Source organism: Aphis gossypii, chromosome 1, assembly GCF_020184175.1.
Source record: "Aphis gossypii isolate Hap1 chromosome 1, ASM2018417v2, whole genome shotgun sequence".
Lineage (NCBI taxonomy): Eukaryota > Metazoa > Arthropoda > Insecta > Hemiptera > Aphididae > Aphis > Aphis gossypii.
The window spans coordinates 49105402-49354056 of NC_065530.1; the positions used below are offsets into that span (position 1 = coordinate 49105402).

At 26.3% G+C, this 248655-nt stretch overlaps 15 protein-coding genes across 30 annotated transcripts; 9 read left to right on the top strand and 6 right to left on the bottom strand.

The window, feature by feature from the left end:
- Positions 1–1348: 1348 nt before the first annotated feature.
- On the bottom strand, positions 1349–115910 carry LOC114126805 (follistatin-related protein 5-like). Of its 2 annotated transcripts, none has more exons than XM_050200252.1 (17): positions 115742–115910; positions 105533–105616; positions 44367–44598; positions 17056–17274; positions 15870–15985; positions 10678–10818; positions 9269–9401; positions 8712–8996; positions 8526–8623; positions 7704–7908; positions 7473–7594; positions 7154–7291; positions 6497–6712; positions 6256–6406; positions 5897–6097; positions 5634–5780; positions 1349–3558 (listed from the first exon to the last, which is right to left on the bottom strand). In XM_050200252.1, exons 2-17 carry the CDS (start codon positions 105599–105601, stop codon positions 3329–3331), a joined length of 2703 nt encoding a protein of 900 aa, XP_050056209.1. In that variant the 5' UTR covers positions 105602–105616; positions 115742–115910; the 3' UTR covers positions 1349–3328. The 2 variants fall into 2 exon arrangements, with proteins under 2 accessions (XP_050056209.1, XP_027846625.1); XM_027990824.2 differs by having other exon boundaries at positions 7713–7908; positions 115742–115908.
- Positions 115911–118780: 2870 nt separating this feature from the next.
- Positions 118781–145438, top strand: LOC114126822 (protein Malvolio). 6 transcript variants are annotated; one of them, XM_027990845.2, is made up of 14 exons: positions 118781–119024; positions 137386–137481; positions 137570–137692; positions 137811–138037; positions 139386–139524; positions 139614–139769; positions 140118–140276; positions 140342–140389; positions 140466–140624; positions 140690–140913; positions 140980–141196; positions 141302–141378; positions 142251–142352; positions 143868–145438. In XM_027990845.2, the coding sequence occupies exons 1-13, from the start codon at positions 119007–119009 to the stop codon at positions 142282–142284; spliced, it is 1677 nt and encodes a 558-aa protein (XP_027846646.2). In that variant the 5' UTR covers positions 118781–119006; the 3' UTR covers positions 142285–142352; positions 143868–145438. The 6 variants fall into 6 exon arrangements, with proteins under 6 accessions (XP_027846646.2, XP_027846649.2, XP_027846648.2 ...); XM_027990848.2 differs by lacking the exon at positions 118781–119024 and adding an exon at positions 128381–128534; XM_027990847.2 differs by lacking the exon at positions 118781–119024 and adding an exon at positions 136710–136957.
- Positions 145439–147367: 1929 nt separating this feature from the next.
- On the bottom strand, positions 147368–150458 carry LOC114126825 (ubiquitin carboxyl-terminal hydrolase MINDY-3 homolog). The gene is made up of 8 exons (XM_027990852.2): positions 150055–150458; positions 149867–150003; positions 149657–149805; positions 149477–149588; positions 149260–149413; positions 148362–148499; positions 148116–148275; positions 147368–148055 (listed from the first exon to the last, which is right to left on the bottom strand). The coding sequence occupies exons 1-8, from the start codon at positions 150176–150178 to the stop codon at positions 147749–147751; spliced, it is 1281 nt and encodes a 426-aa protein (XP_027846653.1). The 5' UTR covers positions 150179–150458; the 3' UTR covers positions 147368–147748.
- Positions 150459–150623: 165 nt separating this feature from the next.
- Positions 150624–155957, top strand: LOC114126817 (cullin-2). 2 transcript variants are annotated; one of them, XM_027990839.2, is made up of 11 exons: positions 150624–151054; positions 152590–152936; positions 153000–153288; positions 153375–153541; positions 153608–153839; positions 153900–154286; positions 154355–154579; positions 154653–154719; positions 154795–154994; positions 155063–155260; positions 155328–155957. In XM_027990839.2, exons 2-11 carry the CDS (start codon positions 152617–152619, stop codon positions 155454–155456), a joined length of 2214 nt encoding a protein of 737 aa, XP_027846640.1. In that variant the 5' UTR covers positions 150624–151054; positions 152590–152616; the 3' UTR covers positions 155457–155957. The 2 variants fall into 2 exon arrangements, with proteins under 2 accessions (XP_027846640.1, XP_050061919.1); XM_050205962.1 differs by lacking the exon at positions 150624–151054 and adding an exon at positions 151888–151941.
- A 117-nt stretch (positions 155958–156074) lies between these two features.
- On the top strand, positions 156075–161646 carry LOC114126816 (paired mesoderm homeobox protein 2-like). Of its 3 annotated transcripts, none has more exons than XM_050206017.1 (6): positions 156075–156534; positions 156801–156924; positions 156995–157121; positions 159475–159598; positions 160097–160199; positions 161388–161646. In XM_050206017.1, exons 2-6 carry the CDS (start codon positions 156816–156818, stop codon positions 161579–161581), a joined length of 657 nt encoding a protein of 218 aa, XP_050061974.1. In that variant the 5' UTR covers positions 156075–156534; positions 156801–156815; the 3' UTR covers positions 161582–161646. The 3 variants fall into 3 exon arrangements, with proteins under 3 accessions (XP_050061974.1, XP_027846639.1, XP_050061977.1); XM_027990838.2 differs by having other exon boundaries at positions 156812–156924; XM_050206020.1 differs by lacking the exon at positions 156075–156534 and adding an exon at positions 156541–156757 and having other exon boundaries at positions 156812–156924.
- A 595-nt stretch (positions 161647–162241) lies between these two features.
- Positions 162242–178358, top strand: LOC114126818 (centrosomal protein of 290 kDa). Its single transcript, XM_027990840.2, has 30 exons — positions 162242–162693; positions 162784–162907; positions 164180–164295; positions 165453–165656; positions 166018–166153; positions 167374–167510; positions 167569–167673; positions 168479–168597; positions 168662–168794; positions 170114–170446; positions 170512–170725; positions 171022–171187; positions 171254–171374; positions 171423–171706; positions 171778–171940; positions 172015–172155; positions 172469–172661; positions 172766–172947; positions 173018–173183; positions 173249–173429; positions 173561–173789; positions 173845–174126; positions 174198–174553; positions 175625–176029; positions 176089–176230; positions 176519–176711; positions 176791–176975; positions 177051–177190; positions 177250–177418; positions 177603–178358. Exons 1-30 carry the CDS (start codon positions 162505–162507, stop codon positions 177879–177881), a joined length of 5787 nt encoding a protein of 1928 aa, XP_027846641.2. The 5' UTR covers positions 162242–162504; the 3' UTR covers positions 177882–178358.
- A 1978-nt stretch (positions 178359–180336) lies between these two features.
- Positions 180337–186252, top strand: LOC114126808 (cysteine desulfurase, mitochondrial). Its single transcript, XM_027990828.2, has 11 exons — positions 180337–180561; positions 180799–180875; positions 181892–182008; positions 182067–182204; positions 182279–182471; positions 182535–182669; positions 182743–182900; positions 183000–183271; positions 183857–183946; positions 184016–184118; positions 185778–186252. The coding sequence occupies exons 1-10, from the start codon at positions 180486–180488 to the stop codon at positions 184077–184079; spliced, it is 1320 nt and encodes a 439-aa protein (XP_027846629.1). The 5' UTR covers positions 180337–180485; the 3' UTR covers positions 184080–184118; positions 185778–186252.
- LOC114126812 (transmembrane inner ear expressed protein) lies at positions 185381–198313 on the bottom strand. 3 transcript variants are annotated; one of them, XM_050206034.1, is made up of 5 exons: positions 198224–198313; positions 185999–186140; positions 185768–185920; positions 185582–185710; positions 185381–185523 (listed from the first exon to the last, which is right to left on the bottom strand). In XM_050206034.1, exons 1-5 carry the CDS (start codon positions 198257–198259, stop codon positions 185381–185383), a joined length of 603 nt encoding a protein of 200 aa, XP_050061991.1. In that variant the 5' UTR covers positions 198260–198313. The 3 variants fall into 3 exon arrangements, with proteins under 3 accessions (XP_050061991.1, XP_027846632.2, XP_050061995.1); XM_027990831.2 differs by lacking the exon at positions 198224–198313 and adding an exon at positions 188353–188529; XM_050206038.1 differs by lacking the exon at positions 198224–198313 and adding an exon at positions 188185–188328.
- On the bottom strand, positions 191582–201910 carry LOC114126810 (dynactin subunit 5). Its single transcript, XM_027990830.2, has 5 exons — positions 201087–201910; positions 200836–201023; positions 198504–198615; positions 198224–198428; positions 191582–191718 (listed from the first exon to the last, which is right to left on the bottom strand). The coding sequence occupies exons 1-4, from the start codon at positions 201132–201134 to the stop codon at positions 198225–198227; spliced, it is 552 nt and encodes a 183-aa protein (XP_027846631.1). The 5' UTR covers positions 201135–201910; the 3' UTR covers positions 191582–191718; position 198224.
- Positions 192449–198210, top strand: LOC114126807 (inositol-3-phosphate synthase). The gene is made up of 6 exons (XM_027990827.2): positions 192449–192601; positions 192755–192921; positions 196473–196817; positions 196886–197242; positions 197311–197905; positions 197961–198210. The coding sequence occupies exons 2-6, from the start codon at positions 192766–192768 to the stop codon at positions 198137–198139; spliced, it is 1632 nt and encodes a 543-aa protein (XP_027846628.2). The 5' UTR covers positions 192449–192601; positions 192755–192765; the 3' UTR covers positions 198140–198210.
- LOC114126806 (rho GTPase-activating protein 12-like) lies at positions 201910–218321 on the top strand. 2 transcript variants are annotated; one of them, XM_027990825.2, is made up of 13 exons: positions 201910–202266; positions 204348–205404; positions 206900–207022; positions 207098–207325; positions 215084–215286; positions 215376–215439; positions 215516–215659; positions 215727–215921; positions 216032–216134; positions 216463–216600; positions 216672–216986; positions 217340–217445; positions 217508–218321. In XM_027990825.2, the coding sequence occupies exons 2-13, from the start codon at positions 204376–204378 to the stop codon at positions 217677–217679; spliced, it is 2820 nt and encodes a 939-aa protein (XP_027846626.1). In that variant the 5' UTR covers positions 201910–202266; positions 204348–204375; the 3' UTR covers positions 217680–218321. The 2 variants fall into 2 exon arrangements, with proteins under 2 accessions (XP_027846626.1, XP_027846627.1); XM_027990826.2 differs by having other exon boundaries at positions 216672–216983.
- A 360-nt stretch (positions 218322–218681) lies between these two features.
- LOC114126829 (phenylalanine--tRNA ligase beta subunit) lies at positions 218682–221702 on the bottom strand. The gene is made up of 11 exons (XM_027990857.2): positions 221442–221702; positions 221329–221384; positions 221116–221270; positions 220981–221047; positions 220609–220875; positions 220368–220547; positions 219767–219942; positions 219420–219708; positions 219148–219358; positions 218935–219093; positions 218682–218863 (listed from the first exon to the last, which is right to left on the bottom strand). Exons 1-11 carry the CDS (start codon positions 221497–221499, stop codon positions 218712–218714), a joined length of 1770 nt encoding a protein of 589 aa, XP_027846658.2. The 5' UTR covers positions 221500–221702; the 3' UTR covers positions 218682–218711.
- A 1650-nt stretch (positions 221703–223352) lies between these two features.
- Positions 223353–226167, bottom strand: LOC114126813 (pre-mRNA-splicing regulator female-lethal(2)D). Of its 2 annotated transcripts, none has more exons than XM_027990832.2 (5): positions 225663–226167; positions 225159–225295; positions 224774–224955; positions 224548–224702; positions 223353–223981 (listed from the first exon to the last, which is right to left on the bottom strand). In XM_027990832.2, the coding sequence occupies exons 1-5, from the start codon at positions 225805–225807 to the stop codon at positions 223422–223424; spliced, it is 1179 nt and encodes a 392-aa protein (XP_027846633.2). In that variant the 5' UTR covers positions 225808–226167; the 3' UTR covers positions 223353–223421. The 2 variants fall into 2 exon arrangements, with proteins under 2 accessions (XP_027846633.2, XP_027846634.2); XM_027990833.2 differs by having other exon boundaries at positions 225448–226165.
- Positions 226168–226743: 576 nt separating this feature from the next.
- Positions 226744–231148, top strand: LOC114126800 (caseinolytic peptidase B protein homolog). Its single transcript, XM_027990819.2, has 10 exons — positions 226744–227238; positions 227562–227607; positions 227693–227886; positions 227946–228172; positions 228639–228753; positions 228820–228998; positions 229072–229233; positions 229990–230137; positions 230210–230421; positions 230793–231148. The coding sequence occupies exons 1-10, from the start codon at positions 226992–226994 to the stop codon at positions 231024–231026; spliced, it is 1764 nt and encodes a 587-aa protein (XP_027846620.2). The 5' UTR covers positions 226744–226991; the 3' UTR covers positions 231027–231148.
- A 1272-nt stretch (positions 231149–232420) lies between these two features.
- LOC114126823 (nuclear pore complex protein Nup155-like) lies at positions 232421–244841 on the top strand. Of its 3 annotated transcripts, XM_027990850.2 has the most exons (26): positions 232421–232572; positions 232915–233098; positions 233202–233327; positions 233484–233583; positions 233643–233812; positions 235271–235419; positions 235537–235820; positions 236697–236947; positions 237301–237557; positions 237617–237790; positions 237875–237986; positions 238286–238503; positions 238571–238846; positions 239750–239844; positions 240471–240567; positions 241089–241166; positions 241233–241432; positions 241567–241717; positions 241798–242057; positions 242130–242277; positions 242367–242453; positions 242516–242636; positions 243694–243804; positions 243885–244005; positions 244091–244213; positions 244281–244841. In XM_027990850.2, exons 2-26 carry the CDS (start codon positions 232915–232917, stop codon positions 244414–244416), a joined length of 4029 nt encoding a protein of 1342 aa, XP_027846651.2. In that variant the 5' UTR covers positions 232421–232572; the 3' UTR covers positions 244417–244841. The 3 variants fall into 3 exon arrangements, with proteins under 3 accessions (XP_027846651.2, XP_050059629.1, XP_027846650.2); XM_027990849.2 differs by lacking the exon at positions 232421–232572 and having other exon boundaries at positions 232620–233098; XM_050203672.1 differs by lacking the exons at positions 232421–232572; positions 243694–243804; positions 243885–244005; positions 244091–244213; positions 244281–244841 and adding an exon at positions 242821–243257 and having other exon boundaries at positions 232610–233098.
- The last annotated feature ends 3814 nt before the right edge of the window (positions 244842–248655 follow it).

Genomic DNA, 248655 nt, shown 5'->3' on the forward strand with positions numbered 1-248655 from the left:
AGTTCAAACGATCAAAATATTATATGTTATGTAATTTGTAATTAAGTTTTGGCAATTATTGTTGTGTTTTTCATATAGATATTATAATATTATATTCGAACACTGAAACACAATATTATATATTATTATAATAATGTATTGACTCACTCGGTGGTTTTGTGCTGATTTTCGCTGCCAACAATACTATATTTTAGCTGGATGGTAAATAATAATAATAATATTATATGTAATACGCTATTCAGCATATTCGTCGTAAAGATTAAAATAATATTGTAGAAGCTCTGCAGTTCATAACGAGAATTTAATTATCCGTATTTGTAACATGCGTATAATAGAATGTACGTATATCATGATAAATTTTGAACCGAATATATTACATTAATAATATTATAAGCGGTATACGCGGAAAACAGTTATCCGTATATTGCAATAATCGTAAAAACGATTGATTTAAGTTATGAATAAATAATAAAAAAAAAAACGAACAATTATAATATGTAACTTTATTAGGACGAGTATCGCTGCACAGACGGTATAAAAAATAATAATATTATTATGAACAATTGGATGAGGTATGGAATTGAATAACACTTGAGTAATTTTTGTTTTTTTTTTTTTTATTCAGTTATAAATATTATTGCACTATATTATATTATCATATACATATTTATAATATATATATATATATATTTGATAAAAAATAAGCCCACACTATAATATTATGTTAAATATATAAAAAAAAATCCACAGACAAATACAACTAACCAATTATTAATGTGAACTCTTTGATTTTCACTATTTATTAGTGTGTACAATAATTTAGTAATAATATTAATAACTATAATTTGTCTATAACGTTAAATATATTTTTTTTTTGTTCGTTAGCGGATATAATTATTGTATTATTTACAAAATATTTTACTGATGTGCGAACGGTTGTTTCGGCTAACTCCGCAAGTCACATATTATATTATTATTATACATGTAAAAAACCCGATGTCGAGCTTTTAAATGTTTATGTTTACAAGGTGGTTCTTTTTACAACAAGTTTATCATATTATCGTTTATAGAAATATTTTTTTAAAAATAATTTTAAGATATAACAAAACTACATTTAAAAAAAAATATAATATATTTTTTAATTTTTTATATGTACCAATATCGATTTTTATGTTTTTTTTTTTTTTTTGAAATGAAAGCTTACATTTTTAACTGTGAAACAGAAAATTTTTTTGAGAATTTCAATCAATTTCAAAATCTAATTTTTGAAATACAAATTCAGTGAGGCTATAATTTTTATTTTACAAATGTACTGAATATGGATTATAAATGAAACAATTTTAAATAATAAAAGAACGGATAGCGTATAGTGGAACAATTTTGTGGCATATCCCTGTGTTACTCCAATTAGAATTAAAAACATAGAAGATGTTACTAATATTAAGTATTGGTTTGAGAATCAATTTTAATGTGTTTGAATTCTAAGGAAAATATTTTGCTTTAATATATTTAAATTTATAATTTATATCAGTTGAAATTATAAATGTATTGTTCATTCAAAAAATTAAAAACCTAAAACACTTACTTTTTTACAAAATATAGTTTTTTAAATTACTTAAAATTATGCTAAAACAATATTTCCACAAACATTGATAGGTACTTTCCAATAAAATCAGTGTTTACCTTCTAAAGAATCACCTTGTATACTATTATTTATATATTATTTATTACATAATATTATATTACATCTAAGTAAGTTTTATAATATAAGTATATATATATTAATTATAGTATGTTTTTCTCCTATAAACGATGACGTTATTAGGTACCATTACATATTATAACCATAATATTATACAACACACGTAAAAGTCTAAAATTATTACAATATTTTTGTATTTTTTTTTTTTTTTTTTTATTTCAGACGTCGCCGTCGTAGGTTTTGTACGTAGCAATTTCTCGAGGCGGCTCACAGCGATAAACGGACCGATCGATCGATTGAAAAGTAACTACAAAAATCGGACGGATAATCTTGTACAGACAGATGTACTGCACGACGACGCATAACGTCCACTCTAAACGCATTTCTATTATATTTCTGCACTCACTCAAGATAATACACGTAGCTAATAACAGAAATAACTAATAAGTATTATGCCGATGTAAAAAAGTCTGTATAATATTGTATAAATATTTTAGATTCAATTTATTACTTTTACTGGATAAAATAGCCTATGTAAAAAATGTCCTCGTTTTTTAGTGTTAAATATATAATAATATTATTATAAATCCACACCCGACATACTGATATTATATGCATAATATCGTACTAAACAAAAATATATTATTATTATCTATCTGACTATCTATAAATTAAAAAGTTGGCTGTTGGTCTGAAACGTCGCATATTTTTCGATGATTTCTGTGTATATAAATATTTTTTCAAATGTTGTCTATTGACATAGGTATAGTGAGTAATTCCGTTTAGCGGAATATACGAACAGCTACCTATAAATAATACGAGTATATTATAGTAATGGACAATGGTATTATCATCGATAACGTATAAACATATGGTCGAGAGCGAACAAACTATATATCCGTTATTATTGGACGTAATGAAATTTTACTGCTGCATACTCTCTACTCACTATAGATTTTATAGACACATTATCAAGTGAGTATTATAGTCTGGGGCCCAGACTCTGGGCTTGGACCAATCACGACGATAACGTACTTAATGATAATATAAAATATATTATTTGGATCGGAGTCAGAAAAATGACTGAAACGACGAAACTCATCGATTTAATTTTAGTTTGTTAAAAATATGACTGAGTTATGCACTTTGATTCTCTGGCTACAGTAATAAATTATGAAAAACACACACACAAAAAAAAAACAAGCATTTTATATTATGCATAATATTATTTTTATGATGTTCGAATAAAACGTGAAAAGTGTTCGAATGACATTCGATCACCGTGCCACCGCGCTCGGTTCATTACTATATTATTATATTATCATCGCTTTATAATAGGTTTAGGTATAGGTATTTATAAAGATTATGGTTTACATATTTAAACTTAACGTATACGCCTAATCCGCTATATTGTGTGATGAGTAAACACGACAAACGAAACTGAACGAAACGAAAAATGTTTAAAAGCAACACGACGAAATTATGATAATATAGGTATTATCGTAGCGAGAAAATAAGAAGGAATGAGTAGGTATAATGATGGCATCAACAATAGTAATAATAATAATCAATAACAACGCGATTTTTTTTTTCTTCAAAATTTTGAATTCTGTCTTCTATTTTTGTTTATTGGAGCTGCATGGTGACCCACGTGACCAGTCTAGGATGGACCAGACCACCAATCTCGCAGTTCACCGTCCGGGTCTCGCCGTTGATTACAAAAAGTGCTTCGTCGGCCGGTGTAACCATGTAGTGACCGAAAATACCGGACGCGGCTATTGGACGGTTGGGGTTGCCCCACTGCGTCAACGACTGAAGCATTGCCTTGCCTACGCCGGTGATCATTTCTACTTTACCTGTGAACCGAAAAAATCAAAAAAAAATCGAACGTTACACCGATAAATCACATTTATAGTTGTTATACATGTTAGGTATATAACACATATAGTGTTGGATTCGCACGATGATTGAGATAAGCGTGGCAAGAATTCGTATAGATCCACTAGGGTAAATGATTTTTCACGGGTCTTTAGTTTCCTATTTTGATTTTTTAACGGTAAAATATTATTTAATAATAGCTAGCTCGCTTATTATGTATCTTATTATAATATGAGTTATTTTGAATATTGATTGTTTTTTTTTCTATTTTAATTAGAAGTTTTCTACTCATAAAGCACGATTAAGCTTGCAAATAAATTATTCGAATAAAATCTGATTAGAAAGACTAATTCACCGTGTCGGGGAAATATCACGCCTTGTGCATACTACTCCTAAGTCCGCCTATCAGTATAGCATATAATATAATATAAGTACAAGCGTGATAGTAGACATTTTATAAAAAATGAATGCTTGCAAGACGTGTTATACTGAAATACTATTTGAGCATAACATAATACAATACAAAACATCATTAGATATTAAATTATACGTCCTAATATTTTAACATTTTTATTTCTCGTTTGGACAACGGTCGACATAATGTCTTTATAAAGATCGTATTTCGTAAATAGAAAAAAGTGAGGTCCAGTAGTTGCACAAGACGCGGAAAAGAGTGCCCCCACTAGAGGGATCGTTGTCATTAAACAAGAGAGCAGCGATAAATCATGAACTAAAACCGATTCTGGTGAAACTCGACCTACCGACCAAACAGTGGAGATTTTATTAAAAGTTGGTGTTCGATCAATATACAGTCGAGACTATACTATGATTGCAGTATTATAAAATATAAAATAGTTGAAGTATATATATAATATATATATATTATATAATTATGCGTAATAATAATACACATAGCAATTTTTTTTCTACTGTTGTAATAAAATTTACAATTATTATTGTTTTTAAGCCTTGTAATACCTTTATAACGATCACAGTTTAATAGTTAATATAACTTATATGGTAGATATATTGGTTTATGAATAATACATTTTTAATAAATTACGAATTTATAATAATTGATTTGATTTTAAATTAGTTATTATAAATAATTGCATTAGATCCTCGATCCTCAATTCACTTAAATATAAGGTACAGGTTAAAACAATAAATTACATGTTATATAATAACGGATGTATTTCTCGTAAAATATAAGCCCCGAGCTAGACTTTTGTGGCCCAATAATAATCGTATAATAATATATGAAAATCTACCGCTTCGTTTATCAGTATAATGACATTTATTCACAGTTCAATGTACGTACGTAGGTATTATATAGAATTACAACTGGTCAAACAATGGACGTACCCTTAATCAGCCACGGAAATCTGTATTAATCGTGGTCAATTCCCAATAATTATTTTATGATTTCATTGCCATAAATGTCACTATATGGCTACTGTGTGCTGTGTGCCAAGCAACATGTCAACATCACACCAATTAATAATGGTAGATTACAATTTCAATATTCTTTAGGTATTTTTTGCACAGTATTGAATTTGTATTGAAATGTCGTTGTAATCCGATCGGTTATTAATTATTATTTTAAAAGTTGTTCACGAAATTAAACATGAAATATAATTAATGGAATGCTGTTTTCGATCGAAGACGTAGTCACGTAGGCAAAACTAAAATCGTATCAAAAATATTATAATGAATTAATACGTACACAAACAATACAACTAAAAGTTATAATTTTAATCATTGTGGTTTTAATCGGCGAAAGTACTTTTAAGTTGTATGGAAAGTTTACTCGTCCTAAATTTTAAGATGAGAATAAGTAAAACTACATTAATGTAGTTTAAAAACTGAGTATTATAAACTACCTACCAAATATTATTTGGATATAGTGTTCTATTTGTTAACGTTCTGTATTTTTATGAAAGCAAAAATTAGATTTCACATACCTACACTTTAAACTGACTAGTGAATATTTAAATCATTTTAGTGATAAGGATTTGACATGACTGATATTGTAATGAATCGAAATGCTTACCGTTGGATAGATTCAAAAACAGTATGTCTTCTTTGTCTGCAGCACTGGCGTATAAATCATATCCGTGAGTGGTTCGAGACGGATAGAACGCTATGTCACTGATCATTAGAGTGGTTTTGACATCGAATGAAAATTTCAGTCCAGATTCTATAAATATGATGTGCACGATTTGTTAAACGAAAAAATAAAATAAAAATAAATAATTAATAGTATCCTAATATCACGTATACCAGGTATACGGTTGGTCACAAAATAAAACCTACCTAAAACTTGTTGGACAACCAAGGTCACACCATCGGTGGCCTTGTCAATGGATACGACAACTCTGCTATCTGGCGAAACCAAAGGACTTCCTCTAACAGTAGTCTTTTTGTTTACCACCGTGTCGGTCAAATAATCTAAGATTACCTGACCCGTGGCGTGTCCGGTTCCCGGTTCTTCGCACTCGATGATGACAAAACCGTCTGCGTACAACAACCGTATGGGTACATAGTAAGTCACGGATAAATTAATAATAACGCGTAGGTAATATAATATTTTTGTGTTCGATAAAATAAAACGCGCTTGCGATCAGACAACATAAAATATTGATAAATAAATAGACCTATAATAGTATACTTACACAAGGACGAGAATTGCAGCGTACGGGGTACACAGTTATACGGTGATAGGTCTATACTTCTTATGTATCGCATGTTGGCCAAATCTAGTTTGTAAAGTCCTCTTTGGTTGGCGTGGCTCACGTAACCGTATTTAAACCAGTGGCTCAAGTCCTAAGCAATTTTGGGATATCAATAACACAGTTGTCGAAGTTGTCGATGTTGTATATGATATTCTATTAATAAAACATTGCTTGCGCGTACCTGTGCTGTGGGCATGAATAAATCTCTGACTAAATCGAATTGACCGTCTATCGGTTCTGGGTGGACGGTGTGGTGTTTTCGCTTTTGCGACGCGTCCCTGATCACCTGTATCGTCTTTACGCCGTCGTCGTACACGCTCCTCCAATTCAACACCCACACTTGATCTAAATGAGCCACGTAATGCAAAGCCACTGGATATTTGTCCGTGATCACGACCTAAGTATTATAATAACGAACAAAACGCGTACGAAATATTATTTTATTGTTTATTCTATATAATAATAAGCATTCGTTACTTGAAACGGTTATTTTATACTCAAAAGAATTCTTATAATAATTATTATAAGTTTTTCACAGATTAGAATTCAATTGTCCTAATCATATTCTATATTTTATTCAGTAGGTATGTTATTTAAATATAATATGTATAGTTCTATTATGACATAATTTAATAATTATAATTATTCCCATGCAAATTAGATAAACTAAAAAACTGATAATACAATTTATATTTTAATAAAAATATAAAAATATTTTATTTTATTTATTTCACTTTCTATATAAGTACTTGTAAATGTTGTTCTTAAATACTTTTAATACTTTTCCGATACACGTATTATATGAAATTCAATATATTATATAAGTGGATGCACTTACGTCAACGACGACCATTTGAATTTTGCTGATGACCAACACTCTATCTTTAAGCGGCTGCGACACGTAAACGTAACGGTTTGCCACGTTGATAGCCTGACCCCAGCTGCAGTTGACGCCTTTGTCACCACACACGTATTCCTATACATTATTACACATACAGGCACACAAGGATTACAAGGAGAACGACAATTATTATATTGAGATAATATATCTTATGGAAGATTTACATATTATGATGCCAATCGTTGTTTAAAAAACACGATCCGATTGTATGACATCAATAACTGTACTTATCTAACTGTTCATATATTATATGTACCTGAGTTCCTGGTATGATGTCGGTGGATTGAATTTGGTGGTAGAGTCGACAAGCGGTGGGCTCGTAAACAGATACACCCCAGTCATGAAAAGCGAAAAATCGGCGTTCTTCTTTCGGTGCGGCTGTAAAAACGCAATGAGAATAATATTAATATGGCGTATTATTACTGTGACAGTTTTTATTATTAACACAAAATATTTGATATTTCGTTCGATTTAGATCCGACCGCACCATACTCACTGGGCGTCAAAATTTCTTGGACGATTAACGACGATATGTCTCTGGTGACTCCACCAGTGTTCGATGCTTGACACATATACGCTCCGGTGTCCGCGTAATCGATATTATCAATACTCAATTCAGTTCCATTACCGACTACTCTGTATTTGTGCACCATGTCCAACTTTAAACGCTCTTCATTTTTCAGCCAAACCACCTTTGGGCACAAAATTAGTCATTTAAATCCAATACCCGTGCAAACCTACACTACCTACTACACTAGTCACATTAATATATTATTCAGAAATGCAAAATATCCTAGTTTAAGTTCTACGCTCATCTCAAACATCAGTCATTCAAGAAATCAATTTAATATTAACCTTCGAAGTTTTCATCTTTATAAAAAAATGTAATGGCATAAATTTATAAAAAAAAAAATTAAAATCTATTCTCAGCCAGTCTTGATTAAAGTTCTAATTTTGTTTATAATAATTCATAAAAATAAATCTTCATGGAGCTTTTAATGGAATTGAAAACTAGTTGAATTTTTGTAAGATTCTTTTCGAAATTACGATTCTAACTCCTAATTTTTGATTATTGTAACTATTTTTCTCACGAAAATCAAAGATTAATACCAATTCAAATTTAATGAAATGTAACATATTTTTTGTCGAACGTATTTTTAAACTATAGTTTGAAAAAATAGTTATTTATAAAATATCAAATGTTAATCATTGGATTAATGACAAGATACCTATTAATCTTGAACATGTTGTATTTATAAATACATACATATATATACATATATGTTGCGTGTAATATATATATGCCTACCTCGGGAAAAGGTTCTCCAATTACGTGACAAAACATGGAAGTCTTTTCTCCTGGTCTCCGTGATTGGATTCTGGGTGTTACTTTAACTTCCGGCAAAGCTTAAACACAACAAAGGTCGAATTAAATACAAGAAATATTTGACAATTATAATTATATTATTAGGTGTTGTATTATTATTGAACATACTGTGGACAGTCAACACGTGTGTCTGAGTAACTTCCGAGTTTCTCAATGCTCTGCACGTGTAATTCCCAGCGTGGACCAATTGTATTTTGGTCAAATATAGCGATCCATCGCTAAAAACTCTCACGTCCTCGTCGCCAAGGGTCGTTAGATCGGCGGAGTATCGTTTCCAAACGATCGGAGGAGGCGGATTACCACTGACGTCGCAACGGATTTCGACATTGTCGCCGACCTTTGCGGATATTCTATTGATCTCTAACGCTTTTTCCAGAGTGACCACCGACAAGCCTATTATTATAATGCACGCCGTAAAGTATACAGATAATAAATAATGGAAATAGAACGAGTCTATTATGATAGATATATGCAAGGTGCCATTAGAGTGCAGGACACTGCAGAGCATAGATCAAAGCAATATATATAGGTATATATATATTTATTATGTAGGACGTAGGATTTTGTGTAGTGTGAGTAAATTAAATCCCTATATATCGTTACTTTAACGTCTTATTTTAGAATTTACTTTGAACTATTTACGTTGTATACATCTATACACTTACTGTATAGTTTACTGAAAGCTGCGTAGAACTCGTTCAAACCTAGACGTCCATCTTTATCCATGTCTTCAAAGCGAATCATATCTGACATGACACAAACATCAGACATATCATCGAGTTTATCCTGTTTAGTTATCTGAAAAACATTAAATTAGTAAATGTATATTTTTATATTTAATAATGTATATAATATATTATACTCGTATATATTTGATTTATTTACATAATAATTTTATCACACGTGCGGCATTTGCATAAATTTGGAAAAATAATTTATATTTCCGTTTCTTGGATTAAAAAAGTTTTTGTTCACAATAAAAGGTAGTAAATAGAACTGTGCGCATGGTGTATTTTACGATTATTGCTGCTAAACATTTTTAATTAAAATTATTGTTTGATCTTTAGAGTTCATTATGTAAACATTTTAGTTTACTTAATTATTATGAAACAACACATACTACTTTTATAATATAGTTAACATTGTAAAAAAGAAATATATGTTAACATTTTTCATAAAATAATATGAGTACAATATTATATTTAGAGTTAATTTTATAACGGCTAAAACAATTTTCCACATATTATATTTTTTTACATAATATAATAATATATTATACTATACTGAGTTCTCATACAAGAGCAAATAAATGTATTATTGCTTCAAAGAAGACAGATATTGTCCTTGGAAAATTATATTCCAAATTTGTCGATACATTTATTTGGTACACCCACACGCTTTAATCGAAATAATCGGCTTTTTTAATCGAAGCTTGCACATATAATAATATTTTATAGAAAGCGCATATATACGTATATGAATAAATAAAAAAACGCTCTTATATTGATATTTCTTTGATCATTAATGCAAGAAATTTATTTTTTAGCATGAGTTTATGAAAATAAAAATACATTTTTAAAGAAAGATTTTAATTTCTATGCAAAATTAAAAATAATGTTGGTATTTTACCAAAAATGATTCGTTCAAACCAACCAAAGAAATTTCGTTATTTGTTGTATGTATGTGTAATTTTAATGTATTTTAGGTCCATAAAATATTATAATATAAAAAAGAACAAATTAATTCTAAAACATAATAAATGAAAGGACTTTTTGTGTTATTATAAATATTTTATTATACCTATATATATTATAGTTATGATTTACAATAAAAATTTAAAAATCTATTTTTGGAACACTATAATATACAATATACAGCTAGGGGTATAATTACGTATTAATGTAAGAGAATTTTAATTTATTATAGGTACATAATTCGAAAGCCAATTAATTAATTATGAAAAACTATTTCCAACGACATCGAGTTACCTAAATATTGTTTTACCAAGACGTTTGACAGTGTTTATTTAATTAAAAAAAAATTAACTAATTAAAACTGACCAAATAAAATATACTTTTTGTAATTCTTCCAGTTGCAAAAATCCGTTTCCGTCTAAATCCAAGTAACGAAACAACGCACTGACCATATACTCCTTACCACTGTTCCAACTCTTTTGATACATGAGTTTGGCATGATTTATCAGCAACAAATTATCCTGCGAAAAATAATATAATGAAATAAAAGCGGTATTATTTTCATTATCCTCGCGGATGAATGAATTATAATCAATGTATAGTCTGTGAGCTATTATGGCGAAGGAAAGTGAAAAAAAAACAATAACAAAAAAAAAATAAAAAACACCTTTATTACGGTGGCTGTTTTTATTTTGGTGGTATTCTCTCGTTATTATCATAAGACGCGTCTTATTATCCACCATCCGACCCAAGTAGCTGTCTGTGTACGTAAAGGCCGCCCAGAGGCTGAGCCGGTTGTATATAGAAGGAAAGAGCTTTTTGTAAACATAATTTATACGCGACCAAAGAGGGATATACGTTCCCAGAAGTACGATAAATCCTGACTGCGAGCATTAATTCCTGTGGTTGCACCCTCTTTTAATTGAACAAGAAACATTTATTACCATTTTATGCGTTTTGCGTCGAAAAACCACGCCATCGGGCGCGAGTGGTAGAAAAAACATACATTACCGGGTATATCATCGAGAGCGGTCTCTCGGTGGGCCACTGAACAAACCGTTTTGGGTTCGTAATTCGTATATAGGCTGTAGCGTCTAATTGTTAAGGGTGATGCGACTTTTGCACGATAATATCGTGTATTATTTATTATCATCGAAAGGATGGTATGGGGTACGCCAACGCGCACGGGGTGGAGTGGTGCGGTGTAGTGTGCGATTTAAATCGTATTTACGGTCCGCAAAGTAACCTACACAACCTCAAAGTTTGTCATTCGTAAAACATATAACAAAATATATAGCTACGTGGGCACGTGCTCGACTTATTGAACTTCCATTATGCAATATAATACAGTATACATATTATTTTATATATGATAAACAGAAGCGGTTCGCCATGGATGAGAGCCATCAAACCATACCACTCACTTTTATAATAATAATTATTTTTATCGTTATTGTTTTATAGTGGTTGTGGGTTGGTAAATATTTATGATGATGGTAAAGTAAACACAAAGAAACCCGATAATCTCAAAGCTACAGTATGAGCACGATCGAGTAGAATAACAATCAGAACGCGGATATGATATTTTATATTATTATATTGTAATATATTTGTCGTTATTTGCCGATTAAGTTATGTAAATTTCAAAGGCGTACTTTATTTTGCAAGTGAGTCGGAGATATTATTTACACGTGACTTTTACGTATTATATCGTCATGTTTCAAATAATAATATGTATAAAAAACAAATACCACCCACGTAAATGTGCTGTAATTACTGTAGTCTGTAGATTAATGTTTGAATATTTATTAACAAAAAAGGATGTGGAATCTACGAAAAGAGAATTCAAAATTAATAAATAAACAAAATTATTCCATTAATAAGGTGTTCATACGAAAATAATTATCATGTCGTATTAACATTATATTTAATGTGTATTTTACATTTTAGCTGAGTGTTTAAATTTACATAGTAAATAAAAAAATGTTTTACTCGTATAGTCGTATTCATTAATTTTAAAAAACATTAATAAAAATACCATAGTATTATGAACTGAAGTAATAATAATATGAAGCAAATAGATTTCTATTATATACTAACGAGATGGCATTTCATATGCGTACTATAATAATATTATCAATATTATCTAATATATTGAATCAATATTTATATATATATATATTATATATATATTATTGATGTACAAGTCTCATTGCGAATTCAACACTAACTGTAGGTACATAGTTTTGTTTAGCAGACCTCTTGCCTCTATTTATAGTTTTGTCATCATGGTGAATCGATTGTTAAATTAAAAATATAAAAAAAATTGTATCTATTATATACATGTAACAATAAATATATACAAGTATATTGTAATATGTTTTTTTATTGATAGAATCCTTTTTTTTCTTAAAATTTTACAGTAGATATTTTTTGAAAATGTTGACGTATCAAAATAAAATTTTAACGAATAGTTTCTGAGTAATAATTAAAATGTATGTATATTTCTATCTAGGAAAATAGTTCTTAAAAATGGTTTTAAAAAAATATAAAAAAGATAATATTACGATACTTAAAATATTTAAACTATTTATTCAACTTAACTCAATGCATCTATATTATAGTATAAAAGAAAAGAACAAATATATTTGATGATTACCCTTATCTAAATAAGCTTGTGGTAAGAGTGGGTCTTCAAAATTATTTATCTTAATTTAAAAATAAAAAATGTCATTTACAACTAGAAACAAATAGCAACAAAAAAATATGTAGTACTATTTTATAATATATTAGCTGTTTCCGTGCACTTTGTTGCCCGTTAAAAAATGCCACTTCTTATATAGAACTTTTTAAAACTTATTTAATCATAAACTGACATTTTGGACATTGTCTGCTCCCAACCCACTGTGTCGCAACGCCCGCTTGCACTATTAATTTGTTTTCGCTCAGTGTTCTTTCTGATTTTTTTTTCCATTTTGCTCCGTTCCCAAAGGTCATAGCATAAAGGGTCGTAAGGATCTTTGCTAATCCAGAAAACGTTTTTTTTTATCTAAATTTCACCAAACACACGCATACGATTACAAGTTCATACAAAATTCCCATCGAAATAAGCAATTTCAGTTTTTTTCCGAATTTTCAATCCATAAAAACTTTATTCGGGATATTACAAAAATGTTTAATAAAATGAGACCAATTGAGAAATCCGTTTTCAAGTTTTGCGCTTACCAATAAATGGTATTCAGTTTATATATATTATATATTATATAGATAAATAATAGTAGTTATAATAATACCTACACATAAACAACAAATAATTTTTTTTAAATAATAATTATAACAATATCATAATAATATTAAATCTAATATTCATTATATTCGGTCAATTTTTATGTTTATAAGTTATAAATATTGATGAAAATTTATACGAATTCCTATAAGTTTTAAATCACCATATAGTCTCCTTATATATTATATCGAAGTCCGAATGAAAAAGAAATCGTAATATCCTTATTCCTAACACAGGACAAGCCACGAGCAACGTCGGCCACAAGAACAGAACAAAAGCGCGGATTCGAGTATGAATAAACATAATACGTTTTCCTTAGCCAAAAACCACACAGCGCACAGTACATGTACACGACTGAAAAGTGTTTGCCTTGTATAGGAACCTACCCTAGCGAGGAACGACGACCATTATCAATTTCGTCGACAAATTCGTATTGTACGTGTATATTATCATATCCGATTTATTTGTATGTGTACTCGGTGATGATAATAATAATATTATATTATTGTTCACGGAACGAACGGGATGTTTGCCAAAATAGCTCCAGTCCTTCACAGCCACCGCCGACCTATACCACCGCACAATCACTCCGCCACCGTCGCCGCTGGCCAACGCAATATTTTGCGCTCGACACGAATACGACCGCCGACTGAACCTTGTTCCCTTCAATTTTGCATACAAATCAGTCTCCGTGTAAAATAATACAATCATACCTTTTGGGATACGTTACCGGCGCGGTGATTACGTTATGGTAGTAGGTATATTTGGTTGTTGGGTATACACGTTACCCCCTTAACCGTTTGAGCGCACAAAAAAAAATAAAATTTTCATTCTAAATAACACCGCAGAAGTATTTGATTGATTTTTATTCCGATTCATTGAACTTTGGTTATACGTAAAATTTTTAGTACCATATGAGTTCATGACATAGTATTACAATTAGGTCCCGGACTTAAATATTCACAAAACTATCGAAAAATGCTGTAAAAATAGTTTTTTTTAACAAAATAGTGCCGATAAAAATTACCAAATTGTATTTTATAGGCAAGGGAATACACAAGATTCAAGAAAACGACGGTTTGGCTTTCATCATTTTTAATATTTCTACATTTTTTTTATATCTAAATAAACAATAATATAAAAACAAAATACCTAACTGAAGAACGGCAAATAATAAATAAACAGTATAATATTGGAAATAAATACAAACTCGACGTACGAGTATCTTTAAATGATCAAATTGTTGATATTTGTTTAAGTTTAGGTACCTAAGAAACTACATCCGATAACCAATGAAGATTAGGTAAACACATTATAGCATACATTTACATAACATAATAAATTGAAATTTGATACGGATAAAAAATACCTTAAATATACTAAAACAAATATTATGAAAATAATATTTTTTTATGGAATTTGTTCAAATTAAAATAATATAACATTAAAAATTATTAAACTGACCTGAAAATGCTAAAATGTTTAAAAAGTACAAAATAAAAGTTTTTGAAGTATCTGTTACATGAAACGAATAGCATTTACTGTTCTTGGAATATATTATCATAGAGTATTCAAAAAATAAAGTACTTTGCATTGAAATCTGGACCCTAATTACAGTATAATTACTTGCATATATTACACTATATCACTATATATAATTGTAATTTGACAATAGACTCGTTATGGACTAAATTATTAATTACAACAGTAAATGATTACTATGCCATTCAAAGTGCATTATTTAAGATCCGCGAATTTGCTGTCGTTCACTATTAAACATTTTATTATAGCTGTGAGTGATATGTTGACACGTTTGGTTCCGTCCTTTATCGAATTTGGTTACGAGTATCAGCTGCACACCGACGTACCGAAATTGCCTATACACCGTGCCGAACAACGAACCGTTATGAAAAAAATAGTAATATTATTAATTTAACATAACGACAGTTAAAGTTTTACGCTTTAGTCGTGTGTTTTACACTAGAAACCAGAAGAGGATTGTTTAGATCACTTAGTTTATATTTTTATTCGAAGTTATAAATCATACAGGTACAATTCTAACACATTATATTTCTAAAAACGGCAATATATTTGTTGGCGAAAAAAAATCCAGAATAGAATGAAAAAGGTATTAAAACTGGTGCCTTCGATGAGCATTTTTTAAAGTGTGTTAATTAAAACTCATTTATTCTGAATTTTAGTTTAAGAACCACTTCATCTGAAAGCTCTAAAATAAGCTACACCCCTCACATTTTGTAATTATTAAAATTATTACGACAGTAGTACCTTCATAATTTCGTATTGCGGGGAACCGCACGTTTTCGCTTCTTTCGATTTGGTTTCCAATTCAATGACGTTGTCTGCGGTTTTCGGTAAGATTCGAACATTCTTCGCTTTCGACGCTATATAAACATTAAACATCCCGAAACATCATTATTTTCAATCTCGGTATGTACAATATATCATATTATAAACTTATATAAAACACACATTTTCTTATACAATTGACCAATGGCATTGTAAAATAAACTTCTTCAGAGATAGCATTAAATATAAAATATATACTATATAGAGAACAATTTTTTTCCGTTTTATATATTATATGTATAAGATTTGTTAATCGATGTACGATTTGAATTATAGCCAATTTGAAAACGTGTATAATGTATAGTCTTACGAGTTCTGCGTATGTGATCGGATTTAAAACGATTTATTTGCTCGTCATTTCCACTAGTTTTATAATTGATTTATTGTGGACGACATAACGCAATTGCACCGCATACATACGTAATATGTACAACATATATAATATAAATACATACGAAGTGATTTATGTTAAACATTTTTTTACTGGCTACGCACTAATTGTCTAATTCGATTTTTATGACTGAAAAATAATTGGTTTTTTTTATATTAAAACTCCAAATTATATATAAAAAAAATATTTTTCTTATCCACAAGAATTTACTTTTATAGTTTATTAGGAAAATATTCTACAGTTATTTAATAATTGATAAATTTGTTGATTCATAAAAATAAAGCTATACCACACAGTTATTTAGGAATAATGATTGAATTTTTAATCGTGGAATAGCAATTGATTAATTGCGCATATTATAAATATATTGCACAATAGATTTTTCATAAGTAAATCATATTTGTAGTAACATTATACAGTACACACATTATCGTATATAATGTACATTTGGTACTGATAAATTCAATAAAAAAGCGTATTTATAGGTATTTTACGAATTCCGAGTATTAGTGAGTTTATATAATCTTTATAAACATTAATCATGGGTCACTTGTATAAGACATTGAGTTTTGTTTGCAAACACTGACTACTACTACAATGCTGCAATGTAATATATTATATACATAATGTAATATAAGACATATTTTGTACAGCTATTATACTGCAAGTATCAGGATAAATAATAAACGGCCTCCTACGGACACTGACATTCACCTGAAGGTATGAAACATTTTAACGAATGGTCTATCTCTATGTTGACTCCGGACAAACAGCCGGACTTGTGCAGCTCACAACGGTTGTCGTATAGCCGGCCGTCTGTTCCGCACACCCTGCGCTTGGCCGGACCGCATTTCCGCACGCATATGCACCGTGCAACGCCGCCCAAGGCAGCGCACTCCTCGCCCCTTCCGCAGTAGTGCACGAGACACGGGTCTGAAATACGAAATCAAAAAGCCGTTGTAATAAAATATAATACACATATTGTACGCGAGTATATCTATAAGCCATTAAACGTACGACGTGTATGTGAAAATATGTCGAGATGCGGTTACAAAATAAAAATTTATTTACACATAGACGATATAATATAATTCTAACCTAACCTATATAGATATACGGTTGTTTGTTTTTCACATACTCCGCAATTTGCAGTTGACAGGAGAAAACAAAACCGAACGATTAATGTTACATAATTTATTATTATAAGAGATTAATATTTATCGTATATTATACGCAAGTCCGGTTCAAAGACACTTTGTGAGAACATCACTCTTCTCGCTTCGAGTAGAAAAAAAAATACCGTAATTAGTATAATTTTTTGCCAGTTAACTATATACTCACGTTGTTGGTAATATTAATATTATGATATGATTATATTTCATATTCGTTTTAATATTATAATGGAATATCGTATATAATATGATTCGCATTGTCATTAAATATTAATTTATCATTTCAACATTTATTTTTGTGAAAATAACATTTTTATATTATTACCTATTATTTTTTGAAATTAATCTGAAAATCTGTACAGTAAAAACAGGTTTTATGAAAAAGAATAATAAACCTTTTAAATCTTGACCTATATAAGTATTAATGTATTATATTTGTATACATATATTTATTTAAATAAATTGTAGTCTGAAGATTGGACAGTAAAAACGAGTTTATTAACTGAATTACATTATATTTTATGTTTACTGGTCGACGAAATTCAAAATTACTCTGTTCGTGTATCCTTGTGCAAATTAAGTTGTACGCTATAACAATAATTGTTGTGTTTTAATTAAAGTTATGACAATGAGTTTGAGATTTGAGATCTTTGCAGAAAAAAAAATATAAACTAAAATAAAACATTGACAATTGATAACGTTATCTTTTTTACTATTAACAATAATTCAAATTGATTTGAATAAATCTGAATTAATTGAAATCGGAAAATAAAAACTATGAAAACTTAACAAAGTTTAAATAATTTTAGAATATTAGTTACCTAGTATTTATCTTTGAACTAGTTGTTCATCATTATACTCATTGTTATTACTTTAAGTTTTGTTTATACCATTAAACTGATAGACTATTTTTTATAGTATCAATGTATTTAATTAAAACTTCAAAAACATTTTAAACATATTATTAAGTTTTATGTTCTCCATAATATGGAGTTAATATTAATACACAATATTATGTACAGAAATAAAACAATATTTAAAAATCATTTAGCATTTGAATTGCTACATAATTAAATTATTTCTTAATAGGTTATGAAAACAGATAACTTATTCTTCGTAACTTGTTTTTTTGATTTTTGTTTGTTGGAATTTAAAATTAACTTTTAAATTGTCTAATGACGTTATACGAACTTAAACAGATATCTGTTTTAGACAAATTTAATTTCGAAAGTTTAAAGTACACACAGCTGGTTAGGTTAAAAAATGAAATAATTTCTTCTGCATACCATTTTCCAAGAATATTATTATAACGTAATAACTATACGTCATAATTCATAATATTATGCCGTATGAATAAGGTACTACATTTAATATTATCTACATTATAATATATATAATATATATTATTAAGTATTATTTAATGTTATGTACGCCTTTATTTCATTTTGTTGTAGACTTGTATGTACATGGGACATAAACGATTGCACTCTGTTAAGAACTCGCTAAAAATCGAGAACTGTAAAACGAAGAGCGTAAAATATATACACAACGCAATAATGTATATGGTGGCAGAAATTACAAATACATTTATCAGATTAGTTTTTTGATCATGCACACCGAAAAACGTGACCTTTTCACGTTTCTCGGAGGATAATATATTTCGTTTATCATCTAATAATACAATATAATATAGTGAACACACGAAACGCTCTATATAGAGAGAGGAAGAAATTTCGTTTTCAGATAATGACCCTTGTTCGAAATTTGGTTACAGTGCGTTCTACAATCCAATGGGGGCTGGTTCCAAGAATAACGTCGTTTAAGTATAAATGTATATTTTATTATAGCGAAACTAAATTCCACACGTTCTTTCATAATGTGCAATTTCATTATCTCGATTCTACGTTACGGTCTTAGTAGATGACACGACGAAAAGTAGATATATATATGAACTACCGACTATACATCATCGTGTAAGCCCCACGAGGCAGCAATAACACGTATAATTTGACACAATCTCGCATGCTCGTGAGGTTGCGTCAGCCCCATAAAATTATCAAATCGATTCAAAAAATTATGTTAATATTTCATAAATTCTAATACAAAAAAAAAAATTTAATAATTACTAGATAGTTTTTAAAATTGGAAATATGTCAAAATATTGTGAGTTGAATTAAGATTTTTATGACTTTTACAATTTTTTTTTTTTTTTTAGTCATATATCCATTTGGTATAATATAGAAGCTGTTTTATTACATTCTATTATACGTATTTTTTGAATTTTTAGCAATAAATGCATTTTTAACAACTGTTTTATACTATGTCATTTTTTGTAAAAAATCTATAAATCATATATAAAATACATATAAGTAAAAAATTTTAAGTACCTATACAAAATATAATACGAGTAATATTATTATAAAATAAAAACTAATTATATTGTTCAAAATGAAAAGTTGTTAAATTATTATTTAGATAGTATTAGTTATCAATCAACGCGTATAATATATTTTGAATAAATAATAAATATTAGGTAGGCATAACTTTTTAGCACTTTTTATAATTACATTAACATAATTAAATATTTATTTTAAGACCATATTCTAATTATACTTGCATGCATTTTTTAGGGTATTAAAGTTATGAACATTACAGCCTTAAAATATGCTCGAAAACTATTTTATAAAGTCATTTTGAAACAGTTACTCTTCATTTTGTCAAATGTGTTAAAAAATATGCCATTTCTTTTTGAATCTAACATATTAAGTTAAAAGACTCACTTCACGTGAATCACTTTTTAACAGTTTTAATATACACATACACTGCACGACACACATACGATAATTATCGCTAAGCACATAGTCGTATTTTAAAAATCAATACTATAATTATGTCACGCTACGATTAATATCGTTTTGATTGGATTGGGTTGAAAAATATGTAGGGTCAATATATGTACTATATAGTTTTTGATTTTTGATATAAGTACAACTATTGAACTGTACAGTGAAATACAATGCTGAATTAAAACGAATACGTTTTTGTTTAGTTTTCATACCCTTAGGTATATTTTTAGGTCACTTCGATTTATTATCAACTAACGCCTTGACCGACTTATAAACAAGCCAAATCGAGTAAGTATATATGTATTTAATAATATACGTACCTATTAAAAACAGCCAAATGCGTTGAATTTAAATATATATACCACCAGATTTATCGAATCACATTTGGGTTGTTAAATTGGTAATAAATATACATTAATAAAGACCTTTGGGCTATATCCTCCTCTTAACTATCTCTAACATCATTAATGGCAAAAAAGGATTTTAAAATGGGGATTTTTTTTCCAAAAAAAAAAAAAAAGGTCCCATCAAATGAATTAATATTATTGATCGTAATATCTTTTTTACGAGTACGTTGTATAGATATTTTTCATCTTTTGAATACACGAGCGTATATAAATAACAATAATATGCATTCAATAACTCGTAATTATAATGATAAAAAAATAAATGGAAACTAACGAAGGGTTATATTATTGTACAGTTATTACTTGTGCGTATTACATACATCATACAATGCGATACGAATAATACAATACTCAATGCTTAGAATTGACATTATGGTGACAATATTATGTCAGATATTTCCACGAACCGAGTAAAGACATTTTATCAATTCGAGTTTAAAAGAAAGTTTTTGAGTCTTTATTATCAACGTCGTTGACAATACTACAGTGAATTCGGAAAAAAAACAGCATAATTTATAGTTAAATGTAACTATTATTAACGGGCCCTCAAATAAATAGTGTATAATGATATGTTCACTTTAAACACATAATACACAACCATACAAAGAGTAAAATATTAAATAACTGACTATTTACGTGATAACTTTAATTGATTTTCATATTAATATTGAACATTTTTTTCTTCAAATTTACAATCAAGAATAATCATAAAATATTAAAATTAAATAATTTATTAGAATAAAAGTTATTATACATAGTTTATTATACGTCACTTTTTTTTTTTACCAACTGTTTATAATCGTTATGGATATTGTCAGAAAAGGTTTGATATAATGAGTCTTTTTGTCTCTCGATTTTATCCATTAAATTCAATTAATCAAGTACAATAAATGATTATAAATCATATTTAACGTGTATAATAATTAATATTCTATATTGAAAAATTATATGATTGTTTTCAAAGTCGTTATCAATCTTTTTTTTTTATACAATATATCCCCCTTCCCCATCCTTCTTTCACGTGTTACGGACTTAAAAAACGATATTACCTGATATTGCAGATGCTCGAACGGATATTTATAAGTAGTACGCTATATAGGTACCGATATTACAAATCGAAATCGGTGGAAAAATACAAATAATAACAACATGAAAAACGATTTATACCTCAGTACAAATATAAACGATTCGAGCCCCTAACTCTCAGCACACGTTTTTGTTCGATAACTCACAGCCATACATAAACGCATGTCGTATATAATATATATATCTACGTGCACGTGGAGCCGATATGAGGAAAACGTTGCCGATAACTGTATTTATCCCATCTGATCAGCTAGTCTCCTTATTTCACCCCATCTCCGCGAGGGATGACGTGGTTCCAAAACATAATTTCTCTGTCCGACGCGCAGTTTTAATGAAATAGCGTACCAAGTGCGTGTTCTTGTCGTATTGTGTGTATCGATTACGGTACACATCGATACAACCTCTCAACCCCATCCCCCCTGGCTTCATATGAACCGTACCTACGTCTAACCGTCACCGTGACCACCACCGCAGGTTCGTCACTGTCGTCTGCTGCAGCAGAGACCTCTATTTTAAATCAAATTACCGCACAATAATAATTAACACACAGTACCTCGAATATGTATATATTATATAAGTACAACGAGTAATCTATCTAATGTAAAATACTTACATTCTGAAAATATTTTATTTAACACAATAAATGGTAAGTTGTTAAAAAAACAATACGATTTTTTACTATTTTTGCCATCTTCGTCATTTTTATTTTTTAACTTGTTTATTTTTTTTCTATGACTACCTGCAATTTTAATTCCTTATTTCAGTTCAAAATAGTTTTTGAAATATTTATATACATATAAAAAAAAAATTAAATTTTGCATAATTTTTAAATTATATAAGTAGTTTAAAGTAGAGTAGTACATAGTAGGTTTATTTCCCAAAATGTTGGTCTACTACTAACTCTGCTCATCTACACACTTAAAATCTTAAATTTATAATAAATTACTTGTCTAAAATTTAATTTTATAGATCAAAATATTCTGTTTCGAAATATGAGATTGAAAATGCATGTTGTCATTTAAAATTATAATTATAATTTTTTTTTTTCCAAAAATATTTTCTTGTAATGACTTAAAATTGAGCAAGAGAAATATTTTTAAAAACGTTAGTGTTTTCAGAAGTAAAAAGTATTTTAAGTTAAATTGATTATTTCATGTGTGTGTATATATAATATAATATATAATAAATAATATATTTGCATTTACTATTCTTTACACAGGTATACATTTTTTCCGCAATAGTATTGCGGCAATACGATAATAATACAAGTACCACGTCGTATTATAATAACTTAGAAGTATATAACATTATTGGAGGCTTCTTTGCGATACAATTGATCACTATACAGTATACAAAATAATATTATACACTCAGCTGTAGTGGATCTATACATATAACTGAACACTATAATAGATACTTCGATAGTATTATTCGCTTCAGCCTATAAAGTAGAACACGTACATAATATTTTATCTTTCTTTTCTTGTTATGGCCTTTTATACCAAATATTCTAACATATTGGTGTTCTACCACACCACTCCAATCTGTATCTGGACGAATTTCTTAAATATCTTTCTTTATGCAGTACTGGCAGAGCAATTGAGGTCTTTTCAACTGTCTTTTTCCTTTCAGATCTTCCTGTAATATTATCTTTACCAATGCTTTTTGTTCTTCCATACATTGCCTTTCTTTTTAATCTCGTTTACTATTTCTTATACTGTGACTATAGAGTATTGTATATGTTACTTAAATCTTCGTAATGTCTCTCATCCAATATCTCTTTTAGTGGTTCAAAGTAAGCGCTCTAGGTATATTCACAATTATTATATTGTTTTTTAAAAATAAAAATGTTATTATTTTAGAAACTATAAAACTATAATATATAATGTAATATAATATAATATAATATTATATAATTATTATATACATTTGTATTATCAAATATACACAATTTTACTCAAGAATAACAGGAATTTTCATTAAATATACTTTGTTGTGTTTTAAAATATATATTTCATTCGTTTTATTTGATCAGTACCTATAATTATAGTGAATTAATTACAATATAATTTAATACGTTAATATAAACATATCTATTTCTCTATTAAAATAGACATACCATACCTACAGATTATTAGTTTAAACCCAAATCGTTTTTTTATTTTATCAACAGTGAGTTTTTGAATATAATTATTCAAATAGTTAATTTCACATTTGCTGCTTTGTGTGATGCATGACGGATATATTTTAACCCTTAGGTACAAATGTTTTTTACTGAATGACATGAGATATAACAATTGCCACAATCGAAGGCAATACACATTTTCAAATCACAACATAGTTACCTATTTATACGAAATGGTAAATCGATAAAAAAACAGCATTCCCGTTATATTCAGTATTAAAAAAAAGTTTAATCATACTATTGTCTTGGTAAATAGATCCTTTAATCTGATATTGTAAACATAATTTTATTTTTTGCATTTAGAACCCACAATATCAAAATTCCAATGCGTAAATTAGCCAATTTTGGACTTAAATCATTATATACTGTTATAATAAGACGTATATTTTATCAATAATATGATCTTTTCCAAAGAATATACTCTGTATATTTACTTAATTCCGTTGAGCACGGCAACGTTCTCATTTTCGCGATGGTAATCCGATTGCGTGTGGGGAGGTACCGGTTGTAAGAGAAAATATTCGACCGAGAAAAGGTGTATATAATAGTGAAGATAGGTTTTGAATTAAACGTTTTGTCCTAGGTAGTGAAATTTAGTGCGAGGAGGTGGTGGGAAGGCTGCGTGTCGCCATCGTCGGTGGCGGCGACGGCGACGCGAAGGGCGTCGGGCTTTCATCGTTTATCAACCAGCTGCGCCAAAGGGCCTTTTGTAGCACTTATCTGGTCGTTTTTCTTGCTTGAATTAATTCCCGTGCCTCGGCCGTGCGATAAACCGGGAGGTAGAAGAAAAAGATAAAAATGTAATAAAAGCGACAAAGTTTTTTTTTTTTTTTTTATATTATTATTATTATTTTTTAACGCGGACGTATCATCCCACCGTTTTATTTTTAAGGCTTATATATTTAGAGCATGGCAAGCGACAATCGTGTAAAATTGCCCGTCTAGAGCATTATATTTCGCACAGTTTTTTTTTAAGACATGTATTCTCGTTTAAACAGAAGACTATACCACCGTGTACATTGTTGTTGTTGTTGTGTTGTTGTTATAGCCGTTACTTTTCTACTAGCGACAATTTATCATTCGCGTGTCTTAAATAAAAGCGATTTTTTTCCTCCTTTTTAATTGGACTGCTTTAACCGGAATTTAATATAAGTGCTGAAGGCGCTGTATTTATATGTGACATTAGCGATGATAATTACTATTGCCGTCGCTGTATACTGTACAAAATCGTATTTTTTAGTTATTAAGTTCCGATTCGTCAGTCTTTTTCAGCCAAACGTGCACAGCGATTTCTGAAGTGAAATTTAAGCATAATAAATAACATCATATTTATAGGTTAAGTTTAAAGGGAATACTGCGACCAACAATGACTTAGTAGTCATGGCTACTAAAGTATTGACTGACGTGACGTGACTAGACGGTGATAGACCACGGTAGTGTTGCGCTAGCCAACCGTGGTATTTTATACTTTAATGCACACATGGTGTACTACAAAACAATAAGTTATTGGTGCGTATAAACGAGTTTTGTAGAAAAAAAGAAATGTAAAATATTACTTCAATTTAAATACATTTTACATAGGATACACGTGCGATGTACTCGTAGACCATTAGATTTGCAGCTATCCATATTATATAATCATTATATATTTTTTGATTTTACTTTAAGACGGTAGCACGGATAAATTATACTTATAATTGTTCGGCACTTTTCTCCGGTTACTTAGATTTCGGGCTTAAAATATTTAAAGGAAATATAATAATACACTTCATGACATTAATAATTAATATATTGTGCGTAATGATTGCAACGATGATAGTAATAATAATATTAAAATAAAATAATGATTATTGGATGTTAAAATCCTTGTAAAAGGGTTGCAGTAAAACGTATTTAATTATTACGAATTGGCTTTTTTAACGACGAGGTATGTTATAATATTACATAACCATCTAACAGAATAACAGTGAGGCCATAATAATATAATAATACGTATTATTTAAACTAAAACTTAATCCAACTGTATGTTATCATTATTTTTTTTTACTAAACTTTTAAAGATAATTTATAGTTGAGAAAATATCATTGTACAAAAGAAAAGTTTAAATATTTAAGTATTTAGTATTCACAAACAATAATACACGGACCAAATTATGTCGCAAAGCGACTTTAAAACAATGTAAGCTTTTCGACATGAAGTTAATTACAACTTATGCCAGGAGTTATTTGTTTGTTGATATGAAAAGGAAAAAGCTCGTACTTACATTTAACTATGCACATAAGAAATGCTTACACTGCTTTCTATTTCAGTAGTAAAACGTTATATATATTTTTTTTTGAATTGCTAAACTAAAATTTAATTTAAACCATAATCATGATCTAATAACATAAAACTAAATATTATTAAATTTTGTTGTTAGTATTAGGTATACTGTTATTTTTATATATTATTGTTATTTGCAGGTTATCTAAAAATAACATCGTTGGTTTTTGGGCGTTTCGGCCGTCGGAAGATTACAAGCCAAGAATGCTCGGTAAAATGTTACCCAGAATCTCAAGTACACAAACGTTCAGGTCAACAATATATTTTCTATAAGTATGAGAAATATGACACGTGTATAAGCGATTCCAATTTTCTTTCCTATTTTGAGACTATTACAGTTTATAGTATAAAAGAAATTGCATTGAAATCGGTAAAGAGGGTGGTATCGTAGTGGTACTGGCATATAAGCGATTTTCAAACGTATTATACGACCAATCGTGGTTTTAATCTACATCATTATAATATTTACTCCATTGTGTTGAACGACACTGGAACTGCCATTAGTCACCGGCACTCGTTGACTTTCAAGTTTGAACTATTTTTACATATTCAATAGTCGATATTATTTTTTTAATGATTGTAATCAATTATTTAAATAATTATGTATAATATTTACTTGTCTAATTCTTTTATGATAAGTGCCACTTGTGCACGTGGTAAACAAGAAAGAACAATATTATAATAAGCTTCTACGCATAGACTCATGCATTGTAGGGAAAAGGTATAAGTATAGCTTTAGCGATTGTTTATACTACTGATGAGTCCACGTCACGCCATTACTTAGGTACTATGTATTATATTCAATATTTATTGTTTACATATCTCGAAAAATTCACATTTACGTTGTTATATTATGTCTAAAACTCTTTACGCCTCAACTCAACTTATTTTTATGCATGGAACACTACAATAATTATTCACTGCGAATAAACTATATTCACTCAATGCTTAAATAAAATTCTTTTTTTATGCATGTATAAACATATAAGCACGAACGCGGACAAATTATCAAATATATATATAAATCCATATTATAATGCATCATTATAATATATCGAAATATAGAAAATAGCATAACTATTAAAATATGATAACAAATACCTAACATACTTTGCAGTATACCATTATTCGAGGTAGGTACATCGTACATAATATTATAGACCAATCAAAATTATACACTTCGTGTGTCGTAAATGTTGTACTATATTGCAAAAATTTTTTTGTAGTACGTATACATTAGAATCTAAATTTCGTAAGATGTATTTAAACTTAAACACAAATATTGACTAAACGGTGTATGAAAAAATAAAAAATAAAATATCAACATAACACAACCCATGCGTTATTAATTTTTTTGAATAAAATCTAAATATACGCAATAAGACTTAATTCACAACACTTTATAAATCATTATTATTTATTATAATATACTTTACTTATACCTTCCTATCCATATTATATAAGATTATCTGTTTCAAATACCTATACTTAAATTACATCTAGATCAATTTTGATTTTTTACTATTCTACACATATAGTATAGTGTACAAACACTATATAGGTATAAAAGAGGATATTATTATGGGTAGTGAACTATCATTATGGTGGGTGTCAGCTATATGCATTGTATTATGATTATTTGCCTATATCAAATAAGGTAATTTGTTTGTGTAGTGATGCACAACCCAGTCTTTCACATTCATAATTCTGAAATTCGGTACATATAGTTATCCCATGTGTACCTCGTTGCATTTTAAAGAGGTTTCGCGAAAAATATATATGTACCTATTTTATTGTATGTATTGGGTTTCCATTAGTAACAAAAAATAGTTAATGATTTAATGTAATTTTAAATTTTTTCTTTTATATTTTGTCAAAACTATACAAATGACTGTGTTAAAAACGTATGTAGTTTAAGTGATTTCATAGTGTTAGGATAGGGTTAAATACGACTGGCTTTATTAAATTGGTCATGAGCAACACCGTATAAAATCAGCTCATGATATTTTAATATATATTATATATCCATCAAATATGGTTTTTTCTTTATAGCAATTTAAATTAATTTATACAACAAATTCAAGAAAGATCGAACGACAGGAATTTTAAATACATATTTAGGTATAGTTAACATAATATCGTAGTTTCAATTGCAACCGAAATTACTATTCATTTACAACCAATGCCACACAGTTAGAAAAAACATAAAAGCTCGACGAAGTGGCACAAAAATGGAATTTAAAAAAAATCCATTATCTGTAACATGGGTTTTTTTAATTTTTAATCTTAAAATAACTATTTAAATGCATAAACAAATAATGGATGGTTTTTCTATAACAATTATTATTGTTTTTCATTAATAGGTACACGTTTATAAAACAAACAAAAAAAACATCGAAGGCAGATATCGATAAGAAGAATCATGTACTGGTATAAAGTGATATAATACAATCAGCTATTATGTGTAGCATTAGATATTGAAACGTATAATTAGAATATATTGCCAGACATCAATAATAATTATCAACAAAAAACTAAATAGAGGATATGATTATACACATTTGACTTTTCACTTTTGACACTTCGTTTAATTTGTTCATTTAAATGATGAAATTTATTTTAGAATCATTCGATATAATGCATATAATATGACCGATCGAACTTATTGAATCTATCGTAAATACATCTTTTTAGAGGGCGTGATAAGCATACAATTTTTTCAACTGGTAATTACTATAAAAATTATTTTTTTAAAATGGTAATTAAAATGAGAAAACTATTTAGATCTTTAATAAATCTTATAATAACAAAACTACAGATTACTTTATGATATCCATTGTGTGTGTATTCATCAAATCTGTATGAATTGGATTATTTTTAATAGTTTTTTTTAAAGATTATAATTATTTTTATTTTATTTACATAATATAAAGATTCTTATATTTTACCATTATGAGCACCGTTGCTACTACACGTTTATATACAAACGTGTAAGTTTAGCAGTAAAGATTATTTAATTTCGTGGAATAATTTATTCATAACTTATATTTTAAAATATTGGTAATATATATATTATATATATATATATATACATATTTATTTTTAATAAACTCAAACTTACAATTATTTACTTTAAAAACGAAGAAAACCCAATTAAATAACTTAAGTTTTAATATCAGATAAACGGTATTATTCAAGTATCTGCAATGCTTTTAAACTGTTTTAAAATAGTTCTGTAAATAATAAAGTACGTCAATCGGTCGATATTTTTAAAAATATTTGTAGTCTTCCTAGAATGTCTTAATTTATTGTTTTTAAGTTTAAATATATCGAATAATAGAATAGTATCACTGAAAATATAAAAAATTAATAGTAAATTTAAAATGTTCTATTCCTTCAGTCTCAACTTCAATAATATTATCAAGAATGATAGCAATGGCTGAATCTTAAATTAAGATATTTATAATTAATTTGACAGTGAATAACTGTTGCCGAGCAACCTGCGAATCACATAAATATTTTCTGCAAGCAAACTATTTTTATACAAATATTTTGCTATCTAACTAAACAACAATTTGATCTAATTTTTAAATTTTAACACAACATTCTTTACGGTATTCATCACATGCTAGGTTCTATCAAATAAAAAAAAAATATTTACAAAAGTATAAAATAAGGAACCGTTATATGGATGAAAGTACTTTTTGAAATATAATAATAATATAATAAAAAAAAAACTTTGACAGGATACAAATATAAAAAGCTTCATCTCAATCACCAAGATAATAAAAAAATACTACAAAAAATTGAATTTTTACTTTTCATATAGAAGTCTGAACATTGGTAATTTTTTTTAGTTGAATAATTCAATAAGCACATGAGAACATTTACTAATTCATTTGTATTTAGATATCCTAATTTACATAATATATTTCAAATACTCATATAATCAAAATAATTAAACTAAATAAAATTCTAGATAATTATTTATTATATTATACAAAACAACGCATCATTTATTTTAAAAATAAAATAAATCTTAAAATCTTAAACAATATAAATAAACATAATTTATGAATTGAATGTACTACGACAATATTAATTTCGTAAATTATATCATTTTATTTAGTTTTTAATTTGTAAAAAAAATTTTAATTTAAATTTAAAATATAAGAATAAACAGTTATTTTTTGTATACAATATTATTCTGAGTTACACTGAAAATTCAGAACTGCATGTTTTTTTATCACAGACGAATTACACATTGTCTACATATAAACGAAATGAACACATCTTGGATAAACCCAACTTCTGTTTACTTAGCCTAAAAACTTTAAACGCCTTATATTCCTGAATTAAAGTACACCTAAGCTGAGATGTACTAGAATTATACCAATTGTACCGTGAAAAAGAACATTTATGGTTGAACGATATTATTTTGACACTACGCCACTGAAAACACACCAACCTGTTTGGATATGTATGGGGCACTGTTTACTAGTAATTTGTTAATAATTATAATAAGTGTTATTAAATATGTAGTATCATTTTTTTTTCTTATAAATATTATAACTCAATGAGAGTGGAGGGTGGGTAGTAGTTATTGAATTGAATTTAAATAAAATAATAGGTAATATCAGAAAAGAAAAATACTATAATTATTTTTAAAATGTATTGTTAATTAATATACTTCAATAAATAATATTACCTAATAATACTAAAATGTTATAGTAATATCAAATAATATCGACTATACACTTCATATCACGGTAAGTATCCTTGAATGCAAATATATAGCTAATAATATATATAGTATTGAATTATACCATCAACTTAGAAAATTTGAATTTGTAAAATTGAGATTTAGAAAAATGTATATGTGAACCATTTTTGTAAATAATACTAATCATTTTTTGATTTTGAAAATTTAAATCATGAATAAATTATTATAGGTAATTATTAATTTCTGACTGATTTTTAAATAAACAATTAATTACTGTTAAATTAAAACTTAAGAAAAATAGGTATTAAATTAATTCCATTTAAAAATAAAAACATTAAATATTTTATACCTCAAAGTAGGTACTTCAAAGAAGAATGACTTAATAAGTTATTTAAAATTAATATAGACATTTATTAAAATGAGTTTTTTTTTTAGTCCACCCAGTGCCATGAAAAAAGCTAATTTTGTTTATTAGATATTTAAAAATCTATAAACACCTTCTGGCTCGTTAGTCGTTACATAGTTATTGTAATAACGATTCGAATAATATATCAAATATACTTACGAGAATTCTAGGTAAATTGATTTGTAAAACATCAATTATAATAATGTACTGGTTATTCAGGAGAAAACATTTTCACAAATAAATAAAACTATTAATGGAAGTCCTAATAATTATGTTCTAATGAACATTTTCGAGCAACGAAATATAAAAATTGATCAAAACAACGTTTGGAAGAAGATACATTTTTATTATATTATATATGAAACGTAATTCGTATGTACAATAAAAGCCCAAAGAAATTATAATATGTATTCACTACGTTGTCTTTATAAAGATTTTTAGATATCAGTGAAAGAGATATACGACGCATTTAATATCAAATTACTCAAAATATTATTATAAGTACGTGCACGAATGTTATTTATGACATATGAACAATTACGTATGTTACCTACTGCTGCACGCAAGTATTGCGTTCGATTATAATATTTATATTATAAATTATTCGTAATAACTATTTATACGTGATATAGATAATCATACTTTTACGATCCCTGAAAGGAAATTCGAATAAATAATGGATGAGAAAATGACAATAGGTATACAAAAAAGGGGAAGAAGTAAAAACAAAATCGTCGAAAAAAAGAAATGTCTGAATAAATGCCGTTTTAAATCTCGACTGAACAACTTTAGAATTCCTATCGGCAAAACTCCATAACTTCCATGACATTTTTCTTGCAAACAAATAATAATAGACGCGGGAATTAGAAAAATAAAATCAGTTCTTTATCGATTATATGTAATCACCATGTGTCTATGTTTATAGTTAAAAATTAAATATACTTATTTAAGTATTATATTATTATGCTTATGTCTATGAGAAATACATAATCATAATATATTTTTTTTATAAATTACCTATAATATTATAAAACAATTAATCTAATTCGTTTAAATTTTAATAATCTTACTATAGTGTATTTTATTTATACTGCTTATTTTGGTTTTTAGAATTTAGAATTTATAAAATTGATAATTTTTGGTATTATAAATTATAAAACTTGGAATTTTAATTTATTTATTTAAGGTTACTCATATCATATTCATTACAACAATGTTCATTATTCAATACACTTTGAAAATCTTTACTCATAAATTATTTTTACGAGCACTTATTGGACAAGAGCCCATAATAATATAGGTACGTATAATATAAAAAGCGCTGACCGCATAGCTTTGAAAAAAAAAAATATGATTTAAAATTATGACTTAAGTATTAACATTGGATCATTATTCATTTTTATTTTGTATAATATTGGTGTTTTATTTTATGAATTTTACTTAAAACAAATCTTAAACAGTATTGTCATTATTATAGTGATGGATGATGAATAACATAACAAGTTGGCATATCAATATACTTTATACTAAATATGTTTAAGTCGATTGATTAAGACATATTGTGTTATTAAATCTGACGTATTACATATGTAGGTAAATGTAATATAAGATACACACTATTAAGTTTTAATTTATTAATTTTTATTATGACATTTTAGAATAGACTAAGATAGTATTTATAAAAACTATACAATGACTTAAACTTAACTGCATTACCAAATTATAAATACAATTGTATTTTACTAACCTACGAATATTATAATTTACTTTTTAATAAAAAAGTGCTATTATTTTTAAATATGACTTTGAATTTTAAATCCTATAAAAAGTACCATGGTTAATAACAATTATTTAATTTGAAAAATATTTGAATAAACTTCGTTGATTAAATAATTTTTTACAGGAATCTGACATGCAAACGATGTGGCCTTTATTGTGCTATCGCTGTTATCTTTAAAAGTTTTGTTTCCAATATACAAGATAATTTGTGAAAATCGTTTTGAATAATTTTTATCCGATTATAATAACAAACTGAGACAAATCATTAAATTAATTAACAGTTTGAAATAGAAAAATAGCGATTTATAAAAGTCACAATATTAAACCGTATCAAAAGCAGTCCTCACAGCGCCATGGCAGAAATGTAAATAGAAAATATTTAAAAATTCACATACATTGTAGTATATGTATATGTTACCGTCAATGTGCTCCTTTTCGAGCAATGTGAACCGCGAATAAAAACAAATAATTTATAATATTGATTATTCATTTTATTTACTTTTAACATGTCACACATATTTCAAAACAATTATAACAATCGTCATAATTATACACTATTAATTATGGAATAACAAAAAAAAGTTAATCTATATAAGATGATTATTCATAATAATTAATTACTCAACTGTTTAATATAGATCATTGAAATTAAAGTTAAAACTTACTCTACAATGTACTCTATCATATAAAAAACACTGCATTATAGTTGGATAAGTTGTTCTAGATATCGTTCGTTACAAATATTCCCATTTTCATATCTATATCGTACATAATTAAAAATATGGTATTTTTTATTATTAACACGCTGATATTTTTTATTAATTTATGTTCTTGATTTACTTGGAGGGTTATAATCAAATTATTAACTTAAATTAAAATAAATATTTATGATAAAATCATAGACCTTAAACTCAGTATAAAGTCTATGGATAAAATATACTGTTATCGTTAATAATGATGTATATACTGTCTTGATAAATCGACAGTTACTATAAATTTAGAAATAGGCAATTAAAATCGTATATATATAATGTTGACTTAACATTTTTTCACAATTTTTGTATTGCTTAAGTACAAAATTAATTAATTCCAATCATTCCTCAATAAGTTCTCGACTAAGTGCACTTGATATGGCCACAATAATAATCATTATTTCTACGAGCTTTTATTATATTAAAGTAATATATTTTGATTACTACTATTACTATTTAATTACTAAAATTAGCTTAAACTTGAGTTTAAATTAAAATAATTAACGAAAAACAGAACATTGAATGTAGCCAGTATCTAAATTTCAACCAAAAAACATTCAGAAAATTAAGAAATAATATCACTCAATCTGAAGTTTGATCGTTAACTTATATCAACTAAAATATACATAGTAATATAGTATTCATATTAATTGTAACTTTATTTTTGCTGTTCCGTACAAAATTATGAAACGATACCTATTACTAAGGTTGATTCTTTTATATGTGAACCTCCTTTCCAATTCCCTCTTTGTCAGCATTATATTTTAAATGATTCCATTGTGCAAGACTTCCAGTGAATTAAATTTCATCTCACCAAGAAATTTATATAGTGTATGGACTAATGTTTCTCGTTAGTAGTTGACTATTTTATTTATTTAATGAGTTCAGTATTTTGAACTTGCATAATTATTCATACCAATTATACCAAAAAGGTCCTCCGCTGGTTTAAAATTGTATAACTCAATTAAGTCACATATAAGTGTAAAGATTTGAAAATTTTGTGTCAGTCCTTAAAATATGTAATTAAATCACTATTTATGCATTATTTTTATCTTTATGTTTTATTTAAAAATATAAATTACTTTACTTATTCAACGAGTGTCACTCATAATATAAATATAAATATTACATATGTATATACTTAAGTGTATTAAAAATACTGGATAATATGAGACTGAAAAATGAAATGCTAATATTTAGATTATAATAAAATACATTCTTTAGTAAATAATTATACAAGTAAAAGATAGACATTTTTAAATATGTATATATATATATTATAATTAGCATTCTTTAATGCCATATTTTAAATAATTGTGGTGTATACTACAGTGGAGATGCAAAATATAAAACATAAAAACAATTTTTTTAACACAATGATTAGCTGTTTAATAAATAAAAGCATATTTTTGATATTTCATTTACATATTTTTGTATATTTAAGTTACTAAACAATTAAACCTTTAGATGTTTAGTTTTATAAATATATATACATTTTTTATGTAATATAGTTACGTATAAAAATATAAAACAAAAACATTTGTGATAATATTATATTGTAAAAAATCTTATGAGTAAGCATTATAATCTCTAAAATTGTATACATTGATAATTTATGTTTTAAAGTATATAATGAACAAATCGTTGTTTTGAACATAAATAAAGCTTATCTTTGCAAATAAAGAAAGTGTTTTTACATTTTATTTCTCAATTATGAAAAAGTATATTTTATATATTACTTTTGAGTAGGAAATAATGACTATTTATTAAGAATACATAAATTTGTGATATAACTTAAAGATGTTCGCTTGACAAAGAAAAATCACTTTTTGTCATAGAACAAATAATTTACTCTCAAGTAATTTTTTGGTGCGTATTAAATTCAATATATCTACACGTCATATTATGAGTTAATTATATAGCAAGATGCTTCTATTTTGTTCTAAGTTTTGCACGTGAAAGATGCAATATATTTTAATGAATCTACACAATAATGACATTTATGATAAAAATATTATCTTTTGCAAGAAAAATGTAAGTTTTTTAATTTTTTTACTATGAAATCGAAAACAAAACATAGTATATGGATAAAAATTAAATCCTGTAAGCTTATACAGCTATATTATTAGTACACAATAACAACATAGAATTCAATTAAATCGAGGCTTAATAAAACGTTTTAATTGGTTAATTATTGATAAAAATAGGACAATATTTTTAATTTTAATAAAATAGCTTGTAATATTATTATAATTTACAGTACCTAAAAATATAACTGAACAATGTGCGTACTTTTAGCTATATTATTCTAATAGGTACGTCTCTATCAAACGGTGCCCAGTTTCGATAAAATAAAACATTATCGAAACGAACCAGTTTTACAGAAGAGTTTTCACGTCGTAATAAAATTAATTTCAACATAATATTATATTATAATGCGTTTGCTACGACAACGAGTGAAGGCACAAACGACACCGCCGCCGGGTCGCCTGCAACGACGGCGCTTTTATTAGGCAATTTAACGGCGCGCACGCGCGCGAGACCGAAACAGTAATAGTAATAATCCGACGATCGCAAATAGGCAACGAAAACGGCGCAGTTATACATTACGGCATTACGCCATATTATATTAGTGTGCGTTTTTCGTATATTATCGTTTTTTTATTCATTATACGCGCGTATGGCCGTTTATTCGTACGATACGCATTTATACACGTATAAAGTATACGAATGAAACGCCAGCGACAGCTGCCGTTCTCACGGAATGTTTTTCCGCAGTGAAATGTAATAATAACAAAAATGCGTTTTTGCCGTGACGGCATCGCTCGAGCTATATTATTGTTGTTAACAACAATATATATATATATATATATACCCTAATTCTGAGAAGGCGTATTGTTTAAAGAAGGTGGTCGTACCTATAATAATGAGCAACGAGATAAATAAAAACAATATAATATAATATAATTGAATAGATACACATGCACAGTGTATATTATCATTATTGTACAGAAACGTAAATAGCTCCATTGACACAAACCACGCATCGCGTAGGTGAACTACCGTGTATACAGAGCTCGAGGAAAAATATAATTCTATTTTATAAAATTAATATTCTACAATTTCTATTACGCCGTTACTATTTTGAAGTATTCAGAACCGCACTAAGCAATCGAAGTATTTCGTTTCATGAAAATTTATTGCTATTTAAATGCTTACTTTGAAGACAATAGGGGTCAATAAAATCATCGTTTTCTTTGAAATATTATCGAGTGGTATTTATTTATGTGTATTTAGTCCTTATTGGAAAATTGTGGGTTGTTTAATACATCATCGATATACAATGTACAATGTACATGTATATTATACATGATTTCAAAAATATCGTTGGGCTTGAAAGGGTTTTAAGACTTCAATACTCTATTCTACGCCTACACTAAATATGTTTGTAAGCTGACGTATCATGTATTAACACAATCTAGATATTATACTGAATAGGTACCTTTTATACCTTTTAAACAAATAGGTAGAAATATCATTCTAATAGAAAGTCTTTATTTAGTTAAAATATTTTATCTATTGGTGATATAATACAATTTAAAATTACATAGATAAGTATCAAATGACATAAATTCCGGTAAGATACTAAGATATGATAAAATAAAACTATGTGTGGTTACAGCATAGCTTCAATTGATTCAACAACTAGATAAATTCAGATTTATCTGATTGTTGCACTGAACTAAAAAAAAAAAGTTTTTATAACCATGTAATAAATAAATATTTTAAATATATTTTTATATTTTTATAATGGTTATAATACTTAGCTATGAAAGAAACATCCAAATATTGTTAGAAAGTAATAATTGCTGAGAATATTACATTCCCATTAAAAAGTGGAGTCATGAAGAAAAAAATGGATTTTATTTAGTTGTTGCAATTTGAAACCAAAACCATCAAATGTTTAAAAACAGTATGTATTAAATTCCATATCATCATAATTTAATAAATTATAAATTATAATCTTTGTGTTAAAAAATGTATTATAATTTTAACTATAGTTGCATTTACTTTACAAACATTATAATCAATTAATTTTCCAACAGTTGAACAAGACACATGAGTTATTTGATAATAATTAAGGAAACGATAGTACATATAACATATATATCTGCCTATAAATACTTAAAATGGTAACTTTACGTGTTGTGTATGATGGATGTTTTGGTAAAGGATAATTTTTAATACCTATTCAAAATATTTTATTTTTCACGTTCATCCAATGCACCGTGTTTTTTCGTTTACTATTTAGAAAACGAGAAATCATGACGGTTTACTTTGTATACGTGTATATAATACGTATGCTTATCCAACGATATTATTATACTTCGATGGTCACGATGGAGGGTGGGGCTCGTAAATTATTATTCTGGTCGGGCTATAGTGATCGCGTATAAGTCGTAAAGGTATGGGAACCGAGTGCGTGCGTATTATAATATATTATATATTTATATCCAAACGATGTGTAATATGTTTATAATATAATGTGGTTTGGGTGTGTTTTATGCTCCAAAAAGGATGACGCTCATACGTTTACAATACGAAAAATTATTGCCGATAGGGTTGAAAGGCTATAGTATTATTATTACTATTGTACGTAGCGCTGTTACGGCGACACAGACTCGTGTAGAAAAACCTTAACACGATATAAAGTGTGTGCGTGTGTGTATAAAAAAAAAGAGAGAGAGAGAGAAATACCAGTGGTATATACTATAATATGTATAAATATAATAGGACAACAGAATATAAAAAACAACTAATATAGTCTCGCACGCGAATAACCGACCAATTAGGCGTTTTACTATACACAGAGAAAAAAATCGAACTTACTGGCGCCGGCTGCCGACTGTTCAATGTATTATAATATTATAATATTATGTAAGTACATACACGAACGACAGTGACAGTAAATGTCTCAGCTATGCGACCAACGAATGCGCGATGACGGCGTGTCACATTAATTTACACGCATATGCGGCGAGAGTAAATACGGAGTGAACCATTTATTAACTGATTTTACTGATGGTTTTTTTTTTTTTTTTTTACCGTTTTTATCATATATGGTGAAGTTTTTGATATACACCTTATAGTTGAATTTATCGAATAAACAGTTAGTTAGTTTTTTTTTTAAACATTAAATTAACTGTTTAGATTAGTGGAGTATATCTAATGTAATCTAAAGCACAACAGACTTTTGCCCCGAGGTAAATACACCACTGTCTTGTCATTTTCTCTGCTATCCAAACATATCAATAGTTGATTCGGATGTATCAGTTTGAAATGGATCACCCTGTATACACGTAATGTTTGCAAGCGTGTGTTTAGTATATTGCCACTGGGTCGGCCCTAAAGATAGTCACTCGTACCATATTATAAATTACATATATACACACACTCACACACCGTCGCTTGCTTCTACCCGATTGCTACTGCTGTCGCTACCCACCGAGAACTAACCCCCACCGACCCAATAACACATACACGCCAGTTTTACAACTCCCCCGGGAAAATGCGAAGAAGACTTTATCAAATCTAATGCAAAAAAAAAAAATGCTAGATTCAAATACACATACACATACACACACATATACCATGCAGGCATGGATCCAGAATGAATATTTGGGAGGAACAGTTCATTTGAAGTACCTATACATTGCAATTTTTCTCTTAAATATATAATTCAATCTCATTTTTTCATAATAATATATATTTAATTATTTTATTAGTAACATTTTGAGAAAAAAAAACTTTATAAAATATATATTATGTCAATATTGAATAATTTAATCACATAATTTACTCTGAAAAATGGAAAAACGCAGTGTTTGCTTGGTTGTAAAACTTTGGCTCGGTTTCTCCACAGACTCGATGACGGCGCCGCCCAACTATATTACAATATATTTATGTGTTTGTGTGTATAATACGCCATACAATAAGACGTAATAATATATTCGAAAATCGTCTGATGTGAATGCGCAACATACTAGGTATCATATTGACGGTTTTTATTTTCAAGCGAGGAAAAATAGAAAATTTCGAGTTCTCTGGATTTTGACGTGCACGGTTACTGCACCGCAATAATATGCCTCATATCGATGAACGCGGTTATAACCGCCACCGTACACGTACAACTCACATTACGGTGGCGTTTAGCGTAGTGTGCCCTAACAACCACGCCATTACGCGTAAACGTATTACATATATTATACTAAAGTATATGTTGTGTATCAACCCGATAGACCAACGACATCAGCTATACAGCCGGCGGAGGGTTTGAATTCGAAACGTATATACTATATACGTAAAAGTCACGCGCACATTCGCTGTATGTATTACTGCGTTATATTATTATATAGTTTTTTTTTTTTTTATTATAATCCGTAAAAACTCTAAAAAAAAACCTTCTAAATGCACAGTGGCTTTAAGTCTTCACCAATTACCGAATACATGGGTATAATTTTAACAAAAAAGCTGACTTGATGGGCACATATTTTATGAACGTTATAACAGATTTGTCATATAATTTTCTATTTTAAACAGTAAATCTTTATAAACGAGTGACAGCTGCTTACGCACAAACGCACTCACATACAATCCGAATATTACAAAACTAAAAAATTAAATTAAAATGAAAGATTTCGTTAAAACCATGCTCGAAAACTTTCGTGTATCTGTTATATAAATGCATTTGGTTTGTAAAACTACGATCTACTTTAGTGGACAACATTATTATATGCTACGATTATACATGTGTGTATACATTATATATGGATTAACAGAAGGGCCCTCTTTTTAAACCGATATTACGTTTAGGCCAATGCAAATATAAACATGTTTTACACGATTATACATTAGGAGGTATATATATATATATATATATAATAGGTACATTATATAATATTAATTAATGGTAAAAAAAGAAAGAGGTATAGATCAAAATAATAATTAATAATTTTGCTAATAAGGAGGCTGGAAAAAAATGTTCTGATTTTAATTTGTTAATTATAAATTTTCTTACATACTTTTTTATAACATTGTGTTTGTACAATAAAAATTTGTTTCATAACTTAGTTTTAATAAAAAAAAAAAGTTGATAAAGTGACTAAAAGTCACTTATAAAAATGCTTATATTTACTCTTCTTTTATTATTACAGTGCATTTTTTCTATTTAAACATGTACTTGAATGTTTCTTTTATTTTTTTATCGATCTACAATTTTACCAACTTAATGTATGAGAATAATATCGAGTAGAAAGTCAGAGCAAGCTTGAACTTCAATTTTATTTTCAACTAATACAATAATACACAATTTAATTTGAAACAATCGCGCTAGTACGATTCAAATATTTTGAGCGACGTTTTCAACTAGGTAGGTACTTAAGTACGTTTTATTCGCGCCCATATAGCTACGGCAAAAGGATATTCAAAACGTAATTTGGCGGTACTGTGTAGATAAGAACCATAAGGCACAAGCACGTGTTCTAACGTAAAAAAGTAAACTAGGTATCACGAAAATGTATATTTGATGTGTGTCGTTTACTCTCGGTATAAACTAGAATATAGCGGTCTCGGCAACAAACAATATACAAAATAAATTATATGCAATATTGTACCTGTAATTTGATCGTATTAACGATAAATAACAACATAACAATACGCGAGCGACACTGTATAATATATTATTAATGTATACGCGTAGGTGCACGAGTGTATCGTGTGTAAATCGTAAACTATTTTAATAACAAGGGTTAAATCAAATATAATTATTAACGAATAGGACGTATTAAAAAATAATCGTTTCGGGCTAGTCGCGTGATTTACGTTTACCTAAAAAATATATAGCGATTCGAGCAAAACGATATTATAACCGTTTACGGTCTGCCGTCAATTATTACTGTATTATTATAGTGACGCAGAAAAAAAAAAACGTAAATCTGGACTCTAATGCAGTCAGCACATGACTATTTACGACACAGAGGCGGTAGCGGTGCGGCGTGCATATACCTGCGTAACTACGTAAGTACACACATCATCACGTTCGTTATATTTCCACCCTCGGGAAATAATTATCACAGGTCCGAGTTTTCGTAAATTACACCCTCCACTGGGATATAGTGTTATTTTCTGAGTATTTATTTAGTCTGGTTACTTGTCGTTATAATAATAATGCAAAAACAAAAACACCAACAGACCCGAACGAATAATATAACGTGCGTTCTCGCGTAACGCAAACAATTCGAATGTTTGCCGAAATTATGTGGACTCGAAAACATCGTGCGAATAAAATTATTAATTCCACCGAGGAATTATTTTCAGCAGCACGTTGCGTGTCAAAGTCAAAACCATCTTACCCCCAAGTGCGAACCGTTTGTAAAAAGGTTGATTCAATGTACCCGCGAAGTGCGGATATTATGACGTACGATGTGTTATACTTTAATAATACAATATTATATTTTCTTTGATTCCGTGTCAACTGGCAAAAATATTATCTCAAACGTTGCGAAAATAATACTCGCGACACTTTTGCTTACGTACACATATATTAAAATATCTATGTTTTATTTAGAGACCATATAATACGCGGTCTAAGTTAAAATTATATATGTTTAGTGGCATGTATATTTAATGAATTATCTCGTATTGTATTATACATCAACCTTACCCACGGGACGTTAAATTCATCAATAAATAAATAAATGAATATATTCATTCGACTACCTATTTTATGTAGTGTAATAATATTATAATATAATACATTATGACTCTCAGTAGGTACTGCAGTGTCTGCAGTCACCTTTCCAATAGAATAATTTCAATTATTAAATATACCAATGTAAATATGTAATAAATTACTTCGATTTGCTACACAAATGCTGATCGATTTTAGACGAATAAATGTTAATTTTTTTTCTACACGCACATACAGCTAGAGTACGGCTTGCCACGTTTTCCAGTTTTCTCATTAAAATTCTGAAAAATAGTAGAGCAAATTCTTGATAATGGCATGCAAATTATTTGCATGTTTTTTTTTTCACAAGTTCAATCGTAAAGGGGGTAATTGCATGTAGATTACACTAATGTATCAAGAAACAGAAAATCGCAGTACCGCGTCAGTTTAAATAATAACAATAATTATTATAATGCGTGTGTACCATATGTTACACGTCGTTAAAATCATTATTATTTATTTAATTCGAAATTTGTGTTGCGCACAGGTTCCTCTGGTCTGTACGCTGCAATATTACAAGTTCGGACTATTCGATGTTAATCAAATATAATATGTACAGTAAAACTTTTAGCGAGTTTATAACTATTAAGGTACTTGTGTATACTGCTCTATATATTGCATACAAGCGTGCAACTTAAATGCTTTCTTGCTAGCAATGACAATACTGCGTATTGTAATTAAAATTGTTTCCCAAGTCCGGAGTTAGGTTAGGTATATAGTATGTATTTAGAACAGGGTGACTGACTGGTCGTGACTCGTGAACGTCGTGTATAGGTATAATTATTTATTTTCAAACGTCGGGCACTCGAGCTCGTTTTCACATAATATTATACATTATATACACATAGAATAAACGAAGATAATATTATTATTTTATCACAGAAGACCACTCGATATTTGGAAAGCAATAGATCGTTAATGGTTGGTGATTGGACAATGTCTAAGGTCAGGTCAGACTATAGATAAATTTACAAATGATTTGAGGTTAGGTTCAGGTCAGGTTGGCACAGCATTATCTATACATAACATTTTCCAAATATCGAGTTATAAAATATGTACCTACAACAATAATATTACCGAGGCGGTGGTGGCTACACCAATATTCGAAGAACGACAACGACAACAACGGTCGCGGCCCGCAACCATACATAATTTATATATTATACTGCAGCAGCAACACCCTTCAAAACTTTACAGAGACAGCGTGCATTTCGTGTAACACATTGTTCTAAAGTCTGGCGATAAAAAATGCTCTTTTCGAGGGGAAAAAAAAATTAGCGCTTTACACGTCTACAGAGTTCACGTTATCTATCATCATCTTGGTATCCTGAGGCTATTATACCGTCCGTTGGACAACAACGTTTAGTGAACGAGAAAGCTTACTGTAATATAATGGTGAGCAAGTTTCTATAGTGTGAGGTAAGATTTTTTTAGCGATTACACTGGTTTTTAATTTTTGTTTTTCTAGTCTGTGCGCTCAAGACGAATTCTATTTAAAATATGTGTGCATAAACATATAATACGATACTCATTACTATGAAATTCGTCAAAAACTTACTCTGTTTTTCCAACACTTCGGCTGACTCTTCACCTTCTTCGTCACTTTCATCGCCGTCGTCGTCATCGTTTTCATCGTCGTCGTCACCACCGTTGTCCTCCACGTCTTCGTCCGATTCTTGCACATACTCATCGCCGGGTTTGGCTGTCGGCAGCGGTAGAATACCATCGTCGGTCACCGATACCTGTGTGTTACTGCCGTGAATTTCTTGAAGCCTATGATGCCTTGATTTCTGAAACAAGAAAAAAAATCCGGTATAATCTACATGCAAATTTGTAATTGTTGAGCAATTATAGTTATGTAGTAGTGGCTTTTTAATAATACCTATAGACAAGAATAGATTTTAAAGAGGACTCGAGGGTCACAAAATTATTCTCTTTCCTTACGTTAAGATATATTTAATTTTTTTTTCTTTGATACCTATTATTGTTTGCCCATTTTTTTGCGCCAGATTAAACATCTATTGAAAAATACTTAATATTCAAAAAATTGACTATAATGACTTGAATCATATTGTATTTATTTATTTTTTATTTGAAATATAACGTTTATACAAAGTGATTCTATGATTATAATAATTTAATAATACATTTATAGTATTCGTCGGTTTATATACTAAGAAAAGTATATAGGAACATTTCAATTGTGGCTTAAATAAATAATAACTATTTGAATATCATAGATAGCAAGAAAAAATTATTAACATAGAAAAAGCTATATGAAAACGCACAATAAAAAGCGTGATGTGGTTAATATACCTAGTTACTTAAAAACAGATTAAAAAAAAAAATAATAAATTAAAACTATTTTCTATTGATAGTTATTACTGAAGCAAGTCATGCTTGCGGATATAATACGTTTTTGTGACATTTTATTAAATGTTAGAGACTTCTTAGGGACTTGGGCCATACTTGGCTATTACTATACAATAAAAATTAATAATTGTCTACGAACACGCGTTTATAATAAAATAATAATCAACATTTAGCATTAAAAACAAAATATTATTATCAGTTTATGATGTTATACGTTATTTTGCATGCCAAAATTGAAATCTAATTAATTCATATATCCTGTGGTTTTGGATTTAATTCTTCTATTTTTCAATAATGGTAAATTCCTAAATTGAATTAATTACTTACTTAAAAAATCTTCTTATAAATGACAATAATTCAATGTATAATTAACCTACAGAGTATTCTTTTATGGGGTTAGAGTTACATTTAATTTCAACTGATACAATATAAGTATTAACTTTCCAAATCCGTTTAAACTTAACGAATTCGTATATATTTATGGTCGTTTAGAATTAATTAAAATTAAGCGTCTCATTCGGGAACCTTAATAAACATTCAGGTTGTTCAACCAAAAGCAGTTGAAAACAAAGAAATCGAAACTAGAGACTATTATCCAAAGTCAAATATAGAGTGTATTACAATTTATAATTTCGTCACGAACTTAAATGGCTAATAAAACTGTAACTTAGAATTCTTTTCCGTTTCCCTCTCCATTTTCCGTTTAATATATTCAAATTTAGTTATTTTAACCATTTAAATTAAATACCTTTACATTTGTTGTTATGCTCTAACTAATACACTCAATACTCTATCCACTCTACATATAGTTAGGTTAGTACAGGGGATTGAGTTTGAATTCCATCCTCCAATTACGTCTATACATTCATCTTCATCATATATTATGCATATATAAACTTATAAATTTTGTTTATTTATTACAAAAATGTATAATCATTTAGATAAAAAATATTTAGATACACAGAGTGGCAAATTATCAATGTATTATATTATACTCACATATAGCGGTATGTTTAAATTTTTGAATACAATATATTATGCACTTATAAAATCAAATTAATTATTGTTCATTTGCTTCGAATGCGTTAAAAAAAAATAACAATAATATATACAGGTAGTATAATTTAATCAGTTTCTAAAAATGTAGCTTTTAAAATCATTTTTATTATTGAGAAATAGAATTGGTGCATAATTTAAACCCATTACGAGAACTCGATTTAAAATAAAATACTTAAAATCAATGTTGAACGAGTTTATACGATATATATAGCATATATTATGTACCCATATAATAATACATTTTAACATAAACTATATTATGCGAGACATGGTAAGTGCTAATTATATATACAAATACCTAGCTATAGAGTACAACGTCGGTGAATATATGTATGTCGGTACCTAATACGCAAACAAAATGTGTAATCGGGATATTGGACGTTTGGTTAGTGGTTAATATAATATTATTCTACGAACTATATATATATATATAATATTAACAGGTATACATCGGAAGGTGATGGTAATCGCATGTGAAGAGTCTATAAGTGCATAATATATTACACATCGAGGATCGACAGTTTCGGAATATATTACGTGGCTATAATATAACATGTATTATGGGGAATATAATATATATAATAAATCATTAAAACAGGAACAATATAATAATGATTACGGATTTGGTTGTCAAAAACGGCGGTGTATTATTATTTCAAATGCCGAGCGGATTAAAATGGAGTGCATCTCGATGATGCGTTTCGCGATAGTTTTAGTAAACATAACGGTTGTAAAACCATGAAATTATTATTTTACTGGATGTTGTATAATCATATTGTTATTATGAGGTATGTATTTGGTTAGGCATAATGCGTATAAAAGGCGGTACTTGTAATAATCAAAAACATTAAATATTACCCATAGTATACATACACATTTATCATTTCGAATCGCGTATTTAGATCACGATTATACCAATATTGATCAGACGAATACAAATTTGTTTTCCCCGAAATATTTAAAATGAGGTTTTGAGCACGCAGCTACGTGCATCTGAGTAGAGTGTAACGACAAAGATGATGAACTGATGAGATGATAGGACTGAGGGAATAACAAATGAGCATGAGTACTTACAGTGCATAATATTATATTATTAGGTATGGACGATTTTGAGAAAGAACGTTTCGGTGTGACAAAACTTGAAAATAAAATGTAAATAATACTGAACAAAATTGGCAGATCACGTGATCAGACGCAAAGACTGCTAATACAAGCGATCGTGAATGCGTGTGAATGCGGAGAAGTCTGCGACTATAGAATACTACAATTTATAATAATATGTACTATGTACTTGACACGATACAGTTCGTCACGTGTGCGAATTTCGTACCAAGAAATGAAAACGAAAACCGATCGATGTGAACCGTTGTGACTTTTTGCAATGGCCGATGACCGCGGTTTGGCAAAAAATAACTTTTTTTTACTACCAGCCATACGCTCATGAATATTAATAATCTTATAGGTAGAGACGTAGTCAAATTTTAGTGGGGAGCCTTACATTTTTATAGCTATAATATTTAATTAAGCAAATAAATTTACATAATCACACAATACTTTTAATATATTTTTTTTTACAATAACTATTTATATTATCATAAAACATCTAAATGATAGTTTACATTACTCAAACGCTCAAATACATTTATTCTTTTACAGTAACAATAAATTAAAAATATTTTTAAGTTTTTATTGAACAATGAACATATATATTTTAATAAAACCAATTGTTTGTTGGGTAAAACCAGAAATCAAATCTTACTTTAGTATAGTCTTCTAAACGTATTGTCATTATGGTATTATCTTTGTAAAACATAAAGATTTTAAAAAATACACATATTTAACAATTAAACTAACGAGTTCTGTTTTTATATAAAGAAAAAAAGTTAGTATTGCCAAAAGATAATTCTTAAATTACGCCGTAAATATCGTGGTGTGCTACGAGCTTAGAACTGTTGATTATTTTTTTAAATTCTAAAATGACCGAAAACGTTAAATCATGCTTGTAACTTTTAACTAGTTTATCCTAGTGTATGATTCCAAGGAAACGTCGATGGAATAATAAAGAGATGCGCAATTGTATCATATATTAAATATTATATATATTATATATTTTATAGTTGTACTACGCGTGTGTGGTATTTTCTCGTATTGTAAATGTCAGTGACAAATTTAAGACTTTCAATACCTTTAATTTAACTGAACACAATACATTAGACTATTAGAAAATAATAAATAGTCTTTAAGTATACTTACAATTTAAAAGTTCCAAAAATTAGAATTTGAATAAATACATAACTAAAAGGTAAAAATGAGGTTAAGCAAATTTGGTGAATCACTCTGTATATATATATATATATATATATATATCATGTACCACAACGAAATCCCATTCGTTCGAAACCTTAATCTCCGCGTAATTGATTATTCGCAAACATAATCAAATCCCGTCGAGTAGGTAGACACTGGAGACAACGCCGAGCACAGAAACAACTCAAGCGTAATATAAACACCGAGAGACCGCTTCTTGTTGTCATCGTCAGACAATAATACAATGATAATATTATTATTATTATATATAATATGCATCGTATTAGTGGCATTCACAAGCTCAAATAGCATTTCAAATTTGGAGAGGAATGGCGGGGTATGGCTTGTGTTCGATTTGATACATCATAATACATGAAGTGTATATAATACACAATGTACATAAATAATAAAATATAATTAAAAATCGATCACTATATTTTATGAGTACCCTATTTTTTATTATTAAAAGATCAAATTAAAATATTAGCATAGCTTATAAATTATTTTAAAACTGGGTATAATGTTTAAAAAAACAAAAATTATATAACGAAATATTAAAACTACAGAAACTGCATAAAGCTACTTATAGATATTTACATAAATATGTAATAATTCAAGATAATATATATTGTAATGATACCTCTGATAGAGGCGAATCGTCAAGATGTTGACCACTATATTCTATTTGTTATATAAATTATATTCAATGCCTATTAGGTATATATAATAATAAGATTAATATATTGAAAGATTTTTTTTCCTCTGGGTAGGTTATAAGCACTTATAAATATTATATCTGCTGGAATTTATATTTTATATATAATATTTTCATTTCTTTCAGAAATATTTTAAACGGTCTTTTTTAAATTTTAGGGCTCCTGTTTATGTAATTCCATCTATGGTCTCGATATTGGTACACTAATAATAATTTATATAATATACATAATATAGGTTTATTTTATTTGAATATTATGCACTTATCGTGTGTATAATGTTTTGTCGTTATACCTACAACAAATTGGTCTCAAAACTATCGTACATCGATTTAACTTTTTTCAAACACTACAAGTTAGTCTCACAAGAGGTAAGTACCTATTCCATTAGTATTGTTATATTTACGAGTAAACATTTTTTTCAAGCATAATAGCGATATTATACAAAATATCTAATAAAGTTTTTACACCTGCGAAGCACAAATAAATCGATAGACGTATAATACACAAATGGACTCCGATCGACATGCGAACAAGCATCGACTATTTTGTATACGTTAAGTAATATATGTATAAATAATAAATATATATGTATATATTGAAAGACGGACATTATTCGAATTCCACCCTCATCGGACCATTGCCGAAACTTTTTCCACCGCCGTTCTCTGGGGACTAACGAGAAAATCGTCGTCGGCGACAGCGGCGATAGCATACAACCGGAAATGTGATCAAAGCTTTATATTCTATATATTTATATACTGCCGCTTTTCTTCGTCTGCGCGGGCATATAGTATAGTATATCTTTTTCCTTTCCATTTTAAGACTACGTGAATTTTGCTTTCTATTCATTTTTGTCGTCGTCGCTATTATGGAGTTCATTGAGATGGGAGGGGGGATAGTAAAAGAAAATAAATTCGACAAAGTTCTTGACATATGAGGGACCAAAAACCTGCCAATACCTTTCCGCTGCCGTATAGTCATCATCGTTGCCCGTCATCAAGGGGGTATAATGATTAACCACCAACGCCGTCGCAGCCATTTCTGGTAAAACTGCAGTTGTCACTGCCGGTAGTCATTATCAATAGACCGGAAATAGACGTAATGTTTGTGGATGAGAAATTTATTTCGTAGTCGGTATACATAAAATATAAACGCTGTGTCGCACGCTCGACGAATTTTTGCATTACATTTAAATATGAAAATAAAAACCAAATTATTCAAATAATATACTCGATCGTGTTTCCACATCAAAACTCGATTGTGACCTATTCAAAAAATGTGGACTGCATGGTTCCAGAAAGTTGATTACTTTTTTATACTATATACTAATGTACCGTAAATAAATGTAAACGAAATAGTAACACGATTTCTTTAACCATTTAAAATAACAAGTAGGTACATAAATATTTTCAAACAAATTATCCACTTAATAAAATGAAAATGAAAGGAACAGAAGTTTATAATATCACTACAGGATGTTTCTTAAATATTACAAGAAAATTCCAGAATTTTATAATATTATGATCTTTGAATATCTATATTCCAAAATGTTAAAATTTAAATAAATTTATTATCACACAGGAAAAATGCTTGGTGAATCAATTTGTATGTATTTATAAAATCAATTTTTTTTCAGTAATGTTCTTACGTGTGCGAATAACCTTGACACGTAAAAATACTATATCGATTCATCATATATATTATACGCTACTCTTGGAAATGTACACTTAAATTATTGATTACTGTTAAATATTAAAATTAAACAAAACGGGCGATACAGTTATTCCTTTCAATATTGACTCCCTTGTTCTGATTTACATGTGTTATATATCTACGTGGTGACTTACCTATATAGAAAATACGCTTATGCTAGGTACATGGTAAGTAAATAATGTGCAGTTAGTTATTACATTAATTAGTGTTTTGTAGTTATGTTTAATTCGTATGATGGCTATTTTGATGTATTTTAATGCTTCTCTAATATAGTAATTCAGTCGATCTATAGTTGCACTATGCTATAATATTTTAATATTACTTAGGTATATCGTAAATAAAATAATAGAAATTTTATAGTGCTGATTTATTTTCAAATATACTCAAGCGTAATAAAGAAGGAAATACAAATTATTTTAAAATCAATAAATGTTTAAGTTACAACAAATACTATTTACAACTATTTTTATGAAAATATGTATTCGATTGAATATATTATAAATATATATTTGATCGATTATTAGTAAAATAAATTTCATTATATTGAAGTGCATTATATTATATTCTTATGAATGTAAAGCACACCATTTTTTAATAGGTACTTCCATCATTCAATCGTTAAAATTATTTATTTTAACAATAACTTCAATATTAGATATAAGTACGAAATATTAGCAATATAAGAATTAGTATAATATAACATTGTCGCAGTCATTAAGTACATTTAATCGTATGCAAAATCAGTTATCTATACTGAAAAGAGAAATCAATATTTTACATAATGTAGTAAAATTAATTTTTTCCCTGTATTCAACTCATTCTTTACATAATCTGTTTACTATATACAGATTGAAAAATAAAGCATAGACCCACTTATCATCTATATTTTAATTTTATTGAGATGAAATTACATTTTCTTTTTCATAAAAAATAAAATATAAAATATAGTTGCAACCTTTTATTTATTATGATATCTTTATTTTATTCTCGATTTAAAATGTTTAACAATCCTTATATAATTGACCGAAGATTTATATATATGGTATATAAGTTGTATAGTAAAATTGGATATGTTTATATTTTAAATAAGCTAACAAACTATTAATAGTATTAACTTAAGGAACTAACCAAGTTATTTATTTATTGTCATTTATCTATTCTAGACAAAACAATGAAGTTATTTAATAGTAATAATTGATGGAACATACATGTATAATGTATATATTTTATATGTGTATTTTACTATATATTTTTTTACATTAGTGGCCCTACAGAAGTTTCATAAAGCCACTTTATAAATTAGAATGTGAAGCAAAACGATATTTTAAAGAAATATTTTTTTTAATTCTCAGTATAAGCATAATCAAAATGAACGATGCATGACGAGTATTTCAAACTTTTATTACCTTCTCTGGTTTTATTTATAAAATTGTTAATACCTACCTAATACCTATGCATATACTTTTTATGTACCTATGATTCTAAAAGAACATTTTTTTTATAATAGATATATATAAATTATTTTTTTTAACAAAAAATGCATGGTTTTATTTAGTTAATGAAGTAAAAACCTACTATTTACTAAATATAACTTCTAAAATATTCAAAATTCAATAAATATTATAAAGACCGAGCTATGATAAGTTCAAATAAAATATTTTAATTATTATAATACAATTTAAGTGAATGATTTATTTTCATAATGAGTTCCTAAAATGTTTGCATTGGTACTTCGATTTTTTTTTTTTTAATTCTATAAAATATTAAATAAAAGTGAAAAATCTTACATTTATGTAACTCATAAAATAAATCAAACATTATTTATCCCAGCAAAAATATTTTTCAAGTTGATATATTGAAATAGTAAGTTTTGGAAAATTATTATTGCATATTAGGCTGTATCAACTTTAAATACAACCTATAAGTTATGTAATACAATAATTCAACATATTGTAAAATAGACTGCAGTGGTTTTCAACCCTTTTAACAATGCGGCACATTTCATCTCCTGCAACATTTTCGTGGCACACCAATCCATATAATATCACCGAATATCGATAATTATATTGGTAAATACTAAATACATACTAATAAAACTATTAATAGATTTTTTGCTGCACACTGGTTGAAAACCACATTATAGATCATATAGAGCATATATTATAGCCATTTTATAGAACTGATATGCTTTCGTTAATATTTTAGAAGTTGAATAAATTATTAATTTTCATTAAATATTTAAAAAGTTGTTATGAGTTTTCAAGCTTGGTTAAGAGTATACAAGAGAAAGACACAACAAGACACCCTGTGACTAAACGTAAACTTGGCTACATAATTCCAGAGTTATTATTTAAATAATTTTAGATTTTTACATAGTGGAATGTTTTAATTACGTTGCGCCTTATATATTTGTATACAACATTTTAATATCAGCAGCGTCCCTCTTTTATTTAACAAAATGATATAAATACTTCACATTTTTAAATGATAACCTACATAATTTGTTTTAAATTTCAAATAATAATTAAAAAAAAAAAAATTATGTAATATCATCATAATTATATCGCTATATAACATGGTGAGATACTTTTGAATAAACTTGGCCAAAATTTAATATTTAAATACAAAAGTAATACATTTAAAATTACTAGGTATATAATAATGTTAATATAGTATTATTATATTATATATAAGTACCTATATATATAAACAATAATAATTATCAGCCAATGGGCCCAGGTTTTGTCGATTTTGAAGCGTATTCTTGTATAAAAATAAAACAAAATCTATAAGTAATTAAGTACCTAGTGTATATTTGACAATAATAATGTTATTATTTTTTTCGCCACAATGTGTTAATAAATATGATATAACTGGATGCGTCATTAAAACGGCAAACATAAACATTTTGATTGTGTTTAGTAAATATTTTATAATTTGTATAATTTTTGTTTTTAATTTACAAAAAAAAAAAGATTAAATACTTGGAGGTATATATTATATAAATTATTTAATGTAAAATTTAACTTTTTTTTTAATAAGCTACTTCCCAACCTTATTAAAATGTAAGTTTAACTTACACAACGCTAGATGTATATAAATATATGAATCAAAATTAATTGAAATGAGATGGTAAATCGGCGCTACATATTTTTAGTAATACTTTTTGATAGTACCCGTGTACCATAAAATACAAAATAAAGCTCAAAAAGGGACTAAAGCTAGAAAGTTAAAAAAATAAAAACGAAACAATAATTTAGGTTTTCTATTTATTATTAAAGTTTCATTTTACAATGGATTAACATACAGTTATAATAATTAAATAATGCGCTACACCTTGTGTACTTTGAAACCTTACAGTATCATAAAAATACAATTTTTTTACTCATAGTCTTCAACAGACAATCATCTGGAAACAATAACAATAAATTACTAAGTCAATGACATTATCTATCGAAACCAAATAAACAATAATTTTTATTAGCGTGTGCCTTTTAGATGTACCATACACACGAATATATTGCACACCATCAACAAATGTCACTTGAGATGAGTTTTTCGAATTTTAATTTTGGTCATGTTTTCATTAAAAATAAAACTAAAATAATAGGTTGACGGCTCGGCTAAATTGTATTGCTGCGCGCGTGACAGTGCTTTTAATCGGTAGTAATAGACGCCCGCAATAACGGTGTCAAAATTGTTTTTATTTGTAATTTAATATTCGTGTCAGTAGAAGATTCTCGATAGGTACCTAACATTAATGTGACTCGCTCGGTCGGCTATGATGATAAATTTACATTATAAACACTTCCGATCTAATATTGATGATGAATTTTTTTTTCGCGGACAAATCGACGTACCCACAAAACGACAATACTCAGAATATAACCTATTATTCTTTACTTCTGATAATAATTTTGTGGACGTAGCTTTTAAGTAATATAATTATCGCGTTGACAATACCGTTCTCGGGGGAACGACAAAAAAAAAAAAAACCAATGGAAATATAAACAAGAGACGACTGCGTCGCGGCAACGCACGGTGACGAACGTCTGCCGTAGCCGCAGGAGAATCGTTGTAGGTGAGGACATTATATTATTATAACGCGCAACTTGCAGCCGCAACAGCTGCTTTAAACGTGTACTAAAATTTATTATGATTGCACCATTATTTATTAAACCAGCGATCGTCGGCGTCCGGTGGCATTAAGAATATTGCGCCCGCGTCAAGACACTATTATAATGCCTACTACCCGATCGTGAAAAACCAATTGCGTAATGACTCAGCGGCGCACGCGGTCTACCCGAGGTGTGTCGTTTAAAACCTTCGACAATTTAAATATTAAACAATTCGCCGGGCACATCATAATAATATATAAACGTCTACGTACCTACTATGATGTCATACTCGTAATTATTATAATAACAAAAATGTAATACGTGTACCGCACCTATTTATTATTATTATTATTCATGGTGCGCTGTGGCGGGCACTGGAGCGAGGATAAGAGTATATTTTAATATCGTGCCGCTGCCATTCCCCGGGCATCCGGGCGATTTTAAACAAAAAAAGAAGAGAAAAAAACGAAAACCGCGATCGAATATCGCGCACCGGGAAAAATTTTGCATATACATATATAATTTGTGAATGTGTGTGCAGATTTTTCGTCCCCAACGGGGCTTTTCTCGCACGGCACTATCGTCAGACCGTACATATTATATAATATATATATATGTATATATGACTCTTTTCCCGCTGCTCTTCGTTTTCCGCGCCACCCGCTAGGGGTTTCCCTCCGGCGACAAAACGAAAACCGTCGGACCGGAAAAACGGGTTATAACTCACTGCTGCATAATATATGCGTACATATTCGTATACAGGGTGAATCATCGCGATTTCACGTTTATTCGTTTAACCGACGTGAGGAGACCGGAAAGCCTCGTCAGGCCACCCTGTACGCAATGATTATATATATATATTATGTATACGTCACACCACTCCGCGGCGCCGCCGTTATATGATTTCTTATCTCTCGCACGCCTCAGCCGGGAATATTAAACGCTTGCCGTTCGCTACTAAAACGCCTTCTCCGCGTACAGTGAACGATACGATAACGGCTCGGCGAACGGGCAGGGGTGGGTATACGCTCTGTGACGGTAAGTGTAACCGTGGCGTGCCGAGATAGGGGTGGGAGCGAGATATGGGTTTTAGGGAGGGTCGAACTTTGACTATCGATAATTACGGTCGTAATCAATCTCGCCCCACGAGTCCGGTGGCGGTGATTCGATGACGGTGCGGCGCGCGGTGACGGACGACCGGGTGGGCACGTCGCCAGTTCTAAATCAGCCGTTTATCGGATCTTTATATTATACGTCGTATATATTGTGTGCCCGTAAACCGCTCTAAAATTTCAACTTTGAATTATATTAGACGCGTATAAAACAGGTACATTGTGTCGTGTTTTTTTTTCACTTTGAAAAATCGTAAAGGAGATCGACGACATTTATCGCCAGATTTAAAATTTGATTATAAAAAATACATTAGGTACATACATAATATTAAATAGATGAATAGGTATTAATTTTATATGCGATGCAATACTCCCTTCTCTTCAATTTCGTTCGAAATATTTTCGTTTTCAGAGTACCTACGTTCAATAAATATTATGAAATTAAACTTCAAAACAATATAAATTAAGATACCCGACGGTGTTTATAATACATCATTCTGGTATAATATTTAATTAACATGATTAGGATTTGTTTAATTTATTATAGCATACCTACAAAAATTAGTTTCAACTTTCAATAACGCGAACGGAAAAAAAATACTCCTGTTGTCCATATTATGTAGGTATTTATATGGGAGGAACCTTAATAGAAAACAGATAATATTTTTCTGTTTAATAAAAACGAAATGTTAGACATAAGTTATGTATTACAGTTTGAACGAATGAATGGGAATTTCCAAGTACTGGATTAATTTATTAGAGTGCGGTTCCTCCTTTGAACACAAAACGATGTAATATAATTAGGTCTACCGATAGTATAATACAGAATTATTATTATTATACAGTTATAAAGGTATAGTACCGAATTAAAAAAAAATGTAAAGTAATAATATAAACACACCGTTTTTGCACTAGCGTATATCGTAGGTACACGGTGTCACGGACCGCAGTAGTATTACACTGTTAGTGGAGAAAAAAGTATTTTATAACTCATGATACGATAAAAGCTACTATACTATACTCTTGAATAGTACAAGAGGGGGAAAATAAACCAGAGGGTGCAAACGACGCATCGCTTGGACGGTAGTGGCGATTTGGACGGCTTGGTGGTAGTTAAGGGTGGTCGTGGCGCCATGAGTAACGATAGTACGATACGTGTCTGGTATATAGTACTACAGTAGCGTATTAAGAACATATTTTCATTGTAAGGGCCTTTATAGTTCATATATAATTCAAGATGTGTATTATTACTTCCAAATTCAAACAAATTTCAAAATACATTTATTATAATGATAATAAATAAAATTGTATTGTCTTTGAAATTTGTATCATTTTAATTTACAATGAAGAATTTATTACCTTCCCATAAGTAAATACTTATAAGTTATAACTTATAAATACTATCTACCTAAATTTTGATTTAATTTAAAAAAAACAAGATTAATTTTGACGTAGATGATGTATGATGTTTTCAAATAATTACATACATAAATTATATGACTTTAAGAAAATAAAGATATTCACCAATGTTAATCGTTAATTATATTATATATGGTGTATTGGTGTTTAATAAGTTTGAAAACGGTCATTAGAACAATTGGTACTGATAAACGATAATCTGATACAATTATTAATGACGTTGTTAAATATTTTACATTATAAATGTGTAGGTACTAAATATTATCAGTAAGTTATTGCTCCATGTATAAGTATTAAAATATACAAACAGTAATTAAAAATGTCCAAGGTTATTGAACAACTTATTTTTTTATTAATATTTGACGGGCTGAGCCCGTTTTACAACAGTATTAAACATAATATATATACAATTACAATTATTATTTCAAAAGAACTAAATTATACTTATTATAATTAATTATTGTTATATACTTAGTGTAACACTGAAATCATCATCATTATTATTATATAATTCGTTGTCTTTTATTTTTGATATTATGTTAAAAAATGTATTTATCTTTTGTATACTAGCACTAAGTTTAGACGCTATAGATAAGTTATGAAAACTTTATAATTAAAACTAAAAAACGTTGTTCTTTTATACTACTCCGTGCTGTTGCTATTGTTGTTGTAATACCGTGGATCGCAATGAAATTTATACGTAGTAATAACAGAGACATTCGCACTCAAGGTGCGTAAGTCGTTTCGTTACTATCGTCACCGGACTCGGCCGGAGGGTCGTCGATCTCGTGTTTTACCGGACGGACTTTTTTTTTTTAGTTTCCAGTCAGTATACACATGATGAATGTATGCACAACCCCCACAACCACCACCACCACCACCACCCGGTGGCATCGACGTCATCTTGCCGAAGTCGCTCGGTGGTATACTGGCGAGCGATTTTACGATTTCCAGAGACTGTGCGCGCAAAAAGCAATAAAACCCTCGGGAGTCTGTCGAACGGCCGTCAGCTCTAAATCGTTACGACGACAACGACGACGACGACGATGCCGTTTATTGCGCACGGCGGTACTACGCAGATTAATGGAGCACACATCCAGTTTATATGCAAATCGTATCTATCCATAATACATATACACGCATAGACATGTATATATATATATATATATATATGCTCACGAGTGTATATTAACGTATATTCTTCGGCAATGCATACAATAATAATAATAATAATATATACGACCTTTTCTCTCGCACGCCATAAATATAATGCACTTATGCGAGCAGGCCAAGTTCATTAATACACCCAAACGGCTAAAGGACGATAGATCCCGTCGGTATTTTATATGACCGCAAATTATTATATTATTATAATACTAGACCGCCGGCGACGTAACGACAATGACGGTGTTCATGATGTGCATTCGACGAATTTCCGAATAACTACCTCATAATTTATATAGCGCGTATAGTACAACGCGAGCGCAATATCAATTAATACACTATACAATATGACTATTTTCGAGACGACCAATACTCTGATTCGGAAACGCTTTTCGGTTCGGTCATTTTCGCGTACAACACCGCATAATATGGTATACATAATACACAGACATAGTAATATACCGTACGAATGGATAATACGCGAGTTTATTAAATTAGGTATTTAATATATTTATCCGTCATTCAATTAGCAGCCGTATAGAGCGCGACGGAGTGTATATTTTCTCTACGCCGTCGTCAGTTTTAATTACGACCACGGTCCTACCTCAGTACCTCCCTATGCTACCATCACCGTGGACCCATCCTCGGAGTTTCGACACCGCCGCTATCTCTGTTGTGGTGGTATTTTATTGAATTTTCAATTCCCCAAAGTTGTTATAAACTTTTACTCTGCGGTGTAAATGCAAACACCGCCGCCGGCGGTAAGTCGATTTTAAAGGTCTGCCAACACGTTTAAACGTCATCGATTATTATTATTTTTGGATGCATACGGTAAACACGTATAATGGCTTTAGTTTTCTCCTGTAACGATAATACGAATATTAATCCAATATGGCATGATAGTAAAATATAAATGTCGATCGTTAGGGGAAACAAAATAGTTTTATTGTTCTTTATGTTATATTTTACAGTCCTTTCGTTTCGGTATTTGCAGTTATAGGTATCGAGTTTTTCTCAGACTCACTGAACAAGCATATACATTGTGTGTATACGTATTTCTCATGGATATTTTTATCATATGTATATATTTTTTTTTAGGTCAAAAAGTTTGAAATTTGATAGTTAGGGAGGAGAAGAATTTAAATATTTAATAACTACATATAAGAATGTGTTTTAATTCTTAGATAAACCGAAAAAAGTACACCACGAGTACAGATAATGATAAAAGTTAGGAATAAATACATTTTAAAATGGAATCGAACGTTAAACGGTTGTTTAACGGAATCGCTGTCAGGACAAAGGCTTATTGGGATAAACTTCAGTAGCAGATAGGTAAATGGGGAAATAAATTAATGGATACAAATGTACATAAATCTGTCTAATAAAATATGTAAGACATTATATGGGACTGTAGTTTATTAACCAACGAGGTGCCCACTTAGTTTTATATTAGTTTTCCTTTATTTCCTGTAACAAAGCAATAAAAAACAATAAGACTATACATTTGACATTTGTCCTATTAAATTCGGCTTACATTTTCAGTGAGCAGTGAAACACGATGATTTTTAGTATTTTAAATAATTACATATCCGCACCATGGTGTAATTAAAAATATTTAAATTCAACTTTTAACACAATTAACTTTTGTATTTATTTATTTATTTTTGTATTTTATTGTATTTATAAGTACACAATTTAAATTTATACTGTGTAAAATTGCAAATACATTACAAAAAAAACAAACTGTGATTTATTTTAGTGTTTGTATTTAACTAATCGATTAATCGATATAAATGTACTGTACTTATATATTATGTATTAAAACTAATCGCAGAATTCGAAAATGTTCTATTTACCCAGAACTGTTTACAAACAAATATTACTTTTCACTTTTCTGGAGTAAAAAAAAATATGGAGTACTTGTATTTATAATTAATTAAATATTGTGTCAATAGGTGGATAAAGTTTACAACAAAACAAACGTATATTAATCAATCATCTGAAAAAATAAATTATAACATGAATGAAGTTAATTAAAAACTTACGACAATAAGAAAACACTATTATTTTAAACAAAGCTGAACTTAAGACTGCAATCTATTTTCTATATTATAAGTTATAAGTATACTCTGATAAGATAACATTTAATGAACTTTCCATTTTAGTATAAGTAAGTTTCAAAAATTGAGTTAAAATAAATAAGACTTATTAAAATAATGTAATCTTCAATTTATGATTTTATTTTAACATATTTTGCATAAATAATATTATAATCCACTTAAGGTCTTAATATAATGTTGAATACGTACTTCAATTGGTTAATTAGTGATTAATATAAACAAGTTATAAAATTGATAGAAAATATTAGTATTGTTCTTTCTCAAGTGATAAATCAGGTTAACGAAGTCATAAACAATAATTTTCTTATGTTAAAAGTCCACTAAATTACATTAATGATATAAAAAAATAATTAAGCTATATATATTTTTTTATTAAAAAAAGTTTTAATTATAAACTTCAATATAGATTTAAAGGTTTACAGAATAGCTTTTTGTAAACTATAATAAATATTCTAAACTTCAATACACATTTAGGTTTATATTATATTAAATGTGTTGCAAACTTACAACAGTACAGAATTTCAACAATTTATCAGCTACAAATTACTATTTTTCATATAATTCAAGCACAACAAAATTTCACTATTTAATAAAAAAAATATATCTGATTATATTTTAATAATCAAAATTAGTAAAATATACGAGTGTAAACCATATACATATATTAGCAATAAATTAGTATCTACTAACCTAAGGACTAGCTTCACAATTCTCAAACGTCATAATCAGAAATAATCGGGAATGATTACAGTTTTTTTTTACTACTGTATTATAATGAAATAATATAATAATATATATATATATATATATTTATATGATATCCTCTACGATATACAAATGGTGTTAAATTTTTTATGTATTAATATAGTATTGAATAATAAAATTATAATTTTAATTTTATTATTTCAAAAATAAAATGTTTAATAGTATTTTATAATATTTGACTTTTATTGTAGGAGGTGTTCATTTTTTACAGATAAAAAAAATAATTAATAATATATACACAATTTATAACTAAACAAATTCAAAACATCATAATATATAGCCTTTGAATTAATGTGGTTGGTTTCGATCAAAAATATACATAGATATATGCATTCCCTATTTCACTGCACTATTATTATATGATGTCGAGCTTTAAATATATAATACTGAAAAAAATGACAGAACATTTTTCACAATAAAAGTAGGATAAATTCGATTCATTAATCCCTGTCAACCTACAACCGTCCGGCACTCGATTCACGAGACTATTTGAACGCATTGTTGGGGACAGTCGGCACAAAATATACACACACACACACACATATAGGTATATATATATTCAGAAAGAGAGAGAGAGAGAGGGAGAATTCGTCGTTTGGCAGCGGATAAGACGACATACGAGAGTATTATAGATCTTTTATATGTGTATATATATATAATATATATAAATGTATATTATAAATCATTTGAAAAATAATATAAATAATGTTTATCTCTCACGATAAATCCATGTCGTTTTGTCTCGTATTTGGTAGGTAAACACGTTGATCAATATTATAGGTACTGTAGTATATTATATAATATTATGACGTATCATTATTATACGAGTAGTGGAGGAAATCCGTATAATATACACGGTCCATATCCAAACATAACTAGCACGCAAGCGTTAAACGGACCTGAGGACGTCTACCCCTCTTTAACCTGTACACCCTGCACCATATTATACCTTACAAGCCGGAAATCGCATTATATGCTGTCGCAATGGACGTCGGCACAATGCTGTTCGTAAATATATTATTAGATACCTATATATATATATATATATATATATATATATATGTATACAATATATTATGTACACGTCGTGTTTATATAGGCTTTCAGTGGAAATGGGATTCGAGGCGAATAATTCGAGGACAACTACATATATATTGCACCGCGGACAACAATAGATGATGGTGTGACGGCGTGCGTGACGGAATAACGCCACGGCGATGATACGACATTTTTTCGCGTCCAGCATGCCACGGTGACTACCACGGTCGTGGTAAAACTGCGCCACACCCATAAAAACACGTATTAAGACCGGAATTATCGTCCATTAATGCTTTATGGAGTGCACGAAACTTTGCACGATGCCTTCGTCAGTACTGCGCAGCCTGCTCGCCCTATCCCAAATAAAGATATCGGATAGAGGCATTTCCTCTTTATTCCCCTCATTTACAATAAAGATGTGCTCTCACATTTTCGACCATCTTTTCGCATTTTTATACGTACCAAAGATGACACCGAGCAATACGGTTCTATGCGTTTATCCCGCTACAGCATACCTCGGTGCCCGGCAATAAAACGTTTCATTTTCTCTTCACTCTTTATCGCTACACATCCTCTCCTAATCCATCCCACATTGAGAATTTTTTCCCTTTCTCATTTTTTCCTATGTCCTTCTTGTAGCATCTACCACTGCTGCTGCTGCTGTCTGTTTATAACCCACCACCACTGTCTTAATTTTCGGCCCCCAAAAACAGAATTATAGAACGCTGACAAAACGACCGATTCAAATATCGTATATAAATCCAAAATATAGGATACTAGTGAATGTATACACACTTCTAAATATAAGATAACTAGTACCTAATAATGCCAAACATTGGTTTTTAATTATTTTGAGAACACAATATTTTATCGAGTTAAACAGTTATTTGATATGTGTAATGTTTATTAATTATTAACATAAAATACGAGAAATCACAAGTTATTTTCATGCAAAAATGATAATTAAGTCGATTAATAAGATAACTTTTAACTTTAAAGAGCTGACATTGACACACAAGTACACTACAAATATTAATTGGTATATTATACGCTATCCAGTATCCAATTTAGTTGAAACTTAAGCTAAATAATGGTTAACGAAATTCTATAAGAATACGTATTATAAAATATGAAGATTGTCAATCAATGTGTTTAATATCGGGCTGAAACAAAAGTTTCTATTGTCTCATTATTTATAGTTTAAATTTAATACATGTTCAATGGACACCTCATAGCCCCATGTCTTGTTAAATTTTCAATTTTATTAATAGCTTCAGCCGTTTTTTTTTAAACTTTTTATGTGTTGGGTTATTGAACATTAAAAAACAATTTAAAGGCCATGTCAGTTGCGTCAATAATGAAAAAAGCTAACAAAACTAAACTGGACGTATGATAATCTAAATGAATCATAATTAGAAATGGAATTTATAGTAAATATACTATTGATAACTTAAAAAAAAAAAAAAAAGCAACAATAAAATATATAAGACATTATAAAGTATTATAGTATAATATATTTTGATTCAGTATTATTTGAATTATCAATAATTAAATTAAAAATTAATTTTAGTTATTTAATTATTTAATTATTATCGGTTTTTTAATGTAATATAAATTGATTCGTTGCATAAAAATTATTAGCCAATACTTATTTATTATGTATACCGTATACCTATTATGTTTATTTATAATAATAAAATTATTTAATTTAAAAATATATTCCACTAGATTTATAATATAGTTAATATAACTTATAAACCTATAAGTACATCATAAACAAAACATTTTATTTTATCCACTTTAAAAATATTGTATGTATGTCAAGAGTTTATAGTTCCTCAAACAATTTTTTTAAGTACTGTTTATATACATATTGATTTTTTATTTTTCACCTTTATTTAGTTTATAAATCATTAAAGATAGCCTTTTTTAAGTTATTATTTTTTTTAATAAAATTAATATTTACGAGTTTTTTTTAATATTTGCGTAATCTCTATATAAAAAAAAAAAAGAAAACTAAATAATAATACATTGTTAGTATTAAATTTTATAGGTTTTATTGCGCCAAACAACTGTGATTGTATAGTAATTGCTAATGTTTTTACCATAATACAAATGAAATATTTAAAATGTTATCAGTTTTTGAAATGATTTTGTCCCAGTTTGTCAGATCGTGCATAAATACAATTTGGTGGCTTATAAAACACATTTGTTGACCCAGTATGTTGTTTTAATGGTTAATTGTAAACGGCCCTGATAACCCAGTCGACCTGTCGACCTACCATTAAAATTATTGCCTGGCCTAGCGGTTTCTTTTATGGTTTATGGTAATAATATTCTTTCACATGGGGTCCGTTTTTAACAAATCCGAGCTTAAACTAATACGTCTGTCTAGTGTCCACAAACTATTATCTCTCTTGGATGATAATCTGTAGCCAATTAATATGAACAACAATGATAAATAAACGTATCGAGCCTTTCCAGGACCTATCCCGTAATAAAACAAGAATATCTTTAAATTTTTTAATTCAACAAATATAATCGACAAAATATTATTGAATTATAATATGAATATAATCTAATGTAAGTACTTAAAATAATTTTGGCTAGTAATTAAGACACTATAATAACTGATGACCTTTGCTGCCGAGTTGTAATAAAGATCAATAAAAAAAAAAAAAAAAACGTATTGGTACAAGATGCTATATTGTTAGATTTTAATCATATCATATTATAAACATTGACTGCATTGTTAATAAAATAAACAATACAGCATATTAAGCAAAAAACATACACTGTTGTAAGACGGAAATATTCTTAAGCAAGTTAGTTTTATGAAGTAACTCGAAAATGTATTAGACACTTTGTTGATTTTTTAAATAAAATATTAATAAACTTAAATATTGTTAAAAATCTAATATGTAGTACATGCAAGAGTTTAGTGTCGAACTATAAACTACAGAATAGTTTGTATACAAACACAATAGTTCAAAACTATTCTGTTTAAATTGAAAAGTGTTTAATAATGTAAAAATGATTTGTTACCCGAGACCTGTATTATTTACTTACAACTTTAACAATATTATATTTTGTCAAAAGTTTTCACAAAATGTCAAACTCAAGTAATTTGTTTATGTACAAAACAAAAAAAAGAATTTATATAGGTAATACATAACAGTACATACACTTATTTTTATTAATTTTTGTAAAATAATATAGTCAACATAATATTATTAAAATGTATTTAAATTGACTTAAGCAAATAAAATATAGTATGAAATAATTATTTTTTTTATCGTTCAAAGTTACAATTTGTTAGTCAAATGCACAATTTGTTTTACTACTTATTTTTATTGAAAAATACTTTGGTTAAAACAAGTATAAATATTAAATGTTTTGTGTTAACAGTAGTTTAGTATTTAACATTTGTACACAATAGTTAGATAGAAAAAGTAACCTACAGTCGATCCTATCATTTAAAGTCAATAGCTTTTATCAGAATTTGGACTCCTCCTTTATAAATAGCTGCAATTGTAAATGTCTTCAGTATAGCCAGCAGTGGCGATGAAAACAGAAAATACTGTTATCGTCTTGCGACCATTAAGGCTTTGGAATTGGCCTATTTTTGAACCATGTCCCAGCGGTGTAAGTCGTGAATCTTCCACGGACACCCTTATTCCAAATGGTTTTGTCGTTAAAATCATTGACGCAAATGCTCCCCTATCTACTTATAATCTTTGAGAACTCCCAAAAGACATTAATTATCATACAGCTAATCGAAATTTGAATTTTTTCGTGATTTTCCTGGATAATATATTATACACCACCAAATGCTGCGTTGACTGAAAACTGTACGTTATATAATATTATATTTGGTTTATCTTAGTGTAATTTTGTGTACGTTTAATGAATGATGTAAAAGCAAGATCAAAGAAATACAAACCAGAATCATATACGTTTCTATTATTATTAATATTTCATCATCTGTGTATGAATATATTATAATATATCAATTACTTTTATCTAAAATACCTACAACGTAGTACTTTTAACACATATATAATTATTAATAAGTATAACAATATAATCACTATTGGCTCTACAAAACATAAGTGACAATATAATTAAAAATATATTCAATTTAATTTAATTGAGTTTTGTTGAAACCTTTTATGATATGTCCCTCGTTGCTGTGCTTTTAAAATTAAAATGTATCAAAACAATCATATTAATTACAAATTTTATTTATATTTGACGTCAGTTAATCAAAATCATATATAATCCAAAATAAATAATATGAATGATAATAATTATTGTTCATACTATATATAATCAAAAATAACCAGAATACCCGGCTCCTACCGGGATTTAATTTCTGTTTCTACTTTTTAAATATATTATGAATTTATGACAAATAATATTATTAGTATAATAAATGATACATTTTATAACAATACTCAATAGGTAATTTCCCGAACTTTTGTCAACATAACTATTATTAACAGCCATTGTTTTTTAATTCAAAATACAATAAAAAAATATATAAATATATATATATTACTAGTATGTAAATTGTTTACATTATGAATTCTGCTTGTAAAAACAAGACACATATCATTTTACAAAGCTATATATTTTAACCTCATTCTCTCGTGACATTATCTATCTGTAATTTTGGGTTAATTTAAGAAAACTTAGAGTCTTGTTAACGATCCTCGTGGGGGACGAGCACTGAAAGTATAGTAGTCGTGTTATGAGTGGGGTGTAGTCAAAATTATATAACTATATTGCATTAAAATGAAGACATCCGGCAAAACGCGCGTTTTGCGAATTGGTATTTACGAGTGGAGAGTACTATGGTAGGCGGCAGAACGCATAAAGAGGCAAACTTCTAGGGTCGAGTTGAACGCATCGGCCAGACCATGGCGTATAATTTTTAAACTTCTGACAGGCTACGAAGAAAACCAGAATCTAATTATTCCGACTGGAAAAAAAGAGGGAGAGAAAGAGCTTTTATCGTTTTGTATATACGGCGCGGCAGCGTCACGCATTGTGCGGCCACTAATATAATAATTTAACTGGGTGAAGGTGAAGATGAAAATGGCGTGGTGGTGGTAGTGATGGTTTTTACTCTTTTTATTTATTTATTTTTTATTATCATTATATTTTTTTTTTTTTTTTTGTGTCGCCTCCGCCGTGATATCAGATAGCACTCCAAAAGCAATTTGTGAATTAAATACCGACTGGCAAATGAGAAAATTGCCTATATACAACGATGGGTCATGGAATGGTGACGGGTAAGAGGGTGATAGGGAAAAAAACGACTGTCGTCGGCAGGACGCCGCGCCATGCCGCTGCTGAGATATAATATTCCAATCAATCAGCCGAGTAGGAAAAAGGATGTTTACATAATATATAATATAAATATAGTAAAATCTCGACGAGTGTCTATGTCAATATACTATAATGTTTTGTTGAGTACCTGTGCGATATGTGCACTATTATAAGGAGTTATACAGTTTGAGAGACCATATATTTATAAAATGTAGGCATATATAGCCTGTAAAACCTCGGCTATCCGTCAGAAACGGAACCACAAACGTGATGGATAACTAAATTATAAGATTAGAAGAAGAAAAAATATATTTTTTAAATAAATAATATTTTTCGGAAGGACGCTTTTAGTTAACTTAAAACCAATAAATATCTAAGACTCCATAGTAGGGAATTTTTTTCCGACACAAACTTTCTCATAGGTATTGAATTTATATTTTTGTTAAATAAAATATAATTTATTTGCACACAATTGTATAAACTACTCACATTTTACATTACAAAACGTATACAAAATTACTCGAACTCGATAATCAATTTCTATACTAAAATTTAAATTTACGAAAGAGCTAATGTCAAACTTTTCATGTTAAAAAGTTTGACATCCGCGTTATTTTTTAAATAGAAATAGGTTACGTTAAAAGCAGTATTTTAAATTTAAAAATATTCGATAAAGCTTTTAATGGCAATTTAAAAGGTTTTGTTAGAATTTTTTTCAGGATTAACAAATCAAATGGACATTGATATTATTTTAAGGTTGGAAATTGTATACTGCTTTAGAAAGAGTTATTTTTATATAACTGTTGATAATGTAGAAAAATCCGATACGATTTATTTATATAATATATTTCTCAAGGACGTACTTTTATAGTGTATAAGACGTCATGTGTAAAACTCTTTTCATACAATAATATCGAACACGAAAAACTATAACATAAGATCGGCAGTGACACATAGGCTATTGTGAGTTTTTGACATTGAGTTAAAAACGACGAAATAGCAAGATCCTAACAATAAAAACGTTTCATTGTAAAATGGCTCAGTTTGAAATCTGTTTTATTTCAGTCTGGCTGCAACCTTTTTCTTTTATACGACAAAACCGTTTTCGATGCGATTCTACAGAGTCGTCGCCTAAAGACCCAATGGTTTCACAAGATATCGTTTTCGATTTGTACCAAAATAATGTTGCGTATACTATATATTATATTGTGTGGGGAATAAATATAGATATCTCGGTGCCCATTTAATGACAAAAACTCTCGCACTGAGACAACATTATTTATATAAAATATATCATATATATACAGTGTACACATATTTTAGAGAAATAGACAAACTTTTGAAAAACTATCGTTAATATAACTATTTATCGTGTGGTATCATTGGTACAGAATTATGTTCAATAGATAATAATATATGAGCTCATCATTTAATTTAACAAGATTACACATTTACATATTTACGATACATTATATTATTATTATTAAATTTTATCAATAACGTCTCATCTTTAATTCTGTAGTGTCTATATTACATATGTATATTATTAAATTGTTACAAGGTTTAGTTACTTAAGTATACCTATATTTTCGGTAAATATAATATAGCTTAAAAATTTAAATTACTATCGAGATTCACCTTATAAAGGAGTATCATAAATTACAAGGATTATTATAAACACGTATCATAATATTTTAATATTTGTTTTAAGCTCAATCATTTATAAATACATGGGGATTATATTTAAGCACATATACACCTCAATAAAACTGAATAAAATGTATAATTTAAGTCGACTTTGCATATAGTTTATTATAAACTTATAATCAAAAGTTATATTCACGTCTGTTTATTGTAATATTATTGTTGTACCACAAATACTGAAATATGATATGCTCCAACTCTTCGGAACATTTAATGCAAATACATATTCTCCTTAACCCCAATAATAACTTATGTTGCGAGATTCTATCTTACATTTAGTATGATAAAGACATAAACGAGATCTAGCCATAGAGTTAATTATTTCAGCGAATGTTTATAAACATACATTAGACACAAACAAGTCATTACAACTTTTACAATGTAATGTTATGTGTTTTAAGATAACGTGTTTTTGACACAGGAAAACAATTACAAATTAATTAGGTAATGTCCTTAATACGGTTTATAATTACATTTTTAAAATGTTATAAAAGAGTAATGACTTACAAGTTACATTTAATACGACGTTGTAAAATATTTGTTAAAAAAAATTAAATATTTTAATAGAACGTTTAACGTGCGTTTTTAAGGAACTCATTTAGTCGATTCTCCCCATATTTTAATCATAATTAATAATTATTACCATTGTATTGTACACATACTTCCTAGTTCCTAGCTAATGTGTTAATTAATTAATTGTTAATTCCTAATGTATTTTTACCATTCACATTTATAAAGAATATAAAAGCACAGGACTGAACTTAATACGGTACAGTACTATTAAGTATATCTGTTATGAAGCGGTGCTGTTTAGCATATTAATAATAATAATTATTGTAAAATAAATACAATCAAATCAATTAGGTATGTTAAAATATTTTCAAGATTTTATAGTCGGTACATCTATTCCATCAAAAGTATCTATTTACCTGTTAGAAACTTGTCAATTACTCTGATTATCAACTCCGCCAAACTTTAATACACTTATATTACTCCACTGGTTTATGTATTATTATATTATAAAACTCTGATATTTATAGTAAATTTATAAGTTTATAACAAAATAGCGTTGTTGAATATTCTAATTTTAACATTTATTATAAATGTTAAAATGAAAAAATAACTAATTGGATGTATACATTGACACAATGGCACTATTGATGATAAAAGTTCAAGTTTTATTGATCACGTATTCCAACATTTTTAAATACGTTCTCGTGAAAGAAAATAAATATTAGGTAAACATTTATGAAGTCACTAAAAACAAAAATATGAATTTAAAAAAAAATGTAACAAACATTTTTACCAATTCTTTAACAATAAAGTTAATAAATTCTATAATATTTTTTGCAACAAATCTTACATTGTTCATTTTTTACTTTTTTACCATTCCATAATTTTATATATTTTCTCATCGAAGAGTACAATATTTGACGATAATTTAAATAAAAAAAGATAATATAGGTATTTGAGTAGTATTATTTTATTTATGTATTACATTGTATTATAAACCAACAGAATTAAAGTATACAAATGTGCACCAGAATCGATAGTTGGCGGAATAAACATATACAAACGTCCAGTAGAATCGATAAAACCTCGGTTTTGTATAGTAGTTCAGCGCAGAATCGAATGTTTTCATTTTTTGTAACGTACGAGTCATTTTTGAAACAGGTCACAGGTGAACACTAATCATGTATGAGGTAGTAAACAAACACTAAAAGTTAGTCATCACGCATTCAGTCAATTTAATAATATATACGTGTAAAAGTTTATAGTAAGTTCTAATAATTTTAACGAGTGCACTATAAAACTTGACAACGCGCAGTATTCTAGAAAGTTGATTAAGGTAGACAAAATTAGAATTTTTATGATCAGCAATTGAACATAAGGCTGAATTTAATTTGTTGATAGTTAGTGACTGATAATAATATAATATAGGTTTTTAAATTCGTACGCTATTGCGTGCAGTACTATTAGAGTGTACTAAATATTATACCAATTGTCTGAGCTAAGGATTTTTTAATAACATACTTAATATATTGAGCGTATAGTTATTTATGGTTAGCATTGTTCGTTAATTAAAGTTAGATAATATTTTACTATACACTAGTGAAAGGTATGTTAAGATTTTTTTTCTAAACAATATTACATAATTCGGATGCGGCCAAGTTGCGACACAATACTTAGCACCTACCATACTTGTATGTTCATTTAAATTAGAAAAAAATTATAATTCACAATAAAACCAAACAACAAAAAATATTATACTTTAATTCTATATATTTTACATTGTTTTAGATAATAATATATTATTCAAAAATCAAAGCATTTTTGAAATGTTGAAAAGCAAAACAATGAATATTTAATATTTGATAGAGTGTTGTGGAGCAATTTTATGTAAGTTAATTTATATGGATTGTAAGTTATAGCTCTTTTAAGTAATTTTAAATTTATTCTCAGAGCATTCCAAAATTATCGAAAGAATTGATTTTAACGGCAGCCTCTCCTCAAACAAATTTTAAGTTAAATCCCTATAACTGTAAAATTCAAATACAAATTTTACATTTCAATGTATATAGGTACATCAAAACATAATAATATATAGATAATAGATATATACTATATGTACCTACTAAAACGCACTTTAATTTAAAATATTGAAAAATGTATATAAATACATTTAAATAATATAAATATTTAAGTTTATGAAATGTCATTATTTTGATAAATTGAATATTAATTTTCGGAAATGATTGATCACAACATTTTATAACAAATATTCTTTTTAATAGTTCTAATTTTAAATAATTAAGTGTGTTTACATTGGAAATATGAAACCATCAATGAAAATGTCCTATGTAGGTATGTAGTTATATTAATAAGCTCACGAATTTTATAAAATTATTTAAAAAAAAGAATTTATGAAAAAATTAGCAAGTGAGTACTATCCTGCTGTTTGTGGTATTTTAATAATTCAATAACTAATCTAGGAATCTAAAATTGAAATATTTCAATAGAAATATTAGATTCTGAGAATGAATGATAAGTTTTACCCAAGGCAGTAAAAATGCACCGATTTTCTACTTCAGCATCTTTACTGATATAAAAGTGTATCTAGTTGATATTTTAAGAGGTCAAAAGTAAAAAATTCCTAGTATTTTTCATAAGCGTTGGGAAAACCAAAAATAAAATTAAGAAAAACTAGGATTTTTTCACAAAATTCATTTTCGATATAATTTTATTTTATAACTCAGAAACTAATTAGGCTGCAGATACTTTAAATGTTCCCAAATTGTTCATATTATAATAATTCTCTATGTACCTATGATGGAATTTTCAAAATATTTATTCAACATTTATTTACTACAATACAGTTTTCAAATTCAATGTTGTAGGACAATTTTTAATGTAATCTTTTGCATTTTACTAATAGTAAAATAAATTATTTAAATGTCAATAATATCATAAAATATAATTATTATTTATTACATTTATTAAATATAAGCTTTTAGACCGTCTTTACTCAAAATTGTTTTTCGTATACAAACATTTTATATTATTAAATTCAAATTTAAAACATCCATTACAGCGACTCACTCAACACCTACTATACAGCAGAGCGGTACTCACTACCTTTTATTTTATTTTTACAATATTCTATACTTACATACTACTCGTAATTAATTTTAAATCTTAATTAATTTAGTAACCAGGAAAAAGCCTTTAGTGGATCCTTCAAAACTTGAAGACATGTTGTTAAATTACAGAAATTCTATTTTTGTTAACGAAAAGTTACGTTTTAGTACTTTTGTGTGGGCAAACATCGCTGCAAAACTTAACAATGATTTAAAGTCAAAAAGTTTATATTTTACCTATCATAAAATCAATACAATATTCCACGCAGTTATAAATTTGAAATGGGGATCAAACAAATTATTTATCACAAAATGAATTTAATTGCGACTTTTTACACTTTCTACAATTTTGTCTGCTAACATTAGAAACAATTCATACAGTGCAAAATGTATTTAAAATTTGGGTATTCCATATAAAGAGTAGTTTAAAATTAAATTTGTACAATTACAATATAAAAATAAGCCTAGCTCTTAAAAAAGTATTGTGTTTGAGCAATTATATAAAACTCACAAATGGTCATGTTGTTTAATTTTTAAGAGGTGTAAAGTATACCCGACTTTCGATGAACATTTTTTTAAAGTATATGCCAAGTGTAAAGAAAAACAATTTAATAAATATGTTAGTGGGGTTGCCAAAAAAAAAAAAAAAAAAAAACACTCAAAGATGAACCATTGAAACTAACAATGTGTATGTGTATTTCTAATTCAAAAAATGTGACCCACTATTGTAAATTTAAACGATATTTAAGTGTTAAAAATGCAAAGTTACGAGTAAAAAATTTCAAATTACTAGGCATTTATTTGGATAAAAAAGAAAATTAATAAAACCGTAGATTTTAAAGAGAAAATGACTCCTCGCATATATTCAACTGATATATTAAGAGAAACCAAACAGAATTTTAGTGACAACAATCTTGGGATTAAATTAAACGGTATACCATTGTCTCTAATAGAATTCAAACTCAGGATTCCATATGCTGGAGCAATACTTTTTATAAGTACTAATCCATTTATCGTTCACTATTAGTCGCCAAATCAGTAATTAATATACAATGAAATAAATAGAAGCAAATTAAATAATATTCGTTTATGAATTTTTGCTACTAGTCAAGAAAAAAAAATAACGAAAACAAGCCAAAAATTGAAATCTGCTCATATTTTTTTATGTATTGCATTATTACACAACGAGTCCTTGCAAACATCTGTATCTCAAATGATATCAGAGGCACAAGATATGCCTGAAATTGTGTATTGGTTGAAACAATAGATTCAGAGCAAAGAAGTTTTACCTCGTGATATTGTATGTGACTATTCTTGTGCACTTCTTGGAGCCATAACTTTTTTATTTTTTCAAATGTTAAAAAGTCAATATTGAGAAGCTTATTTAAAGTTTTTATAGAAAACTAAAACAATAATTTCTCCAGTATATAATATAAGCTTTGATGTAGCTCATTTTACTAAAATGGTGTAACGTTGAAAGCGTTTTAGTAAAGTGCGTATTAGAATAGTTTTTCTTCGATTTATAATTGTTTTAATTGAATCTAAAGACTATAGAAGAGTTTGAAGACATATTTGTTATGACCCTTGCGATTTTTCTCTCCGAAACTGATAACTTATAAAGTTTTACTTAAATTACTACTCCAACAAAGCAGTTTGCACAATAATTTTTAAAACAAATAAAATATTTGAATAATGTTTTTACGTACTATTTATTCTATGATATTATATCAATAAATATCAACAAAATAAACAAATATATACCACATAATGGAAATTTTAATTGAAATATTAAGGTATTATAATATAAGTATAATTTCATAAGAATTATTACTAATAAACAAAAATCAATTAGAGAGGTAAATATTAAAGATGTGGAATATTCAATTAAAAACATGATTTTTTTACTAATTATATTATTTTTATTTTCATATGGTTTAGCTTAGTAAGTTGTATTTTTAACTTAAACAATTACACACCAAATGATATGGCACATTGGCATATTAAGGATATTGAAAAAATTATTACAAGCAATGTTTTCAATGTAAATACTGATAAATGCTAGCATATTAGCTTTATGAATATATATTTAACTAGCTGTATAACCTAAGTTTGCCCAGGAATAGGTAAATGAAAAAAAAAATAAAATACAGCGTTTTATAATTGTATCTTCGTTTTAATGTACGTCATTTCACGAGTAAATCAGTGTCAGTGTACCTCGCTTTATGAAGTAATTCGACCTAGATGGGTAACTGCAAGTCGTGGATTGGATTTAGTACATGGTATATTTTTTAACCTGGTTTAAAACTTTAAACTATTCTCTACATTTTTCTGTTATATCTATAAGAATAATCTCTAAAATATTTTTTGGTACACGACTGGGCATAAAATTTAAAAAAAAAAGTCTGTTGTGCTGTTATAATTGTTCAAAAATGAGGCAAATAAATTAATACTAATATTATATTCATTAAAGTCTCATTGTCGAAATCATCTTTCGTATACCTACTATATACCTATATACATCATATCTTCCCTTAAACATTTCACTTGCAAGTCGCACATCTCTCGGAGGTTCATAAATAACACGTCCGTCGCCACTGAAGCTTAATCGGGCCACTTAACACGGACAATGACTAAAATCGTCCTACTCCACTACTGCGCTTCATCGAAAACCCCTTTAATTACGGACCATTTTGTGCTCGTTCGATTGTTGAAAGCGCATGTGTGTGTGATTGTGCTCAGAGTTCGTACGATAAATTGCGCAACGTGTGAATTATTAGCCAGAAATGGTCATTGTTCCCATGAACTGTACTTGCTCGCTTTTTCGAAAAACAGGTAAACAATCGTCATCAATAAAGAACGTGGTCGAATCGAGTGAATCCTATGAATTTATCGAAGAATTAAATTATAATGAATATTTTGAATACCACGCATGCAACTCATCACACGTACGAGTATACGACGTACCGCCAAACAAAAGGTCATAACCGTAATTTATTATTATGCATTGAGAGCTATGTATTATGCATACATTTAAAAAAAATCTTTGCAAAAATTAAACAATAGTTATTAGTTTATTAATGATAAATTTTTCTGTATTATTAAAATAGGATAATACATTTTCAAAATACAGTAATATTCAATAAAGTCGATGAGTTTCAAAGTAAAAATTAAATCTATATAATTTAATATAGACATCTGAAACGGAAAGATACCGATGACATATAGTCATTAAGTATAAATTAATAACGGATAAATAATACCAATTTAGAAGTGTTAGTAAATCCATTGTTTTACCACAATGCTAGTTTCGAGTCTTATTTAGGATTAATTTCATTGCATTTGGATGAGGTCACTTAAGCGGATTTGATTGTGTTCAGTCTATACGACGTTAGATTATAAAATGTTCAATATAGTACACTAAGGGTAAAAAGGATTTCGATCTAATAAATTTATATATAATATTATTATTTTGCTATTTTCTTGCTAAATTGATATTTTCTAAATAGGTACAACACAATTTCGTTTCGAATGGATATGTATTATGCGTATACTATTTGAAAGGTTTTAAATACGTTTGGATATTTCAATTGAAAATATAATAATATGATAAATTTTTGTTGCTAATAATTTAATTACAATTTCAAAGCTCATTTTATAATCTAAAATATTTAATACCACTCAAGACAATCCGTGCGAATTCGCGATAATATTAATAATAATAAAATAAATCCACCCTTTTCTTTTGTAGTTAATTTTTTATAGGCTACGAGCTTATTTTATTTTTATTTTATTTTTTTTTGTTTTTAAGTTGCTTTGTACATCAAATGATTAAACAGTAAACCTATATTACCCATATATCAGGATTTCAAGTCCTACAATGCAATAGTTCATCTTTTTTTAGCGGTAAAAATGAAAAGTCTAAGATACGGTTGTGTTTTCCGGATAGAACCATTTTCCCCTTTTCCGTAGCAGATTATAACGGACCCAGGGGTTTTTATGTTATATATACACATTTACCGTATATAACGCTTGCTGCTTGCTGGTCAAACAAGGACTTCGTATAATCCTTATTTATGACGTTTTACCCTTCTTTTTAACCATAACATTATACCTGGCCAAAAAATAATAAACTACTTCGTAAAAATAAAGCTACACGTGTACATCCAAGTATCATAATACGTAATATGGTTCCAAAAAATCCAATTTTTTTTTATTAAACTATTTCATTTTTAGTATTACTTTTTTTAAACGAATTTAAAGCCTGCAATCGTTAAATGAGGTATTTATAATAAACAATAATAACAAAAATTTTATGCACACAACACAACTTTTCATGACATAAGAATAATCAATACTACAAACACAAAAATAAGAAATAATATCATAACCAAAATATTATAAAACGCTCATAAAACCGCCAACTGTGTTTATCATTTATTTAGTTTAGTATATTTTTGTTGCATATCTATTGTATTGAAAAAAATATTATTTTAATTTAAAATTCTCTTTACCAATATAAAATACATTTTATAATATTTTTTCACCACGATATAACCTAATTTAATTTAATTCTGTCTTAAGTATAGAAAAGTCTACTTTATAATAACTTAATAAATCTAAAAATTCACATTAAAATAATACTTCCTAAATAACTGATAAAACTTAATATTGTTTCTTTATATTTATAAAGTATAATAAATATAACTGAATAAATAAGATAATAATGTATACCTTCTGGATTATGTTTGACAAAAATAAACTTTAACATTTTTGCACAATATGAATGTAAATGACTGTATATAGATGTATAAAATAATGTTAATTAATTCACACTGTTAATACATCTACAAAATAGTAATTTTTAAATAAGTATCGACGACTAACAAAATTATCATTTTCATTGAAAAAAAAAAATTCTCCATTTTTCATTAGATTTTTTTGTACTAAATATACTGGTTATAAAATATATCAAAAGGTACCTACTTATATGAAAAACTAAAAAGAAATCTTCAATTTTCAACTGATAGATTCTGTTTCGTAAATGTTTAGGAACACTCGGTAGTAAAAAAATAAAAAAAGTGATAGGAGACAAAATAAAGTACATACTAAATCAATAATAGTTTCCAAGTTTCACTCACAATCTAAAACTATAACCAATAGTAATTTCATGGTTATGCTCTATTTAATTCAAATAGTCCAAACTGGAATTAATTTTACAGAACTGCATTTCAATAAGTTCACTTTAAAATGAGTATGTAATTAGTATGTAATGAGCCGCATTGTCATTTTCTATCTGAAAGCGATTAATATCATTGCTTTCTAAAACAAATTTAAAAAAATCTTGAACGTTTTGGGCTTTTTATGACTATAATAAAATGTATATTTATCGAAATTTAAACTATTAAAATATTGAAAAAATTTTTAACTTGACGTATTTAAATTATGATAATTTATAAATAATAATAAAAATAAAATTACTTTAACACAAAAATGTGTTAACAAATAAAAATTTTCGGTAAAAATAAAGTTAATGGATTCACAATTATTTGTCAACGAAAAGTACAATGTAATAAACTTAGTAAAATTAATGATATTTGAAGATGTATTTATAAATTTATTATGACTGTAAATTCTTTTAATACAGATATATCAGTATGTACACAATTACTAAAAATATAAGCTTAAATTTTACAATGCATCTCTATAACTATTCCATCAAAATATGCTTACTCTACATACCAGATATAGTTTGGTATTTAACAAAGGTATTTAATCCAATAAATACTTTAGGGATAATTACAAAATGTATATGTTTAGTAAAGTGAATATTATTTGGAAAATTTTAACGGCTTTAATTCTCTTTTATCATTTATCATGAATGTATTATTATTACATAATAATATACAAACCAAATATGTTTCCAATGGAAATAAACAACATTATTTTATATTCGTGCGAATCAAATAAAATACCATTTGGAGTTTATGTTAATGACATGGCAAATTCAACGGGTGTGCATAATTTTAAATTTTAAACCTTCCAGGAAACTGTAGCTTAAGTAACAAAGACGCATGCATTTTAGTAATTCTAAAAAACGAATATCGGTACTGACTTCTATTAATCACATATTGTATGCTATAAATATTGTGACAAATTTCGAACACAGAACTGCCACTGTGACTGTAGTACATTAACGCATTTTAATATAAATTCCAAAGTAATTAGTCGAAGGTTTGTGGCATTTGAAAAACAACCTCATCCAATTCTATTGGAATTTATAAAATGGTTTCTTTATCATATTTGTATGTAAAGCAATTTATTATCACATTTCAAATTGGTGGAGTAAAATGTTTAAAAATAAAAAAAGCAAGCTGGGTAATATTATATTGACTAATGTCACTGTATCACTCAAGTTGCAGTTAATTATTTCAATATGAATGTGAATATATTATTATTAATAAAAATTAATTATCACTGTCGGTATACGATATTAAAAACCAAACCCGTATTCTGTTCCATATCAAATAACCAAATACCATCGCACAATTTACGGAAAACCCGTGTTTGGAAAAATCTCGTTTATAAATATAAAACTTCCGAAGAAAACGCAATTGACGTTTTACGAAACGTTCCTAGCAGGCGCTTTTCACGTCGGTAATGTTACGCGTCCTTAAACTGCAGGGATCGAGTTTACGAGTATAATACCATCGCGGATCGAAGTTTTTTCAATTTTAGTTGTGTGGTGAACAGCTTTTATTTGTTTGATCTCATATATTGTAAATCTTAAATGTTTCTTGAGTACCCGAGAGACCTATACATAATACCTATGTAGATAGGTACTAAATACATTTTAAATTAAATTATTTCAATAGTTTTATTATTAGGTAAAAAAAATCAACGATAGGTATCATTGTATAATGTATAATACAATTTTGTGTTCTAAATACGTCTGAATTAGTTAGTTAAATTAATTACATTTCCATTTTGAAAATTCCAATATCGATAAACTAATAATATTTTTGATTTACTTTCCCCATTTTTACACTAAAAATCACTGAAACGTATGAAACCGTTTATAAATGCTACAGATAGCTATAATTTTAGATATTAATAAATAAAAAAAATAGCCTTTAACATGAGATGAATTATTCAGTCATTCACAGAATAATATTAGAGTTTGATAAAATACAAATTATAAATAAATAATAATATATTTTTTACAAATGAAGTGCATTTCTATTTAAATATAATATAATATATAAAATATATTTATTATTATGAATATTATGATGTTTGATATTAAGAGGTATACTTAATAGGTAGTTTAATACCAATAATAAATAAAAAGTTAACAGTTGCGATCCTTTCATCCCTTTATAAAACCCTACGTACGCTAATGTTAAATATATAGGTAATATGTATTAAGTATAGCGCGAAATACCAAATATTTGCATTCTACTTGCAGCATAATATTATTATATTTATATCGTATATATTTAAATATCATATACCTGTAATCGACTAAATATTTATATCTACTAAATAAACTCTATAAGCTACCTAAGTAAAAATTTTCACGTGAACAGTAAATTTAAATGTATACTTAAATATACATGATGGTAGTTCATTTAATACGCTCACCCTCAATTTTCTTTAAGAATTTATTTTTCAGATTCTGATGTTTTAAAGTTTTAAGTATATTTAAGTCCATATTTTCAAATACTTGGGTTAGTATATACCATTTAAAATTATGTTGTATCGATACAAAATTATTTTTTGAAATAAAAACTAGTGGAAACGCCTTTTTTACTATAAATTGTAAAGCAGATTATTAATTTTATAATTGTATATATCTAAATCGAAATTCTAGAGTATTTTTTTGAATTACTTAACTTTATGTCTACTTTAGTAGGTTTTAATATATTAAAGAAATTAAGTTTTAAAAATGATTTAGTAATTTATATTAATAAATAAATATTTTATGACTATAAAAATTGAGTATAATTAGTAAACACTAGCCTAAATATTAAATATATTTTATACTTAATACAAAATTATTACTAACGATTAATAATCCTTACTTAGAACTTCTCAGTACAAAAAGTCGAATAACTCACAACTACTAATTTGAATTTAGCATCAACATTTAAAAAAAAAAAACATTCTACTCGCCTAGTGTAAGAGTGTTTCTCATTGGGAAAAAAACGTTATTTATATTATTATACCTCATTATAGAACACTCTTCAAACGGTATAAGAATCCGGATTTCTAAAATCACGGTACCTATAATTCAGAATAAATAAATTCATTATTAAATGATAGCGTAATGGTAGAGGGTGAGTAAATATTTTATGAATCGTCCTGTAAATATAATATAATATATCATATACCTACGTGTTTGTGACAAGTCCAAAGCGGATGTCGAGAAAAATGAAAATCATGGTTTGACACGCTATACCATGACGTCGTCAGTGGACGAGTCGGATCGGGCAAGCGGAAGGGGGGGGGGGTGGTTCAGTCACAGTTTGAGTATAATAATATTATTATTTAGTGAGACATATATATATATATATATATAATACCTGCCGGGTCGTATAATAATGTGCTCGTCTGCTCCCGATTCAAGTGGTATACGACTTGTACGCACATAATATGTATATATATACATATACACACGCGTGTATATATTTTATAATTGTATTACTTCTACGATATTATATTATATGGGGACGATGTTGCGTGGCGCGTCGGTATATTGACAAAATCCCAAGCGCTATATACGCAAAATTCAATTTGCTTCATCGCCCAGCCACGGCCGCCCTTTCTGTGTATCACTCACTCACACACACACACACTCGTACGCACACACTGACACGCCATTACGCGAGGCGGTTCAGAGCTGTTACACCCGATAAACAGACTATAAATTTGCTCGGAGAAAAGGATGAGAACGCTCGTCGTATGCGTATTATATAATATTGTAATGCGGCAAGCGTATATCACGTGTATATTATATATGTGGACGAAAACTTTTCCGAGGAGACGCCTTTTGTTTTTCTATATTATTAATTGTATTATACATAATATAAATATTATTATTATTATTATTATTATTATAACAGTATATAGATATAGTCTCTAGCGCGCACAGGTTTTAATTAAATTTCGCACTTACGGTACAATATATAGTATATACACATTATTATGTGTACACGGCGAACCGCATGCGTCAAACCTTGAGCCGTGTACAATGATATTGTAAATTATATAGAATGATGACCATAACCGTGGTATAACACAAACGTGTATATAGCAGGCCGACATTACATATTTTGTGAGTAGAGACATAATGATGAAGAGCATACGAGACTGTTGGACTTTTAGAGTCATTGGCGTGCACGCGGACGAAGCCAACAGCGTACATTTGATGCACCTTTATTTTGGGTTAAGTGGGGTGGTGATAATTTATTCTTTAAATACAATGTAACGTCCCTATAAATAATTTGATATTATTGAATAATAGTGAATTTAAAAATTAATACTACATCAATAATAATATAATCGCCAGCTAATACACTCACATGGCCACATATTTGATACTTTAAAATATAATTTCCATAGTTGCATCTTGCACGTTGTTATTTATGAATAAACATAATATTATTGTAGATAATAGGAGTATACATATATCGTCACTTGAAGATAATATAATTGTGTTATATGTAGAAACTTATTTTGGTCGAAATCAGTTTTGTCCGTCGGTTGTATTATGATTTAAAATATTGCGCGAGTCGTTTTTAATTATACCGTATTAAAATATTAAACTTGAAAAGTCTGACTTGGTTAAAACTTAATCAACAAAATCCTTATAATCGCTTAGTAATTTACAAACATAATTTACATTGTGCGATTTTACAAACATATCTTTATAAAAGTATACAACAATAATTGTAAAAATTAAAAATACTCAAAACCAAACTTAGTTATCTTTGTATCCATAATAATTTTAAATTAACATATAACTTATAAGCATGTTAAGTTCTTTACATGTAGAACACAACAATATTTTTTTATTTATTCAAGTATAGTCAAAATAAATACAATACGTTATATATAACGTTGGTGTTTTATTCAACATATAGCTATAAGTAATATAATTTTATCGTTAGTAAATATTATTATAAAAAATCAAATACATTTATTTTAAAAACAAAACCCTTTTGAAAAATTCTTTCACCTAATAAAATTATTTTTTATGTTTACGATTAAACTCATACCTAGACATTAGGATTAAAGATTAAGGATAGAACTAAATTGCTTATCATTGACTTTTTTCTATAATTCAATTTATGTTCACTTTCAAATTGAATAAGGTGCAATTTTTATTAAAACATTGTCGCAATTTGCTACTCTATAAAATAAATACTCCTAGAATATAACTCCTTTTTCGATACTTAAAGTTTAAAATATCAAAGTATAATTGTGTTTTTTAATAATGCAATAACATTTGAATTAATATTTTAAACAAGACTATAGAAAAATCCTTTTAGTTTATTTATTGATTATCTTAAGTAAAAGACTAAATGGAAGACCTAGACAATAAACGCCTATACGACTTATAGAGTTATAGTAATATAATGTTATTACGTTTATAAGCTTATAACACATAATATAGGTACCAATTTTTTGAATGTTAAATGTGCTTAAAATATATTATGAACTCTATATGGTGTATGCGAACAAAGTTCCTATTTTAATATATTGATATTTTTCTAATACCTGGAATACAATATGTAATTGAACATCTACACAATTCAAAAGAAACAACTTTCTTTAACTTTTTAAACGTATTGACTTTGGCAGAATGTGTAAAAAAATATGTCAATAATATATCCACTTATATATTATTATTAACGTGCAAGTATTTGGGTAAAACTTCGAAGTGTTTTCCTGTTGACGGTTTATTATACAGTTATCTATAAATGTACCAATACCAGTAAAATATAGTCGAATAAATAACGAATGTTTATAATATAATCGTATGAGTACAACGAATATCTATGAAAAATTGGAATTTTTCTGTAAAAGTAAATTTTGATAGACTTACTGTATTACGTTTTCATTGGATCTAAAAGATTAAGACTTTTACACAATTGCACAATTCATCAATAATCTTGAAAAAAGTCAATAAAAAGATAATAGTTTACCAAATATACTAATAAATAATATAGATTCTATTATATTTGATTTTCATAAAGTATCTTTTTACTGAAAAATATTTAATGAAATGATCGATTTTTGTCATTGTAATAACAATATTATTGAATATCTTCATAATTTATTCATATTTATTTAGTGTTGTTTAATATTTATGACTTGTCAAAGAAATAACTATAACTCAATGATAGTTAGTGAACCGCGCATTATCGAATAATGAATCAACCCTAATACGGCGAGGACTGATAGATGGTAGCAGTGGGTGTTGAGTTGTAATTTAAAGTATGCCGGTCAGCGTTGTTTTCAATGTACTCGTCCTTTCCAATTAATTGAGAAAATAATATATATACATAAGTAATCGCTCTAGTATTTTTTTTTAAAAATATTGAAAAATTAATTTCAGTGAATATAAAGAGTATTGCATGAAAAAAAATGATAATTTTGAGTTATTAACATATTTAATAAATAATTATGCTTGACAAAACATCCGAGAGTTTTTAGAAAAAATATAAATAAATATTTTACTATGTAACTTAGTGCTTAAATAATTAGTTAATGGTTAGAAGGATAACTGGTGTAACTTACGTATGCGTATTGCGTATGACGTATATTATATGAAAACCTCCATGCGTCTGAACGAAATATTGGAAAAATATATAAAATGATAGATGAAAATAAAAGTCAAAATATTAACGTTGATCGGTTCAATTTAAATTCAATTTATATTTTACGCTTAAACAAAATATTTACGAAGTCTTTTCACTTTTCAATTTGAAACACTTTACAGCACTCAATGGAAACATGGCCCTTCTAAGGCATAATACATACTTCCATAATATAATATCTCATATTATAAATAGATTCACCGAATATCTCCAATGTTTAGTGCAAACATTTTAGAATAATCCTATTTAAATATCTTCATGATAAAAATACACTAAGGAATGGATAATATAAATATTTATAAATATTATGACGTGTAAAAATAATTTTAAAAATAATTGATAATAATACCTAATTAAAATAAGATTTCTTTTTACATTTTAAGTTTTAGGAAAAACCCGTCTGTATTCATTTCAATAGAAATAATAATTTACATTTAAATGACTCTAGAATACAACGCGAGAAAAAAAAGGAAATAAAATATCGTCAAGATTTTTCGTCTTGATATTGTTTTTTTCATTCTACGGTTAACCTTTTTGCGCATTTTACGCTGTAGCCCCACAGTGTCTCGGTGAATCATTTCAAAAATCGATAAATGGAAAATAAGTAAGCACCGCAAAGCAAGTATTTAATTTTTTTTTCTGAAAGAATTATTGTATTAATATGACAGGTATTCTGTGAATATATACGAGTCGACCCCAACCGACCCCCGGAAAAATTTTGATTTATATTTTGTATGGTTTTTTTTTTTTTTTTTTAATACTTTAACCGAGTAAACAATACAAACAAAAAAAATGTTGAAGTTCATTATGTTGTTATTATATTTTTTTTTCCGAGACTGTATAGTATTATGTAACGATGCACTAATGTAATTCTAGTTGGTCACGAATGATGCTGAACAAAATCTAAGTATTTAAAATTACGTTTAGATTTAAATTAAATGGCTAGTAAGTTAGTTAATTACTACAATTGACTTATGTTTTAAACTACTTACTGGCAAATCTTTTATTTGTTAACGTTTTTTAGTTTATTTATGACAGCAAAGTATATTTTTATATATAAATATAAACAAAGTAGTACCTAAATGCCAACAAATCTATACTATAACTTATATTTTTTTGAAATTATATAATAATTAATTCGCTTAAAGTTCAATACTTTATCGATATTACATTGTATAATACATTTATTAATAGTTACTAAAATATTTATCTGTTTTAAATATAATTAGTAATTACTAAATATAGGTATACCTATATACATATATATTCATAATGAGACATATAAATTTTTATAAGGATTCTCTCCTGTATATGATTATTGATCTTATATAATAATATAATAATAGTATTTAATACTATGCGTATTCAAATAGTCTTTAATAGTTGAATTTCCAATCACTTACCAGTGACGCACATTATATATATATATATGTATTATAATATCCATGGAGGAACTTGATAAGAAAATACTCGAAATGAAATTACCTGAAACACGAAATAGAAAAGCACAATTAATAACACTTATTTTATAAATGCATTTAAATAATATGCTGAATCATTTATTATATTATTAAAACATATAATACAGCCTAAAAGTATATAATAGAATTAACTAGATGATAATGATAATTATCATCATTAAAAATATTAGGTACACATCATTAATAAATTTGTTTTTAGAGAAATAAAATATTATTATTTTATATTTATATTTATACCAATAATTGATTTTATAAAATAATAATTAACAATAAACTTCTTAACAAAGGGAAAACAAATTCACTCAAATTGTTTTTGTACTCAACAGCGTCAAAAATTAAAATGGTTTTTAATTACTTGACAACTTCACTTTTTTTCTATAATGTAACTATCTCTATATTGTAACCAATAGGTACTATTGCTAATAAGATAGTAAATCATATACTCATATAAATATAAATATTTGAAACAATTATTTGGTACATGTGTTTACTACAATAAATATAATAATTACTATGATTATTAATACCTATACATTATTACTACATAAATTTATAACCCTATACGATACATACATAATGAATAAAATAATAAACTATGTAGTTTCAATATATTGTTGCAAAAAATATCACAGTGTATTGATTAAAAGCAATTATAAATGTTATTTAAACATTAGTCGTTTGTATTTATTGAAGCGTTCCTTTTAATAAAATGCAGAGTATCGATTATGTACGCATTCGAAAATAAATAAAAAGATAATAATATATTGACGTTTAAAACATCAGATTGACCGTGATATTTATTTATATTTTATTTTATTTAAGTGGTAACTATTCATTATCAATTAAAAAATAAATTTACTAACTTATTTTCAGTCTAATGTGACCAATGAAATAATAGGTATGTCAAAAACATTCAGTAATCCAATAAATTGTATGTATATCATATTAAATTTTTAAACGATGTATAATATATTATGATATCTACTTCATTTAAATATTGAAAGACTATATAATAGCATTTTAATTCATAGAAATATGTTTTTGTTTTTTATTAAGGCTTTTATAGTATTTAATTTTGACGTAGAATATTGAAATGATAGGTAATTGGAATATTAAAGTGAATTATGCAATATCGTATAATTTTATCCGAGTATACAACATAATATATGCTATTACCTATTAAACGCTATACATAAATTATAATTATATCAAAAACATTTTACTCTCTGGACGTGAGTTATTAAAGTGTATATATAAAAAAAAAAATATTCTCAGTTTGATTTCAAAAAGGTTCAGGGCTTATTATTTTATAATAAATACTTTAAATTTTACGTATATATATATAAATAAATATTAATAAACTATATATGAGTATTGTATCAATATTTTTTCTTACATGAAAAAGTTTTTACAATTTCTAATACAGATATTAACAGCCAATAGTAAAAATTACAAGTTTCCATAAAAATATCTAAATCTAGATTTTAATTATAATTTATTATACAAATGTGACAAAATGAATTCCTGCCAGCTGGTTACTTCATAATTTATAATAAGTATTATTATTTTATTAAAACCTATTAAAACTAAATAATTTTAATTTACACATAGTTTTATATCGAATATACGGAATGTTTATACCAATTTTATGTTTTCCAAAAAGTTTTTCAATACAAATAATCAACTTCATGACTAATAAACAAACAATCTCATTGACTTTTTTATAGTTTTTTTTATTCGTATTATTATTACTTGATAATATAAATTTTTAATCTCTGACAACTCTATAAGTACCATCTGTGTTCATTCTCCAACCAACAATTAAGAAATTACAATGAAACTTTTAAAGCATCATCTTCATTGTTCCAAATAAAATACATAACCAATAACTAGTTAGTAATCCCAAGAAATCGTGAAATGTATTTTATTATTTTTTTTTTTTTTAACAAGATAGAAAAATTTAATAAAATATATTGATCATTTTTCAAACGTATTAATGGTTTCGAACATTTTTAATATTATACAATTTTAGATCTGTTATATAATTCAATGTATACTATCTATATTATTATAATAAGGCAACTTAAATTTAATAATTTTAGATATATTTGAAGAATTGAGATATTTTATATAGTTTCTATAAAAATTAATCTTAAAGATTGAATATTAATTTTGAATGGTATTCAAGCGGACAAATTTCAATGACCTCAATATTTTTTTTAAAATGAATGGGAATTAAAAGAACTGATTAGCCTCTAAAAATTTTAGAAAAAATTCCAGCGAAAACATATATTTTAAGAATCGTACTTTTATCATTTAATTTCCAATAAGAACAATTATTATAAAATGTACCTAACTAAATATTAAATATTTAGTATTTAGTTAATAAATAATATGCTAATTTAAGCATAATAATAAATATTCAAAATGTTTTTATGAAATTCGAAATCACAGTTTTGTATAGTTGACAATAAAATTAAATATTTATTCAAATATAAATACACTCATAACAAAGATTATATAGTATTATTTACAGGAATTGTATGAATTATTTATTATTACTTATATTATTGTACATCTACTATATTATATAATTCAATTTTTTTTTTTTTTTTTTTACTTAAGGTACGATAATTAAAATATATATTTTTTTATTAAAATACAATCAATTTCTACTTGAAATATACTTACACAGTATACTCGAGCGAGTGCATTCGAGTTCTACAACGAAACTAGAAGTTATTATCCTTGATAATTAATAAATTATTTTAATTATTATCTACTAATGGTCAAATACCTACTTTTTTACTTTTGACTCGTCTTATAATGTTTATGGTAGGTACATAACATGAGCGTATAGCACATCGAGATTATAATAAATAGCTATGTTTAGTAGGTCACGTGCAGTATTAAAACGTTGTTGTATCAGACTTTTATTTTCTCTAAAGCCATAAAATATGATATCTTTAGCAAACGATGTGCACAGTAATACATCATCAGTAAGTCAAATCGGTAAAGAAAAATTCTATATTTTCATATATAATATACAAGTAAACTGTGTATGGAGTAAAGGTAAAAATTGTAACTACTTCGGACAAGATAAAAGCTACCCCCATCCACCTCCAAACAGAAGACGAATAATATCTTTTACTAGCGTCAGACGTTTTACAAATTGGTCTCGAGCCTAGTGAGGCGTATAATCCGACGCCATTTTCCGAGAAATACACCGCGGGCGCGTGTACGTTTAATAAACACGGCAAACTTATTTTCTCCTCTGCACATTCTTATCAAAACTACTGGCGGGCGTTTTGACAAAAGTCTGATGGCCCTTTAAGTTTATTTATCGGTCAGCAGCAGTCAACGCCGTATATACATAAAAAATGAATACGCATAGGTACCTCTCATATATCCGTCAACGCCACTACCACTACATACACTGAAGTTTAAAAATATATTTTATAGAAATATATGCATTTTAAACACTTTATCTAAATATAAACTATAAAAAAAAGTGTATAGGTATTTACAAGACCAGGAATCTCGATCTCGATTAAAATATTATATCAACTAAAAAAAGTTTACTTTATTATGTATAATTAAACTAACTTATTTTATTTATTATATTATATATTGGCACATTTAAAGTAACTTTTTATGTTATATAAATTGTTATTATTATTATTATTATTATTATTATTATTATTTATTTTTAGAAATCGATAAAACTGTATCTCCGACATATTTTATTATGTTTTTCTCTTTTTTTGTATTGTTTTGCAGTCAAAGTAATTTTATGGTTTTAACCCAGTGATAGACCACCAGCATGTGCAGTGCTCAAATGCGATGGATATTTTATTTGTGAAATCAGTTGTGGAATGAATTGTTGTTTATTAGAAGTATAGTAAAGTTATTTTTCAAAAGCATAAAATTATTATCGAACGACAAACAGTTTTTATTAATAAAATATGTATGTATGTTGTGTATAAGTACTTAAGTATAAAATATTATAATACTCATATAAAGAAAAGTGTTTAATTTATCGCCTAATCTAATGTAGCAATACATGACAAAAAAGGTACAATAATTGTACAAGCACATAATATTATTTTGCTACCATTGTACATTTGTACATTCATACTTGACTAGAATATTATATAATCTATATAATAGCTCCGATTCTATTGTTGACTCGTTTGTATTCTGTAGCTATATAATATCAAATGATAAACACCTTTCTAAAGAAAAATGAAATCTTACATTACATATTAATATGATTATTCAATGAATGATCATCGACGGTATGTTTCAATTGTCATGTTAACTATTATACGATGTATATATTATCCAATACAAACTGAGTATACTACGAGTTTTAATGTTATTAATTAGTGCTTACAATACGAGTTCTGTATGTAGTATTATACCCATGACAATTTTCAAAGTTTCTAATCAGAGTGAATTTATAGGTTTTTCCTATTTTCTGCGAAAACGATAAATTGGATAGTTAAATACTTGAATGTACTTAAATAAATCTTTTCGCTATTCTGAAAAGAATCAACGAGACAACGAATAATATTATACAAAATCAAATGTCGTTTAGTCATTATCAACAGTCATAAAAATGTATATTATGTACTCTATATTTGAATATTTATTACGACATTGTTATTGTAATAATTTGTAACATTTATTTTCACGGTTATGCGTATACACCGTCACCGTCACAACATTTTTGACCTATACAACACACACTGGTCGTGTTTTACCACCAAAGTCACACTATAAAACCGAAACGGGACGTGGGAAATATAATACTACATCGCCGCAACATCAACCCGACGCCCATTTGCCGGTATGGTCGGTCCGGAGTGTGGGTGCAATGTGCAGGTCTGTGACTGCGGCCGTATCTAAGTACATATATTATTTCGGTATACACGCCTGTCAGCCTTTGAACGAAAAAAAAAGCTCTATTGTCGCGCACGTTGTGTCAGAACGACACTTTATGACGCTAATAAACACGCAGGTCCGCGTTGTTCTTGATGTCACCGAATCGAACAAAATTTTCCCTCTAATAATAATTATTATCCGAGAACCGTATATATTATAGCAAAAGTCGCAGGGCGAGGCGAATAATATAATAGCGTTATATTATATTGTTATATTATTATTATGCGATGAGCGAACGGATAAAAGCTCAGGACCACTACGGCAGCACTATAATATATATATAACGTATGTATATACACGTTTTAATCAAAAACATATTTCATGTGGTTTTAAAAGTGTTGTCAGCCAACGACCTCCCCCTCGCCGTCTACCACGGTCCTTACGCGCCACCCGTATCACGTGCGGCACACATTCACTCGCCACCCCGCAAGTCCACCGTGGTCTATCGCCCAGGCCAAAAGTTGTCAGCTCTCAATGAGATTGATTAATCGTTGACTGCAGCCTACCCCACCGTTATACGTATATATATAATAATTATATTATATTCATCCACTTCACCCCACAGTCGTCGGGAGGTATAGTCTGACCTTTTTTTTTCTCCCACGTCCCCCTTCCGCTGTACCGGCACCATACTCCACGAAATGCGCCCGTGTTCTTTATCCGCAAATCATCGTGTGGCTATCACCCGAATCAGCCACGCCGATTTTGCGATTTTGCCATCCAAAAAATTGAAACGTCGGCTGTTTGACGATTTTTTTTATTTCTATCGACGGGGTCGTGTCACATAGGGTAGTCGGGTACGGCACCACGACGTCGGATAAATACTGATATAATTTTAGAAATTAAATTATTATTACATCTTATAAAACTGTAGACCACGAGTAGCTATAGTTTTCAAATACATTTTAATTAAACATTGCGTTTGATGTTTAATCCTTCAATGTTACAATAATGATATTTTCAGCATGCCAAGGCTGCATCACTTGAATCGAGTATCAAATATCCATGCTTTAAATATGATTTTAGGGTATGTTGTATTATGCTTCAGTTGAATAACTGACGATTAATCTAGTTTGCAATTATAATTTTTACAAGAGGATAATATAAAATTATTGTTCTAATCAAATTGTTTGATTATTTTTATTATTATTTATTATCATTAACTTTTACTTTATTACATAAATCATTGGAAATCTAAACACTTCTATGTAAAATAACTAAAATTTCTAAATTTTTATTGACATGGACATATTAATATGGTAAAATATTAACAGATAAAATATATTTCTAAATGTGAATAATAATATTCATGACCGAGTTAGCCGTACAAAATACTACAAAATACATGCAAAGTTATAACAGCTATAGAGAACATCTGCAGTCGCATGGTAATTATGATGTAATTTACGCAACTATATTTAAACAACTTGCATTAAAACTTGGTTGATTACAATGAAATTGAAGAATTAATTAGTTCTACCTTATGTAGTACAAAATATATAAGTACGTATACTCAATATTTGACATTATATATCATGAAATTATATTTCTTAGAACTCAACTTATAAATACATACATCTAAATGTAGTAGGTACCTATCTAGTGTAATCTTAAAATATTTCAGAAATAACTGATATTTAAATTTCCTTACTAAATTGGCACGTAGGCCAGTAGTTTTTAGCAACTGTATTTTATAAGTACTAATTAAATATACAAAATACATATGCACTTAAAATTGAATAGGTACAATAAAATTACAATTATATTTGTATCGTTATTAATAATATGTTAATAAAAACCTCAATAAGATACTTGACTAAAATAATATATTTCAACAAGTTAGGTATAAGGTATAACTTAATATAATAACAATTCTAAGTATATTTATACACAAATACAATCATTCACATATAATATATGTACATTAAATATTTGTAAAAGTGTTTTTCTTTTAAACCTACATCGCAAAATTACTTAAAAAACAACAAATTTCGAGAAGAAAATAAACTACTTTCTAAAAACAACATACATGATTCAAGTAGTAGATAAGTCCCAAAAGCCGAATTTTTTCTACTTTTTATGAATTCGTGAATATATCTATTGAAATGTCAGTTCAAATACCAACTTCTCTACCGTTTTACACAACACGCATATGATATGTCGCGGCTTCTAGTAGGTACCAAAACTCCAGTTTTGATTATTGATTAATTTTGCCATATTTGGATTTTAGCTATGACATAACAATATTGTAATAATTTTTATTTTTAATAGGTACTGAAATTTGTTTTTTTTCTTTAAACACATATAATTTATTTCAAGTAAATATTTTTTTTTCCAATCATTTAATTTAATACTGCGCTAAAAGACTAACATAAGATTTTTACAGATAAACTAGAAAACTATTAAGATTTTCAAGATGTTTTTCTAAACAATAAAGAAACTCTTTGTTCAAAAGTTAAATTATAAGTGTTATTTAAAAATATTTCTAAATTTCACTTCTATAAATATAATTTTGATTTTATTTCACAACAACAATTTACCCATAGTTAATAAAGAAAATCATATTTTATAGCGTTAGATCAGTTAGGTTATACAACAACATAAAACATAATAAAGTATAAATGTGAACAAATATCAATAATATTCGTGTATTACAAACGTAGTATAAGGTTAATAAATTAAAAATTATTACTGTTCCTCTAAATTATTATTTTTCATTTTCATATTAAACTATAACATTCATTTAACATTTCTAGTTATTTTATAATATTTTGTAGAAGATTATAGGAAATAAATTAAATAATCAAAAATCTAAAAGTTCCTAAATTTTCATTTCAATATTTATGTATTCATAAATTTTAGTAAAAAATCTAAAATGAAATTTTTTAGCTTAATCTCTATAATTGCATAAATAACTTTGTAGGTATTTATTGTCATCGTCAATTTTCAAATAAATAATAATTATTGTTTTAAGCTTTAAATCTTAGGATGCTTTGTCTTTTGGTATATTTGAACCTCAGAAAGTAAAGTTGTGAGAGGCTTAATAATTACCGAACTTTCTTGAGAATGTTGTCATATAAATAAACAAGAAGGAAGAAGGAAGAAGGTTATATTCTTGCCCCCTCAAAGTTTACTCCAAAGCTTAAAAAGTTAACTAGATTGGTTCTTCATTGATTGCCCTTAAGTTTAGGTACATACAAGTTTGAATATATATATATATTATATATTTTTACAAAAATAGATGTTAAATCGAGATAATATACAATTTTTATTCATATCTATCTAAACATCTATTCAAATTTAAAGTAACCAACTAATTTAATAAAATATATTTTATTAATACACAAATTCAAAAAAAAAAAAATAGACAAGATACTGAAATTCGACCGTTATTGTAATCGAATTTAAGCAGATTTTGATTAAAAGTTATATCAACACTTACTTTAAATGTACTTATTTTCATCAATACTTCTATAATATTTTAATATATTTATTTTTTTTAACTTATCATCGCGTTCCGTCTCAATAGATCTACTAAAGATTAACGAATAAAATATGACAAAATCACAAAAGTAAATACTACGATAAATCTCTCGTTTAAACCATCACAAGACACATAGAACCAATTAAAACGGCCAAAGTTGATTACGTTGTATAAAACAACTTAACTGACATAACTTATAATGCTTCCTACTTAACAGACATACAACACGCAACTGTCCCACATAATTCGAATACAGTAATATTAATTAGTTTTCAATGTCAAATTTTTAATCCTATCACTACACTGGCTGAATACTATAACTTGATTTTTTTAATAATTGGTAACGAAACACGTATGATTTAAACAATGTCTAGTTGAGTATTATTAAGATAATATTCTCTAGTTATTACGCAAAAGTAGTTACTTTTAAAAATTATGGATTCAGACGAAGAATTTACACAGATAAACAAAACTATGGACACAGAAAAGTCTAAAAATATTAGAAATGATTCAATTTTTTTGCAAGACAACATTAACCGATTTAACGATCAATTGTTCCAGGACAACATACAGCAATTTTCTAGGTATACTTTGATACCATTTAAATACTCGTTTAAAAATGTACTTATACTACTTACTTTAAATTAAATATTAACTAAAAACGCAATGTTATTCAGTGATATACAACAAAACGTATTTACATAGTAAATTAAACTAAAAATAGGTACATAAAAATATGATAATTTAAATATAATCATGTACATACATTGTTAAGAATATCTACATAGTACAAATATAGTATATTATTTGATTGAATAACCTGTTTAAACCATAATATTATCATAACATAATATTACGTCTATAAATTACGTAGTATGCAATTTAGTAATATTAATTAAACTCAAGCAATTATTACTTAAACAAAAGCAAAGTCAAAGTATAATATATATAATAATTAATAAATATATTTAAGCTAAATTTCAAAACAAATATTAATACAGTATATACATTAGTTATGAATTTATAATACTATTCTACTCTCGCTGTAATAGATATAATATCGAACGTCGATTGTTGAGTGTTAAAGATGATGGCGATATAACGCTACGAAAAGAAAACAATATAAATGAATTTACCTATTGGAAATATCCAGCCCGTAAAATATACAGAGCAGTTTCTGAACCAAATCTACAAACAGTACACATAATGGAAACAACAACTTTACAAAAAAGTAACAGTTTTCATGATTTATTCAATCCTAAACTCCCGTTTAAACCTTATGTCAAACCATTTACGTGCAAAATTATTACTTGGCTGTATGTAACTAGAGCACAATGCCATAGAATTAATTTTACAAAAACGGACAATGATTTGATAAATACGTTCGGTATGTCATTACATAAGAACTATGTACAGTTATTAGATTATAATAATATACAATCTTTCTGTGCATTAAATAGATGATATCATTGAATGGGAAACTACAGATGAGAAAATAATTATGTCTAGACTACTTGCTGACGTAGCAAAATATTGTAAAAAACATGAATTAAATGACGAAAAAATGTCTACTCTATTGGGAATTTATTGTTATACACATTTGTATAGCAAATCGTTGGATATTCTATCCTACGAGGAGATTTACGATTTTTTTAAAGAACTCATAATCCATCATTCAGTTTTGGTGAGATACTCTGATACTATTAAATTCTGTGTTAATCTTAGACCTTTTATATGTATAGTATATTTAATATTTATGTAAATACTACAAATTACCTTGAATTTAATAACCATCACGTATTTTATACTATTATTTTTTTCTTTTAGGTTCCTCCAGATCACATTAATTTGTATTCATCAGAAGAAGCAAAAAATATACTTGCACATTTTTTGAATAAGTATTTAACTAGCTTGCCTCTGATTTGGCATCTATGTATACCAAGAAAAAAGTTAAATTCAAAATAATTAAATAATATTATTCTGCATAAAATTATTATTTAAAGATTGAAAAATATTTGTGATTGTGTGTGTGTTGTATTTGTAAAATATGTATGTATAAAAAAATAATAATATTTGTACCTAATATTAGTTAAATATTTTATGATGTTCATTCAGAATAAATTATAAATAAATGATTTTCAATCATTAAAAAAAAACAAACAAACACAAATATTTATAATTACTTAATCAAATACACGTGATAGCATTTTGTAAAACATCATATTATCATAAATTCATAAACCTCATATAAAATATTAAATTTTAAATAAAAAAATAAATAAAGTATCTACATTTCTGAAATTCAAAAATAATCAACATTTTAAATATTAAAAAAAAAAAAAAAAAAAAACATCGTAGAATTCTATAAAAATTTCAGTCAGGTATTTAGATCAATAAATGCTAATCATTAATACTTTTGTAATAAAGTTTGATAATATTTATTTTCAAGTTTTGATTTTTAAAATATGTAAATGTGTACAAAAAGTTTTTATTTATAAAAGCTAAACTAAGCAATAACATAATATTATTTGAAATAAGTAAATCATATATTTTAATATAAAAAACACCTTTAAAAATAATAATCATTATATTCTGTAAATATTTTGATTAAAGCATGTATCATAATTATTTTTATACGTTTATGCATAAAAATATCCATAAAACTTTTGTACCTAATACACAAAATTAAACCAATTTTCATCAATTTCATACGGTAGCTGGTAGGTGCTATAAGTTGTAACTTATTCAAAATTGTGAATAAATACATAAAATATTATAAAACATATTTTATTTTATATTTAGAATTTAAAACAAAAATTGTACTATTTTATATGATTAAAAATCAAAAGTCATCATTAAAATTAATAGTGTAATAATATATACTCGTACAATGGTATTATGTGATCCATTTAACATAAAAACTCATGTTTTAAATTATTTGTCAAGTACCTACCTACCAATAGTACCTATTCACAGTTGTGATATTAAACTAAAACAATATAAGTATTTCTACAGTACAACTACATTTTTACTTTGAAATACCTTAGTTAAAACAACTTGAAAGAATAATAAGAAAAAAAGTATTTGTTAAAGTTCATTATTACAGACGTGAGTTCATAAGTTTAACATGAAAGTTCATATATTAAACACCTTAAAATATTTTTAGGAAAAGTTTCACGTTTCCTAGCCTTTTTTTATAATACTGTATTCGTATAGATAAACTAATTAAAAACGGTTTAACCAAAATTAACATCTACTTATGAAGTCATTTAAGTCTATAAGACAAAAATAACACATACTAACAAATAAAAATTACAGAAGTTACAATACATTATTTAAATCATGAATGCCTGATTAAACCGGATCGAACTGAGTTTACAATACTTGGATTTGATTTATTTTACATCCTCTAGTGTGTTTGGTGCGTTTCTATCGATTCACTTTAGAGATTTAATGAATGAAAAAATGTTTAATATTAATTATATCAAGAATTGTACCAAAAATCTAATGAATAGACTATAAACCATTATTTACTAATTAAAAACATAATTTACATAGTTAATAATATACATTAGCAGATTAGCTTATATAATTTACTGTAGTATTAAATTAAAAGATATGAACAACGTTTTAATACGCATGTGTAAATATGTAATATGATATCACAATCATTATTATATTATTCTATACTTTAAAATAAAAACAATTTTCCAATTACTGTTAAAAAATTCAAATTATATTATAAAAGCAAAATCTTTTTCTTAGAAAATGTATGGTACGTTGAAATTATTAACTAAGATATGAATTCTATTATAACTTAGGTATTTGAAAAATAATCGTAGAGGTGTGAAAATGTTTTTTATTATTTAACAACAATTGTTTTTAAACATATTCTCAAGTATTTGATATGTCAATAAATATATTGTTTATAATTATAAAATGAAGATATTAGTGAATAGTGAATTAAATTACATAGTATTTAGATGATGGCTTAAGAAATTTGGAAATTTATTCATTTAATGATTGATCGAAGATGAAGTTGATGCTTTGGGAATACTTGAACGACTTAATAGCCAAGATCCTGCAACACTAGGTCTTAGGGTATACTTTATCTTACACGTACTAATAATAATCTTTCTATGAATATTCGACTATTAATAATGTAATACGTAACTATAATAACAGTCTTTGATAATTTCATTGTACAAGGCCACATAATATATTCTTTATTTACTACGATTAATCACTTATATTATTTTTTTTTTTCTTTGAATTTTAATAAGTATATATGCCTATAATACTTGTTACCTATATATGTTATTATAATAATAAATATTTTACTTGTACAATGGTAAAAAGTAAACTTCAAATGGCGTTTACTTAATAAAAAAACAAAATTAAAATTAAAAATATAGTGAAAAAAGTTAGTATAGTACAATAGCATTAGTCTATTAACTTTTTTTTATAAAGAATACATAAAAGAATAATTTTATGTAAAAAATAATGCAGACAATATGAGGCACTTTTTTAAAAATGGACTCTATGAGTTGGTATAACATTCTTAATAAGTTAAATATCGGCTATTAATTTATTGTTTTATTATATCTTCTTCATTTAGCATAGCAGATCAATAGGCTCATCGCTGCCACCATTATTTCATTTCATCGGTCTCTGTCATTCGCATCCTCTATTTGAAAATTTTCATCTATTATTTTTAGATTTTTCTCTACTACGTCCTTACATCATGTTTAAAGTCTTCCTAGACTTTTTTCCTCACAATTCTTCCTTCTGTAACTCATTTTATAGTTTTTTCATCTGCCCTCCATACACGCCCAACCCATTCTATTCTCTTACTTCTACTGTACGACAGTATATTTGTTTTTTCATACATATTTTGTAAGTCATTATTATGTCTTGTTTCTCGTTTTCATATTATAAACTGAGCCAAATATTTTTCTGAGCACTTTTCTTTCCGTCATACTTAATTTAGAGTAGTCACCTTTTATAGTAGTACACATTTCACATCCATATTATGTCAACGCTTGTCTCAAGTAATTGATGTATAAAGTTATCTTCGATTCTCTTGATAATAATTTTGATTTGAATAATTTTAGTAAATTTTTATTTTATTTACTCCGAAAATGTTTTAACATTAAAATTGGGAACCTTATATTAGTTAAATGATTCATTATTATAAATAATTTATGATAAATACACGCATTATTATAATTGTTAATATTAGAAGAGTAGTTGGGTATAACATACTACAATACTCATAATTACTACTTAATAACATTTATAAAAACAAAACCTTTTTGCTCGTACATACCATAATCTAATTATAATTTACATAGAACCTCAAGAATAATATTCATCTACAATACATTTACATTATAGTAAAAATCTTATATAGGTATGTTATATACCTAGTACTTTTTACGTAGCTCATTTTTTCTCCTGTCAGAAAGTTACGTTAACCCCCGTAAACGATAGATTTTAAGGATTTGATAGTCTATTATACATCCAGGGGTTTTGTGATGGCATCAAGTGTCGTAGCAAGGAATAATGGGGAAGCGATTGAATTTCACTTTAATACGTTGAAAATCATTGATAATTGAAGTCCAGGATCCAGACAAAGATAGATTGTTCAAGATGTTTTGAGAAAATCCCCATGCACGTGTGTCGAGAATGGCCGATGACCAAATAAATGTCCATTGATATATAACGTGGAGACAATCTAACTTGTATATAGTCCTTCCACCAAACAGACTTTTTCAATTTATTTTTCTTTACACTTGAAAGTTAAAAAAAGGAATAGAAATAGAAATTTAAAATATTACTTCTTAACTAAATAATAAAAAAATTCCAATAAGTATAAGTACAAAAAAAATGAACTTGAATATATATAAAAAATAATTACTGTATTAATATTTAATTATAAAAAATAAAATAATACATAGATCATTATGATTTACTTTTTATTAGTAACAAAATACTACTACCATATTACACAAATGTAATTTAAATAATTATCTTTATTCTATTTCGTTTAAATTAAATAGCTTAAAAAGTATTTAAAGACAAATCAAGCTTCAATTTCAATTAAACAATTATAATTTAATTTTTCGGTTTAGTAGCTTTTAAAACCTAAAACTTGCTTGGTAAAAAAATGTTGTTTTTTTTCAATTCTTAAGAAAATTACTGGAAATTTTCTCCTACCACTCCTTCAAAAAAGGTACCAACTTGCCAGAAGAGATATTGAAATTGAAAAACTTCTTCTATTATAAAAATGGTCTTCATTTTTCAGACACAAAAATGAACACATACACATATCAATGTAAAATCAATACATTCATCACTTCACTTAACATATATAATTTCATAATAACAATTTAGTTTCTAAGTTAAACGAAAAAAATTATTAATTAAACCTATTATTACTAACCGATGCTGTTAAATATACAACACTACACTAGAATATTCATAATTTCCATGTAATGAAGGGAAATGTTATATTTTTCACATTGTACGAGTAAGTTTTAACTATCAATGATTACTAATTATGTATATAAAATGAGTTCAATATATTTTCATATTATCGTTGTTAAAAAAAAAAAATTGATATAAATAATATTATATAACTATAAGCAGGATTTAATATTGTGATTAATTCAGTGGATTTAGTTTCAATGTAAGATGATAGGAAGAATTTAAACCCTTTGCAAAAGGTCCGATTATAATCAATCATATTTTATAAAACCCACTGCCAAGGGGATAAGGTGAACTAGAAGCGTTATCAACATTGGCCAAGATGGACTGGTGAACAAATATTTACAAGCTTTTTCTACCCTCTATCAGAATATGTTTACTTTGAACTCCTAACCGTCATTTAAAATTTTATTTTCATTATCTTTTAAGGTGACTAATTTTAAGTAAAGAAAAATTAACCAATTAAAATATTTTAAAAATAATTAATAATTATTTTATATGTACTTGAATAATTAAAAATAATATTTTAATAAAAAAAATATATTACATTATTCCTTTATTCTTTTAGATCAATGTATCTTTTAGTACCATTCAATATAGATTCTACATAAATTATTGATTAAACTCAATGGTAATACCATTAAAATAAATAATGATAATATTAAAATAATTATAGGTAATCAATTGATAGCAGTCAACAGAGAGAGAAGAGTATTTAAAAGGACTAAAATTATATTTCATATATTTGTTTAACTAATACAGGTACAACATAGAAATATTTAAATCTGTTATATTTCTTAAGTACCGATTGATAAAAAAATCTGAGAATAAATTTGAATTATTTGTCAACTCTACTTCCCACCTGATTTTCTCGCGTTCTGTACTTAAACTCTCTATAAAACCAAAATAAATTGTATAAACCGTTTTTCGGAGAAAATATAAAAAAAATGTAAAAAAATCAATTTTAAGTAAACTCAACAAATAATTAAAATCTATTAATATAAAATGTATGATGTATAGTTTTACTGTCATGAAGTTCATTTTTCAAAATATATACAAAATATTATTTAATTAAAAAATAATAATTTAATGTAATAAATAATGAGTGAATGTTATATCAATAATGTAAAATAAAATAAAAACATGTTTCACTGAATGAACAATTCCTTCCAACTGAAAAAATTCAAATATTTTAAAATAAAAAAAAATAGAAATTTTTAACTATTTATATTATTTGATAACCAGTAATGTTTCGAGTGAATTATAGATTTCGTTACGATTTATCAACACGCGTATGAATTTTCAGATGTATAATGTATAATGTATATAGTATATATATATATATATATATATATATATATATATATTATATACTTGTAATATATAAAATAAACTCTTACTGATAAAAAAAAAAAGTAAATGTAAAATATCCCACTCAAGCAATAGATAATTTAAAAACCAAGTAAAATAAAAGATATAGATACCCTCGATATGAAAATATATGCAAATGTTACCTTTTCGTAGATTTGGATCAAAACTAATATTTCCCATGGGCTGGTATGACTCATAAATAACAACCCCGTTGTCTGTACTTATTCGATTTCGATAGTGAATGAGTAAGTAACAACAATTGTCAAAGGTGAAAGTAAATTATGATAGTATTCAACACCATTATTTATAGTAGTATATATGAGAATAATATGACATATTACTGTAACATTGTTTTAATTATAAAACAACATAACTAACATTAATCAATAAGTAAAGTTTTTTTAATTCCTCGTTTTAAATTTGAGTATGAACAATATAATGTACGTATTATAATAACAATGTTATACTATAAACTGTAAATATTAGATTAATTGAAATATACTATTTTTATTATTTGCCGCTACTAAATCAATTTACTGAATTAATACAAGTTTACTCGTGTTATTCATATACTAATATAAATAATTATACCTTAATTGTTAACAAAAAATTAACTTCAGAATTTTCAGGCTAAACATTTTTTTTTTAACGTCAAAGAAACTAATCTTTGAGTTAGTCCTATTTTTATATCTTGAAAATACTTAGTTGTAATGTTCTTGATCCTCAATAATTTTTTAGGAGATTGTATTTTTAATACAAAATAATTTCAATGTTTTAAATTTTAACTAAAATCAAATATTTGTTTATGGATTTTATTTAATTTTTTAACTTAAATTATATAATAGGTATATAATATAATATTATAGCTGATAATTATTTAAAACAAATATAGCTTGTAAAATGTGTAATATGATATTGATAATATTCAATTTTAAAAATTATCAAAAAATAAAAAAATAATACTGCTTGAAACATTTTTTAAGAGTGTGATATTTCTTTACTCTATATATATGTTATACAGATATGTTACTTGAACATTAATAGATAGTTAATAGTTAATACTAATAAATTCTAATTACAGACTACATTAATTACTTTTTAGTCAATGAACTCTTATTACCAGCCGTTAACAATACAATGGTATGATCTGAACTAAAAAATAATACTTATTTTAGTCTTAAGAGAAGTTTATTAGTATCTACATACTTTAACCTTCCAGCAGGCACACTGTTGTAAAAAATACAACTGTTTTGTAATTTATTATTTTTTTTTTTTTTACTTATATTTAATTGTTATCTTATCGACGGTCATGGATATTCTTCGAAAATGTTATTATCTACATTTTAGATTGTTTTTTAAGTGTTTTATGAATTTAAATAAAAACAATTTTTTGAACGTATTCATTTTATTTTATTATTTATACTTTCTGTATTAATATAATATGTTTATATTAGTTAATTTTATTTAGATATATAAAACAATAAATGTAATAATATTTAATATATTATATACGATAATGACATCATATTAGAAGTATTGTAAAATTTACAACGCGTGACTACTATTCTGATAGAAAATATCTCGCTTACTAGAAGGTTAAAACACATTATATATCTAGGATTTAATTTTTTAGAAACTTATTAACATAATTTAAACGCTAATAATAATATGTTTTTAAATTCACAACATTTAACAACATTTTTCAGGTTTCAAGATAAACCTATCACCACTTAGAACCGTCTTTCAGTTATATACATTGTATAATAATATTATAAAACGATTTATCATTATTCACTGTTTTAAATGTATACTAAATAATAGATTACTGTCTTATGTAGTTATACATATTAATTTAACACGGTTAAATTAATAAATACTAACCAAAATATTTTGATTATCAACAAAAATATCATCAATAACTATCAACGGTTCATGAAAATTATTTAAATCATACAAAATTTGACAATTATTATATAACTTTAAATGTGCATATGTATATTAAACGCAATGTTTACGAAATAAAAATTGAATACATATTTAAATTTAATGACATTTAATGACTGAGACCTTTTAGACACCATTAAGCATCCATTGTTTTCCCTAAAACTTCTAATTACAATTCGAAAATTGGTCTTAGAGTTCTACATTGCATAAACGTTTGTTCAGATAAAAGCTATAGTTTCCACCACGTTTCCCTTTCCCGGTAAAGGGCAGTGGTAGACAGGAAGTGTAAAAGGAAGGGAGTATTTAAAATGGCGCTCGGCCAATTTGTATTCTGGTCGTTTTACGTTTATCCTCTCCCAAAAGCCTCTAATACCGGGCCTTTTAAAAGGCGTTTAGACAAAATGAGCTAAGCATAGATTTACCCGAGATTAACACAGCAAGAGAATTCGTTTTATACATATTTTAATTATTACAGTTGTTTCATACCACCAGATTAAACTATGTATACATATATTATAGGTATACTAAACAAATATTGTCATTTACCTTAGCGTTGACATCTGCAGCTGTTGAAATCAGCACTAATAATAAAACTGGCAAAACTATACGGATCATATTTCTTCGTCCAGTCTAAAACAAAGAACAATAATATTAAGCTATTACAATATAATACAATACTGCGGTGATGATTATAACTTAAGCATATTGAATGTTTCATTTCAATAAAAACGTCATTGCTTAACGCAGGATTCCGACCTCTGGGTAGTGACACACATTTACAAACACAAAAACAACTATCAGACGTAATATAATGGTCACCTTCATAACCCGCGATTTATTCAATAGAGTCGTTAAATATCAAGTTTACACAATGGCGCGCAAAACTAGTGTAACAAATGATTAAAGTAATCACATCTAAACCCTAAAAAAATCAAACGATATAAACGATCTTTGTAGTTATACAGGAAAAAGATAGCCTCTAGACTCGCAATAGCTTATTCACTGGTAAAATAAATATATTTGGAAGAAGAGAACTCTTTTGAACATTATGTGTTGCTCTTTGTAAGACCCTAATAATATACTTCAAGAAAGTCACCATTTTTATAGTCTTCGAGACACAATCACAGTATCGTATAATGTATGGCCGACGCAGCAAATAATCAATCTAATGTACCTATGTATAAATATATACCTATTCACGCATTCAAGGAGATTTTCAAAGGTGGGGGAGCCAAGGAAGCAGTAGCTTTAAAACTTTTTAAAACTTATCTTCTTCTTTTAAACTTTGCCTCTTTTAGTTAATTTGCCTGTAACTGAACCGTTTCTAATTACGTTAGTATTAACCATACTATAAAATAATCTTCATGTATACAACATATCATAATGGGCAACTATACATAGTAAAAATATGTTTATGTTCTATTTTAATTATCTAGCTAGATAAATTTGAAATTACTGGTTTTTTCAATAATATTTAAAGAATGATATATAATGAATAATGATGTACCTACGCCTTGTAATTAAATTGCATGTGACTCAGTAATAAATACTCGAGAAAACTCGTGTTTACCGTAAAGTTTTAGATATAATAGGTATATATATATTATTGTACTAGTATATTATATAGGCAATAATAATAAAGAAAAATATTGAAATTATACATCAAATAGTAATTTGAAAAAATATCTAAAAGTAAATGATACCTGTTCTTACGCGCACCATATATTCACTAATAAAACCGTAGGTAATATTTTCTTTCTTTCAAAATATTATTGACAATAATAATCGATTGTTATTGTCATCGTAACGACGGAATCCCTTCTAATGCTATAAATCGGTTAATTTAATTTCGTTGAAAAACCTTAAAAAACCAACAACAAACGGACGTTAGTTACCCTATCGTGCGCGGAACACTACACTGTTATGCGCCCTGAAAAACTACCCGAAACTCTGACCTTTAGGGACTCTAGTCAGCGTCGGTCCTGCATTTGACATTCGGCAAAACGCACCGTCGGCTATACGCAATTTTGGTGGGGTGGGAACTGGGGTTGTAGGAGGATAAAAACGTTCCTTGTTGTTTAGCCTCTCTCCCTACTTACCATCAGTCACCACTATCACCTCCACCCCGACGTATATATTATATTGGGTCCTCCGCAATCCACACATATATACCACCCGCCAAACGCTAAACCACGGACCTACCTATAACAAACAACAGCGTGCAATAATTTATTTATAGTTTTTCGACCACCTCCATACCAACCACGCTGTATAGCAATAGTAGTAAAAGTGGAAGAAAAAGTGGTAGCAGTAGTAGTAGGCTAAATGTATGTATGTAGTGTATAACACAAATACGACCATCTACCACAATCCGTGTGCCACTATCGCGTAAAAAGACAAAATCAATATCGGAATGTTATATTTTACTCAAACCTTCAACCCCACCTACCCCGCCAAAACAATCCTCCCGGCCACCAACCTTCTCGCCGACGCATACACATACATATAAAATATATATCCAACTTCACGCACGTGTCACGCTGTCAAACGCATACAAAGATGCACACGTAAGTAGTAGGGTGACGGACGGATGATTCTGTGAATAATTAATAAATCGGACGATGGAATAAATTATTTTCGGTACCTACACAAATCGTACAAAAATACTTTAGTAGTCTATACCCACTCCCAAAAATCTCCGTGTACAACGAAAATATCCAAAAATACAAAAGATATAAGGCTAACTATTTACAGTGCTCACTAATCAAATATTGCCAACTACCTAACACTTAAAAATGTTATACCTACTATTATCCGCTAACTACAAATTTAAAAGTGAATTTGATTACTGTAATATTATAAAAATTCAACGTGAATTAAATTAAGAGGCAAATTTATATATTTGGGTTATTTTTATTGTTGCTTCTTTTTATACCTATATATTTATTTTTATTTATTAAAGTAGAAAAAAAATATTAAGTGGTTAATTAAAAATTTATACTTATAATATTATTGATTACGTATAAAAAATAAATTAAAAGTCCTTTGAACTATATTATTATCAACAGTAATAATATTTTATAAAAACTATTTTGTTTATATTTCAATAGATTTTACAACCAGGTTTCACAAATTAAAATTTTAAATACATGTATAATAGTATAACACTTTGAATTTAATTTCAAAAATAACACACGAAACATATTATTGCGAATATTTTTCTCTTTATTTACTTCAATTAATAACAATAAAAAAAAACTAAATTCAAAAATTTTATTTCTCTTAGTACAATGGTAAACTCATGATGTATGTTTTATGTGACGAATTTAAATGCATTTTGCTGATATTTTTATGACTATAAATTACAAATGCTAAGTATAAAAACGTTGTACTAAAAACCTATTTTAAAGAAATTATTTCAATAAAAATAAAAATACAGTATACAATGTACAATATTATTATGTCAAGAATCTTTACGCTGTACAAGAAACAGTACACGATTATTATATTTTTTACACCTTTTCAAGTGCAACCCTTGTTTTTACTCTTGCTATGGCACCTGACAGGGTCGTTCGCAAAAGTCACGTTACTTTTTTGCTTCACAAAAAATAATAACTGAGTTTCATTGTGCGTGGTCACGAATCTTATTACAAAATGTTCTGGACAAGTTTTTGTCCTGTTATAAGAAGTGTAATATAAAGAAATTATTCAACTTTTAAAGAATGAATATTTTAAATATACAAAAATTGTCTATGACATTATATCAGTATAATTTAACGAAATAAAACAAATGTTCATTAATCATTAATCTGAACTATTTTAAACTATTATCACGTACTTAAAAAATACATTATCTCCTCAAATATTTTGATAATTATTTTATTACTGTATATATTTTACATTAAGTAATAGATATAACACTTTCAGTTTTATCAGTTATTGGGATTTCTTAATTACATAATGCCATGTAAAACATATTATGTAAGATTGTAATAGTATTATTAGGTATACTATCTGAATAGTAAGTTATTAATAGTATATTGCACTTATTGGCTTAAACTATATAGTAGATAATATAGTAGTAAACCAGCATTATCAATAACTAAAAATAATATATTTGTTATTTATATTATTGCCTATAGGTACATCATTTTAATCTGATACCTTTTTACTGTCTTGTTCACACAAAAGAAATAGAACCAGACATAACAACGAAAATATGACATTATATACATTAATAGTTTGGAAAGATATTCATAAGTTATAATATTATATATTAAAAGTGTAAACTAGAATTAAAATTATAGACTAAAATTAAATTCAATGCTTGAATTTGTCGAATGTTAGAAACAAAGTTAACTGTTTCAAAACAAAATGTTGTACCTGTTCTATTTTTTCTAAAATATATTAAAATTAATACAATAATTCAATGTATTTATTGATTTTTTCCAATTTAAATAATATATATATTATATATAATATAAATTTAAATACTTAATTATTAGTTTTGAAAATACTTTTTTTTTCTCAATAGTTTATGTAGATATGAGTGAAAAATAAAAATCAATTATAAAATAATTATCGATCATAACGAATATAAAAGATCTACATCATAATATAAAATACCCAAAACGACTAAAGATTTAAAGAAAAAAATAATACTGTAAATAATTGTAAATAAAAATAATTTGTATGTACGCATTTTATAATGTATGTAGTAAACACTAAACACACAAAAAAAAAATAATCTTTTTATACGTTACAATCTTATTTTTTAACTACGTATAAAAACGCAATTTAAAATACAGATAAAAAATCATAGAAAGTTAAAATTGTTTTATTATTTTTCATTAAAATAGATAATAATATAACAATAGAAAGTATTTCAAAAAAACATAACTTCATTATTAAATTTAATAAAAATGTTTACACCTTTATATTATACTAATATTACTACATTGAAGTCGTGATTGTATTAATCAGTAGTAATCAAAATCTTCTGCATTATTATTAGTAATAGAAAAGATAACAAAATAAACTATTCTATGTAAATAAGCCTATGTGCTTTCCATATTTATAATACTACATACTCGTTCATTTTTAGTATACCTACTTATATAAAATGAAGTTCAAGTGCTGACATTGCGATTAGACTGAGTATTTGAATGATTTTTTATGCAATAAAATAAAAGCTATAAAACCAGATTGCATTAGAGACAAATTTGTTCTTCCAATATATTTTTACGATGCCGTATGCATTTATGTTTTATACAACTTGATTTCGTATACTCCCCTACATATTTTCCTTATTTCATACGTATATTATTAGACGTGGTATATATTTATATATATATATAAACGTATATATATATATACTACTGCAATAATATAATCCATCCATCAAAAATAGGGGTAATCATGTTTTTCAGTGAAATTCAGATCTGTTGTTCGAGTGATAAATTTTACAAGTGTAGGAGATATGTCCGTGATGTGCTTATTTCCATTGCCATTATAACCCACGGACAAGTAGTAATTTTTCCATCTTTCAATATTCCATTCCAACACGCATATAGGATTGATGTCATTATAAAAGACGTTTTCGAAACTCTCACATACCGATCACATTTCATTCTGTCATCGATCTTTATTTATTTATTGTCTACTTCTAACCACTATCTCAGCAAAACATTTTATAGCCTGAAGTCTCAATGCTAAGGTACTATATAGCATAATATATAACATTTACATAATAATATATAGAATATAGAATATTCGATTTATTCTAAAATACATTTTAAACTCTGTATTTAAACACACGATTAATGATCCATAGATTTCAATGTTGTATATTGAATTGAATTATAAACATTTAGTATTTGTTGTGTACAAATAATTGATATTTAAAACAAAAACCAAACTAAATAATATGTAATTAAACAATGATAAAAAGGTACATAAATTTATTTAAAATATAAAACAGTTAACTGTAAAAATACCTAAGTTAACCAGCTAAAATGAACCATGATAATGTAATATTTTATTTATAATATTATATAATACAAAATTTTGTTTGAAATAGTAAAATAAAATACAAACAAAAAGTATAAAAACCCCAAAACATTTTTTAATTTACTGATTGAATAATAAATTAAAATAATATATTCATGAATTTATTATATTGTTTTTTATTACTTTTATTTATTATTTTTCAAAAAAAATTATGTAAGAATATGGTTTAAACATGTCATTTAATAAGAAAATTTATTTGACTGGAACAGATAAAATAAATAGCATATTATCATGTATATATTTTATGAAAATCCATCTAATTTTATAGAAAATTAATTTAGTATTCTACTAGTTATATTTCGTATCAAATCTCAATTAAAACTACAATTGCTTAAATAGTTTAATTTGTTTTAAGGTTCTGAAATTTTTATTCATGCTTTAGAACACTTTAGAACATATTTTAATTACTGATAAAAAATAAAATTTATATCATTCAAGTGGCAACAAGATAATTTAAAACATTTCAAATCGATAAAAAAGATAATATGATGTTTTTAAAGCATTACTTCTATATATTTAAAAAAAAAATAATCACTGGCATTTTTTTTATTAAAAAAATGATGTAATTTTACATTCAATTTCAGGAGATCATTATAAATCCACTATATTCTTAGCTTTACTAGGAAATTAATAAAAAGAAGTTTAACCTAGTATTGAGTCTAACCTATCTATTCTATATATTTGTATCCAGACACTTAAAATAAAAAATTAAACGTTATAAAATATTTTATTATTCCAAGTTTTAACTATCAACAAATTAATTTTAACCGCAATATAAATTTAAGTTTAAAAAAAATTAAATTTAATAAATACTTGTTACAATATATATTCATTGTTTCTAAAGTGTCAGAACATAATTTCTTTCTTCACTAGGTTGATAGGATAAACTTTCACTGATGGATGACATCGGTGTAATTCTAAGCACGTCTTGACTGTTTGCCAAAAAGTCGTGTTTATTAGAACTTTAACTCGTTCAATTCTCTCATGTTTTTATATATTTTTCCGTCTTAACCATCGTCTAGGGTTGGAGAAGGTGAAAAATGCCTAACAGATCGATACACATGACTTTTGGTAAACATCCAAAAATACCGCTGGCACGCGACACCTTTGCCGCCGTGGTATTGCAATAAAAGTTTTTTGAAACTTTTGGCAACAAATAATAACAACAAAAAAATACTAGGAAAATAAACGAAGAAGAAAAAAAATCCAAATGCTCAAAACCTACCATAAACACGTCAAATCAATACTGCCCCAGGTGGCCGTCAAAATCCGTTACACACGATTTAGCAATTTAAAAAACAAAATAAAATGTTATGTGTTACTAAATTAAGACTATAATACACTAAACACTTATACCAATCCAAGAAAACTTGTGAAATTAATCTCATATTATTCAAAAAAAAAAAGTTAGATTTTGTATCTTTGACTATGTATTCGATTAATACTTAATATAAGGTGAAAAAAAACCCGAGTAATAATTAATCTTTATAGACACTCTAATAAAATAATATTCATCCATAGGAAACGAATATAATATAGGTATTAACACTTATTATTAGTTATTATCATTATTATTAAAGTTGGTAGTTATAAATCATTAAATACTCATTATAATGAAATTATTAGTTAAAAAAAAAACAAGTAGGTAATTCCTCTGCTGTAAATAGAAATTGAGTGTACCTTATTGTCATTGAGTAGGTAACTGTAATTTATGTGTTAAATATGAATTCAATGATAAGTCACTGCATATAAAAAACGATTCTGAGCGGAGACAAACCTAACCTATAAATCAGCCTTCTTTCTTACAAAGTATATATTATTATATACCTATATTTATACTGAATTTATATTGATATTAATTACTGTAGCAATTCATTTTAATATTAGTCGAATATTAGTCATAACAGTATGATTAAAATAAATTCAATAGCTTAAAATTAACCTAAATATTTTGAAAATTCATTGCGTATAGTTACCTAAATATAAATATTTCAATCCCTCAAGAATATTTATGAATTACAACAGAAGAACTAAAATCGTTAATCTTTATTTAAATATTCAATTTTGTCAATATATATATATGTATTTTGGATTGATTTTTAATGTAATCAAATCAATTATGAAAAATCTTGTTTTTAAATCTTAGTTATACATAGGTATCTAAAATTTTATAAACTTTTAACTACAAAATAATTTTAAGATATTTTCGTCTACAAACAAATTTTATCAAAACTTTAACATCAAATGCTTATAAATATTATAAAAAAATCGTGACTATGTATTTTTAATATGCTTGAACTGCAATAAATAAGAACAACTTATATGGAATCTTATACTAAATTTTAAAGTTCCAACAGTTATTCATTTTTGTAATGCAATAAAAATTGAAATCGATTTTTCTAAAAATGATTTTGAGTATATAAAATCATGTTTCCCTCCCCCCCTCCTCAGACTATTACTTAGATCCAATATGCGACCAAAAATCAGCCCAACAGTTTAAAATGTTCGTATTTTTACTGTTCCGAAAGCCACACAAAAATAATAATAAATTTTAAAAAACATTCATGATACATTATTATTGTAAAATTAATACATTTATCACTCTACTCATAATGTAAAATCATGAAAAACTATTTTGTATATTATTTCCTTAATTAATTTAGCGTAGTAATAAAACATGAAGCTGAATAGGGTATGGAGAATTTGATCGATATAAAATTCGATAAATTAAAAAACAATTTTAGATTTATTTGTTTTAAATTCAATATTACATGGTAAATAATTAAAATTTATAGTACTTTCATACCTTGATATAACAAATTTTAAAAGCAAAATAATAAATAATTATCATAATATATCATTAGTTCACTAAAGTTCAAGAATTTTGAATGAACCTAAACAACCTAAATTCTAGGTAGGTAATAAAAAAGATTCAAAATCCATAATTTTCCAAAAATATCATGCTTATTAATAATTTAGTCTTAAGATAATAGTAGTGTTGATATGGCCATAAATATCAATTTTTAAAGTACTATGAAAAAATTAACATTATAAAATGGTAGAATATTTCAGATTATTATTAAATCGCCTACCTATACCATAATTATATATTAATATAATAAACTTATAAATCAATACCCATAGAACAGTGTAAACAAATTCGTGGAATAAATAGTTTAAAATTGATTTTAATAATTCATATTCATTCGAAAATTATAGTATACGTACATAGTTAAGATAAGTTTCAAGTATCTACAAATAACAATTTTTAAATTACAACTAAATAACCAAAAATTGATATTTTTGTTTAAAAATTTAATATTTTCAACATTTGAACTACAAATATTTATTGCAAAAAATTGTTCCCATGTTTTTTTTAAAATTTATTTATTAATTTTGAAACTTTTACTGCTAAGGTCATTAACTTACATTTGTATATAAATATATTAACATGAATACCTAATTAATGTTTGATATTTTTAAATTGCTGGAAGAGAAACACACTAACATTGTTACATTTGGAAGCCTTAGGTATTATATTATAATTTAAAACTTATCAAATTTTTACTACAAAATAATTTTAAAATGTTTTGTTTTTTAATTTTATCAAATAATAAAAACTGTTGTCTGTTAATTTTTGCTGATTAAAAAAAATATAAATGTTAGAAAATGTTTAATAATTGATTACGAACTACTTATAAGTTTTTATTTATTTCATGTAAATTAAAAATTAAAGTAGTTTAAACATTTTTATTTATTGAAACCATACACAATTTATATACAAAACTTAAATTTTTTTTAACTTACCTAATATAATTGATAAATTAAAAAAGTATCTTTTGATGGTTTTATTATTGATACTCATGGAATAAATGAACATATCTAATGTTTGATACACATATTTAATATTACATTTATTTTGTATTATTCGATTAGCCATACATACTATTAACATAATATTTAAATAAACGAAATCTCAAAATGATAGTTTCCACTACTCAAGCTGAGTTGAATTACGTTATACATGCGATCCTTCCAATACTAGAGACCTAGGATAGTGTGGAAAAAACTCGTTATGAACAATATTTTTTCTCCTCACATATCATCACTACAACAAAATGTTTTTAAACTCTTTTCAGCACGTAAAGAATACGTATTATATCTTTTAATCCAATTAGTGAAACCACTGAAAATAATTTAAATAAAAGTAAACTAAATACTAACAACCTAGTAACTGTTATTACTTCTCTATTATTTTTAATACCAAATATATCACAATTTAATTAAAAAATAACAAATGAACGATATCTAAATTATATTGGATAGGTATATAAAATATAAGTTTTAATACATAAAAAAATTAAGATATTTAATACTTTGTTATAACTTATAATTTATGTTTAAAATACATAATTATATATTATGCTTCTAAAGATATGGATACCTACATTGTTAACAAATATATATTTCCACATGTTCTATCTCAAAATCCGTCTGCGAACATATTGTTGATGTAAATCAACTACTTAATTGAATAAGTTATGTTTATGCAAATAAAATAATATGACTGAGCATCCAAATACTTAAATATTATAAACAACAACTATTACCTATAATCACTTTTCTAGATTGAACTTTATTTCATTATTAAATGATATCCTAATTAAACTATAAAAAAATACTTACAAAAATCTTCTTCACATTTAAATAACGTACATGATTTTTAAAGATTATCGGTTATTTTAATTTATTACACAAATTCAACAATAAGTAGACACGGGATAAATAGTTAAATACGTCCGAGTGCGAGAACACGGACGCGGAAACTAGTGTTTTCGTTGAAAACGCCACTCAAGCACAAGCATGTATGAGGGGTTGAAAACGAAACGGAATGAGGGTTAGAGGTTGACTGAAAGCGACATCTATCGCAAAAACTATGAACTCAATAGATGTAATTTTTTTCTGATTTTAAGACTACCTACGTGATAATAATTAATAATACATATCATCCCCGTGCATGCAATACACACCAAGTCCAAAAACATGATTGTTAAGAATCAGCTTTGTAAATTTGTTCAAACTTAAAATGTATGCTAAATTAAACCTAATTTTATTTTTGCTTGTTTTAATTGAAAAGTAGTTAAGTATTTATGAATAGTTTTAAATAACATGGCAATGTAAAATATATATTTATTTTCTTATTGTAATTAAAACACAAATAACTAAGATGGACTTAATATCTTTTACACAGTTTACATTTACACATAGTATCTTTTACATGCATATAATATTGTAAACCTGACACAACCTAAATTTTCAAAAATCAATTGGACTTAATGGGAAAAATGGACTTAATGTGTTCTACGCGTATTAAAGAAAGTATCGAATGGACTTAGTTGAATATAGCATTTTGTAGATATTTTTAAACTGCATTTTGTCTAATAATAAACCGAAAAAATCAATTTTTGTACTTAATACAATAATCATGTATTATTAAGATAATATTATTAATTTTACTCCAGCGTTAAACATGATGCCTATAACAATAATTTTGAACGCTTCTTAAACAAATATGTAGAACAATTATTTTATCAAACTAAAAATATATTTTGAATTTGAAATAACTAAGTTTATAAAAGTATAAAACTCTATTTATTTAGTAAAAATTAAGATCATTATGACGATAACTATAGTTCACGAAATTATATTTAACTATAGTTTAAATTTAAACCTAACCCATCTAACATAAGTGTAGGTACTTATAAAAATTGTTAGAGCTTAATGGTTTTATAATAAATAATATGAATAATTAAAGTTATTGAAAATTATAATTCACATTTCACAACGCATATTAATTTTAAAAAACAATTCAGCGTAGGCTAATTAATACATGCTCAAATAACCAATTACGGTAAATAAAAATATAGGTAGGTACGTTACGTGTACCATTGTACCTAATTAAATAAAATTTTAAACTAAACATTAACTTAACACATTATTTTGTATTGTAAATTACAGTATTGTGTATTTTATGTTTTAAATAAATCCATGGTCACGTCCTTCAAACTCTCCATGTTAAATTTTTGTTTCAATAAAATGACATAATTTAGTAAACTTACAAATAGTTGTACGCTTTGTGGTTAACTTGATTGGTATTTCGTGACATTACTGTAATGGGTATTAATACTCAAGCTCACTATATTTAATTTATTATTATAATTACTGTAAATAGAATAAAATAATATTGATGCATCAATATTATATTTTATTACTTATTAATCATGTTTATTGTTAATTTTTAATAATTATAGACTTACAGCCTAGTTTAAAGTATTCGAGGTAAGTGTATTATACTTAAAAAAATTAAAAACAATATTTTAAAAAACGAAAAAGAAATATAATGTTGGATTTGAGTTGTTGTACTTAATTGCGTCTCTTTACTCGACTTGTACAGGTATAAGCACAACGTATCGGTGTTTTGTGATATTAAATACCACTAAAAAAAAATCTATAGGTAATGGAGAAATGTTTTTAAAAATGTATTGTGAAAAATCTTAATTACAAGTTAACTACCATAACATTTTCTATAATTTCTTCAATATTATTTGACGTTTGTCAATAGTTTTTCTTAATACCTGAAAAAAATTACCTCTTCTCGAAACAAGAGTTCTGATATACTTATAAAGATTTTATACAAAACTTTAAAAGCACTTTTTCAGCGTTATACTTTAAATAAATTTCACAGTGCATATAAAAAAATACTTATCTATAAGCAAAAATATTCACTGCTCCACTAGAAAACTTTTTATATATGTGACAACGCTGTATACAAGTTAATAATTTTACCTGTTTTATTGTTTTTATTTATTGAAGATATAGTATTAAACTGTGGTAATTGAATTTGAAATCCTAAAGATATCAATAAAGCATTTTTATTTATTTAATTTCATACAAATTAATTAGTTTATATTAAAAAAAAAAAAAATTCAAGTACCTACACATCGCTTTCCCACTTGGCAAACATGAATTTATTATACCTAATACCATGACAAAATACCGCCACTTTAGTTAAAATTACAAATATATTAATACAATATTATCATAAAATCAAATTTATGTATAAATATATAATACATAATATTTTTAAAAATTATTTTTGAATGGTAGAAGGTGATTGGTTATTTGTATTATTTTTTTATTAACTTTCACTTATACATATGTTTTAAACCAATCAAATTAATTTGTATTAATTACAGCGATATTTTAATATGTACATATGTATTATAATATATTGTGTTACGGTCAAAGTGCATAATTTTGGGCATTGTAATATCATGCCCCAGGCATACTTAATTTATATTATGTTATATAGGTGGTAACTACTAAGCATTATATTATCTATGCATAATAAATAAACTATAGGACGTAAGTATTTATCTATGAATCAATATAATCATGAATTAACAAAGTAATAATCATTCAATAATATTTCATTAAATAAAAACCTATACGAGTAACCTAATTTTATAGTTAAAGCGTATTTATCAATTCTCATGTTTAAATATTAAACATTATATTGACGGCAACCTTTACTATTGTCATCCGCATAACAAATCAGTTATTATGTTGGAGGATGTAATGTGCAACTGTATTGTGTAGCTAACACAAAATAGTGATCGGTTCATATAGAAGGAACACACGCCATACGACCTTGCAAGCGTTTCACTAGGTTTGTCGCAGTTATAGCTCACACTAAATCGGTATCATTCAATGTGTTTTGAACGTGTTGTGTACAATACCATACATAATTTTCGAGCAACTTTGTACTTTGACATTTTTTTATACTAAAAACTGTTTTATTATTACTGTTATTATTATTAATATAGTTTTATAATAATGTATACAAATCTATAAAGTATAAATTCGTCCTGAAGAAAATATTAAATCACACATGGATATAAAAATAAAGGTAAGCGATTTTTCCTGTGAATAGTGACTATTTACACGTATTTATTACCTATATAAATGATTTTTTTTTAATTTTATAATTTGTAAATTAAGAAATAAAAATAAAAATCGTAGATCAGGTTTTCAAATAAATATATATGTATCATAGAAGCATATTCAAAAAATTTAATTGGCTATACCTAAATAGTAAAATTTTAGTATTAAAAATAAATATTATTAATGAACATAAACGGTGTAAAAATTTAATTATAAATGTTTAATTTTTCATTAGCAATATAAGTTATAAATTGTAAAATATTATGTATAATTAATACATTTTTCGAAATTAACCTAATTTAATTTTTGCTTTATTATAGTTTAAAATTATATTATCATAGTAACTAAAAATATGATTATTTTCAAAAATCAAATTGTTTTCAAATAATTCTCAATAAAAAGTCATATCAATTAAGATTGATGATTTAAAAACCCATCAATGCATATGGGTACATTTATTAATGATATACAACTGAAATACTTATTAGATATTTGATTGTTTTTAGTTATTGTTTTATTAATAGCACAGTCAAATTGATTCATAATTTTATTGATATTAATAATTACTCTGCTTTTTATTAGCAATGAAATAAGTATACAACATTTTAAGACAAACACTTTTACTCAAATGTAATGTTAAATATGTAAATTTCAATTATACAAATTTGTATTATGTTAGCATAATGTTTAATGTGTGTAGGATAATCAAACTAATATTGATGTTGAGCTTACTAATGAAATAATCATTTTTACTATTATTGACTGAGCTTTTGAGATTTAAATATTAGTTTATTTCACTCTATGTTTTAATATTTGTAGTAAATTTTTCACAATTTTTATTTAGTAGGTATATAACAATATATTCGTAGACAAAATAGATGTTTAATATTGATTTTGTTTATTTCAATCAAGTTATTTTAAAAACTAACGAAACTTTTAGTATTATAACTGTTTAAATACATGTTAATAAACAACAGAAATTTATAACTAATCCATTTTTTAATTCAAGTTAAACTTTTAAGCAAAATATCTATAATTGTATCTGAAATTTATATAAGTCAAAGTCATTTTGATACTATACAACAGTAAAATGAAAAAAATTGTATAAACTAAAATGCAATTAACAATTAATAAAAAAATACTTGTAACTTTTATTTTACCACGATTTAAAGTTGGAATAACTGCTTATACTTAAAATAACGATATTATTTTTTTTTCAATTGAATTCGAAATATTTATTCAGAATCTGATATTTAATACCTACATGCATGCAGGGATACTCATATTATATTATATATATATATGCATATATTTCATGAATTGTGCATAACCATAATATATGTACCTATAACTAAATCATAAATCATTAATTACCTCTTTTTTAAATAATTTAAAACTATTATAAAATTCTTTAACATTATTTTCAACTTTTCAGAATAATTTTTTTTTAACTTTATTTTAATTTAATTATTTATTATTTTATTTAAATTTACTCAATAATACATCACTACTTTCTACAAAAGTAATATGAATGCCTAAGCTTATATTTCTAATTGTTAGGGATATTTGAGTATTTATTAAATATAATAGCATGATTTGTTAATCACAAATATGAATAGTATGATAAATAAATTATGATTAGAAATATTGCATAGGTAGTTATTTACAAAATAGTAAAAAGTAAAATATAGTACGTCAACATTTATTATTAAAAATATGATCAATTACAATAAATATATAACTAACCCATTACATAACCGTTAAAATACTTAAAATAATATAACATCATTAACTAATATCTGAGTAATGGTGAGTATATTATTTATTTTTATAGCCAAACAATAATTGTTATTGAATGACAATTATATTGTTAATATTATAATAGTTTAAAAAGGAGTATTTTGTCATATTTATTTGAGCCACTTTTGGAGTGTATAACTATTAAACAAATTATAAAACACGATTTGTATGTATATTTATGTTTACAAAATTATAAACATATGAATTAATTTTTAGAAAAAAAATCAGGATAGTTAGATTTCTATATATAGGATTCAATTATTCATCGCCATACACAAAGGTTAATAAAATAGATAGGATTTTAATTTAAATTCAACGAGGGATCATTTCAAACGGAAAACGATTCTGAACGGAAACAACGTGTTTATACTACATAGGTAGTTTATTTATATTATTACTTTTATTATAAGGAAAATTATCAAGACAGACATAACTAATACCTACAGAATTATAATATATAAGTGCAGTAATTAACTTATAAGTCAATACTGATAAACAAGTTCTGCAGAACAGTGTAAATAGGTTTGTGGTACAAATAACTTTAAATTTATCTATAAATATATATTATACATATTAGAAATTACAATTCCTATACACAATTATCATCAAAGTAATGGCAAAAAGTTTCAATAAATCTCTACAATTAATGTATTTTTATTTTAATAAAATAACTAATATTTATATTTTTCTTTTATAAATATCCAATTTAGTCATTATTTGAACTTCAAATACCTATAAAATAAAATTATTTATTTATCAATATTTTCATATTACTGAATGAACAATTTGCTTAAATTAAATTGTCAAGCTTTCTGAACCAGAATAAAAATCTCAAAATACTTTTAAAATACCAAATGTATATTATAAAGTCTATACTTCATTGTTTAAAGAAAATAATGGTTAAAAACTTCAGTAATAATGAATTGCTTTAGTTTTCTAGGACTAATATTTTATAAAATAACTTTTAAATGTTCTTAATTTTAGAGAATTACGTTGAAATTTTAATTTTGAACTTTAACACAATAAAATAATAATATTGGTCAATGGTCTATCGACATTGTTTTACTTATAAGATTATTTATTGTACTATGCTTTTAAGACTTTTGACTTAAATACTTAATATAAAAATATCATTAAATTCATAAAAATTAAAAGTCTATATTATAATAAAAATAAAAATAATTACAGTAGAAACCGTTTATAATGACACCGGTTGTAACGACGTATTGAGTGTAATTGACCTTAGATTGAAAGTCCCTGCAAAACTCTTATATTGCATGTATTTATTTGTACCTATAGATTATTATGACGTCTGTATAATGGCTATAATGACTATACGTATATTATGATGGTTATTCTTGGTTATATTTTGAAGAACTAGAAGGAAAATAGTGTGATTTTTGTACAAACTTCAATTTAAAATAACATATTTGTTTAACAAAATGTTGTAAATTATTCAATTCTAAAATAATAATTTAATTCATTCATATAAATGTTTTTATCTTTACTTTTTTTCTGTATGTATTGAAGTTACAATTTTTTTTCATGATTTTGGTTATAATGACCTATTTTTCTTAGTCTCTTGAACGTCATTATAAATGATTTCTACTGTACTACCAATACTGACCAACAATCTAAATTGATTTAAAAACCTTTTCATATGTAAGTATATCTAATTTTATTAGTATAGAAGTATTTGGGCACATGTTCTATGTATTAGAGGTGACCAACAAGTCGATAACGTTTGACCAGATCACTACACGAATTTAAATCGATCGAAATTCCCTTATATTATTCTAAAAAAATAAATGTACATAAATATATTTATATATATTTTATTATTAACGACCTTTTTTTTGTCGATCGTAACAACCTAAAACAACTCAAAAGTCGATTAAAAGTCCACAAAAGTTGAGCAGTTGAACACCCCTATATAGTATATAGCCATGGATCTAGAGCGATAATTTTTAGTATAATTATTAATTAGCTTAAACATTTCAGAATTTATTTTATCCATTAATCCAACTTAAAAAATTTTGTATTAAACTTTTGTTAAAAAAAAATTTTCAAATAAAATGTCTTCTTTATTTATCTTGAATATGGAAGTATGGATTTTTTACTTGGTAGTGCCAATAACAGGAAATAACCAATATTTTATCGGATAATAATGACAAAATTTTAGGTGAATGAAGATTAAAACTTTTATTACTTTGAGAGAAATATAGTCTGTTTGATTACTGTTTAAAATAATTAACATTTCTAATAAATCTGTCGTTTCTCCTTATAGTAAGTATTTAATTTTTACTACGAAATAATCTATAATAATTATTTTTATCAATTGTTGATTAATACCTTTTGTAATAAAATACAATGTATGTCATATGATAATAATAAATATATATAATAAATAATAATACTTATTTAGTAAAATGAATTTAATAATAATCTATTTAACGTTAAATTTACGTTTAGTATAAATTAAATCTCAATTATAATTCTCGTATGATAATTTTACGTGCAAAATTAAATGTCAAATCTTTTTGATGTCAAAATCAATCTTGCCTTTAACAATTTTATTTATTTTGTTGTAATTCAAAAAATAGTAATCTTAGAAACTTGAAACTTCTTACTACAATTTTAATGTACTACATTATTAATTAATATTTTCTATATTTACCTAACAATTTTTCAAAATGCTTATCTACACTAATTTTAAATTAAATTCTCATGGTCAGTGGTCACTCATTATTTGTTTAAGCGTTTAAAGTTTAATTTTTATATGAAATTCGCCAATATCACAAAAATGTGTAAATATTATTTTATAGTTGTTGTTTGTAGTTTTAATTTCACAAAATTTTAATGTTTAGCACCTAAGTCTTGATAATGTATTATAAGTCTCTATGTAAGTATTTTTCACAAAATTTTAAAAATAAGTTTAGTATAAAATCATACTAAGTTTTTATTACAGTATGAAAGTCAAAATACGATGATATTGATTAACAAACGCATAATAATATTTCAAACGATTTTTATCATTTTATTAATATTAAAAAATTTTAATCATAAAATCTTGATACGTTCAACTACAACTTAAACTATAATTTTCTATACCAAATTAAATTTTCAAAATAATTATAGTAATTTAAAACTGCAAATAGGCTTTTGAATATAAGTAAGAATTTTTTTTTTCTTTAATTATTGCTAACATACCATACCAGTTGTAAAAATAAATCACTATAATACTCATTGTAATAAACTATACGTCTATACACAATATAGTCTCTTCACTTCTCGCAATCTTAAATAAATTACTTTAGTAGCAATATCATGAAGTATACTTAGTGAAGTAAGGTAATAGATCATCTCCGCTCAGAATTATTTTTTGCAAACAATGATTTACTGTTGCATTCAAATTTTACGTATATATTTTACAGTGATCTATTCAATAACAAAAAACCCCAATATTATTATAAGTTTCTCTATCATCTACGCTAAGTATAAAATATCTTAAATTTATGTTATATTTGTAATATTAAAAATTTGAAACTTTTATTTATGTTCATTAGTCACATGGCTAATAATAAAAAAAATATTTCTCAACAAAAGGTTTTGGTCACATATAATAATTGTTTACGGTCTTATAAAAATATAATTTTCTTAAAATAATATAGGTAATAACATGTATAACATATTATATTTTTATTTTATATTTTATACACCTATTATCAAATAATTATCATGTGTGACTTTTATTATTTTAGTTGTCAATTTAGACACATTTATTTTTCAAATATTTAAATTAAACAATTTAATATCATTAATTATATTTTGATAGTGTATAGGTATCATATGTAAATAGAAACTAGAAACTTAAAATTAATGTGTAAAATGTACTTCTCTTTACCTACTTCATTTGAATTTTTATTAAATTATCAAAAAAATAAATAGTTATTGGAAAAAAACGTTACGATTATTTCAACCACCCTATTTTATACCTACTTAAGTTTTACGTGGATTTAAATATTTTATATGATTAAGAATAAAGCTAATGTAGTATGTACTGTACCTATGTAATATAACGTATGATAAAATAATTATACATATATAATATATATTATTAAAAATACGTAACACAATTAATTTTAATTTTAAATTTTAAAATATAAAATAGCAATACATTTTTTTTCACAAATTTTGCAGTACGGATAATAATTGTTCGCTCTATACATAATTATTATTATTATTATTATAGCTTTGTGAATATATAGTAAACATTCTTTGTTCAAGAACTAAAAACTTAATTTTCATATAGTTATAAACTTATAAAATAATTAAATTTACAATTATCAGCTTGCTGCATTTTCAAGTGTAATTTATTGATTTTAATTTAACTGTTACCTCAATTACCTATGTTATGGACGTCAAAGAAATAAAGATAACAAACGTCAGTCGAAATTCTTCAAAACATCACTACTCGACTTCTGTGGTATTGCGTATAGGTATATGGTAATTATATATTTATATTATGAAAAAAGCTTACTGTTTTTAAACATACTCCCTTCATCTTCATTTGGATTAAAAATCATCATCTAATTTTTTTTTTTTTTGTGAACCTACTTAATTACGTAATCAAAATATTTTAAAAGTATAATCAAAGATAGATAAACAATTAACAAATAACTAAAGTTACAAATACTATGTGTTTTGGTAATATAATACAAACGCTAAGTATAGTCATAAAGTTATGTAAAAATCTATGAAAAAAATAATACCACACCACTTTTAGTAAACAGTATTTCAAGTACCTAATCGTCTATAACTAATTCAAGTGGAATTATGCATACGTGACCAATAAAATAATCTTAGAAGATAATATGTAATTACCTAATAAGAAAACGGAATCTATCGATTAATACATAATATACAATTAATACTATTAAGAGTTTTATAACATAATAAACTACAATAAGTAAATACCATATGGCATATACGGACAATAATAAAGCTTAGAACCATACGTAAATACAATTATTATATTATATTCTTATGAGACACCTGCAGTAGATAATAATATTATAATGTATTATTAAGGTGACTCTCCCTGACTATGATGTACATTTTTACCATAAGACATGCCACCTGTCGAGTGATGTCGCGGTCATCAGAAAACAGGTGATAGGACGGAACCACGGAACTAAGAAATGAAAAAGTTTCACAATTTGCAAATATAATCGTTTCGTCACACTAGGCACACAGACTTCTATAGTTTTATATTAATAACATTACTTATTACAAATTATATAGGAGATTATTTTATCAAACAACACTCGCCATTTCAAAATATATTACTTTTAGATTCTGAACGGAGTGATGAATAATGTATTGATTTTACAATGATGTGTTTTTTTTTTGTCTGTACCTACAGCATAACTAGTCGAAATAATGCTTAAATTTTAAACTTTGGGGATGGTTTCCGACGACAAAGTGAATATGATTGGTGCATTATAGAGGTAGTCAAAAGTAAACATTTTCCAACATTTATCAAAAAAATTGAGCAAAATAAAAAAAAAAGTAACAGAAAAACGGGAATTTTTACGCAAAACCAGTTTTCGACCAAATTGATTTTTTTATATGGTTGTAACTCAAAAACTAATCACTATAAATACTTGAAATTTTAACTAAATTTAACCTAACCTAACCTAACTTGAAATTTTCACCACATGTTTATAATATCGTTGTTAATACATGGCTAAATTTTCAAAATATTTTGACATTTTTTTAGCTATTTTCTCTTTGCTATTTTTCTGAGAATTTATTTTTTAAGTATCAATAAAAATTTTTTGGCCTAGTAAAAATACTTGGAAATTTAATACAAAGTAATTAAAAACTTATAAGAATACATAGGCACAATTTTTTTTTTAATAAAAATACACACTCCCAAATACTTCTTATCAACTCAATCCTAACAGATCAAGAATCAATAACTCTCCAAAATAAGTTATCATCCCCATCTCAATTTAATTTCAATATAGCCAATTAACAATTGTTCTTTTGATTAATTGATTCCGCTATTCCTCAACCTGATGATCTGTAACATTAAATGATACAACCAATTTATTTGGTTAATACTTGACTCCTGATGTTTTCTGTCGGTCAGTCTTAAGTTATCAAGTATTTCATCCACATAATCCATCACGCCACGTTTCATTCTCGATCAAATCGTTTTCGTCGTCTGTGATAGTGTACTTAATAAATACTAATACAATATTGATGAACAGTGCGACAGCATTCTACAGAAATAATTATTGTTGCTGAATAAGTATTGTTAATTTACTATAATTTCATCGATTCCATTCCAATGAAATGCGTCGAACGTTTTCTAAAGATTATACGTATTAATCAGGGATTGAAAAAGTTTACCGAATCACATGTAAAAACAATTTAAACGGTAGCTTTTAAAGCACTATTAGACTGTCATTATTTTCATATATAAACCATGTTAAACATACATAACACGTAACCATATAGTAAAAATATTAAATTATTTCTCCATTTAATTAAGTGGTTATTAAATATTTAAATGTCGTAATTACTATGACTAGTGAAATCGTTTAACCAAGACAATATTATTTTATTTAATGAATAACAAGGAAATTCTAAACACGGACCATACAATAAACGGTATTGGTAGTAAGATACTGTCTTTAACTGTAGTTCTTGAGTTTCTCGGATAAATAGATACAGTACCATATACCAGGGTTCAGGGGTCTCCAAATTTTTTTATTCAAGTCTATTAACACATATAATATTTAATTTTTAAATTTTAGATATTATCTTCTCGTATATATACCACCCTACAGAGGCCGCGGACCGATTAAAATTTATTCACGGCCATAGTTAGGAGACCCCTATCATTTCCGTAAAATCAGTGAAAAATCGTAATAAAATAATCACGTTATAATATTATTATGCCCTTCTATAATTTTTAGTAATTTTTCATACGCATTGAGGAAAGTTTCACCGAAAGCTAGTAAGCGATTCGGATGGTAAGAAAATTCTGCTCGCCTTTGCGGCATCGTAAACAACACTTATAAGTTCACTGCATGCATCTTATAATAAGCTTTAATAGGCACAAAATACATTACATACAATTAACTATAGGTGAAACTATATAGATCATATTATATTATGATTCATGAAATATGATTAATAATTTTAATTGACCATCTGTTATAGTGCATATTATCAATATTATTATATGCATGAATTTTAATGAAAGTGCTATAAAAATAATAAGTACTAGATTTTAATAATAACATACATTACTCAATACTATGGTTAGCTACAACGATAAAGATAATAATTGAAAATCCGAGAGCGTCTTCGATATAGGTGTGTGACATTAACCTCTTAAACATATGACAAATACTTTTAAACTAGGTACTTATACTTTTATGATTATACTTATCTCTTAATTGTTATAGGTATATACATATAGTATATATTCAACAAAAATCATTGTATTATCCAGATATTAAGTCACTACAGTGTTATAACTACAACAACTTATATTATACATTTCTAGTATACCGATTAAGTTTATTCTTAATTAATAACATAAAAGGTTAATTTACAAAAAATATTTCCTACCACCTATAGTATAAATTATAATAAAGTAGGTACATTTTATTATATCATATTATTAAGTCTATTGTTTTTATATCTTATATATGTATATATAACTCTTAAAATAAATAACTAACTATACATAATTCAATTATTAAGTAAGTGAGTATATCTATATTATTTATTATTTATTTACACGGACTTTTCTTAAAGAATATTTTTTATGGTACGACTATTATATTTATTATTATTATTATACAATCAATCAATTTTTGGTAATTTTAGATTTTAAGCGAAACGATAAATTTAATGTATTGATTTTACAATTATGTGCTTCATTTTTGCATCATCACCTTTCGGGACAGTAAAAATGCTTTAATTTTCAACTCTAGGGTAGTTTATAATAGAAAATTTGATTAATTTTGTACTTAGAAAATATCCAATAGTTTTATTTTTATTCGGAAAAAAACAACCAAATTTTTTTTTAAAAACCCGAAACTTTTATGCTAAACCAGTTTTTTATTAAATTGATTTATTTATTTTGTCAAATTTATTATTATTTTAAACGTACGGTATAATTTTCAAACAACTTTATCTTTTTATTTATTTATAGACAATTGAAATTTTCGATTATTTTTTTTAATATTTTATGTCAATAAAAAATTGTGTTAAAATTTCAATAATTTTATAAGAACGGATAAATTGTATATAATATCATCAATTTTTATAACTAAGTAATGAAAATGCAATACATTTTTCCTCATAAATAGTTCATATTGGGACTAAAAAATCTAAAAAAATATACAACCACAATTATTTTTTACAAATATATATTTGTAGTTTAATTTTAGACAAAATTACGTAATTTAACGATGAATAACGAATTATTTTATTATGATTTATAAAAATAAATCGTGAGGACTTTAAAAATTATATGTGTATAATGAATTTTTTTACACACATTGACATTTTCAAAAAAAATATATCAACGTTAAGATAATGAATACTTTATACTACTATTAATAGGTACATGAGTTTTTTTTTAATTTATTTAAAGCATTTGCAAGTATTTCAATAAACTCTTTAATGTCCACATATTTTTTTACTGACATTAACATTAATGATTTAAGGCAGTCTAATAAAAGTATTCAAATACAACTACAAATACTTTAAAAAATATATATACATTTTATAGACCCATTCAAATAATTTAACACTTTTACCAACTGAACTATTATTTTTAAGCATTTTTATGTTAATATAATGAAAAATAGAAAACTTATAAACTAAAAAGATATATCTAAATTTTAAATATTATTAACAATGCATTAAATTAAATTTATATAGAACCAAAATAAATAATACATATTGGTCGTCAGTTATCGTTTAATAAAATCGTCTAAAAAAGTAAAGTCATACGTAAAATCAAAATTAATAATAAACATTAGTCAATAAATATAAGAATTTCAATAATACAATTTTTTTTTAAGTATTCTACTCTATTTAAATGTTTTTCTTTGTACTCATTCCACGCTTCATAAGAAAATTGTATTTGTTCTTGGGCTTTGCGTGTAGGTTTTATTTTACACTTTTTGAGCACATTTATTTTTAAATATGATTCCACTTGTATTAATTTTTAATTTTTAATAACACTAGTTAATTAATAAATTGAAAGTTAAAGTGTTTATGATATGATTCAGCCCAAATTGATGGTAAAAATGAACATCCTTTAATAAAATAATTATTAATTATGTAATCAGAAAATTCGGATGAATACTCCAGATTTTAATTTTTATAAATGGTAACGTTGCACGAATTTCACCTGATCTTAATCGGGCACATATGGGCTATGATTTGGAGCGCAAATGGTCTAAGATAAATGGGTTTGGACTCAAATGGACTCAAATACTTTATAAAAATTAAAACTGGTTTTAAATAACATTGAAAACTATTAAATAGTAAATAGATGAAATGATGAAATTTTTTAAAAATTCCCCCTCTTTTGATAGAAACATAAATGTGACATGTGAGTTCCACTCGCTTTCAATTAACATTGCCTAACCATTTTTATAGTTTTTTATACTACGTAAATTAACAATAATATATAATGTTATATAATATCTTATCGGTTTATTTTATAACTACAAAATACAATTGACATTTGCAGTAAATTATTTAAATAATTTTAAGCTCTCCAGAGTCCAGACTCCAATAATCAGACATAATCTGTGATGTACTGCACAGAATTTTCCAAAGATAGTGAAAGAGTGTACACCGCCCGTGGACATAATTATCAATCCTGGACGTATTACGTATATATTTTGGTTTATTATTAACATCAGTTTGTTTTTAATTACTATTACTTACTAATTTAAATAAATATATTACTAAATAGTAATATATAAATATATAAATAGGAATACTAATAAGTAATTAGTAATTACAAAACATATATTGTTTGTTGGATGACAAATACCTCCAAATATTCACGTAACCAATCTTATTTTTACGTCGAAAAAATAAACTTTCGTCAATTTCTACAATCAATAATATTATAATATTATTCTACTAAATATAATATAATATTATTATCAATTTACAATATTTTATTTAATGTAAAACAAAAATATAGTAAATGATAAAATCAAGAAAAAATTACAGAATTGTAATTATTTTGAGTGGGTGCTTAAGACTAGAACCAAATTTAGTACCTTATATAAATAATTAAAAATCAATTATTTTTTGGTTTATTATAATACCGTACTGTAATGGCTAGAGTAATGACACTCTACAGGGAAAATCCATTTAAATTTTTAACCAATCTCTTGTTGAGTATCATTATCCCAACACGCGAGTGTGTTAGAAATATGTTAGAGTATGTACCCTATTTGCGCATAACTCCTATATATTCTTTTCTCTTGATGTGTTGTGTACATCGGTCAAGTAGTGTTATTTTTTTTTTTATAGACTTGACAGTGGAAACTGTAAATACTTTGAACTCATTTTTCTTCATATTTCCATATAATACTGAATGAAAATACTTTTTATTATCTATTACTTTAAAACTATTTTTTTAAGTACCTACATCAATAATATCCCAAAGTGGTACAAAGTACAATCTCCAATCTACCTATACCTATAATGGATCTATAGAGAAGTGTACACTTCTCTTTTAAGTTTCTCTAAAATGCACAGATAATTGCAAACACAACTGAATCTACTCAGAATCTCAAATAATAGATTATTACAATTTAATGCAGACTTCAGTAATGCAGTTTATTAAATTTTTGAATATTTATATTTAAATAATTCAAATGTGTGAACATAAGAATATTATTGAAAAGTGCAACTTCTAATTTTTGTATCGTAGACAATTAATAAAAAAATAAATTAAATTATTTACATTGTATAATTAACGGATATTATTTAAAAATATATTTATTTATATTTTTTTATTATTATGTAGCTACCTACTTTAATATCATTAACAATATAAAATAAATTCACCATGATTAGGTGTATAAAATATATGCCGTGTACTCTAGTAATTATATAAATTATAAATATATAACTTGACATTTATTAACACAATCAAAATCAATTAAAAAAATCAGTTATTATTAAACATGTACAAAATACTATAATAATAATAAATAACATTGTTACTCATACGTAAACAGTTAAGTCATAAAATAGCTAATAATTATACTAAGTTTATCCTAAATATTTTAAGGTTGTTTTAAAAAATATGTAATGTAATTCTCATTTTACTTATTATCTTAATCACTTAAACCCAAATATTTATCCAATATTTAGATCCCAATAAAAACATTAATTATAAAATTAATAGTAATTATATCATTATTTATAGTCGTGTTTTCTAAGCAGGTAAATATTATGTGATATTGTTACACACACTTCATCTATAAATAACTAAAAGCATAAAAAATGTTAGAACATTTTTGTATTTATTTAATTGCATAATATACAGCTTTGAACGTTTTATTTAATAGGTAGTATAATTATTAATAAGTGTTTAATTAAATATTTAAAAAATTATACTTTTAATACATAATCTAATTTGTAAACTTTTTCTAGCCTCATATTAGTATCTATATCTATAATTAGAGCCTATCTAGGCTCTCTACCTATAACCTAAACAGACATAATATACCTAGTGCTACACACATGAAACTAAAAGTGATATTGAACATTGAAAAATTTAAATAAAACAAATAACTGTACTAAAGATTAATTATTTATAGAAAATTATTTTAAGCACAACTCAATTACATGTTATTAATAGTTAATGCTTAAAGATTACAAAAAACATTCTAATGAAAAAAGAGGTACCTATTTCGTATAGTCATATTATAATATCTATATGTTACATTTAATGGGTTACTACTACTAACTATTAACTACAAAAAATATAATTTAGCTTAAGAAATTATAACTATGCAGGTTAATATTAAAAAACAAATAAACTAAACATAATTATTACTGCAAAACGTTTTCACTATTCTGAGTTATAATATGATTACATTTTCGTTAACTTATTTTTTAAAATAACAATTAAAGAATACATTAATTTTACTTTTGATAATTATTTTGAATGTATTAATAATAAAACTAATTTTGTTAAGATATTTTTCTTATTAGTTATTAGATACAATCTTAAACAAATAATTATTTTTGTTCAATTAAATAAATATGTAGGTACAGTGGTTGTCATAAAATAACAGTCGACAATTTTTGTTATACTTAGATTTTACACTGTTTTTTATTTTTAATTAAAACTATTGTAGGTAGCTAACCTGGCGATTACCAGTTATTTTGTACATTGATATTTTTCCGACACATATATAATATTAATATATTATATAGTGAATACCTACCTTACAAAATATTATGTAAGTATCTTCACTCTGTAGTCTAAATAAAATAATATCTAACAAAATCGTGAAAAATTGACAATAATTGTATGAATTATAGTATTAGGTAAAAATAAACAATATTCTACAGATGTTTCTTTTCATAATTTATACTACTATTATTATTAATAATAATGGTTATTTATCATTTTTTTTCAACATTTATTATCTCCAACAGTATCAATGGTTTTTAAAATATTATATAACTAACATTTTTCATTTTAAATCATAACAAAACAATGATTTTGAAATAAAATATATATTTTTACAATTTTTGTTACATATTTTTATTTTTTTAAACGACAAAAGTTTTGACAAAATATTTTTTAAAAATATTGATATAACATATTAACATATAAAAATCGAGTTTTAAACGAGTATAGTAAATTATAATAACTCGTGTATAGTTTTATTCACCTCTGTGTCAGTTAGTACTACACGATTACTTTAAATATTGAATTAGAAATTGAACAATATAATATTGCAATCAACGTTATTCGTTAATCAACTTGTCAACACTCAAACAAAATACTAGGAATAAATATGTGCAGAATTCTAAATGTACTATTAAATTAATTGTAGATACAGTAAATAAATCAATAAAACCCAAAATTATATATTTGATTTAAATAAAATATTTTTGTACCTAATATTTAAGTTATTACACGAATATAATTTGGTATAATTTTAACTTTTAACCATTGAAATTATTTATTTTAAATACAAATCTACTTAAGACTAAGTATAATAGATAGTGTACAATAGATAGTACTTACTAGCTCCTACCAAGTATAAAGAAATATTTTTTCAATTAAATACCTAAATAATATTTTACCTATATTATAAATATTTATTATTTTGCAAAAATTAATACTTTTTTGGATAATAAGTACCTAGCGGTAACTTTCGGATATTCGAGATATTTTAACGTACGTATTTATACTATTATACTGATATTGAATTCTAAATCGTAATATAATGGACATATTTGCCTACTGTTTTATTTAATTACGTTTATTTGATCGTTTTCCCGTTTATTTAGCTGTATAAATATTTTCACATAAACATTTAACTAGTTAGTTAGTGATCAAAGTCTCTTCGATTAAAAGCTGTCTAATGTCTTAGCATTCCTTGTAATGATTGAACCAAATAGTAAAAAACTTCGCACTCCCTTGCGCCATTCCTTCCCACCGTCCATGGCCCCATCTATAATAATATGTACCTAATATACTAATATGTATTCGAGTGTTAGGTATTAGTGGGTTAAGTATATATTATTATACGATAATTGGTTATAATAAGATACACATAAGACATAACTAAAATTTACAAAGAACATTGTGTACATTGTATATATGTTATTTATTTTTATATAATACCTATCATGTATAAACATAACATTATTATCGAATTTTTTTTTTTATTTATAGTTAAAATAGAAATAATACATTGATAAATTTAAAAAAAATAATATTCTAATAGATGACACGTACAGGCATATCTTTATAGGTACTCGTATTTCTATGTGCACGACGTAGCATAATCAATGTTGTGTTTTTCGTTTTAATTAATTGAGTGAAATGACCTATTATCAAACATAAAGCTAAAAACATTATCCGTGTTTGTATATTATATTGTATGATATGTTAATGTATATAACTTATTAAATAAGTTATTAGTTAGGTATTATGTAAAAAATTTAAATTTCAAAATGCTCAAAACTTGCTTGAAAACTAAAATACCTATCAATAGAATTCAAAGTATAAACATTGGTAATGTCTTAACTTTAAGTTTTATTATAAGGTCAATTCACTTTAATATTAAAGCTAACTTCACAAGATTAGTTCTACTGAACGAAAATTTGTCATATTGTACCTTTGTAAGACGGAGACAACAAGTGGGTGTGGCATCATCTTGAAGGGCTTAATCCCTTCCAAAATGTAAACTGTAATCTCAATAATTTATTAAACCTATACCAAATATATACAAACATGAAAATCTTCCTAAGATCCAATATTGAATCTATATTATACTATTCAAATCAATACCCATGTTGTTAGGGGCCTCGAACATTTTAGCTATTCGTGCTAATAGATAGGTACGTGGTACGTATCTATTATGATACATATTTATGATAAGTACTCATATAAGGCAATTACAAGTAGGTACCTACCCTTTTCAAATATGAACAATAAATTATTGAAATATGGTGAATAATGATAACGCATTCTGCAGAACACTATTACCTACACGTAAAAAAATAAAATTGAAGTAAAATAAAATCACAGATAGATAATATAATATATTATTTATATTAATTGTGAATAAAATACATTTTTTATTTTAATATAAAACTAACCAATTTATTTCAGTAAAGTGAGTAGACATATGAGATATGAGACAGATAACATGAAAATACAAAATTTAAGTAAAAAAGTCATCTGCAATGATGACACTTTACTATGAATAATTCAATAATTGAATAAACATATAATACGATGTATGATTTTAATAATATTTATTTAAATATTTTATAGCAAATTTGAAAAAAATAAAGAAAAGTTAAAACACAGGTAACCGAATCGTGAAGAATGTAGGATGACGAAAAAAACTCGATCGCTAATTATTATTGTCATTTTTCCTACTGCAGACGTACACCCATACATCAAAATATTATAATATACATGAAATAGACATTAGACATGTAGTTAAGCCACGTCCAATTTGTAAAGATTAATGACCCATATAACCGTAATAATATCATAATATATTTTATCCATTTGCAGAGCCGTACCGTGGGGGAGCCTAGGAGGCATGCGCCCCGGGCGCATGGTTCAAACTGTTTAAAGGGGCGCCGAAAAAATTTTTTTTAGAATATTAGGGGGCTAATATTTTTAATTTAAAGGGCGCTAAATTTTAACGGCACGGCTCTGTCCATTTGAAAGATTACCCATTACCTACCCCACTTTACTAGACGTAATGACGTAAAACATTTCGCGACTTAATAGTAATCGAAATTAATAATAATAATAATTATTATTATTATTATTATTTAATATCCAGTTTGACGGTCTTGTCCGCCGTGTGACCATGTCTAATTCATTTAATTTATAGAACACTCGGACACTTCACAACTCCAAAGAGTGGAGAAGTTAATTTCTATCCGACGAAGGCCATTGAGGGGGACACGTACACACGTCACGATATCAATGGAAATACGCCGCATACACGTGTTAGGTGCGCGCGCACACTGTAAGGTTATGTCTCGAGTGCTGCTACTGCACAATGATCAAATAATCAAAATAAGAGTAAATTCAAAAAAAAAAAAAAAATCACGACGTACGTGCGTACACTGTAGTACTGACTACTGAGTGTACAGAAGGCATTAGTGCATTACGCTAAAGCCATACTTCTGTGCGACGTGTGCGTACGATACTGTAATATTGTCATACGATATAGTACGATATTAAATTTGTGCGGTGCTAGTGTGGTAGTGTGGCACCGAATGACGGCAATAAAGTGAATTTAATTAGTATAAGTAAATATTATATATGTATATTTTTTTTCCTTATTATTTACTCACTATCTTATCTGTCACAATTCGTCAATTCGTCAATGTAATTGTTGGAGTGGAATCATTATAATAAATTATAATCGGTCTTTATTCTTATATCATTTGTCCCCTCTCCGGTGTCGATCGTTAAAAAAAAAATATATCTTTTTAAACATTTTTTCAACCAGCCCATTGTTTGGTCGTTCGGTTTACTTTTACTGAGTTTCGGTTAGGAACGGAGTATTAACGTTGTTTTTATTCACAATTTTCATTTTTCATTTTTCTTACACCGGATGATGACAAAATATTAAATAACCATGTCTGATTATTGTTTAGTGGTGAGAATGACGCCCTAGGGCGATACCCTTGACCATGCTTACTAATAAATATTATGTATATGGTATTTTTTGTAGCCCACAATGGATGAGCCACATCCGAGGCCGACTGAAACTACAGGCCTGTCGAGAAAAGATAAAGAAGAGAGAGTTCATATCCCTGAATCAAGCTCGGTATGTCACTGAAATAAAATAATTTTTATTTTACCATACAGAATCCCTTATAAGAATTTAGGTACAATGAATTATTTTTATTTTGTAGACGGGATTTAGTTTTCGAAAACTATGGGCATTTACAGGGCCTGGATTTTTAATGAGTATTGCCTACCTCGATCCAGGTAACATAGAATCAGACTTACAGTCTGGAACGACTGCCAGGTACAAGGTACATATAATAAACTTTATAAAATCGCATAGTAGATACCTCTAGTATTTGTTCACATTATGAATTTATTTTAAATATTATTGTTTATTAATTGTTAGTATAAATTATTTCATTATAGTTATTATGGGTGTTAATGAGTGCTACCATTTTGGGTTTGGTAATGCAACGGCTATCAGCTCGCTTAGGTGTTGTTACTGGTCTTCATTTAGCTGACATGTGTTATCGCCAGTACAGAAAAGCTCCAAGACTATTTGTTTGGCTAATGATGGAAGTTGCTATCATTGGTTCAGATATGCAAGAAGTTATCGGTACTTCAATTGCGATTTATTTACTGAGTAACAAATTGTAAGCATAAAATTTGTTCTAAAATGTACTTTAATGGAAAACCTACTAAATAATAAGTCACCAATTAGTTAACCTGCATCATTTTAAGCCCTAAAGTTACAAAGTTATGTATTATCATGTTGTATTAAAACATAATATTGTATACCTACATATAAAATGATAGAGGATAAACAACTAGCAGTCTTTATGTGCACCACATTTCAGATTTTCAAATTTTCCTATGCTGATTATAAGAAGTAATTTACACAATATAAGTTTAATTTATTAAATTTAAAACTAATATTTATTCACCTCATTCATTCAATAATTTGCCTATAGAATATTTTTAAAAGAAATACGATACATTTTAGTACTTAATAATTATTTTTATACTTTTTATAATTCTAAGGTACTCAGGGCCTAAAATTGTGTGCAGTAGCACACACTATATGCAGTAGCAAATTTAAAAATGTGCATTACTTTTTGTATTTTAACCAAAGTTATTTTGTTTTTAATTTTAAAATGTGTAGTTATATAGGTATCAACTATTGAGAACTTTTATAGAATAGTAAATTAGATTGTATTTATTATAACTAATTATTAATAAATACCAAAAACAATTATGTTACAAAGTTATATGTGACATGTATATTACTAAGTCTATATTTATTATTTAAAAATGTTTTGGAATTATAGGTGTGCAGTAGCAAAATACCCTAATTTTAGGCCCTGAAGATACTAATAAAAAACTTAAAATTATATATACTAAAAACTAAAAAAATACGTTTAACTTTATTGATATTTCTATAATACTATTGTATGATTATAATACATAATATAGTGGCAATGAACTTTATAGCAATTTTGTTTAAACCTATTTATTGATTCAGACAAGAATCGTTAATTAAAAAACTGTATTTATTATGTACTTTGATAATAATAATATTTATATATTTTACTTTTACTTTTAATACTGTAGTTATTGACAATAATATTGAATTACTTATTTATATATGGGTACAATTTAATTACTATCATTACAATTTCCAAATAATCTGTGCACAAAATAAATATTTTAACTGTGTTATGGTTAAAAAAACAATTTATACCAACAATAAAGTAGATAATATAAACTATAAATACATAATAAACATTCATTTATTATACATTTCATAAATTAAAATAACTTAACATTTAAGAAATATTAGGTATTCATTTTATAAAAATTATGTTTTGTTAATTTCCTTGAAACCATTTTAAAATTTTTTAATTTCCTGTACTGAATCTGCAGTTTATACTATTTCTTATCCTTAACTAAAATTTGGAATCAGTATAATAATCAGAAAAAAAAATATAACAATTAATTTAGGATACCACTTTGGATAGGAGTGCTGATCACTGTCATTGATACTTTATCTTTTTTGATGCTGGACAAGTATGGACTTCGAAAATTAGAACTAGTGTTTGGTCTATTCATTGTTATAATGGCATTGTCATTTGGATATGAGGTATTAAATATATCATCAAATTATTCTTATAATGATTATTTTTAACCTTAAATTTATTTATGTATACTTAGTTTATTGTTTTTTTCTAGTTTGCAATTGTTCAACCCGATATAAAAGATATGGCTAAAGGATTAGTTACCCCATGGTGTTCAAATTGTCAGGAATCTGCTCTTCTTCAGGCTGTTGGAATTATTGGAGCAATCATAATGCCACATAATCTATACTTACATTCAGGCCTAGTCAAGGTAATAAATTAATAGTAATCACTAATTATATATGTCATATTTAATATAGTTTCATTCAATTATCCATTTCATACAGTCATATTATGTAATTAATGTTTAAATAAAATAATAAATTAATAAAACTATTTTACTGAGAAACAGTTAAATCTTAAAAAAAATGTAAAGCTTTCTAGTATCAAACCAATAAAATTAATAAATTACTAAGAAATGTAAATGTAGTAGTATTAATCTTTGATAGTAATTCTTAAAAATGAAGTTGATGATATTTTGTACATTTGTATACTATCTTTTACATATTGCTTGGTTAATATTACATCTTTAAATCTAAAATTTGTATTTACTATTTAGTCTAGGGAAGTTGACAGAACAAAAAAAGACAAATTACAAGAAGCCAATTATTATTTTTTTATTGAATCTTCTATTGCTTTATTTGTATCATTTGTGATCAACGTATGTGTTGTATCAGTTTTTGCTCATGGATTATACGATAAGACAAATAGTGATGTGGTAAGCCAAATATTTTATTTTTATTTCTTAATAATAATTTTAATTATTTAATTTTTTACATATAGTTGGAGATCTGTACCAAAAACAATAATACTTATTCAGATATTTTTACAGTGAGTCATTATTCAATATAATTAAAATATATGTATGAACTATTAATTAATTAATGAATAATTCAAATTTTATTAGAATGATACTTCATTAGTAGAAGTTGATATATACAAAGGTGGAGTATTCCTTGGGTGTCAATTTGGCATAGGTGCTATGTACATTTGGGCAATTGGTATTTTAGCTGCCGGTCAAAGTAGTACAATGACTGGATGTTATGCTGGTCAATTTGTAATGGAAGTATGTAGTGTCAATTAATATATTAATATTGAATATTCATAATAAACATATAGTATAAATTTTAGGGGTTTTTAAATCTTCAATGGAGCCGATGGAAAAGAGTTGGGTTTACTCGACTGGTTGCTATTGCACCCACATTTTATGTGGCATTTTTTAGTAATATTAATGATCTGACTGGTATGAACGACCTATTGAATGCAGTAATGAGCTTACAACTACCATTTGCTACACTTCCAGTAATTGCATTCACTAGTAATCCTAGAATTATGGGAGAGTTTACCAATGGATTGTAAATATAATTTAAATGAAAATACACTTAATAAGTCATTTGAAATTTAACTGTATTTATTTTCAGGGGAAATATTTTAATAACAATCATTTTGTCTGCTATTATAATAAGTATAAATATATACTTTGTTATCTATCACACAATCACTAATTTCAATTACAATTTGGCTTTAATAATTGGAGTTATGGTATACAGTGTAATTTATTTATTGATGTGCGCTTATCTTACAGTACATCTTGTTATCAGTATGCTGGATGATTGTAGTGTGCTACGTAGAAATCCAGTAAGCATTATTATTTTAGTGATCATGTATTAAACATATTAAATTTAGTTCACATGTCATGTGGCCCATGCATTGTTCAATAATTAATTTTAAAATAAATTTCAGTTTGTTATTCGATTTATTGGTCCACAAATTGGCAACACTTTTTCTCAACATCAACAAACAAATTTTTCACCACCAAGGTATTTATAACAATTTTAAGTTATAAAATAGTCATCTAAGTATTTAATTTTTATCCAATATACATTATTAATTTTTATTTTCTTCTAAAAATTATGAGGAAGTTGTTTCTAAATGTGTTAACTCTGTCTTACTTATACATAAATTTTTAAACACAAAAAAAGGCCCTGAAACCCTGGGTAATATTCTTACCTTTTAATTTGATAGTAATCAATTAGTCAAATTAGTAATATTAAAAATAACAGTAAGATAGAGTTAACATACTATACAGATATGATACTTTCTTTATATAATTTATTAAAATAATCTAGCCAGACTAAGGTTTTTACAAATTATAAATTATATTTCAGTTTTTTTTTTTTAACATATATTTAATGATCAATTAAAAACTTAGTAGATTACATAATATTATAAACTTTTATTTAGTAATACTGTTTAAGTAATATTTTTTTTTCTATTTGTTAAATAATTTGCCATCAGTTCATTTGTCTATGACAGTTAACCTATTGATGTGTAATACATTTATCAGAAATAATTATTTAACAAATATGTAATTAAAACTATATTAATTACAAATGTCAATAGTTAATTTTATTAATTTAAGATTAAAATTTGTTATTAAATAATAAAAATATATATATAACACTGTAAATTAAGTGTTAAGTTAAAAAATTTTAAAATCTTATTAAAAATGATACATTACACTTCTTGTTATAATTGTTGTTTCTTATCTGCATGTGTGAACTTTGAGATTTATTATTAAGTATTGATTGTATTATATGTTTGATAAATTTTTATTATTCAGTCTTTACCTTAAATTACACTATAATATTTTAGTTTAATTATATTTTTTTATTTTTTATTAAAATAATAGCAGTCAAGATGACGTAACAAATATCAAGCTATAATAATGAATAATGATGGAATGTTGTTGCATGTGTCAAAAAGATTGCACTTAACACCAGACAACTAGCAAGTATATAACTAATATTATTTATGATTCTCCCCCTCTCTCTTAGGTTTAAGTGTAGTTAAATATATTATGTCATTATTTCAAAATGATAATATTACAAAAAAAAAAAAATCACTACAATTAACTGTATCAAAAAAGAAGACAAAATATAGACCCTATTCATAATAAGAGTATATCGCTGCTCTGCAATAGGCTATACATTTGGCGGCCTATAGTCACCTGTATTCAACATGTATTCATAGTATGAATGTAGCTGTGTGAGTGAAGACTAATTAATAGATGAATAATAATGTGGGTGGCTTGATGAATGTTATATCTTGAGGAAGTAGGAAGATAGATTTTATTGACTTGAGTTTAAATGTTTCACATGCAGTGTTTCATTAGCTTGATTTATTCAATAATAACAATGTGATATAATATATGAAAGAGGTATTTTATATTAATAATAAATCAATTGATGAGTTTATTGTTTTATTGTTTATTGTCTTGCACCAAAATTGCCACCACTAGCTCTTTTCAGTCACATTAGAACTATTAATTGTGTAACAAACATTTGTAAACTTTACCAGTTTTTGTCTACCATTTGATATACTTTCATTCCGAGTATTGTCAGTATTGTATTATTATCAAAATTTACTGTTTAGAGCTATATTATTTCAAAATCGTATAAGATAACATTAAAATTTCAAATAAGCTCAAAACCTTCTCTATCTCGAATGTTATATAAGGTATTTAACTTAATTTTACTTTTCAGAATATATTATGATTATAGTTAATATACTTCATAATGAAGAGTTAGTTTCAAGTATCAAATAGTATTTGACTTTTATTATGGTATTGTAATAACAATTTTATTTTAAAAGCCCTCAAAGTATATTTTTCTCTGAAGCCATGTTGCATTATTTTTTGTTTATTCTAGCGTTTAACTATTATTTTTTTTATGCTATTCAATTACTTAATTTTTTTATGTGTTATAATTTTTTTAATTGTATTAAAAAAAAATCCATGCAATAGTATTAAATTATTTAAAGAAAGACCACATTTACTTAATTTTTAACTAACAAAGTAAATAATTGATGATTATCAAACTGAAAAAAATAATAATGATAATAAACGCCTATAGATTTGTTCATTAAATAAAAAATTCTTCTGAGAAAGATCAGCCTATTTGTATGAAATTAATTAAAGTAACAGTTTTAGATTCTGTAAATATCATGAATTGGTTATCTTAAATTCCTTGAAAAACATACTAATTGTTAATATTTTGTTGGGGCCTTCGTTTTTTTTTTTTATATAATGAATAAAATTAAAGTAACTTTATGTAATCCATGTTTTGAATTATTTCATATAATTTATTCACAGCTATAAAAGTAATAACTACATGTTTATTGGCCAAAAAATTCTTCAGATTTAACACTTTAATATGATTTTTTTACACTCTAATTGTTAGTTATTATAACCATGTATATTACATGGTTATAATAACATTAATATATGTATATATGTTTTGTAATTCAGATTACACGAGAAGCACATGGTGGGCAACATTATCTAGTTACTATTATTGTTATGTACATCTGATGGAAGAATTGTGACCTTCTATTCTAGATTTTTGTTTGCTGTGAACAATATTATATATTTAATTATTATTTATTTATTTTCAAATTGTCTACATTTGTATTTTTAATTATCATACATTTTAAAGAAAAAATATTTTTTCTTTGATATTTATTGTAATTAATAATCCAAAAAATGAGTACTAATCAAGTGACTATCGAATAGTTTACACAAATTAAAATAATCTAAAATTATCATAGTATGTAAATGTATATGACTGGAATTAAATAGTAATACAAATCATCATTGATAAAATATATATATATTATGTATACGTGTGTATATATGTTTCTAAATTCAAACAGAATTTGTTAAATGTATTAACTCAATATTTATTATTTTTTTAATTTTTTTTTTTCAATATGTATTTATTAGTGTATATTTATTTTATTTTATACAATAATAATTATAAGGTTGTTTAAACTCGGACAAGCCTTTATAATTAAACATAAACTTTTCTATAAGTAAACAGTTTTCGTAGTAATTATTAATTATTTTCATTTACATGTACTCAATATTATTGTTATTTATGTTTTTTCGTAGCATTACTAATTCATTGTATACAAGAAAATGTCTTTTTAACTTATCAATGTCTCATAGACAAAAAACAAAAAAAACATGTGATAAAAAAAATTGTTATTGAAATTATGTTTTAATTGGATAAATTTATTATTTGTTATAAATTAATATAAAATACTAAATAGATACCAATATTATTTATTGACATGTAAATTATACTCTTTGATTAAATTATTAATTATATGTACATATAATATAATTTTATATAAAAAAAAAATGTATTTTTGTCTTTCACTTTATGATTTAAAATGTATACTTAATTGTATATAGGTACCTTTTTACCTTTTTGGTTAAATTACATATTTAAAACAATTAATGTTACCCTACTTATTACTGTTATTATTATTTTTAAGAATATAATTATACCATTTTTGTACAAGATGATTTTATGTGCAATGAAAATTATTAACAATTTTATTATTTTGAACATTAAAAGTATAATTTTAAATATTAAAATAATAGACAATGAAAAGTAATAAGTAATATTATATTATATAAGTTAGAAGTCTAATGTTTTATCTATAATTTTGAATGTACTTATGATTTAAATTTGGCCATTTACTTAACAAATATATTACATAATATGTATTGAAGTTATTCTTTTCCAAGATATTTAAATTATAATGAACTTCCAATGAAATATATTATTATTTTTATTGTAAATAACATTTAGTATAATATACAAATTCATATTACTATAATTAGATATTATGATAAACCATGTATGCGATTTAATTAAAAATTTATAACTATAATTAAAAAATCAATTTAACTTGACAAGGCCAAGTTAGTAGCCATAAGTTTATCAATTTCCAAAAATATCTACTGGGAAATAAGTAATATAATAACGTTTTTATCTAAGTGATATAAATAAATGAATCCAACTGAAAATATTTGTTTGTGTACAGTTCTTCTAATGGTATTAAAATAGTTCACTAAAATTTTTGACTGGAACAAATATTTAATCAATGTTTGGCTAATTTACTAATTGACTAAGACTAGATTTTAAATGCAACACTTGTTTTCTTTTTTTTTTTTTTTGCTTTTTCTAATTATTATTTTTGTTAGTAATGTCCACAAATCACCTCATGATGATATGAATAATGCTGTTTTTATTTTGCATATTTTTGACGAAATGCATGTTTTATGATATATGTCATTACTAGACATTTTGGATGCAATGTCAAACAGAGTTTTAATTAATACATAAGAATATATGAAGGTTTAACAGAAGATCGTTCAGTTTTGAAAATGTAAAACATCATATAATTGTTTCGTGTGATGCATTTGAGTAGCAATAGTTAAAAATAATATTTTATTAATTTTAAAACATTTAATTATTTTTTCTTTTGAGTATAAATTTCATATATCTCGGCGTTTAAAATCTTAACCCTATTAATGACAAAGTACAGTATTACGCAATATATTTTTTATTAGTGTATTGTAATGTTCAAAAGTAATGGGTTAAGATTTATTAATAAACTTTATTAAACTAACAAGGTTTTCATTTTGACAAATAAATTTTGAATAATCAATAACAATTATAGTATTATATATGAAAATGTATTAATTAATTAAATATCTAATCAAATCACATATTTTACAATACACTATTTAAATACACTTGGACAAAAACTGAACAACCTTTTTTCCTAAATGACCAAGTGAAATTTGAATAATTCCTGGGTATTCCAGAAAAAACTTAACTTAAAAATATACCATTTGACATGTCGTTAGATCTTATAAAATTTATTTGACTTATAAAGCTAGAATACAAATATTTTAAAGTCAGGGGGTGTCCAAACATAGGGAAACTCCTTTCTTCCAAAAAAAAATTCAACACTGATGCAACCTATCAATTGCATCTAGGTAGTTTGAAATAAATTTTAATTATACTATCATCATGTAAATTTTATCATAAAAACGCTTGTTGCATAAAACATTATTTAAAATCAGTAATAAATGCAGGTGTATTAAGAAATAAAATATACTCTATGGTAAGAAGATATTTTGGTAGTGATTATTTATTTTTATAATTCCAGGTACTTTATATTTTTATTTAAAAAAAATATATTTGAAGTATTCAACACTTAAAAATGTATTTTCATACTAATACTCTAACACTGTACAACAATAACCAAATAGTCTTAAAACTAATGACTGTCATACTGCATTAATTAATACTTAGATGCTAATACTCAAAGTAGAAGCAAAATTCATAGTAATACCTACTAAATATAAAAATAAAATCGGTATTTTAATTTAAGTGACTAAATAAGTAAATAAAATTATAATAATCGTGTTTGAACTTATAACTTACAAGTAATAGAAATAAGAAAAATTGTACTCAAATATTTCTGTACATGGCAACAATATAATAATTATAAATAATTAGTTTTGTTTAGTACCGGATCACACTATGCATTTTGTTGGTTGCTAATAATATGCAATCAATCGATTAACAACCGCAACATCAATGACTAATATATGTATAAAACGTGTTATCGGGGCGAACTAGACCAATATGCGGAGTCGTGTAAAACCGTTGGGGCGACCGCAACATGTTGCGGTTGAATTGACAAAACACATAGTGTGATCTAGCCTAGAGTTGTTAGCCACCAACGATCTAAAATATTGGAAGTTTGTAATGCTATATATGTATTTGTAAGTATTATAAAGAAAATATTTATTTATTTGTGTGTGTGTTTACAAAATCATTGATTTATAATAAAGCTAATTAATTGATATAATATGTTATAGCTTATTTGGTCAACTATAAGCGTATTTTACAAATGTTATGATACATAATAAACAAAACTTAATCAAATCATAAAATATGTATTTTTTTTTTTTTAATATGTACATAGTAATAATATTTATAAATATGAGATACTTGGATTCTGTATTTCAAGCTATTATTTATTGTTTTAAATAAGCTTTCAAAAAATTGAAAAAATATTAATGTTTAGTGTCCAACAATGTAATGACAAATTTAGCAAAGTAAAATTTTTAAATTATCTTAAATAATCAGAATATTATAGAAAATGTTTTTAGTGTTACAATTTTACTACTTCAGTAAAAACGATGTTACAGTTTTCAGGGTTAAATAATAGTCTTATAAGTTTTTTAAATTAAAGTATTAAACTACCCATACATTTAGTAATATATATATGTATATAATGACACTTAAATAACATTTAATTTTAGTTAATTGAAGGTGTTATATTTCCTTTCCATTGTATTTCAATGTATGGCCACTTTGATTGTAAACAAGACTGCAAGTTGTTGTCCTCGGATATGCATATAACATCAGATTCCTGGATAATAGCATTACCTTCTATATATGTCACCTTTGAATTAGAATTGGATCTTGGCTGTCCATTGTAATGAAATACCACGAAAATATCTGGAGTTCTGGTTTCTTGCTCGGAAAAGAATTCTTCCATAAATGATGGCATTAATATGATACCTAGTCCCTCAGAGTCCAATTTTGAAGACATTAAATTTACACTGAAAAAAATTATTGTATCACACTTCATGATCTGTACGACAGTTAAATCATTAACATACTATTCATCATCAGATACAAGGTCTAATTTTTCCAACAAGGGCTTTAGACTTTGAGTACTAATGAAATTATTGCCACCTTGATCAAACAATTTAAAAGTTCGTCTAGCAACATCAACTTGTGTTTCTTTATGCACCAGGTTTTGGTCAAATGAAAACAAAACTACAACAATTTATTATATTCAGTTTAACTAATTCTTATAATTTTAGGTTTAAAAAAATATATATATTAAAAATTAACTCCAGTACCAGTAAGGTGTGTTTCGCTGCCCAATACCCATATTGGGTTACATGGGTTTTTTAAATAAGATCCAACTTGACAATATCTTAAATGTTCTAGTAAAGTCATAAACCCAACTTCACTTTGCTTTTCAATACCTTGCAATTCTATGACAAATATGAAGTTATTTTAGGTTAGGTAAGTGCACTATAGTGATTGACCTTATTTTTTCAGTTTTTTTTTTTTTAGAAAAGGGGTGTTTTAATGAGTTAAGAATGATGGTACTAAAATAAATTGGCAGTAATTATTAGTTTTTAAGTTATGACATTTTACAATTAGTGTATATTGTATTACATATGATGAGTTTTATACATTATTATAATATCGCAAAATGATATAACCATTATATCAAACACAGATAAATATCTGGGGATATTTGTTTCAAGTTGTCCAGTTTGTCTGCTTTGAGTCGAAACTAATGTCTATTTGAGGTGATGTTGCAAAGCAAGTCGAGGGATATTTTAATTTTTTTGTCGGAGCACAGCGCAATAAGCGGGTAGCAATGTGGACATCACTTTAAGCGCTTATGGGAGGAAAACAGAAGAGATTTTGAATAATGTAATTATTTAATTGGGTTTACCATTGGATATTTATCTGTACTTGATATAATTTTTTTGTTTATCATTTTGGAATACTTTAATGTATAAAACACATCGCGTATAAGCGTGTAGCACAATATACACAAATTGTAAAATGTTATAACACTCATAACTCAAAAACCAATAATTTCTACTGATTTATTTTAACTTGTTAAAACACTATTTTTCTAAAAAAAAAAAAATTTGAAAAAATAAAGCCCTATAAAGAAGTTGTTCCTTTTTTAAAAAAAATATTATATGTATTTAATTATTAATTTTCTTGACTTACTATACCCAGCTACTACTTGATCGTTATTAAATACATTACAAACTGCTTGTCCTGTAATCATCATATTGATTAAACTTTGACTACCATAGCCAAATTCTTTATCAATCAATGATACACCTAAATCACATATTTCTTCTTTTAATTTAACTAAACCCTACAAAAAGTTATGGTACAAATTAACTTTCAAACGTTTATATTAAATATATATTTAATTTACCTTAGATCGCATGACTGTATACAAAAATAACAAAATACCAAATGTATCACGCATAAAACTAATATGGTTGTTAATAAAAGTTTCCATACTATCCTTATTAACTTGTTCTACTCTGAAAAAATTTAAATAAAATAATTTAGCAAATGTCGAAGAACATGAATTAAAATCAATTATACATACTTAAGCATAGAATGAAATTGACTGTGTTCAAGGCACACAACTTTATCATCAATATGTACAAATTTCAATATATCACAACCGGCTGTTGCTTGGCAAAGGATATCACAGGCGGCTTTACATAAAAGATGGTTTTGTTCTTCAACTTCGGCCTACAGTAGATATATTGAAAATTAGCAAAATGCTTTTAAGTTTTTTGAGTTCAAAATATACTTTTTTCCAATCATCGTCTATAGATTTGTTGTTCACAATGTGTTTAATTATGTATGCCTGCATCGGTGCTAATACAGCACAAGGTCCACCATCAAATTGCACCAGGGCTGTAGGTTCATCATCACTGAAACAAAAGCCTGGCAACGAAAATTTAGATATTCCGTTTACACACAAATGTGATGGCTTACCTTGAGTCCATCGTTGGAATATATCTTGTCGTACCTGCTGACCCCAGGTAAGTTTTAAAATCTCTTCCAGTTCTTTGTCGTATGGAGAAGTTTGTGGCTCTGTTACCTCCATCATTTCCGCCATTGTGACTGTTCACAGTCAATTCATTATAGCCACGTTCAAAAAAAAAATTAAATTATTACTAATAATCCTAATAGTTTATTAGACAACTTAATATCAGTCTCAACGCTAAGGATTTAACAATTAAGATTTAAACTTTAAACAAGTGTCAAGAAATACGTCAGTAGAGTGATAACTATTAACTACACTAAAAAGTATTTAATGCTTCAAAAACAAAAACCATGGTTGTAGACTTGTAGATAAAGTACAACCGCAGATTATATAACCAAAGAACAAACTTAACCGAAACCTTACGAATTCAAAAATATGTACCATTAACCCATAGAGTAATACCTAACATAACCTAACATATTTTTATCATTTTGTGGAATAATAATAACTCACTTTAGCATATTGTTGTAAATATTATATTATATTATATAAATATATAGTTGGTATTATGTACTCACGGTCTTAAATTATTGTATGTATTATAGTATGAGTTCTAGTTTTTATTTATCAATTTTCCTTTAACCTTTTCTATTGAATTTTTACGCTTTTTCGTGAAAAGTTCGAACTTTCATTAACTTTCTAATCTTGCGGGTTACGCATCACTTTGGCCACACTGCCGAAGGGTTCTCTGTGACAAATTGTGTTTATTTCACGATCATTGATAGAATCTAGAAATATCTATAATCGTGAATCGTGATTTATTTTGTCCTTTGGGTAGTTTTTTTTTTATCGTACTTCGTACATCAACATCAGTTTTATTGCGACTTGTTACTTATTTGTTTCTATTAATTTGATCTCTATTATATTATTGTCGCTGAATTTCACAGCATTCAAACGACAGAAAGCGCCGCAGGGATATGGAATAACAGATTCTAGTGACGTCTCCAGGTATAGAAACGCAATAGTGATTGTCCAACGTTAAGTAAATATTGTAGAAGGCCCTGCATAAAATACAAACCCAATGCTAAGTGGTTACGCAATGATGATAGTTCATCATTTGACCTTAATGTTGACAAATATGGTGTTAAATGGTTATTAATTTACACAATGATAGGTAGCTTGACAGTAAGGTATCTCAGTATAATTATCATCCCACAGAGGAACATGAATTACAAATGTTCATCTTAGGTACTGATCTAAAAGTATTTTTTTTTTTATGCTAGCATTGAATAGTCTGTTTAATACAGAAAGATTATTTATTTTTCAAAATTTCATATTTTTATAGTATGCATATCGTTTGGATTATAATATGTACAAGCTGAATCTCAAAACAATCTTAAAGTATTTATTAAAATACCTTGGCACCAAGTTTGTGTACATAACAATTTAATTTAAAAGATTATTCAAAACTAATATAGTACTTATTTAAGCTTAAAATACCTAATGCATTTAATTTTAATACATAACTAATTTTTATTTTATTTTATTTTATTTTATTTAAACTTTTATTTTTAACTATCTTCAAAGTATATTAATTGCAAAAAATATGTTTCTATTCTTTTCTGAATTAAAATTTTTAAATATAATTATGCTTATAAATATTCAGAATTAATTAAATGTATACCTAATAAATTATTCAACGACAATAATTAAAGTACCTACTCATAAGAACAAAAGATATCCTCTATTAATTATATATTACAATATAGATTCTATACTGTAGTCAGTTTATAAATGCTTAGTTCTGTACATAATGAATCAGCTTGTACATCAACTTCTTTATACCAAAATCGACTATGATCGCATGCCAACCATTTTTTACAAATAACGGGTGGGTGAGTAGAGATAGTTTGTGCCTGTGACAATAAAATAATGTGGACAGTTAGATTAACATGTTTTTTTTGATTGGACCAGCCATTCTTGAATCTCAGTAAAGTTGTAATATTAACTTGATTTTTATAAATATTAATTTTAAATTTTATTTTATTCACATAGTACCAATTGAATATAATTTCTTTTTAATACGTATAGTAGTAGGTACTATTTATTTTGTTCTTATTTAGGTATTTTAGTTTTATTTTTATTGTTTTATTGATATAAGTTGGTTTAGAGATATCTAAGTATCTTCTATAACTTATACAAATAAAAGTAATAAATATGAGTTAAAAATAGTTAACATTTTCATAATAGATTCATAAAATAATATCGCCCATGCTAATTGATTTATGAAACATTTATACTTGTACTATTAAAAAAAAATTATTATATCCTAAAATAATGTTAATTTAAAAAATGTTACTGATATTTTTTTATTGTTTATTGACCAAGTCCTAAGCAAGTAAAATCTCTTTAAACTAATTTATATACACAAATATCCCATTTATTTTTCATTTCTTAAAAAATTATATGACTTACCTAAGTTCTAATTATTTTACTTTAGTAATATCAATAATCTATATTTTTAATTTGATTTTTATCTCTAGTTGTATTTAAAAAAAAAAACAAGAAATATGTCGTTAAAACCAAAACCAATAAACTTTACCGAAAAATGGAACAGTTTACAAGAGACTGTAAAAGGTGTCATAACCCTAGATTCAGTTCCTAGGGATGCATGGAATGAACGTTTCAATGATGTTTACTCTTTATGTGTGGCCTTCCCAGAGCCCCTTGGTGATCAACTTTATGACTCAACAAAATTATTCCTAGAGAACCATGTACTTGAACTATTGACCGTTATACAAAATGGAGGTACTGCAAATCTGTTACAAAATTATTATACATATTGGCAGAAATATAGTAAAGGTGTCAAATACCTACATTCACTTTACCAGTATGTATTCCCCTATCTAACATTGCATATTAAAGTGCATATAATAATTTAAACAATTTCTAGGTACCTTAATAATCAACATATTAAAAAACATAAACTGTCTGAAGCAGAACTCTTGTATGGAAACATTACACCAGATTCCTCTGAACAAATGGAGGTTGGAGAACTAGGACTTGATGTGTGGAAACACAATATGATTGTACCACTGAAAGATAGTATGCTCGAATTATTATTAGACGAGTTTGATAAACAAAGACATAATATATCTATGACTACATCTTTTGATATCATTGCTGGTGTTATTAATTCATTTGTTGTTGTCCAAGAGTTTAGGAAAAAATATCCACTTGAAGTAAGTATCAACATTTATTTGTTATAAAATAAGAAAGTTTTAATATAGTACATTTTAAATTAACATTTCTTTTTTTTTTTTTACAGTTGTATCAAAATTATTTTGAGCAACCTTTTTTGGAGCAAAGCAGTGAACACTTTAAACGTGAAGCTGCAAGATTGTTACAAGAATGCACTGTGTCTGAATACATGGTTAAAGTTTTATTAATATTGAGAGAAGAAGGAATTAGATCAAAAAAATATCTCCATGATAGGTGTGTTTTGACAATAATGAATCTCTGGTTATAGAAAATATAATCGTTTTGTATTTTACTTCATAGTACTTTTACTAAACTGCGTGGACGATGTCGTCAACATATGGTTGCAGATCACTTAGATTTCTTACACGGAGAGTCTGAAGCTATGATAAAAGAAGAGCGACGAAATGATATGCACAATATTTATTTACTTTTACGCGAAATTAAAGATGGAATGACCTCATTAGTTGATATTTTCAGAGAACACATAAAACAACATGGCATTAGAGTTATTGAATCTTTAAAACAAGAACAAGTATGTTTAAAAAACAATTTTAAATTTAAATTACAATTAATATTTATAATTTTTTTGTAGATATATATACATTTTGTTGAGGAAATTTTGGATGTACATAAAAAATACAAATCTATAGTTGTAGATGTATTCAACAATGATTTAGCCTTCAGTGGTGCTCTAGATAAAGCGTTTACAGTAATCATAAACTATAAACCAGTAAAAAATCAATCATCAAAGTCTCCAGAATATTTATCAAAATACTGTGATAATTTATTAAAAAAATCATCTAAAGGCATGTGTGAGGGTGAAATTGATCACAAACTATTACAGTCTATTACTATATTTAAGTATGTAGATGATAAAGATGTCTTTCAGAGATTCTATCAAAGACATCTGGCAAAACGGTTAATACATCAACAAAGTCAGTCCATGGATGGAGAAGAAGGAATGATAAACAAATTGAAAGTAAATTATTTATCATATGTTATTAAGTTTGTATTACGTTAACTATCAATTATCATGTTTGTTTTTAGCAAGCTTGTGGTTACGAGTTTACAAATAAATTACATAGAATGTTTACTGATATCAGAGTATCAGAAGGATTAAATGCAAAATTCCATAATGAATTTCTTAAACCTACCGATGAGTTAAATGTCACTTTTTCTATGTATGTATTACAAACAGGCGCTTGGCCTTTAGGATCATCAATTGTGTCATCATTTGTTATTCCTAAACAATTGATACCTTGTATACAATATGTAAGTATTTAAAATATATTATATAATATAAAAATAAAATCTGTTGTTTACAACCAATGTTAATTGTTTTTAGTTTGAAAATTTTTACAAAGAAAAATTTAATGGACGAAAATTAACATGGCTTCATCACCATTGTCAAGGTATTGTTATTTTATTAAATTATTATTAAATCCTTAACATTTATTAATATTATGTATTTATTCATATACCGATAGGCGAATTAAAATTGAATTATTTACAAAAAGTGTATATGGTAACTATGCAGACATTTCAAATGGCTATTTTGTTACTATTTGAAGACCGTGATTCAATAAAATACACTGAAATTCACGAGATGCTTCAATTAAACAATGATCAATTTCAAAAACACATCAATAGCTTAATAGAATGTAAATTGTTATTGCTTGATGGTGATGTAAGTAAACTGATAAATAATTTTAATTAATTTAACTTTTTACAATGCTATTTCATTATTATTTTTAGAATGTATCATTAAATATGGCATACACCAATAAGCGTACAAAATTGCGTATAACATCAACTCTCCAAAAAGAAACCCCTCAAGAGGTTGAACAGACTGTTAATTCTGTTGAAGATGACCGTAAAACATACTTACAAGCTGCTATTGTTCGAATAATGAAGTCGCGTAAGATATTGAGACATAATCAACTCGTAAATGAGGCAAGTAAAATAAATAAATACGTGTAATCTAATATATACTATATTAACAATATCTTTAATGTTTTAGATACTTTCTCAATCAAAGTCATTTGCACCATCTATTGCACTTATAAAAAAATCAATCGAGACACTAATTGATAAAGGATATCTAGAACGCACTCCAAATTCATCTGATGGCTACAGCTATGTTGCATAATATTTTTAAATGAATACATAATTACTTATTTTTTCAATGTATTGAAAATGGTTTTTGTATTGTATATACTTTATATATTTTTTAGAATTGTTTGTTCTTGTAAACTCTAAATTGAGTATCAAACTAATCCTTTTAACGTAATAGATAATTTAATTTAATTGTCATAGATTTGTTATAAGAAAGTGTTTGTTTGTATTGTTACCCAATTTCTATATAGAGTTAATGGCTATATTAATGATAAAAACATTAATTGATTGTAATTTTATTTATTGTACTACCATGTTCAAAATGTTAAAACCCATTAAATGTTGATGTATACATATATATATATATTATACATAATACCTACTATTTAGCACAATTTCTTATAAAAAAAAAACAAGTAATCAAAGTAGATCATTGTTTGAATTAAAACTTGAAATCAATTATATTATTGTAATTATAATTTTGTATATATATATAATATATTAATATACAAGTATTCAATTTTTTAGCGACTCATATTCATTTTTATTTCTATAAAAAATTACCAATGCTCAATTATCACAGACAAAAATTTCTTCATAAAGCAAATGTTATGATTAGAAAGCGATTATTTAGATCACTCGGAAAAAAATTTTGTATTTAAATCCGCGCTCCTCAATACTACAGTAAGTTATGCGTAGAGCGATTTCAAAAGTAGACGTATGCGAAGACTCGGAGAATCATATATACACAACATCATAATATATTTGTTGACATTCAATATATCATTCTACAGTTACATTAGAAAAAATAAAATCGATATGTTATGCAAGAGAATAATATAGTCGACCGAATCCATTCGCGCTAATCAGGAACGCACTTTTGCTGCTTCCGTAGAAGCTCGAAAGTTCAAATCGTGTACACCGTTCTTCGTAGCTGACGGTGAAACGTAATTTTTTCCTTAATGTAATAATAAAACTTGTCCTAGTTCGTAGAACAAATGACATATTATTATATCGTGCACTGTACAGCGTCCTAACCGAATTACGCTCATTTAATTATAATAATAACACTAAAGTTCCAGTGACATAATTAAATTTGTCATCACCATAAGGTCAGTAGTATAATAATTCACAACCGATATATTCAGGGGTGTACACACGAGAGGAATCGACCAAAGATTTTTATTTTTTAATAATAACTAATAGTTGGGTATAGGTATACTTACTACTTACTCAGTAATTTATAAATAATTAATTTAATATGATGGTCCATTCACAGTAGGAAAATTGTGTGTACACGCAACTGGATGTATTTTACTTAAATGTGGCTATATAGTATAAATTATATAAACGTAATAAATTCTGTATTAAACATGAGGTGGCGTTTAGGGGTATGGAAGAGAAGGCGATACTCGACATTTCAGACCTGCGTTGCACAGATACGGATCCCGGAGATACTACTACGGTACTAGACGGTCTTTTGGGAGCTGGACCGCACTACGGTAAGTCGTTAGACAATCATCGTTTTACGTTATTAAATAAAGTAATAATTTACTCTGTCGTCGTGTACAGATTACGGCGATGTGACCGGCTGCGACAGTCCTACGGATAGATGCGATGATAACGATCAATCATCTGGATCTTTGAGCACTGACCAAAATTCCAATAACAACGTTAAGAGGAAACAGCGGAGATACAGGTAACAATCGCAGTAGGTAGGTACACGAAGTATCTATGGAATTTTTTGTTTTTAGAAAGTTTACTGTATGTAGGTACCCAGGGACATAGAATTTCATGTAAAGTATTTTTTATTAACGTAAATGTATAATATATACATAAATAAAAAAAGCTGATTTAATTTTTAAAATACTGCAATATACCCAGGGGCGGCTCGTCAGGGGAGACTTTGAGACTGAGTCTCCCCCTTAAAAAAACCCAGTTACTTGTAAATAATAATTAATTAAAATAATAATGCATAAAAATATTTTTATTCGAATTGAAAATATAATATTATATAATTTATATCGTTTTCTTTGTTTATTATTATAAATTGAAAGCAACCAAGTCTAAAACCTTTAAATAGTTATTTTAATAGAAATGCTATTTTAGTTTTATCGATGACGGTGACGGTCGCCGTTACAGTGAAACTGCCGCCCGACAGTCTCAATCATAACATGTAAAATGGTACGGCCGGTTTGATGGAGGGCCGGAGGGGGCAGGGAGAATAAGCTGCGTATTATAGACTCTATTGAGACTGGGTTCACTACAATAATTGCCGTACCGCGCGCCGTTCTTAGTCGCTGTCATAATTTAATGCATTTTTATAATTTAATAACTATAACACGTTTACTACAGGGTTTTATACTATCTTCTATTTGATATTTGTTATATTTCTAATTATTTTAAAAATGCAAAAAGACAATATAATAGACATATTATTAACTAGTGGTTTTAATACTTTAACTTACGAACAAAAAAATCAAATTAAACTTAAAAATATTAACTAAATATGTAATACTATAATATTATTAGATTTTCAATAACAGGGTTTTTCTTATTCGTTGTTATACGTAGTTTATGTTAAATAATTTTAAGTCTCCCCAGAATATTAACTCACGAGCCGCTACTGAATATACCTACCTACTTAATAAAAGTACCTTCGCCTATTTTAAAAGGACAGATTTTTATTGGAAATAGATAGATAGTTGAGGTTTGAAAATAATATATTTTATTTTTGTATTTCAATTTAAAATTTTTAAGTACGAAAATTAAATTATTTATTAGGTTTTCATGATCATAAGCAATAGTCGCCGCTTATTGGACTCGTGGTTAATAGACTCGATTATTGGACTCAAACAGGCTAGGCTAGTACCGATTCACACGTATATACTTTTGTATTGAAAAAATATTGTCTGTTGTACTCACTATACCAGTTAATGAACCATGGGATTCATGTATAATGTTAAGAACATTTAACACAATTCGTTAATTTTACCGATTTTATCGCTTGTATTTAGACATTTAGACAAAATACTCAGATTTATTCTATTCCTATGACTTAACGCATTTAAAAGAATTAAAATTTAAAAAATATTTTTAAACATAATTTTGAAGTTATTATTTATAAAAAAAAAAACATTTTCTAATTCTTCCATTATCAATTTTCATATTTTTCTTTTCGTTATGAAAGAGAATATTATTTGAAAAACATGAATAAATATATAACATAATAAATATTTATTATTACACAATTTTAATTTTAATTTGTATAATACAATACATATTATGTTTATGTTTTTTTTTTAATTCTTGAGCCTTTTGCTTAATTCGCACATTTGGTAAATGGACTCAAATCTCAATTAGTCTGGTCCCAAAATGAACCCAATAAGCGGCGACTACTATACCCAACAGCTATCTATATAATATACCAATGGCTTAACTCTTAGCGACTAGCGCATACTGCGTAGGTATCATATTATTATACCAATTACAAGCCACAATCGTGAAACTATTCTTTAAGAACATCAAGTGAAATTATGTTGTTTATTAAAACCTAAATAGCTTTTGTATTATAATATTAAATTAAAATGTAAAAATATAAATAAACATGCTTATAATCAAAATCAAAAACAAAAAGAATTATACTTATAAAGTTTATTCTGGAAAAAGAAAAAAGTAGACCCTACATACTCGTATATATATTAGTTGTACTAAGCAGTAAAACATCATTCATCACCCATTTATATAGACTAGTTTATTTATATAGGTATTATGAAACGCACATTACTATGAAATCGTTCTTAAAAGTGTAATTCTATTTTAATTTTTAACAAATAATTATCTAATTAAAAATGATAATACTAATACCCACTTATATTATCACTTTTAATAAGAACAAAAATGATTTCTTACGTAAAGAAATTTTGTATATTGTATTATGCGTGCTAATTTTAATTTCAGCTAACTGTTAGACACTAACACTATCCCGTTGGCCATGTAAACGACTCTTCATATCAGGTGTACTTATATGAAATTTGGATTTCTGTTTTCAGAACAACATTCACAAATTTCCAACTGGAAGAATTAGAAAACTCGTTTCAGAAAACACATTACCCTGACGTGTTTTTTCGAGAAGAATTGGCAATGCGTATCGACTTGACTGAAGCTAGGGTGCAGGTATAGTATCAATATTGTTCATATTATACCAAATCCGGATTAAGGACGACAAAGGGCGGAAGGTAAGGACACAATACTGGGGCTTATTTCTTTCAACAAAATATATTTTTAATACATTCATAAGAAAACTAAAAATAAAAAATAAAAACGTTTATATCATAAAAGTTTAGAAAATTATAGATTCATAATAAATTGATATTTGATGATAATTTGTAAATTATTAAAAATGGAAATTATTCCTATTTATTAGAACACATATTGAATCACGTATGGTTTAATTATAATATATTGTACCTACCTATGTAGTTATTAAATCATTATAATTAATAAGTAATATTAGAAATAAGGAAGAATGAAGTTTTAAAGTTGAAAGGAGCCTAGAAATTCTGGGGCCCAATGGTTCTTTAATCCGGATTTCTTTATTATTGGTATTTAGCATACCATCCACAGTCTGCAGTATAAAATGTATTAAACAAATGTTGTCTAAACAATTTATAGGTATGGTTTCAGAATCGTAGAGCCAAATGGCGGAAGCAAGAAAAAACCTTGGTTTCCCAGCATCAGAACCAAAACGAACCAATTATAAGCCCTTGCTTAACAGGTTAAAACTTAATTATTAAATTGTATAACTGTAATTTTTCTTACATAATAGATATATTGGCTTTATAATATTATATACTCGTATTGGTTTATACATAATATATAATAGGTACATGTAAACGGCGTTACTGTATAATATTAGGTATAGAACCAATATCATTTTTGCTATATTTCAAAAAATGATAGTTATGTAATCATTATAAAACTATTTATTTTTAAATTTTATTGTAAACCTTTTTCTACGTAGGAATTTATTAATTTGAACTTCCTTATTTTCTCTATAGTGTCATTGACCGATTGGCCTAAATCTAATTACATATTAATCAGTAGGTATATTATACTAATGTAAATAATCGTATACACTATACACTTGACAGTTTATACTGATACGTACCTATTTAGATTTCGTAAGAATGTGCTAACAATCTAACGTATAAGTATAAGACCGGTATAGGGAGGTTTACTTCCGAAATACTTGGAAAGTGATGTGTTACTTGGATGTGTTAAATTTTAATTCAATGATGAATTATTAATGATTGTACTCAAACGAAAAACGATTCTGATCTTCTGTGTGGAGTATATAATATTACACTATACAATATAATTGTTTCTTAAAATAAAGTTTGTTAGATACTGCATTTATATGGGTAGATAGATTATTATTACTTATTAGTATTTGTTTGGTCAATATTCTAGATTTAAAGCATTTTTGCTCAACCAATTCCAGCATATCGAATGTATCGTAAAATGGCGTAAATAGATTATGAATGTTATAATGTGTTAGTTTAAGATTAACATTAATTTAAGTTAAGATTAGGTTATATTTAGAGAAGGTACTTTGATAAGGCTCTAGTCGCTCTACCAATCGGAACTCTGGTTATACTTTTTTGTTAAGTATATTGTTTTGTTGAAAACTAATTTTATGTTGAATAACGCTATTTTTTAATTACTAAAAAATACCAAGTGTAAATTTCGTACTATATCAAATTTGTTATCATAAAAATTTTAAAAACTATTTCTGTGTTAAATTATTGAAGATTGAAGCACGTTTTTGCTCAAAACGTTATGACTAAATATAATATTTTATTTATCATTAAAGACATAGGTTATAGTTTTATATTTATTAGTGCTTTTATTATACTTAATATTAAGTAAACAATATATTTCAAAGCACTTTTTTTTTTTTTAGATAATCCAATATTCGGAAACTCTTCTAGCCTTCTTCCTCAGCCAGACTGGAACAGTCTATGCTCTTATAATTCATTTCAACCATCAGCGACGTTCGATAAGGATCTACAAGCAATTGATATCGACAATGATTTACTTCGGTTCAAAACAAGAGAACTACATGAAAACGATATGCTCATGTCGCCACCTTCATAAACATTTATTAATCATTTGTTAAGTAAATTGTTAATTAAATAAACTAAATATACAATTATGTTAAATGTCTGTTTTAATTACTCATAAGTCATGTTATAAACATAACTGTTCCGCCATTCTGGAACAATGATTCATACAGATTACAGGAGCTACTTCATATTATAGGTCTCTATATATACCACGTAAAAACAACATTTAACAATAAATAAATATAAATATAAGTATATTTATATATTTTTTATTTTCGTTGGTTATTTAGTAACATTAGTACTATGTTTTTAAAAATAAATAAATAAAACTAGTTATATAATAATATACAACTTCACTTAATTAGGTAAAACAGGTATTTACAGTACTATAGTAATAAATTAAAATAAAATTACTAAATAACAACTGTAGTTTCTAAAAATCCCAACTTCTATCAGCCTATCTTACTTATACAATGTCTAAAAACTAGCCGGTCGTTTGGAAAAATAATAAATAGTTTAAAAACAGGCTAGATACTTCATCGCAAAGGGCCTAGATTTTTGCAAAAGACTAATCTTCATATTATGAACTACTTCATAAACGGGTAACATATTATATTGCTTAGACCTTATATGAATTATAATAAATCTATACGGATAAGTAGGACTACGTAATGTTTAGTTACCTATTGAGTGTATGCGTGGTTGCATAATATGTATATACCTACATTATACCGCATTGTGAGTTCTGACAATATAATGTTATAACATGTTGCTAAGGCAACTCTGAAATCATAACAATTAATTTATTGTTGTTGTTGTTTTTTTTTGTTATGTACTAGATTGCTTAAAACAAAAAAATAAAAATCTATTTTTCTACTATATTAGATTATGTTCAATATTAAATTCATATGTATAACAGTATAATAGCTAGGGAATCTAAATAAAAACACAAAAATGGTTCAATTAGATTTAAATAAAATGTTAGCAGTCTCTGTAGATGATATGAACGAACAGGATCTAGAGCAGTGGTACGATGAAATCACAGTAACCGAATGTGATCAATTGGATTTTGAGCTGGATCGAAGGCAATGTGAAAACATGTTTATAATTTTTCGGCGAATATTGATGTATAAAGGAGAACAAGTAAGACGAATACAAAACTGTGTACATATAGCTAAGAACTTGACAATTTGAAATGCGCTATATTATAATGCTTGATTTAATAATATAAAGGTCGATTCGTTGATGACTGAGATCGAAGAATTGGCCACAAAACAAGGAGAAGAAGAAGCGAGAAGATTGAAAAAAGAGGAAGAAACTAGAACTATTAACGTGGATGATTTATCTCAAAATGACCGTAATTAATGAATTATTATTGATAATTTATTATACCCCAAAACGATTTTTTTTATATGAATAGTACAAGGTGGCCGGTGGTGACCTGACGTTTTTCAGGTTTTAACTGCATTCAGAAATTTAGGAGGATGGACACCACCTACTCGATGTAATTTTTAATATTTTTAATTAATAAATGTTTAAATGACATGTAATTATCTCTGTAATTACAAACAACTTTGAGTATTAAATTTCAATTTTCAAGAAAAAATAAATGAGTTCTTACTGTTTGTTTCAAAAACGTCGGATTTCCGTCAGTAACCTTGTATAAACATAAAATAAAAGTAATAACCTATATTAGTACATAAAGTATATTTTTAATAAACCTACTTATAAAATGTATACATATATCGAGCAGAGTAACTAAAAATGTATAATGTTTTGATTTAATCTTGTGATTAAATAAAGCTCCGATTGTAAATAATAAATATTTAATAAATTGGAAACAATTTATTTAAGGTACTCAATCACTTGGGCGAGACCCTTTTCGACCAAAACAAAAAGTTTAATTTAAAGTTTATGTTATACATATAACACATCGAAAATTATTAAAATCTATATGTACCTATAATATTTGTCATCAATTATATGTTAGGTGGTCGTACAAAATCTTATAGGTACAACTTAAAATTTTAAGTTTTCTATTAAATATAAAAATTATATATTATTAATTGTTTATATTATATTGTACATATTTTATAAATGAATTTATATTTTTAATAATTTTCTATAAGTTGCACATAAAGACTTTAAGAATTATAATAAATAATATTGTTATTATTAAACGTTTTGTTTTGGCCGAAAGGCGAAAAGCGAAGGGTACGATTTTGGTCAAACACTTACCGGTAATGCTACCAAGTACTATAATAATTGTATTCCAGTTTCTTATATTCTATAAGTGATAAATAATAATTATATGTCCAGCTTACATGCACCACTGTAAGCAAATTAAATCTTTTATTTTATGTTCTATTTTTTATATTTATTATATGTATGTATCATGCATGGATGGCGGATGCATAGTTGAAAACGTTTGTGTTAGATGCGTCTATTATACATAATTTTTTATATTAATATAATATTTTATTATCTACTAGTCCTGCAGAATATTTGCATCTATCTACCTATTTATAATCCAAAAAGTTAATTAAAAATTTTAATTAATAATTTAATTGTATTAATAATACGTAAATTAGTAAATATTAATTTACATAAACTTTAACTGTATATCTAGAAACTGAAGTAATTCGAAAGGAATTGATTAGACTTGAACAAGAAAATGAGCGTTTATCATCAGACGTTCAACAACAAAAACAAGAAGTTGATTTTAAAGTCAAGGAACTGGATAAGGTCATACAATTTGATTGTTTATTTATTTTATAAAATTTAAAGTTAAAATAAAATACCTAATGATTTTAGATTCTGAGCGGGGCGGCGATGAATATAAAATTTGATTTCACAATAATATATGATTATATGAATACACGACAAGTTGTCGATAAAATGTTTCGATTTTTAACTTTCAGTGTAAATTTGGATAACAAGTTAGATCTAGTTTAAACTTTAAAGTTAAAATTAAAAACTCATTTATTTTTTTAATAATCGGAAAAACAAATAAAAAATTCAGGAAAAATTTCACTGGATCAAAATTTTTAGAAATTTAATACAAGATCCTACATAAATTATTCTTATACCTTTAGAACAATATTAAAAATATATAGCCATAATTTTTTAATATACATTCGAAGTTAGAATTTTGACGAATTTTATCAAAATCGCAAAAAAGCTAACCATTTCCTTGTTGCTTTATTTTTAATATCTAAATTTTGAAATTTTAATGCAAGATTCCCATAAGTATTATATACTAAAAACCACATGCCAATTCAGTAGATAATTATGTAAAAACAATTGTTTTCTACAGACATTTTAAGTTTAAATATTAACGAAATTACTTATTTAAACGATAAATAAGAATGTTAGGTAATTATTTTGTTATAATTTAAAAATATTATTCATGGTAACTTAAAATATTTTTACGTATAATTATTTGTATATTATTACCTATTATGAATTTTACTATATGCAAGTACACAATAATACTTTTGATTTATTTTATAGTTCTATTTTTTTCTTTTTCACGGTACTCACAAAAAGATAAAATAAAAATTGTAGTTATATTAAATATAACATTATCCAAGAAAAAATAATATCAATCTATCGACTATCGAGGTACTAAAAATAAAATAAATGAATAATGAATAATAATTAATAACTATATAGGTTTATAAAAAAAAAAAACATCACGAAATTTACTTAGGTAGTGATATTATATAAGCTGACGGTCCGTTTCTGCTCAGAATCGTTTTTCATATACTTTATACAATGATATAATATCATTGAATTCTAATTTAACACACCCATAATAGTGACCCACTCTGCACCTAATGTACAGCAAAGCGGTGTATCCACTTGCTTACCTTTTTAATTATGTATTGTATTTTTTATAGATCACTGCACAATTATCAAAAGTCGAAAATGAAAGAGATTTTCTTCGCCGAGAACTTGATGCTGTACAAGATGATATTTCTGGGCGACAACTAGACGATCAACCTATTGAAGATAACTTGACAATGGCTGAACGGTTTAAAGATTTAACAGAATCTGTTAGACAAAAAAACCAACATATCACACAATTACTTAACGACATTGAGGTATCTTTTATATGATCATTAATTTGATTGTTACAAAAGTGGCACACCCAAAGGGTTGGCAATGTTGGCATTGTAATAGTCCTACAAACTGTAGCAATCTGTAAAAGCATATAATATATTCTATATTTATATAATACTTATTTTTAGTAAAAACATTTTAATTTCAATATATTTTAGTTTATCGACCTTTATGTAAATAATTATAAGTTTTAACATAACATTTATGTTATAATATTTAAATGTATTAAACAAATTAATGGAAGTAAATTACTTGATTGCCCCCTTCCCCTTACCCACCACAAAAATATTTTGGTCATACCTATAAATAACCTGATTCTGTTACTAAAAATATTTTATTTAGATATCAGAAAAGGAAAATCGAATGTTAAAACAACTATTAACAAGCACGAGAGATGAACTTAAAAATGCTACGCAGCACTTGAATACATTAAGTGCTGAATTTGGAAATATGAAATGTTTACAGGATGAGTACACAGGTTTATTATTTTTACTATACTGTCATAATAAATAGTAGGTGAATACTATATATTCAGAGATGATCAGTTGTAAGAAGCGGGCTATTATTTCCCATGGTTTTTTTTTTAAATTCATTTATGTTTTAAGCGATTTAAGAGGACGTTATACTCGCATGTTTTGTCTCTGTCTTACTAGCATATAACGACATAAAATACTAAATACCAAAATGCATATTAAGTAGAAAACAGTTACAATTTTTAATAATGGATATTATTATAGTGAATTTGTCTATTACCAAACATAAAGTAAAAATATCTATGTTCTCTCGTGAGATTTTTACAATATTTTAATTTTTAACTGAGTTACGTGGAGTATGTGAAATACTGATGTTTATAAATGTTCATAATAGACTTATACATTTAAATATTGTAAAAACACTAAAAACCGACAACGAAAGTACACAGGTACCTAATACTCTTAATTTTAAGTTAAATCACATTAATATTCAAGCATACACAAATTTAAACTACTGGGTTCACACTTTTCAGGTACGACGTTCTCTTAAACCCATTAAATAAACCGTATTCTTTATAAATTATTAGTTATTAATTTATTATAGTTATTAGTTAAAACATAATTTATAATTTAATCTAGGTACAATTTGGAAATTATACAAAACACCGTGATGTATTTTAAACATTGAGTTACATTTTAAGCAATCAAAAACCTGGTAACACTAGGTATCATTATGATATTCAAAATACATTTTTAGTCCAATTTAAAGATTCTCATCAATTGTTTTGCTAGACAATTTTAATTATACTATATTTAAAATATATTGTTAATTATTATTTATTAAAAATAATTTTGTTTTTTCTTTTTGTGCAGACATCAAGGCATGTAGTTAACTATACGTCTATACCTACTAATAAGTAATACAATATTAATTGGGTATATTAAAATATACTTATAGTTAATACCCACTATGTGATCGTAAAGTTTATTTTTTTAAATAATTCTACACAACCTACCAACTCAATTGTTGTTTGACACTGAATTCTTGTTAAATAATAATTTAAATTTTATTCTGCAAAAAGTCATAAGCCAAATTAAAATTAATAAAATAATTCATGCTCCCATGGCCCCACCCATAAAAATTAATTTGTAAACCTCTGAATATATTATTCCCACGAGTATTGTGATTGTTACTAATTATGCAATTCAAACAATGATTTAATAGACAGAATTAAAACATTGGAACTAAACGATAAGGGTCTACGTAGTCAAATTTCTGAACTAGTAGCCGAAAAAGAAAAATGCGAAGAACAAATTGATGAATTAGGCGAAGAGCTAGAATCTAGAATTAAACAATTAACGGTAAATATATCAATTACTTTAATAAAAATAATGTATACTAAAATAAAAAATTTTTTAGGAATTATTGACAAGAAAAGATGAAGAGATTTTGAATTATAAATCAAGAATAGGATCAACAGATTCAATTGAAAATCAAAATACATATTTGGCAAAACTTCAAGAAGTATGATTACTTTATAAATAACATACATAGTTTACCCATGGGCGCTGCGAGGGGGGTTGCAAGGGAGTGCACTTGCACCCCCAGGCTTTTCAAAAAAATAAAAATAATAAAATTAAAACAATTGAATGGTTTTATATAATATAATAATATTTATAATATTAAATAATAATATAAATTATTATTATTATATAATATATTATAATAATTACTAATATACAATATATATTAGAATTAGAAATCACGGTTAACTGTGCACAATGTACCCCCTTGATCAAATTCCTGGCGGCGCCAATGAGTTTACCTTTAATGCATAAATATATAATTAATTGATAAACATACAAATATTAATAATTAATGCACCTATACCGTTGCATAAAAAAGATTAATTTAATTACCCACTAAAATATAATGAACAAATTATGATGGGCTAATAAATAAATCATGTTTAAATCATGAAATTTATTTATTTTGGGCGATACAAAATCTGATATTAGACCATAGAGTGATCATATTTTTCAACCATAGAATAAAAATATAATAAAAGGTTATAAGGTATAATCATGAATTAAGATAAGATAAGCTAAACTAAACTATTTATTTTAATTCATGGGTATAATCCTTGCTTATACTAAACATTTACTCTATATGCATAGGTATATGCAGCTATACTACGTATTTTTGTACTACGTCATAATAATGAACATTCTAATTTTCGATAAATATTTTTCACGTACATTACTTACTATAAAATAACTTATATACACTTATATTTCTATAAAGAAGGTGATAACAATTATTATTTTAGACAGTAGCCAGGCAAGAAGATCAAATAATAGAATTCCAAAAACAAGTCCATCAAGCAACCAATGATATAAACCGGAGTGCAGCTGCACTTGAACGACAGAAAAAATTATATAATGAACTGTATAATACTTAAATATTACTTAAAAGTTAAGTATATTAATTTAATTTATTGTAATATTTATAGACTTATTAAAAATAAAGAATCTCCTGAATTAGAAGACTTGCGGAAGAAATTATCTGAAACTCAGGAGCAATTAGAATTGGGCTTAGATAAGTGTCAAAAAGCAGAAGAAGATGCCACTGAGAAAGCAGAACAAGTAACGTTTTATATAATTAATGAACTGTATAGTCATTATTGGAGAGTTATTAAAATAAAACAAAATTATACAATTAATTTTGTGAAATATGTGAAAAAACGTGAAATATTAAATAAAAGTTTTTATTCAATACTTATTCTTAAAAAAATTTTAATCGATAAAAAACAAATGATTAATGAATAAATGAGAACAACTCGTCAAAAATTTAATAAATAGGTATTTAATTAGATTTAAATTTGTTTATCTTATTTATTTACTTAATTTATTTATAACGACGTTCTCTATTACAAACTACTGATCAAGTACAAGAATAGGAAATATTTAAAAATATATATACTTATAAAGTTATAACTTATAAGTAAAATATTTAATAAAACGCATTTATATCAAAATATACAAAAATATGAAATAATGAATATTTTATTTAGGATGTTATAAAACGTTCTTATTTTTACTCATGTTAAAATGTATAGTATTTCATCAAGCATGCTTGTCCCCATTTTTTTAATTTAAATGATTAAGAATATCATCACACCATTTAGTTTTTCTCTAGTACACGAAACCATGATCAATGGCGCAACTAGAAAAATTTTCCGGGGAGGGGGGGTAATTACAACCCCTTAACCCCCCCCCCCCCCGTGGTTACGACACTGGTCATGAGCAACATAAATATGACGTATTGCAAAAATTATAGATAATAATATTTCTGGAGGTTTGATTTATTAGTTACTCATTTAAATTTTTAAAGTCGAATATAAATTCAAATAATAATAAAGTATAAAACCGACATTTCAAGCCCTTAAAAATATTATTCTTTATAATTTTTATATAATAGGTAATTTTACTCGATACGTGAATGCGTTTTGTCTATGAGATCGTTTTAAAAATGACTGTTATTTATAGAGTTTAAAAATTGAATAGTGGTAGGCGGTAGCGTATGATTGTATGTGTATAAACTATAAAGTATAAAGTTAAGAGATTTTTACTAAAAATGTATAACCCTCAACCAAACTTAGTTCCTAATTACAATAGTGGTTACCCATTATACATTTAGTTAGTTTTAAGTTATTTAAGTTTATGTACCAATATATAAATAAGTTCATGAAAACGGTAAAATATATGGGGGAACTAGGTACAATGATTTGATCATATAAATAATTAATTATAATCTATAGAACCTACTGAACCTATTTTGATGAAATATCGATGTTTCAATTAGGTGTTAAAATATTATATATGTATATGATATATTTCGAAAGGTTATTTCAATTTTGCTTTAATATTTTTAGAACATAAGTAAACACTTTATTTTTTAATAGATAAGCAAATTAATTATACGAATTCGTGAATTTGAATCTGGTGAATATGGTTTGGAAGAGGCTACGGAACAGATAAGAAAACTTAAACAAGAACTGGATGTACGAGATAATCAAATAAAAGATCTAATAGATTCGAGCAATCTACTTCATCAAGAAGCTGATCTATTAGAGCAAGATAACTTGGCCATGAAGGAAAAATTAGGTTTGTCAGTAGACGATGTTGTAAGACCAAAAGGCATGATGGCTAGGCATAAAGAAGCACAAACAAAAATAACTATGTTACAAAAACAACTGGACGAATGCAAGGAAGTTATTGTTAATCTAAAATTAAAAGTATATTTTTTTCACCGTTTTACGAAAATAAAAAATTATTTTAATTAAAATGTATTTCATTTTAGAATCGTAGTTTAAATAAATCCACTGAGTCTGTTAAAAATATTAGTTCAGACGGGGAAGACGATAGAGGTCAAATTCCCAATAAATCTGAGATTTCTAAACCAGAAACAGATATCGGATCTGAACTTGAAGATAATGTAAAAGAATTAATCGAAGAAAATGAATCACTTAGAAAAGGAATGCATGAAATACTCGATAGTATACACAATCAAGATGGTAATACTACTTACCAACTATTGTTTATTTATTTAAACAATAATTAGTAATTACTTATCAATAAAATATCAAAAAATTATAAATTTAGTTTTTTTAAAGTAATAGATATTTAAATACCTTGGTATATTTTTAACTATTACTTATTCTATTTAAATGATAGTTTATTTGAAATTTTAATTATTCTATAAATACATTTATATAAATTAACTGCCTATACTCATAATAATATAATATACTTATTTTATATAAAATATTTTAACTGATGATTGATTATATTAATATAATGTTAAACTTAGGATTAAGTGTTGTACGAATTGAATGTCAAAGCTTAGAGAGACTTTTGGAAGCTATGGATGCCAGACATGTAGCTGGATGGTATCAACCTGGTATGCGATTATTGGCTCGAATCAATAATTTGGAGGGTGTAAACTCAAATCTTAGACACCAAATTCATTTTCTACAGTAATTTTAAAAAAATTACATTTTGCTAAAATTATTACTAACTATCATCACATAATAATTTTATAGTGATGCACTAACTGCAACCAAACAAGAACTTATCAATACACAGAAAGAAGAAGTTAAACTAAAGAAGCATAATGTATTAGAAGAAATAAAAGGAAATGAACTTTCAGAAAATCTCAAAGAAGTAAAATATTTGTTATGTAGGTTAACTTTGTCTATAATAATTATATAGTTACAGATTGAGCAAGAAAAATCTCTTCAATTAGAAGAAGAAGTACAATTATTTCAAAATAAATTCCAACAGTTACAAGATGAAATGAAATTAGTAAATGATGAATATGATAATGAGAAACAGAAAATAAAATTGTTGGTAGATAAATTAGAAGAAGAACTAAAAATAACCCGTAATAAGGAAAATGATTTGAGAGAACGTTTTCTTGAATTAGAAAAATCATGGAAAACAATGCTTGAAAATCCAGATCAAATTAAACGGCAGCTTTCTTATAATGTTATAAAGTAATAAATTTATTTAATACCTATTATATAAATGTATGTTTAATATTAACATTTACAAATTTTATAATTAGAGTTACAGGATTAACTGAAGAATTACAAGTGATTAAAAGAATGTATCAATGTTGTCTCGAAGAGGAACAAATTTTAAAGAAAGAAAAACAAAAAGCTCTTGAAGAAGTGTGGACATTGAAGGCAACTTATAGCAAGGAAATAGAAAATTCATTAAAAATTCAAGTACATAAAAAAATATAACTATTTACTCTATCTACATGTTTGTATCTAATATTTAATTTTTTTAACTATCTCAGGAAAAGCAAAAAAATGAACTAAAAAAATTGAATGATCAAATGAAAAATGTAGTAGATATTGAGGAATATAAAATATTGAAAAATGATTTTGAAGTTTTAACTGCTAAACATAGAGAAATATTGCATTTAGTTCTGTTTAAGGTATATAATTTATGAATAGACTAATTATTAGTTGTTCTGAATAGTTTTAAATACTAACATAACTAACCTATTATTTATATTTTTTTATACATGAGGATATGTCATGTATGACTATATACCTATTAAATAATAGTTAGAAGGATCATTATTGATTAAATATACTATTGTATATAATGTATATTATATGTATACACTATACACACTTAAATATATATATTTAATCAATGGTAGTATCTTTTATGGTAATTCTATAATAGTTTGTAATTCAAACTTTGAATAAGTTTAAATAGTATAAAAATAAATTTTACCCTAGGAGGATACGTTAAAATTATCATTAGAAAGATTAATGACCGAAGTTACTCTCTTAAAAGATCAACGTTTACATTTTGTGATTGAAGTATCAAACTTTTATGGAACAAACGATGAAATGACTTCCATAAAGGCAGAAAATATCATTTCTAATCAAAGAGCAGAACATTCAGAAAAAATGTATTCACTTTTAAAAGGTAATTACTAATTTTATTGTATTTAAATAGTTTATGGGATAAAAATATTTGTGAAATTTTTTTTTCAAAATGTAACAAAGTAATGAATTTTACATATTCTTAAGACCAAATGGAAGAAATGGAATCTAGATGTAAAAACCTCGAGCAAAATCTATGTGATATGCTTGAAGCAAATTTATTATGCCAAACTGAAGAAGTGCGGTTACGTGAAACAACAGTTAATATGGTAGATGAATCAGAATATGTTAAAATGTGTAACCAATTAAAAGAAGCCCATAATAGTTTAGTAAGTAAACTATAGTTTAATATAACATTTATTATTTATATATATATATCAATATTTTTATATGTTTTAGGAAGAAGCTATTGGAGAAAAAACTAGATTATTGAGAATACTAGAGATTGCTCAGAATCAAGTACATGACCTTGAGCAACATCACAAACGATTAGACCATCAACACGATGTATTGCAAAGACGTGTCATAGAACTTCAAGCCTTGAGTGACGAAAAAGCAACAATTGGTAAAATAAATTTTATATCAACTTCAATAATTTATCTACAAAATCATTTTATACAATAATTATAGACAAATTAATGCGCGAGATTGCAAACCATGAAGTCAATCTAATGGCAGCTTCAGTTGAAGAAACAAAACTTAAAACTATAATACAAGATCAACAAGCAAATATTGCTGGCTTAGAATGTAAAAATGATAGAATTTTAGAGCAACATGAATCGATAACTCTACATTATAGAACGAAAATATCGTAAGTAATGAAAACTTAATTTGCAAGTAATGCCAATATAAATATTAAAAAAAAAAAAAAAAATACTAAAAATAAACTACTACTATAAATACTAGTATTTATAATAAATAATAACACATAATATTTCACAGGCGATTAGAAAAGATAATTTTTGAGTTACAAAGGCGTTATCACGGCACTGTACCTTTAGTGTCTGAACAAATATGGGTTCATCACAAACAAAAACTAGAAGAAGCATTAACAGTAACTTATAGAAAGTGGATATGTGATAATAAACCAAATGATTTCGATGAAATAGTCTTTATTCCTACAAAGACTACTGAAGATTATCGTTCAAAGTACACAGAACTCCAGTTAAAAGTAACCAAAATAATTAAAATTAATAATTATAGTGAATAATTTAAAAATATTACAGGAGCTAAAAGTTCAATTAACCTGCAATGATTTACAAAAAAAAAATCAACTTTTTATTGAACGCATTGAAAAACAAGACAACTTTATCGAAAGTCTCGAGAAAGAAATCATGCGAATGGATTCTGATTGTATGCATAACTATTTATCATGGGGAATTCAAGAATTTTCTAATGATGCAAAATTAAAACCAAAAACACTAGATAAACAAATTAGCGTACAATCAGAAAACAGTTTTAAGATATTAGAAGGAAAGTTAGAAGATCTTAATAAGCAGTTAATAATTGTAAGCAGAATTACTAATAATAATTTGTATATAATATTATATTTGATAAACAACAAAATTATTACATATAGGCAAATAACAACATTCTCATTGAAAAAGAAACTAATAATTTAACTATCAAAAAACTTCAAACAACCTTGAAAGAACTGGAAGATGTCAAAGGTTGTCTAGAAAAAGAAATATTTGAAAAAAATGAACAAATTAGAAAATTGACTGTTGAATTAGCATCTAACGACATCCCTGAAGCTGATACTCAGAATCCTGCTTTATTGGCAACAATAGAAAGCTTAGAAACAATTATTAGTCAAAAAGAAGAAACTATAAATAGACTTCAAGAGTTATTAAAAGAATGTAGAGAAGATCATACAAAGGAAATAATTGAATTACAGAAAAATGCTGAAGCACACAATATTAATATTAGAGAAAAGCAAGTTTTTTAGTATTATTTATTAAAATATAGCACTTTGCTGTGGGCATTAAGAAGGAGAAAATTAGGGAAGGTATATTTTAAATTAATAGAGGATATGTAAAAAGGGGCAACAGCAGAATTAAAGAGTGTATAATGCATAACGTATTTGGAGAAACGGAAGAATTTTGTGTAAAAGTAAGTGTATACCAGGATTCAGTATAGGGCTAATACCAATTCTTCTTAGTCCATTACTAAAAAAATTATGATGAGATAAGACATATGATGAAGATGAGGAATGAGCTGTACCGGGTTCAAATACTTATTTGATTGTTTCTACAAAAGAATAGTGATTTTGAGGATGACATCAAAAATGTGTGGATGGATAAAAATGGAGAAAACATCAAGTAATTTTTATGACAAAAGGATACTGTTGATAATAAAAAGAAGATTTTATTAAGTAGTTATGAAGCTGATCATGTTGTATAGATCAGAAAATTGAACAGACAGTGGACAATAAAACAGAAAGTAGTGACTATGGCAAAGATGAGAATACTTAGATAAATATGTACTAAGGAAAATAGAATAACAAATTAATTAATTAGTATTATAGGTTGTATAGAAGTGGCACTAATTGTAGACAAAACAAGAAAGAATAAATTTAAATAGTTAGGTCATGTCATGAGGAGTGGTGACTTAGAAGCAGTGATAATCCCTATGAAAATGAATGTAGAAGAAAAAATAGGGAGAGGAAGACCAAAGAAAATATCTAACAAATTAAAATATGGTGCAAAAATAGGTGGAGTGTAAGTAAAATGAAGCTAAAAACAGAACCCTATGGAGGTATAACATAAGGTAATCAACACCATATAGTTGGAAACAAAGGGGCTAAAAGAAGAAGTAGAGAATAGCGCATTTTTCAATCACTATACAATTTATATATTATTATTATTATTAATTATTATGAATTATATTATGCAACAAACTAATGATTATTTCTAAAAATAATAAAAAAAAACCATTTAATAACTATAACATTTATTTTTTTTAATGTAAAATATATAATAATTTAATTATGTTAAAATTTTAAAGATCACAAAAAGGCATTTCATCTCCTATTCATTCAAATAACATTAAATCAGTTGTAAATCAATATATGATACGGATAACTGATTTGGAAGATAGAATTAAACAAGCTGATGATGATCTTAATCAAGCAAATTCCGAAAAAGAACACTGGAGTGGTGTAGCTGAAAGAAGACTTAAAGAAATGGAACAAATGAAATCTGAAGACGACTCAAAAGAAAAGGATGCTGAAATTGTTAGACTAAATGAAATAATAATGGGATTTCAAAATAGAAGAGATACTCTACCAGCTCAAAGAGACCGGCTGAGAGTTGAATTAGACAAAATGAAAAAAAAATTGAATGATTACGAAAGACGTGAAAAAGAAGATAAATCAGAAATACAGAAATTAAGGCAGCAATTAATTTACAGGTATAGAAGTGCATGAAGTAATTTTTTCACATAAATATTTAATGGATTTTATTTTATAGGCCCCATTTAGGAGGAAAACGAGATGAACCTATATCAGTTGTTAAAGAAGAAGCATTACTAAAAAAAATTAAAACATTAGAAGTACAACTCGATGATTATAAAAAAAAAGATGAACAAAACAAAATGCTACGCAAATTAAAGGTTTTTAAATAACAACAACTATTAGTATAATATATATACTTTTAGCTTTAAAAAATATTATAGTTCTTATTTTCTGATAGTATTAAAATAAAAGAAATGAAATATAAAAGACAAATTACATATTAAATGTATACATTTATAGTATATAAATCATATATACTTTATTTAGTATAACTATTAAGACAGTAATTTGATGAATTATAATTATTATGAATTAATTAATTTAAAAAAAAAAAGATGTAAACATGAATCACTCTGTCTTAACTATTTTTCAAAATTTATTTTTAGTCAGATGAACAAGTTGGTAAGTGGGAGATTAATAAACGACGTCAAGTAACAAATGAAAGGTTACAAAATCAATTATTAGATATGACTAGAGAATGTGATTCACTTCGTTTGAATAACCAAAGGCTGAGAGATAATTTAATGCGAATGGAAAAGGATAGAAATACTTTAGAGCAAAAACTTAAATTGGCTAATGGTGAATAAATTATACATTATATACCTATTTTTTATAAAATAAATAAATAAATTATTTGAGTAAAACTATTTATGGTTAGCTGCAGTACAATCGAGTGCATTGGCAAATAGTCTAGTCGATGAATTGACTTTAGAAAAGGATAGATTATCTAATGAGTTATACACCTTGCGTACAGCTAAAGAAATGATGTCTGGTGGTACATCACTAGCTGAAGTTGTTGTTGAACTTCGTCGAAAAATATCAACTTTGGAACTATTACAAAAAGTATATAGACATTTTATTAAAGAAAAAAAAAAACAAGAAATGTAAAATAATCTTTAATAACTGTTTATTTTTTAGGGCGGAAGTAATGCTTTAATTAAAGAAATAGAAACATTAAAGGACAGTAAAAGTAGATTGTTGAAAACTAAAGCTGGACTTGAAGAAGAAAATGATCGACTAAAAAAAATTGTTGATCGTTTGCAGTTAACGGATAATTTGTTTGTTTTTACATGAAACTATATTAAAATTATTTGATTAAACAATATATTAATTTTAGGAGTGGTGTATCCAGCTTAAGTTCAGATTCAGATTATAATAATACGGATAATAAGCGAACTGCAAAACTAGAACGTTTAGTAATAATGTTAAGAACTGCTGTAGATAAACTAAAAGAAGAAAATAAAAACTTATCACTTGAACGTGTAGTTACTAACATTGATGATAAGGTACCTATTATTAATTGTTGAAATGTAGCCCTATGCAGTGGAGCAATCATAAGTTTCACTGAGAAAAACTGTAAATATTTTTGAAATGGGAATATTTTCAGTGATTTTATAATACATAATACCTGAATATATTAATAATTAAAAAAAAAAAATACTTAAATTATCATATTATTGTTATGAATAGAGTTATGTGGAAAAATTGCAAAGTGAACTTCAGACTACACAAAGCTATTATTTGGATGCAAGTGAAAAATGCACTCAATTGGAACAGCAATTACAAGATTATCGTTCACAATATGAAGCTGTTTTCACCGAAAATGAAAATTTAAAGAACCAGCTGGAAAAAAAATGTTATTTATTAAGCAAAACAAAAACTATGTTACAAAAAGCAGCTGCCAGAGAACAACTAACAATAGAATATCCAAATAGCCAAAGAATTAATAATTCTACTTCCATTGAATAGTTGAATAAATAATTTATTTTTATAGAATAGTTCATTTATAGGTCATACTTTCTTAATTTAAATTATTATTTATTATCTTTTAAAATAATACTAGGTCACTTTTTTTTTTTTAATGTTTATACAATTTCTCATATTTTATTTTTTATATTTATACGTTTTGCACCTTTATATTTTATTTATTAAAAAATTGTTTGATATTAATAATATTATACTATAATAGTTTATGTTATAATTATAGTGAATACTATGTCTATGTGAACTATATAATTTCATATACATATACAAGTAAATAATGTTGAACTAAATATAAATCAGAAAATTAACAACTATTCCTCTCATCACTTTACACTATATTTTTTATTCTCAAAAGTCAGTTGATAAAGTATTATAACTTAATTTTTATTAAATTCTTAAAAAATATAATTAAATGTATTTGAATATTACATTAATGGACACCCCCTTTAATGAAGTATACTATTCATGTATTTTTTTTTTTTTGTACATATTAGTTTTTAATTATTATAATTATCATTCTTGAATAAAAATTATTGTTTTTTTTTTTTTTAACCAAAAAGTATTATAAACAGGGAAAAGAAAAAATACAGACTATACAGTGTAATTCCTTTTAAAGGTAACACTAAATTATTCTGTCCAGTGACATCAAATTGGTTATGCGGGTTTCAGGAGAAGATAGAAAACGCCTAAATACACATTTTTTGATGATTTTTACATTTTTAGATCTAAAAATCAACAACTACAATACAACTTGCATTTTTTTAAATGACAACAAGTGTTTTGAATACCAAATTCGTATATAGATCGAATTTTTTTGAATCAATTTGGTCCTTTTTTTTTACCATAGCTATAAAACCAAAATTGACTAAATGACAAGGCGGTAAAGTTTATGTACATAACATTATTATTATATGACTAAATTAATATTATATTCTTCAACAATGTTTTAATTGATGAAACTATATTATATTATGATAAAGAACAATATTATTTAATATAATATTATAATAAATACTTTAGAAAAATAACTATTATATTTTAAATTAGTGATTATTATTCACTGTTACTACATTTATTAAATTACGGAAAAAATGACCACGGAAATAAAACCCCCCAAAAAAAACCTACAGAAAAAAAGCCAAAAAAAAATAATAGTGCGAGCATTGTAATATTTTATACAAATATTCTGTTAATGATAAATCATTAATCAACGACAAATTTTTAAAAGTAAATAAGAGTAAAATTCTAATACTAAAAAGCAAAGGTAGGCAAGTTAATAAAAATAATTAACTGTGGCTAGTTAAGTTAATTCAATTAAATTGCCAAAGTTATAAGTTAAAAAAAAAAAAAATTAACTAGATAAGTTAAAAGTTAAGATAGAAAATAAAACTAACTTAACTCGATAAAAAAAAGTTAACTTTTTTTTTCAAGTCAAAAATTGCATTAGTATTTTGATTTGTACAAACATTTACCAAGACGCTTAGCAGTGTTAACATAAAACTTAAAATTATTGTTATAGTACATACTACATTGTTATTAAAAACTTATAGGCTACATCTATACATAAAAGAATTAAAATTAATTTAATTGTACAATAATGATAATTACCTAACTATAAAAAGCTTAGTTAAAATAATACAAAATTTAACTTTTTAACAAGTTAATGCCCACTATTGCTAAAAAGTATGTATGTACCTATACCTATATTTTACTACTATGTATATTATTTAAAATACGTATCTATAATAAATGTAAATATATTAGGTATGTTAACATATTAATACATTTATTTATATTTATATTTAATTTTTTGGGACTTTTTTTCCGGGGTATATATTTTATTATTATAAAATAAGTCCTAATAGTGCCCTTTTTGACATTCCAAAAACTATAATAAGTAAATTAAAATGATAGGTATACTAATACATATATATAATTAATTAAAGAACCCTGATCATCATATTTTTGTAATATAAATATTGATATTATAATACAACTATTGTCTAGAAGTCTAGTACTATAAGTGAATAGTTAATATTATTAAATATATAAGTAAATTTATTCGTGATTTTAATTTATAGTAAAACAGCCCACAGGATAAATTTTATTTACATTACTATATTGATGTCTTCGTGTTAGAGTCTATTTTGTACAACCACTGAACCACAACACTCATTGATTAAAAATATAGTATACTTGTATATTATAATCCAAAACTATATTAAATTAACTATATTTAATTAAATTAATTTTAAATTTAAACAATGGGAATTGTTGTCAAGGGTCTAAACTATTACATAATAATTAAATTAATAATATTTAATATTATTATTTATATTTGTAGCTGCTGGTGTTCATGATTCGTACTGGATGATAACACTAAATGTATGATAATGATAAGGATAACGCCATACCGTGCAAGTTAAAATTTAATATTTTTAAATAGGTAGTATAATATCACAAACTACAAAGGTAAAAACTAAAAAGGTAAAATCTTTTAGTCGTTATTCAAAGCTCACACGATTACATAGACGACTTCAGTTTGGTAATCGGTTTACATTTCATTAACAATTAGTACGCTGTGACAAAATGGCTTGCAGAAATGTTAATGTACACAATTTATCAAAATTTGTCAGATATTTTTCGCAAAAAACCACTGAACAAGGTAACTTAAAAAAAAATATATATATATATATATAATAGGTATATGATATCAAAAAATAACAATTTTAATTCAATGGATCAAATAATAATATAAGATACACTATCGATAAACTCATTAACATTGAAATCTGAAATGTGATGTCGCATTCCATTTTAATGAAAATTAAAAATTGTATGATGTAATAATATCAATGTACTAGACTACGACCTTAACAAGAATTGTTTTTTCAATTTTTAGAAACAAAACTTGCCTCCAGAATGGGATTTTTAAGAGGTAAACCATTGTATTTAGATGCACAAGCTACAACTCCTCTGGTGAGTATTATTGATATTATTGATTTTAAAACTATTTTCAGACATGGGTACTTAATATGTAAAATGTATCTAAAAAGTATTTGGAAATAATACTTGAATGCGAACAAAAATTAATTATTTAGCACATGTTCATTTTTATGTATTCTTATACAAAAATATTGTATTATTTATTGTTTCCTAATCATTTTTTATTTTATATTTTTAAGCTATTATTTTAAATTTAACTGATTAACATCAGTATACCAAATTATTAAAGCATACCTGTAGTATATTTGAGGAGATTCTATTTTTTTTTTTAATTTTACAATTAATAACTTTAAGGGTTTAGTTGTACAAACAATATTATGTGTATGAAAACTTAAAAACCCTATTATTCTGCAAGTTAATAATAATATTACAAGAATAGTTAAATAGTGTATTATTCATTATTATTATCTAAACTTTAAATACTTAGGTACAACTCATAAAGTATTCAATGTTAATATTCTTCCAAATTTCAATTTTTATGTACTGAAATACTTCAAAAAATATTCTGCTAAAGAATTTGAAATTAAAAGTATATATTATCATTATAAAAACAAAAAAATGATCTTTAACTTCGACTAAAAATTATGGAAAAAAAATATTTTCTTAAGAATGTTAATAGGTTTTGAAATAAGGAGTGTTATTGGATAAAAAAATCAAAAAAAATCATCATTAGTTGTTTGTAGGATAAGTACACTAGATAACAGATATATATATATATCAACAACCAAATCTATCAACAACCATTCTTAAAATAGTTCCTTATTTCTCTTTTAAATTTAAACCAACAATTGCAAAATAATCTGTTTATCGCATTACTTTCCTACTACTGTCATTATTTATCATAAAGAAAAAATTAAAAATTTTGTACCAGAGCACTTAAAAAAAAGTATTCCTTATAATTTCTAAGTCTGTTAAAATAAATGTCAATAAATATTTCTGTAATTTTAATTATAACTTCTATTGCCTACATGATACTTTAATTATTTCAGGATCCTAGAGTTTTAGATGCTATGATGCCTTACATGACATATAGTTATGGAAATCCACATTCTCGTACACATATGTATGGTTGGGAAAGTGAAGAAGCTGTGGAAACAGCTAGACAGGTATTTTATTTTTAATATAATTTTAATTGTATTTTTATAATTTTGAAAATATTTTTAGCACATATCAGACTTGATAGGTGCCAATCCCAAAGAAATTATATTTACATCTGGAGCAACAGAATCTAATAATTTAGCAATTAAAGGAATTGCTCATTTTTATGGAGCTAAGAAACGACATATTATTACTACGCAAACGGTTGGTCTATCAACATTTTATTTATTTATTTATTTTATTTTTATCAACAAATTAACATTTTATATGTGTAATAGGAACATAAATGTGTTTTGGATTCTTGTCGCGCTTTGGAGGGTGAAGGTTTTGAAATTACATATTTACCAGTTTGTTCAACGGGTATAATTTCACTTGATGAATTAGAGTCTGCAATTCGCCCTGATACTGCACTTGTTTCTATCATGGCTGTAAATAATGAAATTGGTGTAAAACAGCCAATTAAGGAAATTGGTGAGAATAATCAAAAAATAAACTGACAGCTAAAGTAAACTTATTATCTAATTATTTTTGTAGGTAAATTATGTAAGTCAAAAAAAGTATTTTTCCATACTGATGCAGCTCAAGCGGTTGGCAAGATTACTGTCGATGTTAATGATCAAAATATTGATCTGATGTCTATAAGTGGACATAAGTTATATGGACCAAAAGGTATAAAATTGAAAATAAATTTTTGTGTTTTATAAATAATACTATCAATACTATTATCTTTTCTTATTCAAAGGTATTGGAGCATTATTTGTTCGGCGTAAACCTAGAGTACGTTTAGAACCTCTTCAGAGTGGAGGTGGTCAAGAACGAGGTTTAAGGAGTGGAACTGTTCCAACGCCAATAGTTGTAGGATTTGGTGAAGCGTGTAGGATAGCTAAACAAGAAATGGAGGTTAGTAGAATAGTTGTATACAATTTATTTATTTATTAACTTGCAATAATATAATAATTTTTGATATTATAATCATTAATATTATACTTTATTATTTAGTATGATCATGCTTGGATGACAAAACTTTCAAATTTACTCCTTGAAAAAATTACCAAAAGTCTCCCAGAAGTTATTCGCAATGGTGATGCTGTTCATACTTATCCAGGTTGTTTAAATTTATCATTTGCATTTGTTGAGGGAGAATCACTTCTTATGGCCCTCAAAGACATTGCCTTGTCAAGTGGTAGTGCATGTACATCTGCATCTTTAGAGCCTTCATATGTTTTACGTGCTATTGGAGCTGACGAAGACTTGGCACATTCTTCTATTAGGTATGAAAATTATTCTAGTCAGTTAAGCCATTCATATATATATATAAATATAACTAGAAAAAAAGATTTTTACGACCTAATAAACATTAAATACAATTTTTTTAAAGTTACATTTTAGGTTCTGAGTGGAAAATACAAAAGTATTGTTACATGTCTAACAGAAATAAAAATGTTTATAATAATTCAAAACAAAAAAAAATAACAATTTATTTATTTTAAATTTTAATGGGTTCTGGATACTTACAGTTATAAATTTAGTCTTCTTAATTATTAATTTTTGTTATTTTTCGTGATATATAAATAAGTATTAAATTAACACTACTGTTAACAAACAATATAATCACTAAAATCTTAGTTTTTTATACTTATATTTTACTATCAATTTTAATTTTTTGTTAGTTTTTATTGTTTAAATAAATGTAATATTCCCAAAATATATCATAATCACCAAGATCTAAAAATATTGTTTAGATTTTTGTTTTAAAATTAAGCTTCAATAAATCATACTCAAATAATACTGAATATCTTTAATAAAAAATTTTCAAAACATACTAATTAGTCTTTATATAAAACTACATCTTATAGATTTGGTTTTGGCCGTTTTACAACTGTAGATGAAGTTTTATACACTGCTGAAAAATGTATAAAACATGTTCAACGACTACGAGAAATGAGGTTAGTTTTCATTTATTTAAACCAATTAAGTAAGTATAAATGATGTATTTATTTTCCACTAAATTTTAGTCCATTATGGGAAATGCATCAAGAAGGAATTGACATCAAATCTATCAAATGGTCTCAACATTAAAATTCAACTAATCACATCTCATTAGTGATTTTGGATTAGGTATGTCTGTGATTATTAAATATAAATTTATTCATTGTAGGATTAGATAGATCATTGTACATGTATGAATGAATCAGCGAAATATTACACTAATAATCAAATTGAAAATAGTTGTAGGGTAGTGTAATTTGAATGTATTGATCTTTAAAATAAATACAATAAATTATAAGTATGTTGAAAAATGTATTTATTTTTTAATAAATAAATCACTTGGGTTTTATTATAATTAAAAACCTAAAAAATATTATTGATTTCATTAATGATACCTAATAAATTACTTAATGTAATCATGTCTCTGCATTTAACAAATGTATTAACAGGTAATTTAGGATTTAAATCAGTGTCTATGTATAGAGTGTACCAGAACTGTTTAATGAATATAGTAACATTTGTAATGGAAGTTAGTTTGTTGCACCTTATATATATACAATTTTCATTTGGATCCATTTAAATCATAAATATATGATTTATTACTTAAAATTGTCTTTAGTCCAGGGCTCGAAATTTATAGCACTTAAAAACACTCAAGTGCAAAAAATAGTACTAAAAATTGGTAAATATGTAAAATAAAATTATCTAAAACTCTTTTATAAAAAAAATTTGTAATAAAGAATATTTTTATTTTTTTTATAATTCAAATTTTATATATTTTTTTCATAAAATATGATAGTAGGTGTTTATAAATTATAGATATTTGGTCTAGCTCTGGTATGTAAATATGACAAATCTAATAATCTCAATTCAATGCTTATCAGATGCATTCTGATAAAACTTATAAAAATTGTTTGATGTCGTTGCATTATTAATCAATAACGTACTTACTAATTAAAAATTAAAATACATGTTTTCATTCACATATTTGTTTACTTTATTGGAGTTATATTGTTTATTTCCTTTATTGTATAAAAAATGTCTATAATAATACTTAGAACTCTAAATTAACAAAACAGCATTAGAAACTTTAAATATGCATAAATTACCAGAATAAAATATCTTATACACCAAGAAAGTGTGAAATGAATTTGTATCTTTCAAAGTTCTATGACTTATCAGAACAAATATGCGTTTGCTAGAACTCCCGAGCTCTGAGCATTACTTTCTAATTTGTATAAAATGTTACATTATTAATGTAACATAAATTATAATATTTTTATCAATTTAATATGTTATGCAACTACAATTTATTACTCTATAAGATTGTTGATATTTTTGAAAAAATATTTTTTATTTTTTACTAAGACATTTATTTAAAGTAATTAATTTTAAACTGTAATAAGATTTGGTGTAATTTCATCAGCTATATGTTTACGACGTGGTTTCATAACATTTAAAACGTTAACTAATGTTGCTAGACGACCACTTAATACATTTTCAGGTTCTTCATCTAGTTTTTCCACAGAAGAATCTAAAATTGTTTTGAAAAAAAATAAGTAAAAGATAACAAACTAGTTTAATACTCATACCAAAATCTGATGATTTTGGAGATTTTTTTAAACTTGGCGTAGTAGTTTTAGTTGATGATAGTACTTCATCAGGCTCCTTTACTGTTTCATTGCTAGGAATTTCAAGTTCTGACTGAAGTCGTTTTAGTGCTATGTAATTTGTATATAAAATTAACACATATACTAAACATTAATTACAGTTAATACCTTTCAACAGGTCCATGTTGTCCATTTCAGTATCACTCAATAGACGTAATTGTTTGCAAAATTTTGTTGCAATTTTACGGCGTATAAAATCAGCTTCTATCTCTTGTTTAGTCCTGGGAATTCGAAATCTTACACAGCAGCACATAAACACCACTATAAAATTATTTATTAATAATTAAATTTTATTATTAAATAAATAATTTTAATTTTGTATTTAATTATAAAATGTACCTAATGTGAAGAAGATCGTCATGATGAAAAAAATAATGTGCCATACACGATAACCATTGTATATCTGTACTTCTAACCATGCATCATCATATGGTGGTGTAGTATCTGAAGAAGTTGTTGTAAAATCATTTGTTGCTATCACCTTAAAGCAAATTATATAAGTATTTTAATTGTTGTATGAATTATTATTGCTGTTATTATTATTATTATTTTTTGTTTTTTGTAAATAAATTTACCTAATATAGTGAAAATTACTTGGTATATTTTTTCTATTATTGTTACAGATAGATACTAATAATATATATTACACAGTACAACAAATATAAATGGTTAATTTAAATCTAATTTTGTTTGAAATAGTGCAAGTTTAAATAATGTTCTGTTTGTGTACTTTAAATCATCCTTTTGCTGTATACAGTGAAACTTCTATTTAACGAAGTCTAGAGGGGAACAAAAAAAAATTCGTAATATAGAGAAATTCGTTAAATAGAATTATCTCGTGATTAACAATGAAGGTTATGGTTTTCAAAAATAATTCTTTACATAGAAAATGTTGTTAAATTGAAGTTCATAATTAGGAAGTTTCACTGTATATTCACCAATATATATATATATATATATATATATTAAAAAGCAATGATATCTCATAAATTTCAGTTTAATGCAAGAAACAAAATTGCATATATTTCCTTATGATATTATTTATAAATATTCATAGGTATGTTTGGTAGTTCGGTTTGTCTAAGAAAATACATAACAAATAACAATATGCAGTGATGCTTATTCTCTTTGACTCCATGTACGATAATTGAATACTTTATAGTTGTTTAAGTATTATATGAGTATTAATCTAAGTTATGAAATGAAGCTAAATAGCAAAAATGAAATAGTTAAATCACAAAGAAACAAAGAAAACAAAAAATGTAGTCATATAATGAGCCCTGTTATCAATGAAAATAAAACTTAAATTCTTAGTTATGATCTGGGTGTTAATCAAGGCAGTTCTAAAAATATATCCCATGTACCTACCTACTCATTTTAACCATTTCATAACTTTAAATGCCTAAGAGTCATCATAAACACAAAAAATAATAATATATACAAAGCAATTCGCACAATTCAGTTAAGTATAAGTACTGAAAATAAAGCCTAACTTACTATGAACAAGATGTTCAGTTCTAGGCTACTGTTTAAAGGCACGAAAAATAAACTGTTTATTTTCTACCTGCAACTGACGGAAATGTATGCTCGTGTCACGTGTGACATAAAGTTCACAACTCAAGGGGTGCGAAAAAAAATTAACTTAACTTTGAAACAAAAGTTTCACTGAAAATGCATAGACCTGTTCGTAATTAAAGTAAGGAATATGAAATACGAAATAACTATGATCTAAAAAGGTTGTATACAAGCTAAATATCAGTTTTTTCCTAAAACAAAATGATTGGAGTAGGCTGATCATATTTAACAGGCTGATGAAAATGCCCCGATTAGTATTCCTACATTAAAATAATCAAGAGAAAACACATGGTTAGATAAGATGAAAACAATTTACTAGGTAGGTAGACTAATAGAAGGATCTACAAAAAGAAAGACTAGTCGAAAAGACCACTACCCAAATACATGAGCCAAGTACCTAGTTAAGGATATAGGATGTGAAACATACTATGAACTAAAGAGTAAAGAAGAGAAGCTTGAAGAATGGAGGAATGCTGCCAACTAGCTCTTGGGTTGTTAACAAAAAAAAAATGAAGGATATTTTGGATATCGATGAGATAATACAAAATGTATAATGAAATGGACCAACAATCGAAATAGATGGGTAATTTAGTAGAAATGTATCAAACGTCTCAATGACCTGTTAATCACTGAAAAAAATGGTTATTTTGATTTGACTCGTTATTTTATGATTCTTTTATTATTACCTATATTGAAATCTATGTATATTATACTTCATTTGTATATTATTTCCTATATTATATTATTACCAAATCTCAACGATGTAAAAGTAAAAGTAAAATAAAAGCTTCAAAATATTCTGATGTGAGGTAAAATTGAGTTTTTAAAAATATGCGAATATTTCTCTAAAGCAAATAACTTTTTAAAAAGTAAGCAAAATTAAATGTATTTAAACGTAAGGTTTTACTAAAAAGACGATTTTTCAAGAAACAATTTAATTGGATACATACCATCTCAGCTTGGTAGGTAATCTGTCAATTATACAAAGAAAAAACTTTAGATATTCGCATAGTTTTTAAGCTTTATAAAATAGTGTGCTAACTATGAGTTACAATAATATATAAACTAAAGCAGGGGCATATCAATATGAAAGCTTTAACATGTTTTTAGTCGCTTACATCATCTAACGGCAAACAACTTTTATATTCACTTTGTCGAGACATTATCCCTGTACACAGTCCATCAAAGCACTAAAGTCCTGAAATTTTGGCCTGGAAAATACAAGTACCACACCCATTTATGATAGTTTTTTAATTTCGGTGTACAAACGATAAAAGCAATGACACGCAACTTACAAATTTTCAAACATGTGCCACACCTAAATACCTACCTATATAATAACACGATTTGGTTGACCTGCAGATTTATCACAAATACCAATGTATGTGACAATTGTAGTCAAAAGTCATATCCCAATTACTTAAATTGTTATTGATTAATTAGAATCAATTTATTAATTTGGGAAGGTATATATAATATATCGGATATCCTAATAAACCATTATATTATATACCTAGGTAGCAGATTATATTTCTTATTAATATTATCTATGTACACTGAAAAAAATATTGATGGTAATAACAAAAATATGACATTGTTAAGGGTCAACAATAAGTATCTTGTGCGAAGAATATTTTGTTCTAAGATAAACAATGTGCCAAGTTAAAATATTATGACAAGAAACAATTGTCGGTAAGTACATAAAGAGTCACAGAATGATAATAAATAATAATGTATCTTGTTAATATGACAATAATATTATAAAATTGATGAGACTTAAAAATTATTATAATACGATTAGCAATATTATACCTATCTTGTGAACTCAAAAATACCTATATTTAAATATTGCGTTTTATTGTCAGTAATTAGCCATTATAAACGTATCCACGTATATAATAGTACTTAGCTTGGTATTATCATTGTTTAAATATAATACATTTATTGTTTTTTTATATTTTTTATTTATTATTTATTTATTATTAATTGATAAAATAGTGGTCAAGTGGATATCGCTGTATTATACAGTAAGCCGTAAGCGGCTTGAACATGTATAAGATCAAACTTTAATAGGTGGGTAGTCGGATCCTCATCATTAAATATTAATAATATTAAATTTGTTTGAAATAGCTATACGCCTATAGGTACTTAACTTATTTATTCTGAAATATTTTAATGTTTTTTAATCTGTATCATGAGTAAATAATATATATTAATACATTATAATATTAAAGTATAAGTACTAATAACTCAGTTAAACTGATTTTTTATGTAGTAAAATATCACTTTTGAGTTTTATACAGTAGTGGTGGGTAGGCTTGCCCCGGTCAAATAAAATTGTCAAACCGCTACCAGCTAGATGTCTATGTAAAATCTACTAAATGCGGACATTTGGACGTGTTAAATTTAAATTCAATGATATAGTATCATTGTTGTAATTGTAAATTGTAATAGCCAATAGGTATATGAAAAACTTCATAATATATAAATTATATAATAATGGAAATATTGAATCTACCAAGCTGATTAGATATCTTAAATTCTTAACACATACCTATAGCGGCTATAGGTACATAATATTACTATTTTTATTCTAATATTTAAATACCTACAATTAAATCAATTAATAAGAACCTATAATATTAATCTGAATTATGAAATGGTTTTAATTTTTCTTTGAATGCAACATTATTTATAATTATTATTATATATTATAGCCTATAGGTTAGGTATAGATAAGTATTATAGGTAGGTATTATAGTGTCTACTGTATTCCTATATACAGTAGGAATACATAATACGCTATGTAAGATACTTTTTTATACATAGGTATAAGCCCGGATTAAGGAAGGGCAGAGGGGGCTATGGCCCCGGGCACACAATGGATATTGAAAAATAGTAGGCCTCTATCGAATAGTACGTTTTTTTTTTATTAAATCCGAAATATTTGGATATAGTAATAATAGTATACTTTGTAAATCAAAAGAAACATGTACACTGGTATAATTTAATATATATTATATAAAATAAAATACAAAGATTTGCAATGATATAAATTTATATTATTATATTATTATAATACATTAACGTTTCGGGTTTCTTATAAGTTATACCATTCCTATTGCAAATTGTTCGGCTGAAAAAGCATTCTCCAAATTAGCTCGTATAAAAAACAAGTGTAGAACAAGCAGTTCTCAAGAAAATTTAAATAGTTTTATGGTTTTGTATATAGAGAGTGATGTTTTGGAGGTAATTAATACCCACGATATAATTAAAGAGTTTGCTTCCCAAAAATCAAGAAAAATTTTTTATACAAATAACATTTTTATTTCTGTATTTAAAAAAAGTAAGAAATAAAATTATAAATATAATTTTTTTTGTCTGAAATATTTTTATTTTTGAGTCACCAAAATTTTGATTATGGTTATGGGCCCCTAAAATTGTTTGGCCCCGGGCCCAAAATTTTCTTAATCCGGGCTTGCATAGGTACTTCATTTGAAACATTTTACCTTACAACGCCTATTTTTTTAAAAGATGATTCACGTTTTAAAGTTGATTTTTTTTAATAGAAAAAATATACTTATATAAATATCAATGCAATGAGTAATGAGTAATGACATATAATGAAATAAACGAATAACTATTGAATTTTTAGTATTTTATTTTATTATCTACAATATATTTTTTTGCTGCTATTTATTCCGGAATCGGTAAATTGGATCCCGAATGACATTTTCTCGATCTCGGAAAAAAGGTAATAGGTAAAAGTACTGGGAAAAAAATATTATGAGTAAATCGAGTCCCAGAAAAAACACATTTTATATTTTTTAATATCTGATAATTATTGACTATTGTTAGAAACTTAGAAATCAAATCGAATAATATTTTTATAATAAATTTTGGTATAAACTGTATAAATTATTAATTAAAAAATAAGTTTTTATTACACAGTTAGATTCACTGCTATATCTATATAGTTAATAATTATTGATAAATATTTTTTTTTATATAATGAAAACTATTAATTCCAACCATTTAATTATTTTAAAAGATGTTAGACAATAACAAAATAAAGTCGATGGACAAAATTGTTTGTTTGTTTATCACATAGTACATTGAAAATTTTAATTAATACTAATAATAGTTTGTAAGTATTAAATTCATAATAATTGGACAATATTAATCACTAAATCATATCCACTAGAAAATTTTTAATAAATTAATTATACTATTAATACCATTATACAAGAGCAGTAGGGACTAAATAACTGTACAAGCTAACATTTATTATAAATATAGTTCATTAGTACTTCATAAAATATAAAATTGACAAAAAAACAACAAAATTAAACGAGTATTAAAAAAATTAATTAATAGATAACTATTATATTGTTATATAAAGGCTGCATGTCATCTGTATTCAGCGGCACGATAACGTGATCGATTTTTAATCGCTGGCCACTTGTAGTGTGTACGCGGGTCTTCTGGAAAAACGAATCAATAATTTACTATAATATACAGAGTGATACAACAAGTATCTCACATATTTTCATCCCTTATTTATTCATATCCAGATTTTTAATTTTTCTTTACGCTTGGACCTATTTTTTAAATTTGTTATGCTAATAATATTTTCACTATTCGTGTTACCGTAAAATATGTTTTTGTGACGATAAAAACTTCTAATATCCAAATTAAAATTACCTTTTCAGTAGATATCTATGTAAAGCTTATTAATAACTCAGAATCTCAGAAATGGCTTATTCAAATTTAAATCATATAGGTATCTGTATAATACAATTATTATCAGCTTGGCTAATTGCAGTAAAAAAGGAAGGTATTTGAAAGTATCTATCGCTGATGTAAAGTAGGTATTTTAACATAAACATATTTAAGGTTTAAAGTATACCTACTTAAAATTTTCCCTCGCCCAAATATATCAATAATTCTGCATATTAAGAATATAATTAAAAGGGAAAATGGTGGACAGTGGTGATGTGCTAAGTGAATCACACTCTGTATATTATGTTATAACTTATTACGGCGTCGACGACTAACTTTCAGACGATCTACAAACTCTTGCTTTTTCTGGCGCACGCGTATACAGTCTTTTTCACGTTTCATCTGCGCCGCCACCCTTACCCGCCATTACACCAATCCTCTGTAGTTGCGCGCTATGGTATTATTACTATTATTATTTATATTATTCTCTGTCGTCAACGCCATCGCTGTACGCCTGTACCGTGTACACTCGTATAGTCACACTTTAGCCACAGCTCGCTTCCAGACCGGTCGTCTTTTAAACTTATCCAATCAGGATTTATTCCTTCGACGAAATACAAATTCTCGTATTATATTTTAACATAGGTAGGTAACTTATTAATTTTTTATAATTTTTTTTTTCCGTATGCCCATCAAAATATCCTGACTAATTTACGCATCCTATATACATACGGAATACCCTACACAATTGTAGATATTTGTAATCTTACGTACGGACTTTAACTAAATATTATTTAGACACGATCATCATGTCGACGGCTGCTTGTGACAAGACTAAGAAGAGCGTAGACAATAATATCATGGTCCATGTGGAAAGCCCGAATGTTCAATACAGCGAACAGTACATCGAGTCCACCATCGAGTATCCAATCAACTATGCTATAAGCGAAAAGGATACGATAGTGGTAAACATTTACTTTTTAAATATAATATTACTATTTTTAAACAGAATGAATTGCACAATAGACTATAGAATAAATAATAAAACCACGATTTATACTTGGAACTTTAGATACCTTAATAACCATACCTTACCTTCTAAAAAAATATGTATACATATCCTATAAATATATTTTTTGAGTATAGGAAATAAAGAAATTTATAATTTTACTACGAAATTTTAATATTTCGACAATTACCTTGAACAACTTAGACTAATATATTCATTGTCAGAAGTGGTTTGTTTAAGTTTTTTTTTTTCTCAGTAAATATTTTGACATTTAGAATAGGTACTTTCAAGCTTTAGAATAATCAATCCATCTTAGAATGAATAATGTATGTTCCTATACTGACTATACTTACCTAATAAATATATTATAGAAAATCACTTTCATAATATATTAGAGATAATATATAAACACCGTTAATCGTTATTCGTATACATTTTCATTTATTTTGTAATGTTAAACCATAATTTACAATTTAAATTTAAACAAAAAACCTCAATGGAATTTTGAAAATAGTATTAGGTACCTACTTATTACTAAGGTACTAGTATTTACTTATTAGGTGTCACTATAATACCTTATTATTAAATTAGGTATGCATAAATGTACGAGTGCGTCTGGTATATGTAATTTTTATTTTTTAGTCCTATAACATATTTATTTTTTTATTTTTTATTAGCTATTAAAAGAAACTATCACAGCTCAAATATTATTAATAATATATAAGATTACATGCATTTTATTATTTCTTATTGTTTAATCTGAGTAGATAATATACGGCATACCAAATAGTATTAAAATAAATTGTATATTGACCTTTAATATTTCCCGAAAGACTGAAAATGAGATTTTATTGATTAGTGATTATAATAAATACCATAAAGTAAAATATTGGATTACAGACTACAGTGTAGGTAAAATAATATGTACGTACTACTTAGGTACCTATTTATAACCAACATTATACATTTATACTTTTATATACAAATATACAATCGTTATCGATACCTAAATATACCTATGTATTATTATTAATGTTCAGTAGCTTTGCAGGCTTATTTCCTATAGTTTTTGTTTTAGAATATTTTCAACAGATAATATGATACTATAATATATAATATAATATTATGTGCTTTACTATTTTAAATTTATGATAAAGACCTGCCAGAACGCCGCTTATTTTTATAATTATGATAGTCGTTACTAGTTCCTATACACCCTGTTATTGTTATATGTATATTGTTATATAGTTAAAATTATTTAAAAATTATATTATTTATTTTTATTATTGAAGAACTTATTTTAAAAGAACAAAATAAATTTATGCTTTATAATTTATAAAGTCATCATGTCGTTATTAACATAAAGAACATTTAACATTTTTGAATTCAGTTCATAATATCATAACTAAATTATTATATTAAAAATCGTAATAATTTAAAAGATCAAACCAATGATGAATAGTTAACTTTTACAAATTAATATTGATCAATTAGAAATTAGAACCAATCTATTTCGGTATTGTAGTAGGTAGTTTCAACTTTTAATAATAATACATAATTATTGTTTAGAGTACTTATAAAAACTAAAAATAATCATTATAATATGTAACACAATACATACAAATTGTAATAAAAAATAACGATTAACAATATATTATATTTATTATTTATTACTAATTTTATGATTCACATACATTATATTTTAAATTTTTGTTTGTAAATAAGGACATTATGTGTTATTCAAAACGCCACACAATAAGTACCTATATAATGTATAAGATAACAATAATATTATCTTTATTAAATATGTTGTGTATACAATTATTACAATTATTGATATAGTTAATAAATTCTAATAGCCAATAGGTAATAGCCTTTAAGATATAATACAAATAACTTGTTTATGTATATTTATAATCTATGAAACTAAAATTACTACTATTAAAATCATTACTTGCGATGCATTACATAAATTTTACGAAATACATACGGAGTGAGGTACAATAGTGAATGATGTTTGACTTTTGAGAATGATGATGTACCTACTGTTAGTATAGAAGAAAGAAAGAAGCGAATGAAAAACTGGAAGAGTAATGAGCAACTTCTTGGTGGGAAATGATTAAGCTAAAGTAAAACAACTTTTTTGAAGGTTCAATTTTTGGATTTTCAACTTTGGGGGTGATTTTTGTAAGCAAAATTGAATATAGTTGATACTATATAGAGATGGAAGTTATGGAGGTTAAAGGTTCAATAATTCCTAGGACTTCTTAAAAAAACTGGGGCAAAATCAAATTTATTTTTTCATTTTTGGGTGTAACCATAGATACTTATTTGAAATTTTCACAAATTTATTTAAAAATGAAGTAGACTCGACATTTACTGGCTAGGGGCTACTATACTATCAAGTATTAGACTAGTTACCTAAGTTACTCTTTTTTTTATTTTCGATTCCTTAAAATATCAAAAAGATTTACTTACCTTTCAGAAAAAATACGGAAGTTGAAAATTCAAGCATTTTTTTCTACAGTAAAAATTAAAAAGTATTCCCAGCAAAAAAAAAAATATATTTTAAAATCAATGCAGTCATTTCTCTGCTCAGAATTTAAACACATGTTTCATCATATAATTATAAAATATTAATATATTAAAGTTATGCGTATAATGCATACCATTATACCCTGCAGTAGCAGACTGAGCTTAAATTTTAAATAACAAAATGTCATATTTAATAATTGACTACCATCACAAACCCAAAATCTATTATCTATTTCTATTACCTATACATTATTTATTTACAATTAGAATATTATGGTGTAAAATAATAAAATTTGAATGAAAAAGATTAGGTGAATCCATAACCTTAGCATAGACTGAAGTTGTACTGTTTCACCTCTGAAAAGTTGACACAGCTGTGTCAAAATGGAGTTTCCCTCCTGCCAACTACCACTGAATAATTTATAAACCTACCTGTACTTACTTAATTATTTTGCATTATTGTTTTGACATATGTTATTTTAATGAAAAAATCAAATCAAAATTTAAGCTCTACGTTTTTTTTTTTTACCTTATCTCTGGTTATTTAGACACTTTTTAGTTATTACCATTTACCAAGACTAAAGACTCAATAATATAATATTTTAAAATGTTTGAGTCCTAGACTAAATCTCAATTTTAATAGTAATAGTTTATTTAACATTTTTCTAAATAGGTTTCAGTTTTAATATATCCATTATCCAGGTTTTTAAAAAATGTATAACTCTAAACATTAAAAAGTATTAGTAGTATCTACCTATTCACTTTTATCAACAATTGTTGAGGCGGTGATTGTTATTTGTTTGTAATATTTAAAAGTCTCGTTCTTGAATAATTTTAAATTTGCAAAAAAATTAAAATATATTAAAATAATTTTCAAATTGTTTTGTAATATAATAGGTACTACTAGTATTACCTACAGTTAAAAATTATAACTGCATATTAAGATAATATATAAATTATTATTTTGTTTAGATTAAGCCTACCATAACTAAACTCAAGATTCGAACAAAAAGAGTGGTGCCAAAAACTGGATTAATGTTGGTTGGTTTAGGTGGCAACAATGGTTCTACCTTGGTGGCGGGTATTATTGCGAATAAATATGGCTATACATGGGAAACAAAGTCAGGTGTTAAGTCTCCAAATTGGTTTGGTTCAATAACACAATCATCAACTGTACGTGTTGGTATGGATTCAACTGGCAAAGATGTTTATGTACCGTTAAAAAACTTAGTACCTATGATAAATCCCAATGACATAGAGATTGATGGTTGGGACATTTCAGGCATGGACCTAGGTCAAGCTATGAAAAGAGCAGAAGTAATATTATAGTTAATAATTGTGTTTAAAATTTGATCTTTTTGAAATATTTATTATTTATACTTTAGGTATTAGATATTGATTTGCAAAAAAAACTAATGAAAAAAATGTCTGAAATCATTCCAAGACCATCAATTTTTAACCCTGATTTTATAGCAGCTAATCAATCAACTCGTGCAGATAATGTAATAAAAATGGAAAAAAAGTCAGAAGCATTAGATCAAATAAGGACAGATATTAGAGATTTTAAGAAATGTAAAGAACTGGACCAAGTGATTGTGTTATGGACTGCCAATACTGAACGTTTTAGTGAAGAGATTGAAGGACTTAATGACACATCAGACAATCTTTTAAGGTCAATCTGCAAGAATGAATCAGAAATATCACCATCTACTTTATTTGCTGTTGCTTCCATTTTAGAAGGAGTAAGATCTTATTTTTTTTTTAAGTTTTAGAAATAATTACATTATAATTTATAATTTTATAATTTCAGTGTACTTATATAAACGGATCACCATCAAACACTTTTGTTAAAGGTGTAGTAGAATTAGCTGAAAAATGGTGTGTACATATTGCTGGGGATGATTTCAAATCAGGGCAAACTAAATTGAAGTCCGTATTAGTAGACTTTTTAGTGACTGCCGGCATAAAACCAGTGTCCATTGTAAGTTATAATCATTTGGGAAACAACGATGGTTATAATTTGTCAGCACCACAACAATTCCGTTCAAAAGAGATCTCTAAAAGCAATGTAGTGGATGACATGGTTAAATCAAATAACATTATTTTCAAACCAAATGAGAAACCCGATCACTGTGTAGTTATTAAGTATGTGCCATATGTCAAAGATTCCAAAAGGGCATTGGATGAATACACATCAGAAATATTCATGAATGGAATAAATACATTAGCCATACATAATACATGTGAAGATTCGTTATTGGCAGCTCCTCTTATACTGGATTTATTTATATTAGCAGATGTCTTTAACAGAATTGAAATTGGATCAGATAAATCAGATTACACACCTTTACATCCAATATTTACTGCTCTGTCATACTTGCTTAAAGCTCCTGTTGTACCAAAAGGTAAATCTTAATAAATTATTAACTTTGAGAGAAATAATTATTTATTCTGTTATAGGAGCTCCAATAGTAAATTCTCTCTTTCGTCAGAGAGCATGTATTGAAAACATACTCAGGGCATGTTTGGGATTACCTGCTGAGAATAACATGTCATTAGAACACATGTTACCAGCAAAGGTGTTTGTAGATTTTGAAAAAGATCAGAAAAAACAGAATTGTAAAACATGTCAAAATTAGATGATTATTGCAAATTATCAAAACATAAATTATTTTATACAATAAAATTTTAATTTAAAGAATTAAGAAAACTATTTTTTTTACCTTACAAATTATCAATAGACGGAACAAAGTGATCATAAAACGATTTGGTATAATCAGTAGATAGATCTTGAGTACAAACTGGTAATTGACCAATTTGGATGCCTGGAGAACCAGAATAATGTGTAAATGAAGGAACTACAGTATCGGGTGCAAGTACTGTATTATCTCCAATCATACAGCAGTCTTTAAGTATACATCTTTTACCCTAAAAAAAAAAATATATATATATAACATAAATAAAAACTAAAATTACAATGATATAGATATTATTATCACATACAATAACAACATTTTTTCCTATGTGTACATAAGATCCAATGATAGCTGCTTGAATGACACTTTGCTCCCCAATGTGTACATGATCTCCAATTTGAAGAGCAAAATAAGTAAATCTATAATATTAATTATTAAATGTATGATAAATCTCATGTTCAACTTTGAATAATATAAATTAATTAATCAGGGGCGGAGTTGGAATTAAATTAAGCCCATTTTTCCCCTAAAAACATAGTTGGTACTAATTAGATGAGGGGAATGAGTAAAAATGTTATTGTCACAATATTTTTAGTGTTCGATATTATTAGTCTAAAATGTTGGATGATGACATAGCTTTTCACGAGTCTGAAATAATAAAAAATTCAAGTGATATGTAAAAGTATATATAATAAAAAAAAATGGAACTGCAATTGTAAATATAAGATGAGAGGAAACAAATTATAAGCTCAATTAGGAAAACCCGGAAATATATAATTTAGTGAATCTCTGTCAACATACTAACTATGGACATTTAGTATATGTTAAAAGGGTAATTACTAGTTATTGAAGTAAATATGATACTGCCACAATTAATGGCTATACTGTTATAATTAGGAAATAGGCAAGTTATATCATAGCTGATAATAATTATTTTATTTTATACTTTTGTATTAACCCTAGTTTACTGTCATCTCTCAAGATTTTAATTTTTTTAAAGCATAATAAACATCAAAGAAAGCAAAAAAGAAGCATGATCAAAAATTAATATGAATTAGTTATAAAAATGAATAAAAGAATTGAAAAAAGAATTAACTATCATGTATTTCCCTAGATTTGCAGTAGTGAAATTGACTATTGTCCAATAGAATGTTTTTAATTTTTATACATAGAAAACGGACGCTCTATACCCACTGAAGTGATCGGTGCACACTTCATACAAGTGGTTTCAATTTACAACACTTAATCTTAAATTTTGAAATGGTCGATATCAATGTTATAAGTGTATTGACTGTAGGTACTGTAGGCTATGTGTAGGTCGATAATCTATACATTTAATATATTATTTAATAATTAAGCTGATAACAAAAAATAATAATGATCTAATATAACCATTTTATTAGTCTATATTTAGGGTTTTTACTTTTCTTATATATTTTTTTTTTTTTACATTACTATAGCATAATAAACAATCCATAGCTGGAATAATAGAAAAAAAGCATTTACATAAAAATAAATTTGTTTTATTTGAAATAAGAATGATATGAAACAAATTAATGTATAAAAATTATATTTCTATATCATAAATAAAAAAAAAGCATATGCTTTAAAATCAGGGCCCTAGCTATGATAATAACATGCACAAATCAACTACCTAGTATGGTTCTAAATTTGAATAGACTCAATAGAAAACCATTGTATAATTTTTGATACTTAATAAAGAATTATTATTATAATGTAAAATTTTATAAATACCTATTTTTTTTTTTTAATTATTTAGCTAAAATATGAAAAATAAATTGTTCTCATGCTACAGAATTAATAAATAAACCACTGACACAAACATAGGCACTATGTAATCGAATGCCCGGGTACTCGAGCACTCATTGAAATTTGTTTGAGGTGCGCAGAACCTCATAAAAATTGGGATCAAGTTTTTTAATAACTAATAATTTTCTTAAAAAAAAGTTTATTAGGTAATTAAAACTTTAATTTAATATAGTATATATTAAGGATGAAACAACAATTAATATAATAATAGAGCAAGTATCAGTATGTTTTTGTATTTATGATAATTTAGATGAAACTGAAATATTTTTAGAGTTTTTTAATATAGGATTAACTTACTAATTATCTGACTTTGTTTACCTTTATTACTAATGTTCTTCATCTCTTTACTACCAGTCTTTGTCAAAATTGTACAAAAAATATCAATTAATACTAAACTAAACTTTCCCTTATTGAATAATAAATCAAACAAAGTTACATTAAAGCACCAATTAGACCATATTGATGGATTCACTTTTAAATAAAAAAAAATAACATAAATTTATAATAGGAGGTAATGTTTATGAATGGTTTTCCCAATCATTATCTACTATAACAGTATCATCTTACTTATTATGCTATTATGCAATATGATTAGATTGTTAATTAATTTTTATTGAATAAAAAACAAGAAAAAAAAATAAAAATTGGGACCTAAATAGGTATAAATTTTTTGTTAATTTCAAAATTTATAAAAGCGATTGTTGTTAAAATTATTATAGAAAATCATATATTGATGTGGAACTCTCTACCCCTTTAATTAGTTAATTTTTAAAGTAGGTAATACATAATATAATACTATTTGAAGTTACCCTCCACTAAATTTTTTGCATGGTGGTCGTACGACTGAACCTCGGCCCACAAAACAATACCGGCCCATTTTAACACTAGCTAGATCACCTCGTATCATTACTCCAGACTGTAGTATGACTTTACCGTTCAGAATAATATTTTGAGAGCCATAAATTTGAGCTTGCCGGCTAACTTTATTGCCAGTTGTCTGTAAATAGGTCGTTAAAAGTATAAAATATATTATACATCAATAAGTCTTAAGCTAGATTACCGTTTCTACATATTCAGATTTACTATAGAACGTATCTTGGAGTTCCATTTTTCGCAGCTGTACGTCAGCTGCGGAGTAATCGAAACTTGAACAATCAACGATTCTGGTAAAACCAATAAGTATACTGATGTTTGATATGAAAGTACGAAACTACCAAAATATAATATTAATATTCCAGATCACAAGGATATAGAAAACATAAATAACAATTGACAATATCACGGAATATCTTAATATAATTTTGTAATATACTATGTAGTAGTTTCTGTAAAAAAAAATATACTTATTACTTAAATCATAATATTTATATTAATTCAAACTTTAAATTATGAGTTATCAATTGTGGATCGGTTGTTATCATTGATAACAGCAGTATCTGTACCACGGATAAAAAGAATATCCGTGATCTGGACTCTGGTGTTTATAGTTTACGCTTCAAATAGCATAAGCACGGGCACCATTGGAGCTTTTACTTTTATTTACAATGATAGGATCATAAATTGAGCTTTTACTTTAATTATTAAGCATAGGCTCTATCATATTGTAGTGTCGGGCATCGGGCGAGCAGTTGATTGCAACGCCATCTGACGATTACATTTGTAAGATTACGTCACCGACACAAAATTGAAAAATTTAATAATAAGATATTCACATTTCGTCCATCAACAGTCATCACTCGGCGTCGCGGCACTCCTACTCCTCAGCAGCGATATCGCGCTGTGTAGCACATTCGCGTTTCGCAATTCGCACACAGAAATCGCGTAATCGCCAATCGGCCGCCGTCCGCAACACCCTCGTCCTGTTAGCTCGTCGCCCGTCGTCGCGTACCGTCGCAGGATAACAACAACAATAATAATAATAATAATAATAATGTATATTGTAATTGTATAAAATATGTGTATGACGACTATGTCAAACGGCCGATTAGAAACTATAAATCGCACGGCAGTGAGTCACGTCGACCGCGTACAGTATCGATAAAACCGTTTGGTCATTATAATAAATTGTCATAATTTATCAATATTTGTTATTATTATCGTTATTATTTCGTGTGTGTGTTGATTTTTCGCTCTTCCAGTTTTATCTTCGTTACGCGATAACTGCATCCGCCGTCGTCGTGCATCAAGAGGATTTAGACGGCCAAGGTCGTGTTCCAATGGGATTTTCGCCCGACATCTTGGTGAGTTACATGAAATCGTGTCTCCTGAGTTTAGGCAGCCTTGAAGTGTGTAAGATGTGTACTGGACATCTTTTTCGTTTTTGATCTGTAGGTAGACAGGTAGTTGAACGTTTGAAGTTTGGTCCTGGATATGTCCTGATCACTTTTTAATTTGCAGACCGAGACCAGAGATTGACTTTTATCCTCTCTTCTACTTACGCTTGACTATGTTTTATACACATACACAAAAACCGTTTTACATTACTCGTACGATTGTTATATTCTATGTCAAATAACGATGATATTGACAATACTTCTGATAGGACCTATTATAATTGAATAAGTTTGGTTTCTTTCAAATAATCCTTTTTTTTTTTGCACACATTTTTTTACAATTAGGCTTAGGTATGTTTAATAAAGATGAGATAAGCTACATGTGAAATAAAGTTGCATTAATTCCAGTAAAAAATTAAAATAAATACTAAAATGTATACCTTATAATTGCATAATTGCTCATGATATGTGTCCATGACTAGAAAATTGGACTATTCCATGAATTCAAGAATCATATTTGAGAAATTCTGATTTAAGATGTAAACATAATGTTAACATTATAAGAATCGCCAGTGTTGGATTCGCATACTATAGGTCTCAGCTAAGATTTTTCACCTTGAAGTTTGAACTAATGGTCTTTAAAACATAAAAATATTATTCTTGTAATCTTGCCAAAATCAAATGTTAAACTTAAAGTAAAGGTTCTCAACTAGAGTGCCATGAAATTATTTGAATACCTATATACCTAGTATATACAATATAAAGTGGCTCTGGATTTTTAGAAAATAACTAAAGGTACCACGAGTCAAAAAATATTGGGAACCTCTGCTTTACATGGTAATAATTTTTGCAATAATTTAATGCATTTTAAAACTTACAAACTTCACTGATCTTTATTCTGCAAAAAAAAAATCTAATGACAATGGTCATATCATTTAAGAAAACATACATTTTTTATTCAGTTGACTCTTGGTTGCTCAAAGTTCAAGGAGAGTTTAATAAATAAATCTGAACTATTAAGAATTGACAGTTAATGAAAATCCTAAGTTGTTATGAATAATTGAATGATATATTTTTTATTGTTTTCTTTAGATACCTATTAATAGTTTTCAATAGGTAACAAACTGTCAACAGTATACTTATTGATTCTTTTAATAGTAAGCACTCATTATCTTAAAGTGTTACAAATTGTTTTTAAAAATATTTTTTTCCTTAATTTTAAAATATTACACAACATTTTTAAATATTTTATTTGTCATTTTTTATTTTCATATTATGAAGCAAAATTTTATTCTAAATATTTTTAGTATAAATTAAAAGTTTTAACTAATCAATATTTTGTAGGGTACCTTAATGGAATTACTCTATTCGTCTAAATAATATTTTGTTTTAGATTATGAAATTAAAAATATATGGTTTCTTTCAAAAAGTAAAAAAAAAAAATGTTAGAATGATAAAAAATATTTAAAACATTAATTTTTTTTGAGATAAGAAGTGTTACTCTCAAAATGGATTTATGTGTCATATGCTATCTACCAAGAAAATATATCTACACAAATCTACCCACAAGTGTCATATAGTATCTACAACAATGCTATCCACCATTATTTTTTCCATTTTTATTAATGTATGTAAAAATGGATTTTCTTTTCGAATGGATAACATGACATGTTTGACATCCCTTTTTTTGATATTGTAAATATTTTGTTACAATAAGTCATAAGATAAGATCACCGTTTAAATTATGTTTTTGGTTATTTTTTTTAAAGTTTCTTTCATTTCACATTGTTCACCAACATAATTCAATTTTAGGTAATAATTCAACACATACTTAATTCTTAAATACTAAATGTCAATTAGGTAGAACTTTTGTAGAACTGTATGATCCTACACCTATATATTTATATAATCTTCAATACAGAATATGGTAAATAACATAATTACTTGAAGATAGCATATGACACGTGTGCCTTAAAATGTTTAAACATTCTCATACATTAATTTATTTTGATAAAATATTTGATCTCAAAAGATTTTTTTTTTTTTAGGTGTCAAATTTACGATGACTGTGGCACAATGGATATTTCCGACACTAAGGTTAGGGTTCTTTATGACTTTGAGTACAAGACTAGAGAAAACAAGTGTGTATCAATCAAAGAAGGCGAGAAACTACTTTTGTTGAAAAAAACTAATGATGACTGGTGGCAAGTTATACGCAGTTCTGGCCAGCCATTTTATGTTCCAGCTACCTTTGTTAAAGAAATTCCACGAGCGCCTAGCAGGCCTAGTTTATCCAAAGGCGAGGAGAAAATTAAAATAGAAAAACCACAAGTTCTTAAACGTACTATTTTTGAAAAACCTTTAACTCCGTCCTATGAAAACATTCCTTTAGAAAACACAACTATTTTAACTGTCAATGACTTAGTTGTTGATGATGTGATTAGTGATATTAAACGAGTTGATATTCAAAATGAGAATAATATATTATCACCAGTGTTAAACCGAAAAAATAAAACTGTTGTTACAGTTAACCAAGAAAATTCTGGCTATTGCCAGGTAAATATTAAAAAATGTGATGTAAAAGAGCAGCTTTCACTACAATTGTCCAGCTCTTTAGAAGAACTTGCTCAAGAAATTGAGCTAAAATCGTTACCTTTGAACAAAAATACATTAACTTATGAGCCTTCTAAAGTACAGAACTTACTAGAAAACATTCGTAAACCTGCTGTAATATCCATACAAAATTTAAAAGTCAATGAGAAACCTGATATAGGTAACAATGGTCAAATTCCTAAAAATAAACTTTGTTATACTGGTAGCTTTAAAACAAAACATGAACGTGACAAATGGGCTAAAAACATAATGACTAATGAAAATATTATTGAAGAAAACAAAGCAGATGATGAAGAATCAATAATGATTAGTGATTCTGTTTTATCAAAATCAATATCTACACCTGATGCACATAGTACTAGTGCAGATCTTACAGGTGGATCAACAGATAGTCTGTTAGATGGTGATTCATTGGGTATTACTGATAGTGATCAAGATTCGTTGAGAAAGCATGGATCTAGAAAACGAACATCATTAGCCAGAAATCGTAGAGTAAGAATTATTATTTAAAATATTCATTATAAAGCCTTTACAATTATTATAGCCAAGTTAGGTTTACAATATATTATGGTAAATAGCTTATCAATTATTAAGATTGAAAGAACCACTAACTGATGCACAATACTAAGCTATATGCAAATTATTAGGCATGTACTTATGAATGATAACAAATGGGTTAGTATAGCTTCAAATTGTTAAAAATAAAATAAAATAGGAAGTCCAGGAAACCATTTTGGTTTGAATTGAAGATGTTTATATCTTTAATTAATAGTCATACATTAATAAAAATATTTTGCATGGCTTTTATATAATTTGAGTATTGTTTTACTTTTAGAGGATTATACTGAAATATTTAATTTCATAAGAAATTAATAGATTATTAAATACATTTTTACTAAAACTTATTAGGAAATAAAATGAGTGTAGTAAGACATTAAGAAATTAAAGTTATTCAGCAATTGCTTAAAGATAATTTATATTATGTTATATGTACACTGTTGTATCAGTTATTCATCCAAATTAGCTTACTATAATCACTTATCTTCATTTAAAAATACATGTTTGTGGACTGTATTTTTGAGTGTATACTTCATTCTTTAGTATCAATAAGATATATTTTATTTATTTATTTAGTTACTAAAAAACTCAGATATTGATTTGAATTTCTTAGTACTTGTTTAAATTTTACATTTATACATATTATATTTTTGAGATAACAGTACCTACAGGTACTTATGCTCTACAGTTAATACATAGCACATTCATAATAAAGTTACATAAATATTAGATAAGTTTAAGTATTAATTTTATAGTGAGCTGTGGAAGTAAATAATGAGGATATAAATTAAAAATTGTAATTTATAATTTTTATAGAATTTATATAAGTAAGTTTTAAATTTTAAATATTTTTTATTTTATTTTTTACTTTTTATTTGCTAACAATATCAATGAATAATTAAACGTATCATATTAGTAGTAATGTAAAATAAAATCTCTAAAGAATTAGTATTTTAACTATTAAATAATTGTGTACTATTATTGATTAAATATTAACAATTTACAATCACATTCACAAATATTTGTATCAACAATTGATTAATTTCATTAATTAAGTATAGTTATGGACATAAATTAAAAAAAGCTGATTTAAATAAATGTCTCTAAATTGAGATGCTATATCATTCTACTGTTTTCTCCTGATATAATCAATTTTGTCCATGTTACTTTCACAATATTATTTTCATTATGTGTTAAATAGGTTAGTCTAAAAAAAAAAAACTTCAAAAAACAATATTTGCCTGGTTTAATTAACCATGAAAATCAACTGTATTATTTTCTCTTGCTGTTGTTTTATTTTAAGTGATCATTGTAGTTTATTTTTTTATATTAAATACTTTTACCCAATTTTTATTTCATTTACACTTTTGCTTAATATTTTCTATATTATCATTTTATTAACAGTTATTATTATTATTATTTTTTTAAGGTGGATTCTTATTCTAAAAGATATCCAATACGAAATTCTTCACCTCCAATACTGGATGTTCCTTTAGGCCATGGTGAAACTTTTGAACGTACCTGGTCTTCCCCTAAACATCGTATAGTTGATGTATGTTATTTATCATGTACACTAATCTATTATCTATGAAAATTATTTAAAATTTTTTATTTTCTATAAATATAGGAAGACAAGATAAGTCGAGATAGTAGTGCTGGAACAATTAATTCGGGTAGTCAAAGTCAAAGTTCATCTCCATTAGCTGAATTAGATGAAGAATATGAACCTAATGATAATACTCCACCATTAAAAACAAAAATTAAGCCTATTAGTGAAACACCTGTGGGATGGATAATGCAAGCTGATCCAACCTCTGGATTACCATGTTTTGTTAATCAGTCAACTGGAGCAAAGGTAAAAAAAAATACTAAATGATAAAGCTGGGCAACTATTTAGAATATAGTTACTTAGTTTACTAGTTAGTTTTAATACATAATAACTTACTAACTTAACGAGTTTAATTGAATGTATAAAATATACCTAGGTAATGTAACTCGTTAAAAACAAAAGTAACTAATTATTATTGGTTTTTTAAAAGAAAAAAAATTCAAAAAATGTTCTGTAATCTCTAATTTTATATATTATCAACTCTTTTTTCTTTATATTAGTTATTATATTATTACTTATACATAAAGGTACATACATGGCTATCATGGCTTAAGCCTGTAGATATAATTAATATACATTATTATTATTTACCTACTTGGAGCATTTGGTCTTCTAGTTTAATTAAATTTTTTAATTATCATCAATAATTTAATTTTAATAACTTATTATTTTTCATTTGAATAAACAATTTTTAAATTTATATTTTAAATTATAAAAAAAGTATCCAAAATAAAAGTCTCCAAGAAAATAAGTTAGTAAAATTCGTCAAGGTAGACCATGTAAAACTATTATAATAGTACAATATCGTCGCACCCCTCCACTATTTCCTTCTAAAACTTGGAATGTTAATTTGACAACATTGTCTAACGGACATAGAAGATAGAACCAACAATGTGTGTGAAAGTTGGAACTTCTGGTTTTTACATATGATTGGTCAAAATTATCCAAAGATTTGGAAACTTATTACTAAAATAAGGTGTGAAATAGCTGCAGACCGCGCTAATTTAGCTTTAGACGAACTGGGTGTGCAATCTATAAAATGAAATAATAAATATGCTAACAAGATAAAATACCTAATGCACGCGTTTTGGGGAATATAAAACAGAACTTAAAGATTTTAGCTCAAAGTATAAGGTTAAAGTGATAATTTATTCTTGAATGTTTATATCATAACATATTATCATACAGAGTAATTACTGATTATGTAAGTTTTATTTAAAATATTCCAATTTGTAGTTTGTACTGTTTTTCCTACTGTCATAAAGTAAATTTGAAAGATTAAATACAATGTATTGTATATATTGAAATAGTTTTCAGTGACTTATTTCTGTAAAACTCATCACTGGTTTCTCCGGGTGGAATTATTGGTAGGCGGCCTTCCTCTTTTTCTGATGTTCTGCAATCCATCTGGTTCCAGCGCTGTCCGGCGTTGAGTGTTATCGGACTTGTTGTCACCGCTGGCGGTGCTGGTACTGCTGGCGTCAGGCTGACGGTCGTCGTTGGTGGTGCATGTTGGACGGTCATCGTTGGTGCCTGCGCTGGTGGTGCACGTCGGACGGTCGGCCTACCTCGTGGGACCGGAGCTACCTTCAGCGGAAAGCGGGGTGGCACAATCGGTGAAATCGGGAGCGAATTGCCAGCCGGCTGCGGCCGTCTTGGGGTCTTGGACATGTCGGCTTCCGTGGGTGTCAGATTCATGCTCGTCGCTCTGTAGAAGACCGCCGTGCGGTCTTCCCACCCACGGATGTAAGCTGCCCACATCTCCGGCTCCTGGCGTAACTGTGCCGTTGGCATCCGGCGTACCTGTTCAGCCGCTGTCACGTCCCGAGATGTCTCCGCGTTGGCCACTTGCTGCAACCGCTGGCTTATTTCCAGCAGTTCTTTAGCCACTTGTTGTATGGAGGTGATGGTTGTTGTCCGTTTATCCATGTCAGTGCTGGTGTCGATGTTGTTGTGTGACTACGTGCTGGAGGTATCAAAAGATAAAAAATAAAAAAAAAAAATAGTACTACCCGCTGTTATTAGTTAGTGGTGGTGTCGGGGAGGGGACGCTCAGCGGGTGTCGCGCGTTGGAGACATGACCTAACCTAACCTAACACGAGGTTTTTGCGTGTTGGTTGTTGGTCCGTGAGAAACACGCCTTTTCCTACGCGTTTGTGCAGCTTTACCGGTCCCCACCATTTCGGCGCGAAACCGGCGTGAAATTTGGAATGCGCTTTTGACAGGTGGTGCGCTTTGTAGTACACAGCGTCACCCTTTTTGTATTTGGTGTACGTCTGGTCACTTGTTACAGCAGATAGTATATCCATTTTCCAGTACGTCTTTTCACACTTTTCCCTGTCCGTATTTATTTGTTCGATCTAGCTGTCTGTTGTCCGAGTCAGTGCCTAATCGCTCGGCCATTTGCCTTCTCTGCCGAGGACGAGTACCGAAGGGGGTATCCTGTTTGGTCGTTGCGTCTATTCCTAATCGAAAATAATATGAGAGGTATTTTGGTGTCCCATGTCCTATCCTAACCTAACCTTTTTTTATTTCCTGGTGGCGCCGTTCGACGGGGTTAGCCCTCGGATGATATACCGGAGTTTTCCAGCCCTCGGCTCCCCGCTGCTCGATCGCGTTGCGCATGTCATTTGCTACGAATTGGGGGGGAGCGTTGTTGCTTAGGTTAGGTTAGGCACATACAGGGGTATCCGAAAAGTGAAAAGAATTCTCGTTTGAGCGTTTCGATTATTGTTTTTGTAATGGCTGGTTCCGAGGGGGTAGCTTCGGTCCATCTACTAAACATAGGTTAGGTTAGGTTCGAATAAAAAAAAAGGTTAGGTTAGGTTAGGTTAGGTTAGGTTATTGTTATCACAATAAAAATAAAAATTATATTTTTCATATTCTCAAACCGTTTTTGTATGTAGTTGTTTGGCACTTTTTTATATTTTATTAAAATAAAGAAAATCTATTTTTGAAAACTTGCCAATTATTTTAGTATGATGGAGTTGAAAATGTATGAGGTATTATTAACATATCTAACTTGAATAAAAAAATATTTAATTTAACATAATTTCGGTAGAAATAAAATACTGTTCTTTAATAATCATTTATTCAATCAAATTTTCTATCAGGGCATCGAGTATACGAGATTATGTGGGAAAGGGTTTTGTGTTAAGTAGTACTAAAATACTGCCCATACTCCCAAAGTCCCAAACCTTGTCAAATATTATGAAATGAGCGATGAATATACTTATTAATTTTACATCGACTTGTGACTCTTATGAAAGTCAAATCATTATTTATCATTATCGCATTATTTGTATAAAATATAATAGCATACGTTACAAGTTAAACTTTCAAGTTTCAAGTACCTATGAATAGTATTTTTGAAATATAATAATAAGTATAAACAATTATTCTTCATTTTATTATATAATTTTGTCTACATTTTAACTTAAATATAATATATAAAAAAATATTTCTATATAGTTTTTAGATTTTTTAGCTACATTATGTAACTTAAAAGAGCTTCTTTTTAAATTATACAACGAATTAATAATTTTTTTTTTTAAATTAGTTCTGTTAAAAATTATGAAGAAAAGTACTGATTTTTTAACTTTTACTCGCTAAAATACCAACTAAAAAATCACTTTCGTAATTGAAAAAATATTAAAATACTTCTACTGCTCTAAACACTCCAAAAAGTGGTGACACATAAAAAATCAAAACTTAGATTAAAATTTATCATTGTCAAATCAATACATTCATAGAATTTTCATTCACTTAGAATCTAAGATTAATAATAATCAATGTTTTTGTGGTACATACGTCAGTCATTTATATTTAGTTGTTTTAGTATTTTAAACTTTTTTTCCTAAAGCTATTGCAAATAAAATCGACTGTTTTTACTAATCATGTTTTACTCAATAATATTTATCAGCTCAGAATTACAATAGACTAAATATTTTTACATTGTAACATGCCGAGTTTATGACAATTCACCATTCTATCTTATTTCTAGTATTTACTAAATCGTTATAAATCAATTATTTTTTTAACTAAAATGAATCGTATTTTTAGTTAATGCTTTAGGTATAATTCAATGATTATTTTAGATTCTGAACGAAGTGATGAATGTATTGATTTTACAATGGTGTGTGTTTTTTTTTTTTTTTTTTTTGTGTCTGTGTACAGCATAACTAGTCGAAATAATGCTCCAATTTCAAACAATGGGGGTGGTTTCCGATGTAAAAGTGAATATCCTTGGTGCATTATAGAGGTAAAAAGTTAACATTTTCCAACACTTTTCAAAAAAATCGAGAAATACAAAAAAAAAATGACAGAAAAACGGCAATTTTTACGCAAAACCAGTTTTCGACCAAATCGATTTTTTTTTATGGTTGTAATTCAAAAAATAATCACTGAAAATACTTGAAATTTTCACCAAATGTTAATGTCAGTGGTATCCGTATATAGTTAAATTTTCAAAAAATTTTGACTTTTTTTGAGTTATTTATAGACCACTGAAATTTTCGATTTTTTTGAGAAATTTTTTTTAAAGTGTTGATAAAAAATTTTTGGATGACCAAAAAGTTTTGAAAATTTAATACAAGGTTCCTTATGAGTTGTTTTTAATGTAGCTAAAAAAAATTAAAAATCGTTAGTCACAATTTTTTTTTATAAGCGTCTTTAGTTCAAATTTTTACGAAATCTGTCGAAAACGCGAAAATTTGCAAGTAATTTTGAAGTTGAAAAATCATAAAATTTTTTTCTTTTATAACTAAGTTTTGAAAATTTGGTACAAGGTTCTCCATCCATTTTTCTTCAAATATCTGTAAAAAAAACTCTACCGGATTCAGACAAAAAATGTTTATGAGTGTTTGAAATTTAAATTTTTACAAAAACCGCGTTAAATAACAGTTTAGCCTCAAACGATTTTTGATATTTGTTATTATTCAAAAAGTATAAGTCGTAGATACTTGAAAATTTTACCAGTTATTAAGATTCGCGTTTTCTTTACGTGATTTAAATTTCAAAATATTTTGACTTTTTTTGAGCAATTTATAGACAACTGAAATTTTCAATTTTTCTGAAAAAATATTTTTTAAGTGTCGATAAAATTGTTTTGGCCCTATCAAAATACTTGAAAATTTAATACAAAGTTCCTCATATGTTATTCTTATAGTGATTAAAAAATTATAAGAATACATAGGCACAATTTTTTTTTATTAGCATTTGAAGTTCAAATATTGACAAAAATTCGTCAAAACCATGAATATTTGCAAATTATTTTGTAGGTATATTTCATAAAAATTTTTGTATAAGTAGCTAAGAGTTGAAAATTTAATACAAGGTTTTTCATAAGTTTAACTTACAGTTATTATAAAAGAACTTAAATTTTGTTGTATTCAGGCCATTGAAACATAAACCACCTTTTTCACCAACCACTAGAAATTATATCCTAGGCTGACAAATTATCTTCGTTCAGAATCGTTTTTCGTATACAATGATAACTATCATTGGATTCAAATTTAACACTCCTATAATATATAATAATGATCCATACGGCACCTAATGTACAGCAGAGCGGTACTCACTTGCCCGCTTTTTTATATATAATCTTACATGATGTATTGAATTGTATGTAGAGATAGAGAATTTAGGTAGAATTATATTATATTATTTGAACAGGGACTATTGACTTTTTCCGTTTCAAGGAGTATTCCGTCTAATAGAGAATCCATTATAAAGAGGTTTTACTGTGATACGAGTGTGGAATATTATCGATTATATGGGTTAACAGAAAACCTTTATACAATCTTTAAAACTTTTTGACTACTATACTACATTAAAATATAATAAATCAGTAAGTAATAAGTAATAACAAAAAAAAATAAAAGTTAATTTTCAATGAAAAAATCCGCTGTTTGAACTATAATAATTACAATTTTTTTTATTATTATTCAAGATAAAATTAATCTGTACAATTATTCTGGATATATATATTTTTTTTAAATTATGGCATGTTGGCTTTACAGAAATATTAAACTGAAAAAGCTTTTCCATATTTTTAAAAACTCATAGTCATAGACATTAAATTCTTAGTACAAAAAGGTTATTTAACTCAAAAATTATTCGTTTTGCATTTTGATTTTCGAATTTTCAAAAGCCATCTGATTAAAAAAGGTTTTAAAATAAAAGTTGTTACCAAAGTTCACAGGTTACTCCCTGTTTAAATAAATAATATTTAGAAGTTTTTGAAAATATGACCCTATATACTTGAAAAATACCTATCTATTATTTAAATTAATTAAAGGTAAGCGTGTTTGGTGAACCATCCTTTAAATGTATTATGAATATTACATTTAAGCATTATAACATACATTCATAGCATAATAAAAATAATTCTTTATCGCGTGTTTACAATATTTTACTCTAATATATATTATATTATCCTCGATAATGATTATTTTTTGCTTTTCAAGACCTAAATATTGTTTTTAATTTCTAATTATAAAAAATCTGTAGAAAATCGTTTTTATAAATCATTAATATATTAGTTTTTAAAGGTTATAGACATTTTACACTTTTTAATATAATATATTAAAATAATAGGTTAAAGCATGACATTTAAATGTCAACATATAGCAAATACGACTGATAATAAATTTATACAATACGTCGCGAATCTATTTTAAACATTTCCCTCGAGTTACGTATACTATACATCGCTCTGTCGGTTAGTTGAATGCATGATTGTTGCTCTGTGTGACGGCTGCTGTCGTCGTCGTTGTCGTTGTCGCTCCGTTTTAATTATACAATGTAAATTGTAATAAAAAAAACTAATAAGTACCGCACTCGAATGGATGTCAGTATGTGTCAATTAAACAGTGTTGCGTTGACTTTTGAACGCGTCGGTTTCCTTATCGACGACTATTATACTTCCCATGGAAGCGGACGTAGTGAGATGGTTGCAATGTCTGCGACACACGGTGGCCGAGGAGTTAGAACCGTGGAATTTGTTTAGTGTATACCGTGACTCTGTTTTGGACTCAACAATTGATAGTCTATTCGATTTCGACTCCACCACCAGCGCTTCAGATTTTGAATATTATAGGATGGATCGACAACCGGATGACGCCGACGATTCGGTGTCGTTCGCCGAAAATAACGATGGTATCCTCCCGTATTCGACCTCAGCGACATTTCCTAATCATGAAATATGCATTTCGTTTAGACCAAAGTGGTCCGATATTATGGCTTGGAAAAATGAGCTTATGGACAGCGCCTTGGACGGAATTTCGTCTGAAGACGAACAGGTGTTGTCCACACATTCTATTTGAAAATATTCAAAAAATAATCAATTTCATTAATTGGACGTCCTACCCGCATTGTTGTTTCCGTCTTATACATAACCTAACATGTACGACAGAAATATGCGCTTACGCAGTCTGAGTAGAAGTCGCTCAGTTTTAAAAAATTGAATTGTAACAATATTTCTGGGAGCGTGACGCTACGTTTTTTCCATTAATCCCAATTTAACGTTCATTATATCGCTTAGAAATAGTTAAAATATCAACATTTCTAAATGAACTTAAGTATTTAAAAATTAAAATTTTTTTTTATAAAAAACGCAGCGTCTTGCTCTACATGACTCGTACATGTGTAAAACAGAGACAACGTATGCGGGTATGATGTCCTCTTAAGATTAAAAAAGCCTTTGTTAATTAATTAATTAATTTAATTTTCTCTATAAATAAATATTAGGCTTTATTAAGAAAAAATCTTAATTAACTACCTATTAACTCTTTTTGTACCATGATTATATTTTGTTACTTACATACAGATTTAATATTAATAATAAAATTATGAATTTACCAGTAGATAAATAAATATTATAAAAATACAAAAATTATTAATATTTTTAACTGCACAGCTGACAACTATTTATCCATACATATATTATAATATAATATAATATAATATATATACATTTTTACTTATTATGTAATTTTGTTTTAGTGGCTTTCATCAAAAGATTTTAAAGGTCGTTCTTATTACTATGAAGAAAATAGTAACGAATCTTCTTGGACATTACCTGAGACAAGTAATAACAATGTATCTAATGCTAGTCCATCGTCTCTTAAATTAGATTTAGAAGATTCTTCTTCGTCTTTGAAATCAAATAAAAGTAATAGTGAAAAAAATGATTCTTTGGACACAAAGTAATTTGATATATTTATTTTATTTAAATGTATAATTTTTATTGTTGTATAAAATATTAAAATACCAATTGTATTATTTTAATTTTTAGAAGCCCTTCTTCGTCTACAGTAAATGTTCCTAAGAATTGGCCTCAATTATGGGATGGGCATATGGTAATTGCTTCTTTATTTTATTGAATGTTAATTGTTTTTAATTGTTGTCTGTATAACTTAAAAAATCACTTTGTAGTGTGTATTGAAAGAGGGCCCTTTAAATCGAACAAAAATTACTGAAAACGGAAAGAGACTTCGAAAAAATTGGACGATATCGCATGTAATACTTACTGAATTGTTTTTGCTTTTCTTCAAAGATGCTAAATCTTTTGTAGCCATGGTAAATTATTTGTCTATTGACTAAAGCATTTTTACTACATAAATTAATAATTATTTTTATTTTATAGAAAAATGGTAGTGGACGACCAGAACTTTGTGTTGATTTGAATGGTGCTTTTGTGTATCCAGCCGACAAGGTATCTAGTCGTAAAAACGTTTATGTTATCAGTACTGTTTTAGGAACTCAAGTATTGTTCCAAAATGAATGTAACGTTCAAGCCCAGTCTTGGCTCTACGCAATACAGGCAGTTATTTCAAATCTGGTTAGTAATATTTAAAGTAATTATTAATGCAATAGTATGTAACAATATCTATTGGAGAAATGTATCATTACTAAACATATATTTGACTAAAATGTATTTGTTATTTTTAGCCATGTAATTTTGACAGATGTCCTCGTTTTCCTAATACACGTACCAACGACTTACTTGATACTGAAAAAAAAAATAAACTGAATAGGAACAAATCCCTTAAATGTAAGTTCCAATTAATAAAATTTATTTTATTTATTTTTTTAAGTTACACTAGTTAATTTATTGTATATAGTCATATCCTGTAGTAAAGGGTCTAGATAATAAAACAGGGAAAACAGTAGAGTTTATCAATTGACATTAATAAATATTGTAGTTCATTCACTGATTTTATTTTATCTTTTTTTTTTTTTTTCATGAACAGTCATGTTTTAAATATTGAAGTATTCTAATTTAATATTTATCATTTCTGTATTTAAATTTTATGACAAAAATATGATAAGGTCTTTATTTTATTTTGCGATTGATAATTTTATGATAATTTTTTCATTAGTAAAAGCAAAAGATGGAGGGAGTATGGAAGATTTGACATCCAATGTAGAACGCCAGACAAAAATAAAAAACCGTCTGCGTAAGTTTTTTCACCGAAGACCTACAATGGAATCACTTGTTAAAAAAGGAATTTGGAAAGGTATTTAACCATAATTTATTAAATTATCATTTATATTATTGATGTATGTACATTATTGATTTTTAATTTAGATGAGAATGCATTTGGATGTTTCTTAGAACATGTGGTTGGTACGGACCAACCACGCATCCCAGCTTTTGTACAACGTTGTGTGGCAGCTATTGAGATCAGTGAAGACAATTTAAAGACCGATGGCTTATACCGTGCTTCAGGCAATTTATCTCAAGTGCAAAAGATAAGATTACAAGTTGATCAAAATAATCTTTCAGTGATTGACCAAGAAGAAGATGTTCATGTTCTAACTGGTGCTCTAAAGTTGTTTTTCAGAGAACTCAAAGAACCTCTTATACCCTATCATGCTTTCCGCAAAGCTATTTCAGCAGGTAGTAAGTATCAAGTCAATTTAATTATTTTTTAAATGTTATGTAATTTGCATCATTATTTTTTATTTTCGTAATTTAATTATGGCACAATCAAATAATATTTTAGGTTAGGTTTATTGACTATTATAATCACTTTTTTGATCTATTAGAAGACATTATCTTCTAAGACCGAGATTATATTTTCTTCCATCAAATCATAATGACCTTGTTTAAAATACAAATGTTATACATAATATTATCTCTTTCTCTGATAGTTTTTAAAATTAGATTATTAACTAATAAAGATCTCTATTATGCATTAATGAATTTGTCATGTTTTGCTAAAAATAATATAATATTTATTATTTATTTTTCAGCAAGTCATAGTCGTAAAGACAAGTTATTACATTTTCGTGACATCACAAAATCGTTACCTGGACCCAATTATGATACGCTAAAATTTTTGCTAATACACTTATTAAAGTAATATAATTTATCAAATAATATGTATAATTTATATTAATGATTATGTATTGTGTGTATAGAGTAACAAGTTATAAAGAATTCAATCGGATGCACATTCCAAATTTAGCTATTGTTTTTGGACCAACTCTCATGTGGCCAGAAACTGAATCAACAAATATGGCAATTGACCTGATGCAACAGAACATGGTGATAGAAGCACTTTTAGTTGACTTTGATAATATATTCAAATAAAAACGTTCAGTAAAATATTAAATCTGTATAATACCGTTGAATGTGTAACATTCCAGTGTTTCCATATTGTATTTTATAAAAGGAATTATTTAATATCATATACCATTGAAATCACTACAAGACAATATTTAAGACTGACACGTTTTGACATGTATTGCAGGAAATGTTGGATATTAATATGTTTATTTTTCTACAGAAACGATACAAATATGTTAACCAGTTTTATTTTACTTTTATTTTGTAGGACTACTATTTATGTTTATGTATGGTAGAAGTTATATACATGTATATTTTTACTGCTACCGAGTACCTATAAATTGTATGATTTTTAAGTATTTTTTTTTTTTTTTTGTTTTATGATTTCTGTATTGTATTTTGTAATGGTTAACAAAATACTCTCAAATGTTATCCTATTAGTTGTTTTTCTTTTTATGTAAACATAGATTAGTCTTAATTTTGTTACTGTTTCTTAATATTTTAGTTTTTAATTTAAGTATTTTTTTAATTATTTGACATTCTGTGAATATTTTTTTACATAGAATGATTATAATTTTTATTATTATTATTATTATTATTATTATTATTATTTGACCTAATATGCACATATTATCGCATCAAATATATTTTACCTGTGTTAATGAAGATTTGTTTTAATATTTATACAGCTAAGTGTAGGATATCTATTCCTTATGGATATAATATTTCCTGTGGCTGAAGTTTGATTATTTTTACAAGAGGTTTGTAACATTAAAAATGCATGTTAAGTGACCTATTTACAATACAATATTGTCATACTTGCAAAAATCAGAATTGTTTATTATTGAAATACTAAAAAATAGAATTATTTTGGATACTATTGTTACGATAACACTAAGAAAAAAAAGTAAAGTATTGAAGCCACATACAAATATTTTTTTTTAATAACTAACTGTAGTCAGTAACAAAATTATATTTTATTATGAATAAGCTCATTGATAAAAAATAATTAAAATAAAACCAATATGAAGTATTTAAACATTGAATTTATTATTTCTACAAAAATGGTTCAAGATTAATTTCAAATGCTGAACATGGCATGGTTAGTTCATAAGCAGTAACCACTTCCGGATGCAAAACACCCATCAATCCAATGGTATTCCCTTGATATATTATTTGTGCGCAACGACCAGGGAAGTAAGTCTCATCTGAAATAAAAATACATGATGCTATATGGACACTTCATACGATACAATCTAATATTATTTAATATTCTTACCATTAGCAGCTTTAATTTGATAGGTATTGCCACTTTCAGAAGAAAATTTTATGTTTAACATTTGCATTATTCGGTCCATAAGGCCATGAACAATTTCAAATCCTGGAGTTTTACCATAATATATGGCACAGACATGTCTTTCATTACGAGCTCCTACTTCTACGATGATAAAATGTTAGGAACTCAACCTTAAACACATATGCAATTACTTACCACTGGTGACATCTTTAAGTACCACATCTGTTACTTCAAATAATTTCATAGGTAGAGGCATTTTTTTATTAGCTGATACAGTTTTCAAGAGCCCAGATAAAATATTAGTACGTGCCACTTGGAATTCCAATGTTTTCGGGTTACTTATGCGTACAGTACTTTGAGTATCAAATGGTTTTCGGAGTTTTGTTGACACATCATCTTTTGAACACTAAAAAAAGAAACAAAATAATAATTATTTTCTGTAACCAAACAATCACCTACAAACTTACCAAAGAGAATGTTAATACTTCATTGAAACCACAATATGCTATTTCATTTCTGATCTTATCAGATAGAGAATTAATGGGCAGTTGAGAGCCTACTGTAGTTGTTTTCGGTAATGTCTTGGGAATATTGTTATAACCATAGGCAATAGCAACATCTTCATACAAGTCACACGCATGAATAATGTCATGTCTAGTTGGTGGCACCTCAACAACAACCACATCTGATTCTTTCAAAACAGTTGATTTCAAACACATGGATGATAAAGCAGAGGATAGGCTATCTAAATTTTCACTATAAATTATTTCCTTTAGTAAGTATTCTTTATGTTGTATCATAAATTCTGTAATACCTGATCCCTAAATATGAATTCACTTTCTTCCGATTTACTGTTTCTTTGCGATATTTCAGTTCTGGGTACAATTTGACTGCTCCATCTGGGTATACAACTTCACATCTTTCTGCAGTATACTTATTTGAACAGTATTTACTGAACATACATAAAATTGTGTCCAAAACAATATTGGCCTAACCAATAAATAAAATAATTAAATTTACAATAACAACATTGAATTTTGGACGCCATACCCGCCTGTGTTACTATGTTAGTTTAAAAATTAGAATGAATCGACCTTTTATGAAACTTGATAGTAATAACATTATGTTTGTATGTTGTTTTTTAAGATTTTTCAGTTTTTAAGTGAGTAATGAGCATTTTTAATTTTTGCTATTTTATAAATACATACCTTGCTAAAAAAATTGAACAATCATAAAAAACTAACATACGAACACAGATAATATTCTCACCATTAAGTTTAATAATAGGTTGATTCACTCTAATTTTTTAACTAACAGAGCTACACGTGATCTGCTGAGTGTAAATTTGCTGTTACATACTAGTAAGACGGAGACAACACATTTGGGTCTGACGTCTTCTTAAGATATATACATACTTTCTTTAAGTCAGTTGCTGTACACTCAATAAAGATATTTTTGGTCTCTAAAGTAATCCTAGAATGATGACCATTTATAATCGGAGGCATTGATAGAACTATTCCATTACTATCTGTAATGACTGGATATACACTGCTATCTTTAATTATACTCAAATATTGTTTCAATTGAGCATGCGTCTAAGAACAAAAAGTCAATTAAATGTCAGATTTCTAGTAGTTTTTACATTTTTTTATTAACCGAATAAATATCCATTAGTTTTGCTGCACTATGAACTTCTGTTTGATTCAATGCTTTGAATTTTATATCTTCTGGAGGTAAAGCATCATATGTGAATGGTCCCTGAATTGTATCTAAATCATGGGTACCAATAGCAACAAGTGAACGCTTTCTACAAATATTCTGATGTAGTTTATCTTGCAAATCAATGAAACTGGCATATCTTGCGGAATCAAAAGTAACATCTCTCAATACAGCTGCAACGACATAAGGCCGAATTTGTTTAGTCTACATTAACAAATAAATGAATTTTATGTAAAAACTAAAATCATATACCAAAATATAATAACCTATAAAAAGAAACTTTTATATTGATAGTAAAATTGTACTCACATTCGATTTAACAAGTACTTTTAATGGTTTTTTTGACTGAATGACTTTATAATGGGGCAATTCCATCCTAAAATGATTTAAATAAAATGTTAAGTAATTCATGATATTGAATAATTAGATTGTTCTTTGGTTTACTTATTTTGGAATACAAGTAGTGCATCGACTAATCCTTCTAGGCATAACAAATCATAACGGTTAGCTGGTATGTCAATTCTATAAATTGTATCATCAGAAGCACCTTCAGATTTGGATTCACTTTGTTCTTTAGAGACCATTTGCTTCTCTGAGGTCTAAATTTGATCTTTTCGTAAAACATATGTATTTATTATTGATTTAAAAAACACTTACCACCTCGTCAAGCTCCAATCCATACGAAATGCACAAGTTGTCAAACTCTTCATCAGCTGAAAAAAATAATAGACTTAAAACATCAATCATTAAAAAAATTTTAAAAAAATTACTGTAAGTCGTTCCTAGAGCTTCAAAAAGCAGATCCCTTTTAATATTGACTGTCGGCATTTTTAGTATAATTTAAATAGAACGTACAAAAAAACTATAATTCTTAACACAAAAAAGTAAACGATCTTAATATTTTATTATAGTAATAGTTTACTGTGTGTGGATATTAGTATACTATGATTTATTAAGTTACTAAATACTTAATAGTAAGTAGTAAGTACCAGTTGTTCTATGGGTCGTACACTGTAGTATCACAGAATTGTGGACCACCGGGCACCGACCACGCATTCTACGTCTCCTATCATAGATTTTTTATATTTTGTTATTATCATATTTTATCACGTGTATATTATTATCACAGGTATGAAGCATACAGTAAATTCTTCAAAACGATGTAGAGAAGATCATGGATTTTGTCATAGAGAAGATCTTTTATACATCGTGCTCTATAATTAAAATAAACCGGTTGATAACAAAATTCATAGATTCAAAAATTAAATTATTATACTTAATAATATATTTTAATTCGTGTTTGATTATTTATTATTTTCATCGTTCTTGGATTGACATATGACTCTTTCGAGAAATATCAATAATAAATATGCACATCGGTCTTTGAAGATATCTTTTAAGACTGTGATATTATGCTCCAACTGTAACTTTAGTACTTTACCATAGACAATATACACTAATCTATATGTTTAGTTTAAACCCAAATGTATCCAAATCGACTGTTTTTTATTTTTTTTTACTTGGAGAATTAAAAATCTATGCTAGTGAAGCTTAATAAGCTATTTGATAACAACTTAATGTATCAACAGTCTCATAATTATGACTATGCAATTAGTACAGGAATTTTCTTATGTTAAGATAGTTAAAATAATTGGTTACTTAAAACGCCCACGTGTACGACTCATTAAAGATATATAAATATGAATAATTTGAGAAGGGAAGGCGTCCAGTGAACTCAATCTCAGTGAAAAAATCCAATATACCTAGTTTAAACCCAATAATTGTTTGTTATTCTGGTTTGAGTTACTATTGTTAAGAACTTGTTACTTTAATTTTTAATAAATTAGTGTCCACATATAATTTTAATCATAAAAAACCTAACCATCATAAACTCATGACATGTACAAACTATAAATATGTAATTTTAAGTCTTTGATCTATAGCAAATGTACAATAATGATCTTAACCCTAAGTGAGTTAAGATACTTTTTCAAATAGTTTTTTTTTCCTAAAAAGTTATGAAAATTAATAATTCAAATTGTTATAGAAACTTATGTAGAAAAGCTGCAGATTTTCTGTGAATTTAGATATAAATTAAACCTAAGGTTAGTTCTTGACATGCCTAGATGAAGTAAGAATATATATACATATATATTATATACATATATATATATAAAAATCATTTATTTGTTGTAAAACGTAAATAACTTGGTACATCTACTTCAAAACATCATTATGTAAAAAGACTAAAAAAAAAAAATAAAACAATTAACCTAATTTTATTTTGTTATAAGTATTAACCTTTATACTTTTGTGATAGAAAATGAAATGATATTAAAAGATTATATTGCTTTATTTCTTTAACTCATATTAAATTAAATCTAAAAGTATAACTGGTTAATATAAAGGATATCACTTGGTATATCTAGAATAGCAATTACCAATTTTAAAAAAAATATGGTTTGAGAGCAATCACACTGCATTTGTTCCATTCATTTAACATGTTAAGACTTTAAAAGACTAAATATTCATATCATTGTAAGTCTTACAATTCCCGTCAAAATGTAAAATTTTGATTTAAAAATTAAGGTATAAAAATTATTCAATTATGTTTTAATAACAATATTCTTTTTTTTAATTATTTATTCAAACCTAAACATAAAAAAAATAACATTGAAAAATAATTCAATAGTATTTTTAATCAACAATTCATTATTGATAAAAGTAAAATAACATTAAAATAACAATATTTATGAACCATTTGGCAGTCCATTAACTACTTCTACAGGAGTCTTAACTTCAATGCTTTTGGGAAGCTCACTTTTTGACTTTTTATGCACCACTTCACCTTTGCTATGGGTCCTTTTTTCAGACTTTTTTCGTTTATCTTCATTTTTACTTCCATCTGATTTGTGTTTACTTTTATGTACTTTAAGAAGTAGCTCGCTTTGATCTGTACCTTCTGCTATTACTGTTTGTATTTTTTTAACTTTAGGGTTATTACTTTGACCATCAAGCTTCTTAGAATCTTTTGGTTTTTTGTGTTTACTTGATTTATTATCAGGTTTTGTCAGGTTTTTGACCAATTGAGTTGGTGTTTCAGTTTTTGATTTTGCAGACATCGCTGTCATATTAATATCATCTTTTTTAATTCCATTAACATTAGATTTTGGATTTGTTTCCTTGTTTGCAGAATTGTTAGTACTTTGAACAGAAGCTTTATATTTCTTAAGTTCATTCTGTAAGAAGTATATTGTACTTTGCATTCCTTCTACATCTTCATCCAAGTCTTGTAAAAATTCATCCAATTCTAATAAAAACAAAATAAATTGGATTTAATTACTGTATACATTAAATAATGATTCCAAACAGACGTGTAAGACTACACAACATTAAAAAAATTAAGAGATTTTTACAATGTTATTTAAAATAAGAAATTCAATCACTTAAATTAATTTTCTTAACTTGGTTTAAATACTAAGACCTAAAATAAATATTATAATTGTATTTTTAAAAATTTTCAATTACTGAAAGAAAAACTGGTGAAGAACCTTGTATAAAAAATAATGATATTAATGTTGTTAAAAACTAGCTTTACATAAATTATTCTGAGTTTAATACGTGTGCCCTTCCCTATTTATCTGTTAAGTACTTAGAAATTGCTATACTAATGTCTAACTAAAACTAATATGTTACCAGAAACTTTCTTTTAAGTTTAAAATTTTAATATTCTTCTTCTGAAAAACATATCTACAGGTATAAAATTAAAAACACACACTCATATTAAAACTAAAACATTCACTTCTGCTTAGAATCTAAAATCAATAATGAATACAAATAAAATACAAGAAAACATATTTGTTATTCAGGTTTTACCTGATTGTGATTTTTTAACTTCTTCACTTAAGTTTTTCTGCAAAGCTAATTCACCTTCAAGCTTAGCTACACGGCCACTATTTACCATTTTACCAAGTTCTTCATTTTCCTGGTATAGTAAACGACATTTTGCCATCAATCTTTTACCAGTATTGCTGCCAACAGTTTTATTTTATTTTTAATTGTTTATAATAATTTTAAATAATGATGAACTTAACTAACTAACCTGTCTGGAGTGAATTTCCAGGCATTCAGTTCACTTTGAGTTTCTTCTAGTCTAACTTTTGTAGCACATAAGTCTTGACGTAATCTTTGAATTAAAAGATTTACTGCTGGATCTTGTAATGAACATTTTAGTGAAGATATTGAATTGCTTTGAATAGAATTTCGCATGGCTGTCAATTGTGCCTAAAAAATTAATACCTTATTTTAATTATTAACATTCTTAGAAAAATTATTAAAATCTCAGTAACTACAAATGTAAAATGATAATCATAACATAAATTGGTCAATGTATTAACTTAATAGTTAATTTTTTTTTTTTTTTTTGATTAATTAATTCATATTATAAATTTATATCATTAATAAACAGAATATATCCAAATACTAACAGCATAGTCTTGTATTTCTTTTTCTTTAATAGTCAATTTTCTTAGTAAACATTTTTCTCGTAAAACTAATTTGCGAAAATCTTGGTCTGTTCGCTCCCTCTTGTCACACAATAGGTTACATCTAATACATATTGTCGCTGAAAAAATTGCATATTTCAAAATAATCACGTCAATTAAATAATAATGAGATTTAATAGGTGCTCAATAGTAGATTGATTGAGACAGACCAAACATGTTTTTTTTACTTACGAACATGAACTCCCCAAAAAACACATTTGTAGTGACCTACCTTTAAAAGGTAAAATACCCATAGTCTGGAGGAAAAAGCTTAATTTGCAGTCAGTGACGAATAACAACAAAATCATAAATTTGTATTATAATATATAAATAACCGTAAAATGTAAATTAATTGTTTATCACTTTTTCGTATCAAGTATGTAAATAAAAATGTGAGAATGTAATTTTTTTGTATGCATTTCGCATATCGCAATGAGAAAATAGTACCTTCGTTCGCCTTTGCTTCTAAAACGCGAACGCGCGACATAGCGTTTTTATACATATCGACAATACGCTGTCGCGGCAACCGGATCATATTGTCATCATCAATGATGTCCACTTGCCCAAAATCTGTTCGATTTTCTTCGACCATATTTTTCGCACAAAATCGCACCAAGATATAAAACGTTAAATTTAAGTAGTTAAGAACACTTCAAACGAAACAAGTAGACACTTCCATTAACAAACAGACGACTCTCTCAGTGAATTCATGGTTCATCTATCAAAAACATTCGCAGGGTTTAAATATTATGTGTACATAATATTGCAAGTGAAACTTGAATTTACTGGAAAAGCAATTCTTAAGAACAGAAAAGTGTTACTTGTAAGTTGTAGCTTGTAAATAGTAATCAAAATATAATAACAAATCGGAAAAGCGAAAAGAACCTTGTTTTGAATACAACCAAAATAAATACAGTACCTATATTATAGTAATATTAAGACAAAAAGTCTTAACTCTTAAGTATGGGTAACAATACAACAACAATATTTACAATTGCGATTTCAGAAGTTGGTACAGTTATGTTGAGGTTAAGTTGTTATCAATGTTAATTTTTCCAGGATTTCATTGAAATAATCCTTATTCCTTAGATCATAATTGCACTAGAAATTATTATATTAAAATAATAAAATATACTAGGTAATCTCAATATTTATTATTTATTTTAATACTTTCAAACACGGACTTATATAGGTATCTATCTGAGCTTTTAATATTTTGTAATCTGTGAATGAAGATTATAGCATAGAGTAGATGAAATTATAGAGCATAAAAAAGAGATGTTATAGAAATTTTGAGTTTTTGATGATTCTGCTCTACTCAACATTTCTTTGGTTTATATTATTACTTTGTGGTTTACAGATAACACAATAGATGAAATTTCAAATTACATTGCTAATTTAATTAATTTTAATTTTTCTTTGGTTCGTTCTTACAATGTCCGGTTAAGACTAACCGGTAGAATGATAAAATGATAAATTCTTCCGCTTAACGTTATCACTGTTATCAGGCACTAACCGAGCCTAAGGGCCTTATTCTTTAAACCATTTATATTGTGAAGGTTTATGAGCCTTAGCCTATAGAAGTATGGAGTCTTGCCTTATGGCCTAAACGCTTCAATTTACAACAGGTCTTTATTCTTTAACGTTTATTGGATGTTCTATTTGTAGAAGAGTGGTCTTCAACAACGTATTATTTTGTTCATGATAATGTCACTTCTATTTATAAACACTTACTCGACACTAAAATTGAAATAAAATAAAGTGAGCATCGAAAAAATGTTTTATAGAAATCTAAACTTGACGTATTTACGGATTAAACATCTTGTACAACCGAAAATAATATGCCGACAATTAAGTGTACGCAGTATTAAATATCAAAATTATTCAAATACCCACTGTAAAAAAATACATGTAACTGGTGACTATTTGTTTCACAACACCAATACTACTAGTACTGGTAGATTCCTATCATGGAAATGGTTGTTAGCGATTTCATTTTTATATGCTGGATATGATAGTCAAAGTGAGTTAATAGTAATTGTAAGTGATTAGAGACTTGCAATCTTAAATCTTTTCATTTATCTCAAATCAGATCGATATAATATTAATTGCATATTACATTTTTTTAATAAAATGTGATGAATTAATCTGATACGTTATTATATAGCTTAAGAAGTTTAAATTAATAGTATTTCTATTTTCAAAATGTCCAATGCGACGATGCTGAGCATGTGTTTAGCACATTTAAATGTTTAAATCTTATTAACCAGAGCTTCAAAAACACTTTTTAATTACGTTATGTTTTGGTTACAAAATTATGTTGTTGATAAGTTGTAATTGTTGTAGATATTTTTGACATAATAAACCAAGGATCAGCAGAAGAATTAACTAAGTAACTATATTAATTAATTATTAAAGTTAATTCATACAAATATTGACAATTTAACTTGATATTCTTAATAAAATGTTATTTTCAGATTTTTAAAAGATAATCCAAAGGCAGTTAATAAAATACATTTATTTGGTTGGGCTCCAATACACGTGGCTGCATCAAATAACAAATATGAGCACTTAGCAGTTTTATTAAAATCTGGAGCAGATCCAGATTTGAGTGATGGTTTTTCAAATTGTATATATGTTGCTCGAAAGCGAAATATTAACCCTTCGGATGGTAAATACATGCGTATTTGTATTCTTAATAATAAAATTAAAATAATTTTTTTATTTCAGTTCTATCAACAAGAGAAACCCATTTTATGCATAATTTTAATGCTAATGCAACATTTCAAGGATTTACTGCTTTTCATTATGCAGCATTATTAAATAATATTGAATCATTGAAAATTCTAATGGATCATGGAGCTGATCCTCATTTAAAATCAGTGACTGGTCATAAACCAATAGATTTGGTTACAGATTTAACAATTTATGAACTACTTGCTGATTATGAAAAAAATGTAGATTTTAATGTATTACTCAGTAAAGATATCCAAAAACCAAAATATCCAATAGAATTTGTTGACTTATATTTACTTATTATAAATATATATAGACATACGATGGCAATTTACCTAACTTAACTTAACCACTATTTTGTTTACCAAAATTGAAAATAGAACTAAAAAATATTTCCTAGTGATAATGATATAATAGTGATTTGTATATATATATATATATATATATATTATAAATTAATTATTAATTAAATTCAAAATATATATAGTGGATTAAACTCATATGTTTAAAATGTTGTCTTATACTTAACTTCTATTTTTTCTTTGACAATATGTCAAAAAGTAGTAGTTTGATTTTATTAGAGTACCTATATAATAAGTAAATGATAATCTTTTTCTAAAAAATTGGTTTTTGGATGTATTTATTATCATATCATATTTTTGGATTTTAATAATAAATATTTTTCAGTTTGAACTTATTAAAAATAAAAAGGAAGCAGAAATACGAAAAAAATTTCCTTTAGAATTGAGATTGAAACAAAAAATTATTGGCCAAGAAAATGCTATTAACGTTGTCTCATCAGGTTATATGAATAATAAATCTGTATTTACTACCTATTGCTTATTATTATATTTCAATTATTTATTAGCTATAAGACGTAAAGAAAATGGCTGGACGGATGATGAACATCCATTAGTTTTTTTGTTCCTCGGTTCATCTGGGATAGGTAAAACAGAATTGGCTAAACAGATTGCTAGCTATCTACACAAAAACAACAAAGATGGTTTTATTAGACTTGATATGTCTGAGTACCAAGAAAAACATGAGGTTTGTAAAATAGAAAAAAATAAAATTAATGAAAATATTTATGTAGTGTACATTACTGATTTTCATTTTATAGGTTGCCAAAATGATTGGCTCTCCACCAGGGTATATTGGATATGATGATGGTGGTTACCTTACAAAACAGTTAGCAAAAAATCCAAATGCTGTAGTATTGTTTGATGAAGTTGAAAAAGCTCATACAGACATATTGACAATATTGTTACAACTATTTGATGAGGTACTATAAATATTTACTAAAACATTCTATTGTAATGTTACTTATGTTGTGAATAGTGAGGTTATTTTATAAATAATTAAAATAACTTCATTTTATGTAATATGTTATTAACTTAAATTAGTCTCAATCATGACAGAATATTAATTAGGGGTGTGCATAATTGGTGTGTTCTTTTCTATAAAATAGTAATAGCATTAAAAACTTATATATTATAATATTTAAACCAACTAATCATTTAATCATCTTAAGTATAATATATTTATATTTTTATACTAGGATAAACTTTAACATCAATGTCACAGAATAACAACTATTCAACTTGTATATCACATTTTTAATTGTTTCTAATGTGTATATTTTTTTAATGCTTAGTTTGGTGGTTTTTCCTTCATTTTATTCTAATTTAAAATTTAACTTATCATTATTAAAATGTCTTCATAATATGTATAAATTATTAAACTAATAATTATATAATTATTATTTTTTTTCTGGTTGTTTGTCTACTTTATTATTGTAATGTTTTAATTATTGTATCTCATGTCATTACCAATGATTTACTATAAATAGTTAGAATACAAAATATTAAGCACTTTTTTGTTTATAATGGGTTTTGTTCTTTTATTTTTTTTTTTTTTGTTCTACTGTAAATTAATTATTATTAGTTTATTATAATCTATCTCATAGTTTAAGAATATTTTTATAAATAATTAAAATATGATGTACAAAGTGCATATAAAAGTAATATGTTTTATATAGGGCCGTATAACTGATGGAAAAGGGAAGACAATTGAGTGCAAAAATGCCATATTTGTTATGACATCAAATTTAGCTAGTAATGAAATTGCAGACCATGCTTTAGAGTTAAGAAATGAGCAACGACAAAATAAACTTATAGAAGATAGACGTGAGAAATATATCATCATTATATTTGTTTGATTTTACATTTAATACTGTTTTTAATTATTGTTCAATTTAGGGCTAACCGATAAAAAAATTGAAAAACATGAAGAAGTTGTAACATTTATATCTAAAAAATTCAAAGATCAAATTGTAAAACCTATTTTAAAAAAACACTTCAGACGAGATGAATTTTTGGGACGAATTAATGAAGTGGTGTACTTTCTACCATTTTCAGAAATGGAATTGAAGACTATTGTTCAAAGAGAACTGCAATATTGGCAAGAATTGGTACGTCATAAATATTTCATATAATTCATGGGATTAGAATACTTTATTTAACTTATTAGTATTATAGTGATTACTAATTACTATATAGTGTGATAAGTGCTTTGAACCACTACTTATTATTTTGTTTTAGTAAAATTGATTTTGTAAAAAACTAAAAATAAGAAATTTGGTGGATAAAAATATTTTTTTGGTTATTACAAATACTTATAAAGAGAGTAGAAGTAATAACATATTATTTTATTAATATTTGAAATTACTCATTCATTTATGATAACTATGTATATTAAATAGTACAATTTTAAATTTTCAAGCAAATTTAGTGTACAGTAATTTCTGTCTGGCCCAAATGTTATTTAACTCATTTGTTTCAGGCTTTAAAGAAACATAATATAAAAATTGAGTGGGATAGTGCTGTTGAACATGTTATAATTGGTGCATACGATGTGAACTATGGTGCCAGGTCGATTAAACATGAAGTGGAAAGATCTGTAGTAGCTCAACTAGCTAAAGCACATGAAAATGGATTAATTAAAAATAACACTGTTGTTAAAATTGAAGCAGATACAACCAAAGGTGATCATGGCAATATCTTTTTGAAGATTTAATAGAAATACATGTTTAAAATTGTTTTTTCTGATTGATTGTGATATTAACTATTTTATTTGTTATCTCCTCCATTACATATTTTATGTATAAATAAATAAGATAATTATGATATTATATTATATTAATGTTTTGAAATTATTATGACCTTGATCATAATATTCTTTTTACATATATTCATAACTTATGAGTTTTGCAGCTGTTTCTTCACATTTTATGTTTTGGATGTTATAAAAGTCACTGCTTAAAATCTTGATTTTTTAACAATAACTTACCTACAGTTTTTACTAATATATATATATATATATATATATATTTAATATAACAACTATGTTTAAAAAAATACTCAGAAACATTTGTTTTGTTATGGTTATAGATTATTGAAATAAAATAGGTATTAATACATTAGGCTATATATAATATTAGGAAAATCACAAAAGAACAATGTAAGACTTTTTATTTATTTAAACAAAATAATATATGTAAAGCAATCAATAACAATTTGTCAAAAATAAATTGAAAATGTATAAATAGAATTGGGTAATTGCTTTTTTTAGTAAGGCAAATGTAATATTTGTATTTATTATTTAATGTAGTATAAATACTAGTAAAAAAAAATACAATATATATTGTAAAGAAGTATTCTTAAAAAAATGTTTAATGTTTTTATCAAGATATGACAAATTTTATAATGAGCCTTATAGTGGGTAATAAATTAAGAAATAATATAGTCTGTAATTGTCAAATTAATTTAATAAAAAAAATTGGCAAATAGTAAATTGATATAAAAACATGTCATGCCAAATGGCCCTCACTCGCACAATAAATATGTAAAATAACTTAATAACATTATGATATTGTACTGTTAATTTGTACATTATAATATCAATATCTGTGGACTATGATAAACAGTTGTTGATAGAATTCTGTGTATCTACAACATGGCTGTCTACAGCCGTGATCTTCAACCATTCTGTAACCAGTGCACAACTACTGCACATATTATGTAACTAATATAATATGTTCTATGTAAGTCATTTCGAATAACAACTTCTTCTCTTAGGTTTGTGGCTTAATAAGTATTGTTGAAGTGTTGTCTATTTACATACTGTAATCGAAATTTTCAAAAATGTATATGGTACCTAAATATAATTCAATAAGTGAAATTTAATATTCTCAAAATGGGATGGGAACACCGAACAGTCGCACTAGAGAGCCTTGATAATATATAGGATATAATACATAGATTAGAATACCTTTATATAATATATTTAATATAAATACATAGATCATAGACATAATAATTATCATGACAAATTAGATCTAATTTGTCATGATAATTATTATGTCTATGAAATAGATATTATAAAGCCTTTCTTTAAGTTGTACTAAATCTCTAGGTTCATTTAAAAATAAATAAATTCAGGAAAATGGAGTATTTACATTTCAAAGTTGGTGTACCTGAATTTTGGATTTAAATGGTTTCTTCCAGAATATTATCTCAGATTGTTAATTCAGAGGAAGAACTGCCCGGAGGCCGGTTAAATAGTTTGTATTTTGTTTATTATAATTCAATATTTATGTTAACATTGTTAACACTTTAACAATAAGCAAATAACCACGATGTAGATGAAATCTATTGAAATCAAACATGATATAGTTCTTATTTTTCCATTTTCCAATCAGTTCTATATGTAAATTCTAATTCATATTTCATATTAGTACTTAGGTATCGGTTTTTTAATTTTTTTTTTTTTACATCGTGTTTATTAATACTTAATAGTTTTTTAGTTAAATTTATTTTTACTACCGTGTTAATTAAAATATAAACGTATATTTCTAATTGATTGATGAATAAATAATTATTACTACATTTCAACTCAATTAAAGATGGACTCTACATTGAATATTTCACGGTCCTTGGATAATTCCATGTCGATGATTAATCAATCAATATCAGCCAAAGATAGTTTAGATCTATCTGGTAAAATGTTGGATCGATACTTTGCAGCAGATGACTCATTTCCAACACTTCTTGATAAAATGCAAATAACCAAAGCAGACAGTAATAGCAGTCAGTACCAAATATAGTTATTAAAAGTTATTTTAAATAATTTTATTTTGTAACTACAAAATTAATTAAATTAATCAAGCATGTTTTTTTCTGTAACTTTAAGGTCAGAGTGTTAGTGGTTGTACAGAATATGACTATCCTAAAGAAAGTCTAGGGATGCCTTCAATTACTCCTCTTAAATCAAGACACAAGATACCATTACCAGGCGCGTTACTTGAGCAATGGAATGGTATTATTTTAATTTTGATGTCTTATTTTCATTTTTTTTTTTTCAAAAATTTAACTGCATATTTCTTATGTTAGTGCTCAATACATTTTATAATAATAACTATGCAAATATGCAAATATATTTTAATTCCTTTAATTTAATTAACTTATTGTATAGATGCTCAAAATTTTCATCGTAAGATGGGAATATTTCCTAGTATAAACCGAGTTTGGGTCACAATTGATCAAGAATTCTTTTTATGGGACTATACTGAAGGGTAATATATTGTTAACTATAATTTAAATAATTGTAAAATTAAACAATTTTATATTTTAGAACGGATTTATCTTATTTTGATGGAATGAACTCAACTATTTTTGCAGTAGCACTAGTACAACCTAAACCAAATGTATTTCAAGCACATATTAAGCATTTGTTAGTTTTAGCTACTGGATTAAACATAGCAATATTAGGAGTAACATTTAAAAAAGTTACTGGTGTTGATGGTAACTATATTATATCATTATATTTTTATATTTAAAAATTATAAATAGTAAACAACAGATAAAAGTAATGAAAATCATACTGGGCTGGCCGCTGGCATTATTTAAATTAATCATTACTTTCATCATAATATTAATTATTTAAAACGATTTATTTGAAATATCAAAGAATGTTATTATTATTATTTTATTTTTATTTTTTTTGGTATACGGATTCTCAACAAAGAGTAAAAGCAAATTGGATTTAGTTGATACTTTAAAGAATCAAAAGATCCCATTTCTTTTAAAAAAAATTCAGAAAAAAATAATACTTTAATTTCATAAATTTTTACACAAAATCCATTTTTATTTTATGAATCAAAAATGAACACTCATGACAGATTTAAAATGTTGACCTAATATATATATTAACATTTACTAAACATAAGATTATTTTCAAAATAATATTAATCATTTTTCTATCTATTTTAAATATTTAAAATGTTTTTTATCTTTTAGTTTTATTTTAAATTGGAATATGTTAAAAAAAGAATTATAAATTTAATATTAAGATCCTTATAAGTTGTTCTTATAGCAATTAAACAATTAAAAATACCCAGGTTAAGTTTTTAAATTTTTTACTTTTTTAAACAATTAAAGTGTACACTGTGGATTCCGTCTTATATGGGCGGGTATCCGTGTAATATAGGCAAAAGGGTTTAGTCCCAATACAAATGTATTTAACTAATATATTAAAAAAAACCACATAATATAGGCTCTCAGATTGGTGTATGTGGGCAATTTTTATTTTATCAGTGTTAGAATTTGCACGTAATATGTATTTAAAAACGACTAATATAAACGGATTTCATCAGATCTATGAGATAGTGTTTATCAAAATTATTTAGTATGTTTTGTATAATTTTTTTCAATTGTTTATAGAGCTGGTCCCAACGTGCCCACATTAAGCAGAATACACTGTATTTTTATAAAATTTTCTAAATTTGTATGACAATTTCTTCTTATAAAATTCAACAAATATTAATCATAGGAATTTGAAACATTTGACAATATCATAAACTATCATTCGCGATTCATACAATAAAATTAGAAAATATTTAGTCTAATTTTAAATTATTTATAGCCATTTAAAATTATTGATTTTTTTTTTTTTAGTTTTGATAAAATATTTTTATGATTTTTGGTAAAATTGTTCAACCTACCCTCTTACTTATAGCTTTATAAATACTTATATAATAAAATATAATACGTTTTTTACCCCATTTTTCTATTTTTTAAAATATTTGGGATACACAAATTTGGAATACATTGAAACATATGCTTGACGCTTAACAAATACCTACTAATTAAATGAACGCCAGCGGCCATGTGGTGTCAACATGTTAAAAAAACATTTTTATTTAATTGGTTTTTTTTTTGTTTTTTTGCAATATATAATAAATAATTTGTTTGTATTATTAGGTAAAACTATAGAACAATTGGAACTTACTACAGATACCATTTATGAAGTTCCCACTGAAGGTGTGATAACCTCTAAAATTGTTGGAACTGACAATGGACGAATTTTTCTTGCAAGTGAAGATGGTAACCTGTTTGAAATTGATTATTGGGTATTTATTGTCTTAAAAGTTTTTTATTATTATTATTATTATTAAATAGTAAATACTACTAACATGGTTTATGAAAGTTAAAAAATATTTATCTAGAGTATTTTTTTAAATATTTAGAAAGATTTAGGATGGTTTTCAATTGGAAATGGTAGACGTTGCAAGAAAGTTTGTCATTCAACTGGAACTTTATCATATATTTTACCATCATTTTTAACATATGCAATCACCGAACCCTCAGCCATTATTGAAATAGCTATCGATAATACACGACATATACTTTACACACTGACTGAAAATAGTTCAATTGAAATGTATGATCTTGGATCTGATGGTAAATCTACAAGTCGAATCGTTTCTTTGTCACATTCTAATCTTGAGCATCAAGTTTCAAAACTACTCAGGTAAATATTATTATTTTTAAACAGGTACTTTTTTGTTGTCAACCTGCCACCTAGCCATATGAAAGTCAGATAATTTTTAAATACCTATAATAACAAGACTTTCAAATAAAGCTAAATAATGATATTATATTACAACCAATTAATTGTAACACAGTGAATAATTAATATTTCATAATTGTATGTAAATAAACATAAAATATTTTTTAAAGATGCATTATAATTTCTTAATCATTATCACACAGTCTATTTGTTTTAGAAATAAGTTTTTTTATTAAAATCAAATGATTTACTTATTTAATGGCCAAACACTAATATTTATGAAAAGGTAAACTAGATAAGGTTAAACCTCAACCAAAAAATTTCTTAGTATACGCATTTTATTACTGATCACATCAGACAAATTCATTAGTTTACAATAATTTGATTATTTTTTATTCATATCAGATACATTGTACTGTGATTATTGAATTTTTAAAATTTACATTTCATAGCCTAACCATATACCTAGTTCCTAAATACTTGATCATCATCTATGAAAAAAGAAATCTAAAACTTCTTTTGTAAAAAAAAAAATATTGTCTTTAGTGTACATATCTTCTGATATTTAGTGCTATAACTTCCAAGCCATGTTAATAACAGACATTAGCCTTGCATTTATAATATAATAAATTATAATTTTAAATATTGTATGAAGTATTTATTTTTTTTCCATTAATATATCATGTATATAACTTCACTTAAGATATCAAGATAAATGAAATATAAATAGTGAAAATAGTTTAATTTTTAAATTATAATATAATCTTTATTATTCCAATGTGTTAAAATTAATTCAATATCAATAATAACCAGAATTTTGGTATATTTTTATTTCAGAACTATGGAAATAGCTCAAATAACTATATTGAGTAGCATAAAAATCATAGAAGAAACTGAATCACCTAACATCCATCTGTTAGTTGTATCCAAGTCTGGGTTTAGATTGTATTTTTCTACTGGAGCAATAACCTCTAGCAATACTAGACCTTTCACATTACAACTAGTACACATACGTTTGCCACCAGGGTATAATAAGGTTATTGGAGAATCTAAACCGAGTAGTGTTCAGCACGTGTTATACAACAGAGGTATAATTTTATTTTATTATTAAATCTCCCAAGTAATTAAAAAAAAATTGCTTATATTGCTTATATACATACTAATGCCTTTATACGTATTATTTATTTGTTTACATTTGAAACTTAATTATTTTAGTTGCTTAAATTTTACAACTTTAAAATTGTAATTTAAAATAAATATCCTTAAATTCTAAATGAAAATATTAGTAGTTGGAAAAAACCCAAGAAACGGCAGAAACAATATCTACAAAAATAAAAGTCAATATAAATGCATGTAATATTATTCTAATATATTAGTATGATATATTGTTGGTTATATTGCGACATAGAAAAATATTCAACTTCAGGTATTTTATTTGCAGGTACTATTATAATGGCATGCAACACTGACATAACTAATTACAGGCCAATGTTGTGGTGTATATCACCTGATGAATATGCATTTAGTTCTAATTTCAGTGAAAGATATTTTATTACTGATTTGGATGTATGTCCATTAACACTAGATAATATAGGACCTAATTTATTGGTATACAATGACCCAAGTTTACCCCAACCACCACTCATTGTTCGTCAACAGTTTGAAAATCGCCAAGAATATATAACCTTGGCTCCACAAGTAAGTAATTTTAAAAAAGATTTATATTCACTAATACATTATTTGTTTTCATACTATAGGGTTTGGAAATATTTGAAATGCTTCGACCTTATGACACTCTCTGCGAATTATTAGCCAGTAGTCAAGGTTCAGAAACAGATGCTATCAAAACATATTTTAAAAATTTCACAGATAATCAAGCATGTGTGGCATGTCTCACAATTATTTGTGATCAGTCATTAAAAAATATAAAGGTTAATACTTTTATTTTTTTTCTATATCTATAATTTTTATAGTGTTTTTATTAATTAGTTAAATTTATGTGTTTTTATAATTAGATCAAAGAATACGCAACTCGTGCATTTTTCACTCATGGTGGTGAACCTAAATTAGTGACTGAAAATCTACACGAATCACTTCATGAATTAACAAGAGTTCCACAAAATAATAGTATGAAATATATATTTACTGTTTATATTTGAATTAGCTTATTTAAAATTTACTTATTTTTATTTATCTACTTATTTTTTTAATTTCATGATTGTTAGTTTGAAAAAGATTATATCTTTATTTTTTACTTTCATGACTTAATATTCTATGGTTACTTTGGTTTAATTTTTATTTAATTTATTGAACGTAAAATATAAATAATTACTGTAGGCAAAATATGAATATATAAACTTTTATTAGTACTCTTTATAAACATGTATTATTTACCCAAAGAAGGAGATACCAATTATCACTTTTAGGTTTCAGATCAAGTAATTTTTCAACATCACCTATACCACCATCATCTCTGCCAACATTTATAAAAAATCAGACAAATATAACACATTTACCATTTGAATCCACTAGTGTTCAGTACTCATCGAAACATAATGGATTATATTTATTTGTTAGTCGTTTACTAAGACCGCTGTGGAACATTAAAGCTGTTAATATGGAGACCACTGATGGAAAAACTTATGTAAAATATAAATAATCTATTTTATGAATGAAAACTAAATTTATAATAATTACATTTTAATTTTTAGATTGCTAATACAGTGTCTCCAGATGATTGTTCATATGTTGCTAGTCATTTGCAAACTTTACACTCTTTCATGAACAATTATTCAAAAATGTTGGCAAACTATTCTAGAATACCATTAGATACGTCTAGACGAACAGCTATTCAAGATGCACATCAATCTGAATCGAAATCTATTGAATGTTTGAAACAATTAATTGTTAGTAGTGCTGAAGTATTTAATTTGTGGAAATTACTCAGTGAACATCAATTTTATACTTTAGCAAATGAATTAATTGATGTAAGTAAAAAAAAATGATAAATGTTTCCTGGTTTTTATTATTTTATATTCTGTGTAAACATATGAATGAATGTATTGGTTTTATAATAATTTATTTTTTGTTTTTTTTTTTTTTTTATGACATCACTTTTAGGAACTGTAAAAATAATTCGATTTTCACTATTTTTTCTAGTAATAAATATGAGCTTATTGATACTTGGAGGTTTTAAAGTAGAAAATTTTTTCTTATTTTCTTAATTATGGTAGTCATTAATCTAAACTTGATGAAACCAGATCTCGTTCAAAAGTCTGAATTAAATAAAATTAACTTTAAAATTTTTGTAAATAAACTTTAGATAGGTACTTAAAACATTAATAAATTGCTCATAAAATTAAATAACATGTTGATTTTTGCAAATTACAATAATTAAAAAGGCATTTATAATATACATACATGTATTATATGATTTAGATGAGTGGTGCTCAACCCTTGGCCCATTATAATGAATACTTTTTTTTTTTACATAAACTGAATTTAAATTTTAATGTTGAAAGTCTAATCTCCTGTTTGATTGAGCAAATATGTTAATAACTTCATGATAATAATATTATTATCAACAATTTATAAATGTATGTTATAAGAATAAAAGACGAAGATTTGTGACTGAATAATACAACAATACATTTACATATTTACATAGGATAACACAAAATATTAAAATTAAATAAATTAAATAGGCTACACATTTTGTTATAGCCAACGTGGTGACCCACCTTGAATCAACGCCTAATACAAGCTAATTGTCTTAAGCTCAAAATTGTTTTTTGTATGCAACAATTTATCATTGAATTTAAATTTAACATGTCTATTACAGTGATCTAATTTAGTGTTAAGATTAAAAACATTCAATATCATTTTTTCAGCATGAACAGCGTGTATTGAAAAATATTACATTTAAAGAATTGATTCTTTCACATCAAGAACTGTGTCAAACTTTAGTTCAAAAATTATTAAACACGTGAGTATAAACAAAACCGGATTAAAACAATTTGTGGTGTTGGGGCAAGTATTTTTCCAATACTGACTATCAAACTGTTAATAAAATGTCATAATATTCTAGTATAAACAAATTATGTTTAGTTCATTCTGTAATTTATGATAGTATAAAATATTTATAAGTAATATAAGTATTTGAGTATACTTATAAGAAACTAGCGCTTCCAGACATGTACTATTTTGTATAATTTTAATCCGTCTCTGAAAAATAGTTGATTATTTTACTTAATTATAAATAATTTTTTTTTTTTTGTGGCTCGGCGCGGTGCAGTGGCTGAAATTAATCACTCATGTGGTTAAGAGTAAGCAACGGCCGCTGCCACTAGTACTCGGATGGGTGACCACCTGGGTACGTAGTGCGCAAAAATCTTGCCACACATACACGTGTTCCTAAACCGACCGTACCAACCGTAAAAACACAACCTATCCAACCATCTCTTACCCCTACAACAGCTAATGGCCTTAGTCGCCGGGCTTAAGTTCAATAAAAAAATAATAATTTTGAATGTATATTATTTATATTTAGTTTACAAATAAAAATATAAAAAATCTATACAATAAAAGATATTTTATATTGTATATTTTTAGGTATTTAAATGAAAATTCTTCTGTAGAATCAATCAGTACAAAATTACGACAAGTCTGTCCATCCATATACCATTCTGAAGACGCTGCTTGTACAAAAGTAAATATTTATAGTTATTATGTCTATATTATTATTATTATTCAGTATAGGCTATACCTACCTTTTTAAGAAAATTAAGAAAATGTTATACCCACGTGTGTTTATTTTCCATTGTACATACACATAACAGCAAATGTTTTATTTTTATTTTTAATAATAGGTTAAATTTCCATATTTCAAATTAAAACTAAAAAATGTAATTTAGGACAACTAAAGGTTTTTTTTAATATTTTATTTTTAAGTGTGTTTTGAACATTTTGTAATTGCAATTTTTCAGTAAAAAAAATCTATGTGGCATCTTATTTAATATTTTAAATCTGATAATACATAAATTCACTCTAATATTAAAAATTACAATGAGAAATACAGCATTGCTCATTGACACTTGTGAGTAAGACATTCTCTTCAATAAAATAAAATATATAATATTAAATAAATATAGAGTATGAACTAAATCTTTATATAAATTTAAATTGTAATTGTTAATACATTAAATTATTTTATACATTTGATTATTTTAGGCATCAGAAATGATTAAATTAGCGCAATCTACAGTTAATGAGGATGAACGTAAAAGAATTCTATACAAATCTCTTTTGGTAATAATTAATTAAACAATATTGTTTTTTTACTTTCATGCATTTTTTTTTATATGGGTAAACTAGGTGTTGAAAGAAGTAGCACCAAAGTTTAATTTAACGTCAGTGTGTTTACAATATACTAATTGTGCATACATGGAAGGTGTATATCAAATATGTAAAGAGTGTGCTAAAAAAATTGATCCGAAAAATTTGGGTGGTCATTATTTTGTCAACAATATGGTATTAGATACAGATGGACCAGGTTATGGTGCCTATATGCTCAGGTAATGTAACCTTGGCTTATTCATACTTTAGTTAACTTTTATCAAAGTTATACTTATTATTATTGTTGTAACATTTATTCTTGAAAGGCTTTACTTTTGGAAAAATTTTAATACATATTGTTTTACGAATTTAGATTAAATATTTACAAAGAAATAAGTGCAAGTTTAGATTACTTATTTTCAATCATGGTGAAAAATCCATCAGTAATTATCCCTACTCGACCAAATTTAATACCGGGAATTCTAGAAAATTCTGCACTAACTTCTGAACAATCTTCTAATTTGGTATTTATTATTTTTTTTTTTATATACATACATACTTTTTTAAATAATTATATATATAATGGATATTATGTTATAAACAGATTTCTGAGTTGATAAAATTATGTATTTCATGTGATGATGAAATCATGCATACCGTAGTGTATAGATGGATGATAGATAAAAAATTAATAAAAGAAACTATTGAAATGGGACATCATAGTTTGGAAAAGTTTTTATTGGCTCAGTCCAGGTGTGATGATAACAATAACTATATTAAAGATGTACTATGTAGATATTATGAGTATAATGGAAATTATAATGAGGCAGCTGAAGTTCTGGCATCATTGGCTAAAAGACCCGAGTAATTATACTTTTTTACAAATAAATACCAAATATGTATATTTTAATCTCAAAGTAATTTTTTTCATATCAGGAGTGGCTTAACTTTAAGCGACCGCCTAATGTATTTAGGGCGGGCAATGGCATGTTTGCGCAGTAAAAAGTTAAGTACACCTGCTTTGAATGTTACCAGTCTCAGGGATGTTGAAGACTTATTACAAGTAGCTGAAATACAGAAAATGGTTGGTTTCGATGTCCTAAATGTTTATTTTATTATTTATTTATGAATAATTTTATTTTAATTCTTGTATACTTAATTTATTTTAACTAGATATTGGATTTATTGTTATCTAGTCAAATTGATGGAAAAGCTGATATTATTGATAAGTTAAATAGCTGTCTGTTTACATTAGGCGAAGTATGCATTCAAATTTGATGATAAAAAAGGTTTATAAATAATAATATATATATATATATTAGCTTTATAGTAATTTTGCTGAACCGCATAGTCTATGGGAAGCTCAGTTGGCAATATTACAGCTTTCAAATCATGATGATCGTGAACTAGTCAACCAGATTTGGGAAAATATTTTATTAAAAGGTAAGTTGTAAATACTAATACAAAACTAAAAATACTTATTAACTTTAAGAATAAACACATGAATTCTTCCTTTTTAAATATGATAAAATCATTGTGTTCTTCTCTGTGGCCAAGTTTCATGAATTTGGTGATGTAATATGTATCAATAAACTATAATATAAATACAATTTACCCATTATTTTAGATGCCATAATAAGCAGTTCTACTGATATAGGTTAAGTTAAGTTCATATACAATGCACCCCTCCCTGAAGATTGGATTTTATGCCTAGTATGACATTAAACTATATTAAGTCTGGATTTAGTATACCTAAAATATCTATAACAATTAATTGACACATTATAATGTTTTGTCTATAGAGTATTATAGTGTTTGGTCTTGAATTACCCATTGCTATATCTCCATAAATAATGAAGATATTGTAATTCTGTTTTATTCATAAGACCCACAGAGTCAAGGACTACAAGTATTTTGTATTTTAATTTAATTTACTGTTTTTGTAAAAAAAATTTTATTTTTTATTTTTTATTTTTATATTGTAGAGTTTATTTTTATTAAAAATGTTGACTTTTCTTTGATATATTTTTTTAGTATATGGAAAGCATTTACCTGCTGTTGCTTGCAAGTCACATATTTAATATTGTTGGTTAAATACTAGTTGATACTAGTTTAATAATTCACAATTTTTCTTGAAACTAGAAAAAATACTTAAAATCATGAAATTAATGAAAATAAAATATTGATACATCAACATTTTCAGAATAATAAACTATACAAAATGGCTATTTTCATTTTTTTTAACATTTTTAAGAAAAAATTAAACTAAAATATGAAACATTTATAGTCATTGTCCATTTAAGGCTTATATATATAAAAAAAAAAATAGAATTATGATAGTCTCATTATTTCAGGAAATATTTTAATAGGTAAATTCTCACTTTACACTGTGTAGTTAATTTAATGTGTGGTTGTAGTTCTTTTATGGCAGTTTTTTTTTATCTTGAAAACAACTTTTTGTTGTTGGGTTAATTGATTGTTTCACATTTTTATTTATTAGTTGTGGAAGACTGTGGAGATATTAGTGAACATAATAAAATGACCATTGTTTTGGAAAAAATAAAATCATTGGCTAATTCACATCCAATCAATTCGTCTACATTTGACTTAGGTATGTAATATGCCTAATATATTTATTTATTACTATTAAAATATGTGCTCCTATTATGAAATATATACATTATTTTATAGAATATGTAACAACTATGTTGGAATATTTGAATTGTAACTTTGGTGGAGATTTGGAATCTGTGTACACAACCATGTTAACTATTGGTGCTCCTATTGAATCTTTAGTAACAATATATAAAAAGTGATATTTTTGTCTATTAAACATTTATCAATAGTATAATCATTTGAAATAATTATATTAATCTATTTGTTTATGTGTCGTGCAGGATTTATTCTACTAATGATCCAAGGTGGCAAAAGACAAGTGAGCTGCACATATTGGAAGTTATCATGAGCTTGGCTCGGTATTATTTACAAAATGTTGATCTATGGCCATCAGGAATGCAAAGGTATAATAATTGTTAAACATTTACAAAAAAAGTTTTTCTTTATTAGTTATAAATTGAAATCTTTCAGGAGATCCATTGCTGTGAACTTGTTCGATTTATTAGTGATTTGTCAAAACATGCTGTACAGCCGTTTTGCACATAGTCCATTGATTGAAGGTGTTATAGCAATCAAAACTGAACTTGACAACATCATTAAAAACTGACTTAAAAAATCTGATTTGTAAAGATTCTTCAAATGTCAATTATTACATTATAAATACTATATTAATTATTATTACCAAAAGTTAATGTAATATTTGAATGAATTTTAAACTATACATGGAATCTATGACAAACTATTTGCATTGTAAAATATGTAGTTTATCATACTTATATTAACAGTTTTATAATTTCAAAGATAACTTGATATTTTATTGAAATAATCTATATAATTTTTATTATTAATTATGATTGTAATATAAAATGAAATTCCATATAAATAATAAAACTGAAAAATAATATTTTAATAAAAACATGTATTACAATATTTAGGGAAATTTATTAATTACTTTTTTTTATGTACAAGTTTAATATGTTTTTATTTTATCAATAATGATCACTTATTAAAGTTTCATTGTTTTAAGGAAAACATGTTTGTACTATTTTTATCTTACCAGTAATTAGTATAGTTTCCTTTTTTTTATTTTTATCAAAATTGTCTCCTTTATACACATTTTGAATTTTTAACATAATATTCTATTTAAATCTTAATACAGTAGTTTAACCTCTATTATAAATCTGATTTATGATTATTGTAAGAATATGCAGCAATTACTAGAATTTACAAATTAAGCTGTTTTTTTACCTTATGTGATGTGATACATATCCTTAAATTATCCAAATTATGTAATATAATCAATAAATTATACAATACATTAAGTTAACACAAAATGTCGTAAAAATAAATGAATTTAAATTAAATACTATAATACTAAGATAAATATTTTATTTATTTTTAGGTCAACTGAATATGTTTTTTAAATACCTAGTATTAAATATAATTTATAATCATCATATTTAAATCCTGTACAATTTAATTGTTATTTTTTTTCCTTAAAACTAACTATTTTCGATACATTTATTATTTCATTTTATTTATTGTGTGTACCAATGCAGTCTATATGGCTAATGTAGTCCCATTTAATTCTTCTGGACAAAACGTTTCATCTTAATAATTGACGCGGGTGAATTCCATTTACCGTTTTTATATTTGAATTTCTAATAAAAGTTTATATCCTTCACAAAATTACATATTGTCCATATTTTGGGATTACTTAGAAGGAATTATACTGAATTCTATCACACAGATATTTAATTCTCTGCTACAAAAGGGTAAAATTGTTATTAAGGATATTCGATTTTCTTCTGTTAGAACATATTTAAGAAAGAAACTATCGAGGATTATCATCAACCACACATCAGGTTGAAATTTTTTATAATTTAGCATGATCCATGAAGTATAAAATGTTACTATACTTTAGTAAGAGTTCAGAGTAAGTACTTAGTAATTCACATGTATAAATTATAATATTGTAGGCATGATTTAATATAAAATCCTATTATATCCATATCTTAAGCTATGATTATAGGTAATGGGTAGGGCTCGGAAGTTGATGACCTAAAAAACAATAAAAAAATTACAAATATTAGTTTTAAATTAATAGAAATACATTTTTTTAAAAATATTTTACTATAAAATTCTAAATAAATATGTCAAAGCTTCGAATTACTCAAAATATGACATAAAAATTAAAAAAATGTCCTTAAAATAAGGAAATAAAAAATTTGCAAATATTTGTTGGTCGTAATTTCTAATTTTTAAGTTATCGGCATACAGGTCGACAAGAAACGATAAGAAGTGAACTAGTGTAAAATCAGTAAAATAACTAAAAATGTGGGTAAATTACTTAAAAATGTCAAAAAATGACTTTAAAAGTAATAAACTTCATTAAATGCAAAATAGAAATTTGTTATTCGGATTCACATGCCAATGAAACAGATTTGTGGCCAAGAGAGCATCGTCTAAAAAAGTTCCCAAAAAAAATGCAAAATGCATCAACTTCCGAGTCCTAGTAATGGGTAATGGGAATGATAAATTTAATTTATCATTTTATCATGGTATTGGGTAATGAGTTATGGGCATAGACTATTAAATAATAATATATTATTATAAGTCTATGGTAAATAATGGGTAATGATTCAAAAAACTAAAAAGCGTACCTATTTTTCTTTTTAAACCACGAATAAGTTGATAGCACTGTACGCATATGATTTGACGTTATCTTGGTAGTCCACCATTTTTTTTCGGTTCCCGGTCATCCCCTCCACATTTCCCATCACTTTATTCTCTTGACTGTCTACATTCGTCGCAATACTGATAAGAAAATCGACTGCCAGGTTCCGAATAAGCACCCATCAGCTCTTGTGCGTGTTTGTCAATTAAGTTTTATAATTCTGTGTTCCTGTTTGTTCGGTTTTTACTCCACTAAATAAAGTAAGTACACTCAAATAGTAAAAGCGACTCATTATATTTACATACTTTGTCAAGTAAACGGCCAAATACCCTCCCTTGTGATTTATTTTCCACACCCAAAACTCCATTGACTTGGTATTAAAGACATGTTTTCGTGCACTTGGTTATTTCAGAATGGCACATGAAGAAGGAGACCCGGCCGAAATTGCAAAGTTGACCGGCGTCGGAAAATACTTCAACACTATTACGACGAAAGGACGGGTTAACGTGAGTGCTAATTAAATTAATTTTTAATTTTTGTAAACAACTCAATGACAATTCAAGGTCATGGGTTGATCTTTCAAAAGAAATTCTATACTGCTATTTTGGTATACTGAATTCAACCGCACAAAATTACGATACACACATTTTATATAGTAATGGTTGTAGGTTATTACCACTTAACATTTTCATAAGGTACTAGTAAAATTATTTTTATTATGATAATACTGTTATATCATAATTATTTTATACTTCATTAAAAATATATTGCTGTTTTACCTATAACATTACAATGAATACGATAATTGCATTGATTTTGAAGGTAGCTAATTTAACAATAAACTTGTTTTGGCATATAGTCTATAATTCTACTTGAGTATACTTAATAAATTAAACTTAATGGCAATGATAAATATTTGAAAATTGTTGGCATTTTAACAAGTCTATATTTTAATAATGCAAATTATTTTCTTATACCTATAATTATCTTTTAATTTGTTGAATAAAGAATTTAGTTTATGATATTTGTATAAAGGTAAAGAACAGAACTTTGACCATTAAGTAATTTAGTGAAATGTAGTTAAAATAATATTGTTTTTGATTTAATAGGCCAAGAATTATTAACTTTAAAAGTAATAACTAAGGTAATAAATTAAGCCACAACTAATTAAAATTAACATCATAACATTAAACACTGAATACATAATATATATATACATGTATTATATAATTATACAAGTAGATTTTTATGTCATAAAATATAAATTAAAATAATTCAGTTCCTACTGATTCGAAAATTGTATGTGAAAGGTTATTCCTCACATGAAAATGTTAATTGATTAAAATTAATATATCTGTGACCAATTAATATATCATGACATCTTACTATTGTTGATAAAGTAGGTATAATAAATCAATTTCACCACATACTTAATAAATTAAAATTTAACTTCAAATTTATAATAACAAATATGTTTTGAGTAATGTTGTGATTTTATGTACCTAAATATTATGCGTAAAATGATGTACTAAAGTAGTTAATGATATTGTAACACTAATATATGTATAAACATTTGTTTACTTAAAATAATATACTCTAAAACTAATTAGTTGTCATAATCATAATAGTTTATTTATGCCATGATTGCCGAAGTCATAAATATAATTATAGTAAATTAATTAAACTAGATATGTCCCTTAAATAATATTGTTTTTAATTAAGATATCTGTGTTTACTTGATATGATATAAAAGAACTATATTATTTATTTATTTAGAATTGAGTTGATTTAGTATTACAATCACAAATTTTAAAAATTTAATTATAAGAATGGATAGTTAATTACTTTTTTAACCAAATTAATAATTTATTATTAAAAAGTAGTCATCAGACGTACACAATTCAAGTGAAAAATTAAAACAATTAATTAAAAACTGTTTATGCCATTTTTGAGAATACTTATTCTTTTATCTTAAAATATTTTGCATTAAAAAATATTAATTTTCAGTTAACATTATAATCTTTATTCTGGCTTAGGTTGATTTTGAAAGTTTTTGTTAGTTAGTCTTATTTATTCAGTATGCAATAATTTTAATACACAATACTCATGATCGTACTGTACGGATATCTTGTATTCTAATTTCTAGCTGTATATTTTAAGTCCTCGTGT

What these genes read in the sequence shown, in the direction of transcription:
- LOC114126805 (XM_050200252.1), bottom strand. Translation starts at nt 105,601, where the DNA reads ATGATCCGTATAGTTTTGCCAGTTTTATTATTAGTGCTGATTTCAACA. An exon ending in AAAATGTTTCATACCTTCAG is followed by an intron (nt 15,986 to 17,055) that starts GTGAATGTCAGT and finishes ATGTTTATATAG; the next exon opens with CGTCGAAAGCGAAGAATGTT. An exon ending in TTCAAATGGTCGTCGTTGAC is followed by an intron (nt 6,713 to 7,153) that starts GTAAGTGCATCC and finishes TATAATACTTAG; the next exon opens with GTCGTGATCACGGACAAATA.
- LOC114126812 (XM_027990831.2), bottom strand. Translation starts at nt 188,397, where the DNA reads ATGTCTCGACAAAGTGAATATAAAAGTTGTTTGCCGTTAGATGAT. An exon ending in GACGATCTTCTTCACATTAG is followed by an intron (nt 185,921 to 185,998) that starts GTACATTTTATA and finishes ATAATTTTATAG; the next exon opens with TGGTGTTTATGTGCTGCTGT. An exon ending in CAACATGGACCTGTTGAAAG is followed by an intron (nt 185,711 to 185,767) that starts GTATTAACTGTA and finishes CAAATTACATAG; the next exon opens with CACTAAAACGACTTCAGTCA.
- LOC114126825 (XM_027990852.2), bottom strand. Translation starts at nt 150,178, where the DNA reads ATGGCGGAAATGATGGAGGTAACAGAGCCACAAACTTCTCCATACGAC. An exon ending in CAGCGAAACACACCTTACTG is followed by an intron (nt 148,276 to 148,361) that starts GTACTGGAGTTA and finishes AAATTGTTGTAG; the next exon opens with TTTTGTTTTCATTTGACCAA. An exon ending in CTTGTATCTGATGATGAATA is followed by an intron (nt 148,056 to 148,115) that starts GTATGTTAATGA and finishes AATTTTTTTCAG; the next exon opens with TGTAAATTTAATGTCTTCAA.
- LOC114126829 (XM_027990857.2), bottom strand. Translation starts at nt 221,499, where the DNA reads ATGCCGACAGTCAATATTAAAAGGGATCTGCTTTTTGAAGCTCTAGGA. An exon ending in AGCTCTAGGAACGACTTACA is followed by an intron (nt 221,385 to 221,441) that starts GTAATTTTTTTA and finishes TATTTTTTTCAG; the next exon opens with CTGATGAAGAGTTTGACAAC. An exon ending in ACTTAAAGATGTCACCAGTG is followed by an intron (nt 219,094 to 219,147) that starts GTAAGTAATTGC and finishes TTATCATCGTAG; the next exon opens with AAGTAGGAGCTCGTAATGAA.
- LOC114126822 (XM_027990844.2), top strand. Translation starts at nt 137,290, where the DNA reads ATGTCTGATTATTGTTTAGTG. An exon ending in ATATCCCTGAATCAAGCTCG is followed by an intron (nt 137,482 to 137,569) that starts GTATGTCACTGA and finishes TTTATTTTGTAG; the next exon opens with ACGGGATTTAGTTTTCGAAA. An exon ending in ACAAATTTTTCACCACCAAG is followed by an intron (nt 141,379 to 142,250) that starts GTATTTATAACA and finishes TTAAAATAATAG; the next exon opens with CAGTCAAGATGACGTAACAA.
- LOC114126818 (XM_027990840.2), top strand. Translation starts at nt 162,505, where the DNA reads ATGGTTCAATTAGATTTAAATAAAATGTTAGCAGTCTCTGTAGATGAT. An exon ending in TGATTTATCTCAAAATGACC is followed by an intron (nt 162,908 to 164,179) that starts GTAATTAATGAA and finishes CTGTATATCTAG; the next exon opens with AAACTGAAGTAATTCGAAAG. An exon ending in TGACGAAAAAGCAACAATTG is followed by an intron (nt 173,184 to 173,248) that starts GTAAAATAAATT and finishes CAATAATTATAG; the next exon opens with ACAAATTAATGCGCGAGATT.
- LOC114126806 (XM_027990825.2), top strand. Translation starts at nt 204,376, where the DNA reads ATGGATATTTCCGACACTAAGGTTAGGGTTCTTTATGACTTTGAGTAC. An exon ending in CATTAGCCAGAAATCGTAGA is followed by an intron (nt 205,405 to 206,899) that starts GTAAGAATTATT and finishes TATTTTTTTAAG; the next exon opens with GTGGATTCTTATTCTAAAAG. An exon ending in AATGATTCTTTGGACACAAA is followed by an intron (nt 215,287 to 215,375) that starts GTAATTTGATAT and finishes TTTAATTTTTAG; the next exon opens with AAGCCCTTCTTCGTCTACAG.
- LOC114126813 (XM_027990832.2), bottom strand. Translation starts at nt 225,807, where the DNA reads ATGGTCGAAGAAAATCGAACAGATTTTGGGCAAGTGGACATCATTGAT. An exon ending in AAGAAATACAAGACTATGCT is followed by an intron (nt 224,956 to 225,158) that starts GTTAGTATTTGG and finishes TTAATTTTTTAG; the next exon opens with GCACAATTGACAGCCATGCG. An exon ending in AGTTAAAAAATCACAATCAG is followed by an intron (nt 223,982 to 224,547) that starts GTAAAACCTGAA and finishes TGTTTTTATTAG; the next exon opens with AATTGGATGAATTTTTACAA.
- LOC114126817 (XM_050205962.1), top strand. Translation starts at nt 151,903, where the DNA reads ATGATCGCATGCCAACCATTTTTTACAAATAACGGGTGG. An exon ending in TTTTTACAAATAACGGGTGG is followed by an intron (nt 151,942 to 152,589) that starts GTGAGTAGAGAT and finishes TTTTATCTCTAG; the next exon opens with TTGTATTTAAAAAAAAAAAC. An exon ending in AAAAAATATCTCCATGATAG is followed by an intron (nt 153,542 to 153,607) that starts GTGTGTTTTGAC and finishes TTTACTTCATAG; the next exon opens with TACTTTTACTAAACTGCGTG.
- LOC114126800 (XM_027990819.2), top strand. Translation starts at nt 226,992, where the DNA reads ATGTTTTATAGAAATCTAAACTTGACGTATTTACGGATTAAACATCTT. An exon ending in TGCTGGATATGATAGTCAAA is followed by an intron (nt 227,239 to 227,561) that starts GTGAGTTAATAG and finishes TAATTGTTGTAG; the next exon opens with ATATTTTTGACATAATAAAC. An exon ending in TAAACTTATAGAAGATAGAC is followed by an intron (nt 230,138 to 230,209) that starts GTGAGAAATATA and finishes TGTTCAATTTAG; the next exon opens with GGCTAACCGATAAAAAAATT.
- LOC114126807 (XM_027990827.2), top strand. Translation starts at nt 192,766, where the DNA reads ATGTCGACGGCTGCTTGTGACAAGACTAAGAAGAGCGTAGACAATAAT. An exon ending in GCGAAAAGGATACGATAGTG is followed by an intron (nt 192,922 to 196,472) that starts GTAAACATTTAC and finishes TATTTTGTTTAG; the next exon opens with ATTAAGCCTACCATAACTAA. An exon ending in AGCTCCTGTTGTACCAAAAG is followed by an intron (nt 197,906 to 197,960) that starts GTAAATCTTAAT and finishes ATTCTGTTATAG; the next exon opens with GAGCTCCAATAGTAAATTCT.
- LOC114126816 (XM_050206017.1), top strand. Translation starts at nt 156,816, where the DNA reads ATGGAAGAGAAGGCGATACTCGACATTTCAGACCTGCGTTGCACAGAT. An exon ending in GGGAGCTGGACCGCACTACG is followed by an intron (nt 156,925 to 156,994) that starts GTAAGTCGTTAG and finishes CGTCGTGTACAG; the next exon opens with ATTACGGCGATGTGACCGGC. An exon ending in AGGAAACAGCGGAGATACAG is followed by an intron (nt 157,122 to 159,474) that starts GTAACAATCGCA and finishes TTCTGTTTTCAG; the next exon opens with AACAACATTCACAAATTTCC.
- LOC114126823 (XM_027990850.2), top strand. Translation starts at nt 232,915, where the DNA reads ATGGACTCTACATTGAATATTTCACGGTCCTTGGATAATTCCATGTCG. An exon ending in AGTCATTAAAAAATATAAAG is followed by an intron (nt 237,791 to 237,874) that starts GTTAATACTTTT and finishes TTTTATAATTAG; the next exon opens with ATCAAAGAATACGCAACTCG. An exon ending in TCATTGGCTAAAAGACCCGA is followed by an intron (nt 242,058 to 242,129) that starts GTAATTATACTT and finishes TTTTCATATCAG; the next exon opens with GAGTGGCTTAACTTTAAGCG.
- LOC114126810 (XM_027990830.2), bottom strand. Translation starts at nt 201,134, where the DNA reads ATGGAACTCCAAGATACGTTCTATAGTAAATCTGAATATGTAGAAACG. An exon ending in AATCTGAATATGTAGAAACG is followed by an intron (nt 201,024 to 201,086) that starts GTAATCTAGCTT and finishes ACCTATTTACAG; the next exon opens with ACAACTGGCAATAAAGTTAG. An exon ending in TAGGAAAAAATGTTGTTATT is followed by an intron (nt 198,429 to 198,503) that starts GTATGTGATAAT and finishes TTTTTTTTTTAG; the next exon opens with GGTAAAAGATGTATACTTAA.
- LOC114126808 (XM_027990828.2), top strand. Translation starts at nt 180,486, where the DNA reads ATGGCTTGCAGAAATGTTAATGTACACAATTTATCAAAATTTGTCAGA. An exon ending in ATATTATTACTACGCAAACG is followed by an intron (nt 182,205 to 182,278) that starts GTTGGTCTATCA and finishes TATGTGTAATAG; the next exon opens with GAACATAAATGTGTTTTGGA. An exon ending in ACAGCCAATTAAGGAAATTG is followed by an intron (nt 182,472 to 182,534) that starts GTGAGAATAATC and finishes TTATTTTTGTAG; the next exon opens with GTAAATTATGTAAGTCAAAA.